This window comes from Macaca thibetana, chromosome 18 (genome assembly GCF_024542745.1).
Source record: "Macaca thibetana thibetana isolate TM-01 chromosome 18, ASM2454274v1, whole genome shotgun sequence".
NCBI classification, from domain to species: Eukaryota; Metazoa; Chordata; class Mammalia; order Primates; family Cercopithecidae; genus Macaca; species Macaca thibetana.
The window spans coordinates 56910950-57117664 of NC_065595.1; the positions used below are offsets into that span (position 1 = coordinate 56910950).

A 206715-nucleotide genomic window follows, 5' to 3' on the forward strand; every position below is an offset into this window, starting at 1 on the left:
CATTAGCTCAGTGAGGACAGGGGCCTTTTCTGCCTTGTAACTATACTTCCAGCCCCTTATATCACCATCCCCTATACCTGGCACATAGTAGATGCCAATAAATATTTGCTAAATACAGAAGTAAATGGACATTACCCACAAGTGTGGGGGCATGCAAGTCTCCAGGCAGCACCGTTCTTATTAGTTGATTGGAATCTACTTTAAGAATCACCTCAAAAGTCAGTCTTCCAGCCTCTGTTGAGCTTCCAGCTGTTAAAGTGGTAAATTAAGACAATGAGTCCAAATGAAGCACCAACCCAGACTATTAACTTACTGCGACAGCGCAGGCAAGAGATAAAAGAGAAGACAGGCTGGGCGTGGTGGCTCACGCCTGTAATCCCAGCACTTTGGGAGGCTGAGGCGGGCGGATCACACGATCAGGAGATCGAGACCATCCTGGCTAACACGGTAAAACCCTGTCTCTACGAAAAGTAGAAAAATTAGCTGGGCGTGATGGCAGGTGCCTGTAGTCCCAGCTACTCGGGAGGCTGAGGCAGGAGAATGGCGCGAACCCGGGAGGCGGAGTTTGCAGTAAGCAGAGATTGCACCACTGCACTCCAGCCTGGGAGACAGAGCGAGACTCCGTCTCAAAAAAAAAAAAAAAAAGAGAGAGAGAAACAGGCTGGTTCCCCAATGTTCCATTTCCCCCCAACACCCACCCCCTCCCACAAATTCATAGATTGAAGTCCTAACCCCCATGACCTAAGAATAGGACTGTATTTGGAGACAGGGCCTTTAAAGAGATAATTAAGGTAATATGAAGTCATTACGGTAGGCCTTATTCCAATATGCCTGGAATCTCTATAAGAAGAGAAGATGGGGACACATACGCATAGAGAGGAGACCACCTGAAGACACAGGCAGAAAGTGACCGTCTACAAGCCAAGGAGAGAGGCCTCAGAAGAAACCAGCCATACCCATGCCTTAGACTTCTAAGCCTCCAGAGCTGTGAGAAAATCAAACTGTGCTGTTGAAGCCACCCTGGCTGTGGTACTTTGGTATGGCAGCCCGAGCAAACTAACACAGGTTGAGTATCCTTTACCCGAAATACTTGAGGCCAAAAAGGTTTCAGATTTGAGATTTTTTTTTTATATTGGAATATTTACATTATACTTACCAGTTAAGCATTTCAAATCCAAAAATCCCAAATCCAGGAAGTTCCAATGAGCACTTCCTTTGACTGTCATGCTGGCACTCAAAAAGTTGTGGATTTGGGAGCATTCGGGATTTTGGATCTTTGGATGAGGGATTCCCAAACTGTATGGTGCACTAGTAAGGAAGTCTCAGTGGAGGCACCTGGGAAGAACCTCAGCCAAGGCTCCTGATAAGGGAGCCCCCAGAATAGAGGCTCCTGGGTCAGGAACGCAGATGTGCGTATGAGAGGCTCCTGGGCCAGTAGAGCCTGCATCCTTGACCAAAACTCCCTCCAGAAAATTGCAATGCATTCACTGTGCATCAGGTCAGGTGTAGGGAGGGCAGCTGTCCCCCATGAGGCCTCCCAAGTAAAGCCTTGTAATTGCAAATGTTGGGGGCTAAAAGATCACACAGAGGATTTTGACCTAAAGATGAACTCCTCACCCTCCTCTTCAGAAATCATTTCAGTGGGTGCGGCACGCTTAGCACGGGAAGTTCTTCTCTGTAGCAAACCCCAGGACTTAGTGCTGCGACATTACATGCTCTCTCCTATTTAATCTCCCATGAAGATGGAGAACCACTGCTTACAAACATCTTCGTAATGATTCTAAAGGCCCTTGGCCTCCTCTTCCTCATATTTAGTCAGGTAGTTCTACTGCGGCTTGTTTGAGCTACAATTTTCTTAAGCTGCGGTGACAGTCACATGTGGAGTGGCCAGAGAAAGACCACACCTCAGAGCCAAGGCAAGTGATCAAAGAAAACGAGGATGCTTCAGGTAACATTAAGTATAGGAAAGGTTGAAAGAGTCTCTCCTAAGCCAGCACCTGCTCAGAGAGAAAGAATAAAGATTTCATCTATCAGGGTGCGGTGGCTCACACCTGTAATGCCAGAACTTTGGGAAGCCAAGGCCAGTGTATTGCTTGAGGTCAGGAGTTCAAAACCAGCCTAGGCAACATGGTGAAACTCATCTCTACTAAAAATACAAAAATTAGCTGGGCGTGATCACATACACCTGTGGTCACAGCTACTTGGGAGGCTGAGGCAGGAGAATTGCTTGAACTTGGGAGGTGGAGGTTGCAGGGAGCCGAGATTGCACCACTGCACACCAACCTGGGCCACAGAGCAAAACTCCGTCTCAAAAGGAAAAAAAAAAAAGGATTTCACCTGCTCTTAGCATTTCTATCAGAAAATTTTACTTTAACAGCTATATTTTTATTCAAAGAAAAGTCTACTAAGTTTACCTAGAAGATAATGAAATAAATGAAAGAAAGATAACTCAACAAGTTTATAACAAGCTTATTTAGTGATTTTCCTAATGAAGTCTCCCAGAACATTCTGCTACTTTTTCTAGTTCATCAAAAACATTTAGAATTCAACGGCACATTAAAGATACAGTAAGTGATAAGTCGTCACAATAAAATAGGAAAGCAGCCTGGAAACATGTAAGAAAATTTGAAAGTCTGAAATGTTTGCATTCTTATCAAATTACCAGGCAAACTATCTTGCATAGAATCTTTGCCACCAATGTGTTTCATGCACACAAATGTTTTGCAATATTTAGTCTCTGCAAAGCCAATCACAGGACATAGGGAACAGGAGCTTTCATTTCACAATTCCATCCCTTCCCTCCCCTGAAGCAGCCCTCTGAGCCCTCACTAGTAATGAAGGAATTATCCAACCACTGGGTTCTGTTCAAATAGTGGATCCAAGGCTCACAGGTATACACCACCCCCAAACTTGGGCCACCCCACATGCATTAAGCAAGGATCAGGGATAAGACACACACAACACAGCTTACTGCCATAAAGAAGTGCAAATATTTCTTTTTTTTTTTTTTTTGAGATGTAGTCTCACTCTGTCACCCAAGCTGGAGTGCAGTGCTGCGATCTTGGCTCACTGCAGCCTCCACCTCCAGGTTCAAGCAATTCTCCTGCCTCAGCCTCCCAAGTAGATGGGATTACAGGCCCACACCACCATGCCCAGCTAATTTTTGTTTTATTTGGCCAGGCTGGTTTTAAACTCCTGACCTCAAGTGATCCACCCGCCTCAGTCTCCCAAAGTGCTAGGATTATAGGTGTGAGCCACCAGGCCTGGCCTTAAAGATGACTCTTAACGTGCATGATCTCTAAATATTTGTTCAGCCTAGAGCTCTTCTCATTCTTTTTAGGAGCCACATTTTGAGTTATCAGGTTGCAAAGTCTCACAAACCAAGACCCTAGAACTACACACAGAGCCTCATGCAGTGTCGCCTCTCTGCTGCTCTCCCATACAGGAATAACACGCACGCACTGAATGGTCAATACAACTGCTGGTTAACTGATGAAAGCTAGTTACTGCATTAGTTTCTAAGGCTGCCATACAAAGTAGCACAAACTGGGTGGCTTAGAACAACTGAAATTTCTCTCTCACCATGCTGGAGGCTACAAGACCAAAATCAAGGTGTCAGCAAGACTGCCCTGCCTCTAAAATTTGTAGAGGAAGGATTCTTCCTTGCCGCTTCAGCTTCTGGGAGTCCAGTCCTAGGCACTGGGCTCAGTCACTGCATCAGACACAGCAGGGCCACACCTGTCTTCCAGAAGACAGATTGTTGAAATTCAGCTACTTTTAAAATCAAACAGCAATTCCAGCAGGGGGTTGCTCTGATAAGTAAATTCTATGGTGGTGGTGCCTTTTGAATATTTCTTCAAAAAGCATTGATGGAGTGTCTAAGACAAGCTTCCACCAGGAAACAGTGCAGCATACTTTGCACAGGAATTCTTCTCTATAGGGAATCTCAATACTCTGTCCAGACATGAACAGGAAGACAGGGCCCCACCCTCAGGAAGCTCATGATCCTAATAAGGAGACAGACTTGAAAATGAATGGCTCCAAGGTGATGAGTGGAATTAGCAAGGCAACGCAAACTTTACCTGGAACTCAGAGGAAGGAGTAGTCAGCATGCCTGTGACAGCATAGTATAGCAGGTAAGAGCGTGAATTCTGCAGCCAGAGTACCTGGGTTTAAATCTGGCTTTACCACATACCAGCTGTGTGATCTTGGACACATCACTTAACTTCTGTGTGCTTCAGTTTCCTCATTTGTAAAAGGAGCATGCTAATTGTACCTCCTTCATACATTCATAAATCGTTGTGACAATCAAGAAGTCAATGTGTAATACGCTTTAGACCTGTGCCAAGCATCAGTAAGTGCTGTCTGTGTGTGTTAAATTAACACCCTGCATTAAGCAGGGGAGCAGAGCCCCTCGTTACTAGACCATTCCTCCTTCTTGCCGTTCTGCCCCCTGTATTTGGTATCACTCCCTATACACAGTATGCACAATATATGGTGTAATTTGAAAGTAACGGAGAACTCACTTCTATTTCCCACCTCTCACAATTAAGATATGCATAATCACTTTAAACCCGTATTTCTCTCCAGTTAATATTCATGTATTAACTCCACATGTATTTTGTGAGCTTCTAGGATGGGAAAACCACTGAGGGAATACAATATGTTTTTGACGCTGAGAAACTGGCAGGACACATGGGACTCAAGAAGCTGGCTTTCCTCAGGGCAGTTTCCACCCTGTTGACATGAGGGATCTAATCAGTGCCCTACTACCTCATTCAAACAGTTCTTTACTGCAAAGCAGAAAGAGACTCCCTGTCTGTGAGCAGATGCAGCCCTGCCCAGGCGGCCCCACTCACCCACTTGACCAGGAATCCACGTATATAGCACAACCACAGGCAGCTCCATTGACTTAGCCCAGTCAGGTGCCACTTAGTAAATCTTTTCCTAACTAGGCAAATGGTTCCAGAATGCTGAGGTTAACACAGGTTTCATAAATGCCTAAACTACAACCAGGAATAAATATATGATCTGGAAAAATGTGTTATTGCCACTAAATTAACCTTAAAAATTAAAATCCCCCCCCAAAATGTTATTTGAGCTGATAACAAAGTATCTTTAAACAAATAATATCTAGTTATTAAAACAGTACTAAAACAAGTTACTATTTCTGTAATATAAAAGGCTATAGAAGTCTGTAAGCCAGTGGATTGTTTAGCATGCCAAACGTGTTCAGTATATAATGCACTGTACATTTCTTTTTTTTTTTTTTTTTTTTTCTTGAGACAGAGTCTCACTCTCAAGAGCTGAGGGAATTCTGCTAGCAGATCTACTCTACAAGAAATGCTAAAAGGAGTCATTCAAGATGAAATGAAAAGACACTAGACAGTAATGCAAAGCCATACTAAGAAAGAACAGCAGTATAGGTAACTACATATGTAAACATAAAAACCAGTATTATTGTATTTTGGGGTTGTTTTGTTTTGTTTTTGAGATGGAGTCTTGCTTTGTTGCCCAGGCTGGAGTGCAATGGCGCGATCTCAGCTCACTGCAACCTCTGCCTCCCGGGTTCAAGCGAATCTCCTGCCTCACCTTCCCGAGTAGCTGGGATTACAGGGGCCTGCACCACACCTGGCTAATTTTTGTATTTTCAGCAGAAACGGGGTTTCACCATGCTGGCCAAACTGGTCTTGAACTCCCAACCTCAGGCGATCCACCCGACTCGGCCTCCCAAAGTGCTGGGATCACAGGCGTGAGCCACCATGCCTCGCCATATCTTTGGTTTTTAACTGTTTTTTGGTATATTATTTAGAAGACAAATGCATATATAATAACAATAATTATAAATTTATAATAATGAACAACAATGTATAAAGATGTAATTTGCAACAATAACGTAAAGGACAGAGTTATATAGAAGCAAAATTTGGGATGCTATCGAAGTTAAGCTAGTATCAATTCAAACCACATTGTTATATATTTAGGATATTAATTGTAATCCTTAGAATAAGTACTAAAAAAAACTTAAATATGTATAGAAAAGGAAATGAGGAGAGAATCAAAATGGTAAAAATCAATTAAACCAGAAGACAATAATAGAAGAATTGAGAGTAGCCAAAAAATATATAAGGCATATAGAAAACAAGCATCAGAATGACAGAAATAAGTCTTTTCTCATGGAAAAAAAAATTTCTAACAATATTTTCCAACAAAAGATTTACAACAAGTCTTGAACCTATTGTTGTAAAACATCAAAATGGGCTGAGTGCTGTGGCTCATGCCTGTAATCCTAGCACTTTGGGAGGCCAAGGCGGGTGGATCACCTGAGGTCAGGAGTTTGAGACCAGCCTGGCCAACATGGTGAAACCCTGTCTCTACTAAAAATATAAAAATTAGCCGGGCCTGGTGGCAGGCACCTGTAATCCCAGCTACTTGGGAGGCTGAGGCAGGAGAATTGCTTGAACCCAGGAGGCGGAGGTTGCAGTGAGCCGAGACCGCGCCACTGCACTCCAACCTGGGAGACACAAGAGAGACTTTGCCTCAAAAAAAAAAAGAAAAAAAAAATCAAAATGTAATACCTTTCTACTAGGAAGTGCTGAATACAACTTGGAAGTGAACAATTACTGGCCAAGTTCCTACTTCTAAAAATGTTTAGGCTAACTGAAGGATGGGGTAGAGCTAGAGCTATGGTACCATGATTTAGTGAGCTTAGACAGCAAAGACCTGTACAGTCACATGGGGCCCTACACTTTGAAGGGCCCCTCACTTACTTCAATGCTATGCTGTCACCATCTTCATATTTAAAATAATTTTTTAATGAGGGTTCTACATTTCCACTTTGCACTGAACTCTGTAAATTATGTGATTGGTCAATGCAGTTCTTCCATTTGAATCTATGTATTTTTTGAGGTAACCCAGTCTGGCCAACATGGCAAAACCTTGTCTCTACAAAAGATACAAAAATTAGCTACACGTGGTGGTGTGTGCCTGTAGTCCCAGTTACTTGGGAGGCTGAGGTAGGAGGATTACCTGGGCCCAGGAGGTGGAGGCTGCAGTGAGCCAAGATAGCACCACTGTACTCCACCCTGGGTGACAGACTGAGACCCTGTCTCAAAACTAAAATTAAATTAAAAACTGAATTGTTATAAGAGCTAAACTAAATTTCTCAAAAATAATTATACACACAATTACATTTGCATATTTGTGTGTTTATAAACACACACTCATAAAATAGAGAAAGCAAAATTATTTGGGACTGTTAAAATTAAAAGTATTTTCATCATTGTTATTGTATCTTTTAGATTTCTCTTTTTGCATGTTTTAAAATATGCGCAACACATATCAATATGTTAATACATGCATATAGTTTATAAGTAAATAAGCACGTATGGCACGACATGTTCAAAAACTTGTCATTTATGGAAGTACATGGTCAAAAGAGTTTCTAAAGCACTAATCTAGTCACCCAATGACAGCCTTGCTTTTTTGGAACCCAAGCTCCAAAATCACTCCCTCTTCCCACTACACTTCCTATTCCTCAACATCCTCAACAATATTTTGCAGAAGAAGGAGGCAATTTGGGCTTAGTGTCGAGGATTTGAAGTCAGGACTGGATTCAAATTCTGCTGACCCTTTGGGAGGGCAAGGCAGAAGGACAGCTTGAGGCTAAGAGTTTGAGACCAGCTTGGGCCAAATAGCCAGACTCTATCTCTACAGAAAAAAAAAAAATAAAATAAATAAATAAATAAATAAATAAATAAATAAATAAATAAATAAATAAATATTTGCCAAGCCGGAGATTGCAGTGAGCCGAGATCGCACCATTGCATTTCAGCCCTGGTGACAGTGCGAGACTCTGTCTCAAAAAAAAAAACAAAAAAAAAAAAACAAAAAAACCCAGGCAGTTGCACTCCTGTAGTCCCAGTTACGCCCAAGGCTGAGGCGGGAGGATCCCTTGAGCCCAGGAGTTCGAGACTCTAGGGAGCCGTGATCGCACCACTGCACTCCAGCCTGGCCACAGAGTGAGACCTGTGAGTAAGGGCCAGGCACTGCAAGATGCTGCTTAACTTGCACCTCAATGTCGTTTGCCCCAGCTGTTCGCGGTGAGGCTCGGATCTCTGAGAGCCATTTCTATCTTTGTCCGCCTAAGGTCTCATTCGCCCCCAGTGGATGGTGGCACTTCAGGCAGTGCAGTGAAGTGAATCTTTTCAGTAACATCAGAGTGATATCGCTGTTATAACCTAACAATTCTCTCTTAAAATACAACACAGAAGGTAACTGCTACCAGCTCCTCCGAATAAGGTACGGGAGGTGGGGCAGGAGGCGCCCCTGAACCCTCGGGGACTCAAGCGTGGCGGCACGCTCCGTGGATAACGGAGGCGGGAAGGGCCGAGGCGCCTGCATCTCTTAGAGCGCAGCCTCACACTTTTCCCTCCACCTGCCCGAGCCTGACCACAGCCTCCGGTCACCTCGCGTGCTTCCCCCTCCTGGCCTTGGGCGGGTGGTGCCGAGGCGGTGCTCCACGGGATCGCTCCTGGGTTGTGGGCCCTCGCGTGCGGAGATGGGGGCTGCCCTCCCCGGTCGCTCGGAACCACTAGCGCGCGTGGGGAAGGGGCCCGTTCCCTTCTCCGGGTGTCTGGCCGGCGCGGGAAGGAGAAGGCGCGCCCACCCCGGCTCTCTCCGAGGCCCTCACCTGGATGGTGTGGCCGCTGCCTGGGGCGGTGGGGCCCCCGACCAACTTGCAGTAGAGCTCGGGCCGGGGCCTCCTCTCGCTGGGTCCCCTCTCCCCGCAGGTGGCAGTGGCCCAAATCCTCGCTGCCTCGGCCAGGTTGAAGTAAGGCGGGTGAAGGCTGAGCCCGGCCGCGGCCCGGGGATCCCGAGCGGTCGCCCCCCAGGCTGGCAGCAGCTGCAGCACCAGCAGCAGCAGCGGCGTCGGCGGCAGGACTGGCCCCGGTGCCCGACCCCGAGGCCGCGCGGCCGCCGCCATCCCGCCGCGCAGGATCCTCCCGCCTGCGCCTTCCGCAGAGGGGCTCGGGGGCACCGCCGCTCTCCGCCCGCGCCTCCCGGACCTACAGCGCCAGGACTAGTGCAGCCGGGCGTATGGGCGGCGCCGGGGCCGCTCCCCTTGCTCCACGCGCTGGAAGCCCGCGGCGTGGGGGTAGCCGCTCAGCTCGGGAACCTGCCGCGGCTGGAGCGGGCACCCGCCGGATCAGGAACTGACAGCGCTCAGCCGCGGGCCAGCAGACGGCGTCTCTCCCGCGCGAGGCGCGCTGCAAAATTCGCGGGCGGGGAATGGGAGAGGCGTTCCTGGGCTCCCACCCAGGCGGCCGGAGCGGGAGCCTGGGATCTTCGAACCCCCGAGGCGCCAGGACAGAAATTAATTAGGTCGTTCTCCTCGCCGGATACTCACCGCTCAGGTCAAAGCCAGAAAAGCCACCTGTGACTTAGGAGTAAAGGAGGCTTGCAAACGAATTTGGTTGAGAGCAGAGGAAACTGCCACTACCTACAGAACTCACATCAAAGACATTTCGACTTCCCAGCCAAGAGTTGATCCATCAACTCCTCAACACTGTGCACCTAGGATCCCTGTGGCACTGCAGCCACAGGCTGAGCCAGGGAGTGGTGGAACGTACATATTTAAAAGACAGCCAATAATGCAAGTTGTAATTTGCCAACCTGGAAACAAACCTTAGAGGAAATCCTTTAGATGGCTAATCTGCTAAATTTTACAGATAAGCTAAGAGAGATTGAGTGAGGTACGCCACCTGCCGTGCTGACCACAGAACAGAGGAGACCCCCCCACCCCTGCCTCCCCAGACTGATGTTTGGTCTTATATGGAGAACATCCTACTAAAACAGAACCCACTTAGGCCCTCTAAGTTATTAGAGGAATGCAATATTTGTACAATAAAAATTGCAAAACCTCTTTGAAAGAAATGTTAAAAGACCTAAATAAGTGGAAAAGTATCCCATGTTCACGGATTAGGAGACAATATTGTGAAGATGGCAATATTTCCTAAAGCAACCTACAGTTCAACACAATGGATTTTGATAGGGATCAAAAATCCCAACTTTTTTTTTTTTTTTTTTTTGCAGAAATTGACAAGCTGATCCTAAAATTCATGTGGAAATGCAAGAGACCTAGAAAAGCCAAAACAGTTCTGAAAAAGAATGAAGTCAGTGGACTCACGCTTCCTAGTTTTAAAACTTAATACAAAACTACAGGTATCAAGATAGTGTAGTACCAGCATAAGGATAAACATAGATCAATGGACTAGAATCAAGGGCTCAGAAATAAAACTTACATTTATGATCGCTGGATTTTCAACAGGGTGCCAAGACTATTCAATGGGAAAAGAATAATATTTTTAATAAATGCTGCTGGGAAAACTGGATATCCCAAAAGAATTGAGTAGGATCCCCACCTCATACTATATACAAAAATTAACTCAAAATGGATTTAAGATCTCTAAATTTTACATTTAGAGAGCTAAACTATAAAACTATAAAGCTAAAACTATAAAATTCTAAGGGAAAAACATAGGAGTAAATCTTCATGACTTTGGATTAGCAATGCTGTCTTAGCTATGATATCAAAAGTGCAAGCAGCAAAAGAAAAAGATAAATTGGGCTGGGCACAGTGGCTCATGCCTGTAATCCTAGTACTTTGGAAGGCCGAGGTGGGTGGATCACCTGAGGTCAGGAGTTCAAGACCAGCCTGCGGAACACAGTGAAACCCCATCTCTACTAAAAATACAAAACTTAGCAGGGCATGGTGGCACATGCCTGTAATCCCAGCTACTCCGGCGGCCAAGGCAGGAGAATTGCTTGAACCCAGAGGCGGAGGTTGCAGTGAGCCAAGATCACGGCACTGTACTCCAGCCGGGGCGACAGAGCGAAAATCCGTCTCAAAACACACACATACACACACACACACACACACACACACACACACAACAAAACAGAACCAGAAAAAGGTAATTTGAAACTTATCAAATTTTAAAACTTTTGTGCTTCCAAGGCACCCTCAAGAAAGTGAAAGATGGCCAGGCACAGTGGCTTATGCCTGTAATCCCAGCACTTTGGGAGGCCGAGGTGGGTTGATCGTCTGAGGTCAGGAGTTCAAGACCAGCCTGGCCAACATGGCAAAATGTTCTACTAAAAATACAAAAATTAGCTGGGAATGGTGGCGTACACCTGAAATCCCAGCTACTAGGGAGGCTGAGGCAGGAGAATCGCTTGAACCCAGGAGGCAGAGGTTGCAGTGAGTTGACATTGTGCCACTGCACTCCAACCTGGGAGACAGAGTGAGAATCCATCTCAAAAAAAAAAAAAAAAAAGTAGAAGACAATCTCCAAAATAGAAGAAAATATTTGCAAATCATATTTCTAATTAGAAATTCATATCCAGAATAAACTCTTACAACTCAACCATTTTTTAAAAAGTAGTGGGCAAATATAAAAATGTCGATAAGCATGACCATGGAAAGATGCTCACCATCATTAGCCATCAGGAAAATGCAAACCAAAACCACAATGAGATACTACCTCACACAGACTGGGATAGTTATAATCAAAAAGATAGATAATAACAAGTATTTGTGAGGATGTGGAGAAATTGGAACCCTCACAGATTACTGATGGGAATGTAAAATGGTGCAAACACTTTGGCAATTCCTCAAAAACTTAAACATAACATGACCATGTGATCTGGCAATTCCAATCCTAAGAACATACTCAAGAGAACAAAAAACATAGATCCACACAAAAACTTGTACATAAATGTTCACAGCAGCATTAGTCATATAATCAAAATATGAATACAACCCAATGTTCACCAACTGATGAACAGATAGACAAAATTTGGTATATCCATACAATGGAATATCTATCACACATAAAAAGAAATGAAGTTCTGATCCGTGCTTACAACATGGATGAACCTTGAAAACATTATAGTAGGTGAAAGAAGTCAGACCAAAAAGACCACATATTGTATGGGGAGTGACAGCTATTGGACATGGGGTTTCTTTTTGGAGAAAAATGTTCTGGAATTAGATAGTGGTGATGGTTATGCATCACCACTATCACATCACCAATTGTGTGAATATACTGAAAACCACTGAATGGTGCACTTTATGAATTTATGGTATGTAAATTGTATCTTAAAGCTGTTATTAAGGATTTTTGCAGAACTGAAATATCTACTAAACATAAGAAATGTGGCCAGGCGTGGTGACCCACACCTGTAATCCCAACACTCTGGGAGGCCGAGGCGGGTGGATCACCAGAGGTCAGGAGTTCGAGACCAGCCTGGCGAACATGGTGAAACCCTGTCTCTACTAAAACTACAAAAATTAGCCGGACATGGTGGCACGTGACTGTAATCTCAGCTACTGGGAAGGCTGAGGCAGGAGAATCGCTTGAACCCAGGAGGCAGAGGTTGCAGTGAGCTGAGATCACACCACTGCACTCCAGCCTAGGTGACAAGAGCAAAACTCCATCTCAAAAAAAAAAAGAAATGTATATAAGAGTGTGTGTGTGTGTGTTCGCATGTGTGTGAAAGCAGGCAAATATTTTTTTTTGAGACAAGGTATCACTCTGTTGCCCAGGCTGGAGTGCAGTGGCACAATCATGGCTCACAACAACCTCTGGTGCTCAGGTGATTCTCCCACCTCAGCCTCCCGAGCAGCTGGGACTACAGGCATGCACCACCATGCCTGGGTAATTTTCATCATCATTATTATTATTATTATTATTATTATTATTATTTTTGTAGAGATGGGATTTCGCCATGTTGCCCAAGCCAGTCTCAAACTCCTGAGCCCAAGCAATCCACCCTCCTTGGCCTCCCAAAGTGCTGGGATTACAGGCGTGAGCCACTGCGCCTGGCCAGAATTTTGGAAAGCTTTACAATAGTATATTTAAGTGGATAGATAGGATGGAGAGAAGGGATTTTTGTTGTTGTTGTTTATTTTCTTCTTTTTGCTTGCCTATATTTTTTAATTTCTCCAAGAATGAAACTGTATTACTTTTGTCCTAATAAAAACCTTCAAAATATTCTATTAAATCAACTGAATGAGTACCCAACACTGACTCTAATAGTCCTGCCCCAAGTGACATGGTCCCACCTAAATTGATGAAAGAAGATTGATAAAAAGTGAGAAAGGGCTGGGTGCGGTCGCTCATGCCTGTAATCCCAGTGCTTTGGGAGGCTGAGGCGGGAGGATCATGAGGTCAGGAGATCGAGACCATCCTGGCTAACACGGTGAAACCCCATCTCTACTAAAAATACAAAAAATTAGCCGGGCATGGTGGCGGGCGCCTGTAGTCCCAGCTACTCGGGAGGCTGACACAGGAGAATGGCGTGAACCCAGGAGGCGGAGCTTGCAGTGAGCCGAGATCGCGCCACTGCACTCCAGCCTGGGTGACAGAGTGAGACTCCAACTCAAAAAAAAAAAAAGTGAGAAAGATTTCATATACTTTTTAAAGTCCTCTCAGACAAGATTATTTGAAGGAAAGCATTCAACAAAGGGCTAAGATTCTAAAACTACTTTATTAACATGTGAAAGTGAAAGCAAAGTCTAAATTTAAAAAGCTGTTTTCTGCCCTGGCCAGTAACTCTTCCACACTGCCAAGTCCTTTTGCTGAGATGTTGTGATGCTATCAGAAACCTTGGCAGCAGCTATGACCATCCCTGGATTCAAATCAAGGCTTTGTCCTTACAGGGCTTCATATTTTGCTATAAACGGCAACACTTAACAGCACGACATACAAATTTATTGTACTATATACAATGACAATATTTCTCTGTAATGTGTTTTATTACATTCCCTAGTCAGAGGATAAGTGATATCAATGACTTTATGTTGTCATTGCAGTTTAAAAATAACTTTGTGATGTCAAAGTACAATAAGTGTATTTGCCCACTGAGAACAGCTATAAAGATGATCAAATAAAAGCTACATATCTAAAGTTAATATTTGCTAGTAGAGTCATCTCTCTAAAGATTATATGTCTAAAACAAACATCCAGGAAACAACTACGCTCCACAGGCCTGGATACCAGAGATATAAAGATGAGTAATGAGAATGAGGACACTTTGGTGGGTGGGAGGAGGAAGGCTGTTCCGAAGTTTAAATGAAGGAATGTTATGAGCAAGTGCTTTGAGACATTAAAGCAGCAAATATAAGGCACACATATTTTTAGGGCAAAATGGGGCTGTCACGTTTTTTTTTTTTATTGTTGTTTTTGAGATAGGGTCTCACTGCATTGTCCAGGCTGGAGTGCAGTGGTGCAATCTCAGCTCCCTGCAACCTCCACCTCCCGGACTCAAGTGATCCTCTGGCCTCAGCCTTCCAAGTAGCTGGTACTGCAGGTGTGCGCAACCATACCCAGATAACTTTTTGTATTTTTGGTAGAGACACGGTTTTGCCACGCTACCCAGGCCAATCTCAAACTCTTGGACTCAAACGATCTACCTGCCTTGGCCTCCTAAAGTGCTGGGATTACAGGCATGAGCCACTGCACCTGGCTGGGGCTGTCATGTTTTAATGTAGAAAGAGAATGCTTAAAGAAATTAAATGACTTGCCCATCTTTTAAGAAAAACAGGAATAATCAGCTGGACCCAAGACATCTGATTCTCAGTTGTGCTTCTAGGGGAACTCTGAGAGGACAAAAGGAAAACACCTGGGTGAGGCCCACCTGTGGTGTAAAGGCTACAGATATGTCCCAAGCACAAGAGGTTTACTTCACCCTAAAAGGGAGGGTGGGACATACATGCATTGTTGGGTGCAAACAAATCCAAACTCACACAAGTGAATTTGGGGTTTGGCTGACATCCCAATACTTCAGAAGTGATTCATGCAGAGCTACATCCTTCAAATCTTAAGATGGAAGTGGAACTTGCCATGCATGCCGTTGTTAAAAAGAATGTCCTTAGAGCCAAGAACCTAGACAGGCATGGCTGATAAACTCATTGTGTCTTACAACGGCATAACAAATGCAATAATGTCCCTTTAATACAGTGATTGACCTAACATTATACTCATGGCTACTTTTCCTTTTAGTCAAAACATAGGTTTTCTCCTCCTTTTCTACTCGCTCCCCAATATGGCAGCTCTTCCCGTCTCTCCTCTCAAGTTCTCCTAGGAATGTGAACTGGGATCAGAAACCCTGGGTCCTGCTCATTATTACTGTTCTTTTTTAAATTGCATGGTTAAACTATGACTTGTTACTGGCTTGGTTTCACTTAATAATCAATCAGGTTGCAGAAATTAACCTATGTCATCATCATTTAACAGAGAAAACAATAACATCATGCTAAGCCAATAGCAGTGTGTGGATCACCAACAGCAACCAAAAGAATACAAACAAAACCAAAAGACTAAAGGCATTTCTACTTATTGTAATGATACACACCCAGCAAGGTACGTCGAAAACCAGAGGAAACTAGACGATGAGTAAAGTTCTGCCGCCCAGTTTGTTAGCATCATTGCAAACCCTAAGATGGAAAGCATCTTTTGGAACCCTGCAATTCTACCATCCAAGAAAAAAAAAATTTTTTTGGTTACTTTTCTACAGTGGCTCACGCCTGTAATCCAAGCACTTTGGGAGACCGAGGAGGGTGGGTTGCCTGAGCTCAGGAGTTCGAGATCAGCCTGGGCAACACAGTGAAACCCTGTATCTACTAAAAATACAAAAAATTAGCTGGGTGTGGCGGCGTGCACCTGTTGTCCCAGCAACTTGGGAGGCTGAGGCAGGAGAAATGCTGCCTCAGCAATTCTGAACCCAGGAGGCATAGGTTGCAGTGAACCTAGATTGCGCCACTGTACTCCAGCCTGGGTGACAGAGTGAGAGTCCGTCTCCAAAAAAAAAGAGAAAATTTCACCAAGGGTATTTCTTAACAAGCATTTTTCTATGTTATTAAATACCTACGTCATTGTGGAAATGTAGGCTTTTGGTTAACATGAAACAATTAGCATGACTACACAGAGCTGAAATCATTCAGTTCAGAGTGAAGATAGTGTGCTTGCTTTAGCCTATGTTGTCAGATTCTAAATAAAGGCAAGGTTTCTATTAATCATTTTGAAAACTGAGAATTACCCCTAGACCCCTGGGCATCAGGAAACGCAAATCTAAGATCATCCACTTTTGTTTCTAGACAAGACAGTCAAGGTTAAGGACTTGTTCACTTGCTCAGCCCTCATTACCATGAGATGGTGTCCAGAACCTGGCTATGTGCCTGCCTGGGATTAGAGCACATCTCCACCTCTCTTTAAAGTGTGGACCTCCCTGTTCCAGGTCCCCTGATCTAAGGACTTCTTGTAAAGGAGGGAGACTCGCTTGGCCCATGGCCTCTGTCTGGTTTATCTTCTGAGCTCAGAAACCCCAGTGTTAACCATACCAGAGTAGAATTCTCAGCCTGATTATACCAAGTGTTTTTGCTCACTGCAAGCAGATTCCAGCTTTCATCAGAACCTTGACAATGGTACCTCCTGTTAGGGCACTCCCTGGTAGTTAACTCTGCCAAACCCCCTATGAAGAATTCACATTCCAGGCTGGGTCAGGTGGTTCACACCTGTAATCCTAGCACTGTGGGAGGCCAAAATGGGAGGATTGCTTGAGGCCAGGAATTCAACACCAACCTGGCCAACATAGCAAGACACCATTTCTATTTTTATTTTATAGCTGTTAAATTAAACAGCTTCGAAAATTCACATTCTAATTGCATGAATTTTCTCACCAGCTCTTGTTTCACACAGTCCTATTTGGCCTTTCTGTGAAATACACAGCTGGGCAGAGCAAGTTATTTTATACATTTGTTATTAAGGAGGATTTTTTTCCCCCACCTCAGGTGTCTGTTACTACTAAGGAAAGCCTACACCTATGTAATAGTACCTTGTCTTTGCAATGCCTTTTTTTTCTGTCAGCCCAGAGCTACCCTGCAAGGTAAGTGGTTGAAAGCCATTATTCTCATTTTGCAAATGAGCAAAAATAAAGTAGTGAGTAATTAAATCATCTTGCTTCAGCCTTAGTGGAGATTTAAGGAATAGAGACTTCACTCTCTTGACATGAACTCTGACTCAAAATCTGGCAGAGACTTTTCAGTGAAAATTAGAAATCAGTCTGTAAAATATCTTTTTGCATTATTTTCACATTTTCCCCACTTTAGTTGCCCTAAGTTTAAGAATTCGAGTCCACAGGAGGTAGCACTGCCAGCAGGGTAAAAATATGTCAACACCTAGTGCTCAACCACACTGCATTGCCTGTCTGTCTCTCTTTCTCTTTCTTTCTTTCTTTCTTTCTTCCTTTCTCTCTCTCTTCTTTCCTTCTTTCTTCTTTTGCTCTTTCTTTCTTTCTCTCACATTCTCCTTTCTTTCTCTCACATTCTCCTTTCTTTCTCTCTCTCTCCCTCCCTCCCTCTCTCTTTCTCTTTCTTTCTTTCTCTCTCTCTTTCTTTCCTTCTTTCTTCTTTTGTTCCTTCTTTCTTTCTCTCACATTCTCCTTTCTTTCCTTCTTTCTCTCTTTCTTTCTCTCTCTCTCTCCCTCCATCCCTCTCTCTCTTTCCTTCTCTTTCTTTCTTTCTTTTTCTCTCTTTCTTTATTTCTTTCTTTCTCTCTGACAGAGTCTTGCTGTGTTGTCCAGGCTAGATAGAGTACAGGAGTGTGATCATGGCCCACTGCAGCCTCAAACTCCTGGGCTCAAGCAATCCTCCCAAGTAACTGGGACTAAAGGTATGCACCACCACATCCAGCTAATATTTTATTTTATTTATTTATTTTATTTTTATTATTATTATTTTTTTTTTTTAGAGACAGGGTCTTGCTATGTTGCCAGAGCTTGTCTTGAACTCCTGGCTTTAAGCAATCCTCCTTCCTTGGCCTCCCAAAGTGCTGGGATGACAGGTATCAGCCACCACACCCTGCTACACAGCATGTTGTTTCTATGTCCAAAATACATCACTTCAGAGACATGCATTTTGTAAGAATTTGACAAAAACGGGCTCAATAAAGGTCTATTTAACAATAAAAGCTCTAGACTCTTTGAGGACAGGGGCTGACCCAGGGATTTTTTCTTTTTCTATTTCTCCTTTAAGATTTCCATAGAAACACTTTATACAACGCAGCAGGTTGGTAAATATCTGTCAGAATTCAGATTGAATTAATTTCACTTAAGCCCTAGAATATTGGGCTAATAGACAATTTTGTAGACCATACAACTGAAATCTCTCACCATTTCTTGCTCTGTAACAGCCCATATCATGCTGAGCAGTTCAAAGAACAAATGGAGGTGCTTCCTTCAACACGCACTTCTTAAGACGGCAATGTAGATCCAACTTCCCCATTTCTCTACATTTTTACTCTTGATTTATTGATGACCTAATTAGTCTATGGGGCTTGTTATTTATTTCTTTATCTCATTCAATGTGTTTTTTCTAGAAGTATATTTCAGAAGATTTTGAGGGTAGCAGTTTAGATAGCCAGGGCATGGTTGCTCCCAGCATGTAAAACAACTGGAAAATATGAATATGCTACATGTGTGGCCCTGAAGAGGTGGAGTACATGGGAATGGGACAGAGTCAACGGTATACCCAGCAAGGATTGGTGCAGTACAGAGTTCCTGAGAGGTGGCTGCCTGCTCTGAGACTACGTTTCCCAGTACTCCCTGCATCTAAGTAGTTATGGCATCTAAGTAACTTAGTCATATGACTAAGTTTTGAGTCAATGAAAAGTCATCAGGGCTGGACAGCTGCAGTGGCTCACACCTGTAATCCCAGCACTCTGGGAGGCTGAGGCGGGCAGACCACCTGAGGTCAGTAGTTCGAGACCAGCCTGACCAACATGGTGAAACCCCGTCTCTACTAAAAATGTAAAAATTAACTGGGCAAGGTGCCATGCACCTGTAATACCAGCTATTCGGGAGGCTGAGGCAGGAGACTAGCTTGAATCCAGTAGACAGAGGTTGCACTCCAGCCTGGGTGGCAAGAACAAAACTCCGTCTAAAAAAAAAGAAAAAGAGAGAGAGAGACCAGGACTGGACACGCTGGTTCATGCCTATAATCCTAGCACTCCGGGAAGCAGGGAGTAGGCTGAAGGGATCGCTTGAGCCCAGGAGTTCGAGACCAACCTGGGCAACATAATAAAACCCTGTCTCTCAAAAAATTTGATTTAATTTAAAATACAGAAAATATCTGAGTATCTTTCAATGAAAAAAATAAATAAATAAAATGCAAAAAAATATATTCAGTGGAACTTCCTAACTATGCTCCCTTTTGGGCCCATCCATTTCCATCAGTGACACCACCAATTTGTCCAGTATCCCAAAGATGACACTTTTGTGAAAGTATCGAGCACAGTGCCTAATTCACAGGCTCTTAACAATTATTAATTCACTTTTCCTTTCCCTTTCACCTATCAGATTAGAAACATGGATTTCTCATTGACTGTTCTCTTTCCATAATCGTTTATGCTCAAATGACATTGTTCACTATTAGCCTGAATTCACCCAGGTATCTACCCTCCTGCTTAGTCTGACCTTAGTCCGGACCACACTCAACCATGCCAGAATTATCTCTATAGCTTCCCTACTGCTTTCTCTGCCTCCATTGTCTCTTCCTTACAATCCGTCCTGCGCATTAAAGAAAGAGCAGCGTGATATGCCAGACGAAGATGTATGTGTTACCACCTCCTCCTCCAGCCTACCGTGTCAATCCAAGTTCGACTGCTTGGCTTTTGCAGCCTATAGATTTGGCCTCCTCATCCTCCTCAGTGTACCTCTTTGTCCCTACCCCTGATACCACTCTTCTTCTCATAATCAGGGCTGCCTCCTCGTGTCAAATGAGATATCAAATTCTGTCCCTTTCATTTCCTAAGTAGTTCTCAAGTCAGTCTTCTCAACTCCATTCTCATGGCTTCAGCTTTAATCTGATACTAATTCTCACCTGAATTGTTACCAAGTCTTCTATCTTCTTCCAGTCTTGTCCTCATCCAATCCATTTTCCATATGGCTGCCAGAGGGATTTTTCTAGAGTCAACCTGTCCAATATGACAGCCAAGAGCCACATCTGGATATCTACATTTAAATTTAAAAATTTAAAAATTCCGTTCCTCTGTCACACTGGCCACATCTCAAGCGCTCAGCAGCCTCATGTGTTTATTGGTTATCATGTTCAATAGAAAAGATTACAGAACATTTTATCATTGCTGAAAGTTCTATGGAACAGTGCATTTCTATAATGTAAATTTGATCATATCTCTCCTGTGCTTAACACCATTTAATGTTTCTTCCACCTAGAATAAAGTCGTTTTAGTAGAAGGGTTCATATGTTGACTTTAGCCTTCTTCTGCCCTATATCCTTCACCTGCCTGCATTGTACCCTATTTTCCAGTTTTACCAAACTATTCACCATCCCACAATGTGTCATCATGACTTTGCACATGGCCATGCCTCTGCTAGGGTTGCCCTTCTCCATTTTGGCCACTTGTATCACCCCAAACCATTCTCCCAACTTCACTTTGGGCATTGCCTCATTTGGCAGATATGATGGTGAATTTTACATGTCAGCTTGACTGGGCTAAGGGATGCCCAGACAGCTGGTAAAGCCTTATTTCTGGGTGTGCCTGTGAGGATGGTTCTGGAAGAGGTTCACATTTAAAACAGTAGACTGAGTAAAGAAGATCTGCCCTCACGCATGTGAGCAGGCACCATCCAATACATTGAGGGCCCAGATAGAACAGAAATGCAAAAGAAAGGTGACCGTGCTGTCTCTTCTTGAGCAGGGTCATCCATTCTCTTCTACCTTCAGACATCAGAGCTCCTGGTTCTGCAACCTTCAGACTCCCGGATTTACACTAGTGACTCCTCACCCGCACCCCATTTTCAGGCTTTTGGTCTTGAAGAGAGTTACACAGTTGGCTCCCCTGGTTCTCAGAAATTTGTTCTTGGACTGAATCACACATTAGCTTCCCTGGTTCTCCAGCTTGAAGGTGGCATATTGAGGGACTTTCTGATCTCCATAATACATGAGCCAATTACTATAATAAATCCATATATGTGGATTTAGATAGATAGGTTTATTATTTTTATAAAGAAGAGTGTATATATATATACATATATATACACACACACATACATGCGCACACACACACATACATGCACACACATACACACACACACACTTCTGTTTCTCTGGAGAACCCTGACTAATACAGTAGGCTCTCCCTGGCCCTGCCCCAGACTCTCCCCTCATTCTCAGAGTTGGCCACTCCTGCCATTGTGATCACATAACATATTATTCAGGCCTCCCTGGTAGTGCCTTTCTTTATCTGCCCACTTACTAGACCATGAACTCTTTGGGGCAGGCACCATGTTTCATTTATTTTGTAGCCTTGTGATATAGCAGAATGTCTAGCACACAAGTAGCTACTTAAATATTTATGGTATGAAAGAAGCGGCGTAGCCTAGAAAAGAGGCGGTGTTCTTTCTTCCCTGGTCTTCAGTACCTCACATCTGGGAGGATTTGCTGCTCCAAATGCCATTACTTCTCCTCCCATTCTGCACAACCCTTCAGCTGTCATCCTCTCCCAGTGCAGTTGATTGTTGCCCATGGCCACATTGTTGGTTACAAAAGACAAGGAAGACCAGGGAGATACTGAAAAATTGAGTTACAAGAGCCCTGTCTTCTCCAAGAACAAGGATCAGGCTTGAGAGAGTCTAATCACCTTTCTTTAAGCAGCTGATTTCCCTTGGTCTCTGTGTTCATGAGGCCGTTGTCTTCTGTCCCTGAGAGAAGGACCAGAAGAGCCAGACGGTTGCTGTAGTCAAGTGTATATGCTCAGATTTGGATTATTAATGCCTTATTACATCTCTTAGACCACGTCTCCATGTGTTGAAGCCCTCATCAGAATAGGTCATGACTAGAAGTCTGAAATTCTTTACTACTTTACATTCTATACGATATAATTTAGCACTTCGTTGTATTCTGTCTTACAGTATTTCCAACATTAATTTTACTATTTATATTCTCCACCTCCATTGTAGGTACCCTGCATGCAAGAAAAATGCATCTTCCACACTACTTTGCATAGTGATAATTACTCAGTCGGTGCTTAGTCAATATGGATAGGTTGATCAATTGGCTTGATTGGTCTAATCTGTGAGTTTGTATAGCCCCACAAACAATTAAGAACATTCCCAAAGACTGGTGCTGTTTTACACAACTCTGAAACATCAAATAGTTTTCTAGGTAATCTGATTCTGCCTTATTCAGAAAAACCGAAGTTGCATTTGTATAACCTTCAACATTTCCCTATTAGTGTGATAGACTGTTAACATTGTTTGCCCCCAATGAACAATGCCCCGTAGAGTTCATACCCTCGTGTTATTCCTTCTCACACCGAGGCAGGTCTTGGTCATATGACTTGCTTTGGCAAATGGGTTGTTAGCTAGCATGATGCAAGCAGAGGTTTGAAAAGCTCTAGTCCTCTTAGAAACCTCCCTTTTGTTAGCCAGGCATGATGGGGGGAGGCTGTAATCTCAGCTACTCGGGAAGCTGAGGCAGGAGAATCGCTTGAATCCAGGAGGCGGAGGTTGCAGTGAGCCGAGATTGCGCCACTGCACTCCAGCCTGGGCAACAAGAGCGAAACTCTGTCTAAAAAAAAAAAAAAAAAAAAAAAAACCTCCCTTTTGGAACTCAGATTCCATGCTGTGAGGAAGTCCAACTACTGCTAGAGGAAAAAAGGTATGTAGAAAGGTATGTATGGAGTATGTGAGACCACACAAGACGTGGCAGAGTAAAGCCGTCTTGGATGTTACAGTCCCATTCAAGCCCTCAGATGATGGTACCTGCATGACAGGCAAGACCAGCAGAGCTGCCCAGCTGCCTAGATTGCTGAGTCATGAGCAAATGAATAGTTATTGTGTTAAGCCACTGGTTTTGAAGGTGGTCTATTATGCCACAATAGACAACCAAAACACTCAGAATCTTGATTGCTTGAGCCCAAGAGGTCAAGGCTACAGTGAGCTATGATCACTCCACTGCACTCCAGCCTGGGCGACGGAGTGAGACTCTGTCTCAAAAAAGAAAAAAGTTTTGCCTCTTCTTCCTAATCACCAACATGAGCTGATTAATGTCACCTATGTGTAGGTTCCATTTTTAAATGCTTTAATGCATCGTAAGTGACATACAAAATATTATTTCCGATTTGACTAAGGAATAGTTTACTTCCAGACATTTCTGGGAAATTGAGCTTTTAGAATCCGACTTTTTTTGTCTATGTAGTTAGTGTCTTCAAAAAGACAAAATTAAGTTTGTCTCTAATTCTTTTTTTTTTTTTTTTTTCTTATTTTTTGGCTTTTGCTCCTTAGTAAGTATCTAGGGAAAAGTAAAATTTGATCTCTTGAGTCTCATGTCCTGTTTTTTGCATTTGCCAAAATGTTCCATTAACTTCATCCCAAGTTTAAAAAAACTTTGTGTGAATATGCTTTTTGCCAAAGCATCAAGAATAGTGCCAGAAAGAACAATTCTACAAAAATAGATGTCTTCAGTCTGCATCTATGAGAATTCTACAAGTCAAATACTTTGTAGCTATCTTATGAGAGTCATAGTTCATAGTTTTCTCTGAAAATGGGTTTTGACCATTTATGAATCTTACTTTTTTTTTTATTTTTACAATTTTTTTTTCTTTAAGTAGCACCAGGATGAATCTTCCTTTTAAGCATAGCATTGACCTCATTTTTTCCCCTTGGCTATGGGTTATATTTTATATTTTCTCTTTTCCTTCTTTATGTACCTTCTATAAGTTGATCTTAGAAGAAATAATTTCTCCCTTATGTCTAAATTGGAAAAAGTGTGGTTTACCTTGAATGAAGAAGTTTCTTTAATCCTCTCATTGGGTATTGAAAAGTTCACTAACATTGATAAGCAAAAAGAATTTAAAAAGGAAAAAAAGCCACAAAAGTTAGTTTTTCAGCTGTTGAGATGGTTTCAGAGTGGTCCTGCCTATTTAAAATAAAGTATGATCTCTCAATCAGTGCCAGTAGATGAACTGTTTGTTGCTGCAATGAGAAAAGCACAAAAACTGAAAGTGTTTATAAACTTTTTTAGTATTTTCATATGGCCATGACATCCAACTATGTGATCATCTTTCTCATAACCCAGTTGTATTGCGTATTATAAAATATTGGTCAATTCACTTTGACTGCATTCAGAGGCCAAGGCAGGAGGATCACTTGAGGTCAGGAGTTTGAGATAAGCTTGGCCAACATAGTGAAACCCCATCTCTACTAAAAATACAAAAATTAGCCAGGCATGGTGGCAGGCGCCTGTAATCCCAGCTACTTAGGAAGCTGAGGCGGGAGAATCGCTTGAACCCAGGAGGCAGAAGTTGCAGTGAGCCAAGATTGCGCCACTGTACTCCAGCCTGGGCAACAGAGAGATACTCTGTCTCCAAGAAAAAAAAAATGTTTTAATCATTTGTTGATTATTATTACTTGATAGTTTCTAACCTTACGATGCTCTAATACTATGTTAAATCTTTACTATTCATTCAACTGTACATATAAGAAATACAAAATATCAGAATTGGGCCAGGTGGGATGGCTTACACTTATAATTCCAGCACTTAGGGAGCCTAAGATGAGAGGATCACTTGAGCCCAGGAGTTTGAAACAAGCCTGGGCAACATGACTAGACCCTATCTCTACAAAAAGTACAAAAATTAGCCAGGGGTGATGGCTTGCGCCTATATTCGCAGCCAATAGGGAGGCTGAAGCAAGAGGATCGGTTGAGCCTGGGAAGTCAAGGCTGGAGTGAGCCATGATCTCATTAGTACACCCAAGCCTGGATGATAGAACAAGACCCTGTCTCAAAAAAAAAAAACAAAAAAAAATCAGAGTTTTACAACCTTTTTTAAAAGGGCATGAAATAACCTGCTTCATTCTCTTGGCTCAGTATGAGTAATTGTACCCAAGTTTAGACAACTCAAAATAAATGACACATATGCTAAAGTTAAAATTCATTTCACTTACTCCACAATAGCACCTACTGATTTAGCTGCCTCTGCACGGAGACATGGGTGTAAGGTGGTTGTTTTAATAATATGAACTCAATGTATGGGCTAAATCCGTGACTCATGCATTATGAAGAACAAATGCATCTTTGGGTTATTTCAGGTGAAAGCCACTCCCAGCACTTAGTACGTAAGCCACACTCCTTGAAGTTGTGTATCTTCAAAATTTCTCTCCGTCTTACGAGATCATCACTAACTCAGGTTTTAGGCTAAGGAGGACTAAATGCATATAGCAAGTATTACATCCTTAATGCTTAGGTCTCTTCCTCTCCCATGGAACATCAACTTCAGGGCACTCTTGGTGCTGGTTTGCTCTGACACATGTCCCCGTCCCATTAATTGGGTTATTGCTTCCTTCCTGTGTGGGTTGAAGCAAGTCACTCAGTCTCTCTATGCTTCCAATCCCTCACCTGAAATAAAAAATGATGATAAAGATATTGTGAAGGTTAAATGACATTATGTATGTGAAAGTGTCTGCTGCAGGGCTGGACCTACCACGAGAGTAGAATGGTGGTTGCCAGGGACCAGGGGGTGCAGGAAATGGAGAGATGTTGATCAAAGGCTGCAAAGTTTCAGCTACCACGGGAACAAGTTCTGGGGATCTCATGTACAGCATGGATGGTGATGGATGCATGGATTAATTTGACTATAGTAATCACTACACACTGTATACGCATATCAAATCATCACATAAAACACATTAAATATATTACATCTTTATTTGACAATTAATTTTTTAAGCCTCAGTTTCTTTTCTTTTTCTTTTTCTTTTTTCTTTTTTTTTTTTTTTTTTTTTTTTTTTTTTTTTTTTTTTTTTTTTTTTGAGATGGAGTCTCACTCTGTCTTGCAGGCTGGAGTGCAGTGGTGTGATCTCGGCTCACTGCAACCTCTGCCTCCGGGGTTCAAGCAATTCTCCTGCCTCAGCCTCCATAGCTGGGACTAGAGGTGCGCGCCACCACATCCAGCTAATTTTTTGTATTTTTTTTAGTAGAGATATGAAGGAGTGGCCTGCCCCTCCACACCTGTGGGCATTTCTCGTTAGGTGGAACGAGAGACTTGAGAAAAGAAATGAGACACAGAGACAAAGTATAGAGAAAGAAAAAGTGGGCCCAGGGGTCCGGCGCTCACAATACAGAGGACCCACGGCCGGCACGGGTCTCTGAGTTCCCTCAGTATTTATTGATCATTATCTTTACCATCTTAGAAAAAGGGAAGTGGCAGGATAATAGGATCATCATAGGGAGAACGTCAGCAGTAAGACATATGAATACAGATCTCTGTGACATAAGTTTAAGGAAAAGTGCTGTGCCTTGATATGCATATGTAAACATCTCCACAAATCTTTTTAGTGCATAAAGAGCAGCATTGAGCTAGCAAGTCCCACTTTCAGCCCTAAGGCGGTTTTCTCCTTTCTCAGTAAACAGAACATACAATCGGGTTTTACACCAAGATGTTCCATTGCCCAGGGACGGGCAGGAGACAGATGTTTTTCTCTATCTCAACTGCCAAGAGGCCTTCTTTCCTCTTATACTAGTCCTCAGCAGAGACCCTTCCGGGTGTCAGGCTGGGGGATGATCAGGTCTTTCCCTTCCCACGAGGCCATATTTCAGACTGTCACATGGGGAGAAACCTTGGACAATACCTAGCTTTCCTAGGCAGAGGTCCCTGCGACCTTTGGCAGTATAAGTGTCCCTGGGTACTTGAGATTAAGAGAATGGTGATGACTTTTCACAAGCATGAGCCTTCAGGCACTTGTTTAACAAAGCACACCCTGCACAGCCCAAAATCCTTTAAACCTTGAGTCACCACAGCACACGTCTCTTGCAAGGACAAGGTTGGGGGTAGGGTCACAGATTAACAGCATCTCAAATGCAGAACAAAATGGAGTCTCTTATGTCTTCTTCTTTCTATATAGACATGGTAACAGTCTAATCTTTCTTTTCCCCACAGAGATGGGGTTTCACCATGTTGGCCAGGATGGTCTTAGTCTCCCGACCTCGTGATCCGCCCACCTCTGCCTCCCAAAGTGGTGGGATTACAGGCGTGAGCTACCGCGCCCAGTCAAGTCTCAGTTTCTTCATGTGAAAAATTTTACCCATGGCATAAGATTTGTAAATATTCTTTCCAGCCCCGGCCCCAGACCCTACAGCTGCCGAGATGTTGATGCTTAAGAAGAACCAGATTGCCATTTATGAACTCCTTTTTAAGGAGGGAGTCATGGTGACCAAGAAGGATGTCCACACGCCTAAGCACCCAGAGCTGGCAGACAAAAATGTGCCCAACCTTCATGTCATGAAGGCCATGCAGTCTCTCAGGTCCGAAGGCTATGTGAAAGAACAGTTTGCCTGGAGACATTTCTATTGGTAACTTACCAATGAGGGTATCCAGTATCTTTGTGATTACCTTCATCTCCCTCCGGAGACTGTTCCTGCCACCCTATGCCACAGCTGTCCAAAGACTGGCAGGTCTCAGCCTAAAGGCCTGGAGAGTGAGCAACTTGCAAGACTCCCAAGAGGGGAAGCCAACAGAGTTACCTACAGACAGAGTGCTGTGCCCCCTGATTGCCGACAAGAAAGCCGAGGCTGGGGGCTGGGTCAGCAACTGAATTTCAGTTTAGGGGCAGATTTGGTCGTGGATGTGGTCAGCCTCCTCAGTAAAACTGGAGAGGATTATTTTGCATTGAATAAATTTACAGCCAAAAAAAAAAAATTTAAAAAAAAAGATTTGTGAATACTGAAGGAAATAAGAATTAAAAGGGCCAAATGCTAATACATAGTACACCTCCAATTAAACCTACTGATTGCCTTTATGTGCAGTTCTGGACACAGGTCTTGACCCATTGTGTCTGAATTTCTGTCCAGGAGCCTGCCTGGGATGCCAATTTCTCAGAACCTGGAAGCATTCTTTGCATCAGTCCTTAGAGATTGCATTTCTGCTTCCACCTGCTGGCCTCCTGCACTGGACATAGCTCACTGCTCCCCACTTTTTGACCTTGCCAGGGCCCCAGGGTGTTGCAAGGCCTTTCAGGAGTTCCATGGAAGCTGTCACTGCCCTAATCTCCTCTTGCCAGTTGGTCTGCCTTGATTACCCTCCCCCTACTGTCTTCCCCAGATCCCCCTGGGACACTGAACCAGACTTCAGCTTTCTTCATTTCCTGTTTGAAGCTTCCCAGATCGCTGCCCACTCAGTGAGCCTGACTAGCCTCATGATTGAGCAGAGTAGTCTGGCCCTTAGGTCACCTGCTGAGCCCCAGCAGGCACAGGACTTGCCTAGGAAAGACTGAGGGCATGTGTCCCACCCTGAGATCAGCACATTACCACTGTGTCACAATTCTGGCACCAGACTGAAGGCGGATATTATAAGAACATTTTCGTCCAGAAGGCATGTTTGATCGTGGTTGTTCTGAGAGCCTCTGACATTTCTCTTTCCAATGAAATCACTTGGATTTCTACCCTAGTGTTTCCCACGTCTTGTTCCTTCTCCAGCCCCATTCTACTTGCTGGGGGAACTAAGAATTCTACACCTTCATAGAAGGCCTCAAAGCCAATCGTGCCCTCTGAAGGGCTGTGGCCTGAGCTTAGTTTGACCTGCATCACTGGGACAGTGGGGGAAGGGGGAGCAGACATCCTGTAAAAGTCCAAGGTCCCTTGTACAACTTCAAAATTCCTGAGCCCTCACCATCACCACCACACACACGCGCGCGCACACACACACACACACACACACACACGTGATCATTTAATTTAAAACACACATAGACATACACAAAGATGGAGTCATGGCCCCTTAGCAAGTACTTTCAGGCCTCTCAGGCCCCTCCAAGCCCCATGCTGGGGACCCATAGTAGCAGGTCTGTGCGGGGTGGAGGGGAGAAGGCGCTGCCTTCAGTGGAGCTGTGATAGTTGTTCTACCAGGCAATATTCCTCCTGTGAAAATAGGATGATATCCTTTATTTTCACTTGCCCTGTGGCCTCACTTGGAAGCTGGTGGCCACATGCCTTAGATTTCTGAATATGAGACGAACCGCAAAAACATAGGCTCCCCATCTCGTTAGAGGAAAGTGCATCAGAAACTTTGGTTTCATATATGAGAGGTTTGTGGATCCTCAGATACTCTGTGAGGATTCATTTATTCAGAAATGCTCAGTGAACACCAATGATGTGCTAGGCTCTGGACTTGGCATCGCGGCTGCCAAAAGGAGGCACACACAGCTTCTGCCCCCATGTGGCTCATCATCTGATGCTCAGCCCACTGAGGTTCCTGCAACTCTAAGCTGCCATATTACCTCTAAGCTGTGAGAAGCCCACTAAGGAACCCTCACTGAAAGAATGAGGCTCCAGCCACACTTGAGATGTACACTCTAATCTGGTATATTATATATAGTTTGTGACTTTACTATAGAATTGCCAAACAGGGCCCCAAAAGTCAAATGTTAATAAAAATACTACTTTCTGCATTTCAGCCATGGGGGCAGGAGATCCGTTTTTGCCATAAACAAAATGAAATTTGCATTCCACTCTTGCTTCCATGTAAAGCTATGAGACAATTTCCATAGCACGGGAGTCTTTTTGTCCATTTTCCCTAATGATTGAACTCAGCTTTTTTGGCTTCTTGGTTTTGATTCAACTAAAGATTACATGAAACAAGTGCCAACTGGCAAATAATTTAGAACTAAGTCTGTGTGTACGTATCTCCTACGTTTTACCCACTATGGGTTTAGCAACTTGGCAGTAAAATCTAAGGACAGATATGTCAACTAGACAGAATTCAGAGTCCCCAGTACATTCAAAGACACTGCTCTTGTGTGAATACTTGGAACCCTCAGCAGAATGTCGAAGGCAGCTTCACTTAGGAGATGCCTCCTCTGGGCCCATTCATAATAGATGCTTCTATTCCCAAGGGCCAGATTAGTGATAGGGTACTTTCCAACCATTAGCCCAGACTCTCCTTAAACAAAGGTTGGAAGCTGAGAGTTACACAGCAATGCTAAATATCCAAATGAAAACCAAACACTCAGGCAACAGCTAGATGTCTGGCCAGGGACTGAAAGCTCCTTAAGGCTGGCATTTCTAGACCTGTGCCTCATCCACTGGGTCACATATGAGGCTCCCAGAAATCCTGCCATGTATTCAGGGCTCATCACTGCAAACTCCAAAGCATCTGATGGAGCAGTGCTGAGGGCAACTGACCCCAGTGGAGCATCGTCCATTCCATCACTAGAGTAAAGGAAATCTAACATTTTATTAAATCACTATGATGGATAATAAAAGCAAAATTACTAGAGCATCCAACGCCAGGTGCAGTGGCTCATGCCTGCAACCCCAACAGTCTGAGAGGCTGAGGTGGGAGGATGGCTCGAAGCCAAGAGTCGAGATCCTCCTGGGCAACATAGCGAGACCCTATCTAAAAAAGAAAAAAGAAAAGAAGAAGGAAAGGAAAGGAAAGGAAAGGAAAGGAAACGAGAGGAAAGGAAAGGGAGAGAGGAAGGGAGGGAAGAAGGAAGGAAGGAAGGAAAGAAGGAAAGAAGGAAGGAAGGCAGGAAGGCAGGAAGGCAGGAAGGCAGGAAGGCAGGCAGGCAAAAATTAGCCAGGCATGGTGGTTTGCACCTATACTTCCAGCTATTCAGGAGGCTGAGGCGGGAGGATCCTTTGTGCCCAGGAATTCAAGGCTTCGGTGAGCTATGGTTATGCCACTGCACACTACAGTCCGTGCGACAGCGCGAGACCCCATCTCTTAAAAAGTAAAAATAAATGAAAAGAATATACCAAAAAGCAAACAGTAAAAAGAGACCAAGACGGTTATTGGCTACTCGGAGGATCGTTGGGCCATTTTGTAGAGTTCCTCCATGTCAGTGTGGGACTCCTCCTCCCCGGGGAAAAGAAGGAAGTGCAGTGGAATCTTCACAAAAAGCCAAGCCAGGACCAGCCTTCCCTGGGCCAGGGCACCCCGCCAGGTGGCAACATTCGGATGCCCCACCCAAAAGAAGAGAGTGCTTCAGCAAGCAAACAAGGATTTACACGACTGTTAGCAGTGAACCAAAGAACAATAGAAAAATGTTAGCAAATGAGATCCCCACTGCAGGAAGCCTCGTTTCCTGAGTAGCTGGAACTATAGGAGCATGTCACCAAGCCTGGCTAATTTTTTGTATTTTTTTTTTTTTAGTAGAGGTAGGGTTTTGTCATGTTGCCCAGGCTGGAAGTGTAGAGATTTTTTAGTTTGTTTTTGTATTTTTTTTAAAAAAACAGAATCTCGCTCTGTCACGCAGGCTAGAGTGCAGTGATGCGATCTCGGCTCACTGCAACCTCCACCTCCCGGGTTCAAGTGACTCTCCTGCCTCAGCCTCCTGAGCAGCTGGGACTACAGGTGCGCGTCACCACACCCAGCTAATTTTTTGTATTTTTAGTAGAGACGGGGTTTCACTGTGCTGCCCAGGCTGCTCTCAAACTCCTGAGCTCAAGCAACCTGCCCTCCTGGGCCTCCCAAAGTGCTTGGATTACAGGCGTGAGCCACTGTAGAAGAGCAATAAAAGAATATTTTTTCTTGGATGATAGAATTGCAGGGTTCCAAAAGATGCTTTCCATCTTAGGGTTTGCAATGATACTAACAAATTGGGCAGCAGAACTTTACTCATCGTCTAGTTTCCTCTGGTTTTCGATGTGCCTCCCTGGGTATGTATCATGACAATAAGCAGAAATGCCTTTAGTGAAGGCTAGCTGAGTAGTTATTTTTAATAATAGAAATGAAAACCTACATAAAAGTCTTATAAAAGGAGAAAGGTTGAATAAATTATAGTATATGCAATATAAATGCAGCCATTAAGAGATGGATTTTGCTGGGCACGGTGGCTCACGCCTGTAATCCCAGCTCTTCGGGAGGCCGATGGGGGTGGATCAGCTGAGGTCAGGAGTTCGAGACCAGCCTGACCAATATGATGAATCCCTGTCTCTACTAAAAATACAAAAATTAGCCAGGTGTGGTGGCATGTGCCTGTAATCTCAGCTACTTGGAAGGCTGAGATAGGAGAATCACTTGAACCCAGAACAGTGAGGTTGCAGTGAGCCGAGATCGTGCCATTGCACTCCAGCCTGGTCAACAAGAGTAAAACTTCATCGCTAAATAAATAAATAAATAAATAACGGATTTTCAGAGAACTGTTAATGCTAGGAGGAAATGGTCACATTACAATGCTTTGTAAAGAGCAGAATATACATATTCCCATTATGTTACTATATGCTTAAGAAAGATTGTGAGCTGGGCACAGTGGCTCACACCTGTAATCCCCCAGCACTTTGGGAGGCTGAGACGGGCAGATCACGAGGTCAGGAGTTCGAGACCAGCCTGGACAACATGATGAAACCCCGTCTCTACTAAAAGTACAAAAATTAGCCGGGCGTGGTGGCACACGCCTGTAATCCCAGCTACTTGGGAGGCTGAGGCAGGAGAATTGCTTGAACCAGGGAGGCAGAGGTTGCAGTGAGCAGAAATCATGCCATTGCACTCCAGCCTAGATCGAAAATTCACCTCAAAAAAAAAAAAAAAGAAAAGAAAAGAAAATAGAAAGAAGTAAGAATTCCCCACTGGTCAACACAGACCATGACACCATGGTCTGCTCTGCCACCTTCAGGGGGTAGTTTTCCTCATGGTCACAAGGTGGCTGCAGCCATTCCAGGCATTGTATTTGTACAGTACAGTGTTCCAAGGAAGAAGGACCATCTTCTCCTGGGTATATCTTAAAACCAAGGAAATCTTTCTCAAAAGCCCCCAACAGACCTCCTCTAACATCTCAAAGATCAGAATTTGTCACCTGCCCACACCTAATTCAAGCATTATCACCAGCCTAAACAGGAGGACTTTGGATGGAACAAAGGGCTATGTACCCCTTAAGCAAATCTCCAGGGGGAGTATGATGGACAAAACTGAGCAAAACTGACATTCTGATAGGGAAAGGAAGGGAGCAATGGGTGTTGGGTAGATTACTCAAAGCTGTGTCTGCTACAGTCCCTACTGCAAGAAGCCTCATTTAAGGGAAATTCCAATAAGCTAACTAGCCGAGAGATGTGAGGTGGAAGCTGGGCATGGTGGCATGCACCTGTAATCCCAGCACTTTGGGAAGCTGACAGGGAGGATCACTTGAGCCTGTGACTTAATGACCAGCTTGGGCAATACAGTGATGCCCCCAGCTCTAAAAAATAACATTAAATAAAAATTAAAAACTAAATAAGGGCTGGGCATGGTGGCTTAAGCCTGTAATCCCAGCACTTTGGGAGGCTGAGGTGGGAGGATGGCTTGAGGACAGAAGTTCAAGATCAGCTTGAAGCAACATAGCGAGATCTGATCTGTAAAAAAATGTTTTTAAAAATTAGCTGGTATAGTGGCATGTGCCTGTAGTGCTAGTTACTCAGGAGGCAGAGGCAATAGGATTGCTTGAGCCCAGGAATTCCAGGCTGCAGTGAGCTATGACCCACTGCACTCCAGCCTGGGTGACAGAGACTCTATCCTTATAAAAAGTAGATACAAAAATTTTAAAAGATGTGGGATGGGTAAGTAGACAGAGAATGAAGACAGACAAGATGTCCAGGATGAACTCTTAGTTGGATAAAGGAGCCTGATTACAAAAAGGGAGTTAAAAAGCTCAGTAGGCCAGGCGCAATGGCTAATGCCTGTAATCCCAGCACTTTGGGAGGCAGAGGCTGGCAGATCACGAAGTTAAGAGTTTGAGACCAGCCTGGACAACATGGTGAAACCCTGTCTCTACTAAGAACACAAAAATTAGCTGGGTTTGGTGGCCTGTGCCTATAATCCCAGCTACTCAGGTGGCTGAGGCGGGAGAATCACTTGAACCCGGGAGGCGGAGGTTGCAGTGAGCCAAGATCACGCCGCTGCATTCCAGCCTGGGTGACAGAGCAAGACTCCGTCTTGAAGAAAAAAAAAAAAAAAAAAAAAAAAAAAAAAAAAAAAAGAAAGCATAGTAGACCAGATTGACCTACTTCTCAATTCTGTCGAGGGCAAATCCTGTTGGACCATCAACTGGGACAGTGCAAAATAGAGGCCAAACACATCAAGGTCTGTGCTGGTGTGAACAGAAGGTGACAATGACGATGGCCTCATTTCAGACCAACACAGATGTCTGTGCATCTGAGTAATGCATGTCTGTGGATAAGAGTGGGCCTTCTGACTTGGTAGATGTGGATAACACAACCCCCTGACTCTTTTACTAATTCAATGATGAATAAGTTTTGACCACCTACCATGCCTCCAGCCGTAAACTAGGCCCTGGGGAAAATAAAAGATATGTAAGACACAGGGCCTGGCCTTGAAGAATTTCAACTCTGCTGAAGAAGTCAAAAGCAACAGAATTAGAACTGAGAGCAATACCAGACCCTGTGGAATTAGGGTTGAGGGATGTGGTGTAGAGCAGAACCATGGCAAGAGCTTGGCAAAGTTGGGAGGAAGATGACTGATGACCAGGGTGTAGGAAGAGGAACTTGAGCTGGGGGTAACAACCTGGGCAGGTTGGGATTTGGCAGACAAAAGAGAGGAGATAAAAGAGAGTCATAGTGGGAAGAGAACAGTGGTAAGATTTTGGAGCTAGACAAACACCTACCTCTATCACTTATTAGCAAATTATTCCATTTTCTCAGAACTTTAGTTTTTTCATCTATGGAATATATATAATACTCACCTCATAAAATGTTTATAAGGAAAGCACCTTGTACCTAGAAAACACTCAAAATATTAGTTATTTCCTTTCTCTCTTTTATTTGACAGGATGACAAGGATGGAGAGGCTCTTGATTTGGGTAGTGAAAAGTTGTTTGGATAAGAAAGCTGGGCCGTGCAGATTAAATATCATATTAGGTCCAGCGGGTCACTATTAAAGTTTGGAGTAGACCATTTTAGAAAGAATTGCCTGTTGTGACCATGAGGGCTTTTTTCCATTTCAGAGCTGTTTATATGAAGATGAGTTTAACCATGTGCATGAGACAGTGTTAGGCACATTCTTTCCAGAGACTGACAAGAATGCCATCAGCACCCTGGCCAGAGAAAAGCAGCTTTGAGCTCAAGTGTAACGGAAAGGAAACAGGCTTTGGAGCTAGACAAATGCCTAGCCCTATCACTTATTAGCAAATTACTTCAATCTCTCAGAACCTTAGTTTTTTCATCTGTGGAATGGGTATAATACTCACCCCATAAAATGTTTATAAGGAAAGCGCCTTGTACCTAGAAAACACTCAAAATATTAGTTCTTTCCTTTCTCCCTGTTGTTTATCAAAACTATTAAAGCAGGCCAGGCACAGTGGCTCATGCCTGTAATCCTAGCACCCTGGGAGGCCGAACCATGTAGATCACTTGAGGTCAATAGTTCGAGACTAGCCTGGCCAACATGGTGAAACTCGTCTCTACTAAAAATACAAAAATTAGCCGGGCATAGTGGCAGGCACCTATAAACCCAGCTACTCAGGAGGCTGAGGCAGGAGAACCACTTGAACCTTGGGGCTGGAGGTTGCAGTAAGCCAGGATAGTGACACTTCACTCCAGCCTGGGCAAAAGAGCGAAACTCCATCTGAGAAGAAAAAACAAACAAACAAAAACTATTAAAGCAAAACCTCTGATGCTTGATTTTATATAATAATGTTGTGTGGCAACTTAAAAACTGTGTCATTTATAGACACTCAAGGCAAGGAAAAGGTTTTGAGTCCTTATTTTTAAAATTGGAATTTTCTATAAAAGTTCGGAATGTTTTCTATTTAAGGTTGTTTTAAGCACAAAGTAATACAATTTATCCATAAAGATTAAACATTTAAATTTTTGTTACTAACTTTTATTTGTAGTTGTTTTTTACCTTTTAAATTAAATATTCGTTACGAATTTAATTGAGAAGGGGGGGAGAGTGAATGAGTGGATTCTTATAGTTAGAGGGGGTAAGACATCCACTTTTATACTATTTTTTTGTTTTGTTTTTATTTTCTATTTTTGAGACAGGGTCTTGCTTTGTTGCCCAGGCTGGAAGGCTGTGGCCCAGGCTGGAAGGCTGTGACCCAGTCTTGGCTCACTGCAGTCTCAACCTCCCACGTTCAAGTGGTCCTCCCACCTCAGCCTCCCGAGTAGCTGGGACTACAGGTGTGCACCACAATGTATCAGGGGAACCAGCACCCAATATTTCAACATAGGTTCTTTCTATTTTCCCTAAGTGTCAGCTGGTCTGAGAAATAAAGAGTACAAAGAGAGGAATTTTACAGCTGGGCTGCTGGGGGTGACATCATATATCGGTAGATCCATAATGCCCACCTGAGCCACAAAATCAGCAAGGTTTTATTAAGGACTTCAAAAGGGGAGGGGGTGTACGAATAGGAAGTAGGTCACAAAGATCACATGCTTCTGAGGCCATTAAAGATCACAAGGCAAAAGGCAAAGCAAAGATCACAAGGCAAAGAGCAAAATTAGAATTACTGATGAGGATCTATGTTCAGCTGTGCACATATTGTATTGATAAACATCTTAAACAACAGAAAACAGGGTTTGGGAGCAGAGAACTGGTCTGACCTCAAATTCAGCAGGGTGGGGTTTTTCCCCACCCTAGTGAGTCTGAGGGTACCACAGAAGACCAGGGTGTATTTCAGTCCTTATCTCAACCACATAAGACAGACACTCCCAGAGCGGCCGTTTATAGACCTCCCCTCAGGAATGCAATTCTTTTCCTAGGGTCTTAATATTATATTCCTTGCTAGGAAAAGAAGTTAGTGATATCTCTCCTACTTGCATGTCAGTTTATAGGCTCTCTGCAAGAAATAAAATATGGCTCTATTCTGCCCAACCCTGCAGGCAGTGTCAGACCTTATGGTTGTCTTCCCTCATTCCCTAAAATCGCTGTTATTCTGTTCATTTTCAAGGTGCACTGATTTCATATTGTTCAAACACACATGTTTTACAATCAATTTGTACAGTTAATGCCATCATCACAGGGTCCTGATCACAGCTGACAAAGATAACAAGATTAATAGATTAAAGTAAGACAGGTGTAAGAAATTATAACAGTACTAATTTTGGTAACTGATAAATGTCCATATTAAAATGAAATCCTCACAATTTATGTTCAGAGATTGATTGCAGTAAAGACAGGCATAAGAAATTATAAGAATACTATTAGGGAAGTGATAAATGTCCATTAAATCTTCACAATTTATGTTCCTCTGCCTCAGCTCCAGCCAGTCCCTCCGTTTGGGGTCCCTGACTTCCCGCAACACCATGCCTGGCTAATTTTTGTATTTTTAGTAGAGACAGGTTTTGCCATGTTGTCCAGGCTGGTCTCAAACTCCTAGACTCAAGTGATCTGCCCACCTTGGCCTCCCAAAGAGCTGGGATTATAGGCGTGAGCCACTGTGCCTGGGCTACTTTTTCACTTTAACTTTTCTAAAATGCTCTTGAAGAGCTGTTATTACCTTTTATACCTAAAACTCCCAGTTTTACTTCCCTGAAACCCATCCTGGGCAGGCAGCAGGAGTAAACACACATACTGCAATATTCCAGGGCTGCAGCATCAGACCCATAGGAGGAGGTAACTGCTTGATTAACAATGAGGAGAAGGAGGAGGGGTATGAGTCTATTCCAAAATTGGCCTTTCTTCTTCGAAAAGGAAAAGACCACTTATTGTTTGTGGATTCAAAAGGTTTGTTTCCTAGATATTTTCCCCAGGAGAAAAAAAGTTTCTCAGGAAACCGAGAAAGAAATTATAATGAAAATAGCTATTGTATGAATTTTTTCCTTAAGCTTCATTTTTACATCATTATAATATTTGTGCTGTGATGAAGGTTGGGAGTCCTCTGGGGCAGACCAGTCTATTTGGGAGGGTATATATGGAGTTTGTGCGTGAGTACATGCGGGTGAGTGGGCGTGAGGGTGGAAAACGTGTGTGGAACCTGTGTGTGTGTGGAATGTGGAGCATATGCACAATGTGTGTGGAGTTTGGAGTGTGTGTGTGGATGAGAGTGTTGGAGTGTGGACGTGTGTGGAGAGTGCACAGTGCGTGCGAAGTTTGGGGTGTTTGTGCACGCGCGTGTGTGGCAGGTCCTGGAGCGCGTCCACGCGGCACCCCATGGGCAGTGTGCGCGCGCGAGAGCGGAGCGCGCCCCCGCGCCGCCCCTCCGGCCGGGCCCTGTGTGCGGCGGCTGCTGCCGGGCCGGGCGGCGGGAGCGCGCGGCGTCGGAGGCCGCCCCTCTGCGGAACGCCGAGCGCCGCGGGAGAGTGACGGTCCGGGGAGGACCAGGCGTCCCGGGCCCGAAGCGCGCGGGCTCCGGCTGGGGCGGCCGCGGACATGTGCAGGATGTCCTTCAAGGTGAGCGCCGCGGGCTCCGGGGCCGGGGCTGGGGCCGGGCTCTGGCGGCCGGGCCTGCGGGTTCGGGTGGGGTGGGGTGGGGTGGGGTGGGGTGGGATGGGATGGGGTGGGCGCCGCCCGCTGCCCGCCGCCTCCTCCTTCCTCTCTCCTCCCGCCCGGGGCGAGGCCCGGGAGGAAGCGGCGGGGCTGGGTGCGTCCTGTGGGTTTGCGGTTTGCCTGCCTGCCCTGTCTGAGAGGCTTCGCACTCATGGCTGTGGATCGACTGAGTCTGCCCAGCGACGGGGCGGCGGGGACTGTCGCCGGGTAACAGGTCGGGGGCGGTGAAGAAGCTGGGGTCAGCGCTGTCCTGCAGCAGAAGGAGTCCCCGAACCTGACCCTCTGCGTCTTCATGCAGGAGTACCAGCTGCGCCCACGGCTGCTTCCTCCCCGGAGGGGTAGCCAGCACCCAGGGAGGCTTCAGGGTCCAAAGGTGTCTTGTCTCAAAAGAGTTGATTAAAGCCATTCCATCTAATCCCCACATTTTAGGATGAAAGAGGTTCATTTGCCTCGACTGAAAGGTTTTAATAAAAATAGTAGTTAAAATGTATTAAACAGTTCAAATGTGCCTGACTCTGAACCAAGGACATGATGTGTATGGTCTCAATCCTGGGGGAAACCTATGGGAGGTGCTCTTCCGGGCTTTTTGTTGTTGTTGTTGTTAATGAGAAAACTAAGATATAGAGAAATTAGCTCACCCATGGTTTTGCAGCCAATAAGTTATGGTGTTAAGACTGAAACCCAAGTGTGTCTGGCTCTGAAGCCACTGTAATCCCGTTGCCGACAACAGCTCATGTAAGCAGGGAAGTGACAACAGTTCATGTAAGCAGGGAGATGTGCATGTTACAAAGATCTCTGGCTAGGTTTGGAGAAGAGGGTCGGAGCTGGGAGATGTTGTCATCTTTTTAAGAAATGGTGCTGGACCAGTGCATAGATGGTGAGAATGGAACGCAGTAGACGAATGTGAATGACTTTAAAAGATTTGTTTGTTTGTTTGTTTGTTTGTTTTCCTGAGACGGAGTTTTGCTCTTGTTGCCCAGGCTGAGTGCAATGGTGTGATCTCGGCTCATTACAACCTCCGCCTCCAGGTTCAAGCGATTTCTCCTTCCTCACCCTCCAGAGTAGCTGGGATTACAGGCGTGCGCCACCATGTCCAGCTAATTTTTTGTATTTTTAGTAGAGACTGGGTTCCACCATGTTGGCCAGGCTGGTCTTGCACTCCTGACCTCAGGTGTTCCACCCGCCTTGGCCTCCCAAAGTGCTGGGGTTAAAGGCATGAGCCACTACGCCCCGCCTACTTTGAAAGTTTTAAATCGACGTAATTCAGTAGGGAAGGCAAGAGAGATAAAGATAAAACGTTTGGTTTGGGATAAAGTTTGAAGATGGATGGGAATCCAAGCAGCGATGATGATTAGACAGATACACACTCCTCGATCCCAGGAGGCAAGTCTGGGCAGCAGCTAGAGATGAGATTTAGGAGTCAGCAGTATTAAGTAGGCACCCATGGGAATGAACATGATTGCCCAGTGGAACTGTATAAAGGTGGAGAACAAGAGGACTGAGGACAAAATCTTGAAGAAGATTTGAGAAAGAGCAGCCAGAGACAAATGAGAAAACTCAGAAGCATGCGCTGTCACTTACACCAAGGATCTCTAATCTTCCAACAAAGATGAAGAGGGCCTTGATGTTTATTAATGCCATGGGGAAATCACACAAAGAATTGAAAAGTCCATTGGATTTAGTAACAGAATAGGCCCTGGTGACCTTGCCGAGAGCACTTTCAGTGATGTTAGGATCAGGAGCCAGATTGCAATAGCTTGAAAGAGAGTGGGTAGAATCCACAAGTGTGGAGAACTCTTTCAAGAAATTCTGCAAGAAACAGAGATTTTTCTTTTTCTTTTTCTTTTTTCTTTTTTTGAGACAAAGTGTTGCCCTTGTCACCCAGGCTGGAGTGCAGTGGCACAATCTCGGCTCACTGCAACCTCCGCCTCTCGGGTTCAAGCAATTCTCCTGCCTCAGCCTCCTGAGTAGCTGGGATTACAGGTGCCTGCCACCACGCCCAGCTAATCTTTTGTATTTTTAGTAGAAACGGGGTTTCGCCATGTTGGCCAGCCTGGTCTCGAACTCCTGACCTCATGTAATCTGCCCACCTCGGCCTCCCAAAGTGCTGGGACTAGAGGCATGAGCCACTGCACCTGACCCAGAGATTCTTTTTAAAAGGCAGTGGCTGCAGCAAGGATCTGGAATTGACCAACGGTTTGTTTGCTTTAAAATGGTAGAGACTTGAGCATCTTTAAATGACGACAGGCACTTCAACAATAAAAAGACAAATAAAGCCTAATTTTAAAGTGGGCATATGAATAGACATTTCTCCCAAGAAGCTTACAAATGGCCAGTAAGCATCTGAAAAGATGCTTAACATTATTAGCCATGGTCTTGGAAATACAAATACAAAACTGTAATGAGATACCACTTCATACCCACTAGGTTGGCTTTAATCAGCAAGACAATGATGAATGTTGGCAAGGATGTGGAGAAATTGAATCTGCGTGCATTGCTGGTAGGAATATAAAATAATGCAGTCTTTTATTTTTATTTTTTATTTAGTTATTTTATTTATTTATTTATTTATTGAGACGGAGTCTTGCTCTGTCGCCCAGGCTGGAGTGCAGTGGCTGGATCTTGGCTCACTGCAAGCTCCGCCTCCTGGGTTTACGCCATTCTCCTGCCTCAGCCTCCCGAGTAGCTGGGACTACAGGCACCCGCCACCTCACCTAGCTAGTTTTTTTGTATTTTTTTAGTAGAGACGGGGTTTCACTGTGTTAGCCAGGATGGTCTCCATCTCCTGACCTAGTGATCTGCCCATCTCGGCCTCCCAAAGTGCTGAGATTACAGGCTTGAGCCACTGCGCCCGGCCTAGTTATTTTTTTAAGACATAGTCTCACTCTGTCAGCCAGGCTGGAGTGCAATGGCACGATCTCAGCTCACTGCAACCTCTGCCTCCCGGGCTCAAGCAATTCTCCTGCCTCAGCCTCCCAAGTAGCTGGGATTACAGGCCTGTGCAACCACACCCGGCTAATTTTTGCATTTTTAGTAGAGATGGGGTTTCACCATGTTGGCTAGGCTGGTCTCGAACTCCTGACCTCAGGTAATCCGCCTGCCTCGGCCTCCCAAAGTGCTGGGATTATAGGCGTGAGCCACCACGCCTGGCCGATGCATTCATTTTTAAAACCATGCTTGTCTTTCTTCAAAAAAATTTTTTTGTTTTTTGTTTTTTGTATTTTTTTGAGATGAAGTCTCGCTCTGTCGTCAGGCTGGAGTACAGTGGCACGATCTCAGCTCACCGCAACCTCCGCCTCCTGGGTTCAAGCGATTCTCCTTCCTCAGCCTCCTGAGTTGCTGAGACGACAGGTGCATGCCACCATGCCCAGCTAATTTTTGTATTTTTGGTAGAGACCAGGTTTCACCATGTTAGCCAAGATGGTCTCCATCTCTTGACCTTGTGATTCGCCTGCCTCGGCCTCCCAAAGTGCTGGGATTATAGGCGTGAGCTACCGCACCCAGCCTCAAAAAGTTAAACATAGAGTTACCACATGACCCAGCAATTTCACTACTAGGAATATACCCAAGAGAAATGAAAACATGTTCACACAAAAACTTGAACATAAAGATTCATAGCAATAGTGTTCATAATAGTCAGAAGGTGGAAACAATCCAAATGTCCATAAACTGATGATAAAAACAAAATGTTGGCCAGGCACAGTGGCTCATCCCTGTAATCCCAGCACTTTGGGAGGCTGTGGCGGATCACCTGAAGTCAGGAGTTTAAGACCAGCCTGGCCAACATGGTGAAACCCTGTCTCTACTAAAAATAAAAAAATCAGCTGGACGTCATTGCGGGTGCCTGTAATCCCAGTTACTGGGGAGGCTGAGGCAGGAGAATCACTTGAACCCTAGAGACAGAGGCTGCAGTGAGCCAAGGTCGTACCACTGCACTCCAGCCTGGGTGACAGAGTGAGACTCTGTCTCAAAACAAACAAACAAAAAAAAGTGTTATGTATTATAAATACCATAGATTGGGAGGCTTAAACAACAGACATTTATTTCTCACAGTTCTAGAGCTAGGAAGTCTTGAGATCAAGGTGGCTGGTGAGGGCTCTTTTCCTGACTTACAGGTGGCCACTTGTGCCCCGTTTCCTCACATGACCAAGAGGGAAAGCTCTGGAGTCTCTAACTCTTTCAAGGGCATTAATTCCATCCTGGGGGCTATACCTTCACAACCTCTTTTACACTTAATTAACTCCCGAAGACGACTCCTCCTAAAATCATCACACTGGGCATTAGGACTTGAACACATGAATTTTGGGGGGATGCAAACATTCGATCCTCAGCCCCTGTCCCTGGCATGTCTGTCTGTGTGTAAAATGTATTCATTCCATCCCAACAGTCCCCAGAGTCTTAGCTTGTTCCAGCATCAACTCTAAAATCCACAGTCTCATCTAAATATCTAAATCAGATACTGGGTAAGACTCAAGGTATGATTCATCCCGAGTGAAATTCTTCTCTAGCTGTGAGCCTGTGAAATCAGACAAGTTTTTTTTTGTGTTTTTGCTTTTGTTTTGAGACAGGGTCTCACTCTGTCGCCTGCCCAGGCTGGTACAATCATGACTCACTGCAGCCTTGACCTCTGGGGCTCAAGGGATCCTCCTGCGTCAGTCTGCCAAGTAGCTGGGACTACAGGCTTGCACCACCATGCTTGGCTAATATTTTTTATGTTTTGTAGAGATGAGGGTCTCCCTGTGTTGCCCAGGCTGATCTCAGACTGCTGGACTCAAGCAATCCTGCTTTGGCCTCCCAAAGTGTTGGGATTACAGGCGTGAGCCACCACGCCTACCTCAAACAAGTTTTGTGGTTCTAAAATACAACAGTGGGACAGGCATAGGATACATGTTTCCACCCCAAAAGGGAGAAGAAATTGGAAGAAAGGAATGACAGGTCACAAGCAAGTCCAATACCTAGCAAAGCAAATATTATTAGAACTTGAAGTTTGAGAACAATCCTCTTTGGTTCAGTGCTTTGCCTTCTGAACTCACTGAGTGGTGGGTCCTGCTTTCTGGTCCAACTGGGGCAGGGGATTGGGCTCACAAGACATTGGTGGTTAGGGCTTCAACATATGAATTTGGGGAGGAACACAAGCATTTAGTCCATAACATGGTAATCTGTACAATGGACTATCATTCAGCCATAAAAAGGAATGAAGCACTAATACATGCTACAACATAGATGAAACTTGGAAACATATTCAGTGAAGGAAGCCAGACACACAATGCCATATATTGGATGATTCCATTTATATAAAATGTCCAAAATCAGCAAATCCATAGAGACAGAAAGTAGACTAGTGGTTGCCAGGGGCTGGGGAAGAGAAGGGGATGGGAAGTGATTGTTGATGGGTAGATAATCTGGAATAGATAGTAGTGATGGTTGCGCAACCTTATTATGATTGCACCAAAACCCACTGGATTGTATACTTTGAAAGGATGAATTTTATCTATGTAGATTATATCTCAAGGTATTTTTCAATCATAATAGGGAATGTGGAGAAGGCGTGGGCACGATTTTGCTGAGTGAATTTCTCAGGGAGTTGAGGGCAGTGAGCCTGAGCTGGGTTCCATTTGCTGTGGAATTAACTAGAATGGCAGAAGGAAACCTCTCCCACTGGGGTAAAGGGAAAGGAGGTGAAGTTGAGGGTTGATGTTTTGTAAAGTGAAGCCCAGGATGAAGTCAGGATTTGGGGTAGGTAGAAAGGCAGCTGCCAAACCAGGTGCCAACATTTTCCGTGAATAAGGAAGAACGATCAGGAGGTGACAACTGCTAGGTGAGGTGAGGTAGAGGATGGGAAGATGGGATGACCTGAGTCTTGAAGGAGCAGAGATTTATACCCCTGAATGGAGGGGCAGTGGCCTGGAAGCCAGGTGGGCCTGTTCACTGCAGTGCTGAGGTTGAGGCAGGGAGAGAGGGAGTGCTCTGCCCTAGGCTAAGGATGAAGAGGAGTTGATGACTATGAAATGGACTTCCAGAAGGCACAGAGGGAAGGTCTGTCCAGAGCAGAGTCCCAGGCCAGTCTGAGATTTGCATTAGCAACATTCTTTCATCCACCGCCCATCCTGTCAAACATATTAAAATGCACCCACAGCCACAATAATAAAAGAGACTTTTTATTGTAAAATTTTTAGAAGGATTTTGTGATACTACTTTTTAAGTGATTTGGCTGTAAGTTACTCATTTAGTTGACCTTTTGTCCATTTTTCTGCAGTTGTCATAGTTGGTTGGTAACTCTCATGCAGTGAGCAAATCAGACCTACAAATGATTTTCATGTGGTATCAGTATTTTATGAATACCAAATTTAGCAGTTAATGAAGTTGACAGGGTGTTATGTTTTGTAGCTATTTAATTGAATATGTATTAACTTTGATTTGGGAACCACAGATTAACTTTTTCATTTTCATAGGCTCCTGAAAGACTCATAGGCCCTAGGCTCTGGGTCTCCAAAGCCTACGTGTAAAAAGGCCCCGCTTTGTTAGACGAGTCTGTGGAAGAATAAACAGAGCGTTATAAGTCACAATTTAGGCTCTGCTTGATGATTCAGAATCAATGTATGTAGGGCTGCTTGCATCTGAACCACATGACCCCTTTGCATCTACTTTTCATGGCTTTTCCATCATGCTGTTATCAGTGACTTCTCACTGGTACCACTTTGCCTCCAGCAAACTTCCTTTAACAACTGGCAACGCCTAATGTCTTCTGCTTGAGAACACAGACACATGTTGGTTAGAAGTATCTTTTAAAGTAAAAGGAAACTCAGAGAATTATTTTTTAAAAGGAGGCCAGGCGTGGTGGCTCACACCTGTAATCCCAGCACTTTGGGAGGCCGAGGCAGGTGGCGGGTGAATCACCTGAGGTCAGGAGTCTGAGACCAGCCTGGCCAATACGGCCAATACAGTGAAACTCTGTCTCTACTAAAAAGTACAAAAATTAGCCAGGCATGGTGGCATGTGCCTGTAATTCCAGCTACTCAGGAGGCTGAGGCAGGAGAATCACTTGAACCTGGGAGGCGGAGCTTGCAGTGAGTCGAGACCGCGCCACTGCACTCCAGCCTGGGCGACAGAGCGAGACTGTCTCAAAAAAAAAAAAAAAAAAAAAAATTCATATTTCCTTTAGGGTCTGCTATCTGTCATATGATGCTATACCCCAGCCAGGTTGGAGTTGGGTATCTTATTCTACAAAGAGTCTGTTTTGTGAATCTTATGAACTATATTTTAATGGTAATGCTGGTTAATTGTTGCGCCTAAGTTCCAAAGGGAGGAGGGTGTAATGAGGTATATCAGACCTCCCTTCCTGTCATGGCCTGAACTTTTCAGGTTTTCTTTGGGATCCCCTGGGCCAAGAGGGGGGTCCACTCAGTCAGTTGGGGGGCTTAAAATTTTATTTTTGATTTACAGGCTTAATGTTTATTAAGCATTCTGAAAATTGTAAATACTTAGCACAAAGTGGGACAGTGGATTAGAATAGCCAGTAATGTCTCAAAAACATCTTTCTGCATATAGCTTTGCAATCCCTCACTACATCTTTATTTTATGTCACCTCTAATATCATAGAAATTCATTATTGAATAGAGCTAATATTATCTTGATTGAATTAATAAGTGTACGATTGAAGTCCACATTACTCTAAACCTTTTAAAACTAATAGTTTAAATCTCTACCCCCCTTAGCTTTTAATTAGAATTCCAGTTCTGTACAATTAAATTTTCCTCTGTGTTTCCTCTCCCCTTCCTTCCTGTACAATTTCTGGAAGTGTACAGATGAGCAGTGTATTAGCCAAAATTCTGACAGTAAATGGAAGGGGGCAGGTAGGGAGAGAAGAAAATATGACAAATGTGGAATATGACAAATGTGGAAGCTTACACTCAATTTTCTACAAGGTGTAAAATGTAAGATCTCAGACTCTGGACCCAAATAGACTATCAGACTTTTTCTTTTTTCTTTCTTTTTTTTTTTTTTTTAGAGAGGGTCTTGCTCTGTCACCCAGGTTGGAGTGCAGTGGTGCCATCTTAGCTCACTGCAACCTCCACCTCCCAGGTTCAAGCAATTCCTTGTATAATCCCCAGTAGCTGGGATTGCGCATGTGCCCCGTCACACCCAGCTAATTTTTGTGTTTTTAGTAGAGACAGGGTTTCGCGTTGTCAGCCAGACTGGTCTCAAACTCCTGAGCTCAAGTGATCCGCCTGCCTCAGCCTCCCAAAGTGCTTGGGATTATAGGCGTGAGCCACCGTGTCCAGTCCAGACTTGCATTTATTTATTTATTTATTTATTTATTGGTGGGTGGGGGACAGAGTCTCTTTCTGTCACCAGACTGGAGTGCAGTGGCATGATCTTGGCTCACTACAACTTCCGCCTCCTGGATTCAAGCAATTCTCCTGCCTCAGCCTCCTGAGTAGCTGGGACTTCAGGTGCGCGCCACGATGCCAAGCCAATTTTTGTATTTTTAGTAGAGACGGAGTTTCACCATGTTGGCCGGGATGATCTCGATCTCTTGATCTCAAGATCCGCCCGCCTGGGCCTCCCAAAGTGCTGAAATTACAGGCATGAGACACTGCACCCAGCCCAAACTTGGATTTAAATCTCAGCTCTGTTATTTGGATGAGCCAAGATCCCTACTGCGTGACCTTGATTAACTCATTCCTATGCTCAATTTCTTCATCTTAAAAATGAGAATAATAGGCCAGGCATGGTGGCTCATGCCTGTAATCCCAGCACTTTGGGAGACTGAGGCAGGTGGATTACTTGAGGCCAGGAGTATGAGATCAGTCTGGCCAACCTGGCGAAATGCTAACTCTACCAAAAGTACAAAAATTAGCCAGGCATGGTTAGTGTCAGGCATGGTTGCAGTGAGCCAAGATTGCACCACTGCACTCCAACCTGGGCAATAAATTGAGACTCCATCTAAAAGAGGGGAGGGGAAGGGAGAGGAGGGGAGGGAAGGAGGGGAGGGAAGGGGAGGAGGGAAGGGGCCTTCCTTTAAAAAGTAAAAAATAAAAGAAAACATGGGACTAGGCTGGGTGCAGTGGCTCATGCCTGTAATCCTAGCGCTTTGCAGGGCCAAGGCGGGCGGATCACTTGAGCTCAGGAGTGCGAGACCAGCCTGGCCAATATGGTGAAACCCATCTCTACCAATAATACAAAAATTAGCCAGGCATGGTAGCAGGTGCCTGTAATCCCAGCTACTTGGGAGGCTGAGACAGAAGAATCGCTTGAACCTGGGAGGAGGAGGTTCCAGTGAGCCGAGATCGTGCCACTCCACTCCAGCCTGGGTGACAGAATGAGACTCCGTCTTAAAAAAAAAAGAAAAAATGGGAATAATTATATTAGTTATACATTACTTAACAACAAGGACACATTCTGAGAAATGCACGTTAGGTTATTCCTTCATTGTGCAGACATCAGAGAGTGCACTTACTACAGACGTAGAGCGTGTAGCTGACTGCACACCTAGGCTCTATGGTGTAGCCTATTGCTCCTAGGTGACAAAACTGTACAGCATGCTCCTGAATGGAATACTGTAGGCAGTTGTTACACAGTGGTGAGCATTTGCATATCTAAACACATGTAAACGAAGAAAAGGTACAGTAAAAATATGGTATTATAGCCGGGCGCGGTGGCTCAACCTGTAATCCCAGCACTTTGGGAGGCCGAGACAGGCAGATCACGAGGTCAGGAGATCGAGACCATCCTGGCTAATACGGTGAAACCCCGTCTCTACTAAAAAATACAAAAAAAAAAAACTAGCCGGGCGAGGTGGTGGGCGCCTGTAGTCCCAGCTACTCGGGAGGCTGAGGCAAGAGAATGGCATAAACCCGGGAGGCGGAGCTTGCAGTGAGCTGAGATCCAGCCACTGCACTCCAGCCTGGGCAACAGAGCAAGACTCCGTCTCAAAAAAAAAAAAAATGGTATTATGATCTTAGGGGGCCACCATCATATATGCAGCCTATCATTATATATTACATGACTGTACTAGCTCATGGGGCTGCTCCTGGAATTAAATGAGTTAAAGCAGTAAATTGTTTAGCACACTGCCTGATGCAGAGCAAGATCTCAACTTAGTTGTCCTTGCTGTTACTTAGAAAGTTGCAACCAGCAAGCCTGAGAGAAGCTCCTTGGTTTTATTGTAGTGATCAGAAAAATCAAGAAAGAGATGAAATAGTAATAGCATGCTTGGTAAAGAGCTTTACAGCTCCTGTGACATATTTTCACGTGCACCGTCTCCTTTAAAGGCTGGAGGACTGGCCCCGTCTCTCTCCACACCATTTATGATTATGTGCATATCATACCCAGAGGAGATTTGGAAGTTATCCAGGGAATGTGATGTCTATAGACACCAAACAGAAGGAAGGTTGGGGACTTTCCATCTTAGCTGGAGAGGAGCTTGGGATGGAGGATAGGAAGGAGGTCACCAGGGTCACTGCTGCCTTACTTCTTGCTGTCCACAGAAGAATTTCACAGGAGACAGAACAGTGTGATGGTGAGTTAAAGGGCAGCCTCAAGCAAGAGACTGCCTGTTGCTGAAGCCTGACTTGCCATTTCTCACTTACCTCATCTGTAAAATGGGATCGTCCCAGTGCCCACTTCACTGAGCAAGGATGAGGATGAAATAAGCTAGTGTGTGCAGAAGATATGCCACGTGGTCCAGAGTAAGCACTTTGCACTGAGTGAGCTCAAGATTTCTGACCTCCAGTAAATGTGCCGGTCATAGGGTGACAGGAGCACCTGCCCATTTCTTTGCTAGACATTGCCACCTAGATGCCCCATAGGCACTTGAAACCCAGCTTGTCCAACCCTGAACTCATCATTTTTTTCCAAAGTCTGTCCTTCATACGGTGTTTCCAACCTTCATGAATTGGCACCAAGATCAGCCAGGCACTGGAACCAGAAGTCAGGAGTCAATCCACTCTCCTATTCCCTCCTCTCCTGCACATACAATCACAGACCAAGGCTGTGCAGTTTAGCTCCTTAAAATGTCTCCAGTCTGTCCAGTCTTCCCATTCCCACTGTCGCTGCCTCTTAGTAAATTAAGCCCTTGACGGAAAATGAAATATTTATAGCTTTTCACAAGGCTCAGTTTCTAGAACCTTATAGGAAACCAAGATGTCCAGCTGGCTGGAGAGGAATCCCCAAGGCCATCCTAAAGGGAGGAGAGGCCCCGGCTAGAGATCTTGTCATGACAGTAGTCACTTGCTGTTTGCAGATGGGCTTTTGAAGGTATTTGGGGTTAAAGTGAAATGACAGAGTCCCTGCAAATGAATTACAGTTTATCATTCTTGTGTGTTTACCTTTCAGGAAAAGCTAGCAGAGCTGTTCCCTGGTGCATATTACATTGTCTGCCTGATTCACCCTCCCAGACTTCATTTTGGCCTTGTGCAATCTCTTTGTTAAAAGACTTTGTTTCATGATTCATTATACAGGTCAAACCTCCCTTGCCATTGCTTTGCCTAGTTACTGACAGCTGGAACAAATTAGACCTAGCCTGGTTCCTAAGCTGCAGTGCTGGTGTGAACACCATGGTTGCAGTTTGCCTTGAAAACTCCAGGACAGCAAAATTTACACCTTTAGGAAAGGCGAATTGTTAACCTGAAATTGGAGGTGATTTTTTTTCCCTCCTAAATAAGCCAGGAAACTATTCAAAGTATGTTTGCTATTAGCTTATCACTCCCCACCTTGCTGTTCTCTCATTCAAGTATGCACAAGGGCATACACCTGCGTATGTGCTGAAGGACTTCTGAAATGAAATCCTCACACCCACAAATACTGCTGCCACTCTCCTTTCGTTTTAGAGGGCTTTGTTGAGTAGCTGAAATTGTTGGTATTTTCTTTTGAGCTTAGAGAAGCATTGTATTTAATGCAATATCAACATATTTAAAAGACATACTGTGCAAAAGGCCTTTTGAGTCAGGTAGATGTTTTAAACCCACTCACAAAAAAAGTGCTTTTATTAAACAATGTGAATACTTTTATAAAATTTCCTAAGACCATCAAAATTCTTTATTAGTACCAATACTCTGGATTTAATTTTGCCTACTGATTCTGACTTTGTAAAGAAAAGTAAATGGAGGAAAGGAAACTCGCACTTAATCAGCATTTATGGTGTGTTGGGTACAATATCAGGCAAAAATCAGCATCATTTACTACTGTCAACTTCAAGGCAGGTACTGTGATCTCCATCTAAGCAAGAGGAAACCGAGACTCCCAAGGGCCAACTTACTTTTCCACGGCTGGGGTGAGCTGTCTGGTCCCAAAGCCAGTTCCTCCCTTTCATGGACTGTTCTCTACAAACTCATATCAATTATTTTAGAGAAGAAGAATGTACTACAGTTAGCTCTGCTACCCATTTGGAAGACCTGTTTTCTACTTCCATGCTTTCCATGGGTATGGCTCCAAAATTAACTTTGTAGCTTTAAAATAACCCGGCAGGCCCAGTGCCGTGGCTCACGCCTATAATCCCAGCACTTTGGGAGGCCGAGGTGGGTAGATTGCTTGAGACCAGGAGTTCGAGACCAGCCTGGGCAACATAGCGAGAACCTGTCTACAGAAAATAAAATAATTAGCCAGTCATGGTGGCATGTGCCTGTGGTCTCAGCTACTCAGGATTCTGAGGTGGGAGGATAGCTTGAGCCTGAGAGGTTGAGGCTACAGTGAGTCATAAGTATGCCACTGCACTCCAGCCTGGGCAGCAGAGTGAGTCCCTGTCTCAAACAAACAAAGTGATCCAGCAGTGGAATGAAGGATCCATATGAGGACATGTAATGGCATTATTTGCCCCAAGTTCCTTGTTCTCAACACAAACCTCTGGCAAGTTCCAGCTGAAGCAAAGAAAATTAGATGGAGGGCCGGGCGCGGTGGCTCATGCCTGTAATCCCAGCACTTTGGGAGGCCGAGGCAGGAGGATCACGAGGTCAAGAGATCAAGACCATCCTGGCCAACATGGTGAAACCCTGTCTCTACTAAAAAACAAAAATTAGCTGGGCGTGGTGGCGCATGCCTGTAGTCCCAGCTACTCAGGAGGCTGAGGCAGGAGAATCGCTTGAACCCAGGAGGGGGAGGTTGCGGTGAGCCAAGATCGCGCCACTGCACTCCGGCCTGGCAACGGAGCGAGACTCTGTCTCAAAAACAAAACAAACAAACAAAAAAAGAAAATTAGGTGGAGGCAAAGTGAAACATTCACACAGGTAGATGGAATCAGATAGAAAGCGTTGAGGGCTTAGGAAAAGGGCAGGTAAACTCCTTTGAGAAGTCAGAATTGGGAGAAATTTTGCCCCACTTAGAGGTGAAGAAAGATTTGGAATGTTTCCGGGAGGAAATAGCATTTGAGCAGAGCCTTGGCCTTGAAGGATGGAGGAAAATTCATTTCGAGCAAAAAGGAAACTGGGTGAACAAGAACACAACAGAGGCAGGAAAGTGAGAACACCAGTGGGAAATAGGTTATTAATAGGGCTGGATTATCAACAACACTGCTCTTCAGAGCCATATGGTGGCTCAGGTGTCTGGAATCCAACAGCGTTCATTCTGTTATTACAGTCGTCTATTGCTGGAGGAGCAATCTTTCAAATGATGCTACACATCTGGATGTTCTCCTTTCTGAATGTTATTATCTATGTGCATAGAAGCAGTCATGTTAACTGACATCAATTTTAAGATCCTGTTTCATTTTGTTCTTGCAGAAGGAAACTCCACTTGCCAACGCTGCATTCTGGGCAGCCAGGAGAGGAAACCTGGCGCTGCTGAAGCTGCTGTTGAACAGCGGCCGGGTGGACGTGGACTGCAGAGACAGCGTACGATGGTTCGGTAGATGCATGCCCAGCATCTGTGGGCAGAGGAGCACCTCAGGAATACATTCCCCTTTACGATGCTTATTTACTTGTTCATGTGTTTGCTTGCTTTATCCTTTTTAAAACATCCAAGGTACTGTGGTGAACTTAAAAACGTGCTGAGGGAAGTCAGAAAGAAAAGGAAACAATTAAAGGCATAAAACAGAAGGCAACCACAATAGGGAAAGAGGCACTTCACTGGGAATCAGAATTGGCAGATTACAAGAAGAAAAGCCTGTTTAGTGAACGAATTCAAGCCAACCACTTTAATGAAAAGATGGAGATAATTTAGAGCACAAGTGGGCTGCCATGGATGTGGGCGTTATGTTTCTTCTACAAGGATGAGAAAACAAAAATGGAAGCCTCCCCCCGGGCTTTTATCCTTTCATTACCTCTTGCAAACATAAGTACACTAATTGGCAATTTAAAAGGGGAAACAAAAATAGATACTAGTGCCCGCCGGCAGATACCACTTAGAGTGCCTTCCCATCCCCAGCTAGAGGCAATCCTTTTTCTGTCCTCAGCAAGACTTCTCATCTCTGGGGACCAAGAGGACCTCCAGTGAGGAAAGGGAGCAAGCAGTGATGTTTTGATTTTAGAATTTGAATAAAAATGTTTCAAAGGAGTTTTGTTTTCCTAAAAACAGGGTGTGCCATTTCCAGCTTTTATTGTACAAATTTGGTTCAGTGAAATCCACCACCAGCCCAAAAGTGAAATAGCAGTTTGCCCCAGTTGGCCCCGTTAGGGCATCAGGGCAGGATATCTTTGGTTACACCTCCAGACCCACTCCACACCCTTCTCGCTCTTATTCCCACAGTCTGAACTGTATGTACTACTTCAGCAGACTCACTTCCCTCTGGCCTCCAGTGGTGTTTGGCCCATAGGAGCATCTGCAGGAGTCAGAGAGTGGGAGGAGAGGGATGTCAGGGAGCCCAGCGCCCTCCCTGTTTCTGTCTGGCAGCAGCGCCCCGCTGTTCTCTGCATCCTGGGAGCCACTCCCTTGCCCTGGCACCTTCAGGCTTCGGCTGGTCATGGACTCCCACTGTTCCTAAATCCCAGTACTATGCTGTTGTTTCTAGATGCCCTATGCCCAAGCCTTAGCTTAATAGTCTCTTTATTCCACTTTCTTCCAATTATCCCAATTTGAATGTACCATCTGTTCCTTGCCAGAACTCGGGCTGTTGTCAGGTCTTAGGCATCTGTGAACTGGCTATCTCGGTCTTATTTGGGTTTTATGGGATTGGTTCCTACACCACAGTGGGAAAACCACAGGGCAGAAACACCAGTTGTCACTGTGGCCAACATGGCGAAACTCCGCCTCTACTAAAAATACAAAAATTAGCTGGGTGTGGTTGGCAGGCGCCTGTAATCTCAGCTACTCAGGAGGCTGAGGCAAGAGAATCGCTTGAACCTGGGAGGCGGAGGTTGTAGTGAGCCAAGATCATGCCATCGCACTCCAGCCTGGGAGACAAGAGTGAGACTTCGTCTCAAAAAAAAAGAAATGCCATAGAGCCCCACTAAGAAGCCATTAGCTTTTCATTACTTTGCTACTTTACCTGTACTTTTTACATAAAGCAAACAAGACTTTCACAAAACTCACATGGCCATTGGCAGAAGTCAACAAAAGCCAGATGACAGCCTAACATTGAATTATCATAATGTTATTTTAATATCTGACACTTACTGAACTAATATCTACCATTACTGTGTTAACCATATTGCCTGACTTATCTCATTCACTAATTTAATCAGGCGGATACTTTTATTATTCCCCCATATTTCAGAAGAAGAGAATGAGACTGAAGGGTTACATGATGTGCCCAAGATCATACTGTCAGTGACTACTCAGCAATACTGCCTTCCTACAAAATCCCATAGATGAAAATAACACGAAGCCTCCAAATTTCACTTAATTACCCTATACCTAATGAGCCTCCCCTGTGTGCAGAGCCATCTGTCTCTCTCATCGTCCACTTCTGAGCAGCAGGTTGCTGAATATGCAGAGGTGGTAGCTAAGAATTTCAAGTGCTTGAAAACAACTGTAAGTCAGACTGCAAATGCCCACTTCAATTAGAAGGGTCCATATCACATGGTACACCTCAAGTCCTTGAATCTTAGAGCTGGGACAGACTTTGGTGATCGTCCCATCCAACCTCTCATTTAAAAAAATGAAATAAATGAGTCCAAGTAATTGTAAGCAAATTGCCCAGGTTACACTGTTGGTCAGTGACAGCCACCTGGGTTTAGCCCCCACAGCTCCTGACTCTCAGCTCTCTAGTCTCTCATTTCACCTGGTGCCATACATCTTTACCTGAATCATTTTGAAGATGAAGACTTTTAAATACAGAAAATCAGATGGTACCATTTAATTTTTTCTTTTGCATTAATAGCAATGTTTTGGCTCAGGAATCATTTAATAGGAATCATAAAATGAGAGCATTATATCATCGCTGCCTTAAAATGCAATAACTATGGTTCCTTTGGACTGTGCTTCTGAAGGTAATGGAAGTAAGTGAATTTTTAGATTGAAATTTCCAACCTCAGCAATTTGTCGCTTTGCTTTTTCCCGTCTAGGCTGCATGATGAGATTATTCATGAGCACTTTTATCACTGCAGGGAATTTTGCCCTTGGGTGTGTTCTGAGTGGAGCTGACGTCTCTGCAGCATCTTTTCTAGGACCCTTCTCTCTGACATAGCAGTGGCCTAACTGTTCATCTGTCTCTCCTCCATCCAGCACGGCACCACGCTCCTGATGGTTGCTGCCTACGCTGGCCACATAGACTGTGTGAGGGAACTGGTTCTGCAAGGAGCAGACATCAATCTCCAGAGAGAGGTAGGTCAGGCTTTGTACTTGAAGAAAAATGACCAGGCTCAGAGATCTGAAGTTTTCATAACAGTGAACTGGTATAGGGGACAAGAGCCATCATTGCTTTTCTCCCACATTAAAGCCCATTGAAGAGTTTATTGTGCCTACAATGAGGTCCAGCAACATACTAGCAGTTATAATGCATTTGAGCGTAGCTTGTGGGGCACATCTGAGGTAACCAAACCTCTTACCACCTGCCTATAAACACTCACACTTTTTTTTTGTCAAGCTTGAATCAGTTCTTTATTCTTCCCTTGGGATGAGATACTGTAGGATTTATAGCATTTTCATATAGATCATTATATTTTTAGAACAGTTGAGTCACCAGCGTATTTGTAATGAGACTCACTTGCTAGGATGTCTCAATCATCCTCCCCAAACCATGTTTTCAAAGGACTGCTCTGTAACTGGCCATGAATTAAATAAGCTCTCCTGAAAAAAGCCATATGGGTCAACACTGGACAAAAATGTGAGCCTGTTCCCACACTTCATTCGAAGACAATCCTGGGAGTTTGGTCTTGCTTGAGGATCCATTCTTGGTCTAATCTAGAGAGGCAGAAGGGAGGCTGGACTTTTTTTTCTTTCTTCTTCTTTTTTTTTTTTTTTTAAGACGGAGTCTCGCTCTGTGGCCCAAGCTGGAGTGCAGTGGCGCTATCTCGGCTCATGCAACCTCTGCCTCCCGGGTTCAAGCGATTCTCCTGCCTCAGCCTCCCGAGTAGCTGGGACTACAGGTGTGTGCCACCACACCAGGCTAATTTTCTGTATTCTTAGTAGGGATGGGGTTTCACCATGGTGGCCAAGATGGTCTCGATCTCCTGACCTCGTGATCCACCCACCTGAGCCTCCCAAAGTGCTGGGATTGCCTAGGCCAGGACATTTTGACATACTTTGGGGCTCAGTTCTGAGAAGGCTCCATCCATATATTTCCAAGCTGATGTAGGACCTGGTAAACTAATCTTTGTGGAGACACACGCTCAGATCATCCCTAGAGTGCATCTGACCTCTCAGTTCACACTGACTCAGACCTGAGATGGGCTTCCTGGGCAAGTCCAGACTGAACCACTTGGTTTTCCTCAGTCCAGCCTTATTTTATCCCGGGTCCTGCCTTGCAACATTTTAGAAAGACAATTCACCAGCCAAACTTCCGTCAAGCCAGTATATCGTATATCTCATTCTTCCAGCCTGGACCGTCACCTCTGAGTGGAGCAAATTAAGACACGTCAGGTCTCAGGACTGTCTCAAGAGTTCCAGGTGTAACATACGCCTGGGCAACATAGCAAGACCCCATCTCTACAAAAAAATTTAAAAATTTAGCCAGACATGGTAGTCCACACCTATAGTACCAGTTACTTGAGATGCTGAGGTTAGAGGCTTGTTTAAGCCCAGAAGTTACAGGCTGCAGTGAGCCATGATGGCACTACTGCACTCCAGCATGGGCGACGCAGCGAGACCCTGACTCAAAAATAGAGTTCCAAGGCACATCCAGATGTCCTTCCCACCACCCGTCTGGGTGTTGGACGCCTTGGCTGTGGACCACGAAAGAGTGACATGCAGAATCTGGGTCTGGGTCTCTGTAGCCCTGGATCAACAGGCCTGGTCTATTGAGAGGAACAGTATAAAGAGACTACAGCAAATGCAATCTTCTCACAAACAGATTCTTTGGTGCAATTTCCATGACACTAGATCGTTGTTTTAGGCCATTTTCACTTCAGCACTTAATTTTCCTGTGGGATGAAAGTATCTGGACCCATTTAGAATTATAGTTTAAAATTACTTTAATCTTTTTATTTTTCCTCTCTGCTTTATGGTCTTTGTTTATTACAACTTTAAAGACAGATTTTCTCTAATAAAAACAATATGGTCCAGATCTGGTTTACTTTAAAAACTTTATCCTGAAGGACAAATTCAACATGCACAAAAATCTCTCTGAAACAACTGAGAAAAGCAGCTAGAAGAGAGAAGTATTTGATTTCTAGCCAGTCTATGGTTTCTATGGTTGTATATTTATCCATTTGGTTCCAGTTGCTCAGCTAATCTTGGAGATGAAAACTCTCGCAGCACTGAGAACAAAAGCCTTTGAAGATTTACCAAAGTGTATTCAGCTTAATGGTAACTTGTGTGGCTCAAATGATGGTGCTGTGTACGTTCCTGGAAGTCCTTGAATTTCCTGAGACTGTGTCAGTCTGGAGCAAGAGGGCTGCCAAGCCAAAGGCAGACCCCATCCTCCTGCACCAGTTTTGGAAGCTGAAATAGTGCCTTGCAGTGCTTTGAAACTTACTCCTATGGCAGACTTCTGCCTTGATCCATTGTTAATCCACTTTGCAGTATCAGAATATTTGTCTCCTGAAAAACTACCTGCCACTCTGCTTAGGTCAGCTCTCTAGATACACAGAGCTTGCTAGAGAGACAAACTGGAAGCTAATGTTCCTGAAACACTATTGCTTTAAAGAACCCACAATTGGCTGATGATACCTCTCAGGCATAGGAGCTGCAAATGCAGTTGGCATGAAGCCTGAAGTAAGGCACACATATTTAAAACTTTTATTCACATTCCAGACTAAGGTCTAGGTCCTATTGTCTATGGATTGCTGCATTGAGGTACTGAATGATTGATAGTAGTATGTATGTTCTAAAATCAACTCAAACTGCTCTAATAATGATTTATGTAATTAATGTGTCAAGAAAGCCTATTGAAAAACAAATTCTTTTACTAAGGAAACAACTTCTAGAAAAGATCTTTGGTAGTCTCTACAATTTAATGTCTGTTGAGAAAGTGGGAGTTTTCCTATTCTAGCCAAGTTTCTTCCTCTAGAACTATTGATTCCCTAAGGTTTCTGGAACCCAGCATCCTCAACTGTACCAAAGCAGTGGGAGGATGCTTCCCACTTATTTCTGTGGGAACCAAGGAGAAAATCACACCTGCACTGCAGGCAGAAAGGCCCTGTGAATGGTCACAATGCCTGTGCCTTCCTGAGACAGAGTCTGGCTGAGGGCACAGCCTGATGTGGGTTATATCTATCTGGGAAGGTGTTACATGTTCTCCCTCAGTGGTGGTCGTATCAGCACCCTAGATTCTTGTAATCTCCCAGGATAGAAGTCAAGAGAGATTGTCAGATAGCAAAGAGAAAGTTTGTTTAGCTTGTGCATAAGGGAACCAGGTTCCGTTATGGAAAGGAAAAGGGTTGGCTGCTCCCCAAGAGAAGTATGTGGGTTTGTTTTATAGGGCCTTTTTAAAGGGAAGGGTTTAGTTGGGGCATGTATAGGAGGGGTTTCTGCAGCACTTGCACAGTAGCTCAATATGCTTTTTTATGCATCGCATGTAAGATTAGCATTTTAAATCTCTACCTTCAGGTGTGATTTTTAGCATTAAGATAAGGAAGAGGTGACTGTAAGTTGAAGTTTAAGTCTAACTCTGCATGCAGGGCACCAGGAAGTCCCTACCCACCTAAAGTGAGAATTGTGGTTGGTCTTTTGTTGCTGATTGGCTGTCACAGGATCCTTAGGGTGTCACTTTGCCAGCAGGAAATCTCCATGGCTGGCAGTGCCTTCCGCCCGAGTGTTGCTCAGGCCCGTTGGGCTCATTCTGCCCACTTGGCCCAGCAGGCTGCACTCAGTTCACCCTACCAGCCCAGATCCCACACCTGCCAAAGGCAAGCCAGGTGTGTGAGCAAGCATGGGGTCCAGCCACTGCACACAACCAGGCATGCCAGCTGTGGTGAGGCTGGCAGCTCCAGGGACTGGCACAGGCACCAGCTCTGTGTGAGGCTGTGGCTGGACCAGGTGTACCGCAAGTGGCTTCCACTGCAGGCACCAGGGAATGTAGTGGTGCCTGGAAGCTTGGAGATGCCAGGAATCGCAGAACCCCAAAGAGGGTATCATAGCCCTGTCTCAGGGGGCCCCTAGGTCTGGGCTCCCCGAAGGGCCACAGCTCTTCTCTCCTCATCACCTGCAATGTGGTGAGCAGAAGGCATGTTTCAGCCCTGTTCGTGTTATAAACAGGGTCATTCAGCAGGTCCCAAATTCTTGTCCCACATCCAAGAAGAATGAGGTATGCAAACAACTGGAGGGTGAACAAAGTGGAGAGGAGCTTCGTTGAGTGACAGAACAGCTCCCAGGAGACCCGAAGTGGGTGACTCCTTTCTGCAGCCAGGTTGTTCTAACAAGTGTTCAGCTCTCAGTGGGGAGGAGACCCATAGTGGGTAGCTCCTTTCCACAGGCAGGTCATCCTGACGATTTGAGGAGACCCAAAATTGATAGCTCCTCCCACAGCTGGTAGTCCTGACATCTGTGTCCAGCTCTCAGCAGAGAGGAGACCCACAGTGTGTGGCTCCTTCCCGTAGCTGGTAGTCCTGACCTGTGTGTCCAGCTCTCAGTGGACAGGAGACTCACAGTGGGTAGATCCTTCCAGCAGCTGGTAGTCTGGACATCTTTTTGAATCTGGCTGAGTCAGAGATTTTTATGGGCTCAGAAAGGAGGGGTGTGTGCTGATTGGTCCATGGGAAACCATGGGTAGAAACGTGTCTGCCTCCCACCATCAACATGCCATCCACAGCACCCAGGCTGTTCCTGCCAAGGGGCGCCTACAGGCCCACACCTAGCTGCCCTCAGCCCCTCGACCTCCCTCCTGTGCTTGTCAGCACCCGAAGTCTGGAGGGGGCCAAGGTCGGGGACAAGGCTGGCATGTCAGCACCACCTCAAGCACGCACACCTCAAGCATGTACTTGCCTAGCCAGGTCATGACAGACAGCACCCAGGCTCGGCTACAACTTTGCTCCGCACCGGAGCAGGTGCTGGGAGTGGGGAGAGGCCAGGGAGCAGGAGCAGGCACTTCCAAGCCTGCGGGGGAAATGGGGGCTTCCCAGGCCCAGAGAGCACAGGGATGCCCAGAACTGGAGCTGCAGCTGGGCATGGCTCTCCCACCCATCAACTCAGTAGGGGACAGGGCTCCCACCTGCTTCCAGCTCCCACTGGACCTGAGGAGCGTGCAGCCCCAGCCGTACCTCCCCCGTGGCAGCCTGCATCTTCGCAGCCGCTGCTCCAGACAGGCCGCCGCTGCAATCAGTGAGATGTTAGGCAAGCTACAGCTTGAGTAAGGGGCTTTTTTTTTTCTAGACCACATTTAAAAACAGGCAAACAAGTGGGTGGATCCTGCCTGTCTCAGTGGGTCTTATTGTCCCCACTCCCATCCCACACATGCATGCACACACACACATATTCACAGAGACACCCAGGCCCTTAGGAACAAGTTTGAAGCATGATCACTAGCTTATAGGCCAGGCTGTCCTCAGCTTTTCACACGTGAGCCAGACCTACCACCTTAACAGCTTTGGGTAAACTATGGAAAAAGGGGTTTCTTTTCACTGTGTCTGGTAGGGTGTAGTACTAGCTTTGTCCCAAGCTCCAAGCTCAGAAGTGAAGAGTACCTCTATAGGAAAAATGTATGTTGCCCACAAGAATGGTTCATGATTTTGCTCATATTACACAGTGGTTTGGGTACCAGTCTTTGAGTAGGCTTGTAAAAGTAGATAGGAAGGGAGGATGCTAAAAACCGTCTCAGAATATCATGATCAGTTTACATTTTAGAATCAGGCTGTTTCTTGTTATTATGTCCCATTTTGAGAAATGTTTTGAGCTCATTTTGACTCTGGGCTTGCAATTGGAGAAGTTTGTGGGTGAATTACTTATTTTCCTTCTTGTACAAGTAGTCTTCCACTCTGGGGCACTAAACGTTGTAATTTGAATTCTTCCCTGTATTAATGAATGCTAGTGTTTACCAAACACTATACCAAATATCTCGAGTTTCCAAGGGCTGCTGTGACAAATTAACACAAACTGGGTGGCTTCGAATATCAGGAATTTATTCTCTCGGATCTGGAGGCCAGAAGTCCAAAATCAAGGTGTGGGCTGTGCCACACTGCCCCTGGAGGCTCCTGCGGGGATTCCCTTCCTGGCCTCTTCCAGCCCCTGGTGGCCGTCAGCACTCTCTCCTCATGGCAACAGTTCTCCAGTCTCTGCCTGTGTGGTCACACTGCCTTCTCTCTGAGTCAAATATCCCTCTGCCTCACTTTAAAAAAAAACTTTTATTGTTTTGTGTTGTGGTAAAATACACATAATGTAAACTTAAACCCTTAGCCATTTTTAAGTGTACAGTCTTATTAAATGCATTCATAATGTTGTACAACCAGCATCACCATCCATCTATCTCTATAACTCCTTTCATTTTGTAGAACTACACAACTCTGTATCCATTAATAATAACTTCCTATACTCCCCTTCCCCCAGCCCCTGGCAACCAGCATCCTGCTTTCTGGTTCTATGACTCTGACTACTTTAGATATCACAGTAGGCTGGGTGCAGTGGCTCATGCCTGTAATCCCAGCACTTTGGGAGGCCAAGGTGGGCAGCTCACTTGAAGCCAGGACTTTGAGACCAGCCTGATCAACATAGTGAAACTGTGTCTCCTAAAAATACCAAAAAAACCAGCCAGGTGTGGGGGTGCATGCCTGTAATCCCAGCTACTTGGGAGGCTGAGGCATGAGAATCACTTGAACCTGGGAGGCAGAGGTTGCAGCGAGCCGAGATGGCGCCACTGCACTCCAACCTGGGTGACAGAGCAAGACTCTGTCTCAAAAAAAAAAAAAAAAAAAAAAAAAAAGATAGTAGAATCATCTAGTTGTTGGCCTTTTGTGACTAGTTTATTTCACTTAGCATATCATCAGGACTCATCCATGTTGTAGCATGTCAGAATTTCCTTTCTTTTTAGCTACATAATAGTCCGTTGTATGGATACATCACATTTTGCTTGTCCGCTCATGCATAGATGGACACTTAGGTGGCTTCCACATTTTAGCTATTGTGAGTAGTGCCTCTGCCTCACTCTTAGGACACTTGTCATTAGATTTAGGGCCCACCCAGATAACCCAGGACAAGCTCGTCTCAAAATCCTTAACTTAATCACATCTTTTGCAGTAGAAAATAATATTCATAAATTTTAGGATGGGGACAGATCTTTTGAGGAGCCACCATTCATCCCATTTCACTAAGAATAAAGTTTTCCTTTCCTTTTGTCACTTCTCTGACCAAAAAATAAGAATCTGTTCCAATGTAGCCCCTTCCTAGGCTAGAAGGTTTCTATGCAAGGATATTGTTTTGTTTTCTTTGCAGATGTTCTAATCAAATGTAATGTAACCAAATGTCTTTCAAAACTAGCCTCTCCCTCTCTCCCAGTCAGGTACAACTGCCCTATTCTTTGCCGCCCAGCAAGGCCATAATGATGTCGTGAGATTTCTCTTTGGATTTGGAGCATCCACTGAATTTAGGACCAAAGTAAGATAACATTCTCGATTTTGTATTATGTTGAAGAATTTCAGCCGCCATGAGTATTGCTTTTCTCCTCATCTATGGTACGAATTTGTGTTTCCCTTTTTACAAGATTCTCAAACCTAAGTAAGTGGATTTCCTCAAGGTTCCTTGTAATGGTTCAGGGGTAGCTCTAAGGGTTCCATTCAAAACATTACATTTTTACTCTGGGCTCACAATTGGAAAATTGTATGGGGAATAACTTCTATCCTTTCCTGAACTGACACCTTTCTACTGTAGAACACTAAATTTTGTAACCAGGAGCAGTGGCTTTCTAACTTTCCCTGTTTCCGTGTTCTTTTTCCCACTTAAGATTAATTCTGATACTATGATAGGAATTGTTGGAAGTATTAATCTGATCCTACTAGATCTGAGACATTTCTGAAGAGGGTGGTTTAGCAGGCAGCTTGCTTTCATGAGCTGTCCTCACTGAAATACATAATACATAGCTACAGTTTATATAGTTGGGAAACTATATAGTGGTTCTTCCTTTAAAGAAGTAATTGGCCAGGCGCGGTGGCTCACATCTGTAATCCCAACAATTTGGGAGGCCGAGGCAGGGGGATCACGAGGTCAGGAGTTCGAGACCAGCCTGACCAACATGGTGAAACCCTGTCTCTACTAAAAATACAAAAAAAAAATTAGCCAGGCATGGTGGCTCACGCCTGTAATCCCAGCTACTCAGGAGGCTGAGGCAGGCGAATCACTTGAACTCGGGAGGCAGAGGTTGCAGTGACCAGGATCACACCACTGCACTCCGGCCTGGGCAACAGAGTGAGACTCCGTCTCAAAAAAAAAAAAGTAATTGATTTTCATTTTTGACGTATATATAAGAAAGCTGAGAATGTAGAAAGATTAATTTCATGTTCACAGTATGATTTTACGTGATAATATTTTGTAGTAGCAGAATTTGAACTTCCATAAGATTTTTGTAATTGTCAGCTCATTTCTAGCCTGGTTATAATTTTTAAATTTCTGAAAATTTGCACAAGTTGGAAACTTTTAGGTTTTCTTAGTTAATCCTTTTTGTGGACTATTTAGATATCAAGGGAGTTTCCAATGAGATTTTTTTTCTGTTAAAATGGTAACTACTGGAGCTGGCCAAGGTGGCTCATGCCTGTAATCCCAGCACTTTGGGAAACTGAGGCAGGAGGATAGTTTGAGCTCAGGCGTTCAAGACCAGCCTGGGCAATAAAGCTAGCCCTCATCTCTATTTAAAAAAAAAAAAAAAAAGAATTCGCTGGGCATGGTGGCACATGCCTATAGTCCCAGCTATTTGGGAGACTGAGGCAGGCAGATCACTTGAGCCCGAGGGGTCAAGGCGGCAATGAGCCATGATCATGCCACTGCACTCCAGCCTGGGTCACAGAGGAAGACCCTGTCTCAAAAAAATTAAAAATAAATCAAATAATAAAATTCTAACCATTAAGTAGATGTAAGTTCATATAAGGCTTTGTCTTTTCTGAAACCTTCTGTTGTACTATGTATATGCCTCCAAACTTACTGAGTATAACATACAGTAATACTATATATATATATATACACACACACACATTATTATTTTATTTTCTATTATAAAAGTGATGTAACTAAAAATAGAAAGTAAAGTCCTATGAACCTAAATATCAACTATTTGAACTAAGGTCAAAATGATCATGAGTGACCATATGGCTGCTTCAGTCTTCTTGGTTAACGAGCGAATACTGGCTTAAAGCCTTTGTACGTGAGCCAGTTTGTACTATTTCAGAAATCCATGGAACATGGAACTCAGGATGAGCAATTCCACAGGTTTCCATTAGGTCAGCTGCAGGAATCAAGAGCTTTCCATGGGAAGAAGAGAGGGCTGAGAGGCTTTCAGTTTTAAATGATCCTGTCATCAAAACTTGGCTTCAACAATTGTTCTCACTGTTACTAAATCTATATGCCCCAAAACTGTGTTTTGTAAAATATAAGAGGCTGGGCATGGTGGCTCACACCTAGCACTTTGGGAGGCTGAGGCAGGCAGATCGCTTGAGCCCAGGAGTTCAAGACCAGCCTGGGCAACATGACGAAACCCCATCTTTACCAAAAATATAAAAATTAGCCAGCCATGGTGGCATGTGCCTGTAGTCCCAGCTACTTGGGACGCTGAGATGAGAGGATCACTTGAGCCTGGAAGGTCAAGGCTGCAGTGAGTCATGACTGCGCCACTATACTCCAGCCTGGGTGACAGAGTGAAACCCTGTCTCAAAAAAAAATTTTTTTAATTAAATAAAAGATGCCAGGTGTGATGGCTCACACCTGTAATCCCAGCACTTTGGAAGGCCAAGGTGAAAGGATTGCTTGAGACCAGGGGTTGGAGACCAGCCTGGGCAATGTAGCAAGATCCTATCTCTATAAAACATTTTTAAAAAAATTAGTCAGGTATTGTGATGCCAGCTACTCAGGAGGCTGAGGTGGGAGTATTGCTTTAGCCCAGGAGTTCCAGACCAGCTTGGGCCACATAGCAAGACCCCATCTATAAAAAAGTAAAAAATATTTTAAAAGCTGGCACAGTGACATACATCTGTAGTCCCAGCTACTCAAGAGGCTAGGGCAGGAAGATTGCTTGAGCCCAAAAGTTCAAGGCTGCAGTGAGCCATGATTGTACCACTGCAGCCCACCTGGGCGACAGAGCAGGACCCTGACATACATACATACATACAAACAAAAATAACAGCAGTTCGTCTATGAGAATCATCATATTTTATCTTTTCTGTTACTTTATTAGGCAGGAAAATTTATTACTTTATTAGCTAGGAAAATTGACAGGACAAAACTTAGAATGGTGCTTATTCCTGCTGTTACGCAATTTTGTGATGCCTCCTCACCACCACCATCTACCCCCAGCCTCAGTCTCCCTCCTCTCCATTCCCCACTCTTCAAAGCCCATCTCAAGCACCCTCCCCCACCACAGAGCCTGCCTCTGGGGAGGCCCTACCCAGCCACACGCAGCCTGCAGCCCCGTAGGATGTTACCTGCCTATGAACTCGAGACCTTTTATAGCAGTGTTTCTCCACGTGAGGCCCACCTGCCACCTGCCTACATAATCAACCCACATGACTGGTCAAAAGGCATATTTCTGGATCTCACCCCAGACCTACTGAAGGCGGGGCTGAGGGTGGGGCTCTATGAGTAGGTATTTTGAACAAATACCTTATTCCCAAATTTAGAAACTACAATATCTTATATTTATGATTCATATTTTTTAACCAGATTATGTGTTTTTGAATTACTTATAATTAGCTCAGATGTACAGTTCAAAGAGCCAGACAACTCAACAACGCTAGATGGGAAAAGAGAATGCCTTAGCTGTAGCACCTGACGAAAACCATTAAGGGTTTTAGTTGGCCACAAACTCAATGAGTCAGCAGTGTGATGTGGTTGGTAGAAAAGCTCTTTCTAATTTAGGCTGCAGAGATAAAAGTAGAGTAGAGGGAACACAGGAATATCCCATTCCACATTAGAGCACGTGTACTTTATAGTGTTCTGCTTAGTTGGTTTCTGTTTTTTTTTTACTTTGTTTGTTTGTTTTGACACAGTGTCTCGCCCTGTCACCCAGGTTGGGGTGCAGTGGTGTGACTTGACTCACTGCAACCTCCACTTCCCGGGCTCAATCAATCCTCCGACCTCAGCCTCCCAAATTGCTGGGACTCCAGGCGCACACCATCACGCACGCCCTGGCTGATTTTTGTGTTATTTGTAGAGATGGAGTTTTGCCATGTTGCTCAGGCTTCTGCTTTGTTTTTAGGGCCTCACTTTTAAAGAGACCTGGACAAACTGGCACATGTTAAAAGGAAAACACTAAGTAGGATGGTGAGAGACACACATAATGTGCCATAGCTATCCACTCTTTTAATGGACGCAGGTCTTGTCCCATGAGGGCAGTGGCCCCAGAGGGTTACCCCGTAAAAACTCCTTAATCTCAGTGGTCTGCCACTGGGTTACGTCACAGGGAGAAGACGGCGTTTGCCCGGGAAGTCTCTGGCCAGAAGCCCTGGGAGGCTTTCCTGATGATTCCAAGAAGAACTGACAAGACCTGCTACAGACTTTCTGTTCTGTATTTCTCATATTGAGAAGCAAATAGATGATTCTGCATTTGGCACAGGAATTTTCTAAGTTAATTCATAATAAATGGCCGGGCGCGGTGGCTCAAGCCTGTAATCCCAGCACTCTGGGAGGCCGAGGCGGGCGGATCACGAGGTCAGGAGATCGAGACCATCCTGGCTAACACGGTGAAACCCCGTCTCTACTAAAAAAAATACAAAAAACTAGCCGGGCGAGGTGGCGGGCGCCTGTAGTCCCAGCTATTCGGGAGGCTGAGGCAGGAGAATGGCGTAAACCCGGGAGGCGGAGCTTGCAGTGAGCTGAGATCCGGCCACTGCACTCCAGCCCGGGCGACAGAGCGAGACTCCGTCTCAAAAAAAAAAAAAAATTCATAATAAATAACTTGGTCAAATAACTGTAATACATCTCTAGCAAGCCACTCACATATACAACATAATCATGTCCTTAGGATGAACTCTGCCATAATTATAAAGAAAAAGTAAAAGGGATAAAAGAGGGAAAGTAGGCCAGACGTGGTGGCTCATGCCTATAATCCCAGCACTTTGGGAGGCTGAGGCAGGCAGATCATTTGAGGTCAGGAGTTCAAGACCAGCCTGCCAACATAGTGAAACCCCGTCTCTACTAAAAATACAAAAATTAGCCGGGCATGGTGGTGTACAGGCAGGAGGATTGCTTGAGCCCAAGAGTTCGAGACCAGCCTGGGCAACATAGCAAGACCCTGTCTCTAGTACAAATTAAGAAAAAAAAAATAACTGGATGTGGTGATGTACGCCTATAGTCCCAACAACTCAGGAGGCTGAGGTGGAAGGATTGCTTGAGCTGAGGAGGTTGATGCTGCGTTGAGCTGTGGTCGCACCACTACACTGCAGGTCTGGGTAACGGAGGGAGACCCTGTCTCAAAAAAAAGAGAGAGAGAGAGAGAGAGACAGACGAGGTCTTACTGTGTTTCCAGGGCTGGTCTTGAACTTCTGGAACAGTAGTCTCAGCTACTTAGGAGGCTGAGGCAAGAGAATCGCTTGAACCCAGGAGGCAGAGATTGCAGTAAACCGAGATTGCACCACTGCACTCCAGCCTGGAAGACAGAGCAAGACTCCTTCTCAAAAAAAAAAAAAAAAAAAGAGGGAAAGTGAGTTTGTTATTATCTTTGGGAAAACTCTCTTCCTAAATTCTATGTATGTGAGGAGCATCTGCTTGGTGAAATATGTGCCTGCACCACCTCTAATGTGTTTATGTTTTGCGTGTCCATAGGACGGGGGCACCGCCCTGTTGGCTGCCAGTCAGTACGGGCACATGCAGGTGGTGGAGACCTTGCTGAAGCACGGAGCAAACATCCATGACCAACTTTATGTGAGTGCATTTCAGGGGGACATCAGGACATTTCTCATCACACACAAAATTGCAGTCTAAATTCAGATGCCAGAAATGCCAACTTCAAAAATATTGTAGTGGACAGTAGGACTTTGGTCTGAGTCAAGAGAAAAATATGTAGCGGACCAGATGGGCTTTTTTAAATATAGAAATCATGTATTGGCCAGGCACAGTGGCTTATGCCTATAATCCCAGCATTTTGGGAGGCCAAGGTGGGTGAATCACAAGGTCAGAAGTTCGAGACCAGCTTGGCCAACGTGGTGAAACCCCAGATCTACTAAAAATACAAAAATTAGCTGGGGATGGTGGCAGGTGCCTGTAATCCCAGCTACTCAGGAGGCTGAGGCAGGAGAATCGCTTGACCCAGGAGGTGAAGGTTGCAGTGAGCTGTGATCACACTACTGCACTCCAGTCTAGGCGACTTAGCAAGACTCTGTCCCCCGCCACACAAAAAAGAAACCATGTATCTTATTTACCCATCTCTGTTCTCCCTTTTAAATCTGTTTGTTGTGCAGATGAAACATTTCATGTACCTATGCAATTAAGACTTTTGAAAATCATGTGATGCTTATTCGTACCATGACAAACCACAAAGCCCAGCATATGGACTTGCTGAAAACCAAAATATACAAAATTTTTCTCAATGTGCTCATTGGATATAAAAAATATACTGTTGTAGTATTTGTGAGGAAGGGCACAAACAGGAGAAATCTAAGGTATTTGGAAGAAAAGTGAGGTTGGATGGATGAAGACCTCTGTGAAATATATGCATTCCATTGACCTGTGAAAGGCATCCACTGCTAGTGCGGGTCTGTTTGCAGCTGTCAATTAGTACATCACCCAAGGGCCTTTCGATTGATTGTTACTATAATGCCATAGGATTTATGGCAAACATTACTCCAGTTTTGTAGGAAAAAACAGAATACAGGGAGATGAATAGACTTGACAGTCTCATGGTGAAGCGTGGAAAAATTCCTACTTCCAGTGATCTAGGAACTGTATTTTAGGCTGTCCTACAGCTAGGCATTTAACCCTTATGCCTGGGGCACTGTACTTTCATAGACGTGTAATGAGCTGTGTAGGTGTGAACTTTTCCATTTGAACACCCTTTCCAGAGTTTACATGGTTAACCCTGACAAATCACAGGCCTCTTTGAAATTCATAGCAGCTAGCCTCACCCTCTGCACTTCAAAATCTGTAACACTCTTTGAGCCTGCAACATTACCAGTAGAATGATTGAATTACTTGATAATGATCTAAAGAAGCAATTCTCAACTCTGGCTGCCCATTAGAATTATCTGGGGAGGTTTAAAAAAATACCAATTTTGAGGCCCACCCCAGACCAACAAAACTGGAGTCTCTGAAGGCACAGCTTGGGCAACAGGTGTTTCTCACATGTAGCCACCCTAAGAAGCACAGGTCCAAAAGTTAGATATGTCTTTGGCTATATATAGATAAAGTATATCTGAGAATGTGTAGTACATATATATATACACATTGAATAGGAAAAGCCAAAGTGTTTGGAAAAGAAAAGCCCCTTTCCATAGTAATTTCATCTCTGTTTTAAGGTAACTCAAGAAATTTCATGCATTATAACTTCAATTTTATATTAAGACCTTTACCTTTACCCAAACAATCTAAATGTTTTCTTTAAAGCAATTGAAATATGGATGGGCAGGGCAGGACTGAAACTTGGAATGCATAGTGAAAAATTCAATGCATGGGTAGTTCATCTTGGAAAATTCCTGAGAGTTTAAAAAAAAAATTTAAAAAACAACAAAAGAAAAAGAAAAGTCCTGAGAGTTTTCAGCAGCTAAGGGCATGGTAGACTTTCTGAAAATTGTATCCCCATATAAAACATCTGCTTGAAAATCTCTACAGGCTGATTAATTTCTTAATGATTGCCTGGAGGGCAGTTTGGCAGCTCAGCTGACACCCACTGGAAATCCAGGACCCTCCACGTGACACACGTGGCTGGACTTGCAGGGAAACGTGTCTTATATTTTTGCTTGAGGTTAGTGTTCCCAACGGGAGGTGTGGTAATTAGCTGGGTTCTAGGTGTTTTCCTCTAGGGTGTGCTCTGGTTTTCCACTGTGGTCTGAAAACAATGAAGCTCACCCTGCACTGTGAATGTTACCAGGCTGAAGGGAGCATCCAGGGAAAATGCATGCTCTCAGCTGCGCCGTGCATCTGCTGAAAGCACCAGTGATATATGTCCAAGAAAACAGAAATGCCCAGAAGGCACAGATACTCAGTTAAGAAGAAAACTAAAGAGCACTGGAAAAGGGACACTTGCTCTGGGCTTTATGCAGGAGTGCTTTTTTGTGTTTATAGGTGCTGTTGGTGTCTGCTGGGCTGGCAGAGAAACACTTTGTGGAGATGGTTTCTAGGGCAGTTTCATTGAAAACATCTTCCGGGGTTCTTTTGTGTTTTGTTTTGTTTTGTCTTGTTTTGTTTTAGAGACAGGGCGTCTGGGTGTGGTGGCTCATGCCTGTAATCCTAGTGCTTTGAGGCAGGAGGATTGCTTGAGCCCAAGAGTTCGAGACCAGCCTGGGCAACAGAGCAAGACCCTGTCTCTACTAGAATTTTTTTTTTTTAAATTAACTGGATGTGGTGATGCATGCCTGTAGTCCCAACAACTCAGGAGACTGAGGTAGAAGGATCGCTTGAGCTGAGGAGGTTGATGCTGCATTGAGCTGTGGTCACACCACTACACTCCAGGTCTGGGTGACAAAGGGAGACCCTGTCTCAAAAAAAAAAAAAGAGAGAGAGAGAGAGAGAAGGTCTTGCTATGTTTCCAGGGCTGGTCTTGAACCCCTGGGCTCAAGCAATCCCCCTGCCTCAGCCTCTTGAGTAGTTGGGACCACAGGTGCCTGCCACCATACCCAGCTGCATATTGTATCTTAATTCTTGCAGAACTCTCATGTTGGGGAACAAGGATAAGGGGACAAGAAAGAGAAAAGGGTAGGAAAGATCTAATTAGAAGGACACCTTTTACTCTCAATTCTTTTTTCTTTTTCTTTTTGCTTTTTTTTTTTTTTTTTTTTTTTTTTTTTTTTTTTTTGAGACAGGGTCTCACTTTGTTCCCTAGGCTTGGAGTGCAATGGCACAAACATGGCTCACTGTAACTTCAACTTCCCAGGCTCAAGTGATCCTCCTGCCTCAGTGCCCCCAAGTAGCTGGGACTATAAGCACATGCCACCTTGCCCAACTAATTAAAACAATTTTTTTTGTAGAAATTTAAAAATACATTAAAAAGAAATTTTTTTAAAATGAGGTTTGGGGGATTTGTATATCTATCATTTGGCTCTTCATTGACAAAAAGGTGGAAACCTACAAAGAGATGGAGATGGAAACTTATATTAAATGTGTATATTTTAAATCTAATGTATTTTATTTTATTTATTTTGAGACAGAGTCTCACTGTGTTGCCCAGGCTGGAATGCAGTGACACAATCTTGGCTCACTGTAACCTCCACCTCCTGGGTTCGAGAGATTCTTCTGCCTCAGCCTCCCAAGTATCTTGGATTACAGGTATGCGGCACTACACCTGGCTAATTTTTATATTTTTATTTGTTTTTTGATTTTTTGTTTTTTGAGGAGGAGTTTTGCTCTTTGGTCCAGGCTGGAGTGAAGTGGTGCGATCTCAGCTCACTGCAACCTGTGCCTCTGGGTTCAAGCGATTCTCCTGCCTCAGCCTTCAGAGTAGCTGGGATTATAGGTGGCCACCACCATGCCTGGCTAATTTTTTGTATTTTTAGTAGAGATGGGGTTTTGCCCTGTTGGCCAGGCTGGTCTCGAACTCCTGACATCAGATGATCCACCTGCCTCGGCCTCCCAAAGTGCTAGGATTACAGGCGTGAGCCGCCGTGCCCAGCCTAATTTTTGTGTTTTTAGCAGAGATGGGATTTCACCATGTTAGCCGGGCTGGTCTCCATCTCCTGGATTCACCTACCTCGGCCTCCCAAAGTGCTGGGATTACAGGCATGAGCCACTACGCCCACCCTAATTTCTTTTAAAATAAGTGTGAAAGATAATGTTTTTAATGCTTTTAATTTGTTCTCTCTCAGGATGGAGCCACTGCCCTCTTCCTAGCTGCCCAAGGTGGTTACTTGGATGTTATTCGATTACTGCTGGCTTCAGGAGCAAAAGTCAACCAGCCAAGGCAGGTAATGTCCACTGTTGACATTTGCCCAAGCACATGGAGCATGGGGAAGGGAGGGCTGGGTGTCCCCTGGCAGCACATACCTGAGATAACCAGTAAGCTCAAGCCATCCTTTAAACCTTTCTGTTTCTGTGATGAAAAGTTAACCTTTGAGTAGGGTATCTCCTGTTGTATGCTCTGAGCTGACCTGAAAGCCTATGAAACCAAGCTGACATCACAGTTCAGTACTTTCAAAACTTAAGTGTTTGATGTCTGAGGTCAAGTACACACTCTGCCACCTCCTATGCAAACGAATTATGGCTGCACTGATCTAATGAGTGCAGGCTGGCCTGGGACTAGGTAAACAGATGTGGGTCGGGTAGCCTGGCCCCTGCTGATAATGCTGCCTTACTACCTGCCCACCAGTTCTTCCACCAAGCCAAAGAGGAGCCCATGGCATTGGAATCATTAGGAGGTTCTGCACCTTCATCTCTCACAATTATTATACTGTTGAGACTTCATTTACCAACAGCAAGCTAACATCTAGCAAGTCAATTAACTGACATTAAAAGAACATAAGTGTAGGCTGGGAGCTGTGGCTCATGCCTATAATCCCAGCACTCTGGGAGGCCGAGGCAGGAGGATCACTTGAAGCCAGGAGTTTGAAGCCAGCCTGGCCAACATGATGAAACCCTGTCTCTACTAAAAATGCAAAAATTAGCCAGGCGTGGTGGCACATGCCTGTAATCCCAGCTACTTGGGAGGATGAGGCAGGAGAATCACTTGAACCTGGGAGGCAGAGGTTGCAATGAGCTGAGATCACAGCACTGCTTTCCAGTCTTGGCAATAGAACAAGACTCTGTCTCAAAAAAAAAGAGTAATAATTTTTAAAAAGAACAGAAATGCAGGATTATACAGGCAGCACTTTATAAACAGTGAAGAACCTTCCAAATGTACAGTATTATAATTAGCTTCTCTTGTGTAGGTACTATTTTTGTCCAGATTAACTTTTTTTTTTTTTTTTTGAGACAGAGTCTTGCTCTGTCGTCCAGGATGGAGTGTGGTGGCACGATCTCGAATCCATTGCAACCTTCGCCTCCTGGATTCAAGCGATTCTTGTGCCTCAGCCTCCCAAATAGCTAGGATTATAGCTGCGCACCACCACGCCCAGCTAATTTTTGTATTTTTAGTAGAGATACATTTTGGTAGACAGCCATGTTTCCCAGGCTGGTCTCGAACTCCTGGCCTCAAGTGATCTGCACCCCTTGGGCTCCCAAAGTGCTGGGGTTACCGGTGTGAGCCACCATGCCTGGCCCCAGGTTAATTTATTTTTAACAAAACATTTCAAATTAAGGAAACATTACTAAGAAGGTAGTTTCCTAGGGAAAAGTCAAGCTGATTTTGTACCCAGGCACATCTCCGCTGTAATATGACCTGATACAGGAATGCCTCTCTGTGTTCACATAATGAATAGCTATGAGGACTTCAAGGTTGGTCTGAGCTCTTGGACACAGGTTTCTTTGGTCTTTAGAAGCCCAAGCACATAAGGAGCCTGAGAAAAAGAAAGAGGCTTTGGGCAGAGTGGTTTGAGGTTAGAAAGGCGAAGTGGTTTTGAGGTCAGGAATCCCGAGTTCTCGATCCATCTCTGCCAATAATTTGAGCTGTGTGGTTTTGAACAAGTGAAGCAACCTCTCTGGGCCTGACTTTCATCACTGAAAATTAGGAGACTGAGCAGGATGAGCCTGATGATCTCTTCAAATGCCCACATTTTAAATAACTGTTTTATTCAACATTCAATCAGTATTTCTTGAGTACTTATCATGTGCCAGACAGTGCTATCAATGTAAGGTTATATTTTTAGAGTTGTAAAGTTTTTCTTAGGTGGCCCCAGGAATACTCCTGGAAAAGGAAGCAGTTTCAAAAAAAGTTTTACTTCTGTACCGGCTAGAGTTGACGTTTGAGGATTGGAGTTTAATCTTTTCGTATTGGTCCTTCTTATTGTGTTGTTGTTGATTGATTCTGAATCAGAGGCTTCATTTTACTAAAATTAGTAAGAGGAATTGGTTATTTTTAGATTGTGTAAGTTTGATTTTGGGGCCATAATTGAGGATACCACTGAGAATGTGAGGTTATCAAGATTATCAAGTCCTCTCTATTAGTACATCCTTCCAAAATAATTTCTGGCACTTTGAATTTTATTCTTTATATGCCTAAAGTACTATTTGTAAAAAACCAAGCTGATATAAGAGATTATATTTCAAATGTTGCATGAGCCCTGCCCACTTAAATCTAAAATGAGTCACGCAGTGATGTTGAAGCCAAGAAGTTAAAGAGTAAACCAACATTGCAACAGTAGCCACAACACACCACAGCTGTTTTTTCTTCCTCAAGAGTTAGGATAACCTGGTCAAAGTGGATGACCTAGTCTTTGCGTGCAGGGATCCTCCCTCTGGTCAAGGAGCAAGTGCTACACCTTCTAAAGACTGCATCTAATGCAATTGTTTTGAATTATTTTGAGTTCAGCCCTGAAAGAATTGTTATTCAGGAAAATGGGTGTCTTATAAAATAAGAATTGCTTTGGGGAAAAAAAGGCAATGGAATTTTTCCTTTTTATAGAGTATATACCCCATTGTGCCCTCAAATTATAGTAATTTGTATTACCTACTGTGAGCTTATAATTAGAGGTTGTTATCTATCCAGGTCAGACTAGCTCAAGTTCCGTCTTCTCTGAAAGTGTAAACTCTGCATATTTATTCTGTTCCAAGAAAACAGTGCCATGCGTATGATAAAAGTGATACCAGTCCTGGCTGACTTTGTCACACGTTATAAGGAGGTTTAAAAAAAAAAAGTCTAATTAAAAGTTTCTATTAAAATGGCCTGCACATGGTAAAATATACTATAGGTAGAGCATTTGGAAACCAATGTTTTATTCTGAAATCTCAGCTGACACATTGAGTCATTATTGGAAAAATCCTTGAATTTACAAAATGAGGACAAGGATACCTGCGTGGTTTAATTTCCTAATACTTTTTACTAAATCTGATTTGTAATTGTTGCACTGCCATTCTGTGAAGCCCTACCATTTTATTATGGTATCCTGTAACAGGATGTTGACAAAGTTACATTGAAATTACTCAGCTGACATTTGATATGAGCTTCAGGGAATCTGAACTGTAGTGGGAATGACTTTTCTTTGTAACTCTATCACTGAGAACTAAATGAAGACCTTTTTAGTACTTTGGGATGAGGAATCATAATCCCAAAGCTAGTCATAGCCAGACAATAGGAAGACTATGTTCTTGATTTGAAACTTGAAAAAATATTTTCCTTCCATATTGTCCTAAGCCAAAAGGTCAAGAGTCACAGAGATCATTGAAATATAGATTTCACTCTAAAAATTCATTTTCATTTCTTTCCATGTATCCTCACCAAGTTGAATTGATATGAGTCAAACCTTTTTAATCACTAGCTGAGGTGGCTATTTCTATTTTTCTGTTAACCAAATGCCTTGACATATATTTTCCCAACTCAACTCACCCACCTTATTAAAATAATACTTCTATAGAATGCAAAGATCTGATCCTGTTAACCCAGAGCTGAGGTTAGTCAGTCATAACTCATCTCTGTCTAGTCTTTTTCATGTGCTGAACAGTATTTCTTTGAAGCCTGGAGGAAAAGCCGTCTGATAAAGTGCCTTCTCCTAACAGAAGCCTTGACTTGTACACAGAGTAGCTGGGGCCAGAAAGTAAATGTTCTCCCAGGTCAGAAGCTTGGAGGGGTGAACCCATCAATGGCAGTGGGAGAAGGAGTCAAAAGATTGGCATAGAATCCTGAGGCTTTGGAAATGGGAGCAGACAGCCATAGGAAGGCCTTGCTGCTTGTCAAGGGCAGGGACTCTGGTGCCCTTTGCACGTGGTGCACACTCAGAAAAAGTGTGTTGACTGCCAGAAGGTCCCCATGGCTGGTGCAGAGCACCAAGAAGGTCTGGAAGCCTGCAGCATTTAGTGATCAGTGCCCTGAGAGTTAGAAGAAGGCTCCAGATATAGGGCCCAGACTCAGAAGCAGGACATCAGCCCCAGGAAGACTGTAAGAGGCAGCTAGGGAGCAGACCCAGATTTTTTGGGTGGAGAGCAGCTTGGAAATTATGGGGATATGGATATCTTAAAATGAATCACAGTTCCCATTTTGCTTATTAACCGTGTGACCTTAGCAAGTTGCCTACTCTCCCTGAATTTATTCAATATTCAGTATTTTTAGGACTACTGCAAGAATTAAATAAAATAATCCCTGCAAAACTCTTAATGCAGTGTCTGATACACACCCAGTGCAATGTTAGGTATTGCTGTTATTATCATTTCTATGCCAACCAGGCCTCATTGGAACAGAAAAGCCATCAGAAATCAAGGCTGCACTTTCTCTAGTGAGCCATGTGTTCTCTGTCATCTCAAAGTCCCTTCATATGTCTTTCTCTCCCCACTCCTTTCTTTTTTTTACCAGTTTCGTCTGCTTACTTGTATGTGGTCCCCAGGTTTATGGATCAGACTGCCAAACTCTGGGGATAGCCATGTCATTGTCACAGCTCATCTTTGTGCACCAGGCCACAGTGACTGGCTGGCCTGCCTGTCCTCAATCTCATCACCCTTGACTGGGGAGTATAGAGTCGGACCATGGGCAATGCAGCATCTGGTAACATCTCTTACAGACCCATTTGCTGGGCCAGGCACACGATGCAAGGGATAATCATAAGAAATAGGCTCCAGGTCAGGGTAGGGTGGGTAAGAAAATTATCTCAATATTGAACTCCCTCTGCCACGGGCAAGATTCCTCACAGCTCTTGGACTCCCAGCTTAGAATAGAATTGGTCCCCAAGACTTTCTGACTGGCCTCACCCTGTAGGTAGAAGTAACCCAAGTGTGAAGACTGGAAATCGGGGGAGCAAAGAGCTAGTGCCGCTTCAGATACTCACTCCCACAGAAGAGGATGGTTTTAGTTCTTTTTCCCAAATACTCTCAGGAGCCTAAATAAGACCATACAAGGTTAGTCTCTAATACAGGTTGTGTCATATACTCCATCTCCTGCTGTGATCTGGCTGTAACAATGATCTCGAATCAAATGAGGGAATAACACAGTTGGAGGAAACTACAAAACTCACTCTATTTATCCATTCATCGGTACTCGAATCCTTTCTATGATAGTCAGCTACTGTTGAACACCTCTAGGCCTGGGGGACTCACTCCTATGTGCTCAGTTTCTCTGGTCTTAGCCAACCCTCATTAAACTTTTATACATTGACCCCAAGTCTCCATGTAGCTTTTACCCATCTGTCTTCTTTCTATCACTTGGTCTGAAAAATTGGTCTAAATCCTTTTCTACTTGATGTACACACAAATGGTAAAAGACAGCTATCATAACCTATGAATCGCATCCTTCTTCAAGGTAAACGTTCTGTTACTTTTTTTTTTTTTAGATGGAGTCTAGCTTTGTCGCCCAGGCTGGAGTGCAGAGGCATGATCTTGGCTCACTGCAACCTCCGCCTCCCAGGCTCAAGCGATTCTCCTGCCTCAGAATCCTGAGTTGCTGGAACTACAGGCGTGCACCACCACACCGGCTAACTTCTATATTTTTAGTAGAGACGGGGTTTTGCCATGTTGGCCAGGCTAGTCTCAAACTCCAGGCCTCAAGCGATTCACCCACCTCAGCCTCCCAAAGTGCTGGGATTACAGGTGTGAACCACTATGCCTGACGATTACCTTTTTAAAAAAAAGTGCTCTAGAGGTTATAACTTCACAATGATTTATTTGATTTAATATCAAAGTATTAAAAATATCAAAGTATATGGAAGTATTCACAAACCTATTTGAATATTTTTAAATGTTTTTTCACATTTTGATACATTCCAAAGCCCTACAAAAAGGAGCTAAATTGACTTACTTTTCATCATTTTCAAAATTATTTTTATATCTTTAATTTAAAAAACATAAAAAAATCATTGTTCTTTTTTTATGGAGATGGGGGCCTCACTGTGTTGCTGAGGCTGGTCTCGAACTCCTGGGCTCAAGCCATCCTCCCGCCTTGGCCCCACAAAGTGCTGGGATTACAGGTGTGAGCCACTGCACCCCATCATTTTCATGATGAAAATGAAGGCTCTAACCATTATACCAGAAAGAAAAAATAAGAGAAAACAGAAATTAAGGTATACAAAAGAGGAAAACCTCTCCTAATTCATAAACTAAATAATCAGCTGATAAATAATCTGATTTGACAATAATGCTGTAACTCACATGCAACTCCCTGGGTTCCAAAATCAGATTTGGAGATGTAATTACCAGTAATGAAATACACAGGCGGCCCCCAAATCTCATTTCACCAGTCATTCCTACCTGCTCACAGTCAGTTATCTCACAGGGTCTATGGAAGAATCAAATTAAAAAGCATATGGAAGTATTTTGTGAACAAAAGTACAAATTAAGGGGCTTATTGTTTCTCATGATAAATACTACTCAGATGCAGTTAACATTTCCTGAGCATCTGTGAGCCAGTGCTCGTGCTCACCACCTTTCTATATGTTTTCTCACTTATCTCTGTGAAGCTAATAATGTTTCATTAGAGGACACTCAGACTGAGAGTGATTTGCCTAAGGTCTTATAGCCAGGAAGAACTGATGGCTTTTTCCACCTCCCATGCTATTCCAATTAAGATGACATATTTGATGAGTGTTATCATTGATGTTCTAAATTGATCATAATAATTTTTTGGCCAGGCACAGTGGCTCATGCCTGTAATCCCAGCACTGTGGGAGACCAAGGCGGGTGGATCATTTGAGGTCAGGAGTTTGAGACCAGCCTGGCCAACATGGTGAAACCCCATATCTACTTAAAATACAAAAATTAGCTGGGTGTGGTAGTGCATGCCTGTAGTCTCAGCCTCTCGGGAGGCTGAGGCAGGAGGATCTCTTGAACCTGGGTGGCAGAGGTTGCAGTGATCTGAGATGGCACCACTGCACTCCAGCCTGGGCAACAGAGCAAGACTGCATGATAGATAGATAGATAGATAGATAGATAGATAGATAGATAGATAGATAGATAGATACATAATTTTTCACAATATAGCACCTCTTAGCACTTTCCCATATGTTAGTTTCAGTTGTTAATACAAGTTTACTAATAATGACCAAGCCATTGAAAAGCACAGCGAATAGACAGCTGGCTGCCATTTTTTGCTGGCTGCCTCTACCTGCCCGCCCTCTGGTGGAGAGAGCGACAAAGAACAAAACAGACCCAGAGCAGGCACGGAGGGAGAAGCACATTATTATTAGCACTGGCTTGGACCCACAATCCCCTCCTGCCTCCCAGGGTCCCACCCACCCTGCTCTGGCTATAGCAGCTGGATTTCCCACCCTGCGTGAAGGAGCCATGCCTGTCCAAGCCACCGTGACTGTAGCTGCTTTTCCTTCTTCCTCAAACGACCCTTCCCCTCTCTCCCACCTAGCAAAATCCTGGTCCTTCTTCAAGACCCAGCTCAGATAGCACTCTATCCAGGACACTGAGCCCACATTCCCCACGCAGCAGCCCTCCCTCCTGTTTCATTGTGTGCATTTCCATCCATACTTTATGATGGCACTGCAGTCATATGGAAACCTCCATGTCTCTTCTCCAGGACTTATTTTTAGCACTCTGCTTGAGACTTAGAAGGCTGGGCTCATACCTCTAATCTCAGCACTTTGGTGGAAAGATCTCTGGAGGCCAAGAGTTCAAGAACAATCTGTGCAACAAAGCAAGGTCCCATCTCTACAAAAAGGGAAAAAGAAAAAAAAACATAGCTGGGCATGGTGGTGCACACCTGTAGGTGCACCTAGCCTACTAGGAAGGCTGAGACAGGAGGATCATTTGAGCCCAGGATGTTGAGACTACAGTGAGCCTTGATCATATCACTGTACTCCAGTCTAGGTAACGGAGTCCTGTCTCGAATAATAATTATCGTTATTGGTTTCTTGAATGATTAATTAAATCTTGAATTAGGAAAATCAAATAAAGAATATAGAAGTGCTTTTAAACTAAAGTACAAATTAAAGTACAGATAGCTCATGATAATATTTAGGTTCAAGAATATTTCCACCAAGAGGACCCTGGAACAATTATGAAGTAGGTCAAAGTGTCTTCCGCTTCCCTCTGTCCTTTGTTTCAGCACCTCTTCCACTGTCTCTCCCAAGACAGGTCCCAACATCCTGTGACTGCTCTTCAGCACCCCCAGATCCTCCTGGGCTCCCAAGTCACCAGCTTCCCCCACCCAGCTCAGATGTCTTCATCCTCGCTCCTTTCCTGGTTCAGCAATGGGCAACAATCTTGTACCTACTTCTGCTAGTAGGCTAAGGTTGAAATTACACATTGCAGCAGAAAATGTAACTTTATGTTCTATAACTGAATCATTTTGCTCATCAGCCCCCCTTCCCCTGATGGGTAATTCAGTCTTATCTGGCTAAAACAGTCTCTTGGGGCACATTACCATAATTACATCAGAGGTTACCTTTAGCCAATTCTGGATCCTGCTACCTCCTGCCCTTCTCTCTGAAGGGACCTAAGAGTCAGACTGTCATCCTGGCATTGAGATGGGCGTGGGGAGACTCATGCGTGGCCCTTGCACTGGTCCGCAAGCATCCTGCACTGGTACACCCCAGGGATGCAGCTGGTCTCGCCATTGTCTGCTGGCCTGGCCATTGCCTCTACTCAGGAAGTCAGGGCGCTATGGCCTTATCTTCCCAACCCCAGGCTCACTCCAGCCCACTGTTTCTCTGTCGCCTCTGATTTCCCACAGACAGACAGGACCCTGGATGCCTAGGTGCTAGATGGATGTGGGCCATGGGGACTAGGGGACCATTGACTCTGAAACTCCCATGGCCATTTCTCTCCTATCTCCCGGGCTCCAGCAGAGAGCAGAACTTCTCTAAAGGGCTTGTCACTTTCCCGGTTTCTCACAAGAAGAGAAAATCCTTTCCCATCTGGAATTCCCCATAACTGACCTGGTGTTTCTACCACCCCTAGGTTACCTCTCCCCCACAACACACCCGAGATTCAACGCAGAGGGGGAGGAAAACGTGGACATTCTCATCTGACCTCCGCCTTCCCCCTCCCTCTCTAGCTCCTTCACACATTAGAAGGCTTTCCCAGTTTCCATCCCGTCTGGTGGGAACCACCGTACTGTCAAGTCCTTCTCCATCCCTTGCATGTTTTACTTTTTTCTCCTCTGGAACAATATATCTCCACCTCATGGCCTAGTGTGCACAGAGAAAGCAATATTGGGGAAATACTCCCAGATATACGCGGAGGAAATGTTCCCCAAAATGCTGTTCTGCCGTAACTAGTTTATGTGCGTCACTTCCTAGAAGACACAACAACACATTCCACATAAAATTAAGCCCCCTAAGAAATGAGGTGGCTGTGCAGGGTTCTGGACACCAGACTAGAAGAGTGGGAGAAATGACTTGAGTTCTCTGACCTGCAGACGCCACCTCAAAGACTGCCTGCTTTTCTATAGGAATGAAGGGTGTGTATTGTGTGAACATTAAGGTGTGACCCACTGGGAAAGCAAAGAAATGGACAGTCTGCGGGGAATAGACCGGCTTCTCTCTGGGTTTGTGGAATTTGGTTCTGCTGTGGTGTATGTATACAGCTCAGCTGCTCCCCCAAGCCTTCAAAGCAAGGTTCCCATGCATCCTTCCATGAAGTCTGTACCACACTTTTTGGTAAAAGATCCAGCCACAAAATGGATGATTTTATAAGCCAAAATTTCAATACTGGCAATTATTCAAGTAGCCCAGGCTCAGCCATGTGCCGTCTGCGTCCGTGGTCTACACACACCCCCTCCTTTCTTAGTGCCTCCTGGGCGGTGTGGATCAGCTGGAGAGTGTGATCTGCGGTCAGGGAGTGCCTTTTCGCTTTCAGACCCCTGGAGTTAAAGACATTCTGTGAGCAGGTGGGGCCGGGCGCCCCGCTCACGGCGGCCGCCGCCTCCTCTTCCCGCAGGACGGGACAGCGCCCCTGTGGATCGCGTCCCAGATGGGCCACAGCGAGGTGGTGCGGGTGATGCTGCTGCGCGGAGCCGAGCGCGACGCTGCGCGGAACGTGAGTGCCCGGGTCGCGCGGCCACAGAGCGAAGCCTCCCAGCGCGCCTGTGCGGAGAAAACGGGTCTTGACTGAGTCTGCAGCCCACTCAGACTCAGGGCTTCCTCCCAACCTCCACCTGCTCTTGAGCAGGAAAACAAAGTCAAGGTCCGATTCGGTGCTGCTCGGTCTCTCTCCTGCTCCACCCGAGATGACCTTGGGACGCACTAGAGAGGGTGGAATCTTAGCCTCAGGCCTGAGGGTGGTAGAGACCGGGCCTCCCGGCTGTCCTGGGGGCTGGGGTAGGGGGATCCCCTGGCTGGTGCTGCGCCTCCTGCAGGCCCTGCCTCTCGCCTCTGCTCCCTGGGGCTGCAGACCCCCCTGCACCCCGTCCCCTGTAGGGCCGCAGTCTCCACTGGCCTCTGCTGGTGTCACCTAATACTGCCTTTGTGTGCCCCACAGCAGGCCCTTTTCCCCACAAGGAAGGCTTGAAGAGAGCCTGACCACCTATGCTGTTTGCTTTTTGTGTTTTGCTGTAGCCTTTGTATAACCCTTGCTTACATAACCCACCTTCTCCTCTCCAAGTCTAAGCTCCAAAAAAGGGAAATCACCAGATGCTTTCGCCACTATTTCACTGCCCTCTCTCCTACTCTTCTTCTTCCCACAATCTCTGAAGCCAGAAAAGAACCCCTGCGTCCCCCAATTCCATCTTCCTTCTTTCTGATTACAGATGGACCCTAATGGCAGGCCGAAGTAGTTTCTTGGCTACAGGAGAATTGTGAGCTAAATCCTCCAAACACAGCGATTGATACGTGAAAACGGGACAAAAACGAATTTGGAAACTGTGTTCTTGAGCCAGAAAATAATAACAGAAGCTAAATATTAATTTTTGAATTTGGCTTTTCATTCTTTTTTAGCAGATTTTATTTTTTTCTGAGACAGAGTCTCACTCTGTCACCCGGGCTGGAGTGCAGTGGCACTATCTCAACTCACTGTAACTTCCACCTCTGGGTCCAAGCGATTCTCCTGCCTCAGCCTCTTGAGTAGCTGGGATTACAGGCGCGGGCCACCACACCCGGCTATTGTGTTTTTGGTAGAGATGGGGTTTCAAGTGACCCTCCTGCCTTGGCCTTCCAAAGTGCTAGAATTACAGACGTGAGCCACTGCACCTGGCCTTTTAGCAGATTTTAATCTATCCCCCATGCCCCTAACCCCCACTGCCCACACACAGGCGGATACCTAGAGCAGACTAGGGCAAGGTTGTATAAATTTTTTTAGAAACAGTAAATACAGCTCAACAGTGATCTAAATTATTAAAGACAGTTAACCATTTCTGCTAAGTTATGAACAGCAGAGAATGCCTCTTTGATGCATCCATGGCCTAAAAATATGCTCTTGAAATTCCCCTTGTCCCTGCCCAGTGTTCTCAGGAACTATAGGAGTATGAATTCCCAAATGGCAGAGTTCTAACATAATCTAAGTCACTGTTTATCTGATACTCTTTCATGCAGAATTAACTGCTTAATATTCTCTAAAATGCTCCTAGATTAAGAGGCATTGCTGATCTGTGCTTAATTTACACATTTCATTCATTTCTGGCAACGGTACTTTCCAGTTCCCAACTGACAGCGCTCAAGCAACACAGACATGTGTTAATAATCAACTTTTATTTTCCTCTTTGTGTTAAGGATGGCACAACGGCATTATTGAAAGCAGCCAACAAAGGGTATAATGATGTCATAGAAGAGTTGCTTAAATTCTCACCCACTCTTGGTATTTTGAAGGTAAGACCTAAAGAGAAATTTTACTAATCTGTAAGAGAGAGGTTGGAAAGTAAGTCCTCACTTGGGGACTGTGTTGAACTTGGGTGCCTGGTTAGTTGGATTCTTTTTTTTTTTTTTTTTTTTTTTTGAGACGGAGTCTCGCTCTGTCACCCAGGCTGGAGTGCAGTGGCCGGATCTCAGCTTACTGCAAGGTCCTCCTCTCGGGTTCACGCCATTCTCCTGCCTCAGCCTCCTGAGTAGCTGGGACTACAGGCGCCCACCACTTCGCCCGGCTAGTTTTTTGTATTTTTTAGTAGAGACGGGGTTTCACCGTGTTAGCCAGGATGGTCTCGATCTCCTGACCTCGTGATCCGCCCGTCTCGGCCTCCCAAAGTGCTGGGATTACAGGCTTGAGCCACCGCGCCCGGCCTAGTTGGATTCTTGAAAGAACAACCTGCAGCTTCTTGATGCTAGAGATCCCAGGGGCACTGGTAGAAGTGGGGAGGTGGTAGAAAGTGTGGACCATAGTCTGTTACTACCTTGTTTTCCAGAAAAAAAAAAATCGACAGTAGTAATGAAATAGCTAAATTGGAAAGTATACCATATTGACACCATTTGGAGGATTCGTGAAATCAAGGAAGAAGAACAGACACTTATGTTCGTTCTCTTCATTTTCGTGAGCGAAGAACCACTCTGTTTTGTTCCCTTAAGTGAAATAAAATAAGCCTCAAACACCTGGAAGCCTCAGAAAATATGTCAGTTTGGAGACCTGGGTCCCCCAAAAAACAGAGCCAACCTCTTTTTTTTTAAAGTTTTGATCTTTTTGTTTTGTTTTGTTTTGCTTTTTGAGATGGAGTCTCCCTTTGTAGCCCAGGCTGGAGTGCAATGGTGCGATCTCAGCTCACTGAAATCTCTGCCTCCCAGGTTCAAGTGCTTCTCCTGCTGCAGCCTCCCAAGTAGCTGGGATTGCAGGCGTGCCACCATGACGCCCGGCTTTCTGTATTTTTAGTAGAGATGGAGTTTCACCATATTGACCAGGCTGGTCTCGAACTCCTGACCTCAAGTGATCCACTTGCCTCAGCCTCCCAAAGTGCTGGGATTACTGGCGTGAGCCATCCCACCTGGCCTAAATTTTGATCGTTTTTGATTAAAATATTTATAACCTATAGCATATATAAGGAGTCAGCAAATTTTTTCTATAAAGGCTTAATAAATATTAGTATTTCTATTTACTAATATAATATTAATTATATTATTGGTTATATTAATTTTATTATTAATTATTATATTATGTTATTTATTATGTTAATAGTAATGCTTACTAATATTTTAGCAAATATTACTAAATAGTAAATGGTAATAAATATTACTAATTACTAATATATTTACTACAGTAAAGCTATATTAATATATAAATATTACTATAGCAAATATATACTATAGAATGTATTTACTATACACTATATATAGTATATATAGTATAAATTTAAATTTTTTCAGAGATAGGGTTTCATTCTGTTGCCCAAGCTTGAGTACAATGATGCAATCATAGCTCACAGTAATCTTGAATTCCTGCCTCCAGTAATCCTCCTGCCTCAGCTGGGACTACAGCCACACACCACTGCACCCATATAATTTTTAAATTTGTTGTAGAGATAGGGTCTCACTATATTGTCCAGGTTGGTCTCAAACTCCTGGTCTTAAGCAATCCTCCTGCCTCGGCCAGGAGTCATATTAGTATATGGCATATATTTATTATATATAGTATATACTATACAACATATACTATATACTGTAAATACATACTATATAATATAGAGTATATACTATATAATATAAATATATACTATATATACTATAGAGTAAATATTTATGTCTAATAATATTTACTGAAATATTAGTAAATATTACTGTCACCAGATAGCAAATATTTTAGGCCTTGTGGGCCATACAAATCTCTCCCAACTGCCCCAGCTCTGCTGTGGTAATCCAAAAGTAACCATAGAAAATACAACAAAAAGGGCCAGTGCAGTGGCTCATACCTGTAATCCCAGCACTTTGGAAGGCTGAGGCGGGTGGATCACTTGAATCCAAGAGTTCCAAACCAGCCTTGGCAACATAGCTAGACTCCATCTCCACAAAAAAAAAAGTTTTTAAAATTAACTGGTCATGATGGCATGCACCTGTATTCGCAGCTACTTGGGAGGCTGAGGTGGGAGGATGGCTTGAGCCTGGGAAACGAAGCTGTGATTGAGCCACTGCACTCCAGCCTAGGCGACAGAGGAGACCCTGTCTCAAAAAAAAACTTAATTCCTGTGAAACTTTATTTTTGAACATTGTATTTATGGAATTTCATGTTTTCACGTATTATGAAATATTTTTTCTTCTTTTAATCTTTTAAAAATCATTTAAAAATGTAAAAACAGGCTAGGCGCAGTGTTTGATCCCTATAATCCAGCACTTTAGGAGGCTGAGGCAGGAGGACTGCTTGAGGCCAGGAGTTAGAGACCAGCCTGGACAATATAGTGAGACCCTAGCTCTACAACACGTTTAAAAATTAGATGGATGCAGTGGTGTGTAGCTGTAGTCCCAGCTGAGACAGGAGGATTGCTTGAGCCCAGGAGTTCAAGGTTACTGTGAGCTATGATTGTATCATTGCACTTCTGCCAGGGCAACAGAGTGAAACCCTGCCTCTGCAAAAATTTGTAAAAGTAGAAACAGTTCTTAGCTTGCAGGATTTGATTTGCAGGCTGTGGTTTGCTGACCCCTGAGATATAATGCTCCTGTTTTATTAAATACAGGACACCAAATCTTTTCTAAATTGACACAGTGGCTTAGATTTGGGGCTATCCTCTCAGGGTCTATCAATGTATATAAAACCTACTTGCCCTTGAATGACCCCAGACGCTTTTTGGATATTTTGTGTCTGCTCTTTATATTTTTAGATTCCACTCTTGCTGACAGTTAATACAGAACTGCTGTTGTCAGTGTGTTGGCCTCTCTCCCCTGTGCTAATGAGCTCATGAGCTACTTCATCTGCTATGAGCTTTTTTTTTTTTGGAGACAGGGTCTCACTATATTGCCCAGGCTGGTCTTGACCTTTGAACTCGTGGGCTCAAGTGATTCTCTCATCATCCTGCCTCAGCCTCCTAAAGTGCTGGGATTACAGGTGTGAATCACTGCACCTGGCCTGCCATGAGTTTTAGAAGCCAGAAAGCGGCGCGTGTTAAAATTGTTTGTCAAGTAAGAATAAACCATCTATGAAAATGAATTCTATGAACAAAAGGAACAAGCTTTAGAAACCTTGGAGTTTGCAAAATCTAGTCTTATTTCAAACAGCTCTTTTTTGGCTTTTAAAAAACTCCTGGTCTGGTGTGGTGGCTCACACCTGTAATCCTAGCTCTTTGGGAGGCTGAAGCGGGTGAATCACCTGGGGTCAAGAGTTCAAGACTAGCTGGCCAATGTGGTGAAACCTTGTCTCTACTAAAAATACAAAAATAAGCCAGGTGTGGTGGTGTGCACCTGTAATCCCAGCTACTCAGGAGTTTGAGGCAGGAGAATTGCTTGAACCCGGGAGGCGGAGGTTGCAGTGAGCTGAGATCGTGCCACTGTACTCCAGCCCAGGTGGCAAGAGTGAAACTCCATCTCTAGAAAAAAAAAAAAAGCAGAAGCCAGAAAGCTGCACTTGTTAAAATTGTTTGTAAAGGCCGGGCGCGGTGGATCACGCTTGTAACCCCAGCACTTTGGGAGGCCAAGGCGGGTAGATCACCTGAGGTCAGGAGTTCAAGACCAACCTGGCCAACATGGTGAAACCCTGTCTCTACAAAAATACAAAAATCAGCTGGGCGCTGTAGCTCGCGCCTGTAATCCCAGCACTTTAGGAGGCAGAGGCAGGTGGATCACAAGGTCAGGATATCGAGACCATCCTGGCTAACACAGTGAAACCCCGTCTCTACTAAAAATACAAAAACTTAGCCAGGTGTGGTGGCGGGCACCTGTAGTCCCAGTTACTTGGGTGGCTGAGGCAGGAGAATGCCATGAACCTGGGAGGCGGAGCTTGCAGTGAGTTGCCATCACGCCACTGCACTCCAGCCTGGGTAACAAAGCGAGACTCCATCTCAAAAAAAAAAAAAAAAAAAAACCTTGTAAAGTAAGAATAAACCATCTATGAAAGTCAATTCTATGAATAAAAGGAACAAGCTTTAGAAAGCTTGAACTTTGCAAAATCTAGTCTTGTTTCAAATAGCTCTTCTTTGGCTTTTTAAAAACTCCTGGTCAGGCATGGTGGCTTACACCTGTAATCCCAGCACTTTGGGAGGCCGAGGCAGGCAAAACACCTAAGCTCAGGAGTCGGCGACCAGCCCAGGCAACATGGCGAAACCCTGTCTCTACAAAAAATACAAAAATTAGCAGGGCGGCTGTTACACACCTGTAGTCCCAGCTACTCAGGAGGCTGAGGCACGAGAATCGTTTGAGCCCTGGAGACGGAGGTTGCAGGAAGCTGAGATTGCACCATTGCACTCCAGCCTGGGAGACAGAGTGAGACCCTGTCTCCAAAAAAAAAAAAAATTCTGACCCATGTTGCACACAGGTGAGGTTGATAGATTGACTAAGATTTAGACAAGTACATTGTTACAAGAGTAGTGAATTATCATACATATTTAAAAGCAACCATAGAAAAATGCTACTTTGCTGGAATTTTTCTCTGGGTATGATATTTTACTTTTTTACAAAATCAGAGTGGTTTCTATTATGAGTAATTAATTAGGAAACTAAGTTTGCATTTAGGTACTATTTATAGACATATGTACCCTCTAGAACCATGTCTTATGGCTGCCCACTGTTATTAGTTTTGTTATAGTCTCCTCCCCTCTCCCTGGTCCAGCTACATGCTGCATTTAGCTGGTTTCTTATTTTGATAAATATTTGCAATAAATGTCAGAAAACATTAACAGCTCATCTGTGAGGCCCTTCTGTGCTCAAAAATGCTCCAACTCAAAGCTCTGGGGCATTGCCTCACCCCACATACTCTTCCTCTTAAGCCCTGTAGCTCCACAATCACAGTCCTGCCCACCTGAGTGCTCAGAGTATCTGCAGCTGGGCTGACAGGTCAGCCCATTGGCTAAACAGCTGTTCATCTAGCCTTGCTGGAAGAGGCTCAGCAAAACTACAAAGACTGTATGTGTTGTCCTTGAAGAACAAAAATGTTGGGCACGATATTGTTGTTTCTTCTGCAACAAGTTCCAAAGTGTATAAAACAGAGTGACCATGAAGTCATGTGCCCCCTCAGCCCGATTCCTTATTTCACTTGGAAGAGAACATTAGCAATATTTGTACTGACCATCAGTTGTGTATCCAAGGACACTATACTAGGGGCTGATGTGACTTTGAAAAGTACAAGGCAAGATAAGGAAGCTTGAGGGTATGAGGTTACAGTCTTATCACCCAGATGGTTTATGATGAAAGACATGCTGAATGCCAATGGTTGTGAGCTCACTCCTGACACACACTGTCATTTTCTCTTAGAACGGGACATCAGCGCTCCATGCAGCAGTGCTCAGCGGGAACATTAAAACAGTTGCGCTGCTCCTAGAAGCAGGGGCAGACCCATCCCTGAGAAACAAGGTACCCACTTAAGCAATCTTTTAACACCATTGGACCCCTTGAAGTGTCCTCCTAGGCCAGGAAGGATAAACATCTCCCTGGCTCCAGTCACCATCTTCATTCTTTGCATAGTAAGGGCATTCAAGGTTGCTATTAGTAGGTGATTAGTGAGCAGTACAGTTGGACCCAGGAAATTCTACTATTAATAAAAACCCTGACTCATATCAATGGTTTTCTTTCTTTCTTTTTTTTTTTTTTTTTTTTTAAACAAACCCTTGTGTTGAGGGCTGACTTTCAATAGATCGCAGCGAGGGAGCTCTCTGCTGTGTCCGAAACCCTGACCCAGAAGCAGGTCATCTCCAAATGGTTTAGCGCCAGGCTCCCCATGGACATGCGTTGTGTGATGGGTGAGGGGCTAGCAATGGTTTTCTTTATTTTTGAGACGGAGTCTTGCTCTGTCACCCAGACTGGAGTACAGTGGCGTGATCTCGCCTCACTGCAACCTCCGCCTCCCAGGTTCAAGCAATTCTCCTGCCTCAGCCTCCTGAGTAGCTGGGATTACAGGTGCATGCCACCACGCCCGGCTAATTTTTGTATTTTAGTAGAGATGGGGTTTCACCATGTTGGCCAGGCTGGTCTTGAACCCCTGACCTCAAGTGATCCACCCACCTCCACCTCCCAAAGTGCTGGATTACACACAAGGCACTGCGCCCGGCCAGTGGTTTTCAGTTAACAGTGGTGCACCCTCCTGGTGGAGGTGAAGAAGAAAGGTAGAGCGGTTACTATAGGAGTAAGTATTGTTCTATCATCCAAGATGTGCCCTAAAACTGCCAAAATTCTGGTAGTTTATCACCATTCCCATAAGTTCGATGTTCATATCTTGAGAATTGCTTGTGCTATATTTGGTTGCTTTTGTATTGTTAACAGGAGTACATGCCACTGATACAAAACAAACCCACTTTTTTCTAGCCCTAAATTGTTCATTTACAATTAGGCCAAACTTTGAAGTGGGAGGGTACACAATAAGAATTTTTTTAAATGATTGTCATTTTGCTTCCTCCTCTTCAACATCTGCTTAAGCTGGCACATGTATAGATTGCAGCAGAGGAGAGTAGCCTAGGAAAGGTCTTGAGAGAATGCATAGGCCAGGCGCAGAGGCTCACTTCTGTAAACCCAGCACTTTGGCAGGCTGAGGCAGGTGGATCGCTTGAGCCCAGGAGTTCAAGACCATCCTGGGCAATATGGCGAAACCCTGTCTCCACAAAAAATACAAAAATTAGCCAGGTGTGACAGTGTGTGCCTGTAGTCCCAGCTATTGGAGAGGCTGAGGTGGGAGGATTACCTGAACCTAGCCAAGGAGGTCAAGGCTGCAGTGAGCCATGGTCACACCACTGCACTCCACCCTGACTGACAGAGTGGAGAGAAAATGCACTAAACTACAAACTTTATTTATTTATTTATTTATTTATTTATTTATTCATTATTTAAATGTAAATTTTTTTTCTTTTTATAGAGATGTGTTTTTACTATGTTGCCCAGGCTGGTCTTGAACTCCTGGATTCAAGCAATCCTCCCACCTTGGCCTACCAAAGTGCTAGTATTATAGGCATGAACCACAACACCTGGCCTAAACTACAAACTGTTGTTTGTTTGTTTGTTGTTGTTTTGTTTTGAGTCTCGCTCTGTTGCCAGGCTGGAATGCAGTGGCAACCTCCACCTCCAAGGTTCAAGCAATTCTCCTGCCTCAGCCTCCCGAGTAGCTGGGACTACAAGTGTGCACCATCACACCCAGCTAATTTTTTTGTATTTTTAGTAGAGACAGGGTTTTGCCATGTTGACCAGGATGGTCTCCATCTCTTGACCTGATCTGCCTGCCTCGGCCTCCCAAAGTGCTGGGATTACAGGCGTGAGCCATAATTACAAACTTTTGAAGGAGGAAGTGGTATTGGTGTTTACGAATAGAGGAGGATGTAAAAGCAACCTTCACTTTATACTTTATACTTAACATACCCTGAATTTTTCTAAGCATATATTACTGTGTTAAAATTTTTTTATAATAAAAACAAAAACATATAACGTTTCATGACATTTTGAAAAGAAACCTTAAAAAGTGCCAGTTAAACAACATGCCAAGGATCACTTTTTTCCGTTTGACTCAGTGTGTAGAAGTATTACTTCCCCATTCCCATTGAATTGCTTGTCTATAGCATTTCTGCTTATCTCTCCTTAGATACTTGGATTTGTTTTCCATTAGCTGGCCTGGTTGTGTGATAAGCCAGTTGAAATCACAGTTGCCTTTCTTTAGATCTTATCTTTAGACCTTGTGCACAGACTTCCTAAAGAGACCAGTCTTTGTTGGTGAGCTATCCAGTACTGAATTAAGGCAAGGAGGAAACATTAGACCCGTTACATAGAAACTGAAAAATGCAATTCCTTGTGTGTCTCCTAGAATAATGGAATAACTACCAACAATAATGATTATGAGTAATTTCAAGGGGGCAAAATGCTGGACTTTGGACCCTCCTGAATCCAAGCAAGTGTAACCGCCCAATGGGTTCACCTTGCCTCCTGCCTAGACAGAACTGATTTATCAAGACAGGGATCTTGCAATGGAGAAAGAGTAATTCACGCAGAGCCAGCTGTGCGGGAGACAGGAGTTTTATTATTACTCAAATTGGTATCTCCGAGCATTCAGGGATCAGAGTTTTTAAAGATAATTTGGTGGGTAGGGGCTTGGGAAGTAGGGAGTGCTGATTGGTCAGACTGGAAATGGAATTATAAGGGGTCAAAGTTAGGTTTTCTTAATGTTTTCTGTTTCTAGGTGCGATGGCAGAACTGATTGGGCCAGATTACTGGTCTGGGTGGTGTCAGCTGATCCATCAGGTGCAAGGTCTGCAAAATATCTCAAGCACTGACCTTAGGTCTCACCATAGTGACGTCACCCCTGGGAGCAAATCGGGGAGGTTCAGACTCTTGGAGCCAGAAGTTGCATGACCCCTAAATTGTAATTTTTTTTTTTTTTTTTTTTTTGAGACGGAGTTTCTCTCTTGTTGCCCAAGCTGGAGTGCAATGGCGCGATCTCAGCTCACTGCAACCTCCGCCTCCTGGGTTCAAGGGACTCTCCTGCCTCAGCCTTCCAAGTAGCTGGGATTACAGGTGCACGCCACTACACCAGACTAATTTTTTGTATTTTTAGTAGAAATGGGGTTTCACCAACTTTCACTTTGGGAAACGTTTCCCAAAAGTGATTACAGGCATGAGCCACTGCGCCTGGCCCTGAATTGTAATTTCTAATCTTGTAGCTAGTTTGTTAGTCCTACAAAGGCAGACTGGTCCCCAGGCACGAAGGGGGTCTTTTCGGGAAAGGGCTGTTATCAATTTTGTTTCAGAGTCAAACCACAAGCTGAATTCTTTCCCAGAGTGAGTCTGACCTATGCCTGGGAATGAACAGGCACAGCTTAAAGGTTAGAAGCAAGATGGAGTTGGTTAGGTCTGATTTCACTGTCATAATTTCCTCAGTTATAATTCTGCAAAGGCAGTTTCACAGGGAGGAAATATTAGTACCTGTGTATAGAAACTGAAAAATGCAATTCCTTGTGCATCTCCTAGAATAATGGAATAATCACCAGCAATAATGGTTATAAGTATTTTCCAGTGGACAAAATGCTAGACTTTGGACCCTCCCTTAAAAATGACTTGAAAACATGTGGGGGCACTCCTGTTGGAGCCTCACACTGCAGAAGCCCTTAGACACCTGGGAGGAGCTGCGAGGGAAGCCCCACCTTCCTACCAGCCACTCCATAGAAGCCAGTCTTGTTAATAGCAGCTCTACAGGCAAGGGTGTTGGGATTCCTGCAGAAGGAGCATTCTTGGCTCTCATTCATTCATTCAACAAACACTAGATACCATGCACTGTGCTATGTGCTGGAAATGCAATAGTGAAAAAGATTCACAGTTGCTGCTTTCATGAAGCTCAGAGTTTAGTGGGGGAATAAAGACAACTAAACAAAGCAATTGCAATACGGAGTGACAAGAGCTGTAAGCAGGGAAGGAAAGAATGGTTTGGAGGCTTCCGGGAGAAAGTGGCTTTTCAGCTAGTACAGAACACTCTTCTGCTCCAGGCGTTCCAAGACTTCTGCTCTGGGCCTTCGAGACAGATGCCTGAGGAGAAGGCCAACGGGTCGCCCCAATAGCCGCTCCTCACATTATAGCCATTCTTCACGCTATTGCCATTCCTCACGCTATAGCCATTCCTCACACTATAACCATACCCCTGGGTGCAGGGGTCTTATGTTCCCAACCCCTTGACTGAGCACATCTTCCTCCAGGAGCAGTGGGGAGATTTAGTGGTTTGATACTGTAGTATCATGAATATGGGCCTATGGTCCTGCTCCATAATAAACGAGATAGCCTTTAGGGGCTAGCCTGGGGCACTCGCCATCACATCAATCTGTACAGTCTCAGCAACCTGAGAATCTAGTGGGGACTAACTGGGAGAGAAGAGGAATTAAACTAGGATTTTAGAACGACATGGAAGACAGAATGGTGATGTGAATGACCAAAACTTGACAACACGATTTGAAAGCATAAAGCTTTTTTTAATGGCAGAGGATATGGACATTCATGGAGATAGTCACACAAGGCAACACGCTGGCAGGCTGGTAGACAGAGGTAGAGCTTCTTAAGTTCCCTTCTCCTTGACTGCAGAGGTTCCTCTAACTACCCACCAGTCTGCTCACCATGGACCAGCCACTGATGTAGACAGCTCAATTATTCCTGAGTGTTTGCTCTGAGACTGGATGAATCTTAGGTCTGTTTACCAGGAGCATTTCTCTGCAGGCCCGGGTGTTAGGCCTGTACAATGTCTGTTCCTGCAGGAACTAAGCTAACAGAACTTTACCCCATAGAGAAGCCTCTGGTGTGTACTAGCATAGCATAATAATTTCCTCTGTGATTGAATCCAGCATTGGCGTCAAGGGTCCCATGTGGTGGGAAGGGGTGCAGCCACAGGACAGCTGCACAGCAGACTATTTGTGGCAAACTTACATTTCCTAACAAGTGAGGTCCCAGCCAGCAGATAGGGGTGAGGGAGCAGGATCCAGCTAGAAGATGGGGACTGCAGAAGCTTTACCTAGGATCAAGTTTCCAGATAAAGCAACTGGGGTTCCAGGCTTGGCTGCAGGAGAAAAAAATATGGTGAGACAGGTAACATCTATAACCAAGCCTCCCTCCCTCGTTCTGCATGCCACTTTCCCTTTAATGGCCTCCCCTGAAATTCCCAGAACATCCTTCTTACTTTTTAGAGACAGAGTCTCACTCTGTCACCTAGGCTGGAGTGCAGTGGTGCCATCAAAGCTAACTGTAACCTCGAACTCCTGTGCTTAAGTGATACTCCTGCCTCAGCCTCGCAAGTAACTGAACTATAGGCGTGAGCCACTATGCCCAGCCACGAGAACATCCTTCTGATTCCTCTATACAAACAGTTCTCAAAGTGGGATCCTTGGACCCCTGAAGATCTTCATGACCCATACAGGAGGTCTAAGGAGTCAAAACAAGGTTGGGTGTAGTGGCTCATGCCTGTAATCCCAGCACTTTGGGAGGCAGAGGTGCGAGGATCACTTGAGCCTGAAAGTTCAAGACCAACCTGGGCAATATAGCAAGACCCCATCTCTATTAAAGAAAAATCTATTTACAATTTTAAAAAAGAATTCAAAACCATATTCTTGATAATAAAAAGATGTTAGTTTAGGTGGTTTGTGCCTGTAATCCCAGCAATTTGGGAGGTTGAGGCAGCAGGATCACTTGAAGCCAAAAATTCAAGACCACCATGGGCAATATAGCAAGACCTCATCTCTTTAAGAAATTTAAAAAACAAAAACATAGCTGGGCATGGTGGTGTGTGCCTGTAGTCCTAACTACTAGGGTGGCAGAGGTGGAAAGATCGCTTGAGCCCAGCCAGGAGTTCAAGGCTGCAGTGAGCTACATGATTGTGCCACTGCACTCCAGCCTTAGAGAGAGAAAACCTGTCTCCTAGAAAAACAAACAAGATGTTACCTGCCTTTTTCACTGTGCTGACATTTGCTCTAATGCTACAGAAGCAAAAGCAATGGTGGGTGAAGCTATTGGGGCCTTAGTACACATCAAAGAAGGAACACTAAACTGTACTGGCAAAATATTTTACAAGCCGTTATAAATTATTTTATAAATTTTGTAAATTATTTTACAAAAATACCAGTTGTACATAAGAATGTCTCTGATAAAGCAGTAAAAAAAAAAATGTCAATTTTATTAAATTTTGACTCTTCCTATACATCTTTTTAAAATTCTGTGTGATTGGCTGGGTGTAGTGGCTCACACCTGTAATCTCAGCACTTTGGGAGGCCAAGGCAGGCAGACCACGTGAGGTCAGCAGTTCGAGACCAGCCTGGCCAACATGGTGAAACCCTGTCTCTACTAAAAATACAAAAATTAGCCGGGCGTGGTCGCGCATGCCTGTAATTCCAGCTACTCAGGAGGGTGAGGCAGGAGAATTGCTTGATCCCGGGAGGTAGATGTTGCAGTGAGCCGAGATCGCACTGCTGCACTCCAGCCTGAGCAATGGAGGGAGACTCTGTCTCAAAAAATAATAACAATAATAATAATAATAATAAAATTATGTGTGATGGTGGGGCAAAGTGGCCAGCACCTATAATCTCAGCACTTCAGGAGACCTAGGTGGGAAGATTGCTTGAGACCAGGAGTTCAAGACCAGCCTGGGTAACATAGCAAGACCCCATCTCTACTGAAAAAAAAAAAAAAAGCCAGGGATAGTGGCACACACCTATAGTCCCAGCTTGAGCCGAAGGAGTTTGAGGCTATTGTGAGCTATGATTGCACCGGTGCATGCCAGCCTGGGTGACACAGTGAGACCATCTGTCGAAAAAAATAAATAAAATTCTGGGCTGGGCATGGTGATTCGCACCTGTAATCCCAGCACTTTGGGAGGTTAAGAAAAGCGGATCACCTGAGGTCAGGAGTTCAGAACCAGACTCGCCAACATGGCGAAACTCCATCTCTACTAAAAATATAAAAATTAGTCAGGAGCAGTGATGGGCACCTGTAATCCCAGCTACTCAGGAGGCTGAGGCAGGAGAATCACTTGAACTCGGGAGATGGAGGCTGCAGTGAGCAGAGATTGTGCCCTTGCACTCCAGCCTGGGCGACAGAATAAGACTCCATTTCAAAATAAATAAATAAATAAAATAAAATTCTGTGTGGTGAAATGGAGAGCATGCCTACAGCGCTTCTTCTGTGTACTGAAGTATGATGATTATCTCAAGAAAAAGCACCTGGCCAGGAACGGTGGTTCATGCCTGTAATCCCAACACTTTGGGAGGCTAAGGCGGGTGGATCAAGAGGTCAAGAGATCGAGACCATCCTGGCCAACATGGTGAAACCCCGTCTCTACTAAAAATACAAAAATTAGCCAGGCCTGGTGGCATGCGCCTGTAGTCCCAGCTACTCGGGAGGCTGAGGCAAGAGAATCGCTTGAACCCAGGAGGGAGAGGTTGCAGTGAGCCGAGACTGTGCCACTGCACTCCAACATGGCAACAGAATGAGACTCCATCTCAAAAAGAAAAGAAAAAAAAAAAGCGAACCTGTTGGGCAGTGAGCAGGCAAACCTGCCCCCAAAACTCTGAGGAAGCTGAGAGGCCAAGAAAGCAGCTGACATCCAGATGATCACAGCAGATAAGAAGAAAAAAATAAAAAGAGGCTAACATGTCCAGTTTCTCAGAAAGTAACAGGGACAGGAGTCACAGTCTTAGGACATCACCCCCCAAGACCCCGGGCCTAAGGGAAGGAATATACAGGACAAGTGAAGTCAACCTCTCAGGGAAAGGCAAGAACACTATGTGACTGCCTAAGGGCAGGACTTATGGGCAAGGTCGATGGGCAGGATTTTCAGTAGGAACCACAACAAAAAAGTAGATAAAATAGAAATCTTAGAGGCATTCCCCAAACTAGGGTTAATCACATGGCAGGCTGAGTGTGGTGGCTCATGCCTGTAATCCCAGTACTTTGGGAGGCCGAGGTAGGCGCATCACTTGAGATCAGGAGTTCGAGACCAACCTGGTCAACATGATGAAACCTCATCTCTACTAAAATACAAAAATTAGCTGGGCACAGTGGTGCACGCCTATAATCCCAGCTACTGGGGAGGCTGAGGCAGGAGAATTGCTTGAACCCGGGAGGTAGAGGTTGCAGGGAGCTGAGATGGCACCACTGCACTCCAGCCTAGGCAACAGAGTGAGACTCCGTCTAAAAAAGAAAAAAGAAGAAGTAAACATGGTAGATTAGCATCCAAGATGGACCTGCATTGGCCCCTGTGCAGTTGTTTGAATTGCAAAGTGAACCTGCCACGTTTTTCATAGAACACTATTTTTACTTGACAGAACAAGGTATCTACCACTATGATTTTAACAGCTTCCCAAAACTTAAAGGCTTTTCTGATGGATCAGTTTTGTTTGTTTGTTTGTGAGATGGAGTCTCACTCACTATCACTCAGGCTGGAGTGCAGTGGCGCCATCTCAGCTCACTGCAACCTCCGCCTCCCAGGTTCAAGGAATTCTCCTGCCTCAGCCTCCTGAGTAGCTGGAATTACAGGCATGCGCCACCACGCCCAGCTAATTCTTGTATTTTAAGTAGAGACAGGTTTTCACCATATTAGCCAGACTGGTCTTAAACTCATGACCTCAGGTGATCCACTTGCCTCTGCCTACCAAAGTGCTGGGATTATAGACGTGAGCCACCACACCCAGCCAGAATGTGAGTTTTTGATATTGCACAATGAAATGTGCCAACATTCTACAAACTCAGTGAACTGATATTTTCCAAATAAGCAGTGCATGTTACAAACCATGCATAGGTAAAAGATCCAACTATAAATAGATAAACCTGTGGGCTTTAAAGTTCACTGATATGGTTTCACATCTCACACTGCATTTAACCTTTAAGAAACTGCCAGTTGTTGAATATTGATGTGGCATCAGAGAATAGTATCTACAACAATTTGAAAAGACTGTTAAAATACTCCTTCCTTTTCCAACTACCTGTGTGAAGCTTAATTTTCTTTATATCCTTCTACCAAAACAACATATCACAACAGGATACAGATGCAGATATGAGAATCCAATTGTATTCTGTTAAGCTACACATGAAAGAAATATGTAAAGCTGTTAAGCAGTGCTACTCTTCTCAGAATTACTTGTTTTTGAAAATTTAATTTTTCATAAATATATTAACTTGGATTTATTTTTAGTGAATTAATAAATATATTTTTTAATTTTTCTCAGGTTTTTTTTTTCTTTTTGAAAATATTTTCTTTTTAAATAATACAGATGAGGTTTCACTATGTTGCCCCGGCTGGTCTCCAATTCCTGAGCTCAAGTGGTCCTCTCACCTCGGCCTCCCAAAGTGCTAGCATTACAGGTGTAAGCCACTGCACATGGCCCTCGGGTTTCATTTTTAATAAGTTAAAAACAAAATTTGTTAGACTCTTCAATAATTTTTGAGAGTATAAAGGGTCCTGAAACCGACAGGTTTGAGAACCACATCCACATCACACCTGTTGTCAATGGTAGGGACTGGTTCACTAGATGCCTAATGGATGTATCTCAGCAGCAATGTGAAAAGAAAGGACTTCGAGTGATACTGGGTCAGGTGGAAGGTGTTAGCCACCAATGCTGTTCTTTCCCAGGTGTCTCTTATGTTCTGGAGGTTTCCTCACTTGGCCTTCTCATCAAAACATACCTGGCCCAGTGCAGTGGCTCACACCTGTAATCCCAGCACTTTGGGAGGCCGAGGCAGGCAGATCACTTGAGGTCAGGAGTTCAAGACCAGCCTGGTGAAATGGTGAAACCCCATCTCTACTAAAAATACAAAAACATTAGCCGGGCATGGTGGCGCATGCCTATAGTCCCAGCTACTCAGAAGGCTGAGGCAGGAGAATTGCACAAACCCAGGAGGCAGAGGTTACAGTGAGGCGAGATCACACAGCTGCACTCCAGCCTGGGTGACAAAGCAAGACTCCATCTCAAAAAACAAAAAAAAGATACCTGTGCTGAGTCCTGACTCAGTCCCAAGTCCTTGGTGGACAGACTACCTCATGTCATACATTAATAAATATAAGGTAGGCTGGGCACGGCGGCTGATGCCTGTAATCCAAACGCTTTGGGAAGCTGAGGCAGGAGCATCACTTGAACCGAGGAGTTCAAGACCAGCTGGGGCAACATGGCAAACCTCATCTCTGGAAATTAGCCGAGCGTGGTGGTGCACATCTGTGGTCCCAGCTACTTGGGAGGCTGAGGAGGGAGGATCATTTGAGCTGGGGAGGTCAAGGCTGCAGTGAGCCATGATTGCACCACTGCACTCCAGTCTGGGTGACAGAGCAAGACCCTGTCTCAAAAAATAATAATAATAAAATAATAAATTAAAATACATATAAGGTATAAAATTTAATTTGACTGGTACTTACTGAGCACATTCTAGACATGCTGGCATTGTGGTGGAGATAAGGATACAATGATTAATTAGATCTGGACCCTTCCCCCTAAGAGATTACAGTCTAGTAAGGGATCTGGCTGGAAAATGTCTCTAAAAATGAGATAAGGAAATAAAAGTAATATTTATACATTTAAAGAAGATTTTTTAATACCTTTATATAAAAGCGTGAGTCCAGTGTGGATTTTTCTCATTAGTGAAGGAGAAAGAGTGGGTCAAATGCCCCTCCTTGGAGTCCCTAAAACCACACCAGCTGTGGGGATTCACTAATGCCCATCTTCTCTTCTTTCAGGCCAATGAACTTCCGGCTGAACTAACTAAAAATGAACGCATATTGCGTCTCCTGAGAAGTAAAGAAGGTCCTAGGAAGAGCTAACTTAGCTCCATATCTGACAGAAAGATAGAAAGTTTAACCACATTGTCCAAAAAGAAATTGCATTTCAAACAGTGTTGGAAATTCTTTTATGCAAAAAAAATGCCCAGAATGCCCACCCTCTGGGTCCCTGACAAAGAAGAGCTACGCTCTGTGCACCAAGTCAAGAACCAAACAGCTCAGGGACCCCCTTGCCCCCTCACCGTGGGCTTCTCGCAGTGTCCTGTAACTCAGCTCTGGGGCTGCCTGGCATGTTCGCACATTCCACAGAAACTCATTTTCAACGATGCTAACTTGGGCCTCTCAGTTAAACTCTAAGGTGGACAGGGTTCTCAGTACTAAGCAAGGAGACAGAATGCTTTGTTCCTTTAAAAGACTGAAAAGCTGACCTTCAATGGATTGATGTACTTTTGCTTTTGTGTTAAATGTAGGTGTGCTAAAATATATAGATCTATCATATTTTACCTACATATATATGTCATTCCAGTATAAAATGTTCTCCTTTACCCAAGAACCATAGCCATGATTGTTATAAATCAATGAGGTGTCAACATATATTAAAAAACCACTTCTGACATTCCATTGTGTGCTATTCAAAGATGGACTATTGAACTATAGAAAAGACAGACTGTGCATTTGTTCGTTGATCCTCATCTTATTCCTGACATGTAAAAATCAATTTTACATAGAGTCAACATTGTAGGTAGGTTACGATACCGGTGGCAAATTTGGAAATTCAGAAAATTATAAACCACGAGAAATATATAGGCTTGTCTCTTTGGTCGTTTATTTTGGCTCTGTTGTTGGGAATATATTTCCTATGCCGTAAGTACACCTAACATGCTGTGGAATCTTCAGTTTCCAACACCGTGTTGCTTCATAGAATGACTTTGAGGTCCTTGGATAAAATGTGATATATGCAAGTAAAATATGTTGCTATTACTGTTGCAGGAGTATAAATAATAAAAGACCGTTGTTAGTACTTAGTAAGTCTTCATCTATGCATGTTTTTGAGTTGACTGATTGCAAGAATGAAATCTGAGTTTTATTGAATTATTCCTTTGAAGAGGATCAAAACTTATATTCAATGCACTTTATAATTAATGGTGTCTAAATGCCTCAGTCAGTGCCTAACTGCACATACAAAAATAAAACCTTTCTGTAATTTACCAAAATAAACGCAATGGTATTTCTGCTATTTAAACACATCTTTAGTTTATTTCTTCATGTTCTGCTCTGGTTTTCAGTCAGTGTCTGTGTAAAGACATGTTTAGAGGAAAAAGTTGTAATCCCAAAAGAATTTTTGTTTAACCAACTTTCAGTGTTACTAAAAGGATTATCTTTAATTCAGTAAATAATAGAATATAATCTTCAAAATTAGAAGGTATTCTCTTAAAATTTGTTACAATTAATGCAACAACAATCAGCATATTTTGATAAATGTCTCCAGCAAATGAGCAACTCACAGGCTGCAGAGGTGCCTACAGCCTGACCAGCTATACAAAAAGCCTGCAGCCTGATTCTAGGATAAAATATTAGAAAGCTCTCTGTTGCTAAAACACCCAGATATAAACATTTTGATGGCTGAAAAGCAGTGCTAATTTCCTCACTGACATTCTTTCATTCAGCAAATTTGTACAAATATACATTTTCTCCTGTGGGAATTTCAAAAAGCTATATTCATTTTGAAGAGGAAAATAAGATGGCCTTAAATGCTTTATATTTTCCCCTTAGTTAGCCCTTATGGCAAAAAATAGTTGCTAATCACTGATACAAAGCAAAACATTATGGGTACTGGTAACAGAGTTCCAAAAGACAAAATGGGATGAATCACAAACTTACTGCTTCTCACTATAACATGTCATTGGCCTATTACGTCAATAGTTTTAAGTGGGTAATGTTCTTGAACAATATTAGAGCCATAAAACTGAACCCAGTAGCTTTAACAATATGGAGGCCTTCTTACTGTAGGTAAGAGGTGTCTAGCTTAAAAGGATCACATTTGATCTAGATGAGATTACCCATAGCAGGGAAGATGATTAATCACCTGCCAAAGACTGTACAGAAAGGTCTTTTAGTTTAAAAATTTTCACACAAGTAAATGATTATTCTATGTTAATCTAATTGATAATTCAGTTAGCTCTGCATCCTAAGACTTAAAACTAGCAACTCCTATGCAAATCGTCTGCTTAACTGAACTACAAATGTTTTTCATTAATTCATTTCTTTGATGACATATTCCATGTTATATAATAATTCAAAATAAAGTTAGTATACTACCCCATTTGCCTTTGCTGCTTTTTTCTTTTTGTTTTTAATCACAAGGTATTGCTATGTGATTTTTAGTAGCATGGAATTTTAGGGTGAATAATTCAACTCTGCAAATACATTGATATTTGGGACCCTAAATAGATATTTAAACTTTATTTTAGTAATGGACCTATGATTTCATTATTTCTGCTGTAGAGAATGTAATGATTCCAAAAAGTTTTCATTCAGAAAAGAATTTTTGGGACAGTTATTGAAGACGCTGAAAATAGAAAATTTTCTGATTTGTATTATTTATGGTGCTCCTGGCTCTTCAGTCCTTTGCAATAACTTTCTCTTGTGAAGTAGCTGGTGGTTTTGCAGAATTACTGGTGTAGGAGACCATAATTTGCAGCAGTAACATCAGGAATATGGAAATTCACAGGGACATCCTGGCTTCCATCTGCTCCATCCACCCTCTACCACCACAAGAAAGCTACATCTCTTCATAAATCCCACAGTGAGACACCTACGCAGAGGAAAAGAGTGCCCCCAAATCCTAGGCTACTTAGATCCAGACAGAGATGCCTGTGTTTTGGTGGCGGGCTATAGATTATAGGGGTGAGAAGCTGAGTTCCTGTTTCCTAACAAAGTGCTTTTGGGGCTAGAACTGGATGTTTTAGAGGTAGTGGCCAGGTGAGCAGTCCCGGTGGCTCACGCTTATAAACCCAGCACTTTGGGAGGCCAAGGTGGGGTGGATCACTTGAGTTCAGGAGATCAAGACCAGCCTAGGCAACATAGTGAGACTCCATCTCTCTAAAGATAAAAAAAGCCAGACATGGTGGTGGTTCACACCTGCAGTCCCAGCTACTTGGGAGACTGAGGTGGGAGGATGGTTTAAGGCCAGGAGGTCAAGGCTGCAATGGCACCACTACACTCCAGCCTGGGTGACAGAGTGAGACCCTGTCTCAAAATAAATAAATAAATAAAAATAAAAGCAACAACTAACATTTGTTAAGGGATTGTTATGTGCTAAGCACTTTAGATAGAGAATCTTGTAAAGTGTTACGCATTTTTTTCATTTACACCTCACAGCAACCCTATGAAATAAACACTATTACCATCCCCATCTTACAGTTGAGGGAACTGGCTTTGAAAGACAGTTTACCTTGTAGTGGTGTCTTGGTGCTGTCCTCCAATCTTGGGCATTTTACTTTTGCTTTTTGGGGGAAGGTGGAGGAGGCAGTGGTGCCCAGATGGAGTCACAATTATAGCATCAGAGCAGTGAAGGTGGAGAATATGGGACATGTTTTTGAAAATACTTGCAGGTAGAATTAATGATAATTGGTGACAATTAAATATAGAGGATGAAGAAAAGAAAAGAGAGCAGCTAAGAATTATGCTAAAGTGCGTTAGGCGTTCCCAAGATCATCCCCAGGTTTACTGACTTGCTAGGAAGACATAGGACTCATATATCTAGTTTACTCATACATATACTCATATACGTGGTTACACATACATGTATACTCATATATATGGTTAAGATTACAGCAAAAAGACGCATAGCAAAATCAGCAAAGAGAGAAGGAAAATAGAGCGAAGATAGAAGACAGCAGGTGCAAGCTTCTGAGAAACCTCTCCCGCAGGATGAGCTTAATTCCTCCAGCAACCAAGTTGTGGCAGCAAGTATTGTCTACCAAGGAAACTCATTGAAGACTTAGGGCTCAGGGTTTCAACTGGGAGCTGGTCACATAGGTCCCTTCTGCCTAGCATTTACCAAAAATCAAGACCTCCAGAAGGAAAACAGGCATTCAGTATAAACCACATTGTTTGCACAGAAGTTTAGGCAAAGTGAACACTTCTTATCATTTAGGGAAAGTTTGATATCAGCGTAGGGAACTGTTTGCCAGCTGAGGGCCAATCTCGTAAGCAGGACTTCCTAAGGATAGGCAGTCTTGGGCTGGCTTTGTTAATTCTTCTTGGCCCACAAAGTTTACAAGGTGGATGAGCCAGTAACTTTTTTAGGAAATAGGGAAGAATAGCAGATTTGGGGTAAAGAGAGAGAGAGAGTTTGGACATGTTCACTTCGAAGGATCTGTGAAATAGATTCTAGAAGGCAGTTGGAAATAACAAATTAATGTTTAGGACAAGACTGTTGTTACTGATTTAGGCATCATCTGCATAGAGGTGATGGACAAAGTCATGGGATGAATGAGGTCCCCACGGGGAGTCTACTGAGAGTAAAAGAGATGGCAAAATGGCTGGGCATAGTGGCTTCTGTCTGAAGGGAGGCTGAGGCAGGAGGATTGCTTGAGCCCAGGAATTAAATAAAGACCAGCCTGGGCAACATAGCAAGACCCTGCCTCTAAATTCAATACATTGTTTTTTTTAAACAGATGGCAAACTGAAATAAACTTTGAAAGAAGGGAACTCAGCAAAGAGAATGAAATAATGAACAAGAGCAGGAAGTGAAACATAATGAGGAAGGAGAAGGTCTCCAGGAGAGGAGAGCAGGCAGCGAACCACGTGAAGAAGTGTGGCCATATGACGCAAAGGCTGGGAAACTCGAGGCTGCTTTTGCTCCACCACTCTGTCTTTGATTAGCTTGTTCAGTCACCAAAGAATTCTGGCCTTGTGGCTGGGCGTGGTGGTTCATGCCTGTAATCCCAGCACTTTGGGCAGCTGAGGCGGGTGGATCACGAGGTCAGGAGTTCAAGACCAACCTGGTCAAGATGGTGATACCCCATCTCTACTAGAACTACAAAAATTAGCTGGGCGCAGGGGCAGGTGCCTATAATCCCAGCTACTGGGGAGGCTGAGGCAGGAGAATCACTTGAACCCGGGAGGCAGAGGTTGCAGTGAGCCGAGATTGTGCCACTGCACTCCAGCCTGGGCTACGGAGTGAGACTCCATCTCAAAAAAAAAAAAAAAATCTGGCCTTGTAATGGAGATTATGGATAAGGATTGGTAAGTGGACCTGGAGCTAACGTTAAATTAAATAAAATTATTCCCTTGAAATGATTCTACTCCTCACTGGATAGAATTGTATTTGTGAAGATAGTCCTGATGCTTTCTAGGAATCACTGGCAACTATCAGTATGCATTGTCTCTGCACTGTACCAAAACTAAGGCAACATGAAAACAACAGCCTTGGTACCAGCCTATAGAGATGCACATAGGTGTGGTGCAGTGCAAACAGGCCTGGTCAAATGAGATGATTTATGGCTGCGTACCTATAACTATGATGGCTGATTGGTTTTAATCGATGATTTATTTTTTTATTTTTTTTTTGTTACAGGGTCCTGGTCTGTCACCCAAGCTGGAGTGCAATGGCACGATCTCAACTCACTGCAACCTCCACATTCTGGACTCGAATGATCCTCCCGCCTCAGCATACCAAGTAGCTGGGACTACAAGCATGCCCCACCATGCCTGGCTAACTTTTGTATTTTGGTAGAGCTGGGGTTTTGCCGTGTTGCCCAGGCTGGTCTCAAAATCTTGGACACAAGCGATCTGCCTGCCTTGGCCTCTCAAAGTGTTGGGATTACAGGCATGAGCCACCTCGTCCAGCCAAATTGGTGAATTTTATCTCACTGTAAAAAGATGCTAAAGTGTTTAGAACATGCCTGGCTGTGAACAAAGCCACACTGGGTTATGATATTTCATGCCATTGAGCCATAGCAGCTCACACCCTAGGACTTGTACTTCAAAGCATGGAGAAAAACAAAAACAAACAATGACAGGCAAAATTAGCATTAGACATTCTAGTCGAGGAATGTGAAAATAATTCTTCTTCTGCTTAACGTAATGAACACATGGAGGGTAAACCAGTCACACAGAGGTGTTTTTTCTGGGCGCTCTGACTATACTTAGCCCTAAGTTAAATAACCTATGTATCAGTAGGTCTGGAAAGTCTTCTATTGTTTTCCTGGTGACCTAATCCTTTTTTTTAGCAATACTTTCAGATGATTTTAAAATACGAGTGAGGCTGGGCATGGTGGCTCGTGCTTCTAATCCCAGCACTTTGGGAGTCTGGGGTAGGAAAAGCACTTGAGCCCAAGAGTTCGAGACTAGTCTAGGCAACAAAGTGAGACCCCCGTCTCTACAAAAATATACAGAAAATTAGCCTGGCATGGTGGCATGTGCCAGTAGTCCCGGCTACCCAGGAGGCTAAGGTGGGAGGATCACTTAAGCCTTGGGAGGTCGAGGCTACAGTGAGATGTGATCTCACTACTGCACTCCAGCCTGGATAACAGAGCAATTCCCTCTCAAAAAAAAATTATTAATTTATTAATATGAATGAGGTTATGTTTCAACAATTAAAGGAATTCAGCTAGGCAAAGTGGCTCACACCTATAATCCCAGCACTTTGGGAGGCCAAGGCGGGCAGATCACTTGAGGCCAGGAGGTCGAGACCAGCCTGGCCAACATGGCAAAACCCTGTCCCTACTGAAAATTAAAAAATTAGCCAGGTGTGGTGGTGGGCGCCCGTAATCCCAGCTACTCAGTAGGTTGAGGCAGGAGAATCACTTGAACCCAGGAGGCGGAGGTTGCAGTGAGCCGAGATCGCACCACTGAACTCCAGCCTGGGTGACACAGTGCGACTCCATATCAAAAAATAAAAATTAAATTAAATAAAGTAAAATAAAAATAAAAAATAAAGGAAGTTAATTAAAGATCTTCAGTTCTTAGGTGACGTGTCAGCTTTGTCTCCGTCAACAGAAAAACTTCCTTCCCCTATCTTTGGTTCTTCTTCCCTCCCTCACTAGGATTGAATCCTCCAATCTTTAATGAGTGAAATGCTGTTGTTATTCCTACATTTCAAGTTTTAAGAATAGTCTTAGAGAGAAACTCTTCAGTGTACAGGAGTTGGACTCTCCATTTTAGGATAGATTTGATCAAAAACCACCCCAGACAAAGGAAACTGTGTCCTGTGACCAAATTCTGCAGGGAAGGCACGCCAGTTTGAAACCCTGACTGCTAAACCACAAGTCATTCCCGCTCTGGTAGCAACCTAGCTGAGTGGAAGTTACACCACAGCCCATGAGTGGATTAATCACCAACTCAAACATCCTTACTGGGATGAATAACATTTTACCAGAATTCTGAGCACCAATGCCCCATTTCCGAGTCGGTCATAACCATTGACACTAAAGTCATGAGTTGTAGCTGTAAGTTATTTTAAATGAAGATGTCTATAAAATTTGGCTTGCGTAAGTACGGAGTTTAAAAAGTCTATCACAGAACCCAAAGTAACTGAGTGTGTAATTGAACATATGATACGTACAAGAGTGCCCACAGCACCTTTATTTGTAACAGCCAAACTGGAAGAAGAAACAACCCAGGTGTCTGCCATGATATGTTTAAGCCATGGAATACTACACAGTAGTTCTTTTAAAAGATGCTACCACCACAAGTAATGTGAATAAGCCACACACATCGTGTTCAGTGAAAGAAACCAGACGCAGAAGAGTATGATTCCCTTTATATGAAGTTCAAGGACAGGCAAAACCAACTTACAGTGAGAGAAATCTGAAGAGTGGTTGCCTCCTGGATAAAGGAGGGGTGATGATATTGACTGGGAAGGGGGCATAAAGGAGCCTTCTGAAGTGCTAAAGTTTCCATATCCTTCCTCTGGGTGTTGGCTACATGGATGTTGTGGTTGCCAGCCTCCAAGATGGCCCCAGTGCTCCCCTCTTCTTGCCTGTCTAGTCCCCTTCCTACACTGCATCAGGACTGGTCTGCGTGCCCAGTATTACATGGCAGAAGTGATGGCCTATCACTTTTGAGGCTAACTCATAACAGACATTATGGCTCTGCCTTGCTCTCAATCCCTTTTGGATCACTCCTTCTAGAGGAAGCCAGCTGCCAAGTCCCGAGGACGCTCAGCAGCCTGCGGAGAGAAAGGAGGAACTGAGGCCTCCTTCCCACAGCATCTTTTTTTTTTTTTTTTTTTTTTTTTTTTTTGAGATAGAGTCTTGCTCAGTCACCCATCTGGAGTGCAGTGGCATGATCTCAGCTCACTGAAACCTCTGCCTCCTGGGTTCAAGCAATTCACCTGCCTCAGCCTCCCGAGTAGCTGAGATTACAGGCATGTGCAACCATGCCCGACTGATTTTTGTACTCTTAGTGGAGACAGGGTTTCACCATGTTGGCCAGGCTGGTCTCGAACTCCTGACCTCAAGTGATCCACCAACCTTGGCCTCCCAAAGTGCTGGGATTACAGGTGTGAGCCACTGAGTACAGCCTCCCACAGCATCTACAATAGCAGATCCTCCAGTCCCAGTCAAGCCTTCAGATGATGGTAGCCTGGGCCAACTTCTTGACCATAATATCAGGACAGACCCTGAGCCAGAACCACCTAGAACCACCCAAATCCCTGACTGGCAGAAACTGGGATAAAATAAATGTTTGTTCATTTAATATACTGTTTTGGGGTAGTTTGTTATTCAGTAATAGACAACTAATAAAAGTGTTTAATACATAAAAGAAACTTGGCTGGGCGCAGTGGCTCATTCCTGTAATCCCAGATCTTTGGGAGGCCAAGGCAGGTGGATCCCTTGAGTCCAGGAGTTTGAGACCACTCTGGGAAACATGGCGAAACCCCGTCTTTACTAAAAATACACAAATTAGCTAGGCACGGTGGAGTGTGCCTGTAATCCCAGCTACTTAGGATGCTGAAGCACAAGAATTGCTTGAATCTGGGAGGCAGAGTTTATAGTGAGCCAAGATCACGCCACTGCACTCTAGCCTGGGTGACAGAGTGAGACTCAGTCTCAAAAAAGGAGAAAACTCATCAAGCTGTACATGTAAGTTCTGTATACCTCATATATGAATATTATATCTTAATTAAAAGGAAAAGTCTTTTAACAAAAAGAGTTCTCAAAAATGTTCAACCTGAACCTCCTTAGGGGGTTGGCAGAAGCATTAACTAAAGCTCTCCTATATTTCACCAAAATGTATTGGCAATTCGTAGCCTGCTGGAGGAAGGGAGGTGTGAGTTGTTCCCTGTGTTCAACTGGACAGCCTCCCACTCTCTATAGGTGCTTCTTTTAGAGCCAGCTCCACTGCTGGTCCTGGAGGTTTTTTGGGGAAGGCAATCAGAAAAAGTTACAATGTCCTTGACTACTACAGGGAATAGGTCTACGACACCGGCTGCAAAAACAGGATCAACTTATTAGGCACAGTAGACACAGTGAAACTTTTACTGTCCCATGAAAATGTTTTAATTTTAATTTCTTTTGAAATCAGAAGAAAAATAAAAACACTGTAATAATGAGCATATAATAATGAATTCAGCCAGGGTTATATGTGTCATTATATCAATGCAATTGGAAACTCTAAATTTTTTTTTTTTGAAGGAAAAAGGGGTCTTCAAAGGCAAAGGTGCCTGGGGCCCACACAAGTCATAATGCAGCCCTGAGTAAAGAGGGGTGCTAGGGACTGAATTATGCTCCCCCAAATTTCTCGTGCTGAAGCCCTAACTCCCCAAGGTGACTGTATTTGAAGATAAGGCTTTTAGGAGGTAATTAAAGTTAAATAAAGTCATAAGGGAGCGGCCTTAATTCAATAGGATTGTTGGAAGAAGAGGAAGAGAGAAATCTTTCTCCCTGAAAGCACACACTTAAGTCAACACCATTTGGGGACACAGGGAGAAGGTGCTGTCTGCAAGCCAGGAAGAGAACCCTCACCAGGAACCAAATAAGCTCCCCATGCTGATCTTGAACTCTCTAACCTCTAGAACTGTAACAGATAAATTCCTATCGTTTAAGTCACACCAGTCTTTGGTATTTTGTGCAACGGCCTCAGTCGTCACTAAATGATGTTGATTACATTCTATTACTCCAAAACCCTAGTTCTAGCTTCATTTTCTGTTATTGAACTTTAGGCTTCAGGCTGGGAACTAGGCAAGCTTGCAGTTTGTTAGGTAGGTAGGCATTCTTTTTTTCCTCTGCCTATTTGAAGCACTACCTATTTTGAAGGTCGCAGATCAGCAGCAGAAAAAAAATTTTTTAAAGCTTTTTTTTTAATTTTAGAAGAAATCAAAAGTGTTGTGTTTTTTTTTTTTTTTTTTTTGTAATAAAATTTTATTGGCTTGGCACGGTGGTTTATACCTATTATCCCAGCACTTTGGAGGCTGAGGCAGGAGGATCACTTTAGCTAGGGAGGTCAAGGCTGCAGTGAGCTGTGATCATGCCACTAGACTAAAACCTGGGTGACAGAGTGAGACTCTGCCTCAAAAGAAAAAGAAAAAAGCACAGAAAAAGAAATAAAATTACTTACAAATGTGTGAAAAGATTCTTAATCTCACATAATTAAAGAAATACAAATCAAAGCATCCCAATTTTTTTTTTTTTTTTTTTTTTTTTTTGAGACGGAATCTTTCTCTGTCACCCAGGCTGGAGTGCAATGGCATGATCTCAGCCACTGCAACCTCCACCTCCTGGGTTCAAACAATTCTCCTGCCTCAACCTCCTGAGTAGCTAGGATTACAGGTGTGTGCTACCACGCCCAGCTAATTTTTTTTTTTTTTTTTTTTTTAAGACCTTGTCTTGCTCTGTAGCCAGGCTACAGTGCAGTGGGGCGATCTCAGCTCACTGCAACCTCCAACTCCCTGGTTTAAGCGATTATCTCGCCTCAGCCTCCCGACTAGCTGGGATTACAGGCACGCACCACCACGCCCGGCTAATTTTTGTATTTTTAGTAGACAGATTTCACCATGTTGGCTAGGATGGTCTCGATCTCTCATGATCCACCCACCTCAGCCTCCCAAAGTACTGAGATTACAGGCATGAGCCACCGTGCCCGGCCTAATTTCTCATTGCCCAGACTGGAGTGCAATGGCACAATCTCAGCTCCCTGCAACCTCCGCCTCCCAGGTTCAAGAGATTCTCCTGCCTCAGCCTCCTGAATAGCTGGAATTATAGGCATCCACCACCATGCCTGGCTAATTTTTTCTATTTTTAGTAGAGACGGCGTTTCACCATGTTGGCCAGGCTGGTCTTGAACTCCTGACCTCAGGTGATCCACCTGCCTCAGCCTCCCAGAGTGCTGGAATTACAGGCATGAACCACTGCGCCCGGCCAATTTTTGTATTTTTAATTGAGACGGAGTTTCAACATGTTGGCCAGGCTGGTCTCGAACTCCTGACCTCAGGTGATCCACCCGCCTCGGCTTCCCAAACTGCTGAAATTATAGGCGTGAGCCACCGTGCCCGGCCCCAATATTTTTTAAAATAAGAAACAAAATAAATAAAATCACAGATTCCATTTAGGCACTTCTATACCTTGCTGGCTGCAATTTCTTTGTAGGGCAATTTGACAACAATCAAAACTTAAATGCCCATTTCCTTTGATCCAACAATATAAAAGTACTTCCAACAGTTCTATTTGTACATGATTGCAAAGATTTAGATCCAAGAATGGGCCAGGAGTGGTGGCTCATGCCTGTAATCCCAGCACTTTAGGAGGCTGAGGCAGGCGGATTGCTTGAGCTCAGCAGTTCAAGACCAGTCTGGGCAACATGGCAAAAACCTGTCTACAAAAAATACAAAAATTAGCCAGGAGTGGTGGTGCACAGGTGGGAGGATCGCTTGAGACCAGGAGGTAGAGGCTGCAGCGAGCCATGATCACGCCACTGCAGTCCAGACTTGGGGACAGAGTGAGACTCTGCCTCAAAAAAAATAATAATTTTTAAAAAAAGATACAAGGATGTTCATTGCATCATTTCCAATAACAAGTGACAAACTCAATGCCCAAGAAGAGATTAAGTAAGTTACGTAGCGGATCAATAAGTATTTCCAGCCTTCCCCTACCATCTGCCAGTTACAGATAATTCAGTCTTGGGTCAACTTTCTCCTCTTCCTCTATAAGGGAAATGTTCAAGTGTTTAGACTTTGGTGATGCAGCATGATTGGGAAAGCAGAAGGCACAGAAAAATGCCAGGCTTTGTGGTCTCCAGGCAAGCTCAGAAATGTGACAAAGTAAACGGAAAAGGAAAGGGGGGCTGGGAGCAGTGGCTCACGCCTGTAATCCCAGCGCTTCAGGAGTCTGAGGCTGGTGGACTGCTTGAGGCCAAAAGTTCAAGACCAGCGTGGTCAACATGGTGAAATCCCATCTCTAATGAAATCCAAAAAAATTAGCTGAGCGTGGTATCGCACATCTGCAATCCCAGCTACTCGGGAAGCTGAGGCATGAGAATCGCTGGAGCCTGGGATGTGGAGGTTGCAGTGAGCTGAGATCATGTCATCACACTCCAGCCTGGGTGACAGAGCAAGACTCTGTCTCAAAAAAAAAAAACAAAAAACAAAACAAGGAAAGGTAAATTTATAATGTATTGCTGGGACCACACGAACCCTTCATATGTACCAGGAATGCAAGTAGAGGAATTGAGTTATTTTGAAATATTTGTTGGTTGGTGATTTATATTTCCTTGATTTACACACTGCTCTGAGTGTGGCTTCAGAAGTGTTACATATGCATAATAAAATCCTTTACAGCTATTAAAATGAGTGAGGTAGGAAAGCATACTGCTAAAAGCAAAGAAGCCAGATGAGAACTGTGTACTGTATATTCCTACTTGTTTAAAAAGTGTATCTATTGTATTCACATATGTATGTTTTCCACCACATAGAAGTTTTCTGGAAGCTATTTCTGCACATTTATAAAGATGCACATGTCTAATAATTTCATTTTTCCCTGTTTTCTACTTTATTGCTCTGAGGTCAACATTGAATAGTCCTTATGAAGATGGCATTTAATATTCTTTTTTTTTTTTTTTTTTTTGAGACGGAGTCTCGCTCTGTCGCCCAGGCTGGAGTGCAGTGGCCGGATCTCAGCTCACTGCAAGCTCCGCCTCCCGGGTTTACACCATTCTCCTGCCTCAGCCTCCCGAGTAGCTGGGACTACAGGCGCCCGCCACCTCGCCCGGCTAGTTTTTTGTATTTTTAGTAGAGACGGGGTTTCACCATGTTAGCCAGGATGGTCTCGATCTCCTGACCTTGTGATCCGCCCGTCTCGGCCTCCCAAAGTGCTGGGATTACAGGCTTGAGCCACCGCGCCCGGCCTCAGAAGATGGCATTTAATATTCTTTCAACAAACAAAAAAGTCTCCGGATCTCAACCACCAGAGCTCAGAAAACGATACCCCAAAGTAGGAGGCTGTGGCATGCTAAGTACTTGGAACTAAAGGAGACTGGAAGGTCTCAGAAGCAGTCTCAGAAACAAAGTCTACCCATGACCTTCTCCTGCCCTCCTGTCTCCAGCCCACTTGCACCCCTGAAGTCAGTCACAGGAACCAGAATTCTTCTTCCCCAAGGAGGGTTATGGAAACTTAGAACCTTCAAAGTAATTCATAAACTTGAAAATATTACTCTAACATTTTCTTCTCTCTCTCTTCGTCTCTCTTTCTTTGAGACAGGGTCTTGCTCTATCACCCAGGCTGGAGTGCAGCAGCATGATCATAGCTCACCATAGCCTCCTGGGCTCAAGCAATCCTCCAGCCTCAGCTTCCCTAGTAGCTGAGACTACAGGTGTGTGCCACCATGCCCAGCTAACTTTAATTTTTTTTTTTTTTTAATAGAGGGAGTCTTGCTACATTGCCCGGGCTGAGAATTTACATTTCTAACAAGTTCCAAGGAGATGCTCCTCTGCTGGTCCAGGGATGGCAGTTTGAAGCTCCCTGCATGAAGGCATACACGCGACTTGATCCTCAGTGGGGGCACCAGGAGCTGGAGCCTGGGGAGTGGGAAGCGAGAGCACACAACTGAATGAGGACCACGAGGTCATCGTGGAGGACCTAGGCTGAAGGTCCTGAAGAAATCCCCATAGTTTCACGGCCAAGCCAGCCAAGTGGACGTCTCAGGGATGAGGAGGTGAGGAGGCAAGACAGAAAGTGAAACAGCACTTTATAGAGTAGGGATGGGAAGGTCATCTGCATCATCGGACTCCTTGGGGCGGGGTTCGGTCATTGCTCCAGATGAAGGTTTAGTCTTTTCATCGTAAATTTGCTTCCACTGTTGGGAAAGCCATCTTTACCTCCATTTTCTTAACTTCAAAGTGGAAATGACAGATGCTTTTGAGTGGTCTGAATACTTGAAATTTGAGGGAAAATGTTGCCAGAAACACATACAACTGGAGTTAAAGATAATTACATATATTAAATGCATGGCTCAAAAATGACAATGCGTCTTCTTTATTTGCCTTCAAGTAGAACTTAAAATAGACCCCGGTCCCCGCCTCGGGTTTTCCTCGCGCCCACGGGCTTACGCTGCGCGGCTGGGCCAGCAGGTGGCGCGGCTCCCGCACTTTTTTTTCCCGGGACTGACCGCACGGCCGCCGCCCACTCCGCGGTCCGCCCCACCGCCCGCCGCGCTCGCGGATCATCACAAGGTCAGGCCACCGCGCGTCACCGCCCCTGGCTCTGCTAGAAAGCGCCAGGGCCCAGATTCCTTTCGGGTGACTGGGTTGGGAGGAGAAGTCGCTCAGCGTAATTGTCGGAGCCGAAATAAACAGAGACTCCGCGGCCGGGCGGGACCTTACCCGGAAGTCGCCCAGAACAGCTCTACCCTTCGCTGAAACCTCGTCCGCCCCCTCCAACCCAGAGACGAAATGGGGAAACATCACGGTTAGAAACTGTTGGCACAACTCCACAGATACTCTCCCGGGCCCAGCCAGACTCCAAAAGTCCCGCGCCTGGCCCCCGAGGATTGCAGGGGCTGAGGAGAAAGGCAAAGAGGGGACCTTGAAGCGAGGGCGCCGCGGCCCTGGCCCCGCCCCAGTCCTGGCCAGGGAGCGCCGGCAGCGGCACCTCCCAGAAGGGGCGGAGCCGACGACGCCTTCTTCCTTCCTGATCTGCGCGCGCAGCCTGCTGCCGCCGTCCGCGCCTGCTCCTGCTCCTCCGTTCTTGCGCGGGGTGCTGAAACAGCTCGGGGAAGTAGAGCGGCCGCGGGGGACCCTAACCAGCCGAACGCCGCCGGTGTCCCAGCCTCGCGCGGCCACAGCATGAGCGCTCGCGGCCTGGCCCTTGGCCTCCTCCTGCTGCTACTGTGTCTGGCGCAGGTGAGCGGTCGCCGGCCACCGGGACGCCCTGTGGGGAGGTGGCGGGGCCGAGAGCCGGCGAGGGCGACGGGCCCAGCGGCGGCTCAGGCCCGGGTCCTGGGGAAGTTGGTCTAGCGATGGAGAGCTCGGAGGTCTCTCGCTTGTCCTGTTTCTGTCTCCGGCCGTGCTGTCTTTCCTGTGGTCTGGAAGAGGATGGCAGTGGGGGCTGGTTGACCTGTTGTGAGCCTATTCCATCTGTGGTCACCTAATTTCTCTGTGTAGGACGTGGCACCAGAAGAAGGGAGGAAAGTGGGTAGGTAGAGTGGGATAGGGACACCACTTGCTTTTTTAAAAATGCTGCTACATGGGCACGAACTCCAAAATTTAGGAGATCTAACCACTTTATTTCCTCTTTTCATCACCTGAGGATGGAGGTGGAAGCCGAGGTAGAGAAAAGACACAAACTTCCTCGAGCACCCAGTGAAACTGCCTTGAGTACTTGACATAAATCAGCTTGGTCTTCTAAAGAGGGCAGGTTACTTTTCATCAACTCCTTTTTACACCTCAGGACACTGAGGCTCACAGGACGGTATTGAATTTCCCCTTGTCACTATTAGCCAGCGACAGGGTGGGGCCTGGAACTCGGTGTCCTGCTGACTCCTTCGGGAGGTGGGGGGGCCTTCTGCTTCGTTTAATAGCTTTGGGAAAGAGCACCTCACTATTTGTGTGTCTGTAGTTTCCTCTTTTAAAACTGGAGGGAGGCGGTGTCACGCTGTGGCTCTCCTTAAACCAAATCAGGATGAGAGTGCCTCTGGGGAATTGTGTCCTTGTGCATATTAACGCCCCTCACAGAGGTGTGGCATCAATAGGTAGTAGTGAATCAGGGTCGAGGGAGTTCCGTGGACTAGAAAAAAACTCTCCTTCGACTTCTATTTAGTTCTCAGAAGGGAATAGATGATGTTGATCCAGTGTCGGACTAAGAGCTTTTTTTTTATTTTTTATTTTTTATTTTTGTGACGGAGTTTCGCTTTTGTTGCCGAGGCTGGAGTGCAATGGCGCGATCTCGACTCACCACAACCTCCGCCTCCCAGGTTCAAGCAATTCTCCTGCCTCAGCCTCCCGAGTAGCTGGGATTACAGACATGCACCACCACGCCCGGCTGATTTTTGTATTTTTAGTAGAGACGGGGTTTCTCCATGTTGAGGCTGGTCTCGAACTCCTGACCTCAGGTGATCCGCCCGCCTCAGCCTCCCAAAGTTGCGGGATTGCAGGCATGAGCCACCGCGCCCTGGGGGTGAAACCCTGTCTTAAAAACATTTTGTTTTTCTTTTAATTGTTGAAGTTGAGGCTGCTGTGAGCTGTGATCACACCAGTGTACTCCAGCCTGGGTAACAGAGCAAGACCCTGTCTCAAAAAAAATAAAATAAAAGACAGAGAGAAATAAATAATAGCAATTGTGTGCCTTAGAGAAAATATAGCTATTCTGTTTCCCTGGAGTTTTTTAAAATTTATTTTTAAAATTTATTTATTTTAGAGACAGGTTCTTGCTCTGTTGCCCAGGCGTGGGGGCAGTGTTGCCATCATAGCTCACTGCAGCCTTGAACTCCTGGCCTCAAGCAGTCCTTCCACCTTGGCCTCCCAAAGCACTGGGATTATTGTGAGCACCACTCCTGGCCCCACCTAGAGTTTTAGATCAGGACCTTAAATTGGCAGGCTTCCTTTTTTTTTGGAGACAGAGTCTCTGTTGCCCAGGCTGGAGCGTAGTGGCGCAATCTCAGCTCACTGCAACCTCTGCCTCCTGGATTCAAGCAATTCTGGTGAATCCCAAGTAGCTAGGATTACAGGTGCCCACCACTACGCCCAGCTAAGTTTTGTATTTTCCGTAGAGATGGGGTTCTGCCATGTTGGCCAGGATGGTCTCGAAATCCTGACCTAGCGATCTGCCCGCCTCGTGTGGTGATTACAGCTGTGAGCCACCTCGCCCAGCCAGGCTTCACATTATTAAGTAGCTTTCTCTCTCAAATATGTTTTAAATCTCAAGTATCCAAGACTGATGGCCAATGAGTGCTTCTTCTGTGACATTTGGGATAGGTCAGAGGTTTGTTGTAAGTCTCTTGCAAAAATGCCTGGCAGCCTTTTCAAGGTCTGTAAACCTTAACTGGAAATAATCCTATTATTGTTTTAGAAATTCCTCATGTCTGAAAGCTTTCAGTGCACCTGAACAGATTGGGGTGGAGCCTTGAAGCCAAACAGATTGGGAGAGAGTGTCTGCTTTTAGAATTCATACATACCAATGATAGCAGCTCATCTAGCTTCAGTCTGAGCGCTAGTAGAGTTCTATCATGGAATTATAGACTAGTTGTCCTGTGTAAGGTCTGAAATACATGTTGGGGGGATTTTTGCTTTTTTTTAATGTTCAGTATGTACAGATGATGAAATAACATTACTAAACTGCCTTGTTTTTAAATCCTGTAGTCATTCAAAAAAATGTATGCAGTTTTGAGACATAGCTTTTATTTCTCCTGGCTGTAATTTTGATAAGCTTTATCTTGAGGGACTTGGAACATAGAGAAGCCTGGGTAGAAATTAAGCATTAAAATGGCTTTTCCTGAGAAGACTGGGAATGGTTAATCTTTTGACCTGGGAGTGATTGAGAACAACCATCTGAAATTGGAATGACAGTGGGAAATCTTTCCCCATCTTTCCCACTCCTTGACTGATGCTGTGATCAGAAATTTTACTAACATACGTAATCAAGGGGAAAATGAGATTTTTTTTTTTTTTTTTTTTTTATTTGAGCCAGTGGGCAGAGGGAAAAGGACTTGCTGAATAGGCCTTTGTATTCCTTCAGTGTTTGTTATATTACCCAGAACAAAGAATCACTCTGGTCATGAAGACAGTGTGCTCTCTCTTTGCTGGGTAACCCTCACTCTCCACTCCTAAAAGGGATGCAGTATTCTAAGCATGGCAAATTACCTACAGCGGAAGCCTGGATCAGTCGTCTCTGATCTCGGGTGCCTCTTTCTGCCCTTTGACCTCCAGCTCTGTGAAGGGCATCAGCTCTCCAGTCAAATTGAACTGCTTGCTAGCAAAATCCTGCTGTCTTCCAGGGCCGCATTTCACATGCTACATTATCTACAACATTCTTGTCCTGTTCCCCTAACTAGAATCCCTTCCCTCTGAAGTTCTGGACCTTTGTTTAAACTGCTGCAGCAGCATTGGCTGCCTCGTTAAAAGACCTTGGTGTGGGTCTTAACTCTTCTCTGTTCCCAAGAGTGATCTTGGGTAAGCCAGTTATCCTCTGAAGCCTCAGTTCCCTCCTCTGTAAAATTGGATTAACTATGCCAGCTATGCTTGTGAAAGACAAATATTTTCTAATTGAACTACCGAACTGCAGGCTCCTTAAGAACAATAACTGTTGCTCTCCAGTATCATCTACAAATGTGGCCAGGACACTTGAGTTGGGACTTTTTTTTTTTTTGAAATGGGGTCTCGCAGTGTCCCCCAGGCTGAAGTGCAGTGGTGTGATTGTGGCTCACTGCAGCGTCGACCCTGGGCTCGAGCTATCCTTCTACCTCAGCCTCCCAAGTAGCTGGGATTGCAGGTGCACGCCACCATGCCCACCTACTTTTTAAATTTTTTATAGACACAGGGTCTTGCTGTGTTGCCCAAGGTGGTCTTGAATTCCTGGGCTGGAGATCCTCCTACCTTGGCCTCCCAAAGTACTGGGATTACAAGCATGAACCGCCATGCTGGCCCGGGAATCTTTTTTTTTAATTTTCGAGACCAGGTCTTACTCTGGTAGCCCAGGCTGGAGCGCAGTGGCATAATCTCAGCTCACTGCAGCCTTGACCTCCTGGGCTCAAGTGATTCTCCCACATCAGCCTCCCGAGTAGCCGGGACTATAGGTGTGCACCATCATGCCCAGCTAATTTTTTTGTATTTTTAGTAGAGAAGGGGTTTTGTCAGGTTGCCCAGGCTGGTCTTGAACTCCTGAGCTCAAGTGATACCATCTGCCTCAGCTTCCCAAAGTGCTGGGATTACAGGTGTGAGCCACCATGCCTGGCCCACTGGGACTCTTTAGTCATAAGATATTTGGGCCTTGAAATGGATTTTTGGGGAAAGACTTAGAAACTAGTGGCAATCAAAATTGGGTTTACAGTTGGTTTCTAGGTGATGGCAATGATCAGCCGCAGCCAGCCAGGTTTTTCTTCATCTGGACTATGCTTCTCACTTTCAAATTTTTGGAACATTTGCTTTGGCAACAAAACTGTTTAAAAACCAACTCTCTCTGGTGCAGATGTTCTGTTGGAGGATTTGAGAGGAGCTTTAAAACTGTAACTTCTTGTTACTGTCCCTTGCTTAGGTCACAAGAGGAACTCAAAATAATTTCATAAACATGAATTGGCTGCCCTGGACACAACAAAGGATAAGATCAAAAGAACCCATTAAAAAAATCAGTCTAGGCTGGTCCTAAGGTAGTGCGTTATCAGTTGATCAAAGTCAGTTACAGATTGAACTCCTTGTTCTACCCTTTGCCCATTCTCACTACTGCACTTGACTAGTCCAAAACAATAAGTAAATAGTAAAGAAGAAAAGGCCATCTATACACTGTAAAGTGCTGTGTAAATGTTCATAATTACTATCCCTGTCTTCTTCATAGTTGATGGGGGGAAGGCTGGATACATAAAAAAATGGTGATACAGTAAGAAGGGCTCAGGTAAGAATGAAGATAAAGTGTTATGGAGGGTCCATGTTTGAGCTGAGATTTGGAGGATAAGTTAATGTATCAGGTGGACAAGACGAAAACTAGAGAAAATAGCCGGGAGAGTTGCCTAATTGTTGCCCAAAACTATTGAACTGTTCACTTGAAAAGGATGGATTTTATGGTATGTAAATTACATCAGTAAAGCTCTTAAAAAAAATTTGCAGGGTTCTGTATACTAGATTATATAAGACTAGAGACAAAAGCGACCCACATTTTGCATAGTACTCCATTGCTGCCACATCCGATCTGGTTTTATCCTCACGGAGCCCCTTTAAGGTGGGTGTAATGCTGTTTTTCCTATTTTATAGATGCAGACATCAAGGGTCAAATTTGTCCCAAGGTCACATAGCTAGTAGATGGCAGATTGGGTGTTTGAACTGCCATCTTCTGACTTCTGTGCCCTAGTTTTTTGAAATTCAAGGCTAGATTATTGGTGTTTAGCAAGCTTAATTGAATGGGTGTTCAGCAGATATTCCACTTGGCTAGTAGAGCAGTCTCATTCAAGGCCTGGTTCCATCCCCAGCGTGGCTCTTCCAGTAGTCTGTAATAGATCAGGAATGGGTTTAGCCTGCCAGCCTGACCCGTGACTCAGTCACCACACTGTGAACGTTCCATAGGGAAAAAACTTCAGACAGTGTATACCGGCACCCACTTTCATAGTTTTGTTTTAGTTTTGTGGCTCCTAAATGTCTAAGACTAACTAGTAATATGACCTTGGGTGAGTCACATAAAAAACCAGAAGCCAAAGGGGTTATCTGTAAAACGAAGAGTTGGACTAGCTGAGCACACTTAACACTCAAAGTATATGACTTAAACACCCACATGCAGGCAGGCCTGGTGCACACACAAATTATCCTTTGTTACGTAGATTTGTTCATGCCAGGCTGGCTATAAAACACTTCCAGAGATTTCCATCAATAGAAGTCAGACCAGCCCGGCAGCCTCCACCCTAAATGTCCTGCCATATTTGTTTGGTCTGCCTCCCTGACTCCAAAGAAATAGCAGGCAGCTTAATCTCTGGACAGGATTCTCCATGCCACTCCCTCCACTCCAGCCTGTGTTGTCCTGTCTGGCCAGGCCAGCCTCTGCTCTCTGGAGAAGCAATGAGGTAGGGAAGTTAACCAGCAAGCCCCTCTCCTCTATCCCCTCTCTGGAGCTGGAGCTGGGTATCGCTCCATGTTTTGCCATTAGCTTTACCCATCCAGGACAGGGGCACAAGTGTTGGTGCCAAGCCCTGCACTCTCAGCTCTGGTGGATGGGCAAGTCCTACCCTGGGGTTGAGGACTATCTGTGGTACTAAGTGAGTCATTGCTTGACAACTGCCTAGAGAGATACTTTAAAAGATGGGAAATGGTAGGCATTATGTCTACAAGTGATCAAGTTTATATGGAAGGAACACTTGTATAGGATCATCGTGGATGGGACAGTTCATCTCCAGTGCATTCTCCAATTCTGAAGATACATCACTGCACAAACTGGACTAGAGTTTAAATGGTACAGAAGCTGGGTGTGGGGGAGGCAGGCGGACAAGGGGGATGGGTGGAGAATGCTTAACTTGGTGTTCAAAATCACGTTACTTGTGAGCCATGTGACCGCAGAGTATCTTTGAGCCTGAGTTCACTTAGCTGTAAAATTCTGCCGTGCTACTGCATAGAGTATCTGAGAAAGTGAGGCATGCAGTTGATGTTCAGTAAGTATTTTTGTTTCATTTATTTATTTTACCACCATGCCTAGAGAACAATAGATGTTCATAGATGTAAGTATTTGAATATGTTAGTTAATGCTTTAGGATTTCCTAAAGGCAGTGGAACAGAATTCTCACTGAGTTCAGAGCTTTTCCGTATGATAATGTGTGCTCGTGGAGCTCCTGAATGGGGTCCAATTTAGCAGTTGCCAAAGTTGCTGACATATAACACAAGGGCATTTTTTTTTTTTTTTTTTTTTGACACAGAGTCTCTCTCTGTTGCCCAGGCTGGAGTGCAGTGGCACGATCTCAGCTCACTGCAAGCTCTGCCTCCCGGGTTCATACCATTCTCCTGCCTCAGCCTCCTGAGTAGCTGGGACTACAGGCGCCCGCCACCACGCCCGGCTTATTTTTTCTATTTTTAGTAGAGATGGGGTTTCACCGTGTTAGGCAGGATGGTCTCGATCTCTTGACCTTGTGATCCGCCTGCCTCGGCCTCCCAGAGTGCTGGGATTACAGGTGTGAGCCACCGCGCCTGGCCTAGAAGGGGCATTTTTTTAACCTTTCCTAAACTGTTCCTATCATTATTGAAAGAAGCTTCCATATGCAGTCATTTTCATAATAATTAAACTCTAGAGCATGTTGTGAAATATCCATATGATCTAACCTTTAAAAATAGAAACTCGGTAGCTGTGTAACTACAAAATTCTGGGTAGAAGCCAAAACAATCAGCACTTCTCATTTCTGAATTTAGATAATCCAGTTGTGCTCCCTCAGCTCATTGGTGAGTTTTGGCGTGTTCTGCATCCATGAACACCAGATGTGATACAGTAGGGAAGTTCAAAGGAAGGATTACACACCTAGGCTCTGCCCTCTAGGATTTTACCGTCTTACAAGGGAGTTGAGACAAAAGCAAGAAAATAACTCTTGCAACTTCTCCCAACATCACAACTTTGCAATTCTTGTAAATTGTGCTTGATCCTAGGGCATGACCAAGGCAGAGGCAGGCAGGTCCTACTTCATGTGGGAGAGAGGGAAGGAGGGGTTGGCGATTAGAGTGATAGGTTTGGAATACTGTAGAAAGGAGAGTGGGCAGAGCCGGAGTGAGGTGTCTGGAGCTTGTCACACAGGCAATGGGAAGGGTGGGTTGTGGGTTTCTGAGCACCAGAAAACTTTGAGCGCTGTTCCGGAAGAGGCAAGCGGCAGGCATCTGTGCACGGGAGACACTGCCGGGTCCAGGTGAGAGCAGAAGGCTGCAGAGGGAGCCTGCCTGGGAGTGAGCGGTAGGTTCGCTATGGGAGGTGGGTTCGAAAGGTGCCTGAGGTTTTCATTTGAAACTCTGTTGAAGAGGAATTGAAGAGGAAATACAAATAGAGGAAAGATTGGTTTCCTCTTAAGCACTGAGGCTGTCGGGCAGCTGGTGGAAAGTGCTGCTGGAGAGAAGTTGGAGATCACTCAAGCTGAGAGAGGGGTTTGTGGATATAATTAGAGCAGTGTTTATAGGGAGGTGCAGGTGAAGGGACCGAGAGAGAGATGAGGTTACAAACACAGAAGAGAAAGAGATGGAGATGTGGAGGCCCCTGAGGTGGAGCAGCTGCAGAGGCAGGCCTGGGGGCCAGGAAGCTGGCTCTCCACTTTCAGCTGTTGGTGAGAAGGGAGTGATGGCCGAGCTTCTCCCATCACGCAGCTGTTGAGTGGGTGCACAGGTGCTCATGCTCTTGCACACAGTGGGGTTTTGGGAGGGTGTGATGCTGCAGAGAGGACTTTCATGATGCAGCTGTTTCTCTTTTATTGAGAACCTTTTTTCTGGAGTCAACTGCTCTGTTTTGAATCCTGGCTTTGTGCTGTGACCTTGGACAAGTTATTTAGCCTCAGTGCCTTCGTTTCTGCATCTGTAAAAGGGGTATAATAACGCCTCCCTCATCAAACTGTTGTAGGATTAATTGGGTTAACATATGAAGAGTGTTTAAAACAGTGCCTAAGCCTAGGACACCGCCAGTGCTTTGTAAGTCTCTGGGTCCTGCTGGCTTAGGTTGCTTCTTTAGGCAGGATGACTTTTTTTTTTTTTTTGAGACAGGGTTTCACTTTGTTGTCCAGGCTGGAGTGCAGTGTTGCTATCTCTTCGGCTCACTGCAGCCTCAACCTCCTGGTTCAGGTGATCTTCCCACCTCAGCCTCCTGAGTAGCTGGGACTATGGGGATGTGCCACTAGGCTCCACTAATTTTCAGCTGTTGTTTTTGTTTGTGTTGTTTTTGTTTTTTAAGACAGTCACTCTTGTTGCCCAGGCTGGAGTGCAATGGCACAATCTTGGCTCACCACAACCTCTGCTTCTCGGGTTCAAGCAATTCTCCTGCCTCAGCCTCCCAAGTAGCTGGGATTACAGGCATGCACCCCCCACACCTGGCTAATTTTGTATTTTTAGTAGAGACAGAATTTTTCCATGTTGGTCAGGCTGGTCTCGAACTCCTGACCTCAGGTGATCCACCCACCTCAGCCTCCCAAAGTCCTGGGATTACAGGCATGAGCCGCTGCGCTCAGCCTGTTGTTGTTTTTAAGAGACAGGGTTTCACCATGTTGCCCAGGCTGGTCTCAAACTCCTGGGCTCAAGCGACCCACCTTCCTTGGCCTTCCAAAGTGCTGGGATTACAGGCGTGAGCCACCACTCCCGGCCAGGATGCCTTTTTTTTTTTTTAATCTTCTCTGCTGTGTCTCTAGAAGACGACTTTTTGAGAAGCAAACCTCAGTGTTGATTCAAGCCCAAATTTCCTTGGCTCATGTGTTATTTTTTTAGGTCTTTGGAACCTCTTTGTCGAGGTCCCAAGCAGGTAGAAGACATTAATAATAATTCCATATATTTGATTGCACGGTGCTCTGTAGTTGACTGAGTACTTACTGTATATGTACAGATAGGCCCTTATTTGATCTTCACAGGAACCTGGGAGGTAGGCAGAGTTTATGAGCTTCATTTCCCAGGTAGGAAGACTCCTACATGGTTAGGTAGCCTACTCCAGGTGTGATCCCAGGTGCGGTCCAGCTCAACAAGCACACTGAGAGCCTCATGAGCTCTTGGGATCAGAACCCAGGACTCCTGATCCCACTCCGTGCCGCCTTCTCACCCACCCCTCTTCCACCAAGTGGGTGGAAATAGCACTTGCTTTGAAATAAATAAAGAATGATCTTTGTGAAAAGCAACCTAAACAGCAATGGGTCATCTTTATTCACATCTGTAGTACCAAGTGCTGAGTAAGGGGATCTTAGACTCCAGACACCCGTCCTTTTTGTCAGGCCAGAGCTGCAGTGTGTTGACCGCAGGTCTGTGTCTGTCACCCCTGCTCCTGTGGGTAACCAGCCAGAGTGCCCCTGAGGCCAATCCCTGGAGAGTTCTGCGAGGTCTAGGGAGGAGTTCTTTGTATTTCAACTTTCATGTAAACCTCAGCAGTTTCCTATGCCTCTGTAGTCAGCTTTTGCCTTTTCAAACTTCAGTTAGATAGGTAATGACTTTTACTCATTAGGACTTTTTTCCGTTAGTTGGAAACTCAGAGTTGCAATACTGTTTCTTTTTTCCTTAGAATCGCCAGGTTTATGGGAATAACAATTGGGATTCTCTTTATATAAAAATAGTGGTGGAATCTTGGCACAGGGTTCGTATGTGGCTTTGTTGAAGGCTTGTCACTTCCTCATTTGTATAATTTCCCTCCTTTGTGGCCTGAACATGACTTTCAAAGAGTCAGGAGGAGTTAAGTCATAATTTTTATTTTAGAACATCTGAAAAATGAATTCAAAGAAAAGTGATATTGATGCCTTGGATTTCCCTGCCCATACAAATCCCAATCTCCTGCTGACTTTTTCTCTTGTGTTTTAGGTCTTCAGGTACTGTTGTGGGATTTGTATTTTGATACTGAAGGACCAACAGAGACTGACTTAGCTTCTTGCCTGTGTGCAGGTCATGTGCCACTGTCACTGAAGAGAATTTCATATTGTGACTTCTGTTCAGATTTTTTTTTTTTCTATGGCTTTTCCATCAGGGTTCTTGGGAGCCATAGCTGCTTCTTGATATCTTCTGTTTCCCTGTAGAACAGACGATTGCAAGCCCGGGGCCCTGGCGAGCTGGGCCCTCTGTGGCTTTCTGAGTCCATCGTGAGGCAGAGGATCGGGTGTGTTTTGGGCAGCAGCCTTCAGAGCAAGGCACTGACCTGATGATTCATACTGACTCCTCCCCTCCGCTGAATTTTCTGACAACCTTGTGACTCTCACATGGGAAATATGAGTGGCTTTTGAGAAACCTTTACATAAGAGGTTTTAAAATTTCTTTCGAGATTGCTTTGGTGTTTTTCCTTAAAGTTAGCACATTCTTTGCTTTCTACTTCAATCTTGGACAGAAAGTTCATTCTTGTTCTTTACATTGGGGTGTTGATGTTTGTGGTTTTGTTGTTTTGTTCTTCATGTTACTCATGATGTATTGATATTAATTAACCTAAATACATATGGAAATATTCTTTCATTACTTCGAGCTTATATAGTTCCTGGTGCAGATGTGCAAAAAGGTGCTTTAGTAATTGCTAAGTCATTATCTTGCTTTTCTCTTTACTGTGATTCTGAGTGTTTCTTACATGGAACTATAGCTTCCTCTTATCAACAAATAAACAGGAAATAGAAATTATGTAAATAAGCAATTACCATTACCTACTTCACTGACTTGACAAATAGGCATTTGGTCTACTTTAATTAATATTTTTCAAAATGTTAAGGTGCCTGTTGCTGTTACTTCATTTTGCAGGTAGCATTGGAAGTTTCTGTGATCGTACTCAAGTGGGCACTTTTTGTTGAAATGTACCATTGAGACTCTGGTAACACTGAAATTTGTGTTGACTTTCTGTAGGTGTTTTCACAGTCCTGTGTTTGGTATGGAGAGTGTGGAATTGCATATGGGGACAAGAGGTACAATTGCGAATATTTTGGCCCACCAAAACCATTACCAAAGGATGGATATGACTTAGTGCAGGTAAGTTCATTATCCTTAAATGTTATTGCAGGATGGAGGTAGAGGCGAGACTAATAGGCTTAAGTCTTACCCCAAACTCTAAAACTCTAACCTGTAGCATACAGTGGCAGAGAAAGAGCACCGAAACTCCAAAGGCTTAATTTTTCAGGGGATGACTTTATACCTCTTATAAAGTTCCCAATAGCAGGTTACTATTTAGAGACTGTCCTTGGTACTTCATACGTTGCCCTTGCAGCATCTTCACAAAATATTAGAAGTTAGCTGTTTTTGATTTCCTACATTTCAGGACTCAAATGGACTCTGTTGCTAAGTGGCTTTGACATCCTCGTTCCCTGTTCATCTTACTGTTTTCTCTGTGTTCCACTGAGAGCCTGTGAATTTTGGCTGCTACCAGGATTCTGATTTCTGGTTTTTTTTTTTTTTTTTTTTTTTTTTGTAACCATGCTGTGATACACAGGGATATTAGAACTGGAAAAATCATGTGAAAAGCCTGGTTTTAGAGACTTAAAGTAATCAAAAGTCAAGTTGACATGATAACAGAGCTCCTAGGCTCACTTGTTCATTTCTTTTCTGTTTTTGAGACAGAAGGATCCTTGCTCTTTTGTCCTAGCTGGAGACTAGAGTGCATTGGTGCAATCACGGCTCACCATAGCCTTGACCTCCTGAGCTCAAGCAATCCCTCACCTCAGGGTCCCAAGTAGCTGGGACTACAGGCACGTGCCACAACCCCTGGCTAATTTTTTAAAATTTTTTTGTGGTGATGGGATTTTACCATGTTGCCTAGGCTGGTCTCGAACTCCTAGGCTCAAGCAATCCTTCCTCCTCAACCTTCCTAAGTACTGGGATTACAGGCATGAGCCACAGCACCTGTCCTCACTTGCTGCTTTCATCATAATTATTAAAGGTTTCAACTTTCCCTGAAACGACTAATAGAAATAGTAAGTAGCACTCTGGTTGAATTGAATCAAACAAACAAAAAACCCAAAGAAGATATAAAATGATTGTCAGGAGAGGAGAGAAAGCTTCCAAATAAAAAGAAAATTAGAAACATCTTTACTACCTCTACTTGTGAATAAGTAGTAAATGTGTAGCCTTTTAAAATATTTCTATAAGAACTTTGCAAATACAGGATGTGTCTTACCCTTTTGTACTTCAAAAAGATTACATGAATGAATGTGTCTTAATTCACTGAGGAATGTTGACCTTATTTTAACTACTGCCTACTCCTGTGTCTGTGCTCTTTCACCTGAAAGGAACTCTGTCCGGGATTCTTCTTTGGCAATGTCAGTCTCTGTTGTGATGTTCAGCAGCTCCAGACACTAAAAGACAATTTGCAGCTGCCTCTACAGTTTCTGTCCAGGTAGGTTCTGCTGGGGAAACAGAACAACTGAGCTGTAGATACTTGTGAGCTGGTAATACTCAACTTTCCATTTATTCTTTGTTTGTTTACATATTTGTATTTATATATTATATGTCTGTTATATGAATATATTATACATTTATACATATATGTATACATTTAAAATAGGTGGATATATATTTACATGTATATTTATATATTAAAAATACATGTATGTATAATGTGTATGCGTGTGTGTGTGTGTATAATAGAGACAGAGTCTCACTGTGCTGCCCAGGCTAGAGTGCAGTGGTTTGTGGTGTGATCACAGCTTACTGCAGCTTAAACCTCCTAGGCTCCAGTGATTGTTCTGCCTTAGCCTCCTGTGTGGCTAGGACTATAGGCATGCACTACCCTGTCCAGCTAATTTTATTTATATTTTTCTTTATTAATTTTTTTTTTTTTTTTTTTTTGAGACAGACTTGCTCTGTCACCGAGGCTGGAGTACAGTGGCATGATCTCAGCTTGCTGCAACCTCCTCCTCCCGGGTTCAAGTGATTCTCCTGCCTCAGCCTCCCGAGCAGCTGGGACTACAGGCACATGCCACCACACCCAGCTAAGTTTTATATTTTTAGTAGGGGCGGGGTTTCACCATGTTGGCCAGGCTGGTCTCAAACTCCTGACCTCAAGTCATCCACCTGCCTCAGCCTCCCAGAGTGCTGGGATTACAGGCATGAGCCACTGCACCTAGCCTAATTTTTATTCTTTTTCTAGAGATGAGTGTCTCACTGTGTTGGCCAGGCCTGGTCTCAAATGATCCTCCCACCTTAGCCTCCCAGAGTGCTGGATTATAGGTGTGAACCACAGTGCCCAGCCAGTTTTTTTTTTTTTTTAAGTCACTTTTTGTTTTATTTTAAGAAAGCACTCTTACAATTTGTCAGAAATAAAGAGAAAAACAATAATTATCAGACTTGGTTCACTTCCCAGTTGCATTCAGAGTTGATGCTTGGTTTCCTCTGTGATGTTTCACTCTGCAGGGTGTCTGCACTACGGCCAGGCTCCTTTCAAACTTGAGCTGTGCACTGTGGGGAAGAGAGGTTCCTAGGGGTCCTGCTCAGGTGCCTGGCCTGAGACTCCCATCGTGCAGTCCTTCCTCTCCCCATATGCCTTGCTTTGCACATCATTCTTGTCTCTCCCTCTGGTGAAGGGGTGTGATAGAGTCAGGGCTTCAGTAGAGCTGGCCTTGGGGAACTGTTAACAAGCTTGTTCTGGTGTAGCTGGCTGGTTTTGTCAAACTTAGTTTTCTATCTGATCTGTTTGTTGGCTATGGCCCTGAGCAGTGAAAAAGGGCTTGGTAATAGATGTTCTTCTCTAGGCCTAGCCAGCAATTCTCAAATATGCAAAAGAGCAAGCTGCTGGTGGTCTTTAGAACAGCAGATTGTGGTATCTTTCTAAATTTTTCAGACTTCAGCACACTGGTAAAGATGTTTGGGAAGCAAATATTGAAAAGGGAAAATGCTTCTCTGTGCAAATATCACTGCAGGTGGTGATAGGGCACAAGTTGGCTTCCAATGAAGAAATTCTGCTTCTTACCAAAAGTTGATAATAGAGAATGGAAAACCACCACTAAATTGTTTTTTCAGAACAACAAAAGTTGAGACTATAGTTGGGCCAGCATATCCTATGAAAGGCTTATGGACATTGATGGAACCAAATTGGAGCCTTGTACACTCAGTCAAAACACATTTATTTAGGATCCACCCTATATGAGACATTATGGACATAGGGACATAAACATAAAAAGATAGCCAACCCTTTTCCATATTATGAGAGGCACCAAAGCTTGTATCAGAAACAACCTGATATTTGGAAAAATACACAGCTGTCAAAATTAGTGATTGTGGGCATTAAATGTAGTAACATGGAAAAAGTTTGAAAACTACACACCCCGAGAGTGATTCCTATTATAATAATGTAATTGTAGTTTCTGGCTTTGTTGCAGTAAAGCAGTGGGGCTCCTGAAAGAGAGAGAGTCTGTGCTTCCCTGTCTCCTTCACTAAAACAGAGGCTCTTGAAGGCCAGGATACACTTTTTTCATTCTTTGTCTTACATGGTCACTGGGACTGGATCAGAGTATAAAGTAACCTTGATTGCAAGAATGCAAGTCTAATGAAACAACAGCTTTTGCAAGTAACAGTGGACCAAAGGGAAAAGAGAGCTCAGGCAGCTTACGGTTCTTGTGCAGTTGTGTGCTCCTGAAGCGCATGCAACCAGAGAACAACATTGCTGTTCTCTGTCTTTACAAACCATGGGGATTTCTCCTTGTGTTTCAGGAGGGCCTAGTGATTTTCTGGAGCTTGAAAGAAAACCTTCAATAGGTTGTAAGATGAAGATTCTCATGACAATTCTCATTATTTTATTTTATTTTATTTTCTTCTTAATCAAAACTGTCAGCTGGTGCGGTGGCTCATGTCGATAATCCCAGCACTTTGGGAGGCCAAGGCAGGAGGGTTGCTTGAGTTTAGGAGTTTGAGACCATCCTGGGCAACACAGTGAGACCCACACCTCTACAAAAAAATTTTTTAAATTAGCCAGGTGTGGTGGTGTATACCTGTAGTCCTAGCTACTTGGGAGGCTGAGGTGGGAGGATTGCTTGAGCCTGGGAGCTCAAGGTTACAGTGAGCTGTGATCACGCCACTGCACTCAGCCTGGGCGACAAAGCAAGACCCTTTCTCAAAAAACAATAATAATAATAATAATAATTCCTGATGCTCCAAAGTCCTTTTACTCTAGGTCAGAGAATGTATGTCTCTAAATTATAAAGTGCAGAATTCAGAGAAGCATCTCTTTCTTTTTGAAATTATAATTGGACACAATAAATACAGAAAGTAATTAGGGCATTTTTTAAAGGTGTGCCTTTATTTTAACATGAGGTTTTAAGTTTAGTATTGCTGATTTTTAATATGTTCTCTTGGTAATTTGTCACTTTACAGTAAGTTTAAAATATTCTTTGTCTATTTAAAATTGTTCCCGCTGGCCCTATTACGTGTGAGATCATGCAGAATATAATTTACTTTTCCTTTAGATGTCCATCCTGTTTTTATAACCTACTGAACCTGTTTTGTGAGCTGACATGTAGCCCTCGACAGAGTCAGTTTTTGAATGTTACAGCAACTGAAGATTATGTTGATCCTGTTACAAACCAGACGAAAACAAATGTGAAAGAGTTACAGTACTTTGTCGGACAGAGTTTTGCCAATGGTAAGTAAACTTTTAATTATTCCTCTTTTACAGCTGGCATCAGGACAGCAGAGCAAATTGTTCCTTTTAGTTGTCTTGTCAACCCTGTGGAAAATCACAATTTTCAGTTCCATTGGCCAGGAAATAAAGTTGTTGCTTTGCTTGTATCCTAGGACTTGAACTACAACGAATATAACAATCTCCTTAAAGCGCTTGCTTTAACTCCCCCTAACTTTAACTTCCCACATGGAAAATGTTAGTATGTGCAAGTTTGCATCCATACACTTCAGTAACCATTGGATCTTTGATTCTAACAGACGTGAGTTGTGTAATGTCATAAATTACTGCAAGACTGAGAAGATAGAACTATTAATGGTTGGCAGAGAAGAGGTCATGACTCGGAAGAATCAGATCACCATAAAGGAAAGTCAGCAGGTCTAACAGATAGCAGAAATGATCCCCCAGCATTGACCAGCATACAACATTTAATTATAATGACAGTTAAAAAGGTAACAAAAAATTCCTTAGAAAAAAGGTCTCATTCACAAAAGCAGCAAAAAATAAGGCACTTAGGAATCCAAAAGATGTGACATACAAGGCAACCTGACTGAATGGAGAGAGGTCATTTTGTCCGGAAACAGAAGCCCGCATGTATGGAAAATGGATATGTAACACGTGTGTCATTACAAATCATTGAGAGAAAAGGTGGACTAGTTGATAAATGGGATCAGAAAATAGATTATATTTATCTAATTTTAATTTTTACAGATAATAAAAAATCAATTATACAGATTAAAAATCCCAGTTGGAAAGTTTTAGAAGTAAATATAGAATATCTTTATGACTTTAAGATAAAGGAAAGATTTCTAGACAGAAGAGGAAAAGCAGAAACCATAAGGAAAATATTTATGAATATAAACAACTGTTATCTGGAGCAGTCAGCGAAATGCAAATTTAAACAGTAAACTACAATTTCACGCCTCATCAGCTTGGCACAAATTAAAAAGTTGGTCAATTTCAACTATGGATGAAAATATGAAGCAATAAGAATACTAATATACTCCACCACTTATAACCATAATTTGGTATAATTGTTTGAAAACCATTTGAAAAACAACTGTGATATGTAGTAAAGTTGAAGATAACCCTCCTCCCAGAAATTGCACTTGTAGATGCCTGCCTTAGAGAAACTCTAAGTGCATATAAACCTGGAGACCCATATAAGAACACCCACTGTAACATTATTGTGATTGTGAAAAATTGAAGACCTCAAGAGAATGAGAAGACATGACACAGACTGGAAGAAAGTATTTGTAAAAGACATATATTAGTAAGGACTATTATTCAAAATATACAAATAACTTCTAAAACTCAACAAGAAGAAAGCAAACAGCCCAACTGAAAGATGGACAAAACAACCTGAACAGATACCTCACCAAAGAAGGCATACAGGTGGTAAATAAGTACATGAGAAGAGATGCTCAACATTATGTCATTAGAGAATTACAAATTAAAACAACCAGATACCACTACACATCTATTAGAATGGCCAAAATTCAAAACACTTGCAACACCAAATGCTGGCAATGAACTCTCATTCATTGATGGTGGGAGTACAACATGGTACAGCCACCTTGGAAGATAGTTTAGCAGTTTCTTACAAAACTAATCATACTCCTTGGTATTTACCCAAATGAGTTAAAAATATGTCTACCCCAAAACCTGCACATGGATGTTTATAGCAGCTTTGTCCATAAGTGCCAAAACTTGGAAGCCACCAAGATTTCCCTCAGTAGGTGAATGGGTAAGTAAACTGCCACATCCACACAATGGAATATTATTCAGTGCTAAAAAGCCATGAAAATTCAGTGCTATCAAGCTATGAAAGTACATGGACAAACCTTAAATCCTATTACTAAGGAAAGCCAGTCTGAAAAGGCTACTTACTATATGACGTTCTAGAAAAGGCAAAACTGTGGAGACAGTAAAAAGTCAGTGATTGCCATGGGTTAGGAAAGAGGAAGGCATAAGTAGAGCACAGAAGATTTTTAGGTGGTGAAAATACTCTGTATGATAACTATAATGGTGGTTACATGTTTATATGACATTTTAAAACAAAAGTACTACCTACTTAAAACATACAAGTACACAATATGCATGGGAAGGATAAACATCAAATTCAGGATTGTGTTTACCTTAGGGAAGGGACTACTGTCAGGGAGGGGCAATTGGGGAGCTTCAACTGAATCTATAGAGTGTATGTGTGTGTTTAAGTATTTCTTTATTTTTTTGAAGAGACGGGCCTCACTGTGTTGCTAAGGCTGATCTTGAACTCCTGGCCTTAAGTGATCCTCGTACCTCAGCCTCCCAGTGTTGGGACTGTAGGTGTGAGCCACCCCACCTGGCCTATAGTGCATTATTATTTGTATTTATTTTTTAAATTATGCCATAGCCAGTTTTTCTGAATAGTGCATTATTATAAAACAGAGTCAAGGTCTCATGCTGTCACCTAGGCTGGAATACAGTGACGCAATTGTGGCTCACTGCAGCCCCAACCTCCTAAGTTCAAGCAGTCCTCCTGAGTGGTTGGAACCACAGGCATATGCTACCACACCTGGCTAATTAAAAAATATTTTTTTTTGTAGAGATAGGGTCTTGCTTTTTTGCCCAGGCTGGCTTCAAACTCTTGGCCTCAAGTGATCCTCCCACTCAGCCTCCCAAAATGCTGGAATTACAGGTGTGAGTCACTGCACCTGGCCAAGTCCATTATTTTTTTAATGTTGAGGCAAATGTTGTAAAATGATAAGACTGATAATTAACTGGGTAATGAGGAAATGAGAACTGTATTATTCTCCATGTATTTTTTGTATGCTTGAAATATAAAATAAAACCTGAAAACCAAATGGTGAGCTGGAAGATATGAGGGAATTACCCAGAAAACAGCATAGAGATAGAAAGATCTATAAATCATTAAAGAAATGACATATAGGATAACATGAGAAGCTCCAGAGAGTTGGGGAGAGGCAATCAAAGGGATAATGAGGATTTTCCAGAATGGATAAGGGATGAACCCTGAGAGTTTGAGAAAATTCAGTATACAAAAATCAGTACAAGTGTACAGTATTTCTGTACACTTACAGTGGACAATCTCAAAGTGAAAATAAAACATTCCATTTACTATAGTATGGGAAATAGTAGTAACTGTAACAGAAGGCAAAACACTTTAAAACTAAAGAACAGCCGAATGCGGTGGCTCACACCTGTAATCCCAGCACTTTGGAAGGCCGAGGCGGGCAGATCACAAGGTCAAGAGATTGAGACCATCCTGGCCAACATGGTGAAACCCCATCTCTACTAAAAATACAAAAATTAACTGGGCATGGTGATGCTCGCTTGTAATCCCAGCTACTTGGGAGGCTGAGGCATGAGAATCACTTGAACCTTGGAGGCGGTGATTGCAGGAGCCGAAATCATGCCACTGCACTCCAGCCTGGCTGACAGAGTGAGACCGCATCTCAAAAATAAAAAAAAACTAAAACTAAAGAACATTATTCAGAGAAATTAAAGAAGATCTAAATAAATGAAAAGACATTCCATGTTTATCAATCAAAAGACTTAATATTGTTTAGATATCAGTATTCTCCAAGTTGTTTTGAGATTCAGGGCAATCTCTGTTGTAATCCCAACTGACTTCTTTGTAGAAATTGACAAGCTGATTCTGAAATTCACGTCGTAGTTTGAGGGACTTAGAATAGTAAAACAACCTTGAAAAAAAAATAGGAAGACACGCTTCTCAATTTCAAAACTAAGCAATGGAAATCAAGACATTGTGGTATTGGAATAAAGATAGACATATAGATCAATGGAATATAACTGAGAATAAATAATATATCTATGGTCAACTGATTTTTGACAAGGGTGCCAGGGCCATTCAATGAGAAAAGAATACTCTTCATCAAATGGTGCAGCAATAACTGGATACACACATTCAAAAAAATAAATAATAATGAAATTGGGCCCTACCTCACACCATATGTTAAAGAAATTAACTCAAAGCAGATCAAAGACCTAAATGTAAGAGCTAAAAACTATAAAACAGAGTAAAACATAGGGATTAATTTGCATGGCCTCATATTTGGCACTTGATTCTTAAATATGACACCAAAACAAGAGCAACAACAACAAAAAGATTAATTGGACTTCATTAAAATAAAAAAGTTTGTATTTCAGAGGACACCATCAAGAAAAGACAAGAAGGCCAGGCACAGTGACTCACACCTATTATCCCAGCATTTTGGGAGGCTGAGGCAGGAGGATTGCTTGAGCCTGCGAGTTCAAGACCAGCCTGGGTGACAAAGTGAGACCCTGTGTCTACAAAACATAATTAGCCAGGCATGGTGGCGTGTGCCTGTGGTCCCAGCCACATAGGTATCTGAGGCAGGAAGATTGCTTGAGCCCGAGGAGGCTGCACTAAGTACCTCGCACTCCAGCCTGGGTGACAGAGTGAGACCCTGAGTCAAAAAAACAAAAGGACAGGAAAATATTTGCAAATTGTGTATTTGATAAGGGACTTGTATCTAGAATACATAAATAACTCTTGGCCGGGTACGGTGGCTCATGCCTGTAATCCCAGCACTTTGGGAGGCCGAGGCGGGCGGATCACCTGAGGTCAGGAGTTCGAGACCAGCCTGGCCAACATGGTGAAACCCTGTCTCTACTAAAATAGAAAAATTAGCCAGGCATGGTGATATGCACCTGTAATCCCAGCTACTCAGGAGGCTGATGCAGGAGAATTACATCAGCCTGGGAGGTGGAGGTTGCAGTGAGCTGAGATCACGCCATTACACTCCAGCCTGGGTGACAAAGCTAGACTTCATCTCAAAAAACAAAACAAAACAAAACAACTCTTACTACCCAATGATGAATAGATAAATAACCCAATTTAAAATGGCAAAAGATCTGAATAGAGCAGACATTTCTTCAAGGAAGATATACAAATGGCCAACAAGCACATGAGAGATGTTCAACACTATGAGTCATCAGGGAAATACAAATCAAAACCACAATGAGATACCACTTCACACCCACCAGGATGGCTAGCATCAAAGTCAGATAACAAGAAGTGTTGACAAGGCTGTGGAGAAATAGGAACCTTTATTAAAAAGAAATCCCAAAACCAAAAACATTAGCTGGACACAGTGGTTCATGCCTATAATCTAGCACTTTGGAAGGCCGAGGCAGATGGATCACCTGAGGTCAGGAGTTTGAGACCAGCCTGGGCAGCATGGTGAAACCCTATCTCTACAAAAACTTAGCTGGGTATGGTGGTGCACATCTATAGTCCCAGCTACTTGAGAGGCTGAGGTGGGAGGATCACTTGAGCCTGAGGGGCGGAGGTTGCCAGTGAGCTGAGATCACACCACTGCACTCCAATCTGTGTGACAGAGTGCGACCCCATCTCAAAAAGAAAAAGCATTGCTGGTGATGATGTAAAGTGGTATAGCAACTTTGCAAAAACAGTTTGGCAGTTCCTGAAACAAACATAGAATTACCATATGATACATCAATTCCACTCAAAAGATGAAAACATAGGTCAACACAGAAACTTATACACAAATGCTTCTAGCAGCATTACTGATAATAGCCAAAATGTGGAAACAACTCAGATATTTATCAGCTGATATATGGATAAACAAAACATATGTCTATACAATGAAATGTTGTTTGGCCATAAAAAGAAATGAAGTATTGATACATGCCACAGTATGCATGAACCTTGAGATCATTATGCTAAATGAAAGAAGCCGGTCATAAAAGACCACATATTATATGATTGGATTTACGTGAAACGTCTGAAATAGTCAAATAAATAGAGACAGTTCAGTGGTTGCTTAGGGCTTAGGGAGGTGGGGAGGTAGTTGAGCATAGCTAGAATACAGGATTTCTTTTGAGGTGATGAAAATGTTCTAAAATTGACTATGGTTATGGTTGCATATATCTATGAATATGCTAAACTCCATTAAATTACATAGTTTAAGGGGGTAAATTGTAAATTACATGTGATTATATTGTAAATTATATTGCGCCACCACACCTGGCTAATTTTTTTTTTTTTTTTTTTTTTAATTTTTTGTAGAGACGGGGTTTTGCCATTTTGCCCAGGCTGGTCTGGACCTCCTGAGCTCAGGCAGTCCACCCACCAGGGCCTCCCAAATTACTGGGATTACAGGTGTGCATGACCACCCCCAGCCCAAAGACAAATATCTTAAAAGCAAATAGAGTCAAGACACAAATCACCTTAAGACAATGATAATTGGAGATTTTCTTACTAGCCATGATAGAGCCCAGAAGGCAATGGAATAATCTATTGAGAATTCTGAGGGAGATGACTGTCACCCTAGTTAACCTGTCTTTCCAGAGCAAGGGTAAAACAAAATGAATGCGTAAGCATCTCCTTGAAGATTAGGGAAAGAAGATCCTGGGAAGTTTCTAGAAAGCGGGGACGGGTAAATGAGAATCAACAGACCCATTCCAGCTATTTTCTTAGGTGTAAAACACTGATACTATCCTTATATAATGTGTTGTCTTTATGTATAATAAAATATTATCCAAAAAGTTAACAGTATTAGGTTTTTGGGGGTTTTTTTTATTTATTTTTTTTGAGATGGAGTCTTGCTCTGTCGCCCAGGCTGGAGCGCAGTGGCGCGATTTCAGCTCATTCCATGCTCTGCCTCCTGGGTTCATGCCAGCCTCCCAAGTAGCTGGGACCACAGGCGCCCGCCACCACACCTGGCTAATTTTTTTGTATTTTTAGTAGAGATGGGGTTTCACTGTGTTAGCCAGGATGGTCTCGATCTCCTGACCGCATGATCCACCTGCCTCGGCCTCCCAAAGTACTGGGATTACGGGCATGAGCCCCTGCACCCGGCCAACAGTATTAGGTTTATTGACATGTGACCGCTGCCCTGAAACCAGTTTTCCAAGTAAGTTCCATAATTCTCTGGCTGTGTAGCTTCCTGCGGCAGAGGTTTTCCGGAATCAGCTTCATTAACTGAAGAAGTACTAAGGCTCTTAGCTGCGTCTTCCTGGGCCTTGGTATGCTCTTCTATACAGTGGGGATACAACTCCAGGCTGTTGTGAGAGCTGTGAGACAACGTGTGCCTTTCCTTTTCCTGTTTTTACTTTTAAGTTCCTCGGAATCAGGCCTCCATATTATTTGCAGGGTGATAAGCCAATTTAAAGGGAATCTCTGTTCGTGCCCTTAGTGTTTGCTGTCCAGCGTTCCAGCATGGTGCGTATGGAGTTCGTGTTTCCCTTCAAGAAGCCTTTGTAAGATCTTTCCTCGTGAATTACAGCAAGCATCTTTTCTTCTTTTTCCTTTGGGTTTCTTCTTCTAGCAATGTACAATGCCTGCCGGGACGTGGAGGCCCCCTCAAGTAATGACAAGGCCCTGGGACTCCTGTGTGGGAAGGACGCTGATGCCTGTAATGCCACCAACTGGATTGAATACATGTTCAATAAGGACAACGGACAGGCACCTTTTACCATCACTCCCGTGTTTTCAGGTAGGGATAAAGATTCCAAGTTTGGTGTGTTTATGATATTGTTTTAAAGCCAAGGAACTGGCTGGGCACAGTGGCTCACCAGTGCTTCGGGAGACTGAGGCAAGAGAATTGCTTAAGACCAGGAGTTCCAGACCTAGCCTGGGCAATGTAGTGAGGCCCCATCTCTACAGAAGAATTAAACATTAGCCAGTTGTGGTGGCATGCACCTGTAGTCCCAGATACTTGGGAGGCTGAGGCAGGATTGCTTGGGTCCAGGAATTCAAGGCTGCAGTAAGTTATGATCATCCCATTGTACTCCAGCCTTGGTGAGGGCAAAGTCCTATCTCTCCATGAATAGATGAATGAATCTCAGTTGAGGAATCATAATCTGCAATAGGAAGATAAACACATTCAGGTAACTAGTTCATAGTTTCTCCCAGTAAGAGAGGTAACTGGTACATTTATCCTGCTCTGGCTAATTTAGTGGGTGCTGGGAGTGGGAATGGAGGAGGAAATGAATTGCCTTCAGGCATTGCTGTGGTAATTGAAAGAATAAGCAGTTAAAAAGGGGGTGGGAGGCAGCTTTTCCAGAGCTCTGCTGTAGTATTAGCTTCTGAGAATGGAGATAGGACATGACTGAGGGTTACCTTGGTATGTGGTGTACTTGGAGGATTGCTCTATCAGTGACAAACCCCTATGCACAGGTTTATTGAGGCAACTTAAAATTCCACAGGACGAAGCAGCAAAACATAATTTAATTAAACTAAAACCTCCAATTCTTTTTCTTCTTTCAGTTGTTTTATGTATTTCAGTGGGCTTTTCGTTGGGTTTAAGTATAATACAAAATTTGGATATTTTTAATTGAGATTTGTACTCAACACAATTCCTTCCTGTAGATTTTCCAGTCCATGGGATGGAGCCCATGAATAATGCTACCAAAGGCTGTGATGAGTCTGTGGATGAAGTCACAGCACCGTGTAGCTGCCAAGACTGCTCTATTGTCTGTGGCCCCAAGCCCCAGCCCCCGCCTCCTCCTGCTCCCTGGACAATCCTCGGCTTGGACGCCATGTATGTCATCATGTGGATCACCTACATGGCATTTTTGCTTGTGTTTTTTGGAGCATTTTTTGCAGTGTGGTGCTACAGGTAAGCAGTTTTGTTTATCATCCAGGGCAAGAAGAGCAAAATTGCCCACTGGCACTTTGAGTTTTCACTTGTCAGACTTTGGTTACTTAGGACAAGAATCAAATACCTACATGAATACCACTGCATGGATTACTGTGTTCTACAGCTATTATATAGTAAACCATCAAAGTCCTGTTTAACACTGCAGCATCAGAAGTGAATTTTACTGATTTATTCAAAATGATATGTGATTTAAAGCACCGTGCATTAGCCACTCATTCTTTTTTTTTTTTTTTTTTTTTTGGACACTGAGTCTCACTCTTGTCACCCAGGCTAAAGTGCAATGGCGCGATCTCAGCTCACTGCAACCTCCACCTCCTAGGTTCAAGCGATTCTCCTGCCTCAGCCTCCTGAGATAGCTGGGATTACAGGCAGCCACCACCATGCCTGGCTAATTTTTGTATTTTTAGTAGAGACGGGGTTTCACCGTGTTGGCCAGACTGATCTCCAACTCCTGATCTCAGGTGATGTGCCCACCTTGGCCTCCCAAAGTGATGGGATTACAGGCATGAGCCTCTGCGTCCAGCCAGCCACTCATTCTTTAGAAAGTCAGAGTAAAGGCTGGGCACGGGGGCTCACGCCTGTAATCCCAGCATTTTAGGAGGCCAAGGCAGGAGGATCACGAGGTCAGGAGTCCATTGCACTCCAGCCCTGGCAACAGTGCAAGACTCTGTCTCAAAAAAAAAAAAAAAAAAAAAAAAAGATGTCAGAGTCAAATGAGCGAAATCAGGTTCAAATCTAATTAAATGCAGTACTATAGTCCTTTTAGATATTTGCATCTTAATTTAGGACAGTACTTTTTTTACTTTTTATTTTGAAATAATTTTAGACTTAACCAAAAAGTTGCAAAAATGGTAGAATTTGTGTATATCCTTTACCCAGTTTCCCCGATGATACAACTTACATAATTCCTAGTACAATGATCAAAACCATGAACATGCCATTATTATTACATTATTATTAGCTAAACCGCAGATCTTAATCCAATTTCACCAGCTTTTCCTCCAATTCCCTTTCCTGTTTCAGGGTCCCGTATTACATTTTTGTGTTTTATGAGTCCCCTCAATCTGTGACAGAAAGTTCCTCAGTCTTTCCTTTTCTGGCCTTGACACTCTTGATGATACTGGTCAGGTATTTTGTAGCATGTCCTTCTGTTTGGCTTTATCTGGTATTTTCTCATGATGAGATTGAAATGAGGTGTTTTGACAAGTACATCACAGAAGTCACATCATGTCTTTCTCGGTGCATCATGTCGGGGTCCCTGATGTTGATGTGTCTCTTTCCTGGTGATGTTAACCATGAACACTTGCTCAAGGTGATATCTGCTGGATAGCTCCACTGTGAAGTTACTGCTTTTCCCTTCGTAATTGATAAATATCTTGGAGGAAGATGCTTTGAGACTATGCTAATATTTTGTTCCTCCTCAAACTGTCAACCACTGATTTTAGCATTCATTGTTGGGTCTTGTCTGCAACAATTATAACTAAGGTGTTTACCTAATGGTGATATTTTTTCTCTTTCCCTCTCTTCCTCTGCATGTACTAACTGGACTTCTGTACAGAAAGCTATCCCTTTTCCCTCATTTATTTACTCAGTTATTTACATCATGGACTTTCAATTCTGTTGGTTGTATCCAACACTGTCATTTATCTTGTTACTCAAAGTTTTCCAGTTTGGGCCATTGGGAGTGGCTTCTGGCTGACCTCTGTGTTCTTCTTTTTGAGACAGAGTGTCGCTCTCACCCAGGCTGGAGTGCAGTGGCGCGATCTCAGGTCACTGCAAGCTCCGCCTCCTGGGTTCACGCCATTCTCCTGCCTCAGCCTCCCGAGTAGCTGGGACCACAGGCGCCTGGCTAATTTTTTGTATTTTTAGTAGAGACAGGGTTTCACCATGTTAGCCAGGATGGTCTCCATCTCCTGACCTCGTGATCTGCCCACCTCGGCCTCCCGAAGTGCTGGGATTACAGGTGTGAGCCACCGCGCCCGGCCTTCTGTGTTCTTACATACACCTCCCATCCCCAGCTTTATCTTATATTTTCCCTGTCCCTGCCTTGCAGGAGCTCTGGTTGCTTTTATTCAAGAGCGGTATGTAGAAACGAAGATCTGCGCACTAGGTGTGCTCTTTGCTACTGGAAGGGGTAGCGTGGTTTTTTGTTTGTTTGTTTGTTTGTTTGGGATGGAGTCTTTGTCACTAGGCTGGAATGCAGTGGCGCCATCTCAGCTCACTGCAACCACCGCCTCCCAGTTTCAAGCAGTTCTCCTGCCTCAGCCTCCCAAGGCACACACCACCACACACACCTAACTTTTTTATATTTTTAGTAGAGACAGGGTTTCACCTTGTTGGCCAGGTTGGTCTCGATCTCTTGACCTCGTGATCCGCCCACCTTGGCCACCCAAAGTGCTGGGATTACAGGCGTGAGCCGCTGCGCCCGGCCCGGTAGCGTGTTCTTAAAAGACCTAAAAGTTTTAAATAAAATGAGGGCCACAAGGTGAAATTATCCTTTATTAACTGTTCTTTTAATATCTTCTTAAGTTTTCTCCTGAGACTGGTGAACAGAGGCTCCCAGAGCAAGGAAACTTAGGGGAAAGAAGGCAGTAATTAGGGAGGAGGAGGCGAAGAGGAGGAAGAAAGCATTTCATGGGATTACAGGAATGTCCCAACAACAGCCTCATTGTGATGAAGTCCACTAATACTATTTCCTCTCTTCTGTTTTTCAGAAAACGGTATTTTGTCTCCGAGTACACTCCCATCGATAGCAATATAGCTTTTTCTGTTAATGCAAGTGACAAAGGTAGGCATATTTGTCCATGAATAAAAGGGTTCAGATGATGCTGTCTGTCATGAGAGTATTCGTTTGCTCAGCGGGGTTGCGGCAGTGGATGAGGCGGAGTGCTAGTGCCGAGGACACGGCTGCGACCAAGGCAGATGTAGTCCTTGCCTTTGTGGCCCTACCATCTAGTCAGGGTGGCACAGCAGAACCGAGTAATTAATCATAGCTGGGGAGGCGCGAAAGCAGCAGGACAAGAGTGGGAATAGCAGGGCAGGGTTGAACCTCACCCTTCAGAGGCTCCTGTGTCGGTGTCTCATCTGTGGGGTGGGAACAGCGCTCATTGAGGGCAGCCAATAAAGGTGACTTTGCTGAGCAGATAGATAGCTGAGGGCAGGGGTCTCATATGTATCCCCAGGTGGGCTTGATTCCTGCCATGAGACAGCAGCTAATGCTTTCCCTGTTCCGACTTTCAGGAATGGCTTGGCTCTTAACCTCCACCCTCCCTTCCTCTCCCGCTCTTCCAGGAGAGGCGTCCTGCTGCGACCCTGTCAGTGCAGCCTTTGAGGGCTGCTTGAGGCGGCTGTTCACACGCTGGGGGTCTTTCTGCGTCCGAAACCCTGGCTGTGTCATTTTCTTCTCGCTGGTCTTCATTGCTGTGTGTTCGTCGGGCCTGGTGTTTGTCCGGGTCACAACCAATCCGATTGACCTCTGGTCAGCCCCCAGCAGCCAGGCTCGCCTGGAGAAGGAGTACTTTGACCAGCACTTTGGGCCTTTCTTCCGGACGGAGCAGCTCATCATCCGGGCCCCTCTCACTGACAAACACACTTACCAGCCGTACCCTTCGGGAGCCGATGTACCCTTTGGACCTCCGCTTGACATACAGATATTGCACCAGGTAACCTGCTGTTTGAAGAAATAAGTCACTCCAGAGGACCTTGTGGTTTGCTGGCTTTTATATGTTGACTACTGCTGGATGGGGATTTGGGGCTGAATGTCATAGTATATCTTGAAAATTCTAGCATATAATGGCAAAGCTGCCTTTAAGTTAGGTTAAAAGAAAGTGAATGATGTAGAACTTAATGAAAATATTTATTGCTGCTCACTTTTGTATTTACTTCAGATAGTAGATCTTGCCTTTTTCTTGAAATTGAGATGAGCAGAGAAAGAAGACTTCAGTGGCATTTGTCTATTGGGGCAGGATGTATTTATTAGGAAGTCACCTTAGGAGTTTGCGAATGTTTTCTGGTGGTAACTGAAAGTAATATGCAAGGACCCAGAGGCATGAAGCCCTTACTGCTGTCCTGGGGGCTGAGGAAGGAGGTGCCAGGTCACCATCCCTGATCCAACCTGTAGGAATGAACTTATCACTGCCTGAATGTGGGCACCCAGCCTGTTTTTGGTGACAGGTGCATTTGGGGCAAGATCCATCCTGTTGCTCCTAGAAAGGCGTGTAAACCTTCCCATTGTCCCTGTCACACTTGCCTTGGAGAACTGTACCTGTGCATAAACTATACCCGCTTCTTTTTTAATGAATGTATAATCACATGGTTTTTCCTTTAAACATTGCTCATGTCTACAAGAAAATCTGAAATCTTGAAAAGCATTAAAATGGTCCTAAGACTTGGATAGAATCTTTTCTCTACCCGGTGACTGTCTGTTGCTTTTTCCAGCTTGTTGCTGAAGGTGAACAGCATAGTCATTTACCTCCAAGATCATCTTCTATGTTAGGAAATAAGGGGACATATGTAAATGGCTGTAGTGCAGAGCAAGGCAGGAGGTTTTGTGTTATTATTGAGGGGAGGGTCAGGGAGACCAGGAGACCCCTCCGCTCTCCCCTCTGGCCTGCTGGCCACTGCTGGAGCAGGGTAGAGGGAGATGGTTGTGTGTCCTGTGTTGATAGCTGTTCTGGTCATGGTGTCCCCCCACCCCCTGCCGCCTCTGTGGACGCCTCTAACCGGTTTGCTGTTAGAGTGGGCCTGACCCGTTTTCTTAATGTATCGCGCCTTAATGCTCTCCCTCGTCTTAGGAAGTATTTTCCCCAAATACTCTTTGTCTTCTGACCCCTCAGGGCAATACTGACTAGTCAAGATCTGAGAGAAATGTGATGTGTTTCTGGGTTTGCTTATTTTTGAAATCTTCTTTCAGGTTCTTGACTTACAAATAGCCATCGAAAACATTACTGCCTCTTACAACAATGAGACTGTGACACTTCAGGACATCTGCTTGGCCCCGCTCTCACCATATAACACGAACTGCACCATTATGAGCGTGTTAAATTACTTCCAGAACAGCCATTCCGTGCTGGATCACAAGAAAGGGGACGACTTCTTTGTGTATGCCGATTACCACACGCACTTTCTGTACTGCGTACGGTAAGTGGCAAGAGACAGTCATTGGTGGACACCATTCTTGGGTCTGACCTAGGGTATATGGGCATAAGCTTGTTTTATGAGCATAACCCAGAGGTGAGCAAACAGAGCAAGTCCTTGCCCTGTGAAGCTTACATCTTTTTTTTTTTTTCTTTTTTTTTTTTTGAGACAGGGTCTTGCTGTGTCACCCAGGCTAGAGTGCAGTGGCGCAGTCTGGGCTCACTGCAACCTCTGCCTCCGGAGTTCAAGCGATTCTCATACCTCAGCCTCCTGAGTAGTAGCTAGGACTACAGGTGTGTGCCACCACGCCCAGCTAATTTTCGTATTTTCAGTAGAGATGGGGCTTTGCCATGTTGGCCAGGCTGGTCTTGAACGCCTGACCTCAAGTGATCCCCCCCACCTCGGCCTCCCAAAGTGCTGGATTACAGGCGTGAGCTGCCACACCCAGCCGGAAGCTTACATCTTAATGGAGGGAGACGGATGATGAACACATCACATACGCTATCATGCCAGCTAGAGATTAGTGCTGTGAGGAGAAAATTAAGGCTGGACAGAGTGGGGGTACACTGCTTAAACATGGAGATGTGCACAAAGGGAGAGGAAAGGAGGACAGCTGGGCCCATCACAGGAATGCGCGTTCCCGGCAGAACCAACAGCAAGTGCAGAGCCCCGGCAGGGAGCCCTCGTGGTGCGTGATTGAGGAGTGCAGCTGCCCCTTACCCTTTACCTCGTGCCTGGGTCGCTAACACAGTGTCATGTGTCACACCCCCCACAAGATTTAAAGACAAAGGAGCCTTTGGTGCCTTTTCTTCTCTCTCAGATATATAGCCCGCTCCCCTGTAGTGCCCCAGCTGTTTGGGAGGCAGCCTCCCTGTGAGGAGTTGGGGCAGGACAGGCCCACAGTTCTAGATTGGAGGGCCCTGCAGCTGCTTCCCTTAGGAGGCGTGTCTAGCTGGGCGGGGTGCATTTATAATTGGGAATTGTCCCCCCAGGAAACTCTGCTTGGGTGACCTGTGGGGGAATCTTAAGGCTTCTTCCGGTAGGGGAAGAGCAGCACGGTGCCGGATGGGCCTACTCTCCCCGAATGCTCGGGACCTGGCCTAGGGGCATTTGTTCAGCCAGTTGAGCAACCACAGGGGCTATTTCTTCAGCATGGGAACAGAGAAATTATTCCTTGTCGCCTTTAAGGACACTGCTCAGCCAACTACTTCTCAAGAGCTAAGGACTCTCACTTCTGGTTCTAAAGAACTTTGACCTTAAGTTCTGTTTGTTTGTTACTAGAGTAAGACTTTTTATGCAGTTGGGCTATATTTACTCCGTTTCAAGAATATCACCACTAACAACATGAGTTATACTCAGGAAAACGCAATAGCTTATGCTCCATACCCTAAGCCGGCTTTCTCCACAGGGTAGACGGTACAGGCTACCTGGAAAAAAAAAAAAAAGTTTAATGTTACATAATTTTGATAGTTGGATGACCATTTAATGTTACATAAATTTTATAGTTTACTCTCTGTTGCACAGATAAAAGTCAAGAAAAATGAGGGGGGCAGAGGTGCGTGAGCCTTGTGCTTCCTCAAAGCGGGCGTGGTTCCCTCCAGTGTGGAAGCAGTGCAGGGAGTGGCCGGCTCCTGGCGGCAGGGACCTGAATTGCTTTGTAGTTAAGCTTGTGCGCATCCTCATAACCCCAGGCCCGCCTCTAGCGCTGTCCCCTTTCCTCTCCCTCCAGCTTTTCCTGGACTTTTTCACCTGAGGGTCCTGCAGTAACGGCAGGTGGCCTGCCCAGAACCATACGCTGACCTGCTTCTTTTCCCCATTTCGTTTAAAGGCAGTGACAGTTACCAGTTACTCAGACTTGAGGCTTTATCCCTGAATACTGTCTCGCCCTTGCCTTCCTCATGGGGTTCTTGTGGGTCTGAGCCTCTGGATGGTCTCTCAGATTTCTGCTGTGGATGAGGGGACTCAACTGCTCGCTGCAGGTCACCTGACCTCCCTCATGCCGTCACCCATCTGCTCTGACGGGCGGGTCCTGTGCAGAAGCTTCTCAGCACCTGGCCAAGTTCTAGCTGATGGTCTGTCTGGAAATGCTGGTTCCCTCTCCACTGGCCAGCTGTCTGTCTGCACTGCACTGCCAGTTGCCTCTCGCCTGGGCCATTGCACTAACATCTTCACTTACTGTTCCATCTGCTTCCTGTTTCTTTGCCATTTCCAGACCTTCTTCCACTTTACCACACGAGCTAGCTTTGTAAAACAGCTCATGACATTTCTTTCCCAGAAATCTCTCATTGTTCCCCAGTGCCTCCAGAATAAAAATTCAAACTACTTAACTGGCACTGAGTCCTTTTATTTTGCATTTGTCTGTCCATTACTCTCCCCAGACCGGCCCCCTCCTTCAGGAGCCCCCTTGGTGGGCACCCCATGCTCTAGGACAGGACATCTTTTCTTTGAATTATTTTCTTTTTTTTTTTAAGAGATGGGGTCTTGCTATGTTGTCCAGGCTGGACTCAAACTCCTGGGTTATAGCCATCCTTCTGCCTCAGCTTCCTGAGTAGCTGGGATTAGGCGTCCCGCCATACCTGGCATACAAGACTTGTTAAACCACCATCTTGCTCTCATTCCCTCTCACTGTTCTCTCTCCCTCCCTTTTTCCTCCCACAGTTGTAATTGTGAGACACCCTTTTGTCCTCCCTCTTTGGTGAAATCCCCTCATCCTCAGAGGTCTGGGTCTGTCCAGTCTCTTCCTCTTGGCTACAGTTTTGCCTTTTAGTGTTTGCTCCCTTCTCTGTGCCTGCGCAGCACCATGCACCGTGTGCCACTGATGGCACTGGGCCGTATTTGCCTGCCTCTTGCCCAGGGATTCTGAGCTCCCAAAGGTGAGTGCTGAGCTGTATTATTCAACTGAGAAACCTCGGGGCCCATGTTGTCCTTAGAATACAGCCAGCCTCATCAAATGTTCGTTGTGTAAATGTTTAGGTCTCTAATGTCTTGAGGCCCTTCTAACTGGGAAGTGTTTTCTAAACTTTTTGACAGGGCCCCTGCCTCTCTGAATGATACAAGTTTGCTCCATGATCCTTGTCTGGGTACGTTCGGTGGACCAGTGTTCCCATGGCTTGTGTTGGGAGGCTATGATGGTAAGTAAGAGAAGCTTTGACTTTTCCTTTTAGGTAAAGTCATCTCGGTTTTGTCATTAGCGTCAAGTGGTAATTATGAAGATTTCATAAATTGGGCAGTTTTGTTAATTTCCTACCTCTTGAATCCCAAAATAGTATCTCCTTTGGCTTTGGGTTTGGGTTTCATTCCAGATTTAAAAGAAGTGGATTGTGTTAGCCATCTTTAGATCACACATGCCTTTGAGAAGCTGTTGAAGGCTGAGTACCTTTCCCCAGAGTAATGCAATTGCAAACCTCTGCATTGTTGTTCAGCTTCAAGGAGGTCCTGGGCCCTCGAAGCTCATTTATGGACCCTCTAGGGAGCTCATGGACCTCAGACAAGAACCCTTGTGATGGAGAAAAGCTAGTATGTGAGGTATGTGGAAGAAGAAACAAAGTTGATGGATTTTTTTCCTTCTAAACCGTTAGTTGAGTATTTGGACACTCTTATAGTGTGAAGAGCAGCTGGTTTGCTCTTTGCTGGTTCCTGTAGCACTTTAGAACCAATTGTACTTGATAAAATGAGGCGATGATTCATGTGACACCTTTGGCATCTTAAGCCAAATTACAGGCTCAGCAGGTTTTGCCCAGCCAGTGAATAACCCAGATAGGTTTTCTTCCTCACTCAGTGGCAGGGGAGAAGTTGCAATCTGTATTTAAAATTTACTCTGCGTCATAGAGGAAAACGCCATTTCTAATTGGTGGAAAAGGGATGGTGTCAGCAACTGGCTAGCCATAGGGGAAACAATTGACTTTGATCTCTGCCTTGTTCATTTCACCAAAGTAAATTCCAGATGGATAAAAAATTGAAATGTTAAGAACTGGGCTGGGCACGGTAGCTCACACCTGTAATCCCAGCACTTTGGGAGGCCAAGGCGGGCGGATCATGAGGTCAGGAGATTGAGACCATCCTGGCTAACATGGTGAAACCCTATCTCTACTAAAAATATTTTTAAAAATTAAGCTGGTGTGGTGGTGGGCACCTTTGGTTCCAGCTACTCAGGGAGGCTGAGGCAGGAGAATGGCGTGAACCCAGTAGGCGGAGCTTGCAGTGAGCCAAAATCAAGTCACTACACTCCAGCCTGGGCAACAGAGCAAGACTCCATCTCAAAAAAAAAAAAAAAAAAAAAGTAAAAGAAATGTAAGAAGTGGAAGAAAATACAGGAGGCATTTTAAAAAATAATTTTTAAGTAGAAAAGATATTTCTAAGCAAGACACAAAACTCAGAAACCCCAAAAGGAAAGACTGATGAATTTGAGTACATGAATTTTCATTTGTGGAGAATAAACATACAGTTAAAAAAACAAAATTGGGCCGAGAGTTATTCACGCCTGTAATCCCAGCACTTTGGGAGGCAGAGGCGGGCAGATCACTTGAGCTAGGAGTTTGAGACCAGCCTGAGCAACATGGAGAAACCCTGTCTCTGCAAAAAATACAAAAATTAGCTGGGTGTGGTGGTGCGTGCTTGTAGTCCCAGTTACTTGGGAGGCTGAGGTGGGAGGATCACTTGAACCCAGGAGGTTGAGGCTGCAGTAAGCTGAGATTGCACCACATTCCAGCCTGGGTGACAGAGCGAGACCTTGCCAAAAAAAAACTGGACAAAAATATTAGTATGCATAGCAGACAGCATTTTCATAATAAATAAAGATCTCATCCCAGCCTGGCCAAAATGTGAAACCCCGTCTCTACTAAAAATACATAAAAATTAACCACACGTGGTGGTGTGTACCTGTAGTCCCAGCTACTCGGAGGCCGAGGCAGGAGAATCACTTGAATCCTGGAGGCAGAGATTGCAGTGAGCCGAGATCATGCCATTGCACTGCAGCCTGGGCGACAAGAGCAAGACTCTGTCCTAAAAAAAAAAAAAAAAAAAAAAAAAAAAAAAACCTCATGAAAATGATCAATAACCTGAAAGAAGAGTGCGTGAGGCCATGTGAAATTTAACAAAACAAGAAATACAAAAAAAAAGAATGGTTTTTATTTTATTTTTCAGAGACAGAATCTTGCTCTATTGCCTTGGCTAGTGAGTACAGTGGCATGATCTCGGCTCACTACAACCCCTGCCTCCTGGGTTCAAGTAATTCTCCTGCCTCCATCTCCTAAGTAGATGGGATTATGGGCATGCACCACCAGGCCCAGCTAATTTTTTGTATTTTTAGTGGAGACAGGGTTTTGCCTTGTTGCCCAGACTGGTCTTGAACTCCTGACCGAAGGTGATCCACCCACCTTGGCCTCCCAAAGTGCTGGGATCATAGGCATAAGCCACCACGCCCAGCCTCAGTAAATATTTTCTTGACTAATGAAAAGGGAGGCTGAGGCAGGAGGATTGCTTGAGCCGCGAAGTCAAGGCTTCAGTAAACCGTGATTGTGCCACTGCACTCTAGCCAGGGCAACAGAGTGAGACCCTGTCTCTAAAAAAGAAGAAAAAAAGGAATGAAAAATAGTTCAGCTTCTTTGGAAGGCAGTTTGGGAGAATTTATCAAAATTAGAAATGTACATAGTTTTTGATTCAGTGATGGTGCTTTAAGAATTGATTCTAGCCAGGTGCAGTGGCTCATGCCTATAACCCCAGCACTTTGGGAGGCCAAGTCAGGAGGATCGCTTGAGCCCAGTAGTTAAGTCCAGCCTGGGCAACATGACAAAATCCCATCTCTACCTAAAATACAAAAATTAACCAGCAATGGTGGTGCACACCTTTAGTCCCAGCTACTGGGAGGCTGAGGCAGGAGGACTGATTGAGTTCAGGTGGTCAAGGCCACAGACAGCCGTGATCACACCACTGCGCTTCAGCCTGGGCAACAGAACAAGACACTGTCCCCCTCTCCTGCCTCCCGCCCCCCTAAAAAAAGAATTGATTCTATAAGTATGTGTTTTACACATTAAAATATTTATAGGCTATTTATAGTAACTTCGTTTGTAATAGAAAAAAATTGCAAAACTACTCATCAGTGGGAGGATTGGCTAAAAATACTAGAAAATATTGTAGGAAAAGAATAAGGAAACTCTTTATGGAGCATCTCCAAGATACAGAATTTTAAATGTAATGTGCAGAATAGTATTTACGGTTTGTGTGGTTAAGAGGGAAAGGGGAAGAATCCGTGTGTGTGCTTGTGTGTGTGGAGCGGCTCTGGAAAGATTCGCAGATGGTATGGGGAGGAGAACTAAGACAATTAAATAGATGTTGGAGAAGGAGAGAGAATTTTCAGTAAACACCTTTCTGTTCTGTTTGAAATTGTTAACATGCATGTACTGTATCCTTTAAAAATAAAAGAATAAAAAGAATTACTCTTCCTGAATGATAACCATGCCTACCTCAGATAAAAAAATCCTTTTTATTCATTCACTGAAGTACATAAAAACTATTTCAGCAAACTTTTTTTTTGTTGTTTTTTGGTTTTTGGGTTTTTTTTGAGACGGAGTCTCACTCTGTCGCCCAGGCTGGAGTGCAGTGGCTGGATCTCAGCTCACTGCAAGCTCCGCCTCCCGGGTTCACGCCGTTCTCCTGCCTCAGCCTCCCAAGTAGCTGGGACTACAGGCGCCTGCCACCTCGCCCGGCTAATTTTTTTGTATTTCAGTAGAGACGGGGTTTCACCATGTTAGTCAGGATGGTCTCGATCTCCTGACCTCGTGATCCACCCGTCTCGGCCTCCCAAAGTGCTGGGATTACAGGCTTGAGCCACTGCGCCCGGCCTTCAGCAAACTCTTGTTTAATCCTTAGAGCACAGAGATACAGTCCATAGCTCCACTGAGAAATCTGTGTTGTGATTTTTTCCCCTGGTATGTGTGTAATGTTCTGCATGCTTGTAATCTGCTTTTTGATGCATTTTTCCTTTCTAGATCAAAACTACAATAACGCCACTGCCCTTGTGATTACCTTCCCTGTCAATAACTACTATAATGATACAGAGAAGCTCCAGAGGGCCCAGGCCTGGGAAAAAGAGTGAGTCACTCATGGGTGTGAGCAGACTGTCCTTGCATTGTGGGAAGCTAGACACTTGCAGCAAGCACTTAAACTTCCTTTTCTAAATTAACCAATGGCAGGTCTGAGTTATGTAATTTTGTTCACTTGGTGCTAATGATGCTAAGTAGAAACTGTAAATACGTTTACCTTTGAGCAGATGCTTTAAACATCTCTCCCTCCACCGGAATGCAAAAGTGTGCAAAAAAAGGTTCCTTGCATTGTTTTTACTTATTTCATTTATTTTTTGAGACTGGGTTCACTCTTGCCTAGGCTGGGGTGCGGTGACTCAATCTCAGCTCACTGCAGCCTCAACCTCCTAAGCTCAAGTGGTCCTCCCACGTCAGCCTCCCAAGTAGCTGAGACTACATGTGCATGCCATCACACCCAGCTAATTTTTGTATTTGTTTGTAGAAACAGGGTTTTGCCATGTTCCCCAGGCTGGTCTTGACCTCCTAACCTCAGATGATTCACCCTCCTCGGCTTCCCAAAGTGCTGGAATTACAGGTGTGAGCCACTGCACCCAGCCACCTGCATTGTTCTCTATCAGCAAAACTTGGGACCATGCTGAATGTACTTAATAAGGAATGAATACAATAGAATATTGTGCTGTCATAAAAGACAGTGAAGTAAATAAATGGTTCACAATGTATATTTATATAAATATATATTGTTTATGCTGCTGTCCATGCTTAGAAAAAAATATCAAGCAAATGACCTGAGAAATTAACTGTGTTTGTAACCTCTGGAGAATGGGAAGAGAGGACTTTGGAGACCAGGTTGCACTTTATACCCTCCAGTACTTTTTAAAACATGTTTTACTGAGATATGGTACATGCATCATACAGTTCACCCACTTAAAATATACAGTTCAGGCTGGGAATGGTGGCTCACACTTGTAGTCCCAGCACTTTGGGAGGCTCACTTGAGGCCAGGAGTTCAAGACCAGCCTAGGCAATGTAGTGAGGCATGTCTCTAAAAAAAAAAAAGTAAAAAGAAAAATTTAAAAAGAAAAAAAGTGTACAATTCAATAGCTTTACTATATTCACATATATGTGCAACCATCACCACAGTCAATTTTAGGAACATTTTCATTACTCCACAATAAAACTCTGCACCCTTTAACTAACACCATCCATCTTTTCATCCTCCTATCCACAGCCCTAGGCAACCACTAAAATACTCTCTGTCTCTGGAGATTGTCCTATTCTGGACTTTTATGCGCATAGAATAATATGTGGACTTTTTTGTCTGGCTTTTGTTGAACATAAAATTCTCAAGGTTCATTCATGTTGTGGACATAATATTCTCAAAGTTCATTCATGTTGTGGCATGTGTCAGTACTCCATTCCTTTTCATTCCATTGTATGGATATACCACACTGTGTGCATTTATCAACTGATGCACATTTGGGCTGTTTCCATTTTGGCTATCATGAATAACGCTGCTATGAACACTTGAGTACAAGTTGTTGTGGATGTGAGTTTTCATTTCTTTTGGGTACATACCTAGTAGTAGAATTGCTGAGTCATAGGGTAAGTCCACTTTGAATAATTTGAAGAACTGCCAGACCATTTTCCAAAGTGGCTATAGTGCTTTATATCACCACCAGCAGTCCATGAAACTTCCAGTTTCTTCGCATCCTCGCCAATGCTTTTTATTATCTGACTTTGTGATTCTAGCTGTCTTCATGGGTGTGAAGTGCTATCTCATTGTGGTTTTGATTTAGTAGACTGAATGCATTTTTTTTTTTTTTTTTTTGAGATAGCGTCTTGCTCTGTCACCCAGGCTGGAGTGCAGTGGCATGATCTCAGCTCACTGCAGCCTCTGCCTCCCAGGTTCAAGTGATTCTCGTGCCTCAGCCTCCCAAGTAGCTGGGATTACAGGCACCTGCCACCATACCCGGCTAATTTTTGTATTTTTAGTAGAGACGGGCCTTCACCATGTTGGCCAGGCTAGTCTCGAACTCTTGACCTCAGGTGATCTGCCAGCCTCAGCCTCCCAAAGTACTGGAATTACAGGCGTGAGCCACCGTGCCCAACCCTAAACTTAAATTCAGTATGTATGGAACCTTACCTGTAATCTGATAGTCTCCAGTATGGAAGATCCTAATGCAGTGGCTGGGCATGGTGCCTGTAATCCCAGCACTTAGGGAGGTGGAGGCAGGAGGAGTGCCTGGAGGCCAAGAGTTCGAGACCAGCCTGCACAACATGACAAAGACCTCATCTCTACAAAAAAAATTTTTTTTTTTTGAGACGGAGTCTCGCTCTGTCGCCCAGGCTGCAGTGCAGTGGCCGGATCTCAGCTCACTGCAAGCTCCGCCTCCTGGGTTCACGCCATTCTCCTACCTCAGCCTCCCGAGTAGCTGGGGCTATAGGTGCCCGCCACCTTGCCCGGCTAGTTTTTTGTATTTTTTAGTAGAGACGGGGTTTCACCGTGTTAGCCAGGATAGTCTCGATCTCCTGACCCAGTGATCCACCCGTTTCGGCCTCCCAAAGTGGTGGGATTACAGGCTTGAGCCACCGTGCCCGGCCACAAAAAATTTTTAAAATTAGCCAGGCATGGGGATACATCTCTGTAGTGCCAGCTACTCAAGAGGCTGAGGCAGGAGGATCCCTTAAGCCCAGGAGTTCGAGACTGCAGTGAGCTATAATTGTGCCACTGTACTCCAGCTGAGGCAACAGATTGAGACTCTATTTCAAAACAAGAACAAAAGCAAATGAAGGATCCTAATGCAGGATAAAGGTTAAGAAAACATGGCCTTTGAACCGGGCACAGTGGCTCATGTCTGTAATCCCATCACTAGGAGAGGCTGAGGCAGGTGGATCACTTAAGGTCAGGAGTTTGAGACCAGCCTGGCCAACATGGTGAAACCCTGTCTTTACTAAAACTACAAAAATTAGCCGGTCCTAGTGGCGCACGCCTGTAGTCCCAGCTACTCAGGAGGCTGAGGCAGGAGAAGCACTCGAACACGGGAGATGGAGCTTGCAGTGAGCCGAGATCGCACCATTGCACTTCAGCCTGGGTGACAGAGCGAGACTCGGTCTCAAAACAAAAAAAAGAAAACGTGGCCTTTGTATCATGAAAGTTGGGAAGAAGTTTCTTACTTAGCTGTCACTAAGTTTTAACTAAAAATATAGCATTTTGCTTACCTTTTAGGTTTATTAATTTGGTGAGAAACTACAAGAATCCCAATCTGACCATTTCCTTCAGTGCTGAACGAAGTATTGAAGATGAGCTAAATCGTGAAAGTGACAGTGATATCTTCACCGTTGTAATTAGCTATGCCATCATGTTCCTATATATTTCCCTAGCCTTGGGGCACATCAAAAGCTGTCGCAGGCTTCTGGTAAGTGGGGGATATGTATATGTTAGAGGTTAACAGCAGTGCACAGTGTAACGTCATGTTTTTGCCTCTTTATTCTTAATCCATTATGTTTAAAACTGCCGTAAATTCCCCCATGTTTTAATTGTATGTAACATTTCTGTTGCCTACATCTGTTTTCTTCAGTTCCAGCTTTTTGGTTTATCTTAAAGTTTATTTCACATAATCCAGTTTTTTCTTATTTGTCCAGTCCATCACCTAAGAATGCAAATGCATAACATGTTGCCTGGGCAGACCCAGAAATGTTTACAAGTCCTCTCTGAAACACATAATTGTAGTTTTAACTCTAGGTTTGATACAGCCCTGTAAAGTAAAAAGGAGGACCTTTTAGTAACAAGTGGGACAGACAGCCCTGTAACTAACTGGTGATTGTGTCTTTGTCGCCCCTCTCAGGTGGATTCGAAGATCTCACTAGGCATCGCGGGCATCCTGATCGTGCTGAGCTCGGTGGCTTGCTCCTTGGGCATCTTCAGCTACATTGGGTTGCCCTTGACCCTCATTGTGATTGAAGTCATCCCGTTCCTGGTGCTGGCTGTTGGAGTGGACAACATCTTCATTCTGGTGCAGGCCTACCAGGTATACTTCCGTATTCTCACGGGGCTCAGCATCTGTCCAAGTTTCGGGGTGTGAATGGCTGCTGGGCTCCGCATTCGTGAATGTGGCCTGTGAGGGTGTTTTGTTTCCTTTCCTTGTGTGGCTCATCGGTCTTCCTGACTTGCTGTGGACATCTTAGGACCAAGAATTTCACCCCTCTTTTTGGTTGATGAAATAGTAGAAATAGAGTAAGAATTTTGTTTTAAATTGTATCTTTAAATAGTGTCTTTTAATAGTATCTTTTCATTTTAAATAGTATCATGTGTACAAGAAGGGCTAACACACTTTTGGAAAATATTTTGGGTACGACTACTATTGAAATTATTTTCAGCATAGTATAGAATGTTAGATTCATTTTGCTCAAAGGTGCCACTAAAAAGGCAAAAGGTCAACACGTGTCCAGCTGCTGTAGAAGGTGGTCTCAGTCATCCTGTAGATCCGACCTGGGCGGAGACTCCGTGCACTTGAGAGTGATGGTCAGTGGTCCAGTCCCCTGCCGCCCGTGTATTTTCCTGATAGTGTGGCTCAGCTTTCCCTTTAGTTTCTCACGTGGTACCTAGCTGCGTAGTGTAGAAATACTCTGAGTGAATTAACGTGAGAACATTGGAGTCCCCCACCGAAGTTTATATGCTTAGAAGACACTGCTAATCATCTGCTAATCATTTATCTTTACCCTTGAGTTAACACAAGGCAGCAAGAAGTGGTGTTGTTATTGAGAAATTTTAATGTTGCTTTTTTTTTTTTTTTTTTTTAAAGAGAGATGAACGTCTTCAAGGGGAAACCCTGGATCAGCAACTGGGCAGGGTCCTAGGAGAAGTGGCTCCCAGTATGTTCCTGTCATCCTTTTCTGAGACTGTAGCATTTTTCTTAGGTAATTATGCTTTCAATCCTACCAGTCCTGTAGTTCGCTGAGCCTGGAGAAAGAAGGAGCTGGGTATCTGAACATGTCCCTTTGTGTTGCCTCTATTTTTTTTTTTTTTTCCTTTTTTTCTCTTCTCCGAGATGGAGTCTCACTCTGCCACCCAAGCTGGAGTGCAGTGGTGTAATCTCGGTTCACTGCAGCTTCCGCCTCCAGGGTTCAAGCAATTTTCCGGCCTCAGCCTCCCAAATAGCTGAGATTAAAGGCACGCACCATCACACCCAGTTAATTTTTTGCATTTTTTAGTAGAGACAGGGTTTCCCCTGTTGGCCAGGCTGGTCTTGAACTCCCGACCTCAGGTGATCCACCTGCCTCGGCCTCCCAAAGTGCTGAGATTACAGGCGTGAGCGCCCGTGCTCAGCCTGTGTTGTCTCCTTTTTAAAGCTTTGTTCTGCACTAGGAAAGTATCACTGAATGGACCACAGAACAATTGGCAGCAGTATCTTAGGTGTGATTTTGCAAGTGGCTTCCTTCTCATTTAACTGTCAGGACAGCAGTGATGTTGGGGTTCAGGGTGAAAGAGACCTAGAGTTCATCTTGCCACTTTCCCCTTTTGGTAGCCACTGGGAATGTTGATAGTTGAAAATAGCATCCTTGAGTAGCTACCGAATCCTTCTCCACATGACACTCTAAGCAGCAGCTCCCAAATCCACAGGCACTCGCTTACAAGATGTTTGCCATTGTTTTCAAAGGCAGTCTTTCTCTTCTCTGCACACAACTCATTGGGGAAGCAGCCTTGTTAATGACCAGAAGCTCTTGACTCACCACATTACAAGGAGCCAGAATAAGCTGGAACAAAGTCAGCACTTCTGTGTTTCTTTCACATAGAGAATCATCAAATAGACTCACTAGGGGGGCTGTCTACCCCATCTCTGAAGTGTAGTAAGAGCAAAATGACTCTGTCCACTATAGAGGAGGCTGGACTGGAATCACTCAGTCCAAAGAAGACCGTCCACAGGCCACAAACTGCAGTGCCTACGTGGCTGCAAGGTCAGCTTAATCAGGGCCATTGTAAGGTCATCGTAGGTGGTAGTCTCAACACAGATACAACGCTAGCTTGTTCTTCATTTCCACAAAGCCATGTGCTTTTGAAACCTGTAGCCCTGTAGTTCCTTTTGACAAACACAGGTGCAGGAAAAAAAAAAAAAAAAAACTTTCTTTTTTTCACTTCTATTATAAGAAAACCAGTGCAAGTGTGATGATAATAGCAGCAGAAACTGTGCCTCAAGGTTGGAGTGACCTTGGGACAGTAGGAACGAGTAGGGATTGTGGCAGCCCAAGTACACGTGTCCTGTCTGAAAAGAGTTCTGTGTGGCCAACCCAGTGCTACAAGGTCTGTTTTGTTGTTGTTGTTGTTGTTTTTCTTCCAAGAAAAGCTGTGAATCTAGATTTTTTTGTGTAAAATGTCATTGTTAAATATTGGCAACTTACTAAAAAAAAAGTTTTTTAATCTTAAGATGGGTTGATAGAGTGTGGACTGAATAGGAACCATCTGATTCATGGGCTGCCAGTTTGCACTTTCCATGTCTTACCCTCAGGCCTCTGATCCTCACTCGACTGTCGATTATCTGTTAACTAAACTGGGAGGCTAATAGTGTTGATGTAATAAATGGAAAATACGGCCAGGCGCGGTGGCTCACGCCTGTAATCCCAGCACTTTGGGAGGCCGAGGCGGGCGGATCACAAGGTCAGGAGATTGAGACCACGGTGAAACCCCGTCTCTACTAAAAATTACAAAAAATTAGCCGGGCGCAGTTGTGGGTGCCTGTAGTCCCAGCTATTCGGGAGGCTGAGGCAGGAGAATGGCATGAACCCGGGAGGCGGAGCTTGCAGTGAGCCGAGATCGCGCCACTGCACTCCAGCCTGGGCTGGGCCACAGAGCGAGACTCCGTCTTAAAAAAAAAAAAAAAAAAAAAGGAAAATACTGTCCCTTTTGTACAGTGAAGCATAGAAGGTACTATAAGAAATGGCCTTTATTAGTGGTTCTCAAATTTTAATGTGCATGAATTTGCCGTGAACCTGAGTATAGTAGAATTGGGGTTGAATTCCTGTCATAACTTAGCTAGGATGGGGCTCCCCAAATGGTCTGGTGCTGAGTGCGTTTTGAAAAGCACTGGCTTATTGCCTCCTGTCCCAGTTCTGGTGTAATGTCCAGCCGCAGCTTGCCTTCTCATGCATTTGGCCTGTGCTGGCTCCTTGTATCTATACACGCACATGAACATAAGACCTGCAGAGAGCCCCCTGCTGTAAATAGAAGTGACGCAGAGCCCTTCTCCCCCGGCAGGAGCAATGTCCGTGATGCCAGCCGTGCACACGTTCTCTCTCTTTGCGGGACTGGCAGTCTTCATTGACTTTCTTCTGCAGATTACCTGTTTCGTGAGTCTCTTGGGGTTAGACATTAATCGTCAAGAGGTAAGTTGGTGCCAGGATTATAGTCTATTTAATTTGAGTCTAGAATCTAGAGGAAGCAGCTAGCAGGTATAACCTTTGTTCCCCTCTGTGCCCTCAGAAAAATCGGCTAGACATCTTTTGCTGTGTCAGAGGTGCTGAAGATGGAACAAGCGTCCAGGCCTCAGAGAGCTGTTTGTTTCGCTTCTTCAAAAACTCCTATTCTCCACTTCTGCTAAAGGACTGGATGAGACCAATTGTGGTATGCGCTTCTCTGTGGCTTTTCTCTTTCTCTCACTGAAACAGATGATCACACGCCTTCTAAGAAGTCAGACAGCCTGGGAAGGAGATTCTTACAGCTGTTAAATATATCTTAAAAAAAAAAAAAAGCAAAAGCAAATATGGAACAATAGATAAAATGTTTTGCCCATGAGCTTTTATCAGTCCATATAAACAAGAGTTTTCTTTAAGTTTTTTATTTTGAACTAGTTTCAGATTCACAGAAAGTTGCAAAGAAACTTTTATTTTTCCTTTAATGATGAGGAAATAGAAGCCAAGACAGGTGAAGTGGTTTGCCCCAAGTCACTAAGCCCATAAGTGGCAGAGTCAGGTTTTGCACCCGGGAACTTGGACTCTGGGTGCTGTGGTCTCACCCACTGCCCTGTATTCCCTACTAACCTGTCATTTAAGCTTTTCCATTTAAAAAAAATGCTGCTTTTTGTATATGCTTAAGATTTTATTTCTGGTTGTAAGCTTATTATACTCAGCAGTCTCTGTCTTGTGATTCATTTGTTGTTCCAGATAGCAATATTTGTGGGTGTTCTGTCATTCAGCATCGCAGTCCTGAACAAAGTAGATATTGGATTGGATCAGTTTCTTTCGATGCCAGATGTAAGATGACTTCCTTTTCTTTTTAACTTCTTTAGCTGATGATGAATACATTTTTCAAAACATGCATGTGGGTGTTTCAAGCAAGTGCCTGCTTCTAACTGCGAATGGTGACAGGGTTTCCAGGGTTAGGAGAACTGCCCAGTGCACTGCCAGTGTGGGCTGCTTGGCATTCTCACTGAGCCCCTCTGGGCACAGCTGCAGAACACGAACAACCGGTCTTATGAGGTTACTTTAGGAGGTGCTCTTCTGATTGTGGGGCTAGCAGGAGGGGCACCCTGCGGCCCTGGGGCAGGACTGGCAGTGTTAGGAATCATGAGTCCAGCTGGAGGCATCTCAGCCAGCAGCCTCCTGGCACCCTCCTGTTCTCCGTGATCCTCACCTTGCTTGGTTACTATCAGAGTACTGTCACTCTCTCCTATTCTTTGTCTTTCAGGACTCCTACGTAGTGGATTATTTCAAATCCATGAGTCAGTACCTGCATGCGGGTCCGCCTGTGTACTTTGTCCTGGAGGAAGGGCACGACTACACTTCTCCCAAGGGGCAGAACATGGTGTGCGGTGGCATGGGCTGCAACAACGATTCCCTGGTGCAGCAGATATTTAATGCGGCGCAGCTGGACAACTAGTCAGTACCGCCTCGTCTTGTACTTCAGAAGCAGTGGGGGGCTCTCAGCCAGGCCATCAGCTCAGGCCTGAAATGTCTCACTGAGAATAGACTTTCTTGGAAAAGTTGTTTTTACACAAAATGTATGTTAAATCTGGCTTTACCTTAACAAAACCTTTGAAAGGACTAATTTACCACCTAATAGTTGGAAGGTTGTTTTCATTAAGTGCTCATGTAGTTTTTCTTTTGACTGTTAGCAGCATAAAGTGTAGAAGAGGAAGTGAAGTTTTAAGAAAAGTACTGAAACTGAAGACTTCCTCCCTATGGAGCAGCTCAGTAACCCTGTCTCTCCTCTCTAGTACCCGGATAGGCTTCGCCCCCTCGTCCTGGATCGACGATTATTTCGACTGGGTGAAGCCGCAGTCATCTTGCTGTCGAGTGGACAACATCACTGACCAGTTCTGCAATGCTTCAGGTACTTTCATCTCCTTTACCAAATCTTTCCCTTTTTGCTGAAAAATTTTCAAATTATCATTTAAAAATCATTTGCATCGTGCCTCAGTTTATACCTATTTGTATATCAAAGCTGGGTCTCCCTCCCTGTGTCATCGTTCCTTTCCTCAGTCATTCATTCTGAAATTGTCACGTCATTCCTGGCTCAGGCAGCTGCCCTCGGGGCTGCAGGCTGAACAAGGGTTCCTGGCTCAGGCAGCTGCCCTCAGGGCTGAACAAGGCCCACTTCTTGGAAGTGTGGTTTCCAGATAAGGTTTCTCATCCTGTCCTGACTCCAGCGATTGCCTCTCAGGATTGGTACCTGGCCTTAGCTTCTCAGAGGAGGGCTTTTCTTTATCACTTTGCCCTATGGTTTTATAGGAGCATCGAGGTTGCCCTGGAATTTTCTTAATAAAAACATGGACGCCCTGGGCTCTGACCAGTCAAGGCCATACTTGAAGGAGGAGACCTACTTCAGGGCAAAAACGATGCAAAGTATGCCTAAGATGAAAATGGTATTTCAGATCATTAAACTATGACATTGACATATGGCTGAAGCTTTTAGATAAGGGGAAAGATTATCCCTCACTAGTAAGGAAAATAATTGGTAGTTGAGAAAGTAATGCCCCTCACTGTCAGTATTTTTAAATGTGTTACAAAAAATCTGGAGACCTATTCTTCTAACAGTCCTCCCTGCACGTCTCCACCAGTGGTTGACCCTGCCTGCGTCCGCTGCAGGCCTCTGACTCCGGAGGGCAAACAGAGGCCGCAGGGGGGAGACTTCATGAGATTCCTGCCCATGTTCCTTTCGGATAACCCCAACCCCAAGTGCGGCAAAGGGTAAGTGCTACTGCCGTTGCAGATACGCGTCCACTGCAACTTCAGTCTGCAATGGAAAACTAGGAGAGGACTGGGCTCAAACAGTTGCATGGGAACATCCTCTTCTCTGCCCCACCCTGTCCTGGTCCTTTGGTGGAAGCAGGGAAACCAAAAACACCTTTTTTTTTGTTTGTTTTGTTTTGTTTGTTTTTTTTTTTGAGACCGAGTCTCGCTCTGCCGCCCAGGCTGGAGTGCAGTGGCGCGATCTCGGCTCACTGCAAGCTCCGCCTCCCGGGTTCACGCCATTCTCCCGCCTCAGCCTCCCAAGTAGCTGAGACTACAGGCGCCCGCCACCACGCCCGGCTAGTTTTTTGTATTTTTAGTAGAGACGGGGTTTCACCGTGGTCTCGATCTCCTGACCTCGTGATCCGCCCGCCTCGGCCTCCCAAAGTGCTGGGATTACAGGCTTGAGCCACCGCGCCCGGCCCCGAAAACACCTTTTTAAGAAAATGCCTCAGGCTGGGCACGGTGGCTCACCGAGGCGGGCAGATCACGAGGTCAGGAGATCGAGACCATCCTGGCTAACACGGTGAAACCCCATCTCTACTTAAAAAATACAAAAAAACCAAACTGACGTGGTGGCGGGCGCCTGTAGTCCCAGCTACTCGGGAGGCTGAGGCAGGAGAATGGCGTGAACCCGGGAGGCGGAGCTTGCAGTGAGCAGAGATGGCACCACTGCACTCCAGCCTGGGCGACAGAGCGGACTCCGTCTCAAAAAAAAAAAAAAGAAAATGCCTCATAGTGTTCAACTGATTGTATCTTAGCATGGCATTCACATCTCATGCTCTCTCTGTGTCCTACCCCCACGTGGGCATGAGAATGAACGCAGATTCCTGTGCACATTCCGAGCGGGGGTGATGGGGAGAATGGCCTGCTGGTAATCCAGGCCTGAAGGAACTCAGCCTGTTCAGTTGTGCTGATGGCAGCTGCGGCGTCATCTTCGCTTTGGTAACGTTATCCCATATTAAGGTTGCGATTCTTTTAGTCCTGTCATGGTCCTTGCCAGCCCATCCGTGTATGGGGTTATGTGCTATCTCACTCCCCCATCCAGCCAGGCATTCAGTTACCCATGGAAGCCAGATATATGGCCCAGAAGTCTCTGGGATTTGGAAGCTTTGGGAAGCAGAAGATGAGTATCCCCATGTATGTTAGGTAAACCCTGAACTTAGGTTTTTCATAAGAACATACATCTGACCAGAGTCACATCAGCGAATCATCGCTATCATGCATGTGCATTGAGACCTATTCTAGGTACCATGGGATGACTCCCCCTAGAAGTAAAGTAGAAATGAATCTTGCATATTGATTTACTCACTGACTGATGCTTTGGCCTACATAAAATAAGCTGAAGTAGATTCCATTTTTCTGAAGGCAGTAGCCAGCGTTCCTGGGGAGCCTCCAGGGTGCCAGCGTCATGCTGGCCACTCCCTGACATTATTCCATTTATCACCACACAGCCTTGCATAGGTGGTGGTATACCCATTTACAGAAGAGGAGACGGGCTCAGAGGAGGTCATTTTGCTCAGGGTTACATGACCAGTAAGTGGCAGGGCCAAAGTTGTTCCCGGGCCCTTGCCCTTTCCTGCCTGCTGTTATGCAACAGGACTGAGTAAACTGTACGTTTGATTATACCTGAAACCAGGTGGAGAAACAGCAGCTATGTACCGAAGAACCCAGAGCAATCAAGAAAGCCCATCTGGCTGGGCACAGTAGCTTACGCCTGTAATCCCAGCATTTTGGGAGGCTGAGGCGGGCGGATCACCTGAGGTCAGGAGTTCAAGACTAGCCTGGCCGACATGGCAAAACCCTGTCTCTACCAAAAAAAATACAAAATTAGTTGGGCATGGTGGCAGGTGCCTGTAATCCCAGCTATTCGGGAGGCTGAGGCAGGGAGAATTGTTTGAACCGGAAGGCGGAGGTTGCAGTGAGCCGAGATTATGCCACTGTAATCCAGCCTGGGCTACAGAGCAAGACTCTGTCTCAAAAAAAAAAAAAAAAAAAAGCCAGTCTGAGCGAGAACAAGCTAAACCTTTGGTATTCCCTTATTCAGGGGCCTTCCTCATCCCTGTAATGTACGGCTGGGTCTGACCTCAGCCCAGGGTCAGGTGATTCTGCTTAGCCTCCAGTACTCAGATTGTGCTGATACTTTGCAAGAGCTGGACTCTGACACCCAGGATGCTTTCCTCAGGGGGCATGCTGCCTACAGCTCCGCAGTTAACATCCTCGGCAATGGCACCAGGGTCGGAGCCACGTACTTCATGACCTACCACACTGTGCTGCAGACCTCTGCTGACTTTATTGATGCTCTGAAGAAAGCCCGACTTATAGCCAGTAATGTCACCGAAACCATGGGCATTAATGGCAGTGCCTACCGGGTATTTCCCTACAGGTAAAGCCTGACCTTTTTCAGTGGGGTTTGCCCAGCAAAGGGCCTACACTGGGCGGGAATGGGGAGGGTTCCCTTGGCAAGATGCTGATTTTCAGGTTGGGTTCTGGCCCCCACTCCGTTCCGAGCACAGGGCAATATATCAAAGGAAATGGGTGCTGGGCAAGGGGCTTCAGAATCTAAAGCCTCTCTGAAGGCCTGAGGGCCAGAGACACAGAACTTGATCTCTGCGCTACCACACGGCTGCAAGAGACACACACTGGAAAATGGCTCAAGGCAAGGGGGCGCTTGGAGAGCAGGTGGCTTAGAGCGGGGCCAGGCCCACATCCTTGGCCAGCAATGGACCAGAATCCCCAACTGCTGGTTATTTGGGATGTTGCCTGTTTGTAGACTTTTTATATTGTTAGGGTTTTTTTTTCCCCAGCAAGAAAAGTATTATGTATGACATGGTGAATTTGAAAACTGTAGAAAGGTAGGAGAAACAAGTGATTTATTTTTCCTGCCTGCCCATGATCTCGCTTAAAGCAAGAAGGCCTGGATTTGTTTGGAAGAAGTTAAGAGCCGATTAGCTCCACAAGAAAATAAATGAAAGCATTTTTTCCTCAGGCCTTGCACGGACCCCGCTGAGCCTGAGGTAGTGTCTCAGGATAGATCAGGATTCGTTTTTGTTTTTTTTTTGTCCCCCAGAATGCTGTGGAATGTTCTCTGTAAATGTCTATAAAATAGCATAGATTGGGCTTATAAACAAAAACTTTATCAAAAATACACATTTTACATGACTGCTGGGCCCTTCTCTGGGCGGTCAGCGGCCACGAGAGGGCGAGTGAGTCGCTCTCGATGAGTCTTGTAGGCAGCCAGCAAGGTTTTCTGCAGGGATGTTTCCTGAGGGAGTCTGACCGCCTGGCAGTTGTGACAGATGAACATGCAGTGTTGGGAGTGAGAGCGAGCTTTAACGAGGCCTCCCCCTCCTCTCCAGTGTGTTTTATGTCTTCTACGAACAGTACCTGACCATCATTGACGACACTATCTTCAACCTCGGTGTGTCCCTGGGCGCGATATTTCTGGTGACCATGGTCCTCCTGGGCTGTGAGCTGTGGTCTGCAGTCATCATGTGCACCACCATCGCCATGGTCTTGGTCAACATGTTTGGAGTTATGTGGCTCTGGGGCATCAGTCTGAACGCCGTGTCCTTGGTCAACCTGGTGATGGTGAGTCCTCGTCCACTCTCAGTTTGTCCCTAGCTCCTGTTTCACTTAGGGGAATTGCTGTCTTGGATTCCAAGTAAACCCTAAGATGGAAGAAGATACCAAGTCTGGCGCTCGCTCTTGGCGCACATGGAGAGGCAGGATGAGTGCTGGATGAGTGCTGGATGGTGGTGGGACAGGGCGTAGAGGGAGCGAGCATTGAGTTGAACATCTGGGAGCATAAGCACATTACAGGGAATTCTGTTCAGTTTTTTCTCTTGTCCCATTCCTTGCGGCTATACTAGTATACCTGATGGTGCCTCTGACCATGGAAATGTGATTTCCTGGCCTAGTTCCGGCCTATTCCGCCTGTAATTTGTTGTTCTTTAGAGATTGCACAAGCCCGTAGCCTAATGACAGCAGCGTGTTCACTTTTTGCTTAGAAAATTGCAGCCCGCCCCAGGAGCTCTCTGACCAGTGCCTTCTGCCTCCCATGTGGTTGTCAGGTGCTTTTCATCATTAAAGATGAGAGCACTGGAGAATATATTCATGGAAAATAGAACAGGGTATCTGTACTCTCAGATGTGAACCCTGCTTCAGATAGGGGAGCAGCGAGGTCCAAGAAAAGAAGTTGTGACAATGCGCCAGCTCGGTGCAGGTGGGGTGACCTTAAGGCGTTCCAGCAGTTTCTTCTGATCAAAACAAACATGCCACAGAAAACCAGGCTTTTGGCTGTGTGTAGAGAGGGCCCCAGAAAGTTCCTGGTACAGTCTAGATTGGTGTGATGGAGGCCTTATAAGTCCAATGGGATGCTTGGCCTCCTCTAGCACCCAGGGTGCCCTGGTAATTAGCCCCCATCCTGGGAACAGGGTGACTGCCTAGGGTCTTCAACAGGAAGAGAGCCATCATCCTAAACGCAGTGCTTTATTTCAGAGCTGTGGCATCTCCGTGGAGTTCTGCAGCCACATAACCAGAGCGTTCACGGTGAGCACGAAAGGCAGCCGTGTGGAGCGTGCAGAAGAGGCACTCGCCCACATGGGCAGCTCCGTGAGTACCCTGAGCAGGGCCACGCCAGCAGAGTTGCACCCTGAAGTGTCCTGCTTAGTGACTGAAGAGTCTGGATCCTGTACTTAGAAAGCAGCTCCTAAGGATTGCAAGCTTTCAGGCAATTCATGAATTAGCTGCCACATCATGAACAGAACAGATGTTCTGTAGCACTGTACCTGTCGGTGCGGCTCCTTTTTAGGTGGCAGTGTGCTGAAGCAGGAAAATAACAGAAAAGTTAAACGTGAGACAGCTGCCAGTCTTTTCCATTTAAAATGCAGGCAGGGGAGCCCGGGCCAGAACCCAGCGTGTGATGTGCGGTTGGTGCCTGGAGAGTCGTCTTGGTTCAACTCTACACCCTGGCTTAGCCTCTTTACCACTGTAGAAAATACTTGGTAAAGAGTAAAACTAAAACTTTGTTTCGTAACACTTTTAAATATTTTTCACTTGAGAACATATTCAATTTAGAGACACAATGCGGCGTCTATGCAGAATACACAGCTTTTACCTTGGTCATACCTCTCCCCCGGGATCATAAGGCAGCAGACAAAATAGTGTTAGGTAGTAGATGATGCTACCTGGGTTCAGTTTCCATTGCTTTGGACCTTGAATATTAAGAAATCCTCTTAAGGGCTGGGCACGGTGGCGCATGCCTACGTAATCCCAGCACTTTGGGAGGCCAGCACGGGCAGACCACTTGAGGCCAGGGGTTCGAGACCAGGCTGGCCAACATGGTGAAACCCCATCTCTATTAAAACTACAAAAATTAGCCAGGCATGGTGGCGCACACCTATAATCCCAGCTACTCGGGAGGCTGAGGCAGAAGAATCACTTGAACCTGGGGGAAATCCTTGTAAGGAAGTGTTTCCATTACAGGTTGGTAAAAGTGGTGTCTAACACAGTATCTCTTCTTTTAGGTATTCAGTGGAATCACGCTTACAAAATTTGGAGGGATTGTGGTGTTGGCTTTTGCCAAATCTCAAATTTTCCAGATATTCTACTTCAGGATGTATTTGGCTATGGTCTTACTGGGCGCCACTCACGGATTAATATTTCTCCCTGTCTTACTCAGTTACATAGGTAAGAGTTCTTGTCTTAAAAGGGTGGCGTAAGAGGAAGCACATTACTGAAAGGGGATTCTGTCCTGAGGCATTCTTTTCAAGTATTTGAACTCATACTAATGGTCATTTGATAAATGATACTGAGTAAAAAAAAATTCTTCTAAGAGAAAAAACCCATCCAGGGGCTTCATGATGGTGCAGACTACTTCACTAGTAAGTTGCTGATGTTTTTTCTGGAGGCCTGGAGCCAGCCCTTGAATGGATCTGAGTGTCAGCAGGTGGGGCAGCTCCTCCCTGCCGCTGAGATGGAGGAGTCCGTCCTGCAGCCAGCTCTCACACCAGCAGCGCTGCAGAGCAGCTTTTTATGTCCCTCACGGATTTCCCGTTCTCAGCAAAGTGCTGCCTCTGTTCATCTCGAGACTATTCTTGATCCTTTTACTTCTATGGCCACTTCACCTTGCACAAAAATGACCCACGGTTGAAAGGACAGTACTGATTTGCTTGACTTAAAGCTTTGTCACTAAATTGGAGCACTGAAGTAAAAGATTAAGAAAATGAGGGGCTTTTTATCATCTCCGGGCAATAGAAAGTAGTTCTATTACAATCTAATACACTAGCTCCTTTTCTTTAAGACAAAAAAAAAAAAGAGAGAGATGAGCACTTTGGAAGGCTGAGAGGGGAGAATCGTTTGAGACCAGCCTAGGCAACATAGTGAGGCCTCCATCTCTACAAAAATACAATTGGCCAGGTGAAGTGGTGTGCGTCTGCAGTCCCACCTGCTTGTTAGGCGAAGGCAGGAAGCTTGCTTGAGCCCAGAAGGATGCGTTCAGGACGCAGCGAGTCGTGTTCATACCACTGCACTCCAGCCTGAGGAAGAAAGCAAAGAGCCCCTCTCCAAATGAGAGAGAGATGTGGTCTCACTCTGTTGTCCAGGCTGGTCTCAAGCAGTTCTCCTGCCTCAGTCTCCCAAAGTGGAATTACAGGCGTGAGCCACTATGCCCAGCCAACCAGTTCCCTTTCTCCTGCAGAAATAAGAAAAATTATTTTTCCCTCTCACAGGGCCATCAGTAAATAAAGCCAAAAGCTGTGCCGCTGAAGAGCGATACAAAGGGACAGAGCGCGAACGGCTTCTAAATTTCTAGCCCTCTCGCAGGGCATCCTGACTGAACTGTGTCTAAGGGTCGGTCGGTTTACCACTGGACGGGTGCTGCATCGGCCAGGCCAAGTTGAACACCGGGTGGTGCCAACCATCAGGCTGATTGGCAGCAGCTTTGAACCCAGTGCCCGTGAACTCAGGAATGCACAGTTGACTTGGGAAGCAGTATTACTAAATCTGGAGGCAGCCACAGGACACTAAACCTCTCCCAGCTTCTTCAGGAAAGAAACTTCATTCTTTAGCAAGCAGGAGGTGACACGAGATGGCTGTGAATGTGATCCACTCCCTGACACTCTGGAAAGGCCAATCAATGCACTGTCTCTCCTTTTAGGAGTAAGCCATCCCACAAGTTCTGTACCACAGTTGTACTGATATTTGAGGTTGTAGATACACTTTATAACATTTTATAGTTTAAAGAGCTTTATTAATGCAATAAATTAACTTTGTACACATTTTTATATAAAAAAAAAAAACAGCAAGTGATTTCAGAATGTTGTAGGCCTCATTAGAGCTTGGTCTCCAAAAATCTGTTTGAAAAAAGCAACATGTTCTTCACAGTGTTCCCCTAGAAAGGAAGAGATTTAATCGCCAGTTAGCTGTGGCATGAAATGAGGGACAAAGCAAGCATCTCGTAGGTGTGTCTACTGGGTTTTAACTTATTTTTCTTTAATAAAATACATTGTTTTCCTAAGTAACTTTTGGGGTTGCCCTATCTGCTTTGAGAGACAAGTAGAAAAGCTAAATGGAAGAGATTCCATCCTGTCCTTAGGGTAACTAAATGCCATCTTACATTGGGCTAGAAAGAGTTAGACCTACATGTTTCATGAGAGTCCTGATCCTTCCCTATCCTAAAGATGTCTTCGGTTGTATAACTATTTGGAGATGAGAATGATCAACCAGGGCCAGGTGCAGTGGCTCATGCCTGTAATCCCAGCACTTTGGAAGGCCGAGGCAAGTGGATCACGAGGTCAGGAGTTCGAGACCAGCCTGGACAATATAGTAAAACCCCATCTCTACTAAAAATACAAAAATTAGCCGGGTGTGGTGGCGCACACCTGTAGTCCCAGCTACTCAGGAGGCTGAGGCAGAAGAATCGCTTGAACCTGGCGGAGGTTGCAGTGAACCGATATTGCACCACTGCACTCCAGCCTAGGCAACAGAGTGAGACTCCGTCTCAACGAAAACAATAAATGAGAATGATCAACCAATGTATACTTCATAAAACTGAAACTTTAACAAGCCCCAGGCCCTTTAAAATACTTAGCCACCATTTGCCATCTTATTCCTGGCTTCAAGAGATATTCCAAGATCTGCTATAAGAGATGGGCTGTGCCTAATAGGTCCCAAATGTGTCTTGACTCAAAACACACCTTCCTTGGTGAGTTCCAGAGCATAACTCAGATTCTATCAGCATACTGAATTCACTCTGCTACAAATAATGGGCCGAGGGCTAGGTGGGCTGTTACCAAATTGTGTTGTTTACAAAAACGCTAACCCAAGAGTCCTTGCCCACCAGCTGCCAGTGCCCTCTGCTACTCTTTGAGGCTATGGTTACCCCAAGTCTTTGCATTCTCACCTGGTGTGAAATTGGGGCTCCCTCGCAAACGCTGGTTTCGCTGTTCAAAAAACCGGAATATTGTATAGAAAAGCATGTTGTCTTCAGTCTGCTTTGCAGCATCTAAAAATTTTCGTGCAGAAATGTTGTCATGGCCACCAATGCCCCGGATAAACCTTAAGGCAGCTAACACTTGGTGTTTGGAAAGAAGAACTTCTACTATTTCATCATTTGCTGTTGAAAGTCGCTAGGAATAAGGAAGAGAAGTCCAGGTCAGTGCAAACAACAGGAACACAGTTAGTTTCCATAGTCCAAAACCTCACACATCAGACTTACCTTCAGCATGTCCAGAGATAGCTGATGAGCAGGCGGATAGAAACTCTCTAGGGACAACAGCAGACAAGCCTGAAAGGCATTTTTAGACCTGCTTCAGTTGGAAGGTTAACAGTTAAAATTTTCTGTTTTTAACCACAATGTAAGTAGCAATCTGGCAATGCATACCAAAGGTTTGGAGTCGCTGAGGACGTGGTACTGCAGGAACTGATGCAGCATATAAAAGAGGTTGTGCTGGACAAGGGTTTTGATAACAAGTTCATGTAGGTAATGCTGAGGACAAAAGTAAAAAGTAAAAGAACACTTCCAAATCATTCAGCTACAACAGACTAGAGGCTCCCCGAGGACTGGCTATTCCAACCAACATGGCCAAAGTGTCACTACAAGAAGTGGTTTCATCATGCAGGTAAAGACCCCAACTTGACATTACACTTCCATTCCAACTAATAAGAATGTTGGGAGAGTCACTCAGCATTCTGAGTCAGGGAGGCAGACCTGTCTTAGCATATAAGTCATCTTCTAAGAGGGACTGTGTCTTTTTTTTTTTTTAATTCCTGCTGTTTTAACTTGGGACCAGCTGATTTGAAGGTACCTGTACTGCAATCTGAAACTGGTTAAGAGAACGAATGTATTCCATCAGCACGGCTATCACAAATTTATGAGGCATCTCCTAGGGAGAAAAAAATGTGGTTTTATAAATACCAACGAGGTGCAAAAGGGGCTGCATATAACACTTTATCCAACACCCGCCTGGTTTCCATCTTAAAATGGCCCAGTGTTCATCTTTCACTGGTTTTGCATAAATCGCTCCAGAACCACTTGTCACTGATTATGCTTTAGGCCTGAGTATTAGAAACCAAACTACCAGCTCTAGGTCCTCACCCAAGGAAACTCCAGTGATTCTAATCACATGAAGTCTCCTGCTTTCCTCAACTGCCTTGTTTTGAGCATTCTCAGTCCGGAAGAGGCGGAAAGCTGCAGCCCACCTTCTTTTCCACGAAGGCTGACAGGACATGGGTGTACACATCCGACTGGTCCAGCACCGCCTGGGTCCGCACCGGCCTCTTGAGGAGCGGGCTGCTTCGGCTCTGCCCTGCTTCCACCGCCTGAAAGAAGAAACCACAAACTATGACCTTCGGCATCTTAGAGGAAGGGTGCTGTGTACAGTTCATCCACAAGGACTGCATTCTTCGATGTGGACCCCAGGATATGAGCGGAACACACTTCTTTCTCTACTTAGATAAAATCTTTCCTGTGCTGGCTTGGGGAGGGTCTAGGAAGTCAGAATTGGTCATCTTGAAAACACTCCAATGTTCATGGTAGATGAAACGGAAAAAGCATGTGTCAAGTTTTCTCTTAAAATATATCATACTTAGCCTCTTGCAATTTTTTAACTTCCTGTCTAAGCTGCTTAATCCTGGACCACAGGCATTTGTTATCTGGCAAAAATGAAACGGCCTGCTGCATCCCTGCTTTATGAAGTCCTGATCCTACAATAAGTGAGGAGCGCCTGCATGGAGTCTCCAGGGATTTTTAGGTGGGAAGCCAGAGCACCACAAGTCCGGAATAGGAAAGCTCTGAGACCTTGACGACCTCACCTGACGTTTGAAAGCAGTTCCGGCTGGGCGCGGTGGCTCATGCCTGTAATCCCTGCACTTTGGGAGGCCAAGGCGGGTGGATCACCTGAGGTCAGGAGTTCCAGATCAGCCTGACTAATATGGAGAAACCCCGTCTCTACTTAAAAAAAAAAAAATTCAAAATTAGCCAGGCGTGGTGGCACATGCCTGTAATCCCAGCTACTCGGGGGAGGCTGAGGCAGGAGAATCACTTGAACCCAGGAGGAGGAGGTTGTGGTGAGCCAAGATCTCGCCATTGCACTCCAGCCTGGGCAACAAGAGCAAAACTCCGTCTCAAAAAAAAAAAGCAGTTCAGATCCATGCAGATTATGCAATAGCTGTGGGGTGTAGCCTGAGAACCTGCATTTCCAAGAAACTCCAGATGCTGCTCACGTGGCTGGTCATTGGCCCCCACTGCTGAGTCATGTTGTTTATGGAGCCCAGTAGACAGTGCGAGACAGCACAGAAACTGCCATTTGGGATCAGACCTGCTGATTTCCACAGGCCAGAACACCCACGGCAATAGGGTTCAAAAGGACTCAGCCATCCCTCATATCTGACAGGGTGGAAATGGACACTGTCCAGGCAACCGGCCCTCTTCAGTGCCTGTCTCAGACCTCTTACCCTTCCACGAACAGCTGAAGGGGAGTGCAGTTCCGGGGCTTTTGTTGGTTTAAAACCATGTTCAGACTAGGACTAATCAGATCCTGGAAGTGAAGTCAGTCATTCTCCTTGTCCTAAACTTTTCTTCTTTCTGGCTTCAGGAGGTATGATGTACGAGTAATACAGTGGAAATTGGTGGCGATAAGCCATGGTTACTACCTTCACTACAAACATGCCTGCTAAGTGCTAACACTGAATCGTCACTATCTCAACAGGACGCTATCTCAACAGGAAAGAAAGGTGTGGCAAACAGAAACACTTTGAATTTAATTTACTAAGTCCTCACTCTGGCAAAACAGAAAAATATACAAAATATTGCAAAGCAGAGACTGATTTTTCTCATCTATATATAACAGTAGGCCAAGGATCTACAGGCAAGATCAAACACAGATGGGGGAAAAACAAAAACAGTGAAGGTATGAAGTGAGTTGTGGCCTCCAGCTCATGGGATGCAGGGCCCCTGAATTTACTACTTCCCCACTATCCCCCACTATCGCCACCTTGCCCTATGGCAGGCAGCAAATCTCAGTGACGTTATTCTAATATATAGGAAACAATTTTGCATCATAATGACTTAGAAAATACCAGGGAGGGGGTGGGGGAGGAGGACCCTTTGTCATACTCCGTGTAACTCACCATCGCATAACTCTGCTCGGCATCCAAGTACTTTTTATACTCATGGTTGAGTTTATCAAAAACAGTGGCTATCACGGGCAGCGACGCTCTGTCTGACTCACTTAACACTGGAAAGGCACAAGGTTCACACGGATCAAACCAACTTCATGTCAGCTTCAGAATTTCCACACATTGCTATGATAAAAACTGATCTCAAAAGGTTACCAACGCAAAAGTACCTTTAAAGGACACTCCAAGAAATGCAGTACTTTAAAGACCTGATACCTAGACATCATTCGCAACCCCTTTCTGGTTACAGTTAAAAAAAAAAAAAAAAAAAAAGCTACAGCAGGCCAGGCTCAGTGGCTCATGCCTCTAATCCCAGCACTTTGGGGAGGCCGAGGCAGAAGGATCACTTAACGCTGGGAGTTTGAGACCAGCCTAGGCAACAAGGCAAGACCCCATCTCTACCAAAACAAAACAAACACCAATAGCACATATTGGTAGGGGATTCTTTTTTTCTTTTGCTTTTTTTTTTTTTTTTGAGACAGGGTATTGCTCTGTCGCCCAGGCTGGAGGTATACTGGCACAGACGGCTCACTGAAGCCTTGTCCTCCTGGCCTCAAGCAATCCTCCCTCTGCAGCCTCTGGAGTAGCTGGGGCCACAGGTGTATACAAAATCAGCTAATTTTTTTTTTTTTTTTTTTTTAATAGAGACAGGGTTTCGTCCTGTTGTCCAGGCTGGTCTCGAACACCTAGGCTCAGGCAATCCTTCTGCCTCATGCTCCCAGAGTGCTGGGATTATAAGCATGAGTCACCATGCCTGGCCTCAGTAGGGGATGCTTAAAGAAGACACATATGCAGTGACGTGGCTTGGATTTTGAAAGAGGTGTGTGTGAAGGCCAGGGGCGGTGGCCCACTCCCCTCCTGTGTGCCCACTTTCATTCAGAACCATCCCGTTTATTGTTCTTTTCTCTACAAGTATCTCTACAAGTCATCTTTCCATTTAGCAGCCTTTCCTAGGGGGTCACATAGCCACCCCTCACACAAAGAATGAGGCTATGGATTACAGACAAGGCACAACAGTCTGGCCCACATCCCGATAAAAAGTGTTGGGCAGCACAGGCCTCATACCAGAACCAGACCAAGGGGGAAGGATTCAACTTACTCTGTGAACAGACAGACAGGATGACCATCTTGCATTCTTTTCTCTGGAGGAGAAAGTCCATCAATCTTCCTTTGTCTGGTAAGAGATTTACTATGGGCTCAAGTTTCACTTGGAGGTTCCAGAGGTAACCTGGATTTTAAAGAGGCAGCAAATATAACAGTATGATGCAAACCATAACAAAAGCCCAAAAGTGGTTCCCCTAAACATCTGCAGGGCAGGTGGTGATAAATGTAGCTTTTTCTTCCTAACCAAAGCAGAGCCAAGCCATTCAAGAACATGTCTACAACAGAAGGACTGATGGCCGAACTACTGCACACTTGGCTGACTCTTTCCAAGTAACCTCTGCATTCAGGGGCACATCAGTGGTGTAGCTCCCTAGTCCTTAATGCCAAACAGGGCCTTCCCTAGACCTAGTCCCTCTTTTAATGTTTAAAATAGAAAAAGATGTCAACATGTGGCATCAACTTCAGTCCTGTGCTTTGGTTTCTCCTACAACGGCTCATTAGTTTAAAACGTAACTCCAGAGGCTCTCAATGGAACATCATTCATCCATTCATCAACCCATAAATGTACTGATCACCCACACTGCCAGCATCTGGTGTGGCCTTTCCTAATTGGAGTTCTGCAGAATGAAGTGCCACATAAAAAATCATCTGGGTGATCCCTTTTTCAGTTGTCCCAAGGCAGGTGCAGAGCAGCTGTACAGGAAAACACCAGCAAGATGCACAGGAGAGAAATGACTTCATTACATACAGTGGATGCTTCCAGCATCAGGGCTAATTCTCTCCTCAAGAATTCTCAGGAATTCCAGAGGAAAGGCTCGAAAATACACAGAGGATTAAAGAGTAACATAGGAAATTCTCTAATACCAGCCTGGCAAGGTATTAGAGACACAGGTTAGGGCAACATGGCAAGACCCTATTTCTAAAAAAAAAAAAAAAAATTATAGGCCGGCCGTGGTGGCTCACACCTGTAATCCCAGCACTTTGGGAAGCTAAGGTGGGCAGATCACGAGGTCAGGAGATGGATACCATCCTAGCCAACATGGTGAAACCCCGTACCTATTAAAAATACAAAAATTAGCTGGGTGTGGTAATGCATGCCTGTAACCCCAGCTACTGGGGAGGCTGAAGCAGGAGAATCGTTTGAACCCAGGAGTCAGAGGTTGCAGTGAGCCGAGACGGTGCCACTGCACTCCAGCCTGGTGACAAAGCAAGCTTCTGTCTCAAAATAATTATTATTATAATAAATTAACTGGGCGTGGTGGTGTGCGCCTGCAGGCCCAGCTACTCGGGAGGCTAAAGTAGGAGGATCGCCTGAGCCCAGGAGCTCAAGGCTGCCGTAAGCTGAGATAGCACTACTGCGCTCCAGGCTGGGTGACAGAGCAAGACCCTGCCTTAAAAAAATAAGATTTCTCTAATAAACAGATTACCCAGGAAGAGACAACCAATAGGCTGAGGAGGCTTCGTCAGCAAGGCCAGAAAGAGGAGCACACCTCCTGGGCTCGTGCAGAACAGAAAAGGGCACGGACACCGGAGGGAAGGTCGATGGGAGAAGCGAAGGGAGACAGGCTGGGGTGGAGTCTGGCTTTCCAGAATGGGCTTAAGCACGAGAATGGCATTCTTAGTTGTTGCTTTATTAATAGTAGTATATGTTCTTGATAAAATGCACATATAGTAGAAAACAGTATAAAGTGAAAAAAAAAAAAAATCCCATTCCCAAGGTTGAAAGGAGGGGTCATTTCTCAGAGATTCACCTTGAAAATGTCCCTGGCTACAACTGGGATCCAAAGTCAACAAGCACCATGTTCTAACATGACAACTGTCCCGCTGACCTACCTTGGCTTGCACTGATAATGATGTCAGGTTGAAAGACAATCCAGGATGAAGAATCCACATGTTATAGGAAATTCTAAACCAGGAAAAGACGAAAACAAAAGGCAAAACCAGTTTCCATTAGCACACGCCCCTGCCCCCCATGTGCTGAGTCCACGCTAAACACGGGGCCCCTGGACAGTCAGGGAAGCTGGCTGCGGGGTGGCTCCCAGAGCGTTATTCACAGCTGCCCAGAGGAGGGCTTCAGGACCACTCTGTAAGGGTGACCACTTGCCCTGTTGTGCACGGTGCCAACGCCTTAGTAAAGGATACAGAGTTTACACGGAACAGGAGACTGGCTGGTCACGGCAGCAGGACCTACAAATTGAGAAAACGTTAAGTGCGATGCAGCCAGAAAACGCTGTGAATGCTAGTACTTACGACGCAAAAGTCAGCACTTTTTAATGTCGTGACAAAATGTTCATTCAGCTGTAGTTAAGGAAGAAATGAACTGTTCCATCTCACTGATAGCACATACGGGGAGGAAGGGGGAAGGAGGTGAAAACAATCCAGGAAAATCTCACCAAGAAAAAGAAAGCACATCAAGGCTTCAATCACTGTGGTTTGGGTTTTTTTTTAAATAACCAAAGATGACTCATGATCATTTACAGATGCACATTAAGGAACTGAGAAATTTACTTGGAGGATTCAAAATCAAATACCCAGATCATCCACGGAGAATGTTTCAAATAAATGTGGCTTGTAGCTTACCACAGCTTAATTATCTTTTTTTTTTTTTTTGAGGTGGAGACTCGTTCTATCGCCCAGGTTGGAGTGCACTGATGCGATCTTGGCTCACTGCAACCTCCGCCTCCCAGGTTCAAAAGATTCTCCTTCCTCAGCCTCCCAAGTAGCTGAGATTACAGGCATGTGCCACCACACCCAGCTAACTTTTTTGTGTTCTTAGTAGAGATGGGGTTTCACCATGTTGGCCAGGCTGGTCTTGAATTCCTGACCTCAAGTGATCCATCCACCTTGGCCTCCCAAAGTCCTGGGATTATAGGTGTGAGCCACCGTGCCCGGCCTTTTTTTTTGTTTAAAGACAGATAGGGTGTTGCTCTGCTGTCCAGGCTTGAGTGCAGTAGTTGATCATAGCCCACTACAACCTCGAACTCCTTGGCTCAAGTGATCCTCCTGCCTCAGCCTTCAGAGTAGCTAGGACTAAAGGCACGTGACCACTGGAACAGAGCTGCTAACTTTTTTCTTTTCTTTTTTTTTTTTGGAAAGACAAGGTCTCTCTATGTTGCCCAGGCTGGTCTCAAAGTCCTGGGCTTAAGTGATCTGGCCACCTCAGCCTCCCGATGTGCTGGGATTATAGGCATGAGCCACTGCGCCCAGCCACTTAATTATCTAAATAATTAGCTTGATTATCCATTGCTTAGAGTAGGTCCAGGCACAGTGAGCTCGTCTGGGAAGCAGACCCCCAAAACCTCACATGGCGGGGACCCTTAGCAACCAGTTAGGCAGCCCCACAAGCTAACCATGACTCCTGGTTCTATTCCAATTACCCAGGTGCAATCAAGGCAGGTTTCAATCAGCTGGTCAGAGAAAAGGTCATTGTGAACAGACCGCCCAAAGCCAGGAAAAAGCCCAGGCAGAGAAGCTTTGGCGAAGAACACTCGCACTTTGGACCTAAGGGTCAAGGTCTGCACCGAGTGCACAGCCCTCATCTTTGTGTGGCTGACCTGACACTGTCAGGTGAGAGCTTTCGTTTCCAAGGCCCCCCAGATGATCCTAATATGTAGTCAGATTGAGACCCACTGTTCTAATAGGCCCAAAACAAAAAGAAAAAGGGTGGCTGACTCTTCCCAAAAGTGCTGGTTATATCTGTCTAAACAGGCCCATTCAATTCCTGAGCACGCCCACCCAGTGGCAGCACAGTGGGCAAGACACACAGATGCGTCAACCTGCCAGGACTCACAGCCCAGCCGGAAATGAAAGTCACTAACCTCTGAAAATGCTTTGCAGCCCAAACTACCTAGATCCCCAGACCCTCGGTGGATTCCTGACTTCCTCCTATCGATCTCTGCACTGGCTATGACTGTGACCCGGCCTCGCATCTGTTCCATTATAACCAGATGGTTAGAACCTGATGCCTCCTAACTGGTCCTGTACCACCGGAACAGAGCTAAAGGTTCTAAGCCAGGGGTGTCCAATGTTTTGGCTTCCCTGGGCCACATTAGGAAGAAGAAGAATGGTCTTAGGCCACACATAAAATACACTAACATAACTAACATAGCTGGTGAACTTAAAAGGAAATCATTTAAAAACCTCATAATGTTTTAAGACAGTTTAAGAATTTGTGTTGGGCTGCACTCAAAGCTGTCCTGGGCTGCATGTGGCCCACAGGCCATGGGTTGGACAGGCTTGTTCTAAATGTTTAGTTTTTTTCCCCAATTCACCAGCAGTTACGTTCATGCCAAGTGGGCAGCAGACACAAGACAATCACTTGGCAAAATCTCTTCTTTCAATGCTAACATTATTTACAGAGGAAAAGGAAGAAGCCTGAGAGAACACAGGAGACCAAAAGACCTAACCAAACGTCTGTTAAGAGCCAGCTCCCTCCTCCAACTGTGCCAGAAAGTAACTTAGCTTTTGGCTGATCCAGCAAGACAGGGCAGTCAGGCTGACGATGCTGCTCTTGCTAAACTTTCAGCCAGAGCCCGATTCTGAATCTCCTGGGTGAAAGGTACAAGGAAATCCTGACTGCAGGCTGGGTCAACCGCCCAGTGCTGTCTGACAAAGAATAAAATATTAGTACCAGGGTTCCAAGTGTGAGCCATCTGACTACGTCTTGTACACTGAAACCTCAGACTAGCCAACTCTGCACTCCAGTCTCCTTCAGAAGAGAGCCGGGAGAGACTGCTGGGAGGGACAGGCACAGCAGACAGACCCTGTGGGAACGCAGTGAGAAGGCGGCCATCTGCAAGGAGGCCTGCAAGCAGGGAGGCCCCAGAAGAAAGCAAACCCGCAGACATCTTGAACTTCCAGCCACCAGAACTGTGAGAAAATAAAGTTCTATTTAAGGAAAAAAAAAGAGAGAGAGAGAGTGTTGAATATTCTTTCAGTTCTGTGTTAAAATCAATTACACTGGGAAAAGGCAAAATTAAGCAAATAAATGACTTTCCCTTTTCCTGAATTCCTGGCCTCCACTCTTCTGACTTCCCAACCCCACCTCTCCAGGCAGGAGGAGGACTGATTTGGGTAAGCCTAAGAGCCACAGCCAAAGCACTTACTGTGACTGTCAGTCCCAAAGAATGCAATATTCATCATCACTGTCACACGGAATGTGAGGAAGAGAAAAGTGATCCCAGGCTAAAGTAACAAGCATACAGCCAAAGTTAATTTCAGCATTACAGAGCTCAGGCAAACAGAAAACATTATGGACGTATTCAGTATTAAAACATCTTTCACCATCAATGAGTAATCAAAACTATCCATTCTACAGCTCAGGTAAGATAAATTATTTCCTCCCAAGGGAGATTCATCTATCTTAGAAAATGCTTTTTTCACAACATAATTTTAGCTTATATGATCAGTAGTAGTTGCATTTTTTAAAAAACTAGAACAGGCTGGTCACGGTGGCTCACACTTGTAATCCTAGCACTTTGGGAGACTGAGGCAGGTGGATCATCTGAGGTCAGGAGTTCAAGACTAGTCTAGCCAACATGGTGAAACCCCATCTCTATCAAAAATTTAAAAATTTGGGCCAGGCGTGGTGGCTCATGCCTGTAATCCCGGCACTTTGAGAGGCCAAGGCGGGCAGATCACTTGAGACCAGAAGTTCAAGACCAGCCTGGCCAACATGGTGAAACCCCATCTCTACTAAAAATACAAAAAAGTTAGCTGGGCGTGGTGGCGCATGCCTGTAATCCCAGCTACTTGGGAGGCTGAGGCAGGAGAATCACTTGAACCTTATCTCCTCTCACAAGTATTTAAGCAACTGAATACTTGGTTCAATTGCTTGAATACTTCACAACCTTGAATCTTGTGAGAGGCAGAGGTTGCAGTGAGCCAAGATCAAGCCACTGCACTCCAGCCTGGGCAACAGATTGAGGCTCGGTCAAAAAAATAAATTTAAAAAAATATAAAAATTAGCTGGGCACAGTGGCGCATACCTGTAATCCCAGCTACTTGGGAGGCTGAGGCAGGATAATCACTTGAACCCAGGGGGTGGAGGTTGTAGTGAGCCAGGATCACGCCACTACATACCAGCCTGGGCGACTGAGTCAGACTCCCTCTTAAAACAACAAAACTGGAACAAATGGCCCCTGGCAAAATCAGACAGATCCGGGAATCTCTGTTTACTCTTCACTCCACTTTTAATGTGACTCCCAAAGATCATGGTGAGAACACAGCCACGTGGTAAAACGGCAGCACTGACTCCTCTACAGAACCCGTTACCTGCGATGGGGATCTGATAGGGCTGGATCGATCGCGCGGGAAGCACCGGGTGGTGGAAGGTAACGAAGCCATCAAACTCTCCCCGTAACTTGATATCAAATATTACCGACGTCTACGGGGGGAGAAAACAAGACTGAGGCCAAAATGAATCAGAGTTTGCCCAGTCCCTTTCATTCCATCCCATCTTGCTGTTTAAATCAGTTTAAAAGCCTGTGTTTGCATCTCCTCCCTATAGGCTAGTTCTTACTTGAGGAATTTGTCATTAACATTACAACTCTCTTTTAATATCTTTATCTCCTCTCACAAGTATTTCCTGCATTTATGACATGCTACCTTTGACAAGCTCAAAGTGACCTAAGCAGATCTCTGTCATTTCCACTGGAAACATCTTCACGTGTCAGAGAGTTAGCGTCACCACCCTCTGGGAGGGTAGAGGAGGGAAGTGGCTTCTTTATACCAGAGGCCCAGCCCACAGGACCCATTCTAGTTGTCCTGGTCCACACGGCCTCAAAACCATTATCCCCTAGCACTATCATCCATGCTCACAATTGCAATAGAGTTCATGTACTCGTGGAATGGAGCGGATTCCCACCTCCTTCCAAGGTCAAATCTCAAGTGTTACTTTCTGAAACAGTTTTCAATTATCTTTAATCAATTGACACACTTTTTTCTAAACTACTTAACTCATTTCCATCTGGAAGACGAAAACTCTTAGCATAAAAAATAAAAATGCACTTTCTAATCTTACTCAGACATTTTGCCAATTTTCTTTTCTTTTTTTTTTTTTCCCCGGAGACAGGATCTTGCTCCATCACCCAGGCTGGGTGCAGGGGCACAATCTCAACTCACTGACGCCCCGACCTCCCAGGCTCACGCCATCCTCCAGCCTTAGCCCCACAAGTAGCTGGGACTATAGGCATGCGCTACCACACCCGGCTAAGTTTTTTATTTTTTATATAGGTGGGGTTTTGCCATGTTGCCCAGGCTGCTCTCAAGCTCCTGGGCTCAACCAGTCTGTCCGCCTTGGCCTCCCAAAGTGCTGGGATTACAGGCGTGATCCACTGCACCCAGCCGCCAATTTTCACAAGGCTTTTAAGCAACCTTAACTTTGGTAGAAACGCAGACAGCTTGTACCTCTGTGTCCTGATGATGCACGACTACCAGGTTGTCCACCACGTTCAGGGCAAACTTTCCCGTCCTATTTAACTTCAATATGTGCATCTTTTTACAGGCACCTTCTCTGTCGGATAGAAAGCAAAAAATAGATCAACAAGCTGCAACTCACATTTTAAAATCACAGAGAGAGGGGAAAGAAAGCATGAAACCTACCGTGGCAGATGATAGAGGACCACCTCCGCTCCTGTGCTGTTGGAGGTCCGAGAATGATGCCTCAAGAAGAGAACATACAGCTGCCCGTATCTAATTAGGGAACAAAGAGACAAAAATCACATCTGGCCATTCAAAATTCCTTTGCTCTAAATGGCATCACAGTTAAGTAAATTATGAGATATTCACTTAATGGAATATTTTGCTGCCAACAAAAATGTTTACAAAGAAACATGCAGTTACTCAAAGCGTATTATAAAGTTTAAGTGGAAAAGAGAACACACACTAAATACAGCTTGATCATAATCTTTTAAAAGAAAACCCCAAACCGAAGCATAGAGTCTAAAATGATTAGAAAGAAACACGTTAATAGTTATACTTGAGTGATATGCTAATAAGTTCATTTTCTTCTCTGTTTTCCAAGTTTTGTATAATGAATGTATATTCCTTAATAACAGAAAAATATAATCATTTTTTTCATTTTTCAGAGACAGGGTCTCCCTCTGTCACGTGCAACCACAGTTCACTGCAACCTCCAACTCCTAGGCTTCGGTGATCTCACCTCAGCCTCCCCAGTAGCTAGGACTATATGCACATGCCACCGTGCCTGGCTAATTTTTAAATATTTTTGTAGAAACAGGGTCTCACTATGTTGTCCAGGCTGGTCTTGAACTCCTGGCCTCAAGGCACTCCTCCTGCCTTGGCCTCCCCAGTCACTGGTATTACAGGCGTGCGCCACCATGCTCAGCCTCTTCTATTTAAGTGCCATCTAATAAGTATTGCTGTGAACAGTTCCTGAATGCATATTCTAGTCCAGTGGTAAACTCTGTGCTGGGCCTGCCCAGGGACAAGGAGACCAAGGTGGGAGGGAACAGGTCCCCACCTCCACTTCAGCCAGGACTGCTCTCGCTTTATCTATTGTCCAAACAGGAATGCTGGTTGGGCACGGTGGCTCATGCCTATAAACCCAGCACTTTGGGAGGCCGAGGCGGGAGGATCACCTGAGCCCAGGAGTTCAAGGTCAGCCTGGGCAACATGGTGAAACTCCATCTCTTCAGAAAATATAAAAATTATCCAGATGTGGTGGCATGCACCTGTAGTCCCAGGTACTCGGGAGACTGTGGCAGGACAATCACTTGAACCTAGGAGGCGGAGGCTGCAGTGAGCCGAGATCGTAACACTGCACTCCAGCCTGGGCAACAGAGTGAGACTCTCCAAAAAAAATTTAAAAATAAACAGGAAAGCCACAGAAGAGTACCAAAAAAAAAAAAAAAAAGAAGAAGAAATAAAGAAAAGAACATTATACTACCAAAAAGTTTGAAAGTTTAGGGTTTTTATTAATCTCTACTGTGTGTTTAAAATTTTCATTACAAATTTAAAAACTGAGATATCCACTTTTTCAAATGAAAATATACCTTCGTACTGCCGGGCGCAGTGGCTCACGCCTGTAATCCCAACACTTTGGGAGGCTGAGGCAGGCAGATCACCAGGTTAAGAGACTGAGACCATCCTGGCTAACATGGTGAAACCCTGTCTCTACTAAAAATACAAAAATTAGTTGGGCATGGTGGCACGTGGCTGTAGTCTCAGCTACTCGGGAGGCTGAGGCAGGAGAATTGCTTGAACCTGGGAGGCAGAGGTTGCAGTGAGCCAAGATCATACCACTGCACTCCAGCCTGGCAACAGAGCAAGACTCCATCTTAAAAAAAAAAACAGAAAAAGAAAATATACCTCCATATATAAGTAATTGAGTTCCATGTTTGTTACATAAAAATCTTAATGTATTTTCTTATTTAGAACGATTATTAACTTAGCTTTAAAAAAAAAAAAAAATTGGCCAGGCACAGTGGCTCACACCTGTAATCCCAGCACTTTGGGAGGCCAAGGCAGGTGGATCACTTGAGGTCAGGAGTTCAAGACCAGCCCGGTCAACATGGTGAAACCCTGTCTCTACCAAAAATACAAAGATTAGCCAGGCGAGGTGACATATACTTGTAATCCCAGCTACTTGGGAGGCTGAAGCAGAAGAATCACTTGAGCCTGGGAGGCGGAGGCTGCAGTGAGCCGACATTGCACCACTGCACTCCAGCCTAGGTGACAGAACAAGATTCTGTCTTGAAAAAAAAAAAAAGAAGAAATTATAAAACAAAAACACTAAGAAATAAATTGGTTCAAAGTTCTTGTTTTATCAGGCTAGAAAGGTAAAGGAATTCCTTAGCATCACAAAGCTGATAAAAATCAAAGAGGAATGCCAAAAACACTGCAGGTTTTCTATGTTCAGAGGATCTAGACACTGAACACCCAGGACAAGGCGAGTCCTCCTTATGTGTTCTAGGGGTCAGGGCATCATGTGGCGCTTGTGCCACACTCCTTCTATGGTTTATATTACTGAAAGCAATCGCAGGATGGAGTTCTCTCTGACACAGACATACACGGTGGCCATTGCGATGTCTCTTTCGGAAAGGCTGGGTTTAGTTGACTTAGGTGCAGCTGGTAATTCAATCTCAAACTTGGGCAGCTTTGACATAGTGCCAGCCTGTTTAGGGGGAAAAAAGTTTTAGGAAAAACTTATTAAACCCTTTTGATGTTTCACCATTCCCTACGTAAAACCAACAAGGATAAACATAGACTTTGGATCCTTTCCACCGTCCCCCTTGTCCCCTCACGGCCTATCTGCCCAACATAAAATGAATGGCTCCATGAGCTGACGGGTACAGAGTGCCCTCTAGTGGTCAGAGCGTGACATTACGGCTGGAGGAACGTGTCCCTAACGTGCCCGACACATTAGGATGCTACAGCAACAGGGGACAACTGGGGAAATGTGGTTTTTTCAGGGGAGGCTTCCTCTTACCCTAAAGTGAAAAGGCTGCAGGACATTCTCCAGGACCGTGGTAGACAGCAAGATCACGGCGCTCTCGGGGCAGTACATGTACCAATTCACATTGAGATTGTGGCTCTTCAAGAGTTTCAGGCTCCGTTTCTCTGGTAATACCTGAAGCAGAGTTTAAGAACCAGGATCTTCATTTAAAAAACAGCAAACTAATCCCAGCACTTTGGGAGGCCGAGGTGGGCAGATCACCTGAGGTCAGGAACTCTAAACCAGCCTGGACAAAATGGTGAAACCCCGTATCTACTAAAAATACAAAAATCAGCCGGACGTGGTGGCACATGCCTGTAATCCCAGCTACTCGGGAGGCGGAGGCACAAGAATTGCTTGAATGAACCTGGGAGGCGGAGGTTGCAATGAGTCAAGATTGCACCATCACACTCCAGCGTGAATGACAGAGCAAGACTCAGTCTCAATAAATAAATAAATCAATAACAGCAAACTGTCAGAAGATTCTTACAGTGCACTCTGAGAATAAAAAGCAGAAGAAACCCACTAAGTGAAATGAACATTCTTACTTGTACTTATTACAGCTGCTACTTCACCAGCCCTGTGCTTGGTGCTTTACATGCTTGGGCATGTGGAGCACATGGATACACCTAAGAGCAATTTACAACAAAATTCTCCTCATCCAGGAAATGACCAAAAGAAACTGACACCTCCAGGGCCCCATGTATTAACTCGGCCACCTCCCAGGCCATGGCAGATCTGCCTTCTACTTGGCCTCCATCTCGACTCCAGTCTACACTGGGCCTGGGAGGAGCTCCCTTCTTCTAGCAGATGTGTTCAGAAGACTGCATACAAATGCGGTCCTTTATAATCCAGGCACATTTTAAATGTACCGTAAATATTCTGCTATTACGGAACGCTGTATAGAGCCCCCAAGACATAAATGCTCATGGTACACTGCACTGAAGAACTGCTGTGCAAGTCAGAGGCAGGAGCCAGAAGCTTCTTAATAACTATAATAACTAGGATGCGCTAGAGTCTTCTTTCTTTTTAACTTTTTCTTGAAGACCTGAAGCCATCTAGGTAACCTTAAGGTATACTTTCCCACTGCAGAGAACAGAAAGACTTTTGAATGATTACCATAGGGAACTCCTCCATAAAGCAAGCCACCCTTCCCATGCAATCACATGTACAAAATTCTATTTCTGTGTGTATGGAATTTGTCTAAAGTTTGTTTAAAGTTCTCCTATTGGTCATTACAATTTTTTTTGGGCGGGGGGGGGAATGGAGTTAGTTCTTGCTGCCCAGGCTGGAGTGCAATGGCAAAGTCTCGGCTCACTGCAACCTCCGCCTCCCAGGTTCAAGGGATTCTCCTGCCTCAGCCTCCCAAGTAGCTGGGATTACAGGCGCCCGCCACCACACCCAGCTAATTTTTGTATTTTATTTTGAGACAGTAGAGACAACGCTTAGTAGAAATGGGGTTTAATAGAGACGGGGCTTTACCATGGTGGCCAGGCTGGTCTCGAACTCCTGACCTCAGGTGATCGCCCATCTTGGCCTCCCAAAGTGCTAGGATTACAGGCATGAGCCACCGCGCCCAGCCAGTCATTACTAAGATTTCGATGATGGCCTTACACCATGGCATTAACGCACAGGTGTATTTTCTCTATCTATACATTCTAAATTATATTGCTTTCATTAGGTCAATAAAATCAAAACCTGAAAGAACTCTTAACACCCTCTGAATTAGTTCCACTTAGAGATCTCAGAAGCATGCTCAATAGGTCAGGAAGCTGGAACAGATGAAAAGAAGCAGGCAGGTACATCAAAGGACACGATCCACAGAGTGGAAAGGTGACCTCCGGATTCGGAGAAAATACTTGCAAATTGTATCTCTAAGAAGGTGTTACTATCAGAATATATAAAGAACTATAATTCAACAAATAATAATTTGATTTTTAAAATAGGCACAATGACCCAAATTAGTCATTTCTCCAAAGATGATACACAAAGTGGCCAACACACACACAAGTGCTCAACATCACTAATCAACAAAGAGCACAAATCAAAACCACAGTTAAGATGGCTCTTATTAAAAAAAAAAAAAAAAAAAAACCCAGCAAGCGTTGGTGAGGATATGGAGAAATTGGGACCCTTGTACACTTGGAGGGATTGCAAAATGGTGTAACTGCTATGGAAAACAGTATAGCAGTTCCCTACAACATTAAGAAACAGAACTACCATCTGCTCCAGCAGTCTCACTCTGGGTATAAATCTAAAAGACCTGAAAACAGGATCTTGAAGAGGTATCTGCATACCTGTACTGAAAGCAGCACTATTCACAATGGCCAAGAGGTGGACACAACCCAAATGTCCCTCAACAGATGAACGGATAAGCAAAATGTGGTGTATACACTCAATGCGATACTCTCAGTCTTAAAAAGGAAACCCTATCACGTGCTATGGCATAGGGGAACCTTTAGGACATTATGGTAGATGAAATAAGCCAGTCACAAAGGGACAAATACTGTATAATTTCACTTACATGAAGCATAAAAGGTAATCAAATTCGGCCGGACACAGTGGCTCATGCCTGTAATCCCAGCACTTTGGAAGGCTGAGGTGAGTGGATCACCTGAAGTCAGGAGTTCAAGACCAGCTTGGCCAACAGGGTGAAATCCCATCTCTACCAAAAATACAAAAATTAGCCAGGCGTGGTGGCACACACCTGTAATCACAGCTATTAGGGAGGCTGAGACGGGAGAATCGCCTGAACCCAGGAGGCAGAGGTTGCAATGAGCTGAGATCACGCCACTGCATTCCAGCCTGGGCGACAGAGCGAGACTCCATCTCAAAAAAAAAAAGGAGTCAAATTCATAGAAACAGAAAGTAAAACAGAGATTGCTGGGGCAGCAAGGAAGGGATAAAGGGGAGTTGGTTACTGGATACAGTTTTGGTTTCACAAGATGAAAAAAGTTCTGCAGCTATTTCATAACAAACAATGTGAATGAATATACTTAACACTACTGAACTGAACACTTAAAAACAGTTAAGATGATAAATGTTATATGTTTTTTACCACAGTAAAAAAAATTTTGGCCACACACAGTGGCTCGTGCCCATAAATCCCAGCACCTGGGACGCCAAGGCAGGAGAATGGCTTGAGCCTAGGAGTTCAAGACCAGTCTAGGCAACATGGCAAGACCTCATCTCTACAAAAAAAAAAAAAAAAAAAAAAAAAAAAAAAAAATTAGTTGCGCGTGCTGGCACACACCTGTAGTTCCAGCTACTCGGGAAGCTGAGGTGGGAGGACTACGTGTGGCCAGGAGGTCGAGGCTGCAGTGAGCCGTGATTGTGCCACTGTACTCCAGCCTGGGTGACAGAGATCCTGTCTCAAAATAATTATCACAAAATAAAAAAACTTTAAGAGGCAGTTAGCAAAATACAAATGGACAATATACAAATGAAAAGATGCTTACTTCCCTAGTAATGTAAAATGCAAATTAAAATGTCTTTCAGCCAGGCGTGGTGGCTCACGCCTGTAATCCCAGCACTTTAGGGGGCCGAGATAGGTGGATTATTTAAGGCCAAGGGTTCAAGAACAGCCCGGCCAACGTGGTGAAACCCCACCCCTACTAAAAATACAAAAATTAGCCAGGCATGGTGGTGGGCACCTGTAGACCCAGCTACTTGGGAGGCTGAGACAGGAGAATTGCTTGAACCCAAGAGGTGGAGGAGCCGAGATAGTGCCACTGCATTCCAGCCTGGGCGACAGAGACTGTCTCAAAAAAAAAGAAAAAAGAAAAGTCTGCCTCTCAGGTTGACAAATGTCTATGGACTGATAATATCCAGTTCTCCTAAAGGTATGAAAAGCAGAAGTTCCCATATTGCTAGTGAAAATGCACATATCTAAAAGAAATTTGGTGATACCGGTTCAGCTTTTCAGATGTTCATATCTATACTGCAACTCTCCCTCTAACATAAAGAAGTGTGTACAAGAATGTTACTGAAGGGTTATTTGTAATCACAAAAAAATGGAAAACCAGCCAATGTCCAACAACAAAAAATTGGTTAAGCTGCAGCCCATCCATACAGTGGAATACTACCCAGTCAGAATAAAATACAGAATGATGTCCAAGATACACTTTGGAAAGGAAAAAAAAAAAGCTAGCTGCAAAAGTTTATATACAACATTCCCCTTTTTGTTAAAAAGAAGTTTGTATGTATTTATTTTTAAAAATGGAGGAATATGCACCAAACTGTTCATAATAATTATTTATTGGGATTATAGGGAACGTTTGCTTTCCATATTATGTATCTTGCAATGTTTGAATGTTGTTTTAAGTTTTAGGTTCGGGAATAGACGTGAAGGTTTGTTACACAGGTAAACTCATGTCACGAGGGTTTGTGGTACAGATTATGTCATCACCCAGGTATTAAGTCCAGTCCCCAATAGTTATCTTTTCTGCTCCTCTCCCTCCTCCCACCCTCCCCTGCTCAAGTAGACCCCCGTGTTTGTTGTTTCCTTCTTTGCATTCAAAACTTATCATTTAGCTACCACTTAGAAGTGAGAACATGTGGTTTTGGTTTTCTGTTCCTGTGTTAATTTGCTAAGGATGATGGCCTCTATCTCCACCCATGTTCCCACAAAAGACATGATCTTGTTCATTTTTATGGCTGCACAGTATTCCATGGTATATATGTACCACATTTTCTTTATCCAATCTGTCACTGATGGGCATTTAGGTTGATTCTATGTGTTTGCTACTGTGAACAGTGCTTCAGTGAACATTCACGTGCATGTGCCTTTACGGTAGAATAATTTACATTCCTCTGCATATACACCCAGTAATGGGGCTGCTAGGTCAAACGGTAGTTCTGCTTTTAGCTCTTTGAGGAATCGCCATACTGTTTTCCACAAAGGTTGAACTAATTTACACTCCCAGCAACAGTGCATAAGGGTTCCCTTTTCTCCACAACCTTGCCAACATCTGTTATTCTTTGACTTTTTTATAATAGCTATGCTGACTAGTGTGAGATAGTATCTCATTGTGGTTTTGATTTGCATTTCTCTAATGATCAGTGATGTTGAGCTTTTTTATGTTTGTTGCTCGCATGTATGTCTTCTTTTAAAAAGTGTCTGCTCATGTTCTTTGCCCACTTTTTTTTGAGATGGAGTCTTGCTCTGTTGCCCAGGCTGGAGTGCAGTGGCACCATCTCAGCTCACTGCAACCTCCGCTTCCCAGGTTCAAGCAATTCTCTGGCCTCAGCCTCCCTAGCAGCTGGGATTACAGGTACCTGCCACCACACCTGGCTAATTTTTGTATTTTTCATAGAGATGGGGTTTCGTCATGTTTGCCACACTGGCCTCGAACTCCTGACCTCAGGTGATCTGCACGCCTTGGCCTCCCAAAGTGCTGGGATTACAGGTGTGAGCCACTGCGCCTGACCTTTGCCCACTTTTTAATGAAGATTTTTTGTTTGTTTGTTTGAGATGGGGTCTCACTATCATCCAGGCTGGAGTACAGTGGTGTGATCTTGGCTCACTGCAACCTCTGCCTCCTGGGCTCAAGCAGTCCTCCCATTTCAGCCTCCCAAGTAGCTGGGACTACAGGCGCACCCCACCACACCTGACTAACATTTTGTATTTTTTATAGAGATGGGATTTCATCATGTTGGCCTGGCTGGTCTCACACTCCTGGACTCAAGCCATCCGCCCACCTTGGCCTTCCAAACAGCTGGAATTACAGGCATGGGCCACCAAGCCCCACCCCCCGCTTTCTTTTTTTAAGGTACTACTTGCAATTAGAAAAAAAAAAAACAATAAAATCCCCAGCGAGAGACTAAAGCTGAGTGCTGCAGCTCATGCCTGAAATCCTGGCACTTTGGGAGGCCAAGGCAGGAGTCGAGGTTAGGAACTTGACACCAGCCTGGGTAACATAGCAAGACTTCATCTCCACAAAAAAATTTAAAAATTAGCCAGGGCCGGGCGCGGTGGCTCACGCCTGTAATCGCAGCACTCTGGGAGGCCGAGGCGGGCAGATCACCTGAGGTCAGGAGTTCGAGACCAGCCTCAACATGGTGAAACCCCGTCTCTACTAAAAATACAAAATTAGCCAGGCATGGTAGCGCACGCCTGTAATCGCAGCTACTCACGAGGCTGAGGCAGGAGAATCACTTGAACCTGGGAGGTGGAAGTTGTGGTGAGCTGAGATCATGCCATCGCACTCCAGCCTGGGCAGTAACAGCAAAACTCCATCTCAAAAAAATAAATAAAATAAAATAAAATAAAATAATAAAAATAAAAATTAGCCAGGCATGATGGTACATGCATGTAGTCCTACCTACTCAGGAGGCTGAGGCAGGAGGATTGCTTGAGCCCAGGAGTTTGAGATTACAGTGAGCCACGATGATGCCACTGCACTGCAGCCTGGGCAACAGAGCAAGATTCCATCTCTAAAAAATGCTAAAAAAAAAAAAAAAAATTCTCTTCAGTACTGAATTCAAAAGGCTGCCAGAATGCTATCACTGAACTTTTACCAACAAACATAAATGATAAACATAATACCTGGTAAAATTCGATTCCTTGATCTGTTATGAAGACAATTTCAGTAGAACTAGTCCAGCAGAATCCTAGAATGTTGGCATTCTTAGTCTAAGAAAAAATTTTTTAAAAACATTTTTAATTAATAAGAAAAAATATATATAACTGTTCAAAAGCTTAACAATCTCTGCAGTTTGTCCTTCTTTAATGAAAGTTCCTCGGAAAGTTTACTAATTAACAAAACAAATTTTATTGGAAATACTGTTCCCTGATTTTTGCCCGTAACTCTTCATTCAAGAACCTGAATCCTAAACAGAACAGGGGAAGTGTGTGTTTTGTAGAAAGGCAACCAACCAGAGCTCATAGACAGCAGCTTCTACCTGCAGGAAGCACCTTACTGCCGACATTCTTAGTCACCCATGTTACAAAGACTGTTATTACAAATGTACAAAGGCCTAAGGGTCTTTAGCGAGTGTTGACCAAAGTGGGCTGAGGACCCTGAGACACACGCCCTACTCGCTCAAGGGCAGACAGGGCTGAGCAGGACTAGGCTGAGGGCCTCCTCACACGGGGCCACCGCAGGGCAGGGGGACAGTGGTGGGGACGCACCTCTCCTCATTGAATAGTCCACCCTGAACTCCACTGAGCAAAACAGCCCCAAAGATGCAGAAAGCCCTACCCCAACCACTAGCAGCCTCTGTCAGCGCCCAGGGTGCCACACTGCCACTTTTAGCTCAGCTCCCTCTAGCCTAGTTTACGACACCCAGCAAATCTCATTAATGTGGATTAGAATCAACACCTGGGGGAAGCAAGAAAGAAAGGACAAGACAAAGACAACAAATTGAGGAAAGGAAACTTCAGGAAAGAGAAAAAGAAACTCCTCACCAGAAACCTCCGCTCCATGTGGCTGTGAGGGATCCCAGGGCCCAGACCCAGATGTGCTGTCGGCCCAGTGAGGAGAAAAAGGGCAAGACAGACGACAGCCCCCAAGGGCTGGCACCACTGGGTGTTCACCACGCGTCATCCATTGAACCCTCCCCGCTCCAAAGGAACAAGCTTTCAAACTCAGAAAACTGTTCAGTGTCACAAAGCAAACACCCCGCCTGACTCCAGTTTTGGAATCAACATGAGGGACGGTCTGACTTCAAGTCTGGGCTCCCTGTGGCCCCGATGCCCCCCGCTCTCCACAACATCACCCAGCTCAACACCACTGATGCCAGCCGCTGAGAAAGGGCCTGGGGTCATACCTTGCACTCCTGTGTGTATTCCAGCTGGGAATTATCAGGGATAAAATTACAAAAATCCTGAAAGGAAAAACACACACATACACACAAATTTGGATTAGGCAGCATACTGCCAACCTATGTTGGCATACTACAAGAAAAAGATAAATATTAACTTAAAAAGTGACCAGAAAATAACTGAAGACAACCCAAACACAGGAAAGATAAAAAGACCAATTCGGATCATCTGTCTCAACAGCAGCAGGCTTACGATTCAGTTTTTTTTTTTTAAGTTAATACAAATATTCAGTTACAGTTTAGTAACTCCTTTCCAAATTCATTCCTCAAGCAGCTGATGTCAGAGAAATGTGTTGCTGCACTTACTAAGAGGCTTCCCCAAGACTTTAACACTTAAAACTGATGGAAGAAACCACGAGAGGATCCTGCCTGTTTGGAACAGCCTTCCCTCTACTCTACAAACAGCAATGGCGAACATTTACAAGGGCTAAAGTGCTTGCAGGCAGTTTCGACTTGGAATATCTGCTCCTATCAGATCTAGCACTCAGAAATGAGAGATGAGAAGGCTAATTCACAAAGTAGCCAAAAATATACCTCACACAGTCTATGCTGCTAGCTATCAAGCAATACAAAAGACACACAAAGTTCCAAATTACTTTTTAACAATTTTTAAGGGAGGCTGAGGTGGGAGAATCACTTGAGCCTGAGAGATCGAGGCTGCAGTGAGCCGAGATCACATCACGGCACTCCAGCCTGGGCAACAAAGGAAGACTGGCTCAAAAAAAATGTTTAATGTAATTTAAAAATCAAACTAAGGTCATTTTTTTTAACCCACTCGAATGTCTTTTTCGTTTTTGAAGGCTCTAATACAATGCAACATAACTACACCTTTCACAACAGTAAGATAATAAGTTTCCTTTAACACTGAAAATTTGCAATTCCTTCTCTTCCAAATGCATTTCTAATGCCCTTTAATGCTATATTTTAAAGATAAGTCTTACCACAGTCTTTGATGTCCTCTGAACAGCCAATATCTTATTTTCTAAGGAAAACTTAATGCACTTCACTTCTCCTTTGTCATCCATTCTTTAAGAAGAAAGAATGTGTTAGTAGTTAAATAATCTAATTCTAGCTACTATCATTTATTGAAAAGGCAAAAGACACAACCTATATTCAGGAGGCAGCAAATTCTAGTCTAAAATTAAAGTTATGTTTCGGAAGCCATCGGTAGGACCTCTTTCAAACTACCAAATCCAACTGGAAACAACTTGCTGGGAAAACAAGTGATTGAAGAATTGAGATCACACACACATATCACCTGAGAATTGTTCGCAACATAAATAACTATAGACCCGCACAGGAGCCTTCTCCATGACTGCTGTTTCTCTCTCACAGCAAAGCTTCTGGAAAGAACTATTTACTTGTGCATCTCACAGCGCATTCATTATGCAAACCTGCGATGCACCAGATGGCTCCACTAAAGTGTCTCATGACCGCCTCAGACAAGTTAAAAAGTGAACTCAGCTGGGCACAGTGGCCTACACCTGTAATCCCAGCACTATGAGAGGATGGAGGAGGATCACAGGAGTTCAAGACCTGCCTCTATTCAAATACATACTTTTTTAAATTAAAAATTCATTTTAAAAAAGCAAACTCAAGGGATGGATTACAGAGGGGCTCAAGGAAACTTTTCAGGGTCTGAATATGTTCGTTGCCTTGACTATGGTGATGGTTTCATGGGTATATACATGTCAAAACTCACATATTGTATAATATTAAGTGTGTACAGTTTATTGTGTGCCAACTATGTCTCAATAAAGCTGCTTTTAAATTTTTTTTTTTTTTTGCAATGGAGTCGCCCAGGCTACAATGCAGTGGCACGATCTCAGCTCACTGCAACCTCTGCCTCTCAGGTTCACGTGATTCTCCTGCCTCAGCGTCCTGAGTAGCTGGGATTTCAGGTTCGCACCACCACACCCGGCTAATTTTTGTATTTTTGGTAGAGATGGGGTGTCACCATGTTGGCCAGGCTGGTCTCGAACTCCTGATCTCAAGTGATCCACCCACCTTGGCCTCCCAAAGTGCTGGCATTACAGATGTGAGCCACCGTGCCCAGTCTAAAAACTCTTTTTAAATTCAGTACCTTCCCCCCTCCAAACTTCTCAGCGTCCTCAATCTAGATTATCATGGGCTCACTCTTGTTTTCCACACCCAACCAACCCCCGAGTCTTACCAGAGACCCATCTTCCTAAGTATCCCTTGACTGCCTATGCAGTGCCACTCTACATCGCCAGAGCTCCGCTCTTCACCACACCTGGCTCGGCTGACTGCTACTCTCCATGGTATCCCTAACTCTGACAGGCTCCCAACTAAGCCAGCCTCGTGCTGTGAACAGCATGATCTTTCCAAACACTGACACGATCATGCCACACGCCACCTGACATGTCAATAAGATAAAGCTCTAACTCCATAGGAGAATACGTAAGTTTCAAGCTGACCCCTGCCAGTGGCCACACCACCACCATTTCCCTTCCCTGTAGACACACCCTGTGTAACCTTCAGTTACATAGACCTGGAGTTCCCCAAAACACCATGCTCAAACCCCATCCACACTTTAAAACCCCATCCATACTTTAAAAAACTTTGCTTAGGCCAGGTGCAGTAGCTCATGCCTGTAATCCTAGCACTGTGGGAGCCCAAGGTGGATCGCTTGAGGTCAGGAGTTTGAAACCAGCCTGGCCAACGTGGTGAAACCCCATCTCTACTAAAAATACAAAAAAATTAGCCAGGCGTGGTGGTGGGCACCTGTAATCCCAGCTACTTGGGAGGCTGAAGCAGGAGAATCGCCTGAACCTGGGAGGCAGAGGTTGCAGTCAGCCAAGATCTCACCAATGCACTCCAGCTGGGCACAGAAGGAGGCGCCCTCTCTCAAAAAAAAAAAAAAAAAAAAAAAAAAAAAAAAAAAAAAAAAAGACAGTTTCTCATTAACACAGGCCAACAGTAAAATTAAGTCACTACTGAACTGAGGGCCTACATTAAACTTTCACCTTCTGTAAGCACCAGCGTTAACGTGGCAAGATAGCTTATCATCCAAATCGAGCCACTTCTGAAAGTGAAAGGGGCTGTTCAACAGTGCAAACTGTGACCATGCAGTCACCTTAAGTAGCAGTCATGATTTTCTTATATTACTACATGAGAAACAATGAATCTCCTTCACCTGCTACTCTGGAAATACCTGGGCTAAAGAAACGAAGGCCCTCCTCTGTCAACAAACCGGAAATGGGCACATCTTCACGCTGACTTGTTAATTTCCAGTGCCAGGAAGTGGGTGCCCACTTTTGAAGTATTTGGCTCCCAAATGAAATGCTCCAGATATTCCACTCTGACAAGAGGTGCTAGTAAGTGCCACTAAGACCCTCCCTACAGACAGGGATTCCATGTGCGCACACACACTTCAGGCCTCTTAGGGCAGGCCAAATGACTAAATTATAAAAAACCTTTTGAATTAGAAAAACGCCATTCTGTTTACATGATAAAATGATCTTAAAGTGTCTTTGACGTTACCTAAATGAGATGGGATTCCTATCATCTGGGCCTTTAACTACCACACCAGTAGCTCCACCAGATCGAACAGCAAAAACCTGAGAGGCAAAAGCAGCAAGGTTAATAGCCTGAACTCTGAAAGGATCTAAACTCATAAGCCGACCCGCAAGCGATTATTTCTGTTATACACTACCCTGGGTTCAACTAAAGTAACACATATCAAGGTACAGATGTTTGGCTGCTCATGTGAATTTTAAAAACCAAGAGCAGAGAGCGAAAAGGATGCCACTCCAAGTGTGGCCCACTGTGCCACACTGGGTCGGGTCCCCGAGGCTCCAAGTTCTAAGGCCGGTTCGCGCATCAGCACCGCTGATGCGCTTGAAGTAGCCTTTTCCCCCTTTACAAAATTTCAAGGAAGATAAAAATTTCGAGGTCTAAAACCTTGACTGAGAGTGTAACTAATGACAAAGACAACAAAAGAAGCCTAGAAAAGACGGGCGAGCCAACAGTTGAGACACTGGCCACGAGGCCACTGCGTCCGCGCAGCTGGTTCGGGGGTCCAGCCCCGGGGTCACCTGCGAGGACACCTGGCCGCGGCTGAGCCCACCCAACAGGGAAGAAGCGTGCGCCGCCTCCCGCGCTGGGACAGGACAGGACCGGACAGGAGGGGACGCTCAGGCCTGGTCGCGCGAGACCGGCCTTGGTGCGCCCACGACCCCGGCAGGGCCGCGCGGGGGAGGAAGGCGCGGGCCGCCGGACCTGCTTGTTGGCCTCATCGAAGAAGACGCAGTTGACAGGGTTCGCCTTCTCGAACTGCACCGGCCGCTCGCACAGCTCCAGGTAGTAGTCCTCCTCGCCCATGGCGGGCGCCGCGACCGCGGTGGGGGCCCCGAGGGCGGCAGCCAGCGTGGAGCGGGGCTTGCGGTGGAACCCGGCCCGAACTGTAGTGGTGGCTGCGGCTGCGACTGCTGCTCTGGGCCCGGCGCGGACGCCGCTTCCTGGTGCCACGCCCCCACCCCGCCCACCACGTGACCTGCGGTCCTCTGCGCTTAAACGGGCAGCGTCTGGCTGCGGTGGGGCCCATCGGCCGTAACCACGCCCCACCCGGTGCTGGAGGCTCCTCCCCTCTCCCCGAGGGCGGGAGGAACGCGGCGGCATGACCCGGAAGCCCGTGTGGTTCCCCGCGAACCGAGGGCGGCGGGGCCGCCAACCCTACCCTGCTGCAGGTTCCTGCGCGCGGCTCGGTCGCCCCTGCCCCGGCCTGTCCCCTGGCGTAGGACCGTTCCCGGTCTAGGAAAGGCTCCTCCTTGCTTTCGGGAGGATTTCCCAAGCGCCTCCTGCGCCAGAGTTCCAGCCTTTGGGAGCTTCGTCAGGAAGAAGGGGCTGAAGGCTCGCTGAGCAGGTGCAGGGGCGCCAGAGACCGTCTCCAACCGCCTCAGCGCTTCTGCGGGCTCTTCCGCTGGAGCCAGAAACCGAATTGACAAGAGAAAAGCATACACACTTTATAAGTTTTTCATGGGGACCTTGAAAAGAGAGTGAGGTGTGAAGAAGTGGCCAAAGCAAGATGCTTTTATACTTTTTAGACAAAGAATGATGCATTTGAGAAGAAAGCACAAAAGGCATCTGGTTAGGAGCGATACATTTCTAAGGGAGTCACTAGGAAAAATCTTGGGGGGTGTAAAACTAGTGGAAGATAAGTACTACTTGGGAAGTTCATTTATTCAGGTCCATTGCAGCCCCAACTCCCAGTCTCTGGTGATAAGGGCTATTTTCTGGCCCGGGTACAGAGAGGGTACCACTCCCAGAGGAATCTTTACTGCTTGTTCCCTGTAGGAAATGACAGGCCATCTAGCCTTTTCTGAAACTACAATTTCTCCAGTGTTTTTAGCTCAAAATAATATACCAATTTTTGGACATATTTTGGGATAGCACATCCTTACTCCTTCCTAGTAACAGGGAAACCTAATTTTACTTGATAAGAAACATGAAATTTACCATGTTAGCCCCTTTTTTTTTGTTTCAGAGGCAGAGTCTCTCTCTGCCCAGGTTGGAGTGGAGTGGTGCGATCACGGCTCACTGCACCCTCAATCTCCCATCTCAGCCTTCCAAGTAGCTGGGACCGCAGGTGCATGCCACCACACTGGGCTCGTTTTTTTATTATTATGTTTTGTAGAGACAGAGTTCTCTGTTGCCCAGGCTGGTCTCAAACTCCTGGCCTCAAGTGATTCTCCCACTGACAGTGCTCCGCCCCCATGTTAACCCTTTTATTATTATTATTATTTTTTTTAACATTTTATTTTGAGATGGAGTTTCGTTCTTGTTGCCCAGGCTGGAGTGCAATGGCCCTGTCTCGGTTCACCGCAACCGCCACCTCCCAGGTTCAAGCAATTCTCCTGCCTCAGCCTCCCAAGTAGCTGGGATTACAGGCACCTGCCACCATGCCCAGCTAATTTTTTTGTGTGTATTTTTAGCAGTGACCAGGTTTCACCATGTTGGCCAGGCCAGTCTCCAACTCCTAACCTCAGGTGATCTGCCCACCTTGGCCTCCCAAAGTGATGAGATTACAGGCATGAGCCACCGCATCCAGCCCCATGTTAATCCTTTTTGAAGTGTTCAGTTAGTGTCAGGCATATTCACATTATTGTGAAATACATTTCCAGAAATTTTTTATCTTGCAAATCTGATTTCTGTCCCTAAATTTGACTAATCTAAGTATCTCATATAAGTGGATTTTATAGTATTTGTCCATTAGTGTCTGGCTTCTTTTGCTTAGCAAAATATCCTCAAGGTTCATCCAAGTAGCACACGTCAGGATTTCCGTCCTTCATTAAAGCTGAATAATATTCCATTTTATGTATATAGCACATTTTGTTTATCCATTCATCTGTTGATGGGCATGTGAGCTGTTTCCACCTTTGGCTGTTGTAAATAAAGCTATGCAAATATATGTTCAATATTCTGTTTTTAATTCTTTTGGGTCTATACCCAAAAGTTGGATTACTGGATCATATGGTAGTTCTATTTCTCAGAGAGCCATTTTTGAGTGGTTTTGATGTCTGAGTCCAAGAGTTCGGTTTGGAGCATGTGAATCCAAGGAGAAATGACATCTAGGCAGATGGATATATTGGTCTGAAACTCATCAGAGAAGTGACAAGACTGGAAATGTAAGACTCCTCCACTCAGCCTCCCCCACCCAGGCCCATGCCACACATGGAAAACCCAGTAACTCCGGAACCCTGCTCTCCAGCCACACTGTGCCATCCGTGCAGCTGGCTTGTTTAGCTGTTTCCTGTGACTTTTCCTCAACATCACCAGGACGCCCTGTCGTTGTTCTGTCCTCTCTACCCCAGTCTATCCGCCCGCTCCTCTCTTCCCTTCCCTCCTCATCGGCTTTGGTTTCATTTCTCTGCATTCCAGTTTTTTGCCTTTTTTTTTTTTTTGCCAGTTTTTGCCATTGCCTTTAACATCCTTGCTGCGCTGTTCTTGTCACACTTATCTGGCAGAGCCTCCGCCCTGGATGAACTCAGCCACCTGCTTTCCCAGTACCTCCTACTGGAGGGCCACACAACAGGACAGAGGCACTGCTGGAAATTCAAATGGGTCTTCAGCCCTGCCTGGCTATCCCCGTCATTATCTCTCCTGTTCTCTGCAAGGACATTTTCAGGCTTCTCCACACTCTTCAGACTGTCTCGCCCCTATTTCCATGAACATCAAGGCCTTCAGATGGAAACTGGGTTTCATACCAGCTGCGCAGCCCACCATGGCTGCCCCTCTAGAAAACGGTCCATCTTGCCCAAGGCCAAACCCTGTTTATTTATTTATTTATTATTTCTTTATTTCCTTTTGAGATGGAGTTTTGCTCTTGTTCCTCTTGTTGCCCAGGCTGGAGTGCAGTGGCACGATCCTGGCTCACTGCAACCTCCACATCCCGGGTTCAAGTGATTCTCCTGCGTCAGCCTCCCGAGTAGCTGGGATTACAGGCATGCACCACCACGCCCGGCTAATTTTGTATTTTCAGTAGACATGGGGTTTCTCCATGTTGGTCAGGTTGGTCTCGAACTCCCGACCTCAAGTGATCCACCCGCCTCAGCCTCCCAAAGTGCTGGGATTACAGGCGTAAGCCACCGCGCCTAGCCCAAACCCTCTTTGTTTTTCTATTTTCGTAAATACCAGAGTGACTTACCAGCACTTCTTTGAATTCCATCTTTCAGCCGGGTGCAGTGGCTCACACCTGTAATCCTAGCACTTTGGGAAGCCGAGGCAGGTGGATCACCTGAGGTCAAGAGTTCGAGACCAGCCTGGCCAACATGGTGAAACCCTGTCTCTACTAAAAACACAAAAATATTAGCTGGGAGTGGTGGCAGTGCCTGTAATCCCAGCTACTCAGGAGGCTGAGGCAGGAGAATCGCTTGAACCCGGGATGTGGAGGTTGCGGTGAGCCAAGATCGTGCCACTGCACTCCAGCCTGGGCAACAAGAGGAACAAGAGCAAAACTCCATCTCAAAATTAAATAAAAAATAAATAAATAAATAAATAAATAAATAAATACAGGGTTTGGCCTGTTTATATAAACAGGAGGCAGAAGCTGCAATGAGCAGAGATCACACCACTGCGCTCCAACCTGGGCGACAGAGCAAGACTCTGTCTCAAAAAAAAAAAAAAAAGTAAAAAATTTTTAAAAATGAATTCCATCTTTCACCTTCTCAAAAAGCCTACAGTATTGACCATCCCCTGTTTCTCTCATATAAGCAACCTCTTCTCAAATCCTGCTCCTAGAAGCAGCCTTTATATTCGCTCATTTCTCCCATCATAAAAACAAAACAAAAACAGAACTGAAAACACAGAGGACGGCCGGGCGCGGTGGCTCACGCCTGTAATCCCAGCACTTTGGGAGGCCGAGGCGGGCGGATCACAAGGTCAGGAGATCGAGACCACGGTGAAACCCCGTCTCTACTAAAAATACAAAAAATTAGCCGGGCGCGGTTGTGGGCGCCTGTAGTCCCAGCTACTCGGGAGGCTGAGGCAGGAGAATGGCGTGAACCCGGGAGGCGGAGCTTGCAGTGAGCCGAGATCGCGCCACTGCATCCAGCCTGGGCGACAGAGCGAGACTCCGTCTCAAAAAAAAAAAAAAAAAAAAAAAAGAAAACACAGAGGACTTCCCTAAAACACACGTCCCTGTCTGGCTATCACTGCCTTCCTCTACTTCACGGTGAACAGGAGTCAGTCTTGACCCATCCCCACTCCTACCCTTCATGCCCAAGCAGGGACAGGCCATCAGCTTAGGTAGAAATTTAGAGAAAGAGACTTCTAAGAAAACCCAAAGCTACTCCACAGAAGTGCGTATTTCGAACATGACACCACAGGAACATTTGCCAAGGAGAGAGCAGCCATCCAGTGTGTGTGTGTGTGTGTGTGTGTGTGCGCGCGCCTGTGTGTGCCTGTGTGTGCATGCATCACACTTAGAAAAGACCATGGTCTTTTTGTGACACCGGGCATCTCGTCCTTCCCAGAGAATTCGGTGCGGTTGACTCCGGCAGATGTTTTTGTCCTAAATTGTTGTGCAGTTCGCCTTGGGTCCGCAGGCAGCACTGAGGTCTGCCCACAGAATAGGGGCTGAAGTGTGTCCCCCCAGAATTTAGATGTTGAGGTACTAACCTTTAGTACTTCAAAATGCATCTGTATTTGGAGACAAGGCCTTTAAATAGACCGTTCAGGTAAAACGATGGACCTTAATCCAGTATGACTGTTATCTTTATAAGAGAAGATGAGGACGTAGACACACAGCCTGAGGGGCCACCCATGTGAAGACACAGCAAGAAGGCGCCACCTACAGGCCAAGAAGAGCTGCCTCAGAGGAAGCAACGTGGCTGGCACCTTGATCTAGGACTTCCAAGCCTCCAAAACTGTGAGAAAATAATGTTTTCACCCCCAGTCTGTGGTATTTTGTTGTGGCAGCCCAAGCAGATTAATACACTGGCCATGGGCAAGAGGCCCTGACCACAGTGATCTTGACAGGGGGTGTGGGCGCAGGAGATGCTGGGGCGTCTTGAAGCCACTGCAGGCCCCACAGAATCTAGAGGGTCCAGAATAAAGTCTTTATGCTTCCATGAGCTATCTCTTTCTGTTGCAAATTTTCTTCTGCATTAAAACAGTTCGATTATTTGCCCCATGCCCATATAGGATTCCCTATTCTTCATAAATTAAAAAAAAAAAAAAAAAAAAAAAACCCTTTTCATTGATAAACATCAAAACTCTGCAAATAGTCTCTTGTAAATGGACAACAGACATTTCTACTATGAGGTTCCGTGTGTTACCAGAACTCACATTTTAAAGTGCCTAGTATCACTATGGAAATCACCAAAAGGACTGGCCAGAATTTGAAATAAATGAGAATTTTCTTTCTATCATATCCCTACCTGGCCTGATCATTGCTTCCGGTCTCAGAACATTCTTTCTGTGGATTTCCTTTGCTACTGAGTCAGATACTTTCTTCCTCATTTCTGTTGTTTGTGTAACAGATGTTTCTGCTGTGTCTTTGAAACTGCCTTTGCAAAAATTATAACTGAGGAAATTATAACAGTGAAAGAGATCAGACCTAACCGACTCCATCTTGCTTCTAACCTTTCAGCTGTCCTTGTTCATTCCTGGGCATTTGGGAAGGAATTCAGTTCATAGTTTGGCTCTGAAACAAAATTAATAATAGCCCTTTCCCAAAAAGACTCCCTTCTTGCCTGAGGGCCAGTCTGCCTTTGCAGGACTAACAAGTTAGCTACAAGATTAGAAATTATGGTTTAGGGATCATGCAGCCTCTGGCTCCAAGAGTCTGAACCTCCCCAAATTGCTTCTGGGGATAACATCACTATTGTAACACCTCAGATCAGTGCATGAGATATTTTGTAGACCCTACACTGGATGGATCAGCTGACACCATCCAGACCGGTAATCTGGCCCAATCAGTTCTGCCATCCCATCTAGGAGTAGAAAACAGCGTGAGCCACCATGTCTGGCCAGATCTCATTCTTTTTATGGCTGAATAGCACTCCATTGTGTATATGCACCGTATTTTTTTGAGACAGAGTCTAGCTCTGTCGCCCAGCTAATTTTTGTATTTTTAGTAGAGACAGGGTTCCACCATGTTGGCCAGGATGGTCTCAATCTCATGGTCTCAAGTGATCTGCCCACCTCGGCCTCCCAAAGTGCTTGGATTATAGGTGTGAGCCACCGCGCCTGGCCTATGCACCACATTTTCTCTATCCATTCATCTGCTGATGGACACTTAGGTTGTTTCCAAATTTTGGCTGTTGTCAACAGTGCTACAACAAACATAGGAGTGCAGATACCTCTTCAATATACTGATTTCCTTTCTTTTGGGTACTTTGGGGTATATACCTGGTAGGGGGATTGCTGCATCATATGGTAGCTCTTTTTTCAATTTTTCCTGTTTTTTTTTTAACTTAAAAAAAATAGAGAGAGATGGAGGGGGGTCTCACTATGTTGTCCAGGCTGGTCTCGAACTCCTGGGCTCAAGCAGTCTTCCTACCTCAGTCTCCCAAAGTGCTGGGATTACAGGTATAGCCCTCTTTTTTTAGTTTTCTTGAGGAATCTTCAAACTGTTCTCCATAATGGTTGTACTAATTTGCATTCATACCAACAGCATACAAGCGTTCCCTTTTCCGCCGGGCGCGGTGGCTCACGCCTGTAATCCCAGCACTTTGGGAGGCCGAGGCAGGCGGCTCACCTGAGGTCAGGAGATCAAGACCAGCCTGACCAACATGGAGAAACCCCATCTCTACTAAAAATACAATATTAGCTGGGCATGGTGGCACATGCCTGTAATCCCAGCTGCTCAAGAGGCTGAGGCAGGAGAATCCCTTGAACCCAAGAGATGGAGGTTGCGGTGAGCCCAGATCCCGCCATTGCACTCCAGCCTGGGCTACAAAAGCGAAACTCCATCTCAAAAAAAAAAAAAGGTTCCCTTTTCTCCATCTCCTTGCCAGCCTGTCTTTTGGGTATAAGTCATTTTAACTGGGGTGAGATGATATCTCATTGTCATTTTGATTTACATCTCTCTAATGATCAGTGATGTTTAGCATGTTTTCATATGCCTGTTTGCTATTTGTATGTCTTCTTTTGAGAAATGTCTGTTCAAATCTTTTGCCCATTTTTAAAATCAGATTACTGGATTTTTTTCCTGTTGAAGTTGTTTGAGCTTCTTACATGTTCTGGTTATTAATCCCTTGGCTGCCCTGCCCACCGCTGGGGTTACTGAATCAGCACTGAGTTCATTAGTTTGTTTTTCTTCTCCTTTCTTAGTTTACTATGAACCAGTGTTTCCGGAGCCACCAAAAGCTCAATATATCTCCGGGTATTTAAGATAAGTACTTGACATGCTTGTTTTCCTTTCATAGCAGCTTAAAATGTGCGTCTGACACTTTCTAAAACCTAAAACAACACATAGGCTTTTCTGTTTATTTTTATTCTCATTTTTATTTTAAGTTCTGCTTTTCTGTTTTGCTGAGTTTTGTTTGCTTGAATTTTTGTTTTATAGTCTTTGTTAGACTCTATGACAGATGTCTGAAGGCATATGTAGTAAAATTTGTATAGTGGTTCTCACTGCTTGGCATTTTTTCAGGTGACTTTTACTTTGTCTTTAACAAAGTCTTTGTCTTTGTCTTTAAACTTTCTAAAGTCCTTTTTGTTTAAAAATGAGGATGAATAATATTTACGAAGAGGAGCTATTTCTTTTTTTTTTTTTTTTTTTTTTTTTTTTTTTTGAGACGGAGTCTCACTCTGTAGCCCAGGCTGGAGTGCAGTGGCCGGATCTCAGCTCACTGCAAGCTAAGAGGAGCTATTTCTAAAGTATGTATTTGCTGGCAAATCTTGACTATGTATCACTGGTTTGGAACCTGCTTTTTCATTTCAGAAGTATTTTATCTTCCTTCCTTCCTTCCTCCCTCCCTCCCTTTTCTTTCTTTTCTTTCTTTCCTTTCTTCTTTCTTTTTCTCTTTATTTTTCTTTCTTCTTTCTTTTCCTTCCTTCCTTCCTTTCTTTCTCTCTCTCTCTTTCTTTCTTCTTCTTCTTTTTTTTTTTTTGACGGAATTTCACTCTGTGGCCCAGGCTGGAGTGCAGTGGCGTGATCTCGGCTCACTGCAACCTCCGGTCCCC

General features: G+C 44.7%; 4 protein-coding genes and 1 pseudogene across 18 annotated transcripts in view; 3 read left to right on the forward strand and 2 right to left on the reverse strand.

Moving 5' to 3' along the window:
• Window positions 1-9217, reverse strand: part of LAMA3 (laminin subunit alpha 3) — a 273575-nt gene extending 264358 nt beyond the window's left edge. For 3 of the 4 annotated variants that reach the window (XM_050767786.1, XM_050767785.1, XM_050767787.1), the window contains exon 1: window positions 8693-9011. In XM_050767786.1, the coding sequence (XP_050623743.1) occupies window positions 8693-8986 (294 nt within the window). In that variant the 5' untranslated portion in view covers window positions 8987-9011. Of the gene's footprint in view, window positions 1-8692 lie in introns of all 4 variants that reach the window. The other variant, XM_050767788.1, reaches the window with a different exon arrangement.
• Window positions 9218-27206: 17989 nt separating this feature from the next.
• LOC126941198 (40S ribosomal protein S10-like) lies at window positions 27207-27727 on the forward strand (annotated as a pseudogene).
• A 10473-nt stretch (window positions 27728-38200) lies between these two features.
• On the forward strand, window positions 38201-114703 carry ANKRD29 (ankyrin repeat domain 29). Of its 4 annotated transcripts, none has more exons than XM_050768005.1 (10): window positions 38201-38402; window positions 52214-52324; window positions 55095-55193; window positions 62454-62552; window positions 67920-68018; window positions 72110-72208; window positions 82203-82301; window positions 83969-84064; window positions 89570-89668; window positions 100479-102843. In XM_050768005.1, exons 1-10 carry the CDS (start codon window positions 38382-38384, stop codon window positions 100560-100562), a joined length of 906 nt encoding a protein of 301 aa, XP_050623962.1. In that variant the 5' UTR covers window positions 38201-38381; the 3' UTR covers window positions 100563-102843. The 4 variants fall into 4 exon arrangements, with proteins under 4 accessions (XP_050623962.1, XP_050623965.1, XP_050623963.1 ...); XM_050768006.1 differs by lacking the exon at window positions 100479-102843 and adding an exon at window positions 114386-114703 and having other exon boundaries at window positions 38255-38402; XM_050768008.1 differs by lacking the exon at window positions 89570-89668.
• A 969-nt stretch (window positions 114704-115672) lies between these two features.
• NPC1 (NPC intracellular cholesterol transporter 1) lies at window positions 115673-170523 on the forward strand. 2 transcript variants are annotated; one of them, XM_050767994.1, is made up of 25 exons: window positions 115673-115863; window positions 127174-127296; window positions 128550-128656; window positions 131721-131896; window positions 139273-139440; window positions 140316-140565; window positions 143322-143395; window positions 143848-144269; window positions 145520-145746; window positions 148774-148874; window positions 152730-152832; window positions 156010-156199; window positions 156629-156811; window positions 157586-157700; window positions 160033-160160; window positions 160258-160398; window positions 160938-161027; window positions 161461-161651; window positions 161990-162105; window positions 162833-162962; window positions 165190-165390; window positions 166364-166595; window positions 167505-167618; window positions 168533-168695; window positions 169736-170523. In XM_050767994.1, the coding sequence occupies exons 1-25, from the start codon at window positions 115807-115809 to the stop codon at window positions 169816-169818; spliced, it is 3885 nt and encodes a 1294-aa protein (XP_050623951.1). In that variant the 5' UTR covers window positions 115673-115806; the 3' UTR covers window positions 169819-170523. The 2 variants fall into 2 exon arrangements, with proteins under 2 accessions (XP_050623951.1, XP_050623952.1); XM_050767995.1 differs by having other exon boundaries at window positions 143899-144269.
• RMC1 (regulator of MON1-CCZ1) lies at window positions 170235-198830 on the reverse strand. Of its 8 annotated transcripts, none has more exons than XM_050767997.1 (20): window positions 198767-198830; window positions 197572-197648; window positions 195009-195093; window positions 194014-194070; window positions 192791-192877; window positions 186238-186378; window positions 185819-185922; window positions 183390-183479; window positions 183195-183300; window positions 182061-182172; window positions 177930-177974; window positions 177621-177674; window positions 175783-175911; window positions 174636-174742; window positions 172707-172826; window positions 172313-172390; window positions 171889-171993; window positions 171724-171792; window positions 171409-171634; window positions 170235-170397 (listed from the first exon to the last, which is right to left on the reverse strand). In XM_050767997.1, exons 3-20 carry the CDS (start codon window positions 195090-195092, stop codon window positions 170318-170320), a joined length of 1794 nt encoding a protein of 597 aa, XP_050623954.1. In that variant the 5' UTR covers window position 195093; window positions 197572-197648; window positions 198767-198830; the 3' UTR covers window positions 170235-170317. The 8 variants fall into 8 exon arrangements, with proteins under 8 accessions (XP_050623954.1, XP_050623953.1, XP_050623960.1 ...); XM_050767996.1 differs by lacking the exon at window positions 198767-198830 and adding an exon at window positions 198310-198570; XM_050768003.1 differs by lacking the exons at window positions 195009-195093; window positions 198767-198830 and adding an exon at window positions 192379-192481.
• Between the last annotated feature and the right edge of the window lie 7885 nt (window positions 198831-206715).

Bases quoted from the DNA above. Each gene is read 5' to 3' on its own strand.
- ANKRD29 (XM_050768005.1), top strand. From the start codon at position 38,382: ATGTGCAGGATGTCCTTCAAG. The intron at 82,302-83,968 runs GTGAGTGCCCGG...CTTTGTGTTAAG, and splicing joins AGCGCGACGCTGCGCGGAAC to GATGGCACAACGGCATTATT. The intron at 84,065-89,569 runs GTAAGACCTAAA...ATTTTCTCTTAG, and splicing joins CCACTCTTGGTATTTTGAAG to AACGGGACATCAGCGCTCCA.
- NPC1 (XM_050767994.1), top strand. From the start codon at position 115,807: ATGAGCGCTCGCGGCCTGGCCCTTGGCCTCCTCCTGCTGCTACTGTGT. The intron at 160,161-160,257 runs GTAAGTTGGTGC...CTGTGCCCTCAG, and splicing joins TAGACATTAATCGTCAAGAG to AAAAATCGGCTAGACATCTT. The intron at 165,391-166,363 runs GTAAAGCCTGAC...CCTCCTCTCCAG, and splicing joins TACCGGGTATTTCCCTACAG to TGTGTTTTATGTCTTCTACG.
- RMC1 (XM_050767996.1), bottom strand. From the start codon at position 198,411: ATGGGCGAGGAGGACTACTACCTGGAGCTGTGCGAGCGGCCGGTGCAG. The intron at 175,912-177,620 runs GTAGGTCAGCGG...TTTAAAATCCAG, and splicing joins CATTATCAGTGCAAGCCAAG to GTTACCTCTGGAACCTCCAA. The intron at 171,793-171,888 runs GTATGCATTGCC...AATGCCTTTCAG, and splicing joins TCAGCGACTCCAAACCTTTG to GCTTGTCTGCTGTTGTCCCT.